At 40.6% G+C, this 276,931-nt stretch overlaps 1 protein-coding gene, 1 non-coding gene and 1 pseudogene across 6 annotated transcripts; 1 reads left to right on the forward strand and 2 right to left on the reverse strand.

Annotated features, from left to right (window-relative positions):
- On the reverse strand, positions 25,162 to 241,818 carry HIVEP2 (human immunodeficiency virus type I enhancer binding protein 2). Of its 4 annotated transcripts, none has more exons than XM_018053281.1 (11): positions 241,554 to 241,818; positions 193,218 to 193,292; positions 120,445 to 120,557; positions 66,379 to 66,473; positions 57,027 to 57,071; positions 50,801 to 56,358; positions 48,495 to 48,649; positions 40,836 to 41,011; positions 36,274 to 36,375; positions 34,608 to 35,503; positions 25,162 to 27,645 (listed from the first exon to the last, which is right to left on the reverse strand). In XM_018053281.1, the coding sequence occupies exons 6-11, from the start codon at positions 55,970 to 55,972 to the stop codon at positions 26,818 to 26,820; spliced, it is 7,329 nt and encodes a 2,442-aa protein (XP_017908770.1). In that variant the 5' UTR covers positions 55,973 to 56,358; positions 57,027 to 57,071; positions 66,379 to 66,473; positions 120,445 to 120,557; positions 193,218 to 193,292; positions 241,554 to 241,818; the 3' UTR covers positions 25,162 to 26,817. The 4 variants fall into 4 exon arrangements, with proteins under 4 accessions (XP_017908770.1, XP_017908771.1, XP_005684916.2 ...); XM_018053282.1 differs by lacking the exon at positions 241,554 to 241,818 and adding an exon at positions 241,161 to 241,243; XM_018053283.1 differs by having other exon boundaries at positions 25,164 to 27,642.
- TRNAC-GCA lies at positions 122,627 to 122,699 on the reverse strand. The gene has a single exon. It is a non-coding gene; the product is annotated as a tRNA-Cys (tRNA).
- LOC102178543 lies at positions 156,416 to 157,300 on the forward strand (annotated as a pseudogene). The gene has a single exon (XR_001918552.1). The product of XR_001918552.1 is annotated as a ubiquitin-conjugating enzyme E2 L3 pseudogene (transcript).

Here is a 276,931-nt window from a genome sequence, read left to right on the forward strand (position 1 = left end):
AGGATGAACAGAAGGACGGGTCTGTGCATGTTCACACATCTCATTTCATTCATTCACACTTCAAAAGGCTCCAGATTCTGTTAAAATTTTAGCTCTCTCTTATTCTCAAATCCATTTTTGAAGCTGGCACCCGTATGCCTGAGTTCCAGGTATAATATATAGCTTCTCACTGCCTCCCACTTCCAAGCCTTGCTACCAAGTATGCCACTCACATTTTCCTCCTTTCAACACAAACATGATGCTTTTCATGCTTTCCTTGGCAAATGATGGTTGGTAGCTGAGCTAAATGTGGAGACAGGGGTTACAGACACATTTTGTTCCTGTTAAATGTTCTACTTTTTGTGCTATTATCTTCTCCGCTTCCTTTAACTCACTTCCTTCCCATCCTCTAAAAGGTAGGAACCTATGATTGGAGCCCTGGAGGTCAAGAGCAAGACTCTATCTTGCAGATCTATCTTTAGGTAGAAAGAATGCCTCTATTGATCTGTAATTTCCCATTAGGATGAGGAAATCACTTTTGTGGTCTAAGACAAACATGCTTTTTGAAATTTGAGACACCTGTTGTTTTGTGACCAGTTGATAAGATGGAAGGATGAATTGTGAAAATAGAGCTTCTGAAAAAGTGATGTTTATTTCTTCTCCAGCTTTGAACAAGCTAAATGTCGGGGTCTTGTGAAAACCCATAAATATTGACAGAAAGTTGAGTGTCCAGGCTTTGGAGGTGAACACGATCAGCTTGGTCTACTCTTTCTGTCTCTTACTACATTGTGACTTTGACCGAGTTTTTTACATTTGTGTAGCCTCAGTTTCCCAATCAAAGTTCCCACATTGCCTTTGACTGTCATATTTCTTTGGTCTCTTAATATAGAACAATTCCCCTGTATTTTTTATAATGTTATTTATTCTTGTCTTTCTTTGTTTTTTTTTTTTTTTTTAAAAAACTTTACAGTTCCTTTTGGGGTATAACCAATTAACAACGTCATGATAGTTTCAAGTGGACAGCAAAGGGACTCAGCCACACATACACATGTATCCACTATCCCCCAAATTCCCCTCCCATCCAGGCTACCACATAACACTGAGCAAAGTTCCCTGTGCTATACAGTAGGACCTTATTCGTTATCCATTTTAAATATAACAGTGTGTACATGTCCATCCCAAACTCCTTAGCTATCCCTTCCCCCATTCTCCCCTGATATGGACATTTTTTAAATCAAGACAATTATTTTGGAGAATGCCCCTCATTCTGCATTTGCCCCATGATTTCCTCATGATTAGGTTCACCTTAAAATTTTTTGGCAAGAATACTACAAAGTTGGTGCATACTTCTCATTGCAAAGCATCAAGTGGATTCAATACTAAATTTGATTACTTGTTTAAGGTAGTTTCTGCCAGAATCCTCTGTTAAAAGGAACTTCTTTTCTTTGTAATTAATGAATAATAATATTTGGATCTGTATAACTTTAAAAATTATTACTTCATACTGATACCATGAATTCAAATCCAACAGCATTCTCTGTACATATCATTCTCATGTATATATCTGTCTTTTGCCACAGTGAGAACCCCAGTTCATAAAACATTAATATACTTACTCAATAGCTCAGCATACACAAAGAAAACTTTATAATTATTCCACCAAAATCACTGCCACAACAAAATTAATTAATAAAATCAGATTCTTTTACAATTATTTTTTTCTTTAAACCATTACCAGTAAGATGTACAGCTAGAGCATTGTGTTCAAACTTATTTGGGTTAATTTTTTCTATGTGACTTCATTACAAATTTGATATATAGGTAAGTTTTTAAAATGTAATATTAAATGTTTACTCTTATTTCACCATGCTTAATTCAGTTTTATTTAGATAATATATAATATTTATATGGTGCAAAAATCAAAATCATCAGAGAAATTTCACTCCTATCCCAGTCCCTTCTACTTCATTCTCATGAACTTCTAGATTAACCATTTAAATCATTGATTTATTTTTTCCTTTGTTTCTTTTTGAAAAAATGAGCAAGTATGCATATATAAAAGAACATATATATTCTTATTTCGTTTACTCTTTCCTCTTATTTCATATACAAAAGGAAAAACACTGTGTATGCTCCTTTTTGGGGTGTTTTTTCTTTCTGTATTTAGCAATGTGAGCTTGCTACATATAGGGCTTCCCTGTGGCTCAGCTGGTAAAGAATCAGCCTGCAATGAGGGAGACCTGGGTTCGATCCCTGGGTTGGGAAGATCCCCTGGAGAAGGGAAAGGCTACCCACTCCAGTATCCTGGCCTAGAGAATTCCATGGATTGTATAGTCCATGGGGTCACAAAGAGTCAGGCACGACTGAGTGACTTTCACTTTCACACGCTACATATAGGATGTCTCCCAAGCATTCACTTGTAGGTATCAAGTAGGTAAATCGGACATGTAATCGTAAGATTCAGAGGAGAGATTAGAGCCTAAAGATGTCTTCCTGATGAGTTTCTCTACCAAAGTATAAAGTAATATCTTGCCAATTATCAAGTAATACTTCATTTGACTTTGTTAAAGTCAACACCTCTTAAAATTTCATCTACACAACTTTAAAACAATAACCTATGCTCTCTAATGCGCAGTTTTAAAGACAGATTTCTCTTTATCCTGACTGATTGGAGTTACATTATCCTCTTATCATTGACCTCAGTTTCCAAATCTTGATTCTTAAGTATGACCTTTGAGAACTTTCCAAGTTAACCATAGCTTGCTTAATTTGAGGACGTTCATGAATGAAATTGTCCACAATTCAGATTCAACTTCCTTGTTTCTTTCTAAACATCTCTTTCAAGTTCAGGGACCTTTTGAATTCTCTATTTACTTTACAAGCAGATTTCCATAGGAGCCAATGTGAAATTACAGGCAAGAAAGAGTTTTTGTCACTTGATCTGTTAAAGTTATCTTACTGCAAAACAAACAAAAAACTGCTGAAGAACCAGCATTGAAAAAAATGTTCCAGGCATTATACAATTAGAGTAACTGATGTTAATAAATTTCATAGACTGTCTTAAAGCACTTGAGTGCCAACATATTTTCATTCTTTCAACAGTGTGGTACTACCAAATGGAAGGTCTAGGCCAGAGGGTGAGCACTGCACACCTGAATAAATCAGAGCTTTGCCCCGAATGAGCTTGCCAACAGTTAAGTAGACAACTAAGTTGTGCTTTAAATTATTACGAGAAGAGCCTTAACTAAAGGACAATGAGAGTTAGTAACAGAGACATTGATTCTGATGGTGGAATTTGATAGACCTCTAAGAGGGAATAAGATTGAAGGCTGAGCAGGATTTTGAGAGCCATGAGTGACAATTGGTTTTGATTTGAGCTAAAAGACCTATTGGAGACTCTCGGAAGACACGACAGCTTTAATTAAGGCAATTTCAGTGGGAATGGGGAAGACAAAAAGATTCAAAGGTCAAATGTCCTAAAGCAGAAAGATTTAGCAAAATGTCATTGATGGTCCCACATGGCACATTATTGAAAAGAACCTGAAATGAAGATTTAATACTTGAAGATGCTGAGAAAACAAAGTGAGTTTTCTGATGGATTTGTTTTACTTTCTTCACAGGGTTGTCATGAATACCAATGAAGGTGAATGTGAAAAATATTTTTCTTGTTGCATGATGTTCTTGTTATTTCTATTAGCAAAAAGAGCAACAATAATATGGCTATTTAAAGGTAGGTAGTTTTCTCTCTCTCTCTCCTCTCTCTCTCTCTCTCTCTCTCTTTGTGAAAGCCTGGAAGTGAAGAGAAACCAAAGGCTGGAGTGAGTTTTGCTGCAGAGAATAATCTTACAACAGATTTCGGAATAAACTGTTTGTAGCTGCAGGGACTGAACATATTGAGTTCTATAATGGTAGAAAAAGGACCTCCAAACTCATTTTTAGCAGGAAAACTAGTTGGTGGGGTTGTTTTTTTTTTTTTTTCCCCAGAGGAGAAGGAATCTGTTGGAAATATGAACAATTCAGCTTCCCAGGAGTGCCAGATGAGTTGGGGTAATTCAAGGCTCTCAGAAATCTTTATCTGGCTCTTCCATAAGGAGAACAGATGATGACTTTGCCACTGCAGGAATAAACTTATTCTATGACCACCTCTGACCTTTTCTGCACTGCACAGGGGCCATGGCCTCAGAAGGACAAATTCAGGTCATAAATTCCCCAAATAAGTACATTCATCACCATCATCATCGCTATAGACTGAATGTTTGTGTCCCCGACCCCCTCCCAAGTTCATATACTGAAACTGAAACCATTTACCTCAGGCTGGGACTTGGACTCAGACAAAACCCACCGTACCTGGTTTTAGGACCTAATGGAGCTCAGGTTCTTGATATCTCATCACAGAAACAATTCAGAGACAAAGTGATAAGTAAGAGGTGGATTTATTCAGATTCTGAGAGAAGCACACTCCACAGACAGTGTGGTCCATTGCAGAGGGCAAGTCTGGTGACCTCGAAAATGTGCTGCGGTTAGCTTTTATGGGTTCTGTGATTGGTGATGGACAGAGAAGCTACAGTCCATGGGGTCACAAAGAGTCAGACATGACTGAGCAACTGAACTGAACCGAAATTTCATAGGCTAATGAGTAGAAAGATTATTCCAATTATTTGGGAGAAGGGGTGGAGATTTCTAGGAGTTGGGCCACTGCTCACTTTTTGGTCTTTTGATGGTGCCTTGGAATTGTCATGGTGCCTCTGTGTCATTTAGTTTGCTGATTGAGGACCAGGGTCTAGCCGAAGTCAACTTGTCTGCCATCTTGGACCCATCTGATCCTAATCAGTTTATGTTGTGTCCTTGGGCTACGTCTTTCTCTCAAAACTTGTGCCCTGCCCCTTTCCCTCCTGTTTCAAAACCAGCACTAACGTGTTGGAATTTGGAGGAGAGGCCTTTGGGAGATGATTAGGTCAGGAATCTCTCCCTGGTGGTCTACTGGTTTGAATTCAGTGCTCTCACTGCTATGGCCCAGGTTTGATTCCCAGTCAGGAAAGCCTTTCTTCTTTCTTTGCCCCTGCCACCTACTGATCTTCCTAGCATGACCATACCACCCTTTAGCTTCCCTGGAGTGCAACCATACCATCCTCTAACTGCCCTGGCGACTCAGACAGTAAAGAATCTGCATGCAACTCTGGAGACTAGAGTTCAATCCCTGGGTTGGGAAGATCCCCTGAAGGAGATGGCAACCCACTCTAGTATGAATTCCATGGACAGAGGAGCCTGGAGGGCTATAGTCTATGGGGTCACAAAGAGTTGGACATGACTGAGTGACTAACACTTTCACTTTCACTTAAATCAGAAAGGCAGAACCTTCATGAATGGATTTTTTTTTTCCTGCTGTTCTTAATCTCAACTTATAGTCTGAGTAATGACCATAAAACTGGTTGGAGCTCGAAGGGGCATCCTCTCAGGAGGCAGGAAGAAAAGGCACCATTACAGCCAGAAGACTGAGCTCATCCCCAAAGTGTGAGGCAAATGGAGACTACAGCAATCCTGATGAGATGGTTGGATGGTAGCACTGGACATGAGTCTGACCAAACTCTAGGAGATGGTGAAGGACAGGGAAGCCTGACCTGCTGCAGTCCATGGGGTTCCAAAGAGTCAGACACAACTGAGCAACTGAACAACTCATGTCAGTGGACTGGTCCATTGAACAGAAGAGAGAGACAGAAGCCCCAGATGACTAGGACAAGGATCCTGTTCTCCTGGCCCTCCACTCCTGAAACATGGGCAGACACAACTCTAAAAGGTGCCTCATGGGCCGAGCTTCCCCAGGGCATTGAGTCACAAGCACAGCTTCTGTAGTTGAAGCTATATTTTGTCACTGGGTCTTGGAATATGCTGGATGTCAGGGAAACTCCTAACACCTTTTCAGCCCAGAGCAACAAAATGTTCCACTGCTCTTGAACTTCTTGAAACCCTAAGAGCATAGGGTGGTTACCTTCCCAGATGACAGGTCCTCTTTTGTCAAGTTATTTTATCCAGCTTTCAACCAGGCTCCTTCCAGGATTTATTTTCTCTACTCATACAGTGTTATGGACTGAATGTTTGTGTTTTCCTCAAAGTTCATGTGACAAAACACTAGCTCCAATGTGATGGTATGTGCAGATTGATCCTTTAGGAGATAATTAGGTTTAGATGAAGTCATGAGGGTAGGGCTCTCATGATGGGATTAGTGACTTCTGTAGAAGAGGAGGAGACAGCAGAGCTCTTTGTCTACTCCTCTGCAAGCCAGGAAGAGGGTTCTCACCAGGAACAGAATCAGTTGGAACCTTGATCTTGGACTTCCTAGCCTCCAGAAGTATAAGAAATGAGGATCTTTGGTTTGAGCCACTCAGTCTATGATATTCAAGTACAGCACCCCAAGCAGACTAATGGCTTCCCCGGCGGCTTCCACCTGCAATGCAGGAGCAGCAGGACAGTTAGATTCGATCCCTGGGTCGGAAAGATCGCCTGGAGCAGGAAATGGCAACCCGCTCCAGTATTCTTGCCTGGAGAATCCCAGGGACAGAGAAGCCTGGCAGGCTACAGTCCATGGGGTTGCAAAGAGTCAGACACAACTGAAGCGACTAAGCACATAAGCACAAATGGACTAATATGTACAGTTACAGAAGTAGGTCAGGTAACTCTTGACAATATGTTGGTATCTGTTACATTCCTTTTATTTTCACAGATCCATTGAAAATTTTTTTGAGACTAGAAAGAGATATGTGAAGAGCTCTCGAAAGATTCCATCAGCTCTTGGAAATCAACGCTGTAAGCACTGTGAAGACTGGTTTGGGTAAGCTCATGCTCACTAATTTTTCTGGTTCAGAGAGTATATAAGAGGATCTTAGAGAACTAAGCAGAAAAGAATTGTACCAAACTGGATTAACTGGGGCTCCTCAAGTGAGGGCAAGCCCAGAACACCTGCCAACAGTTAAAGATTGTGACCTACAGTCATTGTAACAAATTGCGTAAGACTGATTTGGCAGAATTCCAGGTAACACCTCACTGAGAACTGCTACCAGGAAATTGCTAACAAAATGCCAAGAAAAAGTGGCTGTGAGTTGCAAGTTGCAATCTCTTTCCTCCAGTGTAAGAAATTTATCTTTTATTCCCATACATGTGTGATATCTTGGATTTAGAGGTTCAATTTTTGATCTGTTTGGTAGAATTCTCTCAGAATAAATGTTAAAACCCTTTACCTCATAAAGTATATATAAACATATCACCTCCCAAGGAAGGGCATTGAGGGGAGCATGCAAGGAACAGGCTATAATGGGAAAACAAGTATGAACTCACATTCCCACAGACTTTGCAGTTTTAAAACAATTGGCTTTAAGTTTTGTGTTGTTTCCTTTGCCTCAACTTCCTCCTCATATCAGAAAACCCCAAGCAGGGTTCTCAAGTGATGGAAGGTCAACATGTCAACATCTATTTTACACCCAAAGAATCTCTCTTGATGTTTTCGTGGTGAGTCCATCCTGGACCTTAATGTTTCCGGAAGCAGAGGAGATCAACAGTCACATAGAACATCAGGGGGCGAAGTGATGCACAAGCTGTGCATGAAACATCTTTAATAAATCATCTGCACTGAGTTTCCTATTCCTGTAGTGCAGGAAGTACTGGTTCCACAGGCCCCTGTGCACTCAGAGATAAGGAAGGTTCCGCACTGTTCAGGATTTTAGAAAGACCATTGGAATTTTGCACGAGAAGAGGAGTAGGCGGTCCTAAACCTACCAGACAAGAAGCCGTTCTTCAGATGTCATCACCCGCTGGAACTCCCTATCAGGACCTGGGAAACATGGATAGCTGGGATTCCTCCCTGGGCTTGTGGTGTGTTTGTATAGATAACTGACATCGATGTGTCTATCTGGCCATTGCTGTGGAATTTCATTCATGGGAGCAGTGCCCACACTAAATGAAGCAGATCAAACTCTGTTTGGTTTCTTCTGCAGATAAGAAAGCAGGCTTAGATTTGACAGCTCAGCGTCTAGTTAGAGGATCAAATGAATCAGTAGATAAATTATTAATCATTTTTCTTTCTGTGACTTGAAACACATTCCCACCCTGAAGCGAGGAAGGATATAAGCAATAAGGTAAAGCAAGATGATAAGAGTTGGAATGACTGCATTCTGGGAACCATTTTTTTTTTTTTTTGGAGAGTTATTGTGGGGGCAGGGCTGGGTGGGGACAGGAGTGAATATCTACATTATGAAAAGATGGCATGAAACGTCTCAAATGGGATATTCAGAAAATTAAAGTGCTTCTATAACAATGTTCAATAAATATAAAAGCAGAAAATGAGGGTTAAACATATCATAAAGCATGCAATGATGACTTCACTGTAGAAACTGTGTGTTTGTCAACATGGCTTGAAGGGGAACACAAGAAATGAAAGTAGCTATATTCTTGGAGGATAGTGGGTCCCACAGGACTGTCATACTCAGGAGATACAACTGTTGAAACAGTGGACAATGCAACTTCTGCTTTCTTTGCAATCTCTTTCTTTGGATTGTACACTGAGTGTGTTCTGATGTTATGGAATTATTTAGCAATCTGCTGTACAACATTATACCAAGACACAACAATACTGTGTCGTTGTTCACTTAAATTTCTGAAGATGGTAAATCTCATGTTAAGTGCTCTTGTGTGTATGTGTGTGCTATGGTGCTTTAGTCATGTGCGATTCTTTGCAACGCTATGGACTATAGCCTGCCAGGCTCCTCTGTCCATGGGGTTCTCCAAGCAAAAATACTAGAGTGGGTTGCCATGCCTCCTTCAGGGGATCTTCCCAATCCAGGGATCAAACCCCCGCCTCTTACATCTCCTGCATTGGCAGATGGGTTCTTTACCACTACCACAACAAAATTAATTTTAAAAAATTAAATAAATTGAAGGAATACTTGGGAAGCAGGCTGGTTTTCTTGCTTTGCTTCTGGAACTTTTTCATATTGGGGATATCAGCATATTTCCCTCAGCCACACAGCGCCCCCCTCCAGGATTCCTGTATCCCAAACACTTCCTTGTATTCTTTTTTTTTTTTTTTTTAATATAAGTCTGACTATTCCTCCCTAAACCTAGTCCAAGTCACCATCATTTGTCCCCTGAACTGCTACAATGGCTCCTAATTGGTCTCCCTGCTTCCCCACTTGCCCTGGAGGACAGTCTATGGAGTTGTCTGCAGAAACATAGAAAGATATTTTGACCTCTTTTTATTACCTTGATAAAGCCAGGAGAGATCTTGAGAAAATGGATATCTGGAGATTTTGATGCAGACTTGTGATTTCTAAAATGTGTTTGTGTTTGAATATATGTATGTATTGTATGCATGCATGGATTTGGACAAATACATTTCCTGGTTCTATATACTGAAAGAACCTGGGGAGCAATGACACTCCCAGTAGCAAAATGATCACATTTCCCAACTAGAACTGGACTTCTGACACCACCTCCACGCAAAGGAATCAAGGATCTCAGAGAAATGATTGTTCACTGGGCTGGATAAGGGAAATATGAGATACAAGTTTTCTCTTTACATGAAAGATTAAGGAAATGTTGCCTCGAAAACGACAAAGACTTGTCAAAAGAACAATGTGAAAAATTTGAAGGAACTTCCCCCGGGACAATTTGAGAAATAATAAAATAATTCAGAGCAGTAATTAACCATAAACCATTAAACAATAGGAATCCACAAGTCCATACTGATGATAAATCATGAATCAAGGAATAAAGGAGAAGGGGAGTTTTACTAACAGTAGAATGCTGTAAATGTAAGATGCGTTCTGGATATGGAAAACCGTCATTTTGAAAACATTGCAGTAAAAAGAAATTCAGGCAAGGATCATCAAGAAAGGATAAATCTAGGGAATAAATTTTGATAAGGATACACCCATGGCTGATTCATGTCAATGTATGGCAAAACCCACTAAATATTGTAAAGTGATTAGCCTGCAGTTAAAATAAATTAATTTTTAAAAAAGGATCAGTATATCTGCATGATTGCTTGTTAATAGCAAGGAGAAAATGTAACTATACAATGGAAAACTGGATAACACCTTGACTGAGTGATTAAAATTAATATCATGAACAAGGCAGATGGACACTGAGTGTCTTTAGATAGGATATTCTGAGAAGAGCCAGCATCAGTTCTGTGACATTCCTGCCAAGAACGCTTAACCTGAATCTAATAATGAGGAAATGTTAGACAAACCTCAAAATGGGAATTGATCTATTAAAAAGGGGTGGTTGGGGTAGAGATGAGGACAGAGGTTGGGAGAATGCCTGCTTCAAACCTGTCAGTAGTCATAAAAGCAGAACAAAGCCTGAAGAAGTGTTACAAATCAAAGGAATTAAGATGCAAAAACTGAGTACATATGTGATCCTAGACTGGATCCTGTATTGGAAGAGAAAATATGCAATAAGATGTTATCACTGACTTTATTAATGCAGTTGGAATACAGATGGTAGTTAGGATAAATGTACCATATCAACGCTAAACTTACTTAAGTTGATAACTATTTTGTTGTTCAGTCGCTCAGTCATGTCCGATTCTTTGCAACCCCATGGACTGCAGCACGCCAGGCCTCCCTGGCCATCACCAACTCCCGGAGTTTACTCAAACTCATGTCTATTGAGTCAGTGATGCCATTCAACCATCTCATTCTCTGTCATCCCCTTCTCCTCCCACCTTTAATCTTTCCCAGCATCAGGGTCTTTTCTGTATGGAGAATTAGTCAAGATTCTTCAGAGAAAAAAACTAATAGGAGATACATAGCTGATAGATTGATAGATAGATAAGGAATTTATTCACACAATTATGAAAGCTGGCAATTCCCAAGATCTGTAGAGCAAGTCAGCAAGCTGAAAACCTTGAAGACCTGATGGGGTAGTTCCAAGCCAAAGGTTTGGAACCAACGGTTCAGTTTGAGTCTGAAAGCAGGAAAATGTTCCAGTTTAAAGTCCATCAGGCAGGAAAAATCTCTCTTACTCTGGGGAGAGTCGGCCATTTTCTTTTCTATAGAGGCCTTAACTGATTGGATGAGGCCCACCAACACTAGAGAGGGCCATTTGCTTTATGCCATCTATTGACTTAAATACTAATCTCATGCAAAACACTCTCACAGAAACATCCAGAATCATGTTTGATCAAATATCTGAGCACCCCATGACTGAGTCAAGTTGACCCCTAAAATTAGTCCTCACAATAGGGAATAGCCGTTTTGTTGGAAAACACACATTGCAGCATTTTAGAGCCATGATGTATGAAATTTTCTCTCAAATACTTCAAATAAAAAGTGTTTTTGAGAAGGAGAGAGATAATCAATAATAAAGGAAGGAAATTGAGCAAAATGTCAATAATAAATGAGTGAAATGCATATTCCTTGAACTTCTTTACCTAAATTTCCTGTAAATTTGAAATTGTGTCCAAAATAGTTTCCCCTGCACTCAGGATGAATCTTACTTTCCTCACTTGGCCTGCTGGGCAGGAAGCAGCTCCTAGAAGCTCCTAGAGGAGTCCAAGTCAGAAAGAGAAAAATATTGTCTATTAACTCATATATATGGAATCTAGAAAATGGCACAGAGGAACCTCTTTGCAGGGCAGGAATAGAGATGAAGTCACAGAGAACTGACTTGTGGACACAGCAGGGGAGAGAGAAGGTGGGGCGAATTGAGAGAGAAGCACTGAAACATATGTACATGACCATGTGTAAAATCAATAGCTAGTAGGAAGCTGCTGTAGGGAGCTCAGCTCGGTACTGTGATGAATGAGACGGGTGGGGTGGGGTGGGGCTGGAAGGAGGTTCAAGAGGGAGGGGATATATGTAGACATATAGCTGATTCACATTGTTGTACAGCAGAAGCTATTGTAAACACATTGTAAAGCAATCATCCTCCAATTAAAAACAATTTTTAATTAAAAAAAAAAGTTCAAGTGCATTCTCTCCAAAGAACTTCACACTTGCACACTCTTCACCTGAAAGCTCCTCCCCGCTCTTCACATGGCCACGCCCAAGATGGCTCAGGTGTTTTGATCAGATGTCACTTCCTCAGTGTACCTCTTCCTGAAGGAGCCTGTCTTCAGTCATGTTGCTCTATTTCACTTTTCTCTCTGAACCGAACCATGCTTACTCACTCCTTTACTTGTTTATTACACCTCACTGGGACATACATTTGAGAAGGGCAGTCACCTCGTCCATCCGTTTACTCCTCTAACTCTGATATCTAAAACACTGCCTAGCATATGGTAAATTATATCTAAGTTATATGCCTAGCATATGGTAACTATTCCTAAAAATATAGTTTTGAGGAAATGGATAAATGTTTAAGTCCCTATAGCACCCAAAGCTTTAAAAGTAAAATTCTTAACTTATTACTGATTTGTTTTTCATTCATATTACATAGACTTTTCTAGTTTGTGACAAGAATTTCAATGGTAAATATTATGTTACAGATGAGTATCAAATATAAATTGTTATAACAGAGAAGTTAAGAGAAATTCTAGTGGATAAAGAGAAAGATTTTTAAAGTTATTCTTTGCATCCAAAAATTAAATTAGGCTGACCTAGTTAATGTAAAAAATCCAATAGGCGTAGCAGTAGTAAGAAAATCTCTTGGTAACAGGTCCTTTAATTTCAAACATCTAGTATAATACCTGGAAACTAGTAAAGTACCCATAAATTTTTAACAATGCAAGAAATAACCTGTCAATAGTTCATAAACAGATAGCTCCAGGGAAACTGGAGAGAGGGGGCTGATGTCGCACCTTCGAACATTAAAACAGGTCCTTTATTTTAAACCAGAAAAAAAGCTCATGATTGTCAGAGGTAAGGTCTCCTCAAAGGAGTAGAAACATCATTAGAAATAACAATGACACAGCATTTGCCTCAGGATAGGTACCAGCTGTTAACATTTTGATTTAGTTTGGGAGGGGTTTGGGTTTTTTTCCCATACCTATCGTTCGATTGATGACTTATACTTCTCAAAAAGCCGTGTGTTTCTGTAGAAGGCATTCACTCCGTACATTCCCTAGGGTTAAGGGCCAAGCTATTATAACAAAACCCTCTTCTATCCATCAAAAATAAAAGCAAAATTCCAATTTCAGCATGCTTTAATTAGCAGGCTGTAAATCATTTCAGTATTGAAAGCACGCACTCTGTTGTGTAGTGATTACCTAGTGATGAGTCAATCTGCACCTTCTTACGAGTCTTCACATTGCAGTAGTTGTACCAATATAAAGAGGTTCTCACCATTTTTACAAAAAAGTCTAGACTCTTCCAAGTTCCATGCATTTAGGTAAAAGTGTAGCCTCTGGGAGGTCTTCTTTAGTTGCTAGGTCCTGCGTATTTCACTCCCCTGCCACTTACTTCGCAGCATCACATACTGTCTCTATGGCAAGGACAACATTTGCTTACCTATAACTAAGCTATTCCATAGTTAGTTTTAAAACTTGAAATTATCATTGGATCACGATTTTGTGAGAAAACAAATATACTACTCTTGGTCTCTTCAAAATGGGATGTCTAACATTTCTTAAGCTTAAGAAAACACTGAATTGTCAAACCAATCTTTCTTTTTTAAAAAAAATTATGATATAATTTGTATGGAGTAAAATTTGCCTTTTTAATGTATAAAGCCATGAATTTTAACAAATGTATGTATTAATAGTTGTATAACTATTACCATAAACAACAGGCTTCCCAGTGGCACAGTGGTAAAGAATCCACCTGCCAATGCAGGAGATTCAAAAGACAAAGTTTCGATCCCTGGGTCCAGAAGATTCCCTGCAATCGGAAATGGCAACCGTTTCCAGTATTCTTGCTGGGAAAATTCCACGGTCAGAGGAGCCTGGCATGCTACAGTCCATAGGGTCACAAAAGGGTCGGACTCAACTGAGAAAGTTAGCACCAGCAGCACCACAATAAAGGTATGCTGCTGCTGCTGCTGCTGCTACTGCTAAGTCGCTTCACTCATGTCCGACTCTGTGCGACCCCAAAGATGGCAGCCCACCAGGCTTCCCCATCCCTGGGATTCTCCAGGCAAGAACACTCGAGGGGGTTGCCACTGCCTTCTCCACAGTAAAGGTATAGAACCATTCAATCACCTCCAAACACTCCTTCGTGACCCTTTGAAGTCAGGCCTTCCCTTCACTCCCAGCTCTGGGCAACCATTGATCAAATCTAGTCTTTGTACTGATATATGAATACATTCAGGCTTCTCAGGTGTCTGTGAAGAATCTGCCTGCAATGCAGTAGCTGCATGAGACATGGGTTTGATCCCTGGGTCAGAAAGATTCCCTGGAGGAGGGCATGGCAACCCACTCCAGTATTCTTGCCTGGAGAATCCCCATGGACAGAAGAGTCTGGCGGGCTCCAATCCATGGGGTCGCCAAGAGATGGACACAACTGAAGTACTTAGCACACACTCAAGTATGAACACATACATCATACCTCACTCTTTCACCCTAACAGAAGTAAGACTTTATTAGAAGGAATTCAAGGGTCAAAATGAAATTTCATCTGCAGAAAGTGAGAAAAGGCAACTTTATAATGATGCCCTTATATTTGTTCTCATCATATATTATGTTTATTTTCTCTGTATTCTTCATATGCAGAACTCAGTTAATGAAAAAAAGGATAATTTATATGTTATGATAGATAAGCAAAAAACAAAAAACCATTTTGGTGCCAGTGGTGAGCAAATGTCATTTCCATAACAGTATCTAAATTATTAATTAGCTTTTATTAACCTTCTGAAGTGATTGATACTAATTAACAAACCATTCTCTTAATCAGGGATATGAAAATGGTCTCAATTTGAGTCCTGACTAATTGCTAGTAGCTGCCAAGAATTGTAGGTTACAAAGAATTCTGAGGCTTAATAGGAAATTTTAATATGAAACATCTAAGTCTTAGAGATTATTAAACATTATAGATGTATTATCTTAATCCTACCAAGAAGCCCAGGAGAATGTTCCTATTGTTATCCCTATGCCACGAGTGGGGAAACTGAGTTTAGAGTGATTAAATAACTTATTTAAGGTCTAACAGGGGAGAAGTGATGAAGGTGGGATTTGAATTCATTTAGTCAAATTCCAAAGGTTAATATTTATCAATTTTGCTACTTTGCACCCAAGAAATTAATCACAGAATGCATGTGCATATCTGGAAGATCATACATTTTTCTAAGGAAGTGAATCTGGAATGAAATTTGAAGTATGTATTGAATAGAGATAGAGGGGAAGCCACAGAACAAGGAATAGCTTTAAGGGCAGAAAGTAGAGCAGGTGCAAAGGCCCAGTAGGTGGAGGAACAAGGGGGAAACTGATGTGCCAGTCTGCGTGAGCAAAGCCCAGGGGAAGAGACCAGAAGAGAGATCTGCACACTAGGGCACTTCAGCAGTGAGGATGACCTTGACCTTCCTTCCAAGGGCATTGGGAAACTCCTGCATCATTTTAAGCTGTCTGGTAGTACAATGTAGGCTTTCAGAAAGTCACTCTGCCTGCGGGAGAAAGGCTCATTCACATGGGTAAGAGAGATGGAAGAGCATTGCAAGCCATCCAGTTCAAGACAGAGGCTGTGTTAACCAGGTCTTTTCACTTTCTATATTCTGATACTTGGGCATCTGGTGCTGGTTGACCCTGGGGGACTGCCCTTCCCAGGACTAGCTAATCCCTGGAGATTGTCAACAAGTGGCCTTCAAGCATAGCTTTTATGGAAACCAAACTGTTCAGAGCTAATGACCCCAATTGCCTTTTTTTAAAAATCAAGCTCTTACAGTCTGGGCCAGTATCCACCTACCCTAGTCACCCCAAGGCCAGGTACCATACAACCAGACAACTCTGGGACCCACTGAGATTCTGCAACTAGCTAATCCTAAACTTGCTTACCTTGCTTTGCCCATTCCTTCCAGTGGAAATCACAATAAAGGCTTCCACCATGTTCTATCCTCTCTCCTCTGCCTCCTGACAAACCCTGGTGCTTGCCGGTATGGCCTCCCCATGCAGTGGTATGCCCCTCTTCCGTGAGTACAGCAAGCTAATCTTTTCAATGGCAATTGTCTCCTGATCCTTTGGCCTTGCTGAACCTTAATAACAGTAAAACTACATTTTAAAACAGTGGTATATTAGAGAAGAGGACACATCTGAGAGTATTACAGATCAATTGGACATTGATGTGATTGATTGTATATTCCAGACAGTAGATGTCAAGAAGGAATTCAAGATTTCTCACCTGCAGGCAGAGAGAAATAATAGTAAATGCTTACACAGCATTCATGTTATTCCAGGCCCTGTTCATTCAATTCTCTTTAAAATTTTATTATTCCCATTTCACACAAGCTGAATCAGAGACATAGAGAAGTTATGTAATCTGCGGTGGCAGAGACTAGCCAACTAATATCCATCTCCTCTCTTTTGCTTCCTGGTTAGGCAGCTGGGCTACATTTTTCAGCCTCTTTTGAGGCTAGGTGTGGCCAAGTATCTGAGTTCTGGCTGTGAGAGCATAGCTGGGGAATGGTGCACGGCACTTCTGGGCCTGGCTCATTAAATTCTCCCAGGTACCATCCATTCTTCTTGTGTAATGAAAGGGCTCTGGAAGCTTCCTGTTGAAGATGGTGAAGCCATAAGTTAGATGGAGCTTTGGGCCCTAAATCAAGGAACAACAGACTTTTTCTGTAAAATACCAAAAAGTGAATACCTTTGAGGACCAAGAAGCACAGAACTGCAGATATTATGTAGCTATTTACATCTACAAACACTTAAAATGTGGTAATTTTAAAACATGATTTACTCATGCTGATGTATGGCAGAGGCCAACACAAAATATTGTGAAGCAATTTTCCTTCAGTCTAAAATAAATAAGATTGGAAAAAAATAAAGGAAAATGTAAGAACTATTTTTAGCTAATCAGTTGTACAAAACATGTGCAGCAGGCCAAATTCAGTCACAGACCTTAGTTTACCAAGCTTATCCTAAATGGTTGCTTAAAGGAAAGCCACTTGCTAATCTGGAAAACTTTCTATGACTTTAAATAGACTACTTGTGCATGCAGCCCCTGAAACTTGGGGGCTGTTTGTTCCAGCAGTTAGCCTCTCATAACTTATCCAAGGCCACAGAACTAGGAAGTAGCAAAGCACAGATTTGAACTTGCTGACATTGCTGCCTCTTGAGAAAAAAGACAAGCCTGACTACTGACATCCATCAAGAATTGGAAAGGAGCTGAGGAGACTCACATGCTTCATACTGTCAACCCTGTTCTAAATCTTGAGTCAGACAGAAATGCACAAAGACAAGCAGTAAGAGTTCTATGTTACACAACTGTGCCTTGAAAACCCACCACAGGCTTGCCTGGTGGCTTAGATGGTAAAGGATCTGCTTGCAATGCAAGAGATCTGAGTTGGACCCCTTGGGCCGGAGGATCCCATGGAGAAGGGAATGGCAACCCACTCCAATATTCTTACCTAGAGAATTCCATGGACAGAGGAGCCTGGTCGGCTATAGTTCATCACAAAGAGTCAGATACAATTGAGTAATTAACACTTTCATTTTTCACCCAATTTAACAGAGATCTTGCTTGATGGTGGCAAGGATGATGGCTTGTTTCTGTTCCTTCTAAGAGTAGGACTAATATTTTGAATCTTACAAATACCCCGCAAGTGCCGTTTCTTCAAACTCTGATTCTCTCCCTGCCACCTTCTCAGGAGGGTTCCCCAGTGCAGAGTCCACCAAATCTGGAAGCAATGCTATACTTTTCTTGGGAGGAGGTGAGATGGCAAGAAGTATAAGAGTTGGCTCTGGGGCCTTCTATACTTTCCAAGGTTTACATTCCTTAGAGATTTTTGACACCTTATTTAATATGACTAAAAAAAAATAAAGAAACTTTTTTTCCTGGAACTTCACAGAAAATAAAAATGAAAGGGGAACATTCTGGTATAACTTATCCTAAACATGTCCATGTCCAAAATGTTGAATGGTGCATAGTGTACCTAAACAATTGGCAAGTCTTCCTGGTATAAGTTTGGAAAGAAAGAAACAGGCATTCCAAAATACCACTCCTGCTCATTCTTGCCATCTTTCCCCACCAAGCAGGATTTGTTTACACCGGAGTTTATAGTTACCGGTTGGCCTCAAAATAGGTATTTTAATTCTGAGATCTTGCTCATGGATAAAGAATGCAAAAAGGAGGTTTCTGTGGTGATGTTTGCATTTTAAAATTAAGGGTGCAGTTAATTAATCTCTCCTGTCCATCTCAGGAAAAAGAGAATGAGTAATATGAAAAAAGAGGTTGTTAGAAAACAGTTAACAAGTACTTATTTTGGAATCTTCCTTAGACTCTGCTTTTTCCTTAACACTGCTTTTTTTTCCTTAGACTTTTACTTTCAAAGATGCAAGATGTTATTTTTTTTATCCTGGATCCCCAATGTTATAGAGAGAAACAAATGATGATCTATATCTATATAATTTTCTCTATTTGTGAATACTCCATTATTGGTTCTGTGGTTTGGTTCTCTTATACCAAACTCTAGAAATGCAATACACAGTAAGTTGTCTTATATAATGCAACCAGAACTAGTAGTTGGTTGATTAATTTTTAAAAGTCAAAGGATTATAAAAGTTAATAATTATACCTCTAAATATTTCCTTTTAACTTGGTTAAAAATGCTTATACATTTATCTTCTTTTGAGTGAAGCTGCTCAGTCGTGTCTGACTCTTTGCAACCCCATGGACTGTAGCCCACCAGGCTCCTCTGTACATGGGATTCTCCAGGCAAGAATACTGGAGTGGGTTGCCATTTCCTTCTCCAGGGGATCTTCCTGACCCAGGGATCAAACCCAGGTCTCCTGCATCACAGGCAGATGCTTTAACCTCTGAGCCACCAGGGAAGCCCATCTTCTTTTACCATATGGAAATGTACCATCTTTCTTTTGAGTATGAGTCTGTTGTTGGAAATCTAATCAGGTAGCTTAAGTAAAACCCAACCATAATAAACTAAAATTCCAACTTTATTTAAAGAGGAGTGAGAATTCAAAGACATTCAAGAATCAGTTGGAGGGCAGAATCATTTTAAGTTTTTATTTTCTTTTTCGACTCTTTTATAGTTGTATCAACCACACATAATTCAATGACAAATTTTAGTGACTCATCTTTATTAAGTCTTTCTAAAGCATTTAACTTTGTCGTCATAAGTACTCTCCCTTTTTGTACTCATACTTCATAGTTTTATGGGACATTTAAATTATGCAACTTCAGTAATCCACAAAACTTGCATAAACTGGTTTGGGATTAAATTCAACAGCATGTAATTCAACTGGTAACAGCAAAAATGCTCTGATATATTGGAAACAGCTTTGAGCATTCAGCTTGGTTTGTGAAGAGAGTAAAGAAATGTTGTTACTTTTATAGGTAGAGGTCAATTTGAAGACCTTTGAATATGTATGTAAAGTAATGTTTACATGTTTGTAAACTTTACAAGTCTATGTTATCACACTGAGTAAACATAGTAATAGGGAGACTGCATGGATGACAATAATGTGATAGAGTAGTGATCTTGGTGTCTAACTTGGATTTGAACATCATCATTTTAGTAACAGCAGATGTAAAGTAGTAAAAAAGTAGTTATTGGCATTTTTTTTTCAGGACTATAATTTTTTTTTTTTTTGTCTTCACCATGCAGCTTGTGGAATCTTAGTTTCCTGACTAGGGATCTAACCCGGGCCCTTGGCAGTGAAACCGCAGAGTCCAGTCCACTGGATCACCAGGGAATTTCCTGGCATCAAACTTAAGTAGTAGTACTCTTCTTAACACACTATGGGTGAATTTATGTGTCAGCAACTATAATCAGAATAGGCTTCTAGAAACTGTCAAATGCATTTCAGATATAAAACTCAAAATGTTTGATTCTGTGATACTGAGGATGAGAATTTTAGAATAAGTACATTTCTGTCGGGTGAATTTCTATTTATTTCCCCCAGCTTCAAACGGACCAGTGGTTCTTAACTGGGGCAGTATCACGCACATAAACACCCAGCACCTTTCAGAAATATAAGAAGACTTGTCCATTACTGCTATAATTGCAGGATATCATGACGGCAGTGTAACAGTGACATTTAGTAGACCAGTTTCTGGGATGCTGGGGTCCCAGCAGTGTGTAGAACAGTTCTGGACAACTTGCTAATGTTCCTCCAGAGGAGATACTCATTTTTTTTTTTCTTTTTCCAGAGGAGACATTCATGAAAGTGAAAGATCTATTTAGATTTATGATTTATATGAATCTAGAATCTGTTTTATTTTAAAGACAAATTGGGGATGGAATAGATCTTTAATAAGTCGTTTCTGCTATAAGACGTGTTTCTAAAAATCATCATGCTATGCAAAATCATGCTAAAAAACACAGGGCTTGTGAGAAAAATGCAGTTAGGGACACTATACTCAACATACAAATAAAAAGATGGAATCCCAGTAAAAATAGTAGCATAGTTTTATACATGATAAATGGTTAAGAAATATATAAGAACTACAATAAGTACTGGGGGAAAAAAACCCTAAAGTTCACTAGTGGAAGTGGGCAACAGAGGAGTTGACATTTGTGAGTAATTGTGAAGTGGTGGAGGGTTATCTGAAACTGGATGGAAAGCTGTAGCCCCATTCACTACGTGTCCAGGTGTGATGAAATGAAGTAGCTGGTCTGTGTCTGGTGTGTTAATTTGTATGTGTGTGTACTCCTGAACATGGACCATTCAGAAGAAGTGCACTTCTCTGCGTCTGCCAAGTGTTTCTTGCTGAAAATGTCCTGTATAATCAGCAAATGTATTATGTTCAGATTGTTCCTTAATATATCAATTGCTTTGGAACAAATTTTAAAGCAAATGTTAGGGAACTATGACTTGTTCTAGGAAGGCAGCTACCATCAAGAAAAATGTTGGTTTTGTCTGTTTGGAATTTTCCAAGATTTGTTCACCATTTCAGAACATCATATCCTTTGGGCAATAAGACTTGTGGTCCGTGGACTGCCAACATGACGCACTGGTATGAGCCTGCATTGGCAGCTATCATATTCCAGGTGATCTGTGTAGAGGTGCAGGTACCAAACAATGCCGTTAGATCTTCTACTGTAACCTTTAACTGGAAAAGTTAAAGAGCATTTATCTAATGAATAAGGAAAGAAAATTGCCTTAGAGATTATGGTCCTGTCATTTCTCCCTTTACATACAGCTAGAATATTTTATTGAAAAATTTGAAATGTTATGTAAAGGCCAATTATGTTATATAAAAGGGGCACAATAAAACATGTATCAGGAAAGGAGAGTGGCACTGGGTTTAACAGGACTGTGAACCCCTGATATAAAGAAACTTAAAAAAAAAAAGGAAATGGAAGGTGGCATGTTTGGCGCATCCATGAATAGATGTGAGGATTAAATGGGATATTCTTGAACATAAGATAGGTTTAAATAAATGATTGGTGGTATTATTACTATTTTTGATACTATATTAGAAGACCCATATATCCAGTCTACTCCTTGAATCTTTCCTTATAGATGCCCCACAGGGACCCCAAACTCAGGAGACCAGGGTCACCAAACTCAGTAACTGCCCATTACTCCCCCAAACCTGCTCCCATCTGGATTTAACCTTGCAGTGAAAAGGCTTCATGCTTAACCCAGTAGTAGCCAGCTAGCCATGGAGCATTATATGTGACTCTTCTCTTTTCCGAGAGACCTATATCCAATAAACCCCTCTTCCTGTAAATTCTAGTCCCTCTGCATATTTCAAATCTAACTGCTTTTCTCTATCCTGACTACTACCGCAGGATTTCAAGCTACCATCATCTCCTATGGAAATAGCCTCTGAGCTAAGCTCAGTCTCCTCTCTTATCTCCTCAGATCTCTCCTCTCTTCACCATCATTTTATAGAAACACAGGACATAAATGCAATTTTTAATTTTCTGGACCAACATTTAGAAAAGGAAATGTGAGCCATCAATTTTAATAACAATTTATTGAACTTACAATATCCAAATGCTAATCACATCAACATGCTACTTATATGAAAAACTGTAAAAGACATGTAGCCTCCTCCTTTTGCCATGTCTTCAAAGTCTGGCATGCACTTTATATTTATAGCACTTATCACTTTGGACCAGCCACATCTCAAGTACAATTTGAGACGTTATGCTGTGCGATGGCACCCTACTCCAGTACTCTTGCCTGGAAAATCCCATGGATGGAGGAGCCTGGTTGGCTGCAGTCCATGGGGTCGCAAAGAGTCAGACACGACTAAGAGATTTCACTTTCACTTTTCACTTTCATGCACTGAAGAAGGAAATGGCAACCCACTCCAGTGTTCTTGCCTGGAGAATCCCAGGGACGGGGAAGCCTGGTGGGCTGCCATCTATGGGGTTGCACAGAGTTGGACACGACTGAAGTGACTTAGCAGCAGCAGCTGTGCTATGAGACTCAGTATATACTCTCTGGTAACCAGGTCTGACAATGTGACTGGGCTTGAGTTGAATTGGGAGATACACTACAGTCCATCCCTTTACACCTTGGAGAAGGACATGGGAACACACTCGTCTTCTTGCCTGAAAAATCCCATGGACAAAGGACACTGGTGGGGTACAGTTCATGGGGTCGCAAAGGGTTGGACATGACTGAGCAACTGAGCACATCCCTTTACAAATAGGGTTCCATAAGAAGAGTAAGCCCTGATGCCCTAAGACATCCCATGTCATGAATTAACGTCTCTCCTATGAGAGTCTTCAAACTTCCTCTTTCTAGCTCTCCGAACACATACACCTTGAGGGATTTCATCCAGTTCAGGGCTCAGCTACCGCTGAGAGACAAGAAGGGACAAATCAGCCTCCAGTTTGGGCCTTTCTTGCGATCACATTCCTTATGAACTGAAGTGGGAAGCTCATTTCCTTACCTGCGGCTACAAATATAGTGTAAATCCAGGCTTTTTCTTGGTTAACAAGACTACCTCTTTCCACTGCCCTGGTTAAAACTCTGGTTAGGTCCTCCATCTCTCTCTCCCCCTGACACCAAATCAGTCACTAGTTATGATCAATTCCTTTTCATTAAGCAAAACTGTCCCTTCTACCTCCATGATCCCATTGTCTGGATTGTTGCTGCCCTATTTCCATGGAAACAACATGACTTCATAATTCTCCCAATTGGTCTCCCTGCCTCCACTCCCTCTCAACTAGATTATTTTCCTTGCTGCCACATTGATATATTTCTAAATAATAACAATGACACTAACAATGGCAATGCCACTTTCTTGCTTCAATCTTCCCTTGGCTCCACCCCTCATTGCTTTCAGGGCCAGATCTGAGCTCTTTGGGCTGGATTAGGATCTTGGGTTTTGACCTGCTTTTCCAGCTTAACTACATCCACCCTGTCATAGACCCAGGCAGCCAGCTACATCTGGCTTTTCCTCCATTCAGTCTTACACAACATGATCATGATTATCTAACATGCTGCTTTCCACTTTATTTTTATGCCCCACCTCTATGGGAATGTAAACTCCACAAAGGCAAGGACCTGCTGTGTTTTGTGCAGTACCGTGCACCTAGCACACAGAACAGTGTCCCAGTGTCCATGACGAAGTTTACCTATTGAATAAGTCAATAAATTGTTAGGATGAGACCTGGGACCTGGGACTGTTTGCTCCAGTGCTAGCACCTAAACAAATGTCTCCTTGAGCAGCGAAATACAATGAAGTTATAAAGGACCAAAAATAACTGTGCAGACAGTTGGGACAAATTATGGAGAACAAGGTGCAAAAAGACCAAGAAGCCCAACGGCCACTTCTGAAGAGCTGGGACAAAAGCAGGGAGTTGGGAGCCAAAGCAGAATACTGGGCATACCCTCTGCACATGACCACAGAAGGGGTGGGCAAACCAACTAAGCCACCACTCCAGCCTGACCCCTGGACCCATACCCACCCTCACCTCGTACAAGGTACCAGCTTGCTCCCCTCAGCAAGTGGACAAGCAAAGGCACCTGTTGGTTCTTTTCACTCCTCTGTGCTGCAGCAGGCGTCCCCAATGAAACCTGGCCAGGATTTCTTGTCTGAACTCAGAAATTTCTATTGATTAAGAAGGCCAAGAACCCTGGTTGGTAATGCTCCAGGACCACCTCTGCAAAGAAGCCTGCTCCATCCCTCCTTCCATTCTCAGCAGGGTGGTTGCTCCTTTGCGATTGCAAAATACATCACATGTACCATTATTTTAGCACTAATAGCATACTGCACACATTTACTCACATATCATCTCTTTTCTTTATTTGGTCTCCTTGATGGCAGGAATACTCTTATCCACCCTAAATGGGCATTATAGCACCCAGTTCATAGTAGGCATTCAAAAACTGTTTTATGAACAAGTGAATACATGCAATGAATCAGAGGAAGAAGCAGAGCATTTGATTTGACCTGGGATCACACACACACACACACACACACCAGTGAGGAGTAAAACACACAAATCACCCTATGCAATTACATGTTTCAAGGATTCTTCTCTGCGAGAGATGGATATTAGGCTGGTCGTGGTGGCCTTTAAATCATCTTTGTAAAACATAGTTTTAAAGAGACAGCCTGGCTCATAAAACATCATAGGTAAGTTTTAAATCCACCAATTTGAGATTTCTGGAATGAAATACCCATAGATTTTGACCTTTAATAACCTACTTCCATTATTTAAAAGATTCCACTGTTTTGTAATAAAGGAACTGCAACTTGTGGATATTTTATAGTGTATTGGTTTCAGTTAGTTTTTACCTTCAGTCATTTCAGCAAAAATCAGGAGGTTTTCCGGGTAGTAGAATTTCAGACATGCATGCATGCTGAGAGGGAAGCAGAGGGGAAATGATGATTTGATTCCTTCATGGCTCTTTTCAGACACCCATTCCCATGTCCAGGTTCTAAGGACTCCATTTCTAGAATTCACACTGTGCTGACCACTCTCTGTTCTAATCAGGTGACATGCTGAAGCCAACGACTGCCTTCTCACTTGTTCAAGGCATTCGTACTCTGCGCAGCCTGGGATGGGCAGAACCTAGGAGTGAAAAGCACAGATGGCATGTTGGTAGCATCAACATTTCTCCAGCAACAAAATTGGGAAATCAAAATGTCAAACAACACATAAAAACTAGACACCTCAAGCATGTAATCATATATTTATTTCTCTTTTTAAAGAACACTCCTTAATGTAATTCAATATACAAACTTGGTTTCACAGAATTATAATCCACTATATAGCACAAAGATAACCCAGATTGTGTGTGTGTGTGTGTGCACACACGTGTTTGTGTGTGCCCATGTGTTGTACCCCTTCCCTTCCTTCCACTCTTGGGAACCTACAAACAAAGGCTCTGCCCATCGTCAACGCTAACCAAAGCCCATTCTGAATGTTATATACAAAAGACAGCATCCTCCCACAAGTTCTTTTCCCTGGTAAGCTTCTTCTCCATTCCCCCTGAGATAGCCAGGGGTCTGACACTCTTCCCTTCTGCTGTAGGGTTAAGTGTCTTCCCCCAGAGCTGATGTCAACCCTGTTACCATGCAGACTGGCTGACAGGAAAGGCTAAGGAGCAGGTCTCCATGCCCTTCCCCGCTTCCACACCCACCTCTCAGTCCAAGCGCGACCCCTCTGTAGTAGCCTTAGTTCCAGTCACCATCTCGTGCAGCAAGAACCAAGGAGATTGCTAAGCCCAGGTCTTCTCCACGGGCAGCGCACAGCACTGCCTGCCAAGCCACCGGGCCGGCCGATAACCAAGCTCAACACAGTCCCATGTGCTTTGTCACTTTAATTTTTAAAGACACCCTAGCATAGGTCTGTGGCAACCTAGTGTCCAACTGAGTTACATAAAATTGTACCAGTGATGCACTTGTACATATTTACATGGGGCGGAATGTTTTCCCATATTTTTAGTTGAGTATATAGATCAACATGTTCACATAAGACCAAATACTTTTAATATTATTTATAACTGATTTATAAAGCTTTGAAAAAACTCACAATAGCACGTTGTTTACTTTAATGCTTTACGGTACTATCAGTTTAAAATCACAATCAGCACTTAAGTTATAGTCAATCCAGCAAACAAGAGACAAAAAAATTTACAAGAGTTAAGAACTGACTGATACATCCTTTATCTTTTTTTTTTTAACTAATGCATAAGTGCAGAATAAGATACTCTAGTTTAAATATCTTGTTTACAATATACATTTTTTGCTCTAGTTACGCAACAGTAAACCCCATGCTTCACATAGAAAAGCAATCCACAACATTAAGAAAAAATGTACAATTTATGAAACAAAGTAAATAAATATTAGTATTACAGAATCAGAGCTGTACATAAAAGCTGTTCAGTTTTAATCATATAAAAATATGTTTTAGTGCAACCTCACATATATATTGATGCTGTTTTGCTTTACATCATTTAGATCCAAGTGTCCAAAAAAGGAAAGAAATTACATTTATTACAAAGCAGATACACAAATTCTAAAATATGTACAAATTACTGCTAAAAAATGCTTATAAGAATATAAGCAAAGTAAAGAAAAGGCACAAACATCTGTACAATTTTAAAAGTACCAGACCCAATAGGTTAATTTCAAATTTTGTTTTGGTCAGGCTCATGATGACTTGTTAATTTACCTAATTCTTCTGATATAACAAAAGTATATATAATAGCAAACTACCAGTAACTTAGGACAGGCATGCTATAAACTTGATTACCTCTATTTCTAGAAAAACAAAAACAAAAACAAATGGGAAAATGTGGAAATGAAAGTCTCCATGCATCTTAGATCAATGTAGTTGACTCTTTTCTGAAGCCGGTTCCTTGCCTGCCTCTGTGCTTGAAGGTAATTCCTTGCTGTCTTGAAAGCCTGACTGTTGGTCATCCAGACAACTCTTGCTGTAAAATGTGGAGTGGGCGAACGCAGTCCGGGATGTACCAAAATTGTCCTTTTCGCCATCATGCAAGTCAGGGTGGGTAGCTGAGGTACAGGGCTGACCTGGCTCAGGTCCACTAAAGTGTCTAATGCTAGCCTGTGCACTTTCCAAGGGTTTCTGATGAGGCGCCTGCCCCCGAGCTGACTGATCTGCCCCAAGCAAAGCGGCCTCTTCTGTGGCAATCCGGAGGGAGGCGATGGCTTTTGTGCAAGTCTGTATGTTTTCCTCCTGTTCCCGCTCTGTGGCATTCAGGCTGTCTTCTGAAGTGCTCTGTTTCATCAGGAGCCGCGGAGACGAGGGCGTGCTAGGTGGACCAGATGACTGGGGAGCGTAAGGCGACCGCTTCCCGGGCTGCTTCGAAACTGCGTAGGGATCCTTGGCGAAGGAGTCCCCTGAGGCTCCCCTCTTCTCCTCGGAGCCCTCCATTGGCAGAGGCAATGTGGGTGGAGGGTGTAAACCGGAGAGGGCCGGCGGTATGGAGTGAACCATTTGGATCCCACCAACTGGCACCATAGGGATAGGAGCTCGCACTTGTTGCTGAGAGTGGAGTGGAAGATGACTGAAGACATAGTCATTAGGACCCTCAGGGAAAAGGCTGGAGCCGGGATGTTCATAAGCACCTTCTTGGTCTCCATAGAGACTGAAGTAAGGAACCTGAGGTAATCCTCTTCTTAAATTCTGCTTTGGGAAAACAGAGACAACACTTAGGACCCAGCGTGCTTCACGTTTAGGTCAAACTGTTTCATTCATTCATTCACTCACTCACTCATTCCTTCAAAACACGTGAAGACTCCCTAATCTTTCTATCACTCTGATTTCTCAAGACAAAAGAGGTTTGCTCCGCAGTCTTTTAGGATTCTTGACTGTAGCAGGTAGGTCTATGAAAGTTGCTTTTGTTGTTAAACAGGAATGTGATAAAACCTGCAGTGTGTTTTCCACTAGGTACAGAGACACGGTCCAGCTCTGGTTTTTTTTGTAAGACGAAATGAAAAGAAAATAACGGATAATTACCAGAAAAACTTTACTGAGCCAAAAAACACTAATAACAAATTTTTAAATCCAAAAGAAAGTTAAAACGATTACCATCTGTTTATATACTGGGCAGATTTTTAATATTTTTCTTAAGTGTTGATGAATATAAATGGAGTGACAAGCTTGAAAATTAGCTCTCTTTTTTTTTGTTAGTCTTCTACAGAGCAGATGACAAAACGGTGGTGATACAGAAACTGGTCCCTCCAGTGTGCAAGACACTGATCTAAAGAAATAGATTTCTGCTCAGGAGGCATCAAGGCAGAAGATCAGCACCAGCATCTCCATCAAACCGTAATTCAAGGCCAGATTTTGTATGGAAACTATGCATCAAAGTAGTTAATGTTAAGTATTTCAAATAGTTATAATTCGTATTCGACTGTGCAGCTGGGAACCAGAAATGACTGTATTTTAATCTTCTATGCTATTATTCCCACTTAAAAATCTTCTTGGCAATTAATAAATTTGGACATTTAAAGTTTGGGGCCAGAAATACAGATTTCATGGTCCCAGTCCTGAAAACAGAGAACCCATTTTGTATAATTGTTTCTATAGCAAAACCTACCGTAACTGTGAGATTATTGGGTTTAAATGAGATGCTGCTGCTAAGCTGCAAAGTCGCTTCAGTCGTGTCCGACTCTGTGCGACCCCAGAGATGGCAGCCTACCAGGCTCTTCTGTCCCTGGGATTCTCCAGGCAAGAACACTAGAGTGGGTTGCTGTTTCCTTCTCCAATGCATGAGAGTGAAAAGTGAAAGTGAAGTCGCTCAGTCGTGTCCGACTCTTTGTGATCCCATGGACTATAGCCCACCGGGCTCCTCTGTCCATGGGATTTTCCAGGCAAGAGTACTGGAGTGGGGTGCCATTGCCTTCTCCATTAAATGAGATGACGAAACTTCAATTAACTGAGATTCATCCTTTAAAGGCGTGCATGGTCAGTCACTCAGTCATGTCTGACTCTTTGTGACCCCATGGACTTTAGCCCGCTAGGCTCCTCTGTCCATGGAATTTTTTAGGCAAGAATACTAGAGTGGGTTGCCATTTCCTTCTCCAGAGGATCTTCCCAACCCAGGGATTGAACCTCTGTCTCCTGCATTACAGGCAGATTCTTTACCACTGTGCCATCATTCCAAGAATATTTCAGGTCAAAAATGCAAGGTGTGCTCTATACCATTAATGATTCATCCAGTGCTAATTAGATTGTGAGACCAGGTTAGGAAGGATAAATTATCCACTGTTTCTGCTACTCAGTACCATTCTTGGCCCTTACCCTGTTCTAGGCTTCACCTTATTCAAGCCAGAAACAAATGACTTCTGCTGAAAGTGCAGGAGAAATCATGCAGACATCAATCCTCATAAGCTAAGGACCTCATAAGCTAGGTAAGGGGAGAATTCTATGGTAGGAGAAAGAAATCAGTAAATACGACTAAAAAATCCCTCTTGTATTTATTTGCTCTGGTTTTAAAAAGGCATGTTTACTTCATCCAACACTAGGTAAGGTGGAGATCATAATGCCTACAATAACCACCTGTGAATGTAACCAAATGAATCTTCTTTGGATCACAATGATCACAGATGTAAAGTCTGAAATAAAACATAGCTTTGCTCTTTTTCCATCTTGCCTTTGGTTGCTATTCTGTGATGTCCACAGTATATACCTAATCAGAATGGGGGTTTGTGAGGCAGCCAAAGACAGAGCTGCCCTATTTCATAAGATCTCTGACTCAAGTCCAACAAAGCGAGTGATGAAGTGTCCTCTAAAAATAGGATGTATTCAATCTGTTCAAAAGCCAATAGAATTTTGTGTTAAGAATACAAGTGTTATATTCAGACTTTTACTGACCAGACATCAAATGATCACAACCACAGAAGCAACTGTACAATTCCTATCACGTAACCACTTCCATGGCTCCAGATACTGCCAAGCCTTTCACATATTCTTTGTCCTCAGACTCACCCCTTCTTCACCCTCCAAATAACTCTCCAGAAGATTTTTCTACTCTAATTTTTACTCCATTTGCAACCTTATCTTGTTTTACAATTTGAGCCTTACCATTTTAATATGAATAAACTCCCATCTTACTTAAAAATCTTGACAAAGAAATATGAATAATGAATGCCTATGTGGGTTGTGTATGCATATGTGTGTGTATATCTATCTGTATCCTATGTACCAGATATTTCTCCCAACTCATCTTTTCAGCAGTGTCAGTAGGTCCTCTGGAAGCAAAGGATAAGACGGAGGTAGAGGTACAGGAGTTCTGGCTGGGGTTGGTGACAGGGGAGCGGGGATATAAAGTACATGACAGTAACGGGGAGAGGAAGCAGGGGGTCACCTGGAACTGATCCAGGCTCAGCCACCGATAGAGGCTGCAGGGGAGAATGTGGCCTTGGCTTGAAAATGGAGGTCTATCCTGAAGGTTCGAACATCAGGAGGCTGTCAGCTCACTGCATTCCTTACAGCTGAATGGTAAGTTCTTTCAAGGACAGAAGTCTACTTGGCCCACCTCCCTGGCTGCCACAAACAGATGAAAAAACTGACCAAGAGGTTAAGTGACTTGCCCAAGACCACACAGAGAGCAAGGGATGGAACCAAATCATAGCACTTGTACTAGACAGGGTTCACGGACGCTCTGCACTGAGGACCAGGACATATACTCTTTGTCTCCTTGCTATTTATCTACCAAAACTTTAAAAATGGAAAAGGAACAATTCTTGTTTTAAAAGGATGAGGCCAGAAACCATACAATTTTTCTGTCATCAACGTTGAGCCACATATGATTAAACCCTCAAAAAATATTTACTGAATGAATGAATAAAAGACTTTTCTCTCTTCTTCTTCCTTCCTTTCTTCCTTCTGTCCTTCTTCCCTCCCTCCTTTCTCCCCTCTTTATTTCTTCTTTCCTTTTCTCTTTATCTATCCATCCATCTACCTACCTACCTACCTATCTATCATCTATTTTAAAATTAAAACTAACCAGAGGACAATAGAGCAGAAATAGCAGGGTTCTAGAATCTCAGTGACTGCATATCATCTCCTCCAAACTTGCTCCCTGGAACCTACCACTACAGGCTGAACCAGATAATGAGTGTGCCATGCTTGGCTACGAGGTCCTTTCAATGCCAGAGTCACTGCCCTGTGAGTGCTTGGTAAATGTTAAACCACAGGTATTGCTAACAGAATTTCCATCAAAGATAATGATCTTTAGGGTTATTCCAATTTAATATGTTCATACATAAGATGGCTGGATAACATCATCTGCTCAATGAACGTGAGCGTTTGAGCAACCTCTGGGAGATAGTGAAGGACAGGGAAACCTGGCATGCCGCAATCCATGGGGTCACAGAGAGCTGGATGTGACTTAGCGATTGAAGAAAACAACACACATTCTTCAGAGAGAGGGAAGCACTCATCTACTACAGCAATCAGGAGAAGTACTCCTTAAAGGATCACTGATTCTTTTTCACAATGAGAATCTTGTCCATACATCATAGAAAGACAAAAATTCTCTGCTGCCCCTCAAAAACAGAGTGCTAAAGCATCAAATGGGAAGCGTCTGAGACCAAGCGTCCCTGCTTTAGGATGGATTCCAAGGGCTATTCTTTCCTATCACATGAGCAAAGTAGGATGTTAAGAACTGTCTACAGAGAATTAAACTGGGTAATAGAGCAAAAGCTCAACACTTGGGCTTCATAAATGGTAAAGTTCAACAATTTTATTAAATATCCAGGTGAACTGGTATAAAAAAAATACAAATTCAATCACTAATAAAAGCAATCTCTTTTCAACAACAACTTTCCGGGCAGAGATCCAAAAATTAGATGAAGTCTTTAAGTCCACTTCTTTGCTTACTTTGCCCAAAGTGACTGTGAGTTGCTATTATTTTTTAATAACAGTACTATGTTGGCACCAAAGCATTATTTTTTATGCCTACAGATGACTGGATATACTCCAATATCTCCCAAATATCACAGTCTTGACCCACTAGGCCAGTTAGAATGGGGGAGCCTCAGCTCACACACTCCACAGCACCACTGGGTCTAACCAGAGATCAAACTGCCAACATTTGTTTGATCACAGAAAAAACAAGGGAATTCCAGAAAAACATCTACTTCTGCTTCATTGACTATGCTAAAGCCTTGACTGTGTGGATGACAACAAACTGTGGACAATTCTTCAAGAGATGGGAGTACCAGGCCACCTTACCTACCTCCTGAGAAATCTGTATGCAGATTAAGAAGCAACAGTTAGAACTGGACATGAACAATGGACTTGTTTAAATTGGGAAAGGAGTACGTCAAGGCTGTAATTATCATTCTGCTTATTTAACTTATATGCAGAGTACATCTTGTGAAATGCCAAGCTGGATGAATCACAGGCTGGAACCAAGATTGCCAGGAGAAATACCACCAGCCTCAAATATGCACATGATACCACCTTAATGACAGAAAGCAAAGAGGAACTAAAGAGCCTCTTGATGAAGGTGAAAGATGAGAGTGAAAAAGCTGGCTTAATACTCAACATTCAGAAAAGTAAGGTCATGGCATCCAGTCCCATCACTTCATGGCAAATAGATGGGGAAAAAATGGCAACAGTGACAGACTATTTTCGTGGGCTCCAAAATCACCGTGGATGGTGACTGTAGTCATGAAATTAAAAGCTTCTTGCTCCTTGGAAGAAAAGCTATGACAAACCTAGACAGATTATTAAAAAGCAGAGACATTACCTTGCCAACAAAGGCTCATCTAGTCAAATCTATGGTTTCTCAAGTAGTCATGTACAGATGTGAGAAGTGAACCATAAAGAAGGCCAAGTGCCAAAGAACTGATGCTTTTGAACTGTGGTGACTGAGAAGACTCTTGAGAGTCCCTTGGACAGCAAGGAGATGAAACCAACCAATGAAATCAACCCTGAATATTCACTGGAAGGACTGATGCTGAAGCCGAAGCTCCAATCCTTAGGCCACCTGTTGCAAAGGGCTGACTCACTGGAAAAGACCCTGATGCTGGGAACAGCTAAGGGCAGGAGGAGAAGGGGATGACAGAGGATGAGATGGCATCATCGACCCAATGGACATGAATCTGAGCAAACTTTGGAGATAGTGAAGGTCAGGGAAGCCTGGTGTGCTGCAATCCATGGGGTCACAAAGAGTCAGACACCACTTAGTGACTGAACAACAAATACCAGAAAAAGCATTTTCTACCCCAGACGTGGTATTCTGGTATGAAAGGGATTTCTCTATTTATCCTGCAATAGCATGAACTTCAGAAGAGCCCTCCTTTCTACTTGGTACCACTAAGACACAAAAACCTGTGGAAATGCCCCTCTTTTTCTTAGTTGGCTAATTTATTAGCAGCTAAGTTATGTCTTGATTGCTATGAATGTTTCTACAGTCTTTGCACCCTGAAGACTATGCTGGTAGCAGGCTTGTAAACAGAGGGTCTTGGGGGCTGGGGAGTAGAAGGCAGCAGGGTTTTTCTAAAGCTCAAAAATGGGAATCTAAGCATCTAATTCAGAATGGTGAAAAGATGATGAGAGAGGGGAAGCTGACCACTAGGGCCATGATAAGACAGCAGAGCTGAGAGCTGGTAGTGCTTCCTTTGGCTGTGAAGGGCAGTGACGACCCATATGATGGAAATCCAGAGCAAAGAGAGAATGGCCACGAATGGAGCCCAGGAAACAAAAAGCACATTTAAAGCAGCCAAACTCCAAAGGTATCCTTCCTCTGCTTACGCTAGGTATGCTAGGTGCCTGCTTCTTTCGTTGTTTTTTTTTTTTTTTTTTTTTAAATTTTACACAAGTTGAAAAAGACATCAAGATCTATCATGTTGGTGAAGTGAGGCAGGGCTGATCCTCTTCTATGGATGTGCATTAAGCCCTACTGCCCACATATCATTCATGATTGCTACTGTTGTTATCTTAATCTATAATGAGGGCATCCACAGAAATCTCCTCTGATGCTTTCTCCCTTACCTCTCCCAACTGCCTACTCTGTGAGCTCACAGTACCACTGAACAAGGGCTCTCGGTAACAGGAGGTGGTGGGACCAGCAAGAAAGCATGCATGTTCATGCCTTTCATTTATACCAGGGGTTCATTCTCCCCTCTCCTGGTCCCTTACTGGTTTCACATATCCACTCACTACCAGCAAAGTAATTAGTTTATTAAAATTTTTTTTTTGATTGAAAGTCAATGCTAATGCCCGAATCAGAATTTTTACCTGGTAGAGTTTGATAAATAATACCTAAATATCCTTCAGAGTGTCTGTCTAGGCAGTCATGTCATTCCAAAGACTTTTTACCTTTTCCACTCATGCCAAGGTTTCAACTCCTGCCTATAATGAGTTAAGCTTAGAAAGCATTCAGAAAGGTCTCACCTGTCATTACCAGATTGAAATGCTCTTCTCTGATGCAATGCTACACTTGGGGTAATGCCATAGCCACGTGATTGACAATAGCATGTGATAAAAATGCCTTTCTGCTATTTTCAGTAACCAAGTTCACTCCTCCCCACGAGAGATACCCGCGTCATAATAAATTTCACACCAGTGTGTCATCAAGAGGCTCCAATGAGTTTGGGCTTATATATTAGAAAGAGAAAACTAAGGATACTTACAGGAGGCCCCAATACAATTGGCTCTGCTTGCAAATACTGCCCCATGGACAATGGTGGGTTGTGGTATAAAGCCCTTCTGGGAGATGGTGCTCTTATGGTGGTCATGTATCTTCTCTCTCTTCTGGGAGAGAGGTCCCTCCTGGCCATGATTTCTTTCCCAGGTGACACTGGCCTCCTTGGGGACAGATGCCTTCTTGGTGAAACATCTCTCTGTGACATCTCTCTTCTCAAGGCGGCTTCCTTTCTTGGTGAAAGGTGTCGCATGGGTGACAGATCTCTCCTAGGTGACAAATGTCTTCTGGGTGACAAATCCCCTTTGGGTATCAGACACCTCTTTGGTGAATTATCTCGACAGGGTGAAGAATCATATCCTGGTGAGGAATGGCGGCTGGAGGGTGAGAAGTCCCGTGGGGAGGAGCCCGGCTCTGAAGACAGCATGCAGTCTTCATCCATACAACTGGGGATGTCTAACCTGTCTTTGTCTGGTTCTGAGTCTGTACTTTTGCTCTGGAATAACCTCTGGTATTCTGTCATCTGAGTATCTTCACATGAGTCACTTGGTGTCATCAGCTGAGTGACCTGAATACTTGGCAAGGTAACCAAATAGCTGATCAATGAAGAATGCCCCAGGGAGCTATCGGAAGGAACCCCATGGGGCACAGCGCCAACATTCACAGGCAAGGAGGAGAATCTAGGAGGCTGGGGACTGGTGCTTCTTGATCTTGTTTTTGGTGTCAAATCTCCTTGGTCATCAAAGTCATCATCGTCTTCGTCGTCATCGTCATTATCATCTCCATCTTCACCATCCGATTCTTCAGCATCTGAGAACTGATGATCAGTCGAAATGCTGGACATGCTGTGCTTCTCACTTGCCTTGTGCAAATCTTCCATCGTTTCTGAAGCAATTGAACAAACAGAGTGAACATCAAGATTCAAACAAGGTTAGAAGCTCATTCAGATGCCATCTCTTTGCAAAAGCTTTCCTCAATCCTCCAGCCCCTAGAGACGGTCATCTCTGAACTCCTATAACATGAACACTTACCTCTGTGACACTGATTGGTTCTTATCTTTCTATGTAGCTATCTGGTTTCATTCCCGCCTACAATATGGCCTCCAGAGTAGGAACTTTTAGCTCAGGCATCACACCACTCATAGAAAACCCTCAATAAGTGGTACATAATGTTGTTAATGATGATATTAGAGGAAAAAGAAAAGCAAGAACCTGTCCCTACAAGTCAGGAGGTCCAGCTGATCCCCAGATTTTCTACTGAGGTTATTGATGGACATTTTTTTTCTACTGGATTACCTCTTGATCAAAAAAATAAGACATTAAAATGCTTTTCAAATTTCCCAAAAAGTATCATCATAAGATTTAAATCACCATTACAAATTAAGTGCAATTAGATTTCTTTTATGGTTCTATTCTAATAATGATAAAATTATTTTCACAGTAAGGCATTTCTACTTCTTCAGCCAAAACTGAAATGCATTTCTTTTCACTAGGTCTCAAGCAATTCAATGTGTCAGATTTCTCTTCTATGTTTAGTATTTAGTAAAATGAAACGTGATCAGTTTTTTTTTTTTTAATACCTATATATGTTTTACCCCTTGGCCACAAAGCTCCAGCATGCCCAGTAAAGAGGTCAGTCAACTTAAGTGTGAATACCTGCTTCCTCAGTTTCGGTATCATCGACTGATGTCATTGAGACCCCCAACTCCAGGCATTTCTTCATGTGTGCTTTAGATTTCATATGCTTTGTTAGGTTTCCTAGAAAATACAGCCAAAAAAAAAAAAAGAAGAGCAATTAACTGGTTACCAAAATGTGATGACTGCTCCAAAATTCAGCGTGAAATGAACTAACTTGAGATAACACAAATTTGTTTCTACCCCCTGCTCCTTGCCTCAAACTTCAGAGGAACAATTCGGCTTCTGAAGATATGAACCACCGACAGCTTCAGCCCAGTCTCAGGTTGTCTTTGTTCTAGAGCTGTGGAAGTCTAGGCTCATATTATTTCAAGTGGAGACTCAAGTCTGACGGAGAATCCCAGACTTTTCTGGCTGAGAGAGATCGAATACCTTTGGCCCAGTTGGGTCTGCCTTCTTGGGCTCCACATAAACAGGGTGACACAAGCTGGGTCACACATCTCTGAGCAATTTTAGAATAAACTATTGTAATCAACATAGTCCCTGGACCCCAGACCTTCTGTCATCAATCAGATATAGATTCAACTGGCAGGATGCTCACTTGTCAGAAGAAAAAATAAACGCAAACTGATGTTGGGGCCAATCCTGTAAATGAATTCAAAGATCCAGATAAATACTTAGCTAACTACTTATTGGGAACATTAATCTTAGTATTTAGCTTCTATCCATCTGACATATATCAGCAGAGTTTATGACAGCAACTTCTAAAGTTCCAGAGCAGCAAAATTCCTTTCTTATTTACCTTGAAACTCCCACTGTTCTAAGAACAAAGGATGTATTATGATGGTGATATAGACTTCCCAGGTTGCTAGTGATAAAGAACATGCCTGCCAATACAGGAGCCATAACAGACTGGGGTTTGATCCCTGAGTGGTGAAGATCCCCTGGAGTAGAAAATGGCAACCCACACCAATATTTTTGCCTGGAAGATCCCATGAACAGAGGAGCCTGGTGGGCTACAGTCCATTGGATCGCAAAGAGTCAAACACGACTGAAGCGACATAGCATAAGCACAAACTCTTGCATCTTCCATACACAGATAGTTATATAACTGTCCCCATGTATAGTATGAATGGTATATAATGATGCCCACTGTATCTGTAGGTTCAGAGTTCATAGATAAGGAGGGCTGATACATGTACCTAATTATGTAGGTTAGTGTGTTTCTATGTGTGCATGCTCAGTCGCCAAGTTGTGTTTGACTCTTTGTGACCCCATGGATTGCAGCCCTCCAAGCTCCTCTGTCCATGGGATTTCCCAGGCAAAAATACTGGAGTGGGGTGCCATGTTCTCCTCCAGGGGATCTTCCCAAACCAGGGATTGAACCCAGGTCTTCCACATTGCAGGCGAATTCTTTACAATCTGAGCCACCAGGGAAGCCCCCAAATACTGGAGTGTGTAGCCTATCCCCTCTCCAGGGGAACTTCCTGACCCAGGAATCAAACTGGGGTCTCCTGCATTACAGGCAGAGTCTTTACCAGCTGAGCTACCCGGAAAGCCCATTCCACATCATATATATAACTAATCAAAAGAAATGTAGGAACTAATTCAGCTATAAGGGCCATATTATCTTTGTTCTTTGACACTGCTTTAGTCACATAGCAGCAAATGCTTTAAGAGTAGGCTCACTGAATCCAGGCGGAAACTCTGGCCTGCTAAAATAGTTTGTTCCTCTTGCGGGAGTTTTTGGCTTACTATTAATGTAATATATGAGCTACAACTCTAAACTGGGGCACTGTTATTATTTTATTTATATTACTTTATTTTTTAATTAGGGAAAGTGAAGTCACTTAGTTGTGTCCGACTCTTTGCAACCCTATGGCTCCTCTGTCCACGGGATTTTCCAGGCAAGAATACTGGAGTGGGTTGCCATTTCCTTCTGCGGGAATTTTCCTGACCCCAGGGATTGAACTCGGGTCTCCCACATTTCAGGCAAACTCTTTACCATCTGAGCCACCAGGGAATCCTTAACATGTGGCTTATTGCTTATATACCTACAAATTTAATGTGCTATTTTTGTAACTCCAAACATGGAAATATTTCCTGGCCCATATTGCTCTTACATAACAAAAAATTATACCTTTAATTTTTCTAAAGATCTCAAAAATTCTTATAGACAAATTATCATGAGCTTCCCTGGTAGTTCAGCTGGTTAAGAATCCACTTGCAATGGAGGAGAACCTGGTTCGATTCTTGGGTAGGGAGGTTCTCCTGGAGAAGGGATAGGTTACCCACTCCAGTATTCTTGGGCTTCCCTGGTGGCTCAGATGGTAAAGAATCCACCTGTATGGGGAAGACCTGGGTTGGGAATATCCCTTGGAGGAGGGCATGGCACCCCACTCCAATATTCTTGCCTGGAGAATCCCCATGGACAAAGGAGTCTGGCGGGCTGCATACAGTCCATGGGGTCACAAAGAATTGGACACAACTAAGCACAGCACATGATTATCAAGAATTTAAAAATTTGTAAATTAATGGAAATCATCTGCTTCTGTAAGGGTGCACATAATCTCTGTATGTGGATAGATGTGGAAGTTAGTGAAGTCAAGATAGTTTATTTAGATCTTTTTATGTGTTTCTTCTATTTTTCTTTCTTTCTGTTTCAAGTAAGCACTCAGGCTTTGGGCTCTCATCCTCAGGGTAGGTTTATAGTTAGAAATCTGGCTCAGAAATGACCCTGCCCTGACTTTGGCTTATTGAAGTCTTGAATGTCTGAAGAATTACAGCAAAGAGAAAGCAGCAAGATGGCAGGAAAAGGTGTCTGGAGAAGTGACACAGGCAAAGAGGAGATACCAGTCCTGCAAGAGCACTCTGATTCTGTACTCAGATGATATGACAAGAGGCAGCTGGCTGGAAGTGAACACTGGTGAGGGGTTTCCCAGGATGATTTACTCTTTTTAAGATCCTAAGACATTTATACTTTTCCAAAGGGTGACAAGGAAACTCCAATAATGATCAAGAATAAATTATTTTCTGCTAAAACTCCAAGACAATGGCTCAGAGCCAAATTTAACATGATAGAAATATCTATGCGACATTTCTTCAGGTACAGTTTCAGGAGGCTATACCCAGTCAACTCACACGCCCAGGAAATATCAGTTCTAATGACCGGTGGATCAGCTTTATTTCTTAAAACCAAAGTTTACATATTTTTATGTCCTAGGGAGTCTCTTACTGAAGTTCCACATAAAAGGCTTGATTGTGCAAAAGTGGATGGTATTTAAAGGACCTCATATTTATCTCCTTTGAAATGCAAATGAACATTCCCTCCCCCTTTTTGTGGCTTCAAAGAGGCATAATTGTAATATAAATATCTTTTTATTAAAGAAAAAACAGATATGCTCAGAGGCAACACATTTACATTTCTGACAAACCAATAAAGACAATTTTGGATTTGGGGTATAAAAGAAAGTAGGTATACATTTCCCTGCCAAAGATAGTTTTATTTGATATTTATTTTTCTTGATGGGTAGTGGAGCAGATTAATTAGTATGCAAATTAAAGTAAAAACATCAGAAAATGTTTGTGTAAGGTTAGTGGTGGGGTGTCTATAGGGTTCCATTAGTACTTCCACGTGTGTGTATGCTCAGTCATGTCTGGCTCTGCGACCCCATGGACTGTAGCCCACTAGGCTTCTCTGTCCATGGGATTTTCCTGGCAGGAATACTGAAGTAGGATACCATTTCCTCTCCAGGGGATCTTCCCGATCTGGGGATTGAACCCACACCTCCTGCATACTTTGACAGTAAGTAGTAAAATATACTTCTATAGAAGTCAAATCACCTCTATTCCACAACTATTTGTATTCTGAAAACACTAGGTTTATGAACATTTTCATAATTTTACAAAATGATAGAAATATGACTGAAGCAACTTTTTTATAAAATATTTTCAGGTCTATTTGTTAAAAACAGACTTATTTTTTAAAGACAGAATATCATTTCAAGGCAAGTCTTAGTTTTATGAGATTAATAGCTGTGGCCTGAGAGTAAGAAATTGTCTCTGAGCTCATAAATACACAGAACACAAGCGATCAAATTTCTATACATAATTAATGCAAGTGTGGATGGAGGGGCCCACCCGGGACTCTGTGGGTTTCTACATTATTAATAATCTTGAAACTGACCATGGGCACATGTTTTCTTCCCAGCTGCTTCCTTGCTTTTCTAATGCCCCGGAATGGGTTGTCTCCCTGCAGAATTTCAATACTGGTGCAAAGATTCTCTAGACCACATAACATTTCCAACAAGAAGTAATAGCTATGCAGGCAATTCTTAGCCAGTTCCTTCGAGACTACTAGCCTGGACCTAAGTCTATAGCTTTTACTTCAGTCATAAAAGGAGTCTCACTGTCTCATACATCTTCAGACCACTTACAGAAAGAAAACACATTTCATGAGTGTCACATTTTCACAAAGAAAAGCATCTGATTGTCGATGACAGTTACAAAACGGTATTCAGAATCTGGAACAACCATTAAAAAAGAGTTTTCCCTCTTAAAAAAAAAAAAAATCAGACCGGTACCTTTTGTTTTGAAGGCGAAGTTACATAACTTGCATACATAAGGCCGGACATCAGTATGCGTGCGGATATGCTTTTTGAGCATGCTCGGTTTCTTACAGCGAATCCCACATTCTTCACAAATGTACTTTCCACGTCCACGTCCTCTGACATATACATAGTCTTCATTCGATTTATATCTGTTAAAAAAGGGAAAATTCAGTGTGTTTCCAAATACTTTGCTGCTGCTGCTGCTGCTGCTAAGTTGCTTCAGTCGTGCCCGACTCTGTGACCCCACAGATGGCAGCCCACCAGGCTTCCCCATCCCTGGGATTCTCCAGGCAAGAACACTGGAGTGGGTTGCCATTTCTTTCTCCAATGCATGAAAGTGAAAAGCGAAAGTGAAGTTGCTCAGTCGTATCCAACTCTTAGCGACCCCATGGGCTGCAGCCTACTAGGCTCCTCCATCCATGGGATTTTCCAGGCAAGAGTACTGGAGTGGGGTGCCATTGCCTTCTCCCTCCAAATAGTTTACATGATTCCAAATACTAACACGTTTCCAAATAAATGTTATATATATAAAATCAAAAGCTAATCACTCGCAAGACAAAATTTTAGGTGGGTCTTTTACAGTTATTCAACTTTATTTCTACAGATCCAGTGAAATCTATGCAGTACCTGAAAGAACTTGGTAACAGATTTGGCATTGTAAATAAAAGGGAATTTTTTTTTTCTATGTGGAATTCAAAATGGAGTTGGCTCTTCCATGAAATGTGACTATATGGACTCTGTATAGATGTTCAAATGGGCTTATATAAGCCGCAAAGAGTTGCAGCACTGTGCACCTTACTGCTTCCAGATTTGGATACCAAGAAACATCCAAAAAGTTATACTAGCATACTTAAATCATCACATATCACTTGTTAACATTACATCATCTAAGATGTGCATTCACAACACATATACCCCTCTAAATTGCTAGAATAAATATAACTGATTATAGAATTCTTCACTGCAAGTTTCTACTCTATTTTTACAATCCTGGCACGAGAGTCAGAAATTTCTAGCTTACACAGGCTGAGCTGAGCTCACCAACTGTTGCCTACAGATTTGATCTGTTCTTCCCAAGGACCGTAATTCTGTACTGAAGTGAAGTCTAAATTTCAAGTGGCTTCTGGAAGGTACTGTTATATAATAAAAACTAGAGATTCTATTTTTCAATCAAATTTGTCTTTGTTTCTGGAAGGGTTTATAGAGAGGTTTGAAAGAATGTCTGAGGTCATCCAATTTAATTAAATCAGTAAGATGAACAAAGTCTTAGGTATTCACTGTAATAATCCATGGAAGAAAGCTACCCAGTGATCACCATCGGTCACATTTTGTTCAGCATTTAAGGAAACATGATCCATCATAGCGTATAGCAGCATTCTACTGAATAACTCAGTAAATATCATTATCTCTTAAATCTCAGGCTAGAATTATGGGTCTACTGCCAAAGATATTTCTTTTGAGGATTCTTTTTATAACTTCCAAAGGTAAAGTGACCTACAAACGCCCTAACTCAGTGTGTGCTGACTTAAAGGTCTTAGATTTAGTCTTTTTTTTTTTTCTTTTGTTTGTTTTTAAATATTCTAAGAGCATTGCAAACTTCTCTATTTTGTTCCAGCTAATCCATCATCAGGAATAAAAGCAAATTCACTTTCATTCGTCCAAACCACTGAAGGATTTTTAAGATAGAAAATCCATCCTATCAACTCTGCTATGGATACTATTTGATCTTAACATTATCTGTTTTTCAGTCAGTACCAATCCAGGTGAGAATTAAGTAGTATCAAAAATATGAATAGTCAATTTTATGTACTTTTTAGTCCTTTAAATCTTTCCCCTTTTACAAAGAATTTCCAAAGTCAACTTTTTCTTCAAAACTATTTTGAACTTTATCTTTTATCTCATTGTCTTTGTAATAAAGCAGAAAGGAACCTAAAGTTGCACAATATGTCACCTTTTAATACCAATATTCTCTGCCCCAAACTGGATGAAACTACCTAAGGACTACAGAATAAAACAAATAATTTCATAGACAGCAATTCTTCTCCAGGGAAGGGTACTTCAAGCTTCCTGTGGTACATCACTGTAATTTATGGAAAACACATTTTATTTTCAAATAATACTATTTTAAATTCCTTAGCTGATTAACTTGCTTCCAGAATGAAAATTAAGTTCTGTATAAAATATAAATGTATTAGAAAAATCTGTACAAATAAAATATTTACCCTTCAAAAGTTTTACAGACCCATAAATCTACTTGATACAAGAATTAATGGATTTTTGAAAAAATATGGCAACCTACTCTAGTATCCTTGTGTAAGAAATTCCATGGAAAGAGGAGCCTGGTGGGCTACAGTCCATGGGGTCACAAAGAGCTGGACATGACTTAGCAACTAAACAACAACAGCAATGAAATTACTAGGTCTATGAATTAGACAATATAGGAAACATATATACTTAAAAATTTGGTCAGTAATTTTTTTCTTTTTTTTTTTGGAAGTCATCACTTTGCAATGGCAAACTAAGAGGTTTTAACACATTTCTTGGAATAAACAACTGTTCACCACCAGGCAGAAGTTGGATCACAGGTTAAGGAATGAATGGGATATAGCCCATAAAGGGACAATGAATGGAAGAGGCAATGAAATATCAGCACAATCCTTTTGGATCATCAAAACACAGTAATAAAATGTTCACATATGCTTTTCATTTGCATCTTTTGTTAGTGGCGATGAGCTTCCCAAAGCATGCAGACCTGTGAAAGTCTCACTTATCTAGCACAAGTGCACTGCTCTGAAGAAGACTGCTGGACACAAGGGTTGACTCAGTCACAGGAACTTCTTGGGCTCTGAAGTAAGATATTATCTCTGTTTCTCTTGTTTGTGTTAAAAGATGAGGAATGTCAAAAAATACTGAGACAAGCTTCATGACGACAAACAACTGTGGTTTCAGCGGTGACAATACTCAGGCATCCACCCAAAGGGGGCCAACCCTATGAGGGAACCAGCTTCCATAACCTATTTCCAAATGGTAAACCTATGTGAGAAACTGATATCTTGTATTACCAACGCCAGCTGTGACGGACCATGCAGAAGCGTGGCCGAGCGGAGCTACCCCCACGCCCAAGGTCAGGGGCAGCAGCCAGGAGGAGCTACCACACGCCGGAGGTCAGGGGCAGCGGCCGGGAGGAGCTACCACACGCCCGAGATCAGGGGTGGCGGCCAGGAGCGCTGGGCTGCGACGGCGCAGGAGTGGCTGAGAGGAGCTACCCCACTTCCGAGGTCAGGGGCGGTGACCGAGAGCGCCAGGCTGCGACAAGCGCAGGAGCGACAGAGAGGGGCTACCCCGTGGCAGAGAGGGGCTACCCCACGCCCGAGGTCAGGGGCAGTGGCCACGAGGAGCAACCCCGTCCAAGGAGCTGCGCTGTGTGGGCAGAGGAGGGCTGAGAGGAGCTACTCCACGTTCAAGGTCAGGAGGGGCAGCCTGAGGAGATGCCCCTTGGCCAAGGTAAAAGAAACCCAAGTAAGGTGGTAGGTGTTAGGAGAGGGCATCAGAGGGCAGACACACTGAAACCATAATCACAGAAAACTAGTCAATCTGATCACACAGACCACAGCCTTGTCTAACTCAATGAAACTAAGCTATGCCATGTGGGGCCACCCAAGATGGCTGGGTCATGGTGGAGAGGTCTGACAGGATGTGGTCCACTGAAGAAGGGAATAGCAAACCACTTCAGTATTCTTGCCTTGAGAACCCCATGAACAGTATGAAAAGGCAAAATGATAGGATACTGAAAGAGGAACTCCCCAGGTCAGTAGGTGCCCAATATGCTACTGAAGATCAATGGAGAAATAACTCCAGAAAGAATGAAGGGATGGAGCCAAAGCAAAAACAACACCCAGTTGTGGATGTGACTGGTGATAGAAGCAAGGTCCAATGCTGTAAAGAGCAATATTGCATAGGAACCTGGAATGTCAGGTCCATGAATCAAGGCAAATTGGAAGTGGTCAAACAGGAGATGGCAAGGGTGAACGTTGACATTCTAGGAATCAGCGAAGTAAAATGGACTGGAATGGGTGAATTTAACTCAGATGACCATTATATCTACTACTGCAGGCAGGAGTCCCTTAGAAGAAATGGAGTAGACATCATGGTCAACAAGAGTCCAAAATACTTGGATGCAATCTAAAAACAACAGAATGATCTCTGTTTGTTTCCAAGGCAAACCATTCAATATCACAGTAATCCAAGTCTATGCCCCAACCAGTAATGCTGAAGAAGCTGAAGTTGAACGGTTCTATGAAGACCTTTTAGAACTAACACCCAAAAAAGATGTCCTTTTCATTATAGGGGACTGGAATGCAAAAGTAAGAAGTCAAGAAACACCTGGGGTAACAGGCAAATTTGGCCTTGGAATACGGAATGAAGCAGGGCAGAGACTAATAGAGTTTTGCCAAGAGAACACACTGGTCATGGAAAACATGCTGTTCCAAAAACAAAAGAGAAGACTCTACACATGGACATCACCAGATGGTCAACACCGAAATCAGACTGATTATATTCTTTGCAGCCAAAGATGGAGCAGCTCTATACAGTCAACAAAAACAAGACCGGGAGCTGACTGTGGCTCAGATCATGAACTCCTTATTGCCAAATTCAGACTTAAACTGAAGAAAGTAGGGAAAACCACTAGACCATTCAGGTATGACCTAAATCAAATTCCTTATGATTACACAGTGGAAGTGAGAAATACATTTAAGGGACTAGATCTGATAGATAGAGTGCCTGATGAACTATGGACAGAGGTTCGTGACACTGTATAGGAGACGTGGATCAAGACCATCCCCATGGAAAAGAAATGCAAAAAAGCAAAATGGATGTCTGGGGAGCCTTACAAATAGCTGTGGAAAGAAAAGAAGCGAAAAGCAAAGGAGAAAAGGAAAGATATAAGCATCTGAATGCAGAGTTCCAAAGAATAGCAGGGAGAGATAAGAAAGCCTTCCTCAGCGATCAATGCAAAGAAATAGAGGAAAACAACAGAATGGGAAAGACTAGAGATCTCTTCATGCAAATTAGAGATACCAAGGGAACATTTCATGCAAAATGGGCTCGATAAAGGACAGAAATGGTATGGACCTAACAGAAGCAGAAGATATTAAGAAGAGGTGGCAAGAATTCACAGAACTGTACAAAAAAGATCTTCATGACCCAGATAATCACGATGGTGTGATCACTCACCTAGAGCCAGACATCCTGGAATATGAAGTCAAGTGGGCCTTAGAAAGCATCACTACCAACAAAGCTAGTGGAGGTGATGGAATTCCAGATGAGCTCTTTCAAATCCTGAAAGATGATGTTGTGAAAGCGCTGCACTCAATATGCCAGCAAATTTGGAAAACTCAGCAGTGGCCACAGGACTGGAAAAGGTCAGTTTTCATTCCAATCCCAAAGAAAGGCAATGCCAAAGAATGCTCAAACTACCACACAATTGCACTCATCTCACATGCTAGTAAAGTAATGCTCAAAATTCTCCAAGCCAGGCTTCAGTAATACGTGAACCATGAACTTCCAGATGTTCAAGCTGGATTTAGAAAAGGCAGAGGAACCAGAGATCAAATTGCCAACATCCGTTGGATCATGGAAAAAGCAAGAGAGTTCCAGAAAAACATCTATTTCTGCTTTATTGACTATGCCAAAGCCTTTGACTATGTGGATCACAATAAACTGTGGAAAATTCTGAAAAAAATGGGAATACCAGACCACCTGACCTGCCTCTTGAGAAACCTACATCCAGGTCAGGAAGCAACAGTTAGAACTGGACATGGAACAACAGACTGGTTCCAAATAGGAAAAGGAGTACGTCAAGGCTGTATATTGTCACCCTGCTTATTTAACTTATATGCAGAGTACATCATGAGAAATGCTGGGCTGGAAGAAGCACAAGCTGGAATCAAGATTGCCGGGAGAAATAATAACCTCAGATATGCAGCTGACACCACCCTTATGGCAGAAAGTGAAGAGGAACTAAAAAGCCTCTTGATGAAAGTGAAAGAGGAGTGTGAAAAAGATGGCTTAAAGCTCAACATTCAGAAAACAAAGATCATGGCATCTGGTCCCATCACTTCATGGGAAATAGATGGGGAAACAGTGGAAACAGTGTCAGACTTTATTTTTGGGGGCTCCAAAATCACTGCAGATGGTGACTGCAGCCATGAAATTAAAAGACACTTACTCCTTGGAAGGAAAGTTATGACCAACCTAGATAGCATATTCAAAAGCAGAGACATTACTTTGCCAACAAAGGTCTGTCTAGTCAAGGCTATGGTTTTTCCAGTAGTCATGTATGGATGTAAGACTTGGACTGTGAATAAAGCTGACCGCCGAAGAATTGATGCGTTTGATCTGTGATGTTGGGAGAAGACTCTTGAGAGTCCCTTGGACTGCGAGGAGATCCAAACAGTCCATTGTAAAGGAGATCAGTCCTGGGTGTTCATTGGAAGGACTGATGCTAAAGCTGAAACTTCAATACTTTGGCCACCTCATGTGAAGAGTTGACTCATTGGAAAAGACTCTGATGCTGGGAGGAGGGGACGACAGAGGATGAGATGGCTGGATGGCATCACCAACTCGATGGACATGAGTCTGAGTGAACTCTGAGAGTTGGTGATGGCCAGGGAGGCCTGGCGTGCTGAGATTCATGGGATTGCAAAGAGTTGGACACGACTGAGTGACTGAACTGAACTGAACTGAACTAACAATTTAGGGTTAAACAGATAACATTATTTTGTCCTTTAAATATAATTAGAATAAATTCATGGTCATGGAAAGTTGTAAATTATAGATCTGTTGTAGAGATAAGGTAATTACATCACAATCCCCAAATGTGGTTAATGTCCTTTAAATTGAAAAAAATTTAAGCCAAATATCTGGGCTTTTTCTTCAATGTGACTGGACTGAAGAAATCTATCAAAATCTAAAACTTGACATTACACACACATGTAATTTTTCTTAACTAGATAGATAACAAAGTCATTGAACCTTATCATTTGAGTTTCTGCAACTCAGAATTCTTAAAAAGAAATTCCTAAAGACAGAGAAACTATCACAGATCAGAGGAGGCTGGGGAAACATGCAAGATGGTGCTCTGGCTTGGTTCCTGGAAGAGAAAGAGGGTAGTGCAGGAACTGGTAAAATCCCATATATCTGGAGTTCAGGTAATAATAAAAACAATAAAACCAGCTGGCTTCCAGGTACATACATGAGTGTGCAAGACTGCATTTTTGTAATGCAAAATAAAAATATGTCCATTAATAACACAAGTGGTTGTAAAAATAATATTAAAGAATGAACAAACTTATATGACATCAGAAGTCCAGCAGTTTAAATTAGAGGTATGAAAATTTAAGGCAGAGGTTCAAACCATATACAATAAGATATTTTTATTAAAAGCAAGTCATGAAAGTATGGGCATAAACTCATTATTTGTTACCAAACAGACTTCAGAAATGTGTATACAAAAAGAATTTGCTTTATGCTTCGGACCAGAGGAGGTATGATATTTTCCACACAGACACTCAGGACCATTAACTCTGATGTCTAATAGCATAGTTGACATTTGCACTTATGTTTCCTTACCCTCCTTCAAAGATTTTAATTCGAATAGGCTCAGTTTGCTTGGATCCAATATCCTTATCTCCATGAATATCTCCTTTCCCTCTTTCCTTTAAGATACTTCCCACTAGTTTCCTTTCTAGTTTGCTGCCAAATAAAAAGGACGCATCTGGTTTCATCTGCAGGAAAAAAGAGAGAATCATTTTGTATGCATTCCCTAAAACACATAGGAAGTCCACGTATTCCACTCTTTCATGGTCTCTGAAAATTAGCCTAAATTCCATACTAAAAGGCCATGGGGTGGCTACATAAAAGGGACAATGGGGATAAAATCAGCAAAGAATGACAGTTTCTACAGAATAAATTCAACATTCTTTTAAAAACAAGACCCCATTAGCACAAATACCGTGCAACACTAATAAAAATGTTAAAAACAAGTGCTGTATTTTGGAAGTAGCAATTCAAGCAATCTCTATGCATTTCAAAAACAATCTCAAAAGTTATTAAAGAGAAATGGTAACTGAAATATACTGTACATTTTATATATTTTATATTTATAAATCCTCCATTTACTTTTTTATTAGCATAAATTCCAAAATGGCCCTTATTAATATTTTTATAATTTTACACGTAAGGCAATAACTGTTCATGCAGAAGCAAACCCACTAATCCTTGGGAAAATGAGTTGAGAGAAATACATATGTATTATAAATATAAAATAAATTTTAGTAAAAAGTATAGTCAATGGGACCAACTCTTCCCCAGAAGTTGGCAGAGCTCAGTTCTGACATCCTGCAGTTTCCTTTGTCGACTGAAAAAAGATGCATAACATGAGAGTTGTGAGTTGAGTTTTATTTGAGGCAAAATGAGGAAGAGTTGACTCATTGGAAAAGACTCTAATGCTGGGAGGGATTGGGGGCAGGAGGAGAAGGGGACGACAGAGGATGAGATGGCTGGATGGCATCACTGACTTGATGGACATGAGTTTGAGTGAACTCCGGGGGTTGGTGATGGCCAGGGAGGCCTGGCGTGCTGCAATACATGGGGTCGCAAAGAGTCGGACACGACTGAGACTGAGCGACTGAACTGACTGACTGAGGACTGCAACCCGGGAGACAGCACTTTAGATAGCCCCGAGAAACTGCTCCAAAGAGTTAGTGTATGTGTGTGTTAGTTGCTCAGTTGTGTCTGACTCTTTGTGAACCCATGGACTGTAGCCCGCCAGGCTTCTTTGTCCACGGAATTCTCCAGGCAAGAATATAGGAGTGGGTTGCCATTCCCTTCTCCAGGGGATCTTCGGCCCAGGGATCAAACCCGGGTCTCCTGCAATGCAGGTGATTCTTTACCGTCTGAGACACCAGGGAAGCCCCAGTGGTAGTGGGGGAAGTTCAACATACGAGATTTTGGTGAAGGGGGAGTTCAATGCCATAAAGCACTCTTCTTACAAAAGGTTTTCTGCCAGTCACAGGGAGCTGATGTCACCATGAAGGGATTTAGTACTTTTCTAGAAATGAGGAGATGCAAGGACTGGAAACTACTCATTGGCAAAGACCCTGATACCAGGAAAGATTGAGGGCTGGAGAAGGGGGTGATAGAGGATGAGATGGTTGGATAGCATCATTGACTCAATGGACAAGTTTGAGCAAACTCCAGGAGATAGTGAAGGTCAGGGAAGCCTGGTGTGCTGCAGTCCATGGGGTTGCAGAGAGGCGGACACAACTGAGTGAGTGAACAACAAGAAAGACTGGAATCGTGGAATCAGTTCCTGAAAAATATCTATCTAAAGACCTGTTCCACCAGATTCCCTGGAGTACAGAGTGTCTCACTCTCTACGCTGAATACCCTTCAGGGCATGTCGAAGAGCAACAGCTACAGAAGCACAGGCTCAGATGCAATCTCCGCAGAGGCAGATGGTAAATGCCCTTGGCAAGCACCAATTTGTAACTGACACCTTCCCGACCTTTCCTCTCTAGTGCTCACTCCATGTTCTATGTCCTCATTTCACAATTTCCTGAATTCCTCACATCAACAAAAAGTCGATTTCCTAGGTCACTAACCCAGGTCGTTCGGAAGGGGGAGGAACTCTAAGGAATTAGCCCCTGAGGTAGGATTTCACAGCACCTGGCCGGAGAGATACCTTGTGCTTGGGACAGTCCTAAGACCCTCATAACTAAGTTTACATCAATGATTAAGGCCTGTCTACGGAGGATTCTGGCCACCTTGGCCTTCACTTTACTTGTTATCTTTTTGGTCGTACATTCTTTACTACATTATTCTGCTCAGCAATCAAATCTACAACACAGAACACTTTCAGAAACAAAGTTTGTTACCTGAGCAAACTGCTTCCAAGCACTTGACGATGTCAGTTTGCCAGTTCCAGGCCGGTGCATAGCAGCCAGAGTATAAATTTCTGCAGTGATTTTTTGTTTGGACCTCAGAAGAGCCAGTGTGGTCTTGGTGTTCAATCCGGATGGGTTTGGGTTACAGGAACTAATGCACCATGAAGCATAAACCGAGGATTTGAAGGTGGCCTGCTGCACATAATTGGGTTTTGTATAATTCAAGAAGCACCAACTCACAGTTGTCGTTGTCCGCAGACTGGGGAACTGAAGAATCTGCTGGAAATCTACCATGTCCGTGAAAAGAAGAGTTGAATTTGCCATTTTCCCACTTGGGCCTGAGGCCCTGTGGACCAGCACACCAGCAGGCAGTTTCTGGCCCTTTCCTTGCTCTTCGAGCTGACTGTCCCCAGGTGGTAAGGAGGAGGTCTGAGGGCTCATGCTCATATCAGAGGCAGTCTCGTCAATGTCCAACTCATCTGAGGACTCTTTGCTTTCCGAGGGCCCACTGGATGACTTCTGCCCCAGGGGGGATGCTCGGGAGCCTGGCATGCCAGGCTCCCTTGAGGGCACGCTGGAAGAGGGATGGTCTTGAGATGAGGAGGGGGACAGCGAGGAGAAGGAAGATGACCCTGACGCCAAGCCATCCTTTGGCTCGGAAGCACAGCCCTGTCGAACCAGCTGGGGTTTCTGGGGGCGGGAGAGATCCTTCTTGATGTCTGAGTTGGTCAGCTCCACGGCGCTGAGCTCCTCCACAATCTGTCCATACATCTTTTCTTCCTTGACTCTTTTCTGCTGCTTCGTTTCCATGAAGAGTTCTAAGCTGCTGGCTGGGGAAAGCATACGTTTGCTGCCTCCCAGGGTGGCCACGCTGTCAGAGGTGGAAGGTAAACATAAGGGGATTGAGGATTCCAAGCCAAGGGGTAAAGTCTGAGGTACTTTCCAGATGGGGTATTTTTCCAAGCCTGCATGCTGCCCCAACACCTGGGCAATGTTAAATCCTATCCCTTGCATGGCCGCGTTGGTTACCAGGGTTCTTTGTGTCACGTTCTCGTCAACTTTGCATATGACAATGGCAGGGCTGTTCTGCCCAAGCATCTGAGAAATGCTTGTGTACATGACACTCCCATAGGATGGGACGTGCGTCTGGATCCTAACAGGAACCACCGTTCCCGGCAAGGACTGCAAGGGCCCAGCGCTCGCTGAGGTGAAATCTTCCTGAACAACCTGCTCAGAGGGAGTATCTGTTGACTTGGTGCTCTCCCCAGAGGGAAACTTTGGAAGGAGGTTCTTTGAGGGTAGCCCTGATGTTCCTGAATAACCTGGGTAGGTTTGATCTTTCGTGTGCATGTAATCAGCGGATTTCTTTCCAGTGTGTTCGGCCAAGGGCTCCAAGGGGTAGCTGGGGTGAACTTCTGCCTGGAAAGAAGGCTTGCCATAGCTCTTCGGAGTGTGCTGAGCAAGAGGATGGGGGAAGTGTGCCTGCCACCAAGGGGGCTGCTGGGCTGGTAAGTGAACCATACAGACGGTAGGATACTGGAACTGAAACAAGGCGCTCTGGATTGGAGAAAATGGGAGAGCCTCCTGATGGGGAAACAAATGTGGCTGTTCAGACAAGTGCTTGCTTGCAATATAGGATGTCGGTTGTATCAAGGGATTTCTCAGAGATTCCTGACTATCCAGGTGCAGGATCTGCTGCTGGGCCAGGTGGAGGGGGCCTGAGCTCAGCTGGGGGCAGGGACCCACGACTTGCTTCCCTGGGTCCTCGGCCTGGAGGGGAGGGAGCACGGAGCATGGAGCGTGGGGCCATGTGGACCTGAGGCTGGCATGCAGATGCTCCAGCTGCTCCTGCTTGACACCCAGATCCGCGCCGGCCTCCCCCTGGGAGATCTCGGGAGAGCCACTGAAGGACGCCTGGCGCACCAGAAAGCACTTCTTCCTCTCCCGGGATGGGGACAGCGCAGAGGCGGCCGACGTTCCAGCTGTGGGTGCGTGGGACAGGTTCCCATAATCAAATGACTTGCTCCGAATTTCTGGGACCTCCGTGGGGTGAGGACAAGGCATCTGCTCAGATGAACAGCGTCGCATCTCCTTCTGGTGATGGTGGTGGCCAGGGACTGACAGTGAGTAGGAACCGGCGGGGACGGTCAAGAACTCCGAATGCTTCCCGAACTCATCTGGCTTGGAAGCCGCAAGCTTCATGGTCTCCTCTCGATCGAAAGACATGGAGAAGCTGGAGCTGTGGGACAGGTTACTCTCTTGACTGGGGCTGCGGGAGAGGCCGGTGCCTGTGGACTCGAAGCTGGATTCCCCAGAGGAGTGCTCCATGTCCGCGAGTCGCAGACGTTTCTTTTTGGGCGGCAGCTTCTCGGCCGGGAGCTGGGAGAGGGTCTCGCTTCTCTGGGGCCACTGGAACTCCTCCACTGGCTTTTCCGGCTCTTTGCTCTGCGTTTCCTTCTCTTTCTCCGGCTTGTCCGGCTCCTCGGTCACACGGATCTCCGGGACTTGGATGTTGTGCTGGCGCACCAGCCGGGGCGGTGCGTGGTAGGGTGGCGGCGGCGGCGGGACCTGGGGCGCGGGGGACGGTTTCCCCGCGCTCTCCGCACCCTCCCCGGGCGGGGCCCACTCCGGGCTCACCGGGGCTTCGGAGATCTCGCTGTCACACGTCTCGGAGGGTGATGAGACTTTCTCCTGGGCGCTGGCCACGAGTTCAGCGGACTCGGACCGCTCGAAGGAATTGGGGCGGCTCAGCGAGTTGGTGTGCTGAATCACAGAGATCACATTTCCAGGAGGCTTTCTGCCCGCTCCATCCGATTGCTTGTCCGGATCAGCCGCCAAGGGTGACTCCTCTGACCCGAGAGAGGGGCTCCCAGATTGCAGCGGGGGTCGACACAGGTCAAAGCGCTCAGAGTGCCCGTGAGAAAGGTTTTCCTGTCCAGCCAGGCCGAACCCACTCCTCGTGCCTTCCTGCATCTGCAGCTTGGACTCGTAATCTGCAGTCGCGATGCCCAAAGGCGTGCTGCTGCAGATCATGGGGGTGTCCTCCTCGTCCCCGACGCTCTTTTCTTTCCGGCGTTTTCGAGTTTCGCAGGTGGTTCCAAACATGGTTGGCATGCCCTGGGATGGCGCCGAGGGATCCATGAAGTACTCTCCGCCATGTTTCAATGGGCTGATGCAGGAAACATCCCTGTAGTTTTGCTTTGTTGTCTCAGAGTCCTCCCACTTCTTATAGGGTTTGCGGCAGACATCATAGTCATAGCCGACCCTGTCCCCAGGAATCAATTTCTTTTCCTTCAAGGATGGACCTGTGATGCTTTTGGACACCCTGCCATGGTGGTCTCCCTCCAGATGCCCCTCCTGGACTGAAGGCAGCTCAAAAGCTGCTTGTCTCCTTAACATGCGCTGAGGTGGTATGCCTACCGTTCCTGGGTAGAACACATCATCAGAGCCAGTCATCCGCTCATCAAATGAGTGACTTCCTCTCAAAGAAGGAGGAAGACTTAAGTTAGTTGCTGAAGAAGTTGGCATTGAGTTGCTTCGAATAAGGGGTGAAGAGTCAACTGGAGCTTCGAGGAGAACTGGGCTGCCACCTTGGAAATTGGCTGGATAAAGTTTTCCTTCATTCCTGATAGATGATGGAATCGTCTGGGATTGTCTTGACTCACTGTTGAATTTGGTGGATTTTAGCATGCCTGTCTGACTGGGGTCAATTTCTGCCTTGCTTGGGATCAGCTGTGAAACAGGATCTTCAAACATCTTGACATCTAACCTGGTGTTGACGTGAGGTAATGAGTCCATGGTGCCCTTCCTACCCATCGTGGCGCGTTCCTGACTTGTGGTAGTAACACTGAGTGTATTTCTCGGACTAAGCCGACAGTATTTTCCAAAGATGATTTCTTCATAAGACTTCGCGTTTGTGTTTGGAGGGCTGATCTGCTGCTCTGCACTTTCTGAGCGGGAAAAGTAACCAGAGTCAGTGCTTCCTTTACTGTGCGGGCTCAGAAGGTTCAGAGATGGCTCAGAATCTTGTCCTTTTTTCTCTGACAGTCTTAGTGCAAGTTTCTGTTTAACTGTGTGAGAGTCATCAGCCTTAGTACTTAAAGACGGATTTGGTAACATATCAGAGCCAATATACTGAGAGCTTTCATTAGGTAAAGGAATTCCACTTTTGGGGATAATCAAAATCGGCACCTTCATTGGACCTCCCAGCGATTCTTCCAATGACCCGTGATAGCCACCTCTGCTGGCCATTTCCAGTGGAATGGGTGGGCCAGGACTCATTTTGTCAGAAGCCTCAACAAACAAAGAACTCTCCTCATCTGTGTCTGTACTCTGTTCACCATCTGAATGTATTTCTGCTTCTACATCAATGAAACCGGCCTCTAGATCCAGTTTTGACACCGCTGACTCTGTGAAAGGGACTAATCCTGCCTTAATTGCATGGGCATGTGACTTCCTGTGCTTGTACAAATTGCTCTTCGTCTTGAAAGAGAAACCACACGGTATACATGGGTATGGCCGCTCACCGGTGTGGGACCTGATGTGCTTTTTCAGTACGCTGGGCTTGGCACATGCCCTGCTGCAGTAAGGGCAAATGTACTTGCCGGGCTTTTTGGGTTTGTGCTCTTTTTTGTGAGCATCTTCAGACTGTTCTAGACTTTTCTGGGAGTATTGGCTATAAGCAGGGTTCAGACTTGAAATCTTTTTTCTAGGATAACCACCACTGTGGCCGTGTATAGGAAAGGAAAATAGGTCCTCAGAGGCAACAGATGGCAAAGGGCCAGGGAAAAGCCACGGAGGGCCTTCGAGGCTCTGGTGTGGCTTGTTGCTGTGCATGACCCCCTGTGGCAATGAGTGCTGAGGGAAAGAGAGTGAATGTTGGCATGAATAAGGACTTGGACGGTGTGGTGGGTATTGCTTCTCTGCCACTTGCTGGACCACTTCGCTAGGTGAGGCCAGTTTCCCAGAACCAAAGAGTTGTGCTGATGCTGTGTTTCCAATATGCTCAGGATCAATTTGTGGTTGCCGCTGTCCTTCTTGACTGCCAAAAGTGCTCATCTTAATAACAGCTGATTGTTCCTGTCTCCATCTACCTGATGCTTTATCAGTTTCTCCAGACCTTGAGGTAGCTTTTTGTCCTAGAGCTGTGTCCCCAGTGTCCATTTTGTCACACAAGGTCTCAAGTGCTAGTTTGCTTGAAAGCCGTGCAGACTCATGGAGTGTCTTCAAAGCTGTCCCTTTCAAAGCTTGCTTGCTTCCATGTTCCAGGGTGTCTGCAGACTTGCTGAGTTTTCCTTCTCTTTGGAACCTTCCACACCCACCCCGTAGTCTGTGGGCATTTGATGGTATGTCCTTGGACCGGGGCTATAACACAGTTCTCTCCATTGTAGAAATGTCCATCCAAAAGCTAAGTGCAAATCTATAAAGATTTCTTATGGCATTTGAATATTTTCAACTAGGATGAAATTGGGATGATGAATAGTCTAGGAGAAATTTTGCCCATCAACTAGAGCAAAGTTCAACTGTCAGTTTCACTAAGACAAAATGGTCTGAAAGAAAACAGAACAAAACACAAAGAGACTGTCAATAACAGTTATCAAGTAAGAAACTAAAACCAACCCTAAATATACAGCCTGAAATTGGATACAGTAAAAATATGTTTATTCCAAGAAATCCTTTTTATATCTGTTACATTAATTCCACAATTAAAGGTTATTAATTGCAAATTTAATACTGTCATAAGCTTAAATCTCTTAACTTTTGGTCACCCTTTTAAACCCTCCTTAATCTTGATACAATAACAGCATTTGAGGGAAAACTTTTGATATGTATTATTTATAAAATCATAAAAATTTTCAAAGTCTTCATTAACATAAGTTTAGAGCTATTGCTAACCAAGTTTTATGACTTACATGCTAAGTGTACTACATATTTCTCTATTTAGATATGTTAAATGTATAATATGATATAATTTACAAGTATATAATACAATGCTAACATAAAATGTTATATGTATTATATATAATGTTAACATAAAATATAAGTATATTTTATAACTTAAAAACATTGATTAGACTAAGGCTGGCTGCAAGAATTAAAGACTGTCATGGAGCTTTGGAAAAGGCAGAAAAGTGCATCTAAATAAAATAGTTATAAAATCTTCGTAATATGGATGAAAAAACAGATTTTGGGGAAAGTTAAAAAATATAATGTTTACCTGAATGGTTTAGAGTTCTCATGGGCATGATTGTCTTGTCGCTTCCTGGGTAGAAAATAAATACAGTTAGGAAATATTGTTCCATTAAACTATAACGTTGCCAATTACAAATGTCAATTTAAAACTCATTATATGTAGATCTCACAATGTTATGAGATGTAATGTAAGGAGATGGCAAGAGTGAACACTGACATTTTAGGAATCAGTGAACTAAAATGGATGGGAATGGCAAATTTAATTCAGATCACCATGATATCTACTACTGTGGGCAAGAATTCCATGGAAGAAATGGAGTAGCCCTCATAGTCAACAAGAGTCCAAAATGCAGTTCAGTTCAGTTGCTCAGTCATTTTCGACCCTCCATGACTCTATGTACTGCAGCATGCCAGGCCTCCCTGTTCATCGCCAACTCCCAGAGTTTACTCAAACTCATGTCCATCAAGTCGGTGATGCCATCCAGCCATCTTTCCCAGCATCAGGGTCTTTTCAAATGAGTCAATTCTTCGCATCAGGTGGCCAAAGCATTGGAGTTTCAGCTTCAGCATCAGTCTTTCCAGTGAATATTCAGGACTGATTTCCTTTAGGATGGACTGGTTGGATCTCCTTGCAGTCCAAGGGACTCTCAAGAGTCTTCTCCAACACCACAGTTCAAAACCATCAATTCTTCAGCACTCAGCTTTCTTTAGAGTCCAATTCTCATATCCATACTACTACTGGAAAAACCATAGCTTTGACTAGACGGACCTTTCTTGGCAAAGTAATGTCTCTGCAGTCTTAAAATGAAAGAATGATCTTGGTTCATTTCCAAGGTAAACCATTTGATATCATAGTAATCGAAGTCTATGCCCAACCACTAATGCCAAAGAAGCTGAAGTTGAATGGTTCTATGGAGACCATTCAACCTTCTTGAAGGTTCTATAAGACCTTCTACAATTAACACCAAAAAAAAAAAAAAAAATGTCTTTTTCATCATAGTGGACTGGAATGCAAAAGTAGGAAATCAAGAGATGCCTGGAGTAAGGCAAGTTTGGCCTTGGAGTACAAAATGAAGCAGGGCAAAGGCTAACAGAGTTTTGCCAAAAGAACACATTGGTCATAGCAAACATCCTCTTGCAACAACACAAGAGACAACTTTACACACTAACATCATCAGATGGTCAATACCGATATCAGACTGATTATATTCTTTACAGTTGAAGATGAAGAAGCTCTATACAGTTAGCAAAAACAAGACTGGGAGCTTACTGTGGCTCAGATCATGAACTCCTTATTGCAAAATGCAGACTTAATTGAAGAAAGTAGAGAAAACCACTAAGTCATTCAAGTGTGACCTAAAGCAAATCCCTTACAATTATACAGTGAAAGTGCCAAACAGATTCAAGGGATTAGATCTGATCAACAGAGTGCCTGAAGAACTATGGATGGAGGTTCAAAACACTGTACAGGAGATGATAATCAAAACCATCCCCAGGAAAAAGAAATGCTAAAAAGGCAAAATGGTTGTCTGAGGAGACCTTACAAATAGCTGAGAAAGGAAGAGAAGTGAAAGGCAAAGGAGAAAAGGAAAGATATAACCATCTAAATGCAGAGTTCCAAATAGTAAGGAGAGATAAGAAAGCCTTCCTAAGTGATCAATGCAAAGAAATAGAAGAAAACAATAAAATGGGAAAGACTAGAGATCTCTTCAAGAAAATCAGAGATACCAAGGGAATATTTCATGCAAAGATGGACATAATAGCAGACAGAAATGGTACAGATCTAACAGAAGCAGAAGATATTAAGAATAAGTGGTAAGAATACACAGAAGAACTATATAAAAAATATCTTAATGACCCAGATAACCATAATGGTGTGATTACTCACCTAGGGCCAGACATTTTGGAGTGCAAAGTCAAGTGGGCCTTAGGAAGCATCACTATGAACAAAGCTAGTGATGGAATTCCAGCTGAGCTATTTCAAGTCCTAAATGATGATGCTATGAAAATGCTGCACTCGATATGCCAGCAAATTTGGAAAACTCAGCAGTGGTCACAGGACTGGAAAAGCTGTTTTCATTCCAATCCCAAAGAAATGCAATGCCAAAAAATGTTCAAACTACCACACAACTGCACTCATTTCACATGCTAGCAAGGTCATGCTCAAAATCCTCCAAGCTAGGCCTCAACAGTACGTGAACTGAGAATTTCCAGATGTACAAGCTGGATTTAAAAAAGGCAGAGGAAGCAGAGATCAAATTGCCGACATCTGTTGGGTCATAAAAAAAAAAGCAAGAGAGTTCCAGAAAAACATCTACTTCTGCTTCATTTACTACACTTATTCCTTTGACTGTGTGGATCACAACAAACTGTGGAAATTTTTTTTTTTTTAATATTCATTCATTTATTTGGCTGCACCAGGTCTTAGTTGCAGCATGTGGGATCTAGTTCCCTGACCAAGGATCGAACCTGGGCCCCCTGCATTGGGAGCTGAGAGTCTTAACCACAGGACCAGCAGGGAAGTCCCCAAACTGTGGAAAATTTTTTAAGAGATGGGAATACCAGACCACCTTACCTGCCTCCTGAGAAACCTGTATGCAGCTCAAGAAGCAACAGTAGGAACCTGACATGGAACAACAGACTGGTTCCAAATTGGGAACAGAGTATATCAAGACTGTATATTATCAACCTGTTTATTTAACTTATATGCAGAGTACATCATATGAAATGCCAGGCTGTCTGAAGCACAAGCTTGAATCAAGATTGCCAGGAGAAATATCAATAACCTCAGATATGCAGATGACACCACCCTTACGGCAGAAAGTGAAGAGAAACTAAAGAGCTTCCTGACGAAAGTGAAAGAGGAGAGTAAAAAAGTTGGCTTAAAACTCAACATTCAAAAAACTAAGATCATGGCATCTGGTCTTATCACTTCGTGGCAGACAGATGGGGAAACAGTGGAAATACTGACAAACTTTATTTTCTTGGACTCCAAAATCAATGCATGACTGCAGCCATGAAATTAAAAGATGCTTGCTCCTTGGAAGAAAGGCTATGACAAACCTAGTCAGCATATTAAAAAGCAGAGACATTACTTTGCTGACAAAAGTCTGTATAGTCAAAGCTATGGTTTCCCCCGAAGTCATGTACTGATTGTGAGAGTTGGACCATAAAGAAGGCTGAGCACGGAAGAATTGATGCCTTTGAACTGTGGTGTTGGAGAAGACTCTTGAGAGTACCTTGGAAAGGAAGGAAATCAAACCAGTCAATCCTAAAGGAAATCAACCCTGAATGAAAAATCACTGGAAGGACTGATGCTGAAGCTGAAGCTCCAATACTCTTGCCATCTGATGGGAAGGGCCGACTCATTGGAAAAGACTCTGATGCTGGGAAAGACTGAAGGCAGGAGGAAAAGGGAATGACGGGATGAGATGGTTGAATAGCATCACCACCTCAATGGACACGAGTTTGAGCAAACTCTGGGTGATGCTGAAGGACACGGAAACCTGGTGTGGTGCAGTCCATGGGGTCACAAAGAGTTGGACATGACTGAGCGACTGAACAGTAACCACCACCATATTATGTGCTCTAAAAAATACAGCAAGTAACTGCTTTAGAAAACACTAAAGTAGTAAACATAATATTGATTGCCACTATGCCTAAGAATAACTCAAGGAGAAAAACATTTTTTAAACTTCAGTCATACTTTCTAAAACATAAGTAAAACATCTTAGACTTTTGACAGAAAGGCTTGGCTTTAATTCCTTAGATATTAAAAAGTTGAGAAGAGTGGGTTTTTTAAATTTAACCTGTAGATTTAAAATTTTTTTAAATAAATATCTTTTTTAGGAAATTTGCATGACAGCAAGGTGAAAAAGTCTTCCGGATGACTATGAATGGCTCCAGAAAACTTGATAACTTAGAAACTATTAGATATTAAGTGAATACTCAGTTTCCATAAGGGAATGGCCAATGTAGTACACATAGAATTCTGAGAACTTCAATTGTATCAATTACAATGATATCTGATGTGTTTCCTTAATAGGCAATACAGCAGTGTTTATCATAGTAAGAAAGCTCATATTCTTTGGTCCAGGAATTCCATGTCTTGAAATGTATCCGTACAGATGTACACAAGAGCACAAAGATGTGTGTACAAGGATTACTTAGGTCAATTAAGGCTCAGTTGTAAGACTCAGCCACTTGAAGAAAATTAAGTGTATCTATAAGTACTAATATAGAAGCTCATCCAGAAGGTAGTAACATTGGATGTAAAATAGTTTATCATGCCCTAGAATATATTTTATAATCCCATTTGTATAAAAGAGAAACAGGCAATAAACAGAAAATTTCTGTAAGGATGCCAAACAGCTTTTACATTAGTTAAATCACAGAAATGGAGCCAGGGAGTCAAAAGAAGGGACAAAGGAAGGGATTTCTACCTTTAACCTTATGACTTCTGGTAATCTTTATTTTTCTTTGTTTCTTTTCTTTTCTTTTTAGAGACTCGGGTTCAATTCCTGATTTGGGAAGATCCCCTGGAGGAGGGCTTAGCAATCCACTCCGGTGTTGTTGCCCAGAGAATGTCCATGGACAGAGAGGCCTGGCGGCTACAGTCCATGGGGGTCACAGAGTCAGACACTACTGAAGTGATTTGGCATGTACTCATGGATATTCACATTTTAAATAAAATATTTGTTAAAAAAGGTGCCACTGTGCAAATGTACTGTAATTTCCCAAACTAAAACTCAAATACTGATTTTATTTCCATGACCAATTTGCTCCCTAATATAGAATGCTACTGTGATGATAATAGGTACACTTGGAAAAGGGGGAAAAACATGGAATAAATAAATCTTTTGGGTGAGAAATCAGAAGCCCCCAGGTATCTGAAGCAAGATATCCGTAATCAAGAAGTCCTTGTGGGGACTCCACCAGTGGCCCAGTGGTTAAGACTGTCTTCCATACTTAGGATCAGAACCAAAATCAAATCCACGTTTGGCTGACTGCCAAGCATAAGGGGTCTCACCTTCCCAACCAGCATCCCCTACTCCCAGCTCAACTGTTAAGTTTTATTACAACGTAAAATAAAACATGGGCTTCCCTGGTGGCTCAGTGGTAAAGAATCTGTCTGCCAATACAGGAGATGCGGGTTTGACCCCTGGGAGAGGAAGATCTTCTTGAGAAGGAAATGGTAACCTACTCCTGTATTCTTGCCTGGGAAATCCCATGTACAGAGGAGCCACCAGACTCAGTCCATGGGATCGAAAAAAGAGTCAGACACAACTTAGCAACTGAATATAACAGAAAAAATACATCTGCAATAATGCTTTCTTATTTTCACTTGACTCTGATACTTCCAATGCTTGAATTTTTCATAGTCCTGAGAGAATATATGAGTTCTGTATGGATCTCAAACAAATCCACAATTTAAACAACGTTAAAATCTGTATATTGAAGTATTAATGAAGACAGCCCCTTGTGAGACCATGATTAAGTCTCATGACATACAACTGGTTTACTTTGTTCCTTGAAAAGCATTACTTTTAAGAAAGTATTAATAAGAACCTCACAAGTGAGAATTAGGCATATGGTCACTTGCCATTTCTCAGTTTTCACAGAATATATAATTTTGCTTAAAACATGGACTGCAAGTTAAACACATACATAAAATTTTATGAAAAACAGGACTGGGATACTATATTTAATAATTAAATACAATATAGTGTTTTCATGTACCAATGAGGCAATAACTTTTAAAATCAGATTCAATTTTTGTGGTTTACAGTAAAGAATTACATTTATTAAACCCTAAACCAGACATATACAATTCTTATCCACTAAGGACATATAAAAATAAAAGCACCAAATAAAATTCAAGGAAAGGTAATAATATTTTGCTATTAAAGAACAGACCAGAAGATGAAGAAAAGTGATTTACACAAAATTCAAAAGTAGATCAGAAATAATACATTAATGGTCAGAAAAAAATTATCTGGAATAGTTATTTGTCAATGGGTTTAAATTTTAAAGGGCAAATCAGAAAAAGTCACACCTACTTTTTATTTTTAAAAAACAATCTTGCTGATACTAATAGAAGAACATCCTATATTCCAATAGCATTTATTATCCAGAAAATGTTTTAAAAATCACAACTTTGATCCCAGTAAGAAACACATTAACTCAATTATGTAAATAGCTCAGTCAGGAAAGTGTTGTTAGTTGCTCAGTCATGTCTGACTCTTTGTGACCCATGGGCTATAGCCCACAAGGCTCCTCTGTCCACAGAATTCTCCAGGCACAAATACTGGAGTGGGTTGCCATGTCCTACTCCAGGGGATCTTCCCCCAGGAATCGAACCTGGGTCTGTGGCACCGCAGGCAGATTCTTTACCACGAGCCACCAGACTTCCCTGAATCAGTCAGGAAAACCTCCTCCTTTTAAATTTCTAAGGTAAACCCACCTACGATGTCTTACCATTTTATCATAAATTAGATAAACCTAGTATCATCCTCCCTACTTCGGTCCAAGAAGAGGTTCTGTCCTTCCGCCTGAACTGAAGATCCCAGTAGGACTTGGGACCTCTTCTGGTCTACATTCCTTTGAACTATAATGTCTAACTTTTCACTTCAGTGACAGGCTTATTAGGGACTATTACACAATTTTGTGTAATTAGACTATTATTAGGGAACTGGAAATCACTCCTATTTCACATGAACTGTTTACATGAGATTCTAAACATATCTGAGGATATAACTCTCTTACCCATCCTTAGACAGCCTTCAACTAACTGCTATCCATAAGACCACTTTCCTTCTTGGAGTTTCTGAGGCACATAGAAAGGTAGATGGGAGGAAACAGGAGTAACAGATCCTTTGGGAATTTACTGATCCTATTCATAAACCATTTGTACTCTTTTTGTTAATCTCTTGTCTTTCGTTGCTTTATCTTGGAGACTGAAAAAATTCTGCAATGCAAATGGTTTGCACCACAGATCTATTCCTGGGCATGTATGGCATGTCTTTCTGGAGTTCAAAGTCTCTTTGCTGCTCTCCTGAACTTGCACTTAGGAAAATAAATTCACTTGAACATCCATAAGGCTTTCGAAGTTTAATAATGACATTTGTCTTTTTTTGGTGATACTTTTAAAGGATACTTTTACTTAGCCATCTAACTACCAACAATGGTAGAAATTCTTGAGCTTGTGTTGTATTAATTAAATGTATGAAAATTCTTATAAGATAGAGAAATACCTTCTTTGTATCTCAGAATATTATTATAAACCATCAAATGTGTCTGTATCTTGTATACATCTGTAATTTCAGTATAATTTTCTCAACAGAGATCTACTTGGAGCTATGAAGATCAGTAGTAATATAGTTATTATAGCTACATTACTTCTCAATGATGTATAGATTGATTTCATTTTTCAAATTCTCTAATTATGTGTTAAAAGTATATCTCCAATTTTCCCAATCAATTGATGTGTTAAAAATGCAATATTAGAGCAATCCTCACATGGAAAGAAAATAGCTGGTTATCATTTCATTCTCTGAGGTTTCTTTTTATGGTAACCAAACCCACGCAAATTCACTTTTGGCACCCACTGCCAACAAAGGAACAGTATTCCAAGCACAGCTTCACATTCACATTGAAATTTTTCCCTCCTGCCTTTGAGTGCTCTGAAAGGAGTAGGATAATTTGCAGGATGATATGACTTTGGGGTTTCCTGTGGATGGTGCCCTAGCCCACAGGAGTCCTTCGGTTGGTAAAGAAAGACAGGCATTGTCTTGCAGGCTCCGTGCATTTTTCTGAGTGGAGTAATATTGAAAAAGACACTACCTTCTGCATGCTGTTTCAGTGGCAACAGAACTTAAGTAATTGAGCAAAAGAAAAGAAAATGATATTACTTGGAAGAGTTGCCATTTTTCTAAAAGTGTGCCCACTCCTTTGACCATGCTTCAGTCCCACTCAAATAAATCTGGCACCCAGTTAAACAATTTCCTCAGACAGGCCCTGAGAGGAAAGGCACAGAAACAGCCTCCCGTGTAGACCTCCACAGAGGTCTCTTCAGGATAACAGCTGGGTGGGATTGGCAGCCGGGCAGCCCAGCTCTGTAGATGAATAAAGGCCTACAGTACCCCGGGCTGTCAATCTGGGATCTTTTGCTTAGAAAAACACTATCTTAGAAAAAAACTTTACCTCAGGAAATTAATCATTACTTGAGTGGTAGCAAAAGTCAAGTGAGCATTAAATAATAACATCCTATATAATAATGGTATAAAATGACAGGTAATAAACACTACTTCTCTACTTCCAATGTCTTAATAATAGAACATTTTTTTAAAACTAAAATGGTGACTTGGTCTTTTTTGAGACATTGGTGGAATTACACTTGTAAATAAAACATGTCTTCTGATAATAATTACTGGACAAAAATTTAGAGGCCATTTCCATGTATTTGCTTTCAAAATGTCATAGATCGACTGCAAAATATTTTAAGAAATACATGAGCATCTCAGAGCACTGCTGCTTTAACACGGACGGACCCACAAGTCACTACCACCTATGAGCACCGGATGAAGGAAAAAAGGATCTCCCGAAAAACCATGAGCAGTGCCAGAGTCCAGCTGAATACAGACTTATTTCCACAGGATGATTAAAAAAAGGCACCTTTCTGAGAGCCAAATTCATTATAAATGCTTCTTTTATTAGTCAAAATTCCCATCACAACCTTAGTTCTCCCTAAAAGGAGCAAGTAGCCAATATGAGGAAGGTACTCATATACTATATAAAATCTTGCCAAGCAATTAAGAGAACTTCTGGAGAAAAAGTAAAGAGATTGTGATGATCACCGTCTAGTTTGACATACATTAAAATTTAACTTGGCATTTCAAACCTAATGGAAAACTAAACTATATTTTTTGCATGTTGGTTACAATGACTGCAGATAGTTGTACAGTTTGCATATCTGTCCAAAGTTTTTATGACTTATGACTACAGCTTACTCATTTTAATATTTTGTCATAAGCTTTTTTGCAAATTTTTTACAATTGTGATTTTGCTCTCCTGGTGGAATGTTTTAACATTCTGTAACAAAAGTTATTAGGTTTTACTATACAGCATTTTGTATGAAAATAAACTGCCAGAAAGAAATTCTCTTAAATGAAGCTGCTTCACTTGAGCAAATTATAATTAAAACTGGGCTACTATGAAAAACAAAACAAAACCTTCACTCACTAAATAGCATATACATTGTTTCTTCCCAAACTAGATGACAGTCAATTCACATACGGGTGGGTGCACAGTAAGTTAAAAGTTCTCTTCAAGTTAAATGTAAAAATCATAGAATAAAATAATAAATGTCAGCTATTAACCTGTTATCCTCATATCAAAAAAGTGCATCACAGCCGTCTTTGCTTTCGACGATGCCAACTCCCTCCACAGGAACACATGCACAACTTCTGGGAATCTAAAAAATAAACAATAAGATTTTTTTTAAATGATGAACCTTGTAGTGAATTTAACCGACACACTACTCACAGAAATGCTCTCCTTGAGAAAAGAAAATTTGGAACTGGATCCTTCAAGACTTTTTTTCTTTCAAGAAAAAATTTCCAGTCTTTTCACATACTTTACATCTTTTGAATAAGTTCTTGCATTAAAAGAGAATTATCTGTTACAGTAAAGTGGAAGCAACGTGGAAAATAATGCTAGTGTTAAATCAATGTATTGGAACTAGAAATTATGCCACTGCAATCCATGATACAAATCTAACTTAAAGCTGATTCCCACTAAACTTCTTTTGGTGCATCAGCAACTAAACTCCCCAGGATGAAGACTCAGATAACCTCCTTGAAAATTCTTTTCTATAGTTTATTTCAGCAATGTTATGTTCCATGCTAAAATTAATTTCTGAAATAGGAAGCCAAAACCAACCTAAGTTAAATCCTGAGACATAACAAACTCTGGAAAGTAATGAAGAAAGGAACTTTCTCATACTTAGGATTAATTTATTCAAGCCTGATCCAAAAAAAATGCATAGAAGATCAGTCAAAGTACACAATCCAAATAGATTAATCAGTCACCATCTTTAGATGGTTTATCTCCCACTATAAAAGGCCCATATAAATAGGTACTACATATCTATAGATATCCATTGTTTATTTGTTCATTTTTAAAAACATTGCTCTTTCTTCTAGACAAGTTATCTCATAGAAAGGACTAAAGCATCAAGACATGAGAGTTAAAATGTGCCTTAATCCAGTACCATTTCATGTGACTGTTCAAAATGCTTAAAGGAAGCAGTTAGCTTTAATTTTCTCTCCTCCTCTTTGCATATCACTTCAGGACACCCTGTGCACTTTGCAACATGAATCATTATAAGCACGTAGGCCCACTTGGTTCCTCAAAAGACACAAAAGGTGCAAAAATAGCTTCTGCAATTGAAGCAAGAACCACGTCAGCAGCCAGATGAATGTGGGTGGTCAGATAAGATTCTGTTGCTGCAAAGGGCAAATTATTAAGCGAATGCTAGATTTATTTTCTTTCTAAACTTTGTGCTTGCCTCAAATCAACCATTTTCTGGCACTTAAATGACTCTTGACAAGCTCCACCATTCTCAAAATTGAAAGCTTCATCAAAGCCAAAGAGCATGACTGATTAAACACTGAGGGAAGAGCGATGGGGTCCTTAAAGATACGTATGTATGTATATGTATATATACATATAAAATAAGGCTTCCCTACTGGCTTAGAAGGTAAACAATCTGCTTGCAATATGGGAGATCTGGTTAATCCCTGGGTTGGGAGAGCCCTTGAAGAAGGGGATGGCTACCCACTCCAGTATTCTTGCTTGGAGAATTCCATGGACAGAGGAGCCTGGTGGGCTACAGTCCATGGGATCACAAGGAGTCAGACACTGCTGAAGAACTAACACTTTCACTTTCTTCATATTAAATTATAGTATATTTATTATGTATAGTATATATATAAGGTATAATCTTATATGTGTATAACTGTGGTGTTGAAGAAGGCTCTTGCGAGTCCCTTGGACAGCAAGGAGATCAAACCAGTCAATCCTAAAGGAAATCAACCCTGAATATTCATTGGAAGGACAGATGCTGAAGCTGAAGCTCCAGTACTTTGACTGCCTGATGCGAAGAGCCGACTCATTGGAAAAGACCCTGAAGCTGGAAAAGATTGAAGACAGGAGGAGAAGGGGACAACAGAGAATGAGATGGTTGGCTGGCATCATCGACTCAATGGACAAGAGTTTGAGCAAACTCCGGGAGATAGTAAAGGACAGGGTAGCCTGGCGTGCTGCAGTTCAAGTCACAAAAATTTGGACACGACTTAGCAACTGAACAACAACAACAATATTATAGCTTCTATAATTATACATATATATTTATATATTTAAACCATATCCATATTAACAAACCAAAGAGCACCTCTTTTGAAAAGAAAATCAAGTTCAAGTGCTAAAAAAAAACAAAACTGTACACTGGCAATATGACCTGAGCTAAAGCATGGCATCTCAGATAAAAAATAATAAATCACTGAGCTATGCACATTCTGAGATGAACTCACCCAAGATAGAAATAGGCCAAGATTCTACAGATACAGCTATTTACAGGAAACAACAACTTGTGGTATCCAGGGACTACCTGAGATTGGCGACCCCATGGCCACTGAACTAAAAGTTAAAAGACAAAAGGAGAACTTCAGCCTCAGAACGCTGGCACTGACACCCACTCCTTCCAGCTATCTGGCAGCTGCATACAAGCACCCAACCATCCCCTAACCCAGAAAGCGTCATTCCCACCAATAGCTTCCACAGGCAAAAGGGAGCATGTGAGTCCTCCAGACAAGATGTGTCAGGGGCAGTGTTCCCAGTTCTGACCCTGCTTTTCCAGTCTGACTCGCCAGGACTATGACCACGGGAAACAGGAAACAGTCGTCTCATGATATGCACATATAACTGGAATGTTAGATGATAGAAGATTGCTTTTTTCACTCATTAAGAGGGTTTGAAAATTGTTTCTATCGTATGAAACTGCTACGCATGACCTCTTCAATGATTGGTTTGCCCTTGAAGAACAAACAGCAGTGGTCATAAATTGTACTGCTATTTTACCTCACAGAAACTTCCAAGTAATTAGTGTGATTTTAAAGCAAAGATCTAAATGATAATAACATGAAAGATAGGACACCAAGTTTGGAGATTTTGCGCAAATCGTTTTGTTGCAACTGGAATCTGTAATGGCCTCTACAAGGGAGGCAATTGTTACTATTAAAATAGAGACATAGAGATAACCATCTCAGAAATTTGTTTTTGCCTTAATTTTAATTGAGTTTTTGTGCCTCAGTATCTTCTTTGAAATAAAAGAAAAATATTTCCTCAAACAGCTCCTGAGAATGTAGTATTACAACTTATGCTTATATTTCCTAGAAATCAGCAGTTCACACAGTATAGTTTTTAAACAATGGAATAAAGTAAAGAGAGACTTTCCATTTTTTAAGCTTTACTTCTAGGTTATTGGACTCATAAGAAACCACTATGCAATGAAACATTAATATCCAATAAAACTAACAACTTTTCAGAAAGTTGTGTTCACAGATCTTGTTAAATATCCCCAAGTTATTTAAAATTCCTTCCTAAATATGAGGCAAAATTATCTTTCACTTTACTAACAAAGTAAAGACTGATTTTTCATCGTTTATAGGCTTACAGAAGAGTTCCTTAAAAGTATTTTCCAAACCTCCGTCGCCTACTTGTAACAAACACTTGGAAAATTTGAACATTATTGTTTCTAATCCAGTGGTTTCTAAAAAAATCATCCTTGACATTAGATCTCTATTCTTGGAAGCTTACAGGTTATTATTACTAAGCTAAGTGAGGGTCATGTTGAGCTATGATTAGATAGGTAGGCAGGTATTAATAGATAGATAGACAGACATGGAGATGTATCTAAAATGTCCGTTGCTGGTAAGATTCTTTAGTATTTCATTTTTCTATTCTTCCAAATTATTTTAAGACAAGTTATGGATTAATAGTTTACTATGGTTAGCATTTCATTGGGAAGCTTCTCATGCAAATCAACCTTTTTTCTGAGGTTAAACACATACAGACTAGATCATAATTTTAGTAGAAGAGCCAATAAAATATACCAGTTACACTTTAGATGAGAGCTGCCACAATTAAAAACAATTATTATGTGCTTCAACTCTATGGAAGAAGTGGCAAATAGGACCTGGAAACAAGATATGATCTTATATTGCTTGGTTAAAAGAAATGTTTAAAAGAAGGACTATCACTCTTCATATATTCAGTAGTAGAAAAGAGATACATACCTCTTTTATTTTATAGAAGGGAGTAGAAGAGATTCAAAAATAGTAGGTAAAGATGGGAGGAGAGTACTGAAAGATAAATGTATGCTTAAATACTTTATTGGAGTGTACCAAAAGTGTACCAGAAGAAGCAGCTTCTCCTTGCTACATAAAAGAACTTTGAATGGGGCCACTGTTCCATTTGGAATGTCTCGAGGGGCAAAATAAGAGGCACCTGGGAGGTGGTAGAGAAGATAGTTAAAGGCTGGGAAGATACACACACACAGACACACACACAGATAAGTCTGATTATAAGCTCATATTTTTAGAAACAGTTATGGTACGAAGCTAAAGGTTGGAACTGGGTTCAGAATGTAAAGACGAAAAAGGGATAAAGAGTAGGAACAGGAAAGAATGCTAATTTGGGAGCAGGGGACAATTCACTGCTGGGCCAACTACATAGAAGACTTTGAAAAGTTAAAAGTGTCTGGAAAAGGGGAGTTTTCACAAAAGGAGGAAGGGACAAACAGTAAAAATTCGATTACTCTGCCACTGTGTTTAGGGGGCTGGTTATGGAAACTGCTGGCGAAAATGATCAGAGTACCACTTCTCGGCAGGTTGTCAGTGCTGGAGCACAGGAAAGATACAAAACAGAAGCATTATGTGACTTAGAACTACTAAAAACACAGAAGAATAAGTACCTGTGAATTAATGATTATAACTTAAGCCTCCTTAATTAGGGTTTCTGGACTATTTTTGTGACACTTTTAGACATTTGGTTTTTCCTGTGGTCATGTATGGATGTGAGAGTTGGACTGTGAAGAAGGCTGAGCACCGAAGAATTGATGTTTTTGAACTGTGGTGTTGGAGAAGACTCTTGAGAGTCCCTTGGACTGCAAGGAGATCTAACCAGTCCCTTCTGAAGGAGATCAGCCCTGGGATTTCTTTGGAAGGACTGATGCTAAAGCTGAAACTCCAGTACTTTGGCCACCTCATGCGAAGAGTTGACTCATTGGAAGACTCTGATGCTGGGAGGGATTGGGGGCAGGTGGAGAAGGGGATGACCCAGGATGAGATGGCTGGATGGCATCACGGACTCGACGAACGTGAGTCTGAGTGAACTCCGGGAGATGGTGATGGACAGGGAGGCCTGGCGTGCTGTAATTCATGGGGTCGCTAAGAGTCGGACACGACTGAGCGACTGAACTGAACTGAGAACATCTATACTCATCAGAAAATGAGCTAAGTTTACAAAATACATAAATGAAAAAGCAAATTCTACAGAGCCTAGGAGGGAAACATTTGTGAACAAGTAAGTGCTGCAAAGTGTTTTAGGTGCTTTGACAAAAATATAAGCACAGTACTGGGCACAGCACAAACAAGGAAATGGCCAGTCCTATCAAGACAAGCACAAAAGGCTTGAGAGACACAACGATACTAAGTCTTTAAAGAAAACTATATGTGCTAATGGGCTTCACTGGTGGCTCAGTCAGTAAAGAATCTGCCTGCAATGCAGGAGACCCAGGTTCAATCCCTGGGCCAGAAAGATCCCCCAGAGAATAGAATGGCAACCCACTCCAGCATTCTTGCCTGGGAAATCCCATGGACAGAGAAGCCTGGCGGGCCACAGTTCATGGGGTGGAAAAGAGTCCGACATGACCGAGCAACTAAACACACATACACACAGACACACACACAGAGACACACACACACAGTAATATGGGACTTCCCAGAGGTCTCAGGGGAAGAATCTGCCTGTCAATGCAGGAGACTCAACAGATGTGGATTCAGTCCCTCGGTCGGGAAGATCCCTTGGAGAAGGAAATGACAACCCAGACCAGTATTTCTGCCTGGAGAATCCCATTAACAGAGATGCGTGGTAGGCTACAGTCCCTGGGGTCACAAAGAGTTGGACACAACTGAGCATGCATGTAGGCTAGCATACAAAAACTTGCAGTTTCCAGTGTTAGATTTAGAGATAAATAATCAAATTAAATAAAAACATAAGGCTCTATCATTCCTGTTTCTCTCTAGTTTCATCTATTTTATTTTACTGTGATGAAAGTCTGGTTCATGGGGAAGCTTAGGGAATAAGGTAAATGTTCTAGTTAATACAATCTTATGGTTAGGTAAAGACCACAGAGAAATAATTTTTGTTTTAACATCTGCTAATGGTTATTTTCCAAAGTACATTAGCCTTCTCCCTGAGTTAATTACAGTCTCCTGAACATAATTTAATCTTTCTTTGATGATTCAGGATAGTATACTGTTCTCTGGTCCTGACTCTGCATCTGGGCTATGACTGTCTGGTGTTGGCAAGGCAAACTTCTCCCCCACATGTATTCTTAAACACATGTCAAGTTTTCCAAGATCAGGGTTGTAATTGAGATTTTTCTTTTTTCTTGACCACATATTTGACATCAGACTAACTTATTTTAGGAGCAAATACATAACCATTCACTTCTATCACCATTATTTGTTGAGCTTATTCTAACTCATATAGGGAGTATTTAGTAATATGAAAGATTTTAGAAATCATCGAGTCTCTCAGCTAAATAACAGGGAAAAAAAAGCTGAGAACCAGAGAAGTTAAGATACTTGCTTAAGGACTCATAGGTCATTATGATGACCTGGACTATATATAGCTTAGGTCTTCAACCATTCAAGTCAACTATTTTCCACTATCCATATTACTATCTTATTACAAGTTTATTAACCTGACCCCACTGCAGAAACTGATTAAATGAAAAAAAGGAATAAAAATGAGGAATAAATAATATTGAACTTAGAATGAGCAATGACATTTACTACCCATACCTTAAAGTTAATAAGTCAAATGAACAGAAAATTACAGTAGCTAAAAACCAATGCTTCATTAAACTGTTTATCAATTTTTATCCCAAAGCAAGACCAGCTCATTAATTGACAGTTAAAGGAGGTAAGCCCTTTGGTTCATAAAACTGAAATTTCACTAACAGAGCCTATGGAAATACAGGACCCCACCTTCACAGGTACTACTTCGCTTGCAGAATGTTCTTTGCTGCTTTGTTTTTGCAAAAGGGCATGGCCAATTAGATGTTCTGTATTAATTGAATTTTTTTTTTGTTTTCTCATATGTGATACATTTTTATATTTACATTCTCACTTTAAGTTTTCTTTCTGTTCTTTTCAATTCCCTCTATTATATCCCTTAATAATATTATGGCAGGTAAATGACTACTGCTTAACAAGTTATTGTAAACATTTATTCTTTAACTAAATACCTGAAGGATAAAGCCAAAGGAGGACTATTTGACTAGTGTACTCTAATGAGAAGTATGACATAACAAAGTCATACCTCCAAGGTATTGTTTTCTCCAGTCTCATCTTTTATAGAACTTATGTTTACTATTTGGTTACAATTTTGGTATAACTAAATAAAATCATAACTCTTTCTCTAAATCTCCTTTACTCCTGGATGTGCCAAGATTAGCATAAAGAAAAGCCAACGTTAATTTTGGATTTTGTAAACAAAGAGAACAGAGAAATAGAGTGGTAAAATATGCATTATATTCATAAGTATGCATAAACAAGCTGACCTTGCCTGAAGGAAAATCTCTCTTAGGGAAAAGCCTCCCACATCAATGGAAATAATACCCAAAGTAATGAAAGCACAGCTGACAACTTGAATTGCATTCCAAAATTTCATGCTACAACCGATTCTCAGATGTAATGAATAAAACTGTTTTCAGTCTCCATATCCTAGGTCGGCACACAATAAAGATCCTTCAAGAAGAAATCAAGGCAAAGCTTATGGCATATCTTACAATCTAATCAGATGAGCCCTATTCAGTCAGTAACTGAGCTGCTGAAATAATTCTGTCTCTCTTGAAAATTTTTACAGTCAATGGGGAAATGGGGACTCACATGCCAGTGTGAAGGTACACAACCTCAAATCTTGATTCCACACTGTCCACGGATTGACGAGGCAAACAGAAAAAAAAATAAACAACAGGGTACAACTCTCAAGAGTTTGGAATTAGACATAAAGTTAGGAAGTGACAAATAATCTGAATACCAGCTATTATCAGAGCTTAACAAAGTATATGATCAAGAAGGGTTTGCATAACCAGGTAGGACAACAGTGGTAAGTGGTTCAAACGGAAGTCACGCTTTATCCAAGTGAAGCGTGCATAGTTGCTCAGTCGTGTCTGACTCTTTGCAATCCTATGGACTGTAGCCTGCCAGGCTCCTCTGTCCATGGAATTTTCCAGGCAAGAATACTGGAGTGGGGGTGCCATTTCTTTCTCCAGGCGATTTTCTGGACCCAAGGATCGAACTCAGGCCTCCAGCATTGCGGGCAGACTCTTTAGCGTCTGAGCCACCAGGGAATCCCTTATCCAAGTGAGGTAACCAGAAAAGCTTTACAATCACCTCTGCTATGTAGTTATTCAGGTACTACCCTGGCACTTTGATAATCTCTCGGTGGCATTCATATTTTTAGCCTCATCCTGGAATATGTCATCACCTGCAAAGTTTAAGGCTAGAAAAATGTTCAAGTTTCAAGCAGGTGCCTATAATATCCTAACAGACAAACTCTGTCAGATAATTCCAGACTTTCATCTATTGGCTCATTCACTCAATCATATGATACATTTTCCAAAGCATATATATCCTCAATGTGATGACATAAAATATTATTGGAAATCAAATTTCATATGAAGTTTGAATCTAGATATTATTGCCTCATTTATCTATTAACTGATATCAATTTCAATGACACTGAGTATGAATTCAAAATAATGTACACATGTGGAATTCAAAAATAAACAAGACAAGAATCCTTTCAAAGAGCTTGCTGTCTAGTGTATGAGAAAACCATATAAACAAGTTGTAAAAGCTACAGAGGCATAAAATGGCCTTATGGGAGTACAGAAACAAGACATTGATTGGGCATGCAGCAATTAGGAAACACTCTCTTAGGTCTTAAAAGAATGCTAGGATTTGGCAAGTACAGATGCAAAGAAAAGGCATTTAATATGTATACATCATTATGCACTAGAGAAGACCAGGGTATGTTGAAGAAATAGCTGGTCTGACTAGAACACTTGGCACATCGAGCTAATGGAAGTGAGGGCTGAGAAGGAAAGGTCTTGAGGGATGGTAAGGGAACTCTGGTAGACAGTGACTAACATCATAAGTTCCAAGCAGACTACCCCAATCATAGAGACACTGTAGAAAGTTCACACATATTTCATCTCTTTCCATCTCTTCCTGGACAAACTACAAATGTGTAACCTGAAAAAGAATCAATTTTGATAAGTTTGTAAGATAAAGAAGACTTGAAGCTAAAGGGAAAAAGAAAAGTGATAAGAGAATTAGGGAATAAACTCTTGGAAAAGTGGGAAAGAAAAGGGAACTCAAAGGCATCAATTAAAAGATCAGTTTTAGAAGAAAGAATGAAAACTTTTGTTTTATTTATTTATTCTATTTTTATTTGATTGCACCAAGCAGCATGCAGGATCTTCCCCAATCAGAGATGCAACCCATGTCCCCTGCACTGGGAACACAGAGCCTTAACCACCTCCAGGGAAGTCCAACTTTTCTGAATTAGACTGGAGGAAAAGCAGAAATAATGAAGCAAATTAACATGTTAGATAGAAAAGAAACTGATAATTTTCCTTAAGATGTTCTTAACTCGCTCAGAAAAGTAGAATGCTGGTCATCTGACGGGCATGAAGGAGCTAGAAACTGTTGAGGGGCTTAATGAGTTTAAACAGCTATTTTCCCTGAGTAATTAATCACTAGACAATCTTAAGAACACTATTTCTTATTAGGCTATTTAAAAAGAGTACTTTGCACCAAAATATACACAAAACTTATCTAAGTAGATCAGTTCAGTTTAGTCACTCAGTCGTGTCCAGCTCTTTACAGCCCTATGGACTGCAGCACGCCAGGCCTCCCCGTCATCACCAACTTCCGGAGCTTGCTCAAATTCAGGTCCGTCGAGTTGGTGATGCCATCCAACCATCTCATCCTCTGTCGTCCCCTTCTCCTCCCACCTTCAATCTTTCCCAGCATCAGGGTCTTTTCCAATGAGTCAGTTCTTTGCATCAGGTGGCCAAAGTATTGGATAAATATATCTAAATACTATATCAAATAGAATATTAAAATTTCTTTTATTTTTCAGTAAAACTCTAAAGATGATGAACTATTTAAGACATTATCTGTGAATAGTAGATATAAAACAATCTTTAAAATTTTATATATGTCTAATCTTTTCTTTAAAAGAATAGCTGTGGAGATCTTTTACTAATCATAATCTCTTACTAAACATGAGATCTTTTCATAAACATGAAAACTTATCTATTTTGATTTTAGAAATGTTGAGTTTAAAAGACTGAACTATTAGTTAATATCTAGGATATAGATTCCTTGCCTTATTGAATTAACTATATATATTCAACCACAATGAAATATATTGAAAGTTAAAAAGTCATTTGAATGTCCCACAGGACATGGGACAGTAGCTGGCAGAGTAGGGAGTCAATAGATACTTGTCAGTTGAGTGAATGGAGGAATAAATAAATGTGAATAAGCGAATGAAATAAAGAATGACTGTGAATATACCACATGTGTGTGCCCAGCACCTGAGAAAACACTCTTCTTGCTTACTGAATAAAAAAGGGCTTCATAAACTCTCAAGACATAGAGCACAGAATGGATCTTGGTTAGTCTACCACCATATTCAACAACTGAGGACACAGAAACCCCTCAGGACTAAGTGACAGACCTAAGTGGACTTCGAGAAAGTTGAGCATTCCAAAACCTCAAAAAGGGTTAGTTTTTGAATTTCTGACACTTTTTCATCTACTAACCACAAAGAGAAATTTTTTGCAAATGTTGCAAGATGCAGAGAAGTTAGATGTTATTTAAAAGTTTAGGTAGAAAAAAAGTTAACAGAAATGCGTATTTTTTTTAACCAAATAATAATTTTAAACATCCAATCACCTTATCTTTTGTTAAGAAGTTCATCTCAATACAGTAACTAAAGTAAGTAAGAGTTAGGCTTAAATCTCTTTAACTGAAATGTAAACAATAAAATATTAATTTAACATGGTCTTTCCAATTTCTCACTCTTTCTCTCCTGCCTCCGTACTGATTGGAGTGGTCATTTTAATTGCTAAAGATTTGTGAAGTCTGATGCTGATTCTATCATGCATGCATGTTCAGTCCCGTCAGACTCTTTGCGAGTCAAAGGACTGTAGCCCGCTAGGCTCCTCAGTCCATGTAATTTTTTAGGCAAGAATACTGGGTTGCCATTTCCTTCTCCAGGGGATCTTCCTGACCCCGGGGGATTCTTTACCACTGTGACACCTGGCAAGCTCTAACTCTATGTATACGTATGCCAAACCTGTAGATTGAAAAGCACTGAAAACCAGGGGAAAAGAAAGATCAGGCCTGGATTAGAACCTGAAGCATGTTAAGACGAGAGAGAAAATGTGCAAATGAAAAGAATACTGCATTTTAATTCAGGAAATTCACACCCCTGTGTTAGTTTTAGGGCTTCTCGGGGGTGCAGTGGTAAAGAATCTGTCTGCCAAGCTGGAGAGGCAAGAGATGGAGGTCAGGAATCTAAATCTTTTAACTGCATAATATTGGACAATTTATTTAACCTTTTTGATACTTCTTTCTTCTGTGAGAAAATGAAAACAATAATTCCTCCCAATCAAGGTTGTTGTATCCAGGTGTCTGTCACAGTAGGTACTCAATAAATTGATTTTTGAAAGATAATAAGATTAAGGGGGAATCCTGTGAGGAAGAGAATATAATAGCTAATGATATAAAATCTCATAATTCTATATATAAGTACCTAAAGCAGAATATTGCAATAGTCATATTGTGCTTCAGCCCATTAACATTAAGGATATATTTATTGATGGCCTGAATATTTATTTCTTATGGTATTGTTAGGGATTGAGATGATTTTTGTCAGTATTTTAATCAATTTATCAAAGAAAAGTGATGATGATTCTATGCCAAGTTTTGGTTTAGGTAACAAATTTAGGTACAATTCAATGGTAAGAAAAATATGTATTGCATGCTACTATGGATAAAGCAAGGTGTCTATTTCAGTTTATTTAGCAATTAAAAGGGAGCTGTGCAGTTCACAATATTTAATTGTCTTTTTGAAGTGAGGACATATCAGAGATATGTATGTGGTATCAATATCAAGGAGAATTTTATTTTTCCTAAAAACCATCTTTATAGATTACATTGTAAGCTATTTAGTATCCCTTTTTAGGTTGACTGCTAGGAAGCTAACATCTAAATTTGGGGCCTTTCTCTAGGAAGTATCTAGGCTTTGTTCACATGTATTTTGATCATTACCATCATTTCTAGCTTCAAGTACTAGTGCTACCTTTGTTTCCTATTGGCTCATGCTCACACTCACTAATTTATACACATACACACCTCAATAATGAGGACTATTACAGAAGACACAATAAATGTAGCTGGGAACTGTTTCCAAAATTGAATCTATTTGTATATTTCAATAGTGTTTGGGCAGCACAACTCTGAAAGCTAACTGGTTCCAGGAACATAAAAAGTAATGTGGAAACTCCCCAAATATTTTTCTTTCCTCTAGTCTCCAACTGTATTGATTCCAAGAAAAGAAAGGATTTCATAAATACAACTGAAAAGGTACATATAACACAACTCAAGAAAAACATTAATTGTTTTTCCTTCTCTAAGAAATTGCATATGAATAATATGGAAATAATATGGTCAAATTATATTATCTTTGAGACATGGTCAAATTTCCAGCTACTGTCAAGGCTCAGCAGCAGACGTGGTAAATGCATCTGACATATTCTTGGACACAGATAACTTACACTGGCAGATTCTACACGCAGATCCTGTGCAGAGTATTCAAAGGGTTGGATGAATGTTTTTTATTTGCCGAACATGCATAGGGTATAAAATCAGATTTGAACACATGTACTTTAATAAGTTTAGAATCCATTTGATCAGAAAGCATTTCAAGTTTCAAATCAACTTCTACTTTAAAGGTAAAAGCATCATCTATCATAAATGTTACTAAAATTCTAAACAATGAGTTAGAATCCCAAAGCCATTTTCAGTGAGGATTTGATTAGCCCAGCATATGTGATTTAATTTTCTCTTTGTTTTCAAATAAATCCAAATGCTGGAGAATGTGTATTTGTATCCATAATTTTGGGTTTCAGTCAGCATTGACTAGTATCCAATATGGGCATATTAGCTTGATTTCTATGTTGTTCACACCTATATAAATGATTTGAGGAACACAATTTAAACAATGCAGCCAGAAATAAGTCACCCTGAAAAAAATTAGAATAAGTTTTTAAAATATGCTTTGGTTTCAGCTTTAAAGCAGTTTGCCAAAATCTGCAGACCCACGAATGGTCTTCATCACACACTGTTCACTGACTTCACATATACTAAAGTTATTTGGAATCTCACTTTCATTCTCTCTGATACTTCACTGAAGGGAAAATAATTTGTTTAGAAATCTTATTAAGGATTCTTCCTTAGCACAGATTCTCACTAAAACAAACAAAAGTAGAGAAAAATAAGCAAAAAACAATTAAGTAAATAGATATACAAAGATTATAAAATTAAATATTTTATCATATTGTCTCATTTATCAAGCTTTCTCTGATTTCATTAAGGGCCTTTAGACTAGGTGCCAGAACTAATTTTATTGCAGCATCTGTTCTTTGGTTTTAACATGGGTATACAAGTAGATTATAATATTTCTTTTAATTGATAACTAGCAATATAGAGAAGAAAATGTTTTAATAATGCCTTGAGTATGTGTATTATTTTCTTTTTCACAGCTTATCATTTCATCTTCATAATATCCTTATAATGTGAGAAAAGCATGTGGAAATAGAGGCTCAGAAAGGTTAAGTAGTTGTTAAAGCAATCTCTCCAAGACTACACAATCAAATCAGTGAGGAGTGACCTGGCTTCCTCTCTCCTAGAATAAGGCTATTTCCATGGACCACAGAGGATGCTATAAGCCAGCTTTAAGAAAGGTTTTTAGAAAGCATGTATGAAAAAAAAAAAAAAAGAAAGCATGTATGAGATTCATGGGCAGGAGACACAGGTTGAAGATCCCCTCTGCCATGGACTGACATTGGGTGTGGTTCCCTTACCTTCTCTGAGCTTGAATTTCCTCATATATAAAATGGGAATATAAGTCAATTTGTACTGCAAAAAAATAATAAAATAAGATAAAACAGGAATCATAAAGGTGCTGGCCCTATTTATATACCACTCAGTTGGTGAGCCAAAAATTGAGATGACGTGACATGTCAATCGACATGTCAGTTCTAAGTCACCAAATTGTGTGCGTGTGTGTGTGTGTGCGTGTGTGTGTGTATGTGTGTGTGTGTGTTAGTCGCTCAGTCGTGTCCGACTCTCTACGACTCCATGGGAAATACCTGCCATGGGATTTCCCAGACAAGAACACTGGAGCGGGTAGCCATTCCCTCCTCCAGGGGATCTTCCCAACCCAGGGATTGATCCCAGGTTTTCCACATTGGGGGCAGATTCCTTACCGTTTGAGCCACCAGATACTCACAGACCAAACCAAATTTGTTGGTAAAGAAACAAAAAGAGAAGGAATTAAAAGGCTTGAGCCTTAACTTAATACTTAATAGCCTTAATACTTCCTATTTCCCCGAGGGCCCTGAGCAAGTTCTGTCAGCCCACAGTAACGCATCAGAAAGCTTTCTATACAATAATGCGGTTAAGAAAGACAAGCCAAAGCCTTCTCTACACATCCACCGGCAACGAATTTACACTCATTGTATGCCTTGATGAGAAATCACTTTAGCATCCACCCAATGTGAGATTCCATGACAAGGACCTGCAAAGGCCAGGAAGGCTTCAGACATGTGAGTCCTGCTGGGCTGCAGTAGGAAGATGTGTCCATGGAGGGAGGGTTACTGTTTGTCTAGTGCAGGCCCTGCAACATCTTCACCCCAGAAGCTAAAAATGGCATAATTTCATCTGTGCCTGGCACAGTCTACAGTAAGCATCAAACTTTAGTTTAGTAAATGGGAAGGGACACATGAAAAAAGAAAATATCAGCATCGCTAGCGTTCTTATCCCATGGACGGAGGAGCCTGGTAGGCTGCAGTCCACGGGGTCACTAAGAGTCGGACATGACTGAGCAACTTCCCTTTCACTTTTCACTTTCATGCATTGGAGAAGGAAATGGCAACCCACTCCAGTGTTCTTGCCTGGAGGATCCCAGGGACGGGGAGCCTGGTGGGCTGCCATCTATGGGGTCGCACAGAGTTGAACACAACTGAAGTGACTTAGCAGCAGCAGCAGCAGTGTTCTTAATTGTAGGGACCACTGATACCCTTAAAAGCCCTTCAGTGGGTACATCTGCTCAGTGATGCCTCGTCTATAAGAATGACAGGGCTCTGCACTTGAAGACACATGGCCTACTCACCCTTGATGCTTTTCTATATTCGGACCATGACCCTTTTGACTATTATGGTCCTTTCTCTTCAAATTTGTTACAACAAAATCCATTTTTCAGAACCTAGAAATGAGTGAACAGGAGGGCAGAAACAGTGTAATAAATAAGCCTGTGCAAAACCTTATTTTATTACCTGCTCCCACGACCTGTTTCATAAAACAGATCTTCCTTTCTTTTCTCCTCATGGAGAAAGGGGCACAGAGAATGGAACTCTTTACTCATAAGAAAAAAAGTAAGAGAAAAGAAACAATATAGGCATAGTACTCAGAACCAAAAAATACAAGTACATCATATGGAAAATATTTATAAATAGTGCCTCCTCACCAAGGGTTTGCTATAAATGGAGGGTTTCCATATTCTTGTCAGCTTATTTTCTCTGACAAAAACATCTCAAAGAAAAGTTCAAATGACTGTATTGCGATGTGGTCTAATTTCCATGAGATATAAGGTTAGGATGTAAAATAGCTATACTTAATAATTTTGGATGAAAATATGTATTTTTATTTTTATTGGGCATTAGTTAAATGACCTACACAAGTGAACCCAAATGAAAATGAAATATTTCGTTCTAAATTGTTTCACAGCCCTTTCCTTCATGGGACAAAGAAAATAGTTGTAACTCATCAAAAGCGATAAATTTGAAATACTTTCTTCAAGGAGAGAGCAATTAGGAAATTTAAGCGAAAACTGGCATACATCATTTAGACAGGGAAGGGAGGCAATGTCATCCAAAATTGCAAACAAAGAGCTATTCTTCTGGAATAACAGTTTTCCTGCTGTGTACGTATGTGGTTGGTATGCAAATGTCATGTACACACATCTCTAAAATCCTTCCCTTTGTTTCTAATGTGGTGATATTATGTCAAGAAAAGTATTATAAGTAATTATGAATTGAGCTTCTAGGTAATAGCAGGTAGTGCCTGTCAAACGTAAAAGAAGATTTTCATCCTGAAAAGCCATAAGAAATTATCTCCTCCTTTGATTTGTGTGGTGAGGAGAGGAAGTCAGGAATCTCTTCTGTCATTGACACTACCATGAAGGGAGTGAGCCCAGTGACAAATCTGATACACACAGGAGGTGCATTCAAAAAATCCCAACAGAAGAAACCATATCCTGGAGGCTTTGCAAGCCTCTGGATCAAGCCTAGCCTGAAAGCACACGATCCCTGAATGACTGGGGATTGTGAATCAATAATGTTTCCATCTTTGCTATAAAGAATTTGAGTCAGGTTTTCTGTCCCTCGCTCTCAAAGGAACCACCCACAAATAGTATGATTAAAACACATGGGCTCCTGTTTCTTACTTCCTAGATCTACCTGCCTGCCCGTGAAGAAGGCATGATGCCAAGGAAGACTGTAGTCTTTCACCTGGGTTGCAATTTTCTGCCCAACTCATTCTCTCAAAATAAGAAGTACTGAGCTGACTGAGCTGCTTGTATGTTTTGGAAATTAATACTTTGTCAGTTGTTTTGCTATTATTTTCTCTCATTCTAAGGGCTGTCTTTTCACCTTGTTTATAGTTTCGTTTGCTGTGTAAAAGCTTTTAAGTTTAATTAGGTCTCACTTGTTTATTTCTGTTTTTATTTCCATTACTCTTGGAGGTGGGTCATAGAGGATTGTGCTGTGATTTGTATCATAGAATGTTCTGCCTATGTTTTCCTCTAAGAATTTTACAGTTTCTGGTCTTACATTTGGGTCTTTAATCCATTTTGAGTTTATCAAAATGGGTCAGAATGGATGGACATCATCAAAAAAAATCTACAAACAATAAATGCTGGAGAGGATGTGGAGAAAAGGGAACCATCTTGCATTGTTAGTGGGAATGTAAATTGATACAGCCACTATGGAAGACGGTATGGAGATTCCTTAAAAAACTAGGACTAAAACTACCATATGACCCAACAATCCCAATACTGGGCATACAACCTGAGAAAACCATAACTGAAAAAGATACATGTACCCCAATGTACCCTGCACAACTATTTAGAATAACTAGGACATGGAAACAACCTAGATATCCATCAGGAAACGAACAGATAAAGAAGTTGTGGTGTATATATATACACACAATGCAATATTACTCAGCCATAAAAAGGAATGCATCTGAGTCAGTGCTAATGAAGTGGATGAACTTAGAGCCTATTATGCACAGTGAAGTTAAGTCAGAAAGAGAAAAACCAATACCGTATATTAACACACACATATGGAATCTAGAAAGATGGAGCTGATGAAGCTAAGTGCAGGGCAGCAATGAAGATGCAGACAGAGAGAACAGACTTAAGGACACGGGGAGGGAAGGAGAGGGTGGGACGAATGGAGAGAGGAGTGTGGAAACATAGATACTGCCATATGTAAAATAGAGAGCCAGTGGGAATCTGCTGTCTGACTCAGGGAATTCAAACCAGGCCTCTGTGACAATCCAGAGGGGTAAGATGAAGTGGGAGGTGGGAGGGAGGTTCACGACAAAATAAAGAAGTAATTCTGCTCCTGAGGCTCAGTGTCACAGGTGACTCCATGAAGACAGCACTGGAGGATTCTGGAGAACTGGGTCACAATTGTAACACACCCATCAGCTACAAGACCTTGATTCAATTACTAATGATCCTAACATCTGTTTCTTCGTGTAAAATGGGGTTAACAGTAGTCCTTACATGAAAGATTGTTGTATTAAATGAGATACCATATATAAAACTCCCAGACAATATCTGAAATTTTGAACATGCATAAAGTACTGGCATTCTTATTGATATACTAGCAGAGTTAAATTTCATGCAGCTGTAAATATAGGCTAACATTCTATTTATAAAAGTAGATACTTGATTTTTATTATTTGAGCTATATGAATATCAAGTGTATCAAATTGGTTGAAAATGGTTATTTAATTTTGCCTGTACCCAGCCTCTTGAGAATATATTGTCTCACTGCAAGTAAATATTCAAAAGGCCAACTTTAAAAAATTGTATTTCATAAAGTAAAGCTCATTAAGTAGAAAACCAATGCTGTAATAATTTCTCTCTCTCTCTCTCTCACACACACATATGGAAGAAGGGCTAGCCATCAAATGTAGTTCATTTCTTGGCTTGTCACAGGAAAGCCATTCAGGCCCTCGATGCTGCCCATGAGGGACATCTAAGTATTCCTGAAAAACAAATGTGGATATGCATCTTGTCAGTTTCAAAGAGAGTCATTCCTTCACAAGAAGCTAAAACACTAAGGAAAAGGGGACAGAGAGAATCATCTTTTCATAGAAAAACTGGATGTTCATATTGCTATTCATTGTTTCCTCTAGTCCTGTAGAATTGATAGGATATGCAGCTAGCTTCTATGCATGCAACCTGAAACTGTAATGAAAGTTCAATCCAGGTGGTGGAGGAACAAACTAGTTATGTCAGAAAGCAGGGAGGGGCTTTCCGGGTGGCACAGTGGTAAAGAATCCGCCTGCCAATGTAGTGGACATGGATTAGATCCCTGATCCGAGAAGATCCCACATGCCACGGAGCAACTAAGCCTGTGCACACAACTACTGAGCCCCCCGTCGCAACTACTGCAGCCCGCACACGCTAGGGCCCGTGCTCTGGAACAAGAGCAACCATGGCAATGAGAAGCCCAAGCACCACAACTTGAGAGTGGACCCCGCTTGCTGCAACCAGAGAAAAGCCCACATAGCAACAAAGACCCAGCACAGCCAAAAATAAAGGAAATAAATAAAATTAGTTTGAAAGAAAAAAGCAGGGAGACCTTTGTGAACTGAGATCCAGTTAGGGGGAGCAAATAGTCCCTGTGCAGGCCAGCCTCTGATGGTGACCCAGCACCACTGAGTAGTTTGGAATCCACCCAATTCAGCTTGTACCTCAAAATCCACATATCACTGAACACCAGTGAATAATGAATTCTCTTCAAATGCAGGTCAAATGGCTAAAGTCTCTTCCACCCACCCTACCCCCACCCCTGTATGTTTCAAACCATATCATTGCCCAAGAACCTCCATCAGAAATTAGCTTCAGCAGCACATATTTCCCCTTAACTTCAGACTCAGTGCTTGGGTTGCAGCACAGCTGGGTGGCAGCAAAAACCCCTGAAAACGTCTGCATTTGACTGGTGAGAAAAAACCCTGTTAAAGCTCACAAACAGCTGAGGCATGAAGCCGAGGAGCGAGAGCATCACTGCGCTCAGCTGCTGAAGTGTGGCTCTATTACTGCAATTTTGAGACACTTATCAACATTCAATTAACATCCATGATATGATATTAGTCACTGTTAACACTTATTAAGCATCTCTGTGCAAAGTGCAGAATTCAAGTTTAATAAGGTAGGACTCCGACTGCCAGATGGCATCTTCATTTGATTTATGCTTCTCAGTGAGAATCTGCTTCCATTCCAAGTGAATCACCTCAAGTTTCAAAGTATTTGCCCTTCACTTTTATATATGATCAATATGCTGAGGGACACGAAATGCATGAATGATCAGCATGAGTAAATGTATATATGAAAATTTACAAAAGAACACATTTTCCACTTAGGATATCTAGTTGAGAAAGATTTCAATTTGTTGAAGGAGATTAACATTTGAAACCAGAAGATAAAACTCTTAGTAATGTCTTCCTTTTAATATCTTGAGGGATGATAAGCAGAAGAAAAGCGGGGGGAGGGGGGGGATTGGAAAGATCTAGGAGGAAGAATCCCTGAAAATGTATGGAAAGTATTAACGTCTATGAAATTAAAGAACTGGTTCTCTTTGCTGAAACTGGAAATACCCCTGTTTAGAATGGAGTGTTTCTCCCTGCGAACGACAGGTGATGTAAATGGTACCAGACAGCAGCGCTGAAAGCATCTTCACTCTATTCTTTGCTGCTTCTTGGTGTTAAGGGGTGAATGCTGGCTTTGCTTGACAAAGACTGGTTAGATGACAATCGTGTAGCAACTCTTACGTTTTGAACAGATCAAGGAAAGCAGGAGCCTCCTCCATGCACTTAAGAGTCTGCATGGGGAAGGGGGGCCAGGATGGCGCGTCCAGCTGCTCAGCCTGTCCCACCACACCTTTTCCATGCTTCGCAGATCACAGATCTGAATGGAGAGCATCTTCCCTGAGGCCTCCCAGCTTATGGATGAGGTCAAGCTGTGGCCAGTATCAAAAACAACAGGAACAAGGGGTACAGAGAGGCACAGGTGTAGGTTAGAGGTCTCATGATAACATGAAAAGAATGCTGGATTAAAGCAAGCACCTGTACACTTTATAATATCCAAATTCATTGGATTTTCCTGATAACACTGAAACGCAACATTTTTACAGTTGAGAATGTTAGATAAGGCCAAAGATCACCCAGATGGTAAAGACCAGGCACAGGATTTTAAGCTAATTCTCTTTTTCTCTAGAACCCCAAACATTTCCACTCATTCATGGCACCTCTCAGCCCATGAATTCAGCTCTCCTGTTTATGCGTCCTTAGATAAATCACTTAAAATCAGTGGGCCTTGGTTTTCCCACTGATAAAATGGACACCATAATTTCCACCCTGCTGCCTTCCTTAGCTATTTTAAAAACTATATGAATCTGTACATTTGAAAGTAATAGTAAAAATCGTCGGAAGACGTGAGAGTTAAACTCATGGTGCTTCTCAGTCATAGTTTAATAGATGACCCCATCACAAGCCTTCTGTGTCATGACTCAAGTTCGAACGGGATTTTGATATTTCATGGATCTAGGGACACATCTGGTTTATTCCTATTCATCTTTAAATCTAAGGATGTCCTGTGTTTCTGAAAGTATCCCAAACCCTCCTTTGTGATTCCCACAGGACAGACATCTACTAATGGACCATCACACCGTGCCATAGTTTTGACATGTGTATCTCTCAGACTACAGGAGGAGGCCCTTGGAGGCAGGAATTCTATCTGTATTTGTTAATGTACTAAAGGATGCTGTAACAAACAAAATCCAAAACACATCGTGGCCCATTCACGGCAGCCATCCAAAATGAGTATCCTAACAGATGGGGTGTGTGTGTCAGTCGCTCAGTCGTGTCCGACCCTTTGCGACCTCATGGACTGTAGCCCGCCAGGCTCTTCTGTCCGTGGAATTCTCCAGGAAAGAATATTGATGTGGGTTGCCATTCCCTTCTCCAGGGGATCTTCCCAACCTAGGGACTGAACCCACATGTCCTACATTGCAGGCAGATTCTTTACCGTCTGGGCCACTAGGGAAGCCCCTCACAGATGCTCCCTCCCTTCAACTCAAGAACCTAAGCTCCTTCAACCTTACAATTCACCATCTGAAGCAAAGACTCTAGGGTCACCATGATTATCTGCCTCAAGCTGGTAAAGGAAGGAAAACAGAGGGTTAACCTATGGGAGGGTTTATGAGTCAGGCATGGATGTAGCACCCAGCGCTTCCTCCCACATTCCATTCACCAGAACTCAGGCACGTGGCTCCTCTAACTACATGAGAGGCTGGGAAATCAAGCCTAACTGTGAGCCCTGGAAGAACAGGACCTAGGTTTGGAGAAGGGCCAGTCACTCTCTGCTACACTTATACTAGAAACATCAGAGATGCTTCCTCATGTATGAATGACACACTCAAGCAAAGCCCAAAGTTCCCCAAATCAGAATCACCTCATGAGAAGGAGATATGACAAAGAGGAGAGAATCATAAACAGAGACAAAATTTACTAGCGATGCATTAAGAAAAGATAGAACGTGACAGAGTCTACTTACTGCAGAATTTTACATTTTTATAATACTTTGAGGTAAGGTCCTGTCATGTTTCCGTAACTAAGCTAGACTTTACATCATCAAACTCTGACGTTACTGCTTTTAACTGGTCTTAAAATCAACTGAGTTTAGAAGTTGACCAAAAGCCCAGATGAAAAAGACACTTAACATTTTTTTGTTTTCATTTAAGTAAAGTTACTAAGAACAGCAAGAATGACTGCGTGGTCTTTTAAAGGCATCATAGAAAACTCTGTAGTACGTAAAGTACTTTTTAAAAGTCTATTTGACCAGGTCAAAATCGCTAGTGCATTTAACTTTCGCTAAAAGAAATCTATCAAGTATAAGTTTAAGCTCCAATAGGAAACTAGGTGTATAGTCCAGCACTGCATCACCCCTGGGAACCTTCAGGTGATGAAAGGCTATGGGCGATGCCAATCCAGAGCATCCCTTTACTTTAGTGGAATTTGCCTCACCACACAAGCTCTCAAATTAGGTTTATTTCTGCTCTTTTTCTAACTGTATTTTAACAGAAAAATGACATAGGTTTTGTAGATGCTGGAGAAATAATTACAATGGCATAGGCAAGGCATATAATTAGTTGAAGAAGAGGGTAAGAAAAGACTTCACCTACACTACATGGACACAAAGAGTGAGGGTTAGCTGGAGAACAACTGCTGTTTGTGTCTTGCACAGCTGTAACCGATCCTGAGGCAAAAACAACAACAACCACACACACACACACACACACACACACACACGATAACAACTAACTCAGAGCACGAAGAGAAGATAGCCTTCTGCACTGAAAGTAAACTCAGTAGTCACCTTTAACCCATGGGTAAATATCAGAACACGGAGCAAAAGGAGGAGGGAAAACTATGAAGTAATTCTTCCTCTTGTATAATCAAGGCCAAGTACACTTGCCTAATTCACAGAGTAGAAACCTCTCTTCTGGGTGCCCTGGGTGTGGGAATGTTGCCTCTTCATGCACCCACAGTCCTCAGGGAAGAGAGGCTAGAAGAACTGGGAAAGAAGCCAAATTCTCTCATTTCCATATAAACCTTTGTTGAACTCCAAAGCGTTTCAACTTCTAAGCTGAAGGAGCTCTTAAGCATGAACATCAAAAGCTATTTTTACCTGTTTTCACAATCTCCTTTAATTATTTTCTGAAGCTTGCAAGCAAGTACAAAGATACAATACAGCAAATTCCAGTTCAAACATTACAGAAGCATGATACCAGTTTACTTTTACCCAAATGTATAAATTCTAATGGGAAGAATTTGCTCACAGCTTCAATAACCACATCTTATTGGGAAAGAGCTCAAATAAATTGGGAATAATTACAAATGAATACTACACATGGCTAGCCTCATTCACTATTAGAAAAAACTGCATCAGTATTGAACCAGCTCTACTGTCCCACAAAGATTGGGGTTTGGGGGCACTTCTCTGAAGGTCTAGTGGTTAACACTCCACACTTCTACTTCAGGGGGTTTGATCCCTGATCTGGTTGTGGAACTAAGATCCCACATGCTAAATGTGTCTTGACCAAAAGAGTAAAAAAGAAAAAAAAAAAAAAAAAGAAGAAAGAAAGAAAGAAAAGAAAAAGACCGGGGGTTTGGAGGGTATGTACAACAATATGTTCACACTCTCCTGTTCTAGCCTGACATCCCAGGATACATTTTAGAATATCAGGGTTCACAATTCTAGTCCCCTTGGGGCCAAGCAGATAGTGAAAATGAGCAGGTGTCCTGGTGAAGACAAGAGGAAGTGTAGTGTTCAATAATCAGCTGAAGAATGAAGGTGAATTTCAGGTGAATTTCACTTGAGTGGACTGAGCATGTGTTTCCCCCACATCCCTAGAAATGTTATGTTGAAATCCTAACCCCCAGTGGGATAGCATTAGGAGGCGGAGGCTTTAAAAGGTACTAGGTCACGAGGATGTAGTTCTCCTGCTGGGATTAATGCCCTTAGAAGATGAGACACAAGGATGCTTGCATCCCCTCTCTCCCCATCATGTGAGGATACTGAGAAGATAGCCATCTGTAAGCCAGGAAGATGGTCTTCACTGAGAACTTGACAATGCTGGTACCCTAATCCTGAACTTTCCATCACCTCCATAACTATGAGAAATAAACATCTGGTGTGTATACCAGCCTATAGTATTTCTGTTACAGCAGCCCAAGATGATTAAGACAGATGGCCAATGGAAGAAGAGCAAAGCTGACGTTCTTTTAAGAAAAAAGGGCAATCTTAATAAGGACATATGTTTGTGTATAAGGCCATTTCACCTCAGCTTGGAGAAAGGTTGAAAGAATCAGTACAGGAAAAGTGTTAGATTAATATTTTAAACAGATTTTTAAGAAGATGAATGAGAGGATGTTAGTCCTTTATATTTGACTCCATAGGGTACGACCACTAAAATTTCAGCCCGTGTCCAAAAAGCAAAAACACATACGCAACAAACCGCTTAACACTGCATTAACAGTATGTTGTTTCGTGTAATACTAAGTTGTGAAGTAAGTTACCCTTTGAAAACGTGGACCAGGTAACTCTAAGAGGAAGGGTAATTACATGAATTCCCATGGGATAGCAGGCATCTCTAAAGAAACAAAGAACCAGAAGAGTAAGACGAACATAGCCCATGACCCTGGGCCACTTCTCCCGGCTGCCCCAGCATACAGGGCACAAGCCTGTGCTCCCCACGAGGGAAAGAGAAGCAACTACTGCCAACATTCCTTTGAAAGGAGCCCTCCAACTCCTCCATGTTCTCTGAGATTCCAACAAGCCTCAGAGAAATAATGGGAAAAAGTCAGATCTCTCTCCACCAAATACAAGAACCTTGTGTACCACGGAACTCACTCTTCTGCATGTTGGGAGAGAGGAGTAGAAAGGCATAGGGACCTTGCCTTCATCTGATTTTCATCTGCTCTCTTATCAAGTAGGCAGACTCTTACAAAAATAAACCTTCCACTTTTCTTCTAGAAAAGGAGCTTATTCAGAAAACAAACAAACTCTACATGGAAACAGTTTCCAGAGAAGGTCTGAGAAGGCGAGCTGTCTCCTGACCTAAGTTTACCCTCTCATAAACTTCCTGAGCTCATATGTAGGCATACCAGAGCACTTCAGCCTCTATATATACTGTATTCTGCCATCTGCAAAGGATCCGGGAGGAATCTGGTAGAGACTCATGAAACTCTTAACATGTGGGGTGCCAAGATCCTCGCCATTCATTCATTTATTCAACAAACATTTATTGAGAATATAACCATGTTTTGGGTGCTGTGCCTGGTGCTAGGTCTATAGTGGGGAAACAAGTAGACATGATCTCAGCCCTGGAGAAATTCTGTCTAGTGAACAGCCCTCCCACCATGGATTAGAATGACTATTCTCCACTTATATACAGCCTAATGCATCTACGCGTTAGCTTACATCTTCATTTAAAAAGCAGCATTTAGATCACAGTCAATACCTATATGACCATAGCATGAACTGGATCACAGTAGATTCGCTCTGGTTCCGCTGCACTGTCAGAACTCCCAAAGCGCTAGTCTATTTGGAGAAATAAGATATGAAATGGTGTGCATCTTCAAGTAGCTTACAATCTCCTTTAAGAGACATAATTATCTATGTGAAAAATAACACAGTTGGAAAAGTGCCATGCATGGACAATTAAAAACTGCAAATATTCCATATATACGGTGTCCATAAAATTTATAATCCAAACCATCACCACAAAAGGGGGGTACTTTTAATACTTGAGACCAGGTTTTCTTTGGCAAACCAGAACCTAAGGTCACTTTTTCATAAGTCCCTTCTTGGCCAGTGAATTCTGCAATTTAAAAATCACATTTATTTCCTTCTCAAAGAAATATTTATGGAATATTTGCTGTATTCGAAGCACTATGACATTCTCTTGTAAAGGCAGGCTTTGGAGAGGAATTCACAAAGATAAGTAAGACACAACATGACCTCAGAACTTACTCTGAGAGGAGAGATGCAAAAACTGCTAACGCTTTCTGAAAGACATACCACATGACAGAAAGCCCGATGCTGAGCTTTGTACATATATTATCACATTTAATCATCAAAACAATTCTCAGAGGTAGGTGGTGTTAATCCCATTTTATAGATGATGTTTATACTGGTTAAGTAACTTGTCCAGGGTCACACAGGTTATAAATAAGGAGCTGGCACTGGAAATAGGTATATCCCAATGCAATGTCCCAGCTCCTAGCCTATGACAAGTGCACGCTAAGTCACTTCAGTTGTGTCTCTGTGTGACCCCATGGACTGTAGCCCGCCAGGCTCCTCTGTCCCAGGGATTCTCCAGTCAAGAATACTGGAGTGGGTCCTCCAGGGGATCTTACCGACCCAGGTATCAAAGCTGCCTCTCTTATGCCTCCCACATTGGCAGGTGGGGTCTTCACTACCAGTGCCACCTGGGAAGCCCTATGAACAAGCAGTACACGAAAAATCCATGGGAAGTAAAATAATTACGGAATAATTATGAATAGCTAAATGAAGGAGAGTGATATTAGACACGGACCTTGAAGAGTTAGAAGGATTTTAAAGGCAGAGATTACGGGGGAGGGCAGCCCAGGGACGTGAGACAATGAACTAACAGCCTAGAGGTGGGCAAAGTACTTGGCTAGTACTTCGTAGTTTTGTATAGAGGAATTGAGAGTGGGAAAGCTAGAAAGGTCAACTGAGGCTGATATCGCCTTCATGCTTAATTTAAGCAAATATGAAACTCAGTTTGCATGCCCTGAGCAAACTCCATATTTAATTTGCATTGAGGGCAACCTGTGTATCCAGATATAGATATCTTGTAGGCAGAGTGCCTCATGAGGCTGAACTGAGGGGACAGCTAAAAGGAAAACAAGCAGACACACATTTCATCCAAAGACAAGTAGGGGGCTAACTCTGGGCTGAATGCAGTCCTGGGAAGTCCTTGTAAGTTGAAATGATATAAATCAAATCTCATTTTTTCCATAAAAACCATGTTATAACAAGAGTGACATTTCCCCTTGATGTTAAAGTTAAAAGCATCCCAATTCTAATATATTCTCCCCTCACAAATTAAACTGTTTCCGCAGCAACAATTTGAAGTTTCAAAAATTATTAATTTAAAATCAACATTAATATGGTTCTACTTATTACATTATTTTTTTTTATTTCTGGACAGCTATCATTATCTTAAATTTAAGGTTTGATAAAAACTTAAGAATTCTTAAAACATATTATGCCTAGTAAATAAAACTTCCTGATTCCAAAAAAGAAAAAGAAATCAGAAAAAGCATCCTAAATACTATTAGTAATACTACAGAAGACAGAGGTTAGGTCTATAGCTGGAAATTAATTTCCATTAGAGGTAATAAAGGTCATGGCCTTCTACTTCTCCTTCAGGACACCACTCTGGCACCATGTCTTCCTTGAAGCCTTTCTGAGAACACTCTCTCCACCACACTCCCCACCGGATTCTAGGTCCGCCTCTCCGTGCTCCCTAGGCACATGCGCACACACCATCAGAAGCAAGGCTGCACAGCACTGTGTAACTGCTGCTCCCTGCGTCTCTCCACTGGGCAGAGGCAGAGTCTTTGCTCATCTCTAGAACCCACTGTCCCCAGAGCAGGATCTGACACACACAGGGCACTCGATGAAAGTTTCTTAATAATATTCTATTTTAGAAATATTTAGTTAACGTTCTGATTTTTTATCTATCAAGTATACTCACTACTGTGAACAAGCCTGGGATATGTTGCTTAATCTCTTAGAGTAGTAAAACTTAGCCCAATATCAGCTCTGCTTCTTACTAGGCATGTGGTCTTGCACAAATCATTTTTACTTCTGAGTTGATGCCTGCATGTCTCCCAAGGGGATAATAGTACCCACCTGGCAGGCTATAGTGAGGACCAGAGTTTATGTACATAAGTCACCTAATAGAGTTTCCAGCAATTGGACAGTATTCAAGAATGACAGCAACTGTAAGTACTACATCAAAAGGACAGGTGAAAATAAATGTTGATATAAACTTTTTCAATGAATATACAAAAATTGCTTTCTATAAATCCCATGCAGACACAGTCCATATCTTTGGGGCTACGAATTATTTGCCATGTTTCTAATAAGAATCTTGATTCAACTGACAAAGAAAATATAATAGAATCTATAGAGGCCACATTGAGTTGACAGAAAACCATGACAGGCACGGCACGGAAGTGAGGCTATAAGGCCTGTCTTTAATCTGATTTCTATGTCACAGTTTACCAAGGAGAATTTAAAAAAAAAAATCAGTGGGGAGGAAAGAGGATGTTTTCTCAACATTAAATATTTAAAGTAGATCGATAAGGGCACTTCATATCAGGAATTCTTCATCAGTCTTCCAAACATTAAATATGTAAGTGGTTCACATGTAGGCCGTATCGAGAAAAAACAATGTGGAAATGTGTTTCTGAAACAGTCTCCAAAGAAAAGAACCCAGTGTCTAGCTTCCTGTGTAAACAAATGTCATCACATTCAAAGAACAGTACATCAGGAAGTTCTCTGGAAGATGTCTCTATTTTCGTGTGTGTGAGTGTGTGTGTGTACGAGAGAGAGAGAGAGAGAGAGAGAGAGATCTGAGAGTCTGGCAGCATTCCACCGCAAATTGACCTCAGAAGCTCTATAAGACGAATCATGAAAAATGCAACACATCTAACTCTCTTCCACTGTAGATGCAGAGAGGTTACTGAAAGCAAAACGATCACTTAAGATCCATTTAAGAAACCTGGCTTCTTACAAATAGGAGTAAGTAGGTGAATTGGTCCAAACCACGCTATTTACATCTTCTAAACCCTATCATTTTGTGCAATGGCTAAAATTTCATTCCTGTCACAAGTCTTTCTCCTCCTCCCCTGCCACACAATGTGGCTACTTTTAAGGACGTCAGGTTGGGAATAAGGAGAAGAAAGAGACATTATTTTGAAATCTCACAAATTCACAACTGGATTTAAATCACACAACTTTTAGTTTATTTTAAAATGGATCAAAGGTTTCAAAAGGAATAGCCAACAGGACTTTTGCATCATGCTATGAAAACACCTCCTAACACATTCTCCAGCCAAGATTTCACAGTCTTAACTCCCTATGTTCGGTGTGTACATTGGGTTAAAGACTTTTATTCAGCAATTATCTAATAGCACCCTGAATTCTTCAGACTGATGAATAGTATATAAATGAGTAAACAATAACTAAAATAGGCCTTGACCTAACGTCAAATCAACATGGTGTAGTAGGAACTGGATTTACTCTCCTGCTTGTGAAGCACTATAAAGATAAATAAATATATGATGATAGGGTTTTCCAGGTGGTGGTAAGGTAAAGAACCCGCCTGCCAATGCAGGTAAATGTAAGAGACCTGGGTTTGACCCCTGGGTTGGGAAGAACCCCTAGAGGAGGGCATGACAACCCACTCCAGTGTTCTTGCCTGGAGAATCCCATGGAGAGAGGCGCCTGGTGGGCTACAGTCCATAAGGCTGAAAAGAGTCAGACACGACTGAGCAACTTACCATGCTCGAACATATGAAGATAGCTTCTAAGACACTGAACAACTGGCTACAAAGGACAGTGATCCTTGAGAGAAAGTGGACAAGTGAGATGAGCCCTAAAATCGCCCCAGATGACACCTTGGAGAACATTTTCACCATGTCAGGAAGGGAAACTCAGAGACCAGTGGTCTCCCTGAAGTGCAAGGAACCTAAGTGTTCAGGGATCACAGGGCATGATAAGGACAGCACTGGACAGACAGAACTTGGAAGGTCTGTAGATAAAGTGCTCAGGTGAATACTGACTAGCATAGGCATGTGGGGAAACCACCACAGTTAGGAGAAAAACCACTGAAACTGCTAGAGACAGCAGTGCCCAGTACTCACACAGGGCCAAGAAGAGTGCTCGTTTCCAACAGCCTGAGTGGGCAGCCTCATAATTTACAAGGCATCAGTTAGAGTATTAAGAAGTGTCTTGCTTTAGTAGGAGGAAAAAAATTAAACCTAAGCTACACACTGCCCTGGTTACCTAACAAAGCTTAAAAGCAAGATCTGAAAAAATAAAACTTTTGTCAAGTATCTTAACTACATCTAATAATAATAATAAAAACCTCAAGGATATTTTTAGGAATACAAAAGTCTTTGGTACCCACAAGGTAAAATTTTAGCACCCAATCAAAAATTACCAAGTCTGCAAAGAAACAGAAAAATCTGACCCATAAAAAGCCAAAAAATTAATGAATCAAAACTGACCCAGAAATGACACAGATGGCAGAATTAGTAGAAAGGCCATTAGAAGTTATTTTAACTATATTCCCTATGTTCAAGAAACTGGAGTAAAGAATGAATACGTGAAGCGGAAGCAATATGGAAGATATATTTTAAAAGGCCCAATGTGAACCTCTAGAGAGGACCATCTCAAAACCTGAGAGGGAAAATACACTGGGTGGCAGATTAGACATTCCAGAAGAAAGGGATAGTGAACCTGAAGACATGGTAAGAGAAACTATCCAAAATGAAACAGAGAGACAAAATACTCAGCCCTACTCAAAGTCCACAATTGCAAAAGTGTGTCTGAAAGTTAAATGAGGACAGTTGTCTTGAGGCTGAGACAAAATTCACTATATAGCTGAAGATCTATTTAACACTGTGAAAAGAAAGGTATTTTGCCTATTGATAAAACTATTTGACATTATGACTTGTCACTTTATAACCTTTCTGTTGATGGTTATATCCACTTTTAATAAGACCTGCCACTGTTACCAAACCTTAAATGAGGACTATCAAAACTTATAAATAACTTTACAGTTTTAAATAACTAGTTTGACTTTACCAGCTACATATATATTAGCATATGTGGTGATAATAAAAACTCATGGGCAGGCCACTATTTTTTCATAATTGTAGACAATTATATTAATCCAATCAAAATTGTTGGGAGAGTTTATTTCACTTGAAAGATTCATGTTGTTTTTCTGGTCTAGTTTCTAACTGACCATCTTTTGGTTCACCTACCACTCCTAGTTTTTGTTGTTGAATCTTCTGGATTCTGAAAATACTCACATTCATGGTTTCATTATGCTCTACACATGGGTAATATACATATTTAATTAATTTTTCTTAAATTTGTCCCTCTAGTGTAATAATAAATATTATATTGTTAAACCATTTAAATGCAATAAAATTTATAAACTACAAGACATTTAAATCTGGATGCCTCATCATCAGTTCAGATATTTTTTCAGCTTCTCTTCACAACCTTTCCTTTATTACTTTACAGACTGCCTAGCAGGCCACGGTGGTTACTAGAAATACAATGATAAATAAGATGCAACCTTTGGAGAGTTTATGGTCTAGGGTCAGACAGGCGAAAAATAATCTTATAGCATATGTGTCAAGGATGGAGAGAGCACAATGGGAGCAGAAGTGAGAAGGTGACTAACTGTGCTGGGGGTGACAAAAGAGGGAAAGGGAAAGGGGGAACCCAGGCAACCTTTATATCTTGAAGTATCTATGGGCCTGGAGAGAAAATAGCAACTGTAAATGCATTAGAAGCAAGAAGAAACAAGGTATATTCTGGGAATGAATAAATTTGGGTATTACTGAAATATTATCAATTTCATGAGGTTTTATAGTGAGATGAGAGAAATGATATAGGAATTACAGAGTTGGTCGAGATAATCAAGCACCTTTATGATATGTTAAGATTTTGAACTTTATCTTAAAGCAGAAGGAAGATTTCTCTTTTACAAGCATAGCATTGGAAGCAGCGTAGAGGGTGTAAGGGAGGTGGGTGGGGCTTAAGGCCAGGACCCTAGTCAGGAGGCTCCTGTAAGAGCTCAAGGACATACCATGTGGAATTGAATGGGGGCAGAGGTAGGAGGCATTAATCAAAGAGATATTTAGGAAGAAGAATCAGCAGAATTTGTGCATTGGTTATGTGTACAAAAGCTCAGTATCTTTTAAAATTCTTAAAAGTATATTGAATTCTTGCTATAGGCATGACTTCATATTAGACCACAGAAGAGATGTTTTTTTTTTACACTGTCAAATTTTATACAAGTTTAGAAGCTCACTCAAGAGACAAGACATACAGGTGAAAAGCTAACTTCAAGCTTTAATTGTCAATTAACTGCCACTGCATTTACAATGGGCTTCCCAGGTGGCTCCAGTGGTAAAGAATCCGACTGCCAATGCAGGAAACCAGGAGATGTGGGTTCAGTCCCTGGGTTGGGAAGATCCCCTGGAGGAGAAAATGGCAACCTACTCCAGTATTCTTGCCTGAAAAATTCCATGGACAGAGGAGCCTGGCAGGCTACAGCCCATGGGATTTATAATAGTTCTATACAAGCTTAGCAGAAGAGCGACTGCTATGAGCTAGTGCTGTGAAAGAAATATTTATGCAGCTGGTAGAAGTTAAGTAAGGGCTTGAAAATTCTGACAGGCAGAGACAAGGCTTTCCAGGAGGTGAAAATGCTTCAGTAAAGGAATGGTGTGCATCTCACAAGTGCCAAGAATTCATGGCCAATGATTTATTAGCAAAATCTTCAACTGTATTTGCTCCCAATTCAGTCCATGTCCAACAAACATTTTGTCCTTCCCTATAGTCTAAAGTCAACTCTTTATCTACAGTATCTCATGGGCTTCCCTGGTGGCTCAGATGGTTAAGAATCTGCCTGCAATGTGGGGGACCTGGGTTTGATCCCTGGATTGGGAAGATCCCCTGGAGGAGGGTAGAGCAACCCACTCCAGTATTCTTGCCTGGAGAATCCCCATGAACAGAGGAGCCTGGTGGGCTACAGTCCACAGGTTGCAAAGAGTCGGACATGACTGAGCAAATTAGCATAGCATATCTATATCTCACAGGCACAAGCATCTGCTCATATTCTGTGTCAACTACAACAACCTTTTCATTCCTCAACTCGCCACCACTAGCAGGCACCTCTATGGATCCTCAGATCCATTTCTGAAGCTCCTTCCATTGGGCCTGATTCATCTATTACCCCAGCCACTGTTCTACCCAGTTTTCTAGTACTCTAAAGGTTAGGACTAAGGGGTCTTTCTCTGCATCAAAACCCTTCCCCAGGCCACAAGACATCACCCCCTACTTCTAGCATCTTTCCTTCTCCCCTCTCTACTCTCTTCTCCTTCTCCATCCTAAGTCATTGCTGTCTTTCCACACTGGTTTGCTCCAAGACTTCCAGCAGCCAACTAGGCATTGCTCTCTTCCAAGCCTCCCAGGGCTCATGAAGTCATTCTTTATGCCTAAGGCTCTAAATCATAGTTTACTGCTTGGAAACCATTCATCACATATAGAAAGTACGAAGCTGACTACTACTGAGTTATTCAAGTATTAAGACAATGTGGTTTGATATAAATTTTTAAAAGTTGTCTTTATTTAATATATTTGTAACAGTTGCAGGATATGTGTGTGTGTGTGTGTGTGTGTGTATACAGAGAGAGAGAAATGGGACCGACGGGAGTTGCCAAATGATCAGCTCCTCAAAGAGCAGGACATTTTTGTTCAATTTGAATTGAAAAGCATTACCAAGGACATGTGAGGACTTAATCCAAAGAAAGTCAGATCGGGATGTTCTTCAAGCTATTGTTCAACCCCAAATCCTAAATAATAAAGTTTGAATAAACAAATAAAATTCTAAAACTAAGGCTTTGGGAGCCCACACTTTCCTCTGAGAGGCAGATAATGTGTAAGAAATACATTTGAGTAATGTCATAACATCTCTTTTTTCCCAATCACCTGGTGATTGACTTGATTGAACACTCTGGCTCTGGTTTAGAATACACTCTGGAGGTAGCCAAAACTGGAAAAGACATACTTTCCACTCAAGGTTCTGTTCTCTCACTAAATTTCACTTCAGCTGTACATGGATCACTTAACCTCTCTTCTGTGATGACTAGCAGTCACATAAGCATGATATAATTATAAGCCCAAGTCCAAGTTATTTTATTTCTAATAAGCATTATACTATTACTACTAATGTAATAAACAGGGAATGCTTTTACGTCTTAAGCACTATGCTGGACACAGCATGCACAGACATAAAATAACGCTAATAAGACAGAAGAGTCTCAAAACACACATCTTTAGCTGTAACCAGTGAATGATGACACAATTTTAAGAGTAATGAGATTTACAAAGCCCTAGAGAAATACAGAGGGGTAAAGGGGAAAAAAAATCTGCCTTCAGAAATTGCAAAGAGATGCGTAACAAAGTGGCGTTTAAGCTACCTCTCAAAGGACGAAGGAAAGAAGAGAAGGGGAGGGATACATATTGAAAATGGACTATTGTCATCCCTGTTGCCATCATTTTAGATGATGACGAAACTGAGGCAGGATACCTCAGGTCACTTGCTAATAGGTCACCCATGTATGCTAAGTCACTTCAGTCACGTCTGACTCTTTGCAACCCTATGGGCCACCAGGCTCCTCTGTCCATGGGATTCTTCAGGCAAGAATAGTGGAGTGGGTTGCCCTGCCCTCCTCCAGGGCATCTTCCCAACCCAGGGATTGAACCGGCATCTGTCTCCCGCATTGGCAGGCAGGCTCTTTACCACTAGCGCCACCTGGGAATATGTCACCCCGCAGGCTTCAAAGCCAGCTTTGTATGTTCTGTCCAATGTACGTGCTCCTTTCCAAAGACAAGGAAACACTTTCCAGGTGGAAACAGAAAAGAATTATTACTGCTACAGTTAAAATTTCTTAAAAAGTGCCTCTTATAAAATCTTTACTTGAAATGAATAAACATTTTCACTATATTTTTCTATCTGCCCATAAAAAGCTTTATAAAACTAGAACTAAAAAAAAAAAAAAAAAAAAAAAAAAAAAACCCTGGCATCCAAGCTCACTTAAGATAGCTGTGAAACTTTAAAAATTGTATTTAAAATGTTGTGAATATATGCATTTTTCTGGGAGAAAGTGTCAGAAGGTTTTTTCAGAGTCCTAAAGAGATCTGTGAACCTCTCCCCGCAAAAGGTTAAGAACCTCAGATTCATAGAGCATTTTGCAAGGCTTTTTAATGTTTTCCAAAGAGGAAAATATATAGGTTAAAATCTAGTTTCATATATTAAGAAATACATTTCACGTGTAGTAGAATATTAATATTGTTTATTAATAATGTAACAACTTGATAATGAGACATGAAGCCACCCTTGCCCATGTTTCTAATAGCTACTCAGGATGTTAACAGTGAAAGGATCATTTAGAAAGCTAATTTCCTTTTCATCATGTTTGTTAAGTGTTTACTCTAATTCACATCCTGTGTGACCCTATGGGAAAATTTTTAACTAATACTGGGGAAAATCCCATAGGGTTACACAGGATGTGAACTGGGCTTGTACTGAAGTACCTTTGGCTTGAAAAATAAAATTAGATAGGTGAGTTTCACTTTCTGTTTGTCATCAGTTCCACTTTCTGGTTCCCAAAGTTTAGACGCAGAGCCTTTCTGGGTTTTTGAAATGGCAGCTCAAGAAAATCCTCTAATCCCGACTCTCTGTTTTCAGGAATGGCAGAACTAAAGCGTTTCTGCAGAAAATGCAAATGGGTCGGTCATGCCCACCAAGGAGTGCCTGGTGGAGGAGCCGTGGAGAGCTCCTCCATACCTGTGCTCACAGAGTTCAGCTGCCGTTTTCCATTTCCTGTGGAGAACACACATCATACCACTTCCCCTATAGAAAAAAGAAAGCAGCCCAGCTTAATTGCTGATGGAAACACTGTCATACTTTCCACTGGCCAAGCTTGAAACCATTACTGATCTAACCTTCATTAATTTTTCCACAACAATTTGCAGAAATGTCAGGAAGCAGCTGCATGAAAACTGATTAATTGTCCTTATCACCGCTATTTCACCAGGCTATATATACCTTTTTTTTCCAGTTTAAAAATAAGATTTGGGATTTTTCTGTTTGGATTGGTACTGATGGTGGTATATCTTAGTCTGAAGAACCCAGATCTATTTTTGACACTTCCAATGGCCCAACATTTTCAAATCTGGAGGAGACCCCATAAAATCTGACAGCATCCAAGAAGGAAAACATTGCTTCCTGCCGATTACTCAGTTATATCTGTTTAAACAGAAGTTAATGAATTCGAATCTTAGAGCAACACTGCATTTATTAGTCAATCACAGAAACTAAAATTCACTTCCGAATGTGAGTTAGAAAATCAAGTGCCCTTTTTCTGTTTTTTTTCATTTTCTCCCCTCCCTCATCATTTTAGCTTAAGCTATACCATCTGTCTCAACCTACCAAATAATGTGCTGTGCATGGCTGGCAAAAACAAGTGGAACAGTACACCTCATAACCTCAAGCATGAACCAGTGAGCATCTATAAAAGTGGTACACAGCGGAATCTGGCCATCTGGGGATAACTGGTTACAGCAAGCTCAGTTTCTCGGCCAGCACTCAGATTTGCAGACGTTTAACTAGCTGGCAAAACATCAACTAGTCTTCAAGAAGAGAAACACTAACAAACATTTTTTTTTTTTTTCAAAATACAAGAATTCAGATACAAATTTTCAAAGGTGTATTTGCCAATGTTGCTGACGAAAGGGCTACAAATGCAAAGATCAAAGCACTGACAACATCCTTGAAAAGGAGATGAAGTCAATCCAAATTGAGCGTTTTGTAGCACTCCTAAACCTTGTGAGTACGAATGTGTTTTTCCTTCTTCATATTGCCGGAATACATACAAGCAAGGGATTAAAGCCGAATGGACTTGGAACCAAATGACCCAGTACCTTTCAGAGACAGCTCCGAGAATCTGGAAAAAGTCCCTCCTAGAACTGCATCAAAATAACCCCAAACCAAAGGAAACACAGATTGGACAATGGTGGTGTGAGGCACTGGTAAAGCAACCAGACACGTGGCACAGCGGCCCAGATCAGGGGCTCTGGACCCAGAAAGCCTCTTCCGAATTCCATCTCAAACACTTAGTAGACAGATAAATAACTCCAGGCAAGTCACCTAACCTTCCCATGCCTTCGTTTTCCCACTTGTCAAACAGGGATAATGATAATAAAATTATAATAGGTAAGAGAATAATACAGTGCTAAGAAATGGCACTAGGAAGTGAAACGTAAATATTAGTAGTTAAATCTCTATTTCTCTGTTGATACTTCAGCCTTATGCTAGTCTAAAAGAGGAAGGAACTATGTGACAAGAGTTCCTTAATTAATTTAACAAAGCTCACTGGGTTGGATGAAAGATTTCCCTTGCTGAGGGGGTGCAGATATCAACATTGCCTGAAATACCACCACTAAACTGGGGTCAAGTAATCAGGATTAAATTTTCTACTCTTTCTGTTGACTTGCTCAGGTGTCTCAGGACAACATGCTTTGTGATGATGTGGGCCGCAGGGCCAAGCAGGGCCAAGCTCAGCTGGAGATGACCAAACCCACCACCACCTGCCGGCCTGGAAGTCAGAGGTGAGGGGAAGGCCACCACAGAACAGGGAAGTGCAGAGAAAGAAGGAAGCCGACTTGGCCTCCATCATATTAAAAGGGCTTGCTGAATAAGACTAAGGCATTCATTCCCCTGGCACCAAGATGGGGATGGAGCTGCCAGGGGCCCACGCACAACAGGAAGGACATTACTTTTAATTCCTGTTCCGGGTAACCTTAAGTAACTCACTACCCTCTCCAAGGCAATAAAACAGGAGATTTTATCTAGATCAGAACTTCTCAACCTTCTCCTCACCATGAACCCCTTGGACAACCTGATGAAGCCTGGGGATCCCTCCTTAACATGGTGTTTCCAACTACATCAAATAAAATACATAGAGCTATAAAGGAAACCAACTGAAATGAAATTCAACTACCTCAAAAAATTTGGAACACATCTGTTGACAGTAATATATGTGACTATTAAAATTCAGAAACAGGATACAGTGCAGGATAATATTCACCATCATTTTGAGTAGTCACAATTATAAAGATACTGTGAGATATTATCTAGAAAGTAAGGTGACATGAAAATATCTGTGACTTCTACTGGTGACAAAGTCACAGAAACTGCTAAAATTACTGTCTGTTGCCTATATTAATAATGAAGGGAGTGCCAACATTCTATCAGATGTTTGTGAAAATAAAGTTTTAATTCTTTTCTCAACCAAATTTCTCAGATCCTCTGAATTCTATCCATTTGTGGTTAAGGTTCCCAATCTAGGTAAATAATAAATCCCTTCATCATTCCAAGTACCTAGGATCAGTGATTTAATTGTTTCCCTAGCTCCCTTCGGCAGCTTGAGGGTCACAAAAAGTCCGACACAACTGAGCATGCACAATAAGAGCTAGCTCCCTCCACAGTGCATATTCACAAAATGAAAATGGAACTATCCTATCCAAATGTGTGGAGAAAACGGATTTATGGGATGGAAGTGTCTCTCCCCATCCCTATGGAAGTGAAGGGAGCACTTACTGACTTGGAAATGAGCTGCCCAAACGCTTCCAGACCCTCGCAGCCTACAGGCATATAAAGATGAAGTGGCATCAACACCAATTAACCACAGCTCCTTTCCCAGCCCCACCTGCTCATAGAGGACCTCCAGTCCCCTCGAAAAGTCCCAACCAAGTATTTCTAGGATGCCAGCAAGGAGGACTTACAAAAACCCACGGGGAGCCTGACAGCAAATCGCAACACCATCTGCTACACCTTCCTGCGCCAGCTCCCCCTAGTGTCCTCAGGAAGGAGGCGCTCTGCTGTCTCTGCAGATGGCCCCTCAAGAGGATGCTAATGCCCAGATACAATAGCAGAGTCCACACCTTAAGGCAGGAGGCGTTCCTACCTTGGGTCCCACGCCTCAGAAAGCCCCCATACCACAAATTCACAAAAGAAATGTGCCAACAACTGTATGGGCGCCTCTGTCACTGGCATCCAGTTGTCTTACAGCCTTAAACGTCCCAGCTCCTGACTACAGCTGTTTTAGGCCCAGGAAATGCTTTTTCCTTATCTCGTGCCCAATCTGTGCTCCAATCTACACTCAAAGGAGTTCAAATGCCCTGAAGGTTTGTGGGCTGGGACACTGCAAAGTGTGGGGTTAGACAAAGTCAATCTGCTTAACTTTATAAAGCCTGAAACAATGAAAGTAAGTAACCTTTTATTAAGCATGACCCATATGAAATTCACTAACAGGACATTACAAATTCATTCTTTGATGAGGATTTAATTACTATTCAAAATAGCAAGAAGGAGCCAGAAAATTATTCTCACCAAATCCACAACTTAAACTGGTCAGACAAAATCCCTGCAAATTCACATTCTTTACAAATAAAGAATCACTGACTCAGTTAAGAAGAAAGCGTGTGGGCCTCCATTTGAACTCCTGCCCTGGAGGCCTCACAAGTATTGGTGGCAAGAGCCGAATCCCAGGTTGTGTGTACTTATGTCCAAATCAAGCTTGGCTTCTAATCAACTCTCCCTCAAGATTGTCATGAAAGCAAGCCACCAGGTTTTCGCCTTCCAACTCTTCTTTAGAATCTCACAGATTATTATTTTAAACAGAGGAAGACTTTTAGAGGTTTTGCAGATGTATATGAATATGCAATTATATTATATATATATAAATTAAGAGGGTGGGTAGTGGAATAAGGGAAGGTTGAATTACTTGCACAAGATCCATAGTCTATGAGACCCAGGGCAAGAACCTCGACAGCTTCCTGACATTTCAACCAATGAATTTTCCAACCAATCACTGTTCCCTACCTACCACAGTTCTGTGCATGTGTGTGCTCAGGCACTCAGGCATGTCTGACTAGATGCGACCCCATGGACCATAGCTTGCCAAGTTCCTCTGTCCGCGGGACTTTCCTGGCAAGAGTACTGGAATGGATTGCCATGTGCTCCTCCAAGGGATCTTACCAACCCAGGGACTGAACCTGCATCTCTAGGGTCTCTTGCACTGGCAGGTGGACTCTTTACCACTCGTGCCACCTGGGAAGCCCCTACTACAGTTAACTATCCACATATTGTTTATGTGTTGCCATGTTACGTTAGTATTATTAAATTCAGAAATCACTCATTAAGGTTTTGACAATGTTACAAAATAAGACTTAGCTATCACAGAGTTACCAAGAGTCATCCTTCTCATAAGTTATGTATATTATTACTAAATGTACAAACTCAAAGATATCTATTTATAATAGACATTACAGAACTTACACAGAACATTTCCAAACATAATTCTCTAAGATTTCTAAATGAGGGTTTGAGTGATAATGATATTATGAGTAAAAAGATTTTAAAATGTGTGCTTCAGAAAAATGTTAACTAATTACATCTGTTCTGAAGAATAATTCACAGTGCCAATCTTAAAATGGAATTAATTTATTTCAATTTAAATTTTTATCAGATTTCCAAACTGCATCAAACATATGTATGTAAAATGGGGCACATTAAAAATATGATTTAATCCTAGCAATGTTTAAAATAAAATAATATGTATATCTTCAATTAAAGATTAAGTTTTCTTTGTCCACTGGCTCACCGCTAAATTCTAAGTAAAATCACAAGTGAACAAATATTATTTCTCACATACTGTATAAGACAATCTTATTTGTATCAAAAAATACAAATATAAAATATCTGATATAGAAAAATTTTAATATCTATAGCTAACTGTAAAATAAAATGTCTTATCGTAAAATGCTTAAGGATAAATTTCCATTAGGTATATGTTTAAACAGCTTAAGAATAAAAGCTTTGACGAGGGCTCTGAAGAACTCTTCTATTGTAGCTAGCATAAAATTTCTTTTTTTTCCATATAACAGATATTTATTAGAATCAACTCTGCACCAGGTACATATTTATCTTTCTAATTCTTTTAATGTTCTTTTTTTTTTTAACATAGCAGAACATTTCTTGATAACTAAGTATTTCAAGTCTTGTTCCTGCCACTGGCAAAAGTTCACAGCACACAAATTTAAAAGCACGCATACAGTTCTAGATATTTTGAAAAGAATACATCCCTTTTACCTGTAGATGATCAAAGAGAATTTTATAATTAATCAATAATTTATTAAAATGATGGTATTATGTATTTCCTGACCAGATGGCAGTGTTCCATCCACTTACAACAACCTTGGAGAAGGAAATGGCAATCCACTCCAGTACTATTGCCTGGAAAATCCCATGGACAGAGGAGCCTGGTAGGCTGCAGTCCATGGGGTCACAAAGAGTCGGACACGACTGAGCGACTTCACTTCACTACAACAACCTAGAGTGTGACATGTAATTCCCCACGTTCCATTAATACTATATTTTCCAGTTAAAAACATTTACTTTACTTGCATTTATTGAAATGGAAAATATTAGTCATTGATCAACATCCTTCCATCCCTATCCTGGATGAATGAATAAATGAGTGAATGAATGAATGATACAGGTATACACATCAGACCAGTTCCTGTCCTCTCCATGGCCACAGATTTAGAAAACAGTACAGGCAGGCATAAATGTATACTATTTAGAAAATAATATCAAAGTGAAATTGCTTTCTCTCTGTCTAGAATTTTAAAAATCCACATAAACATTTTCTTTTTGTCAATAAATACTTCCAAATTTGGGTTAGTGCATTCTTTATATATAATAAAACTTTCAAGTTAACATAGTTTAATTAAAATATTTTAGTATCTCTGCAAAAACCTATGTTAATATGTTCATCAAAACTCAAAATTTTGTTTTGACATAATAAAAAATTGCTGCCGCTTATAATGAAAATTATTTCCATTTATGGAAATATGACACACATATATTTTTTATTTTACTTGAAAAGAAAAGAACTCAAGATTAAGAGTTCTGGAACAAAAGTGCCATAGATTTCTTAGTTCACTTTGAATTTCTGACCATTTAAAATAGAGTTAAAACATGGCACCATGCTATATCTGACCTCAAAACATGAATATATGCTGAAAATGAAGGTCTTGTTTTCTTGTGCATCACCAAGCTGATAATAAAACAAGTCCTGCCAGACACAAACCTATTCACTACAGTTGCCAGTTGGAAAAAGAGCAGAAAATTACTAAAATGAGGCAAGGAGGGGTAATAAAACAAAAGTAAAAAGAGAAAGAATTAGCTGGCAAGGAACATATCACTAGCATTCTCAGGTTTACTGTGCCCTAGGAGACCAGACTAAGTCAGACTCAATGACTGCTGTAAAGATCTTGTCCTATTTCGGAAAGTAGATAGTTACCCTACGTTTGGAGGAATTCCCTGAGGACATTTCTATGGCGACACAAAAAAGCTTATTGACCCTATCTAGCCCAAGGCTTTTGATAAGACAGAGGAAATGCAGCCTGATTAATCATCCTGCTGATTGAATTCTTAAGGAAAAGAAATTTCCAATGATGAGAACACATGACAGTTTTTCTAGAAGTTCTGACAAGTCCCATAATCATTAATTTAATAAAGCTGGATTACTGTATTGTAGCAAGTTGAACCCATTTTAGGATTTACAATGGCAGAAAGTCAGCTTTGAGTGGTAAAATCAGGAGTATATAATACTCACCTCATAAATGTACTTCTATCAAGCTGTGGGATTCCCTAGTAGCTCAGATGGTAAAGCATCCGCCTGCAATGCAGGAGACCCAGGTTTGATCCCTGGGTTAGGAAGATCCCCTGAAGAAGGAAATGGCAACCTGCTCCAGTATTCTTGCCTGGAGAATGCCATAGACAGAGGTGACTGGCGGGCTACAGTCCACGGGGTCGGTCACAAAGAGTCGGACACCACTGAGTGACTAACACACACAAATATTAATAAAACAGGGAAACCTACTTCTATTGGCTAGTTTCCCATAAGAAGGATGTACTGTATTTAAAATGATACATTTTTTCTCCCCTCTACTCAGTTATATTTCCCAGCACTCAGCTCAAGACATGATAGGAAGTTGGTAAACATTTATTGATTGAGTGATCAAGTGGGTGAATGGATAAATGAATGAATGAATGATAATTAACACACACCATTTGAGGGGTAGAGAAGCAATTGCTTCTTGCTCCACTCTACTACTCCTTTTAAATTTTCTTTCCTTCCTTTCAAATTACAGGATGGCCTGATACAATTTAAAACTCCCCTCTGTAGTAATGAGTGCCTCTGCAAAAATTCTTTTATTGTGTTCAATTTACTGTACTAATTGATTTTTTAAAACTCCACTAAACATAACCTTCACACGATGTCATCCCTTCACATTCTACAGTAATGTGTTGCTCCTTTAATTTTTTTCTCTAAGTTCCATCACTGTTCCTAAATGCTGTCCCCATTACCTCCTACTAGATGACTACGTCCCTGCCCTGTTTTCTCAGGGTGAATGTTACACAACATGCCTGTAAGTGATGGTATGTTTTGTCTGTTTATTGGCACATGAATATCTTGAAGGACAGGAAAAGAACTGGTGTGTGTGCCTATGTGTCTCTGTGTGCGTGCACTTCCCTGGATTGTTCTCTGTCGAAATCTCCTTCCACTTGGGAAAAGCGCCAAGGAGAGCCCGAGGACTTCCCTGACCTTGAGCCAAGGGTGTGGCAAATGTGCGCACCCTAACCAGCTGGGTGCTTAAAGGGAAGGGGTGGGAAGAAGGAAGTGAGAAAGAGGGAGGCTGGAAGTCAGTGTTGAAATCTCTGACCTGTGAGAAAATCATCTAGGAATCCAAGACGCTTGCAATGTACAATTAGCAAAGATTTCTCAGGAGTAAGTGGCTCAGATGGTAAATAATCTGCCTGCAGTGTGGGAGACCCGGGTTCCATCCCGGGGTCGGGAAGATCCCCTGGAGAAGGGGATGGCAACCCACTCCAGTATTCTTGCCTGGAGAATCCCATGGACAGAGGAGCCTGGCCGGCTGTAGCCCGTGGGGTCGCAAAGGGTCGAAACGACTGAGCAACTAAACCGCTCAGGACTAACACATTCTCAAGGGGGTACCTCGAAGACCACCTGGCACAATCAGATCTACTGTTTCTGTAAACTTGACCCATCAAGGATAATCACTGAGGAGAGCTCAGTCTAGAGTTCACTTCTATCTTCAAGATTGCTGTTGATGTTCAGTTGCTCAGTCATGTCCAACTCTTTGAGACCCTATGGACAGCAGCACTCCAGGCTTCTCTGTCCTTTGCTTTCTCCTGGAATTTGCTCAAACTCATGTCCATTGAGTCAGTGATACTATCTAACCATCTCTTCCTCTGCTGTTCCCTTCTCCTCTTGCCCTCAATCTTTCCCAGCTTCAGTGTCTTTTCCAGAGTCAGCTCCTCCCATCAGGTGGACAAAGTACTGGGGCTACAAGACTAGGAATAACCTTTAGAATATTTCCTTCCCCACTCAACTGAGTTAGTCGCTCAGTCATGTCCGACTCTTTGACAGACCATGGACTATATGTAGCACATCAGACTCCTCTGTCCATGGAATTCTCCAGGCAAGAATACTGGAGTGGGTAGCCATTTCCTTCTCCAGGGGATCTTCCCAACCCACAGACTGAACCCAGGTCTCCTGCATTGCAAGCGGATTCTGTACCATCTGAGTCACTAGGCTAATCTCTATCCAACTGAAACCTCTTCAAAAAACCACTCCTAATCCTTAAATTGCTGAATGCAGGGGCCCTTCCTTAGATAACATTGTTACCGCTCTGCAGCACTGAGCACTGTGGGACACTCCTTCCTTAAACACAGAGCTCCCAGCTCAGAATCTGGCATACCAGGGGCAATAAGTAAGAGCTCCTCTATCTGTAAGATTCTTCCCCCTCAGCTTCTTTGATACTTGTCTCACTTAGTTTCTCCCACTATGTTTCTGAGACCTAAAGTATTTTGGATTCCTCTATCTGATCTTCCAGGCCCAGGTGTCTTCTCCCCTAGATGTTTCTCCACTTTTCCAGCATCAAAATTCACACAAGCACCACTGTCTCATATTTCCTGTGATCACATTAATCATGATCTGCTTTGGATTTTAGTTGAGTATATACATTTATATCCCCAACCAAATTTTCAGCCATTCAGAGACGGCAGCTTTCTCATTTTCCTTAGTACACAACTCTAGCAGAGTACAACGTCTTGCATATGACTTTGGTTTTCCACAAATGTTGACTGGATTCAAAAACTGCCTAAAGTTGTTGAATGCAATTTTTAACGCCTTCCTCTTCTCTACCCGTCATGTAGGCAATCATGTGCCAAACCTATAGACAAATAATTGTACCATCTCTCCCATCTGGGCCCTCCTTTGTATTCTTATTACCACCAACTTAGTTCAGAAATTTATTACCTCTCATGGAGACAATTCCAATGGCTCTTTAACTTGTTGACCTCCAAGTTTTCTACCTCTTACCTAGGAGGTGAGGTATATTTCAAAAATATAATCCAATCACATCATTCCTTAGCTCAAAAGTGGTTCCTTAATGTCTACCAAACTGATGTGCTAATTACTCATTGAAAGCCTTCTATACTCTCTAAATCTCTAGGTATCTCTCTTTCCTTTTCTTTATGTCTCCCCTTCACTTACCAATGTTGCGTTCCAAACACACCAAGTTACTTTTCGTTCCAATGACATCCACATTATACATCCCAACTCTTTGCCTATGTGGTTATAATTCTCTCCATCTGTCAAAACCTTGCCCATCTTAAAAGCCTTCCTCAGGGAACACTTCCTGATCTCCAAACTCTTCCCTCCCCATTCCCTTGAGAAAATGCATGTGATTTCTTTCTCCCCTGAATTTGCAACAAATTTTATTCATACACTTCTGAGGTTGCTACTTAAGCCTTCTTATATGCAAGTCATGTATGTACTAATCTTGAACCTCTTCTAGGTGTATAAGCAACTTAAAGACTAAAATGCAGACTTACTCATCATTGTAGTCCTCCAACCACCAGAACACTAAATTGCATATGGCAGAAATACCATAAATATTCATTGAATTTATCCGAATTAAAGCTCTTATAAATAGCCAAAAAGGTTTAGGTTCCATGTAAGAAGGATGGAGGCTCAAGCCAACTTAGTGTTGGCATCTGTGATGATTGGTGTTCTCAAAATTTCCACTTAAGGCTGATGACAGGCTCAAGCTCTGCTACAGTCAATGAATAATTTATTTGTGCAAAAAACATTCTGTTAATGGAAATCTTTTTATGGCTCAAGATCTAAAATATATTTACTGCCCTTTGGTTATTAAATGTTTGCTTTAATCATTAGTACACAAGGTAATGGCAAATTATAATTACAGGATCATTATATGCTTTTAAACTGATTGAATCAAGAATATCTCTGCTGAAATTCAGAAACTCCTCAGTGGATGGGGATGGGAGTGGATTACACTGGGACCAGCTGGCTCTCTACTACCGCCAAATTTAAGAGCCTTAGGATGTTATTGTTAGAAATACCACCAATTGAGAGAACAACTTTTGATTCGAATGGCTAATACACACTGATTTGAATGGTTAATACACTTCTTTGAGTTTAGTGCTCAAGTAAAAATGCCCCTGCTTCCCTGAACTAGACTGTCTCAGTCGAATGCCTCAAGCAAAGGAAAGAGGAAGTGCCTGTGTTTTCGCATTCCCTTGATTTTCCAGCCTGCATGAAAGTGTTCCTTTGCTGTGCTATTTCAGCAAGTCGTAAGGTGACAATGTTCATGCTTGTCAAAAGGAGAGGACAGTTATATTTTTCCCAAATGTTTTTATTTTAGGAGGCTGAAAGGTACACTTCTGGCTGCTGTGAGTACTCGGACAAGTACACATGTTCCTGGAGAGGTGAATTTGTGGGGGATTTTGGCAGGGGTAAGTTTGAGAAAACCTAAAACCATCCTCAGCTCTAGGGAAATATTTAAGGAGCTGGAAGAACAGCAAAAAGAGGAAGAAAACTCAAGTCTTCCAATGATTTCCTGTTTCCAGCTATAAATCCTCGTGGGGAAAAAAAAAAAGTCGAATAGTAGAAAAGTACATGCTTTTTATCTACTTTTATCTCAAACTCAACTGGTACACAAATTCATCATCCTACAGCCCAAGCCAGCTTCTGGATTCACTTCCCTTTTTCTATTAAAAATCCTATTCAAACTCTCAAAGCCTGGTGTCATCACTGACAGCTTCTTCCTGCTCCCCGCCCCCGGAAGCACATGTGCGCACACACACACACACACACACACACACACACACACACACACACACACCTCCTACATCCAATCAGGCAGCCCTATATGGGCCTCCTGCACATTCTCTCTCATCTTGTCTGTGTCCTGGCCACCCGTATTGCTGTCACTGCAATTCAGGCCCTCAACACCTATCTGACCCTCCACTGCACAAAGTCAGATAGAAGGTGCTTTGAGTACAACTGTCAAATTTTCATAGGACAGGTCTAGGCTCTGTGCCCTTGGACATTGGGTGTATGAAATCCAGGGACAGTTCTCAGAAGTAGTCACTTGTGGAGGCATCAGCAGAGTCTTAAGGGAAATACTTTGAGCTGAAAGTAGCCACAAAGGCATGAGGATGCAGAACCAAGAAGTGAGAAGCTAAGGAAGAGACTGGAGGAAGTTAAGTCAGAATTCCAGCACAGGGTAGTATAGCCATGATAGATGGAGTGTAATCTATAAAAATAAAAACACTGAATCACTATGCTGTACACCCAAAATGAAGGCAGTATTATAAATCAACTATACTTTGATACAATAAAAAAGAAAGAATTCCTTGAACTTGGGATTTAAGTGTTCACTAAGGTTTTCTTAACAGTGCTTTCATCTGTGATGTACGTGTGGGAGGCGAGGGAAAGGGCATAACAGGAGGTGACAGCTTCTTGTGTGAATTAATGTTAAGTGCCTCCTAAGAGGCTTTCAGGGACTCTTGCACCCACTCACCCCACCCTCACCTCTACCCCCACGCCATCCAACACAACACAGCCTGATTGAGTTTCCTAAAGTGCAGCTCTGATGACATCACTTTTTGGCTCAAAAATTTTCAGGGGCTTCCCAGCAACACAGACAAAGTTAAATGTACATCCTCAGTGCTAAGCCTGTGACAGCTATGCTCCACATTCACAGCACAGCTGCACCTGTACCTTCTAGGAAGCCTCCAAACAGCCCACTGTTATTCTACCTCATTAAGTCTTTGCAGAGATCAATTATTTTTGTTCTCATGGTCAAGACAGGGACAATAAAACACCTTTGTAGGAGAATGTATGGAGTTTTGTTTTGTTTGTGGCTGAGGGGGGTTGCTATTTTACTCCAAGACAATTTTTTTGCATTTGAAAAGATCACCTACAAAGCATATAAATCTGTTTATGACTCTCTGCTCAGGGGCTTTCCTGGTGGCTCATATGGTAAAGAATCTGCTTGAAATGAGGGAGACCCAGGTTCGATCCCTGGCTGGGGAAGATCCCCTGGAGAAGGGCATGGCAACTCACTCCAGTATTCTTGCCTGGATAATTCTATGACAGAGGAGTCTGGCAAGCTACAGTCCATGGTGTTGCAAAGAGTCAGACATGACTGAGCAACTCAACACACACAAAGACTTGCTAATTCATCTTCCTACTATGATTAAAATTAAATCTGTGCCCAGGTACCAATTTGAAGCTCCCGAAATGAATCTTAGATGAAAGCTCATAATCAAATGTTTTCAATAAATTCAACACTTATTTATGGAATACCTACTACTTTTTTTCAACCTCTATTTTCAAGGCTGAAGAGGAGACCAATAAAATAAAGATGCAGTCTTTGCCTTCAAGCAGCTTACAGAGTGGCAGGTGTGATAAAAGTCCTACAGGTATCACTTTACTAAAAAGCACAAACACAAAAATATGTACAAAAACATGACAGGAGAAAAATACCAAGTATTAATGGAACTCCAGGGTTTCTCAGCTGGCTCGGTGGCAAAGAATCTGCCTGAAATGCAGGAGAATTAGGAGATGCAGTTTCAGTCCCTGGGTTGGGAAGATCCCTTAGAGAAGGAAATGGCAAGCCACTCCAATATTCTTGCCTGGGAAACCCCATGAACAGAGGAGCCTGACTGGCTACAGTCCCTGGGGTAGCAAAAGAGTAGGACACCACTGAATGACTAATCAACAAGGGGTTTCAGAGAGAAGAGATAAAGCATGAAGACCTCCCTAGTGGGTGATGCTCTCAAAATTTCCAATCTAGTAATTCACAGTGAAAACTACAACTGCCAAGAGAACTAGAATTCCAAAAGCCATTCTTGATCTATAAGGATGTTGCCTGGAGTCTATGAGAGTCTCAGAGCAAGGGAGTGATTGGTGAATTTCACAGTACCATCAAGGAAGTAAAGGTGCATTGCCTTCAAGATTCCTTAAAATTGTGAGATCTTGTTCTTCCCCCCAACTCCAATATGGCATCTACTCACATGTTTCATGCTAAACAGAATATACAGATGATATCAACAAATCTCTAGTATTTGAACACTCTCAGCACACAGCACAGCACAGTCAACCAGACTGGTGACCTGGCATCGAATGACATGCTGTCTGAAGTTGGGAGAACCAGGGTTGAATCCTGCTTTTATGACTCACTAATGCTGTGACGTGGAGCAAATCATTCCACTGTAACCCCCAGAGCCTCCGTTTCCTCACACACAAAATTAAATGTAAGTAGTAGCCACACAATAGTTCTTGATTTAAGTGAGATCATCCAACGTGGAAGCCACTGGAAAACTGTAAAGCATTACACAAGTAATTATTCAGGTTATCCTAGAAACAAGGCATATGACTACTGAGTTCCATTGTGCAGGTTCTCCGTGGCCAATACAAGAGAAGGGGTCCTGCCACACACAGCCATCCTACACTGCAAGCTAAAGGAAGGGGCAGAAAGGAGAGGCAGGAGGGAGTACTGTGAAAGGATAGAATATCAACCCTCAGTCAGTTTTTCAAATGGCTACAGAATGTTCTAGGAACAAAATGTGCTCTGCTCAGACTACTGGTTTAATTAATCTTGCTGATGATGAATAAATGTAGGGTAAGGGACTGAATGTATGAATGAATCTAGGCATAGTCCAATGATGTGCTTGAAAAACAAAGCAGGAAGATTGAAATTTTATACAAGAGGTTAAAAAATAATTTTGAAAAAGTGAAATTCTGTAGCCCGAGAAGCTAACAGTAATGAGCTCCACTCACACAGACTGTAATGACCAAACAAACCACAGTCTGTGGAAGAGTTTATAGGTCCATAGGTTTCATATCGGTTTAGTAAAACTCTCTTCAGCTAACTTAAAACATAAAGGACCCAACAGAAGAACTGTAGGCATCTGAAAAATCTATAAAAATGGCTCCATTTAAAGTAAATATTTTGAAGGCCACAACACATTGAAGTTCATAAGGTTTGCTCCGAATTATATGTAACAGCAGGAAAAGCTGTATCAAACCATAGAGAACAGAGCACAAACCTTACTTGAAACCTCATCAAATCTTTATGCATATGCATGCATGCTCAGTCATGTACGACTCTCTGCGACCCCATCGACTGTAGCCAACCTGGCTCCTCTGTCCAGTGGAATTTTCCAGGCAAGAATACTGGCATGGGTTGCCATTTCCTACTCCAAAGGATCATTCCAATGCAGGGATCGAACCCATGTCTCCTGCATTGCAGGCAGATTCTTTACCATCTGAGCCACCAGGAAAAATGTGTCTAAATAAAATGGATTAAAAAATCTTCCATTTTATTTTCCATATTGGTATAAGTAATGACAAAAATAACTTAAAAACATATAAAGGAGCAGATGGATGGATGAAAACTGAATCTGGGGAAATCAGAAAATACAGCAATTTCTACAGGAAATAGAATTACATAGTTTGGATTTTCTAATTCAAAGTAAGATTTTGATAACTTTTGACTCTTAAAATTACTATTATAACTGTAGAATTCTCATCAAATTAATTACTTCTCTGAAATCCGATTTCCTCAAATGAATATAGAATCCTTTATTCTTACTTTTCAGGATGAAGCAGCTATAGCAAAAAACCTGACTCTGCAGAACATATTCAGTGAATGCTAATAATTTTCACCCTCCGTCTTATCTTTCCTCAGCTTAAAGAAGACATACTACTTACATAATTCTGAAATAATTGCATTCAATGCAATGAGAGCATATAACTCTGCGCACCTGATTTAAAGGTCTATATAGTCCAGCTACTAGTACCTGAAAATGAATAAGGTCAAGATCAGTCAAAAGCACTGGCTACCTGAAGGACAATGGCAGGACATAAAAAGTTACATTATTATAAAGTAATTTGTATTTATTATCTTTTTACAAAAAATACCATAAAAAGAAGACCATCCTAATGATGACAGTTTTCTTTTTTTATCATGTAAAATTTTATCATACAAACTCTCCCTTTTTATTTATCCTGTTTTCTATCACTAGCAGTTTTGAGTGGGGGGAAAATGGACACATTTAAAAAATTTTTTATTTGGAAAAAAAAAAAAAATCCTTGCTTGAGTCAATGGAGAAGACCAGGCTCACAGATAAAGTGATTGACAGCTTGCTGATAATGTCATATACAGCATGAAAAAAGCTGACTGGTTTCATATGATGTGTTTCTTATCAAAACAAGTATTTGTTTTTATGGAGTATTTCAACAAGTATTTGGTTTAACGGAGAAGAAGTACTCATCTCTATGAGCTATGTCCACAATGACATGCTAAAGAATCAGTCATGTGATTAATAAAGTACAATTACTGTTACGTTTAAACCATGATTGTGACTTAACCGTGAATCACCATTGTTATTATTACTACTAGTTACTGAGTCTCTACCACCTGCCAAGAGTTTAATCCTCATGTAACCTTACGAATTAAGTTGTGCCTTTGTGTAACTCAAAAGAAAAATTATTTTAAAACGCAGTGACTGACTTAACCAAAGATCTGACATAACCAAAGGTGCTCAGAATTCACAGTGAGATAAGCAGGAAGGCCAACATCCATTCTCACGAGGCACTTACAGAACAGTTTCCTAAACATAATTTAAATTAGGTCCCACCAACCAAATTTAACCGTTATACTCTGGGGTACTTTGGGAATAACTGTATAAATCAATCCTTGTGAGCAGATGGAAAATGAAATGTGGCAGACAAAGACATTTAAGTGAGTAGTTCAGAGTATCAATTTTCATCTTCCATTATGGCTACTGAAGAAATTAAGGTTTTGCTTTTGAAACTTCTTTACCATTTCTCTTCCTGATGGGTTTTTCATCTGCTCCGTTGTTGTTCAGTGACTAAATTGTGTCCGACTCTTTGTGACCCCATGAATGGCAGTACACTAGGCTACCCTGTCCTCCACAATCTCCCAGAGTTTGCTCAAATTCATGTCCACTGAGTTACACTAAAAAATTTCCCAAAAGTACCATGTGCCCATAACAGTAAAAATTTGGTCACAGATGAATCTTGGGTCCATGAACTTAACATCTCTGCACTCACTGGATGCTCAAAAGCTATACAAACAAATCAAGTTCCAGGGAAGTTGCCAAAGGAAGATTATTCTAGACAAAGCTAAAGCAACTGTTAGCAATGCATAAACCATATTCAACAGTATCCCTGAAAAACCACCTGACCCATCACGTCTGAAGATGCCCACAGGTAAAGCAGACACTGTTAGTTTGGTTTTGAAGTCTGTTCCCTGAATGGTTAGACACGTTCTTCTCATTTACCATCATTCATCAGATTTTTAAATACCTTCAGTTTATCCAGAGGAAAATTAAGTAACAAGCTGCACAATTTAGAATCATGAATAAAACATAGAGTTTCAGAAACTCAAATCTTGTGACCTGGACTAGGAATACAAAATTTTTTCCACCTTTTCTGTTACTGTATAAAGAGTAAGCATTTGCCTGGTTAAAACAAAAATTAGCAAACCCTAAAATCAGTATTGTTTAGATTTCTGACTTTAAAAATCTGTTTGACAGAGCAGGCTTTACTATACTGACATCTTAACAGTAACCAAAGTCCTGTTCCCACTAAATTTTGGCTTGGCAGCCCCCAAATTTGCTAAAAGCCTAAATTCTTCCTGGTTAAGAATTCTGTACCTTAAGAGCATTCTGAAGTAACACAGCGCAACAAGGAAGCTGGATTAAGCAAGTCCTTCAGATTGCTATTCTTATCACTGAAACCAAGCCTTCTGCAAAATGAGAATAAGGAGAGTTACTGATTTACTCAGGGTCTTCCCAGGTGGTGCAGTAGTAAAGAATCTGCCTACCAGTGCAGAGGACACAGGCTCAATCCCTGGGTCGGGAAAATGTTCCTTTTAGCAGGGGACCCCAACCACCCTCCCCTCACCCCCGGGGCCACACAGCAGGAGGAGTGTGGAGGGCAGGCAGGCGAGCGAAGCTTCACCTGTATTTACAGCTGCTCCCCATCACTCGCATCACTGCCTGAGCCCTGCACCCTGTCAGATCAGCAGCAGTACTGAATTCTCACAGGAGCTCAAACCCTCCTGCTCTTGAAGCATCCTGAAACCACCATCCCCTGCCCTCAGTCTGTGGAAACACTGTCTTCCACCAAATCAGTCCCTGGTGCCAAACGGGTTGGGGACTGCTGCCTGACACCTTAGATTTGAATCTGATACTATATAGTACATAATATCTCACTAAAAGTAAAATCTGATATTCGCACATTACCTTAGATTACAACAAGCAAATAATCATTAGAACAGAAAATAAAAGGATCTGGTTTCAAACTATAAATGACAACATGTTCTAATCTTCCCATCTTTCTCATCAGGTTGGTTCTGCTGACGTGGTGAAGTTCATTTAGATAGCATCCTAGACATCTTTCACAGGTTTTGAGGGCCTCAAATTATGAGTGTCAAAATTTCACATAAAGCTTAATATCTGGGTTGAGAGATCATTCCAATAATTTTGAAATCAAACCACATAGAAAGTACTTGACTCAACTTACCCAGTGGCTAAATGTTAAAGAATTGGTCAAAGAGTGTTCCAAACAAATCAATTCACTTAATTTTTCAAGTAGATCCGATTACTGTTGTCTTTTAAAAAATTCAAAGACTCCACCTATTGAGGAAAGAGAAAAAAACACAACAAAGGATAGCATTTAAACCAGAGGAGCATTATATGATCTATATATTAGTAACATGGAAATCAAAGCAAGATTATTATTATTATATATCTAAGTTACTGTGCTACTTAAAACTGTAAAACAACAAAAGCATCTGGCAACTAGATTAAAATTTCCAGTTTGAAAATAAAAAGAATGTTCAGGCACAGAAAAAGCAATAAAATAACAATGTGTGAGAGCAGAAGCGTTTATTTTCAGTACTGATTGGCACACGGAAGTGATGACTATATAATGTCAGTTAGGATATGTATGTAAAATTAGAGATGAGTAAAAGATGTAACTGACTACTCTGGAATTCTATTCATTGATTCTTATTAATTTACTGATGCAATGAAAATGTGGAGATTGCAGTTTTTATAGCAGGTAAGTCCTAGTTATAGGCAATCTGTCTTGAGGAATATAAATGAATACCCAGATAGATCATTTGGGAGAATTCACTAGCATAAATTTCCAAATCATTCTTAGACTGTTACACCCTGTCTCCCACAGAAAGTGTTTACTAAAGACCCATAAACAGCTTAATTATGGTTCATAAGTAATATCAGCTAATTCTATTCATCTTACCCATAGATGTGTATTTTCTGAAGCTCAAATATTAACTTGCTATCTTAGCTTCAAGAGAAAGTTTGACAGAAGGCAAAGCTATATCTCAACTGACGAGAACCTAAGATAAATGGGAATCTGGGAGGCTGAGCAGAAGAGTGAGAAAATTGGACAGCTTCTAGCTACTTCCAAATCAGGTCCTCCCAGGGTAGATTAAGTAACTTTAAAGTTCTAGGACATAAGACACAACTATATTCCAGTGCAAGTTAAAAACCTATTGCAAGGTCATAAATATATAATTTTTATAATGCAATTTGGAATTAACCACATACTGTCACTCCCCAAATCCCACTACACATATTGTTAACAGAAAAATTGAGCTACCTCAGTTATATATTTTAAAAAAAAAGGTTTAAATAGATTTGTTACCCACTATTTGAAGGTAGATGCTCCAACAAAACAAAACAAAATTGTTCCTACTAATGGAGAAGACAAATAGTAATAATAATACTAAGTAGAAATCCCCAGTAGCCATGGGAAATATGTTTTCACGTCCAAGACAACCAATGTCTAGATGCTAGTCTTGCTACTATTCAACAAATAGTTATCTAGGAAACTCATCTGGATATGGTCCTCATTAATGGTGATAAATAGTCTTAATTATTATTCTAGGGTTCTTGTCATAACTACGACAAGACAAATGTCAAATAGTTTGGTTATTTTAATTACACTAGACCATTACATTGTTTAGGTTTAAAGTACCTAAACAATGAAACGCAAAATGGTACAATGCACATAACTTTCACATTGAGTATCTAAGAGCTGTGACATATGTTTTTGGCACTTTTCCAGGCCCTTTATGAAAGAGTTAGTTATACAAAGGTGCTTTCAAACAATGTTCAGTCACTAGCTTCCTATCACCTCTGGGTGCTTACACGATGGTTTTGTGCTATCAAACTGTTTGGGTTAGCCACTTTCTAGGAAAAATCCAGGGTACTGCCCATCATGATGCAGAACGACTTGAAGATCCTAAGAATCCTTTCCTCATCGACGCTTCAATGTATAATGTGAAACTGACCTGTACAAGTGTCTAGATCTACCATCGCTCTGTTCATTATTTAGACGAAATATTGTTTTCTTAAATTATGTATTCATATTTCTTGCTTCACTTCTGGCATCATTTCATGGTTGGCCACCAAGCCAGAATCTTATTTAGGTTTTTCGTTCACAATATAGCAAGTATGCTCTAGTTTCAAAATAACTAGGACTACCTGAGTGGTCAGTGATTTCGAATTATTTAGGAATTTTTCAGCATGAGTGCTCCCTAAAGTGAAAGTGAAGTCGCTCGGTCGTGTCCGACTCTTTGCGACCCCATGAACTGTAGCCCACCAGGCTCCTCCATCCATGGAATTTTCTAGGCAAGAGTACTGGAGTGGGTTGCCATTTCCTTCTCCAAGGGACCTTCCCGACCCGGGGATCGAACCCGGGTCTCCTGCATTGCAGGCAGATGCTTTTACCATCTGAGCCACCAGGGAATCCCTACGAAGTGCTCCCTACCAAGCTTCAAAAGCAGTAAGTACAAAATATATTAATTTTATGTATGGATGATTTAGTTAAATGATTGCCGTAATTTACACAGAAGGTATAGATATGTTGCCTGTGTAACAAGTGAGCACCATGTTTGCAAACCACTATACAACATTCCCTAGAAATGTTCATTTCCTTAGAAATGACTAACAACTGAGAGATGATGGTTGATTCCCTATAATTCTTACACCATGCAGTAGTACCTGTCTACAATAATTTTGTAACCTGATGAAAGCAGTTGAATCCCCACCTCCTTACATTCATTTTGTTTTTATTGCCTGCCTTACCACACTAGGAAAAAAGGAAAACAAGACCAAAAATAAAAAACCACCCCACCTCAGTCAGTGGTATTTGGGCTCCATCAGAAAATCTAAATACATTTGAACTTTGTATTTCTGTCAAGTATGTGGTCTAAACAATAGAGTAATTTATCATTAGCTAATATTTGATTGTACTTGTCACCAATTGGCCTAGTGTTAGTCATTTTAACATAATAAATCCATATATCTACAATGCTGGATTAGAGTGACTTTCTCTGGCTGAATGGTTCCCCATGTAATACACAGGAACCATGCTCCCTGAATTGACAAGGCTACTCTAAGAACACTTCAGCTGTCCAAGCTGTTGCCACAGTGAACACAGTAAATTACTCTCTCGGGAGCATGGAAACTACCCTTGAAGAGAATGAAGGGTACCTTGGAGTAAGTTTGTGAACTGTAATGTCTTCATAGCTCTGTACTATGGATTAGTGGTCATGGAGATTCCTCCTTGCACTGAGGATGAGGCTGAGGCCCAGAAGGTTGCAGACACTTGTCCTGGGCCACAGCCGCTAGGGAGGTCTCCTGACTACTCTTCCACCATTTTCCCCTTTACATCACAGAGCTTCTTTGCTTTCCGTAAGCAAAAGTTCAATAATCTTGACCAGGAGCTTACTGAGGACCAACGACATTAAAGACACTTCTCAATTTAGGAAGAGAAGATAATGGGTGCAAAGTGAGTGAGAACAGGCCCACAAATACCACAGGTGTCACACTACCCTCTTGAGCATAGTTATAGTCAAACTACTTCTTTGAAAACTTAATAAAAAACAGGCCAAGAAGAATAAAGAGACTGAGAATACCTTGAGACTCTTACATACCCAAGATATTTGGGCATATTTTGGCAGAGCTCCAAAATAACATTTAGAAAGCAGTGTCCTAACAGCCAGCTATTAGCACAGCTGCCTTACTGGGTCATAAATATTATTTTTCCTTGTAAATAACATAACATTGAAGACGTTTTTAACCAGAGAAGCACCCTTAATCCTACCACGCAAACACAATCATATTCATTTAAAAAAATTTTATCTAGTATTTATTTGCCCCCATGCAACCCACTTCAGTATTCTTGTCTGGGAAATCCCATGGACAGAGGAGCCTGGCAGGCTTACCGTCCATCGGGTCCCAAAAGAATTGAACAGGACTTAGCAACTAAACATAACAACAAAGCATATTTTCACAAAGATGCTCTCATAACATCTCATGCATCCCATGCATAATTACGCATTCTATCTTTTCATTTAACATTTCATAAACACATTATATATTTCCACATAAGTCACAAAGTTCACATTTTCATCAGCCATATAATGTTCAGTCGCTCAGTCGTGACTCACTCTTTGTGACCCCACGGACTGCAGCACACGAGGCTTCCCTGTCCATCACTGGATCTTGCTCAAACTCATGTCTATCGAGTTGGACATGACATCATAGTCCATAGGGTTTACATACTTATTTAGCCATTTCCTTAATCGTTCCTATATGTGGGAGTATTTCAAATATTCTCATTTGCTTTTTTAAAATTTTATTAAATGTTAAAAAACATTTTTTATTGGGTTATAGTCCATTAATGATGCTGTGATAGTTTCAGGTGACAGTGAAGGGACTCAGCCATACATATATCTCATTTACTTTTAACACTAGAAACACAATGTTTTCCTTAAAACATTAACAAAAATACAATTGTTAAATCAAAGGGTATGAATATTTTATGGCCTTCATAAAAAAGCCTTATGGATGTGAAGAGATTGAAATGACCTATAAAGTCACCAGCAACATATGAGCATTCTACTTTCACCAAACTTCCTCACCATGGCATGTGATTAATTTTTTTGACTTATTTAATATAAAATGGCATTTCAGAGTTACTTTTCTATTTTAATGGAAATCATAATTAATCTCATATTTTAAGATAATTTATTTCAACTTTAATTTAAAATTTAATATAATTCTATTCATATAATTTTACTATTTTTAAGTTATATGTTTTTTATGAATTTAAATGGTCTTCAATATAATAAATACATTAATTGTCTACAAATTGTCCTATAATTTTATTGTTGGATATTCACCAGTTAATATGTCTGGCGTGTATTTGGATTCTCAGTGTGAGGTATATATTCAAAGATTTTTGACAAATCTCAGGCTCCCATAATCCTGCTTACTAAGCTTGGTGTGTTATATTTTATGTATAGATTGTATTATTATGGGTTCGTTTCTGGCTTCCTCAATCTGCTACCTTGACCTACATATTTAAAAGGGAATATTTGTTCAGACCTAGCAAGTGTTATGTGATTGGTACTGAGTAATATAGTTGTCATGTTCATTATTACATGAACTTGTGTGTGTGTGCATTAGGTAATTTTAATTATTGTTACTGTTTCATAGTATGTTTGAATATACAGTAGGCCTAGATTCTATTCCATAGTCTCTTTTTTCAAATATTACTTGATATTTCCTTGTGTGAACACGTATACTTGAGAAATCCTCACCTATTTTCCCAGATTATATTCTTTGATTAAGTGCATTTTCTACCCTCTATATTCAGCCATACCCAAACAATTCTCATTAACAGTCTGAAAAGAATTGTGTTGAATCACAAATATAAACATCTGTTCAATATTTTGTTTTCTCACGTGGAAAAAAACATAGTATATGATATGCACCTCTCTACTACCTTTCAACCTTTATATTGAGTAAGCATTTACATGTCTTTTCCTGCTGTGTCTTTCCTCATTTCCACTTCACTTGCTTGGAAATATTTCATTCTCAAGTGCAGCTACTAAGCTGCATTAATTTCTCACAAAGTGCCCTGAATAATACCCTGTACATGTAGGTGAATACTGATGAAATACAAGACAAGTATTTTAAGTCCTATCTTAAAACATCTTAATTGTCTCAACAAAAATGAAAATAACCTGTCTGTAAATGAGACAAGCACCACAAAATAACAGCTCCAGCAACCACTTTACTTTCTTAGTATATTTACAGGACAAAGCCCTGAGTTCATTTAAAATGAAGCTGAATGACTGAGGTTACCAAATACCCTCCTCTTCTCCCTCTATCTTGACCAATATCTCTGATTTCTGTTCTCTGTGAAATAGGTTTGGATTAAAAGAGAGAGAGAGAAAAAAACCAGGGAAATGTAAATGACTTAAATTAAATAAAATATTTTAAATGTAAACTTGACTGAGAATAATCCACACGTTGTTATATTAATACATCATAATTAAATCCGCACATTATCTTCCTTGATTTAACGAACCTAAATCTTCTTTAAAAGTCTTGTATTTTATGAAATCCAGAACTGTAGATACTATGGTGAAAAAGGAGAAGGACATACAGAAGGAATGGGAGGGGAGAAGGCAGAAACATTCATCTTGTGAAGGTAGGCAAATAAGGACAGAAGCTATTTTCCATCCACACTTAGAAAGTCACACTTTGTGTCAAATTGAGTGAAAGCATGAATGATGTTCTTCTCCACTTTCCTGAAGAAAAAACACGTAGAAAATGTGGCAAATATTTAATCTGAGCCTTGTTTCCTGAAAGACTGCAAGATGCCCACAAATTTTCTTTCCCAGAGTTCAAAATAGCAAGCTGAGTGGGTGTAAGCACTTCAAGTGCAAAGTAGGGAAAAAAAAAAAAAAAGGTAACTAAGGAAAAGGAAGTCATACTTCTTGCTCCTCAGTTTGAGAATTTTAAAAGAGGTCCTTTAAAGGAATTTTAAAGATTTGGATCTAGCATCTGCCTGGAATCAGAACACAAACACAGTCCTGAACACGTAAACGGAGCCCGTCAGCCACTTTTAAATGGTACAGTGTCCATGCAAAGACCATATTTACAACCTCGTTGTTACAGCAAGAGTGTGCAGTTTCTATTCAGTTACAACCAGATACCTAAATACAACAGTGACAGAAAGGGAAAGTTAGCTGAAGGACCATGGGGGTCGCTGCCACACCCAGGAAGAGGGACCTTCTTCAACAGGGCTATGAAAACTTTATGGTGCATATGAGCCACCAGGGGAGTTTGTTAAAATGCAGACCCTGATTCTACAGTTCTGTGTGGGGTCCAACTTTCTTAAAGTTCCCAGGAGATACTGATATACTTGCCTGAGGTCTATACTTTAAGAAGCAAGGTTCTAGTCAATCACAATGGCTTACTGACGGCCAGACAACAGAAATAATAATCAACAACTACAAATGTTTGCAAGGCACCTAACAATGGGTTACATGTTAGAGGTGATAACCAAGTGTATATGATTAGCCCTAAGCTAACCCATAAGAAAGAAAGTGAAGTTGCTCAGTCGTATCTGACTCTTTGCCACCCCATGGACTCCTCTGTCCATGGGATTTTCCAGGCAAGAGTACTGGAGTGGGTTGCCATTTCCTTCTCCAGGGGATCTTCCGGACCCAGGGATTGAACCCAGGTCTCCCACACTGTAGGCAGACGCTCTACCGTCTGAACCACCAGGGGAGTTCTATAAGAAACCATAAGAAACAATTTTTTTAAAAATTAAGTGATAAATGCTAAAGAGTGTGGTAATGATTCTAGAATAATAGGAACTGAAAACAGGAAGAGATCAGACAGGGCTGGAATAATGGCAAGGGGTTTCAAAGAGCCAGGTAGACTTGGTCGAGCCTGCAGTTGGGAGGATTTGGATAGAGAAAGAGCCGGGGATCAGAAAAGGACGTTCTAGAAGGGAGCTACGTGCCTGGAGGTACAATAAGAGAAAACTACATCCCTTGCTTTCCAGTTGTAAATATCATCATTAGAAATTTTAACCAGAATTCATTTTCAACCAAGTTTAGGGAACTTCTGACTTTTGTTTAAAATGTGAACACTTGGGACTTACAATGCTGTTTTGGGACAGTAAAGCAACAGGAAATCTTGCTTTAATCTTAAATTTTCTTCATTGACAATACCATGTGTCATTAATGACATTTGATAGGGGTAAGCCTGGTAGCACAAAGGTCCCATTTCTGTATATATATTTGGGCTTCCTTGGTAGCTCACATGGTAAAGAATCTGACTGAAAGGCAGGAGACCCGGGTTTGATCACTGGGTTGGAAGGATCCCCGGGAGAAGGGAATGGCAACCCACTCCAGTATTCTTGCCTGGAGAAGTCCATGGACAGAGGCGCCTGGTGGGCTATCGTCCATGGGGTCACAAAGAGTCGGACACGACTGAGTGGCTAAACACATATTTATGTAATGTATGCCTCTGATTAATCTATGTCTTTAATAATGAATGATTTTAACAGCATTAGGATAGAACTTTTCACTGTAATAGAATTAATAATTTTGTTATTCAGAGTGTTTCCTGTTATTCAGAGTCTACTTTTATTATAAAAATAAACACTTTTTTCTCCTAGAAGATACTTTTGGATGGCACATACCCACACAACACCCCCACTTCCAGCAATATTCTTCCTTTTTCTCCCACACTGGCTGACAATGGGAAGAAAACATATCCAGAAACAGAATGAAATTATTAATTAATTATATCTGAGGGCTTCGGGTTTTTTCAAAAAAATCTCACCAATCCCCCCAGTAGGTCAGATACATTGATCCAACAGGAAAGGAACAGAGGATTACAAAGGTCAATATAAACATGGAAATTCGAACTTTAAACTTTTTTTACTGAAGAAAATTATAGGGAGACGAGGGTACCTCTAAGCTGCAGGAGGGAAGAACGCATTTGAAAGATAAACAGTGTGTTTTAGTCTCAAGGCAGGCCAACACTCTCATCAAGTTCCAGCTCTGTCTTCAGCACTATCAACCTTATCGTGTGTGCACGCTAAGTCACTTCAGTTGAGTCCGACTCTCTGCAATGCTATGGACTGCAACCTGCCAGGCTCTTCTGTCCATGGGATTCTCTAGGCAAGAATACTGGCATGAGTTGCCAAGCCCTCCTCCAGGGGATATTCCCAACCTAGGGATCGAACCTGCATCTCTTACGTTTCCTGCATTGGCAAGCAGGTTCTTTACCACTAGCAGGATGGGAAGCCCTTCAGCCTTATCACCTTATCATAAAGAGTAAGAAAAGATATGTGGGCTACTTGCAAATACTACACTTCATGTGAACATTAAAAGCCATGACTGTGGTTTAATTACAACTACTGAAAGAGGAGAGTGCAAAAGTTGGCTTAAAGCTCAACATTCAGAAAACTAAGATCATGGCATCTGGTCCCATCAGTACAGTTCAGTTCAGTCACTCAGTTGTGTCCAACTCTTTGCGACCCCATGAATCGGAGCACACCAGGCCTCCCTGTCCATCACCAACTCCTGGAGTTCACTCAGACTCGCATCCATCGAGTAGGTGATGCCATCCAGCCATCTCATCCTCTGTCGTCCCCTTCTCCTCCTGCCCCCAATCCCTCCCAGCATCAGAGTCTTTTCCAATGAGTCAACTCTTCGCACGAGGTGGTCCCATCACTTCATGTCAAATAGATGGGGAAACAGTGGAAACAATGTCAGACTTTATTTTGGGGGGCTCCAAAATCACTGTAGATGGTGATTGTAGCCATGAAATTAAAAGATGGTTACACCTTGAAAGAAAGTTATGACCAACCTAGATAGCATATTAAAAAACAGAGACATTACTTTGCCAACAAAGATCCGTCTAGTCAAGGCGATGGTTTTTCCAGTGGTGATGTATGGATGTGAGAGTTGGACTGTGAAGAAGGCTGAGCGCCGAAGAATTGATGCTTTTGAGCTGTGGTGTTGGAGAAGACTCTTGACAGTCCCTTGGACTACAAGGAGATCCAACTAGTCCATCCTAAAGGAGATCAGTCCTGGGTGTTCATTAGAAGGACTGATGTTGAAGCTGAAACTCCAGTACTTTGGGCACTTGACATGAAGAGCTGACTCATTTGAAAAGACCCTGATGCTGGGAAAGATTGAAGGCAGGAGGAGAAGGGGATGACAGAGAATGAGATGGTTGGATTGCATCACTGACTCAATGGACATGGGTTTGGATGGACTCCAGGAGTTGGTGATGGACAGGGAGGTCTGGCTTGCTGCGGTTCATGGGGTCGCAAAGAGTCGGACATGACTGAGCAACTGAACTGAACTGACTGACTGTGCCTTCTGTTTCTGTCCTGTAAAACTTCCCTGTGCTTGCTCGAAGATGAAATTTAGGTAATGGATTATGGCAAAACTCTCCAAGTTCAAAGTCTGTAAACTCGAACATGATAAGATACATTCATCACTACTGGATTTGCTTCCTGGATCAGGAAGATGCCCTGGAGGAGGGCATGGCAACTCAATCCAGTATTCTTGCTGGAGAATCGCAAGGACCTGGTGGGCTACAGTCCACAGGGTCGCAAAGAGTCAGACAGGACTGAACAACTGAGCATGCGCGCGCGCACACACACGCACACACACATTCAGGATGCACCAGTGGTTACCTACTCCCCCAACCTAACCCACATAGGCATACACTCATAATGACAAAAAGTAGAGATTACTATGAGACTGTTCACTGTGAATGGCTGCAAAACAGTAAGTAGAAGGCAAACGGACATGCCCTAATAAGATCACGAGGTTTATCCTCTACAAATCTCTTCCTCTTTCTATTCTGAACCCTTTCAGGTGTCCTCCCCTAACTAGGTCAGGGATCGTGAAAGCAGCACTCCCCATCTATTGCAAAAAAAAAAAAAAAAAAAAAGGGCTAACAATCTTTTTCATACTTGGCTGCTGAAAATGTAATACATTCTCATTAGAAGAAGAATTTATGAAAACAAACAAAAGTACTTGGGACAGGACAAAACTTATTACAAACCAATAAATAATGGCTGGCGATGAGGTTTATTTGGGGAATGCATTTGACTAGAATAAAAGAAATCCCCCCCACACACACTTTGGGAGATGCGGTTATTAATACCATGAAGACCCTGTGCAAGGCACCATGTCCTCTAAACCACAAGACATGGTCTGCTTTCAGTTTTGTGAGACCATTTCTCTTTGAATCGAACTGGCCCTTCTGAAGACAGTTCCTCAGTGAGACATATCCTCTCCCTCTCCTTCTCTCTCTTCCCTATCCCCCGCCCTCTGGTTTGGATCTGGCCTTTTGCTTAGTCATAAGACATAGCCCCACGTTTTCTTCTCTCATATCTCTCTCTACAATGCTCTGTGTTTATGCATCCACCTACTTTTAGAAACACCCACCCATATTTATCAGCAGTTTTAAGAGTTAACTTTACAGCAGCACAGACTTTTAACTACAAGCCTGCAACCACTGTGGAAAAAGGTTTGGTGAAAGATTTCCCAAGCCAGAACTGATGTCCTCACTAACCAGGCTGCCAGGCCTAGATCAAATGAAGGTCGACGCACAGTCCCCAGAGGAGGCTGTTCAACTCGTCGGGTCGGTTCCCCTGAGCCCTGCCAAGGAGGCCCTGCAGACTGACAGCCGACCTGGCAGAGCTGGTGTCTTCCCCTGGGCGGGCAGAGAGGCCCTCCCCCAAGGACGGGTACCAAGAACCGGCAGAGGCAGAGCCCAGCTGAGCGGCTGGGGGCAGCCACTTGGGGCAACACAAAGGCAGTTCCCTCTGCCTCGGGAGACTTAGAGAGCCCTGATGATGACTTGGGCTGTCGAAATGTGTACTGTGAGACAGGTCGTCCCTCCTGGCACTGTGGGTGCATGAAGCCCAGGCCGGGGCAGCAACAACAGCCTGGCCTGAGGACAGCCTGCTCCTTACATCAAAGCTGGAGGCCCTGGGAGGCTGGCGAGCAGCCAAAGACGCAGAGAGCAGCAGGGGAGTGTGTTGCCTTAGGATAATAGCAAACTGGGACAGGATAGAGTCTGTGAATTCTAAGCACCGGGGAGGTCTGCTCAGAGATTTTACCCTCTCCTGTCAGGGATGTGATTTAATTTCCTTTGAAGAAAAAAACAAAAAAAAAGAAAGGGAGAAAAAGGAAAGAATATACATTCCCAAACCTTCTGTCTGCAAAAGCAGACACCACAATGCAAGTTAATGCACTCTGGTCCTTTTCAGCTTGCAGCCACTGTCTAAAACAATAGGGCTAAGTGAGATGTGACGTTCTCCCATCCATCGTAACAGGGCATTAAGTCTAAGGGGTAATTAAGATCATTGAAATGCAAACATCACTGTTCCATTGCTAATATCCTCCCAGATATTTCCCATCAATTCCGTTTAATTAGAGGAGCACCACATGTTAATTATAACCTGACAGTTTTATTTATTTGACAGGACACAGCATAGAGTCTCATTTTAAGTAACAAGAAGGAGAACTTACGTTGAGGCTTTGAACTCTGTCACAAAGATGACTCAGCTCTCGGTCCTAGAATGTTCTACCCAGAAAAGTTGACCCAACTTGCTCCCTGGTGGCTCAGTGGTAAAGAATCTGCCTGCTAATGCAGGAGACATCAGAGACTTGGGTTCAATCCCTGGGTCAGGAAGATTCCCCTGGTGGAGGGCCTGGCAACCCACTCCAGAATTATTGCCTGGAGAATCCCATGGACAGAGGAGCCTGGTGGGCTACAGTCCATGGGGTCACAAAGAGTCAGACATGACTGAAGTGACTTAGCATGCATGCACACACACTCAACAAAAATGGGAGTTCATTCAGGAATTATCTTCTCTCCTCCTCACTTTACTGCATAGATTTCTGCATAAAAACATACAGAAAATAAAGAAAGAAAGAAAACTCTAGAAGGGAGTAAAGAAAAATCAATCCATTACTCTCCCTTCTGTAATCTTAAAATGTGATTCCTCAGGACCAGGATAGATGCTGTGAACGAACCAAAGCCTTTTCAAGGAAGCAAGCATCACAAGGGAACATGGCACCTATGGGCCAACCAGTGACTGGGTGTCTCCGTGAGAACCTGCACTGAATAAATTCTCCTTAGAACAGAGAGGGCCTTGTGAGCGTTCCTCCAGAGGAAATGAATATGAGTTGAGGTCACTCAACCCTAATCCACCCTGTACATCAGGGTGATCCTTCCAGCCACACATGCTCCACTAAGGCGGTAGTTCGTCAGGGCCCAGCGAGTCACCCCTAGTGGCATGCTGGGGGTGGAATAACTTCCAACTCCTTGCTCATCCGGTGTGGGGAAGGCCAAGGTACAGAGTTTTACTTGATTGCATAAAATGTAGAGCTATTTTCAGCTTCTGAATCATCGCTCTGGCTCTTTTACCAGTCCTAAAGCCATAGTACAACCCTATTCAATTTTAACTTATTTGAACAGAAGCAAACCCTTCAACTTAATCCTGAGGCATTTCAAAAAAAGATGAAACTGTGAAATGGAAGGGGGAAAAAAAAACAACCAAGAGAGTTTTACAAATATTTGCAATTTAAAATGGTCACCATTGGGATGCAGTGGTTCCCTTCTATTATCTTGGAACTCAATATACAAACCCTGGACAATTAACACTTAGCAAGACTTGGGTGCCTGAGGACACAAAGCAATTTTGTTTTAGTTACACTTCTAAGACTTCGAAGAGAAACATTAAATAACGGAGATTTTTTAAAAACTGCTAACTGATATAGGAAGAACCTTAGCTATTTCTGTAATAATTCCACTGGGATTTGTGCTGGATATTATAAAAACAGGATGTTTTGTTTGTTGTTCCTCATAAAAGACTACCAAACCAGTTATAAAGCTACAAAAGACAACAAAAAGACAAATCTATGTGAAGTATTTATGAAGCCTGATGGAATTTTTATTCATGTATTTAAATTTTTTGCTGAATGTGGGATGACCCCTGGAGACATATTTCTTGTTTTTATGAATGCCAAAAGGGAAATAGTTACATAACATAATTCTGCAGTGGTCCAATATCAGAGTGCAGAGAACTTAATCTTAAATACAGGACAGTCAGAGATGAGTCTTCAATGCTAGGACCTCTTAGTTTTAAAATTAACATGGATTAACCCATGAATACCTGTCCCATTTAGAGAGAAGCTGATCCCAATAATATAAAGATTCCAATAGCAACTTTTTTTTTTTAAATACTCCTTCAAGGCAATGTGATAAAGCTACTGGTACCAAAGGATACTATTAGTGTATTTAGAGATGATTTTAAATGGGTATGACTAGCACACCCAGATACACAATCTTATCTGTGTGTATGAGGGGAAAGAAGGAGGACACAGCAGGGTCGCTGTTGTTGTTGTTTAGTTGCTAAGTCGTGTCAAACTCTTTTGCAACCACATGGATATAACCGCCAGGCTCCTCTGTCCATGGGATTCCCCAGGCAAGAATACTGGAGGGGGTTGCCATTTACTCCTCCAAGGGATCTTCCCGACCCAGGGATGGAACCGAGTTTCCTGCATTGTAGGCAGATTCTTCACCGTTGAGCCACCAGGGAAACCAGCAGGGGTCATCACTCTGTAAATTAAATCATGATTTTTCACTACTTCTGCCTAAGTAAACAGAAGCCTACATATCATCCCCATAGCCTGACCCACATAGCTCCAGTTAGGAGTGAAGAGTGAGTGGAGAGGAAGTGCATCTAGGAAACAATTACACCTAAATGTTCTCCAGGCAGACAGTTGAGTTCTGCACTGTTCATTCAGAAGCCTTTTGAAATAGCTGGAAAACCCACTCAAAAAACTATACCTGCTACCAGGACTCTATGAATGAGTCTCCATTCAAGCCAAGTCCAAATACCTGGTTGACCATGAGTCTAGGAAAGAAATAAAGGCTTCTCTTCTCTTCTTTTAGTTCTAGGAACCACAGCTAATCAACAAGGCTTCATTTTCTATAAAACTATAAGCAAATGTCTTTTTAATATCCAGCCACTTGCAAACTATTCTGCCTGGTGAAATTAAAACTGTTTCCTATTTCAGTATTTATAATTTGCAGTTTCTGTCACCTGGTAACATACTCAGCAACCATTTTCTCAGTAGCTGTCACATACCAGGCACTGTGCTACATCCAAAGGTCCAAACATGTGTTTTCTGACCTCAACAAATACCTGGTGTGCAGGTAGGAGGGAAAGTGCCATAGTCCAGGTTACAACAGCACCCACAGGAGAGTGAGGCACAGCAGTCAAAGAAGGGCTGAGAGTGAAGACACTTGAAATGGCCTGGCGTAATAGCAGAAGCTTGTCAGGCAGACAAACAGAAAACCAGGTTTGGGAGAAAACAGTATATTTGGTTTTAGAACAAACTAGGTTTGAGGTTTTGAGGTGCCTTAGGAATATTCAGATAGGGACTTTCTTGGTAGCCCAGTGGTTAAGATCCCACGCTTCCAATGCAAGGGGCGCAGGTGTGATCTCTGGTCAGGGAACTAAGATCCCACATGCCACACGGAGTGGCCAGAGAGAAGAAAAAAATTTTCAGACAAACATGTCCAAGCAGACAGCAGGACATATAGATATAAAACCCACAAGAATATGGGAGCTGAAACTCAGTTTGGAAGACCACTAGCATCATCGGTATCTAGGGTAATATGAAGCAATGGGCCTTGTCAATGATTTGGGAAGCTATAGACACAGGAGGCCTAGGGGCTGTACTCTGGGGAGAGCCACAGAGACTGGGGAGTAGGGAAGGGGCTGAGGACAGAGGTGGGCACCAGGTCACCAGCATCACAGAGCCAAGTGGAGAAACAATTAAATGACAAACAGTGCCAAATACAAATAAAATAATAGAACAAATAAGTCAAAGATTTCACTGAATTTCAAAATTAAGAGGTTACTGAGATTCCTTTCTAAAGTAGGTAGTCAAAACTGTGATGCAGTTGAGAGATAGGTAACTTGGGAGGTAGAAAATCCATTAGGATTATCGATTTCAGTTTGCTTGTTTGTTCACGTCCCAAATGTAAAATATTTGAACATGCTTAATCTCTCAAGTTGGGGGATCTATTTAAAAGCCATAGCCCTGAAAAGAAAAAAGTGTTCTAACAAGATTTTACTGAATTACACTTTAGCCATAGTGGAGTGACAGTTAAAACTTGACTGTGGGAAAGTAAAATTTCAAATTTTCAACAATTAATTAATGACTTACAATATTTTGGGGAACCAAAAGAAATCAGTAAGAAATTACACAAAACTGGGAATCCCAGACCACCTGACCTGCCTCTTGAGAAACCTGTTTGCAGGTCAGGAAGCAACAGTTAGAACTGGACATGGAACAACAGATGGGTTCCAAATAGGAAAAGGAGTACATCAAGGCTGTATATTGTCACCCTGCTTATTTAACTTATATGCAGAGTACATTATGAGAAACGCTCGGCTGGAAGAAGGACAAGCTGGAATCAAGATTGCCGGGAGAAATATCAATACCTCAGATATGCAGATGACACCACCCTTATGGCAGAAAGTGAAGAGGAACTAAAAAGCCTCTTGATGAAAGTGAAAGAGGAGAGTGAAAAAGTTGGCTTAAAACTCAACATTCAGAAAACGAAGATCATGGCATCTGGTCCCATCACTTCATGGCACATAGTTGGGGAAACAGTGGAAACAGTGTCAGACTTTATTTTGGGGGGCTCCAAGACCACTGCAGATGGTGACTGCAGCATAAAATTAAAAGACACTTACTCCTTGGAAGGAAAGTTATGACCAACCTAGATAGCATATTCAAAGGCAGAGACATTACTTTGCCAACAAAGGTCCATCTAGTCAAGGCTATGGTTTTTCCAGCGGTCATGTATGGATGTGAGAGTTGGACTGTGAAGAAAGCTGAGCACTGAAGAATTGATGTGTTTGAACTGTGGTGTTGGAGAAGACTCTTGAGAGTCCCTTGGACCGCAAGGAGATGTAACCAGTCCATTCTAAAGGAGATCAGTCCTGGGTGTTCATTGGAAGGAATGATGCTAAAGCTGAAACTCCCAATACTTTGACCATCTCATGTGAAGAGTTGACCCATTGGAAAAGACTCTGATGTTGGGAGGGATTGGGGGCAGGAGGAGAAGGGGATGACAGAGGATGAGACAGCTGGATGGCATCACCGACTCGATGGACATGAGTTTCAGTGAACTCTGGGAGTTGGTGATGGACAGGGAGGCCTGGTGCACTGCGATTCATGGGGCTGCAAAGAGACGGACACCACTGAGCAACTGAGCTGAACTGAACTGGAGATGTTTAAAAAGTAAAACCACTAAAAGGCAAGGGTAAACTTTGGTCATAGGATTTTTCAAGCTGAACAAAACTTTACAGATTGGATATCCACTTAAATCCCTTATTTTAAAACAGATTTTAACTCCATGCAATAATTCCAGCTTCCACTGGGAAATATCAAAACCATATTTAAAGAACGCAAGATGAAAGAAATTGGTCATGACAAAAAGGAGCTAATTCCTAAACCTGGCAGTTTTAGGATTCCAAATTCCCAGGAAAGGGTCCCCTCAAGGGTCCACTGACATCCCATACTCCTAGCATCTCATGACTAACTCATCCTGCTTAGGCTGATGTTATGTCCCTCAGGGGTCAGTCCTCACTCTGAAAGTTACTACATGACCAAGAAATCCTGAAGAGAGTAAATGAGAATTTATACCAAGGTAAAAAACAGTAGTGTCCATGTGATGACTTGTGTTGTGGCATGACTGTAATTGAACACCCAGTTTCATTCATGTGATAAAAAAGTCAGGGAAAAAAGTTTCTTTAGAACTTTGGAAATGACTTATAAGTCAGTTTCTGGGAAACATAAAAATAATAGAAGTGCTTTTGTACTTCTTTTATAAGTTTAATTTATAGCTTTCCAACTCCCCCAGTCTTTATGTTTTAAATAAGAGATGAGAAAAAAAAAAATCACCCAGAGGAAGCATCTTTATCAGGCCTGAAATAAATAAGGCCTGATAATAGGATTTAGCCTCCCAGCAAAGACTGGGATCCACCTGCCCTCAGTCTGGCAAGATTTAGGACTGTGGTTCTTTCACATGGAAGCACAGACATACACTGAGCGTTACTTTATTTCTTTACAAGAAGGAGCAGACAGTTTTGGCAGCTTAGACTCTGTTTAGAGTCAGACTTTCATAACAAAGAAACTTAAAAGTTTGGGCTCTAGATCTAGATTGGGATCTAGAAAGAGTAATGGAGTTTGAAACAATCATCACATAGAATGATATGAACATTTTATGTCAACATTTACTGAGTCCTTGCATCCCATCAGTGTACTAAGTGATTCATGTGTATTTCCTCATTAAATTTTTCATGAGGCAGGTACCATTATTGCCTCCCTCAAAGACGGCTTAAGGATCCAAAAGTTTAAGAAATTTGTCCGTGGCCTCATAGTAAATAATGAAAATGCCTTTTTAATCTAGGGAGTCTGACTCTAAACGTACGCTCTTGAAAAGATATATATAGTGGCAATATAAAAAGTTTCTCCAGTTGAAGAAATCCAAGTACCTTGTAATTGTGTGTGTGTGTGTGTGTGTGTGCGTGTGTGTGTGTGTGTGTGTGCACTCAGTTGCTCAGTTGCATCTGACTCTTTGCAATCCCATGGATTATATCCTATAAGGCTCCTCTGTCCCTGGAGATTCTCTAGGGAAAAATACTGGAGTGGGTTGCCATTCCCTTCTCCAGGGGATCTTCCCTATCCAGGGATCAAACCCAGGTCTCCTACATTGCAGGTGGATTCCTAACCGTCTGAGCTGCCAGGGAAGCCCACCGTGTAGTTACTTGCACTCAATTTTCAGTTCCACTTATGATTTTGATCTGGCAAATGGATCATAAGTGCCAAACCAAAAAAAGTTTAATATATTGAACCATTCCTAATTATTCACTATCTATGTTGGGACTACGGAATCACATGATCACCAGAGTTTCAGGTGGGTCAACCAGGTCTACATATGACAATGATGGAAATGCTTTCAGGTACAGAATGAAGGTCATTACTCTAAATTTGGCAACAAAATCCAAATCTTTCTTATACAGCTTAAGAGTATTCTTTTACCCAGATCATTGTCCTAATTTACTTTGGCACTAAAAAGTGTTTATTACTATAAAGTATGGCTAAAATTGATGGGTATAAAGGACTTTTTATGCCCATGTTCCACTAGATTAATTTTGGAGGGCCTGCCATGCTCTCCTTTTCTAGAAAATACAGTATTTCTTTGTTCTTAAAGAAAAGCCAAAATCTCTAAAAAGGAAACAAAATGTCACAGCATGACATTCTTTTCAATTTTGTTGTAACTTCATTATTGGAAAATGTCTATATTTTATTTTTCTATTAGGAAAAGCACTATGCTTTTCTTATAAAATGTTCATAATGAATTTTTCCCCCTCATTTATTCAATTTTTCATTCAACAAAAAACTGTGTCCTCCCAAAGCCATGATTCTTGTCCTCAAGGAACTCAGTGGCTAGTGATGGAAAGACACTGAAAACAGATTGTTGCCGGTAAATCCCTAACAAAAGGCATGCCATGCAATCAAGACACTATGTAATAGTATTGGAATAAGGCAGTGAGTGAGTGAGAGTTGCTCAGTCATGTCCAACTCTTTGCAACCCCATGGACTATACCCCGCCAGGCTCCTCTGTCCATGGAATTCTACAGACAAGAATACTGGAGTAGGTTGCCATTTCCTTCTCCAGGAGTAAGGCAACTCTTTCCTAAATGCACAGTATTTAAAATTTGGAATCTAAGCACCCCTCCTGTCATGATCTGAAGCCTCAAATTTAGGGGTGATTAAAACTGACACATGTCAAATCCACCACAACTATATATATATATTAAACTTCCATATGTTCCCAGTAACCCTGAATCCAATTTGAAAAGCACCAGTATAGATGTTTAGAAACTTTCCCAGAGATGTCATTGGCCACCATTCTTATACTCTAGTTGCATAGATTTACCACAGTATAACATATTAATATGTATGACAAATTTAGAGGGAAAGTGAAAAAAGCCTATATGATTATCAGAATTGGAAGACCCTTTCAAGTCTTGGAGTCACCATCTTTTCCACTGGATGTTTCTTGTCCAAAAGGAAAAGCATTCCTATCTTTAACAAATTTAGTGTAAACATTTATGATTTGATATAGATACAAAGATAAGGTCACTATTGTACTTATATTTTAATTATCCAAATTCTTCTTAGTGTAATTGCATTTCTGTACAACATATATCTTTTTTAAATTAAACTGTTTATTTTGTATTGAGGTACAGTAGATTACGACACCACCCTTATGGCAGAAAGCAAAGAGGAACTAAAAAGCCTCTTGATGAAAGTCAAAGAGGAGAGTGACAAAGTTGGCTTAAAGCTCAACATTCAGAAAACGAAGATCATGGCATCTGGTCCCATCACTTCATGGCAAGTAGATGGGGAAACAGTGGAAACAGTGGCAGACTTTATTTTGGGGGGCTCCAAAATCACTGTAGATGGTGATTGCAGCCATGAAATTAAAAGATGCTTACTCCTTGGAAGGAAAGTTATGACCAACCTAGACAGCATATTCAAAAGCAGAGACATTTCTTTGCCAACAAAGGTCTGTCCAGTCAAGGCTATGGTTTTTCCAGGGGTCATATATGGATGTGAGAGTTGGACAGTGAAGAAAGCTAAGCACGGAAGAATTGATGCTTTTGAACTATGCTATTGGAGAAGACTCTCGAGAGTCCCTTGGACTTCAAGAAGATCCAACCAATCCATCCTAAAGGAGATCAGTCCTGGGTGTTCGTTGGAAGGACTGATGTTGAAGCTGAAACTCCAGTACTTTGGCCATGTCATGCGAAGAGGTGACTCATTTGAAAAGACCCTAATGCTTGGAAGGATTGGTGGCAGGAGGAGAAAGGGACGACAGAGGATGAGATGACTGGATGGTATCACTGACTCGATGGACATGGGTTTGGGTAGACTCCGGGAGTTGGTGATGGACAGGGAGGCCTGGCACACTGCAATTCATGGGGTCACAAAGAGTCGGACACGACTGAGTGACTGAACTGAACTGACAATGGATTAACAATATCGTGATAGTTTCAGGTGAACAGTAAAGGGACTCAGCCGCACATATACATGTATCCATTCTCCCCCAAACTGCCCTCCCATCCAGGCGGCCACATAACACTGAACAAAATTCCATGTGCTATACAGTAGGTCCTTGTTGGTTACGCATTTCAAACACAGCACTGTGTACACGTCCATCCCAAACTCCCTAACTGTCCTTCTGTCCCATCCTCCTCGCCAGGAAGCATAAGTTCATTCTCTGAGTTTCTTTCTGTTTTGTAAGTAAGTTCATTTGTACCATTTTTCTTTAGATGCCACTCATAAGGGATGTTATCCGATATTTCTCCTTCTCTCTTTGACTTACATCACTTGGTACAACATATATCTTTCTTTTCCATTTCTAGGCTTGCTAAGATTCTAGCTGCTTTCTTATTGATTTCCTTCAGTTAGCATCTCAACCCATAGATGAAGGTGCTCTTCTTTTCCTCTTTTGGCAAACTTTGGCAGCCTAAGTACACTTGGCAGAAGTTAGACGCAAGAGCACGTCCAAATGGAATCCAAGGAGATTGCCAGATGCCTATTTTTTCCACATCAGAGAAGCAAACCCTAGCTGGTGCAGTTTGTCTGCCCGCCAAGTCTGGGACTTAGGGTGGGAAGGTTCCGTCCCGCTGGAAGGGAGAGTCTGAGCCACCTCCCCAAGGGTCTCTTTGTGGTTTAGGGGGAAGAACATATTCAAAACAGGTGCAAGTTGGATGACTGCATCTCATCTTCCGGCCTGTCAAAGCAGTTCCACTTAAAGTAAACTGTGTTTTGAACATTTGCTTTGAAACCTACTATTTGAAATTTGGAACGTGTCCCTTTGTAACCAGTGTCACAAACAGTGGTTGGCATTCCAGGCTAGCCTTCAAAAGTTTATATAACCTGATTGAGAAGTAGCCTAAGGCAATGTAATAAGTGGACTCTAGGGCCTGCTCACCATATATGGCATAGCTTCTATCAGAAAAAAATAGTCAAGTGGGGACTGGCGTCCTTGGATACAAAACTGCTCCTCACTGTTCCCTACACAGGCTGTGAAAATCTAAGTAGAATGCAAAGAGGTAAATAATGAAGACAGAATAGCCAGACGTGTTCCCCAGGATCAGAGGGATGGCTCAAGGTCATCGGAAGATCTCAGTGGCTCAAAGCTTTTACAGAGGCTCCAGGGGCAGACCAGTTGCTGATGGCAGCAGACGTGGCAGAAAAGTGGAAGAGAAAGGAGGACACAGAAAATAAGTGAATCGGAAGTAAGGGCATTCCTGCAAAGGGAGCTCCTCCCTACAATTGAGGGTGAGAGGAAGAGAAAGGGAATTCCTGCCACAGCCAGCAGGGGAAATCCCCAGTTTAGGTTGCTAGTCACTGTGTCACTGACAAGGAATGTTCATTATTTAGCAATTTAACCCTCCCAGCCCTTACTTTCTTACACTGTCTTCTTAGAGACAAGCTGTATGTTATTCATGACAAAGTGCTTCAGTCTGGTAGATTGACTGTTAGCCTACAGAGGTTCTCAACCCTTGAACACAGAGGGGCTATGTCTTGGGTTCTTTCTGGTTATCGTGACCAGGGAGGAGTTGCTATTGTCATCTAGCCGGTAGAAGCCAGGACGCTGGAAATAGCCTACAATGCACAGGAGAGTCCGCTCACAGCAAGTATTATCCACACTCTGATGTCAACAGCGCCAAAGTTGAAAAACCCTCTAAACTTTGTGCTGCAGTAACTTCTGTTACCTGTGAACCGCATCCCTGATGTGTTTAAGCAAGTGATGATAACACAAATCCTGCCGACTAGGCTATCACTCAGACTGCGGTGTGAAGACTAAGTTTCCACTAAGAGAAATTCTGCAAACACTCAACAGCGCTATTCAGCATTATGAAGCATGACATTTGTTTTTTCACTGAAGCAATTAGAGAGAAAAGAGTAAGAGAGCCAAACTTAGAGAGGATGGCAGAAAGAGTCTAGCACAAACTTGGGACAGATATCACCTGGATCACCCTGCAATTTTCTAGGGCAGTGTATGGTACGAGCTCCTATGTCAACGTAAACCCTGACACCAATGCCACATCTGGCTTCTTAGGCATTTCCAGGAATCACAGCCGTATTTCTCCCCATCATCCAATGACAACCCAGAAGCATCAGCTACTTCCTGAAACGCTCACAGCTCCTCAGTATTACAGTAATCATCTCCCCCAGGAAAAGCCTCACTGGGCTGTCTATGTGAAACATAATGAAGGCAGAGCCAATAATCAGGGCACAAAGAGTTCCATGACCCAGGCAAGCAACATAACCTCTTTCTGGCTCTCTCTTCAACTAAGTGAGTTTGACTTAGTCATCTCCAACCTCCCTTTTCATTCTCACCACCATGATTGTTTTCTCTCCAGATGGTAATGAGGAGAGGAGGCTGCTCCAAAGAAAGTAGGTAAAGCCACTTTGTGAAACCCTCCACTGTGAAGGCTCCAAAGGCGGGGTGCCTGTGAACAAGAAGTACACGAACTACCCAAACAGTCAGCAGTCCCCACAAGAGAAGTCTTTTGGCCCCAAGCTTGGCAGAGAGAGTCTCTGTTTATTTCAGAGCTATATTAGGAACAGGCCTTCCCAGCTAGTGCTGGTGGTAAAGAACCCACCTCCCAATGCAGGAGACCTAAGAGATGCAGGATCAATCCCTGGGTCGGGAAGATCCCCTGGGGGTGGGCATGGCAACACACTCCAGTACTCTTGCCTGAAGAATCCTATGGGCAGGGGAGCCTGGCAGGCTACAATCCACAGGGTGGTAAAGAGTTGGACACGACTGAAGCGACTTCGTGTGCACGCATGTTAGGGATGATGGTGGTAAGACATCAAGGGACAACCTCCACGTGTACACGGTGAAAAAGAACTAATTATTACACACTGACCTCATCAGCCTCTGCCTCCTGCACAGATAAGGGTCACCTCCGAGCACCACTTTCTCATTAGGAAGAAGAGCACAGTGCATTTTTAACCATGTCTTTGTCAGCACCATCGCCAATGAAAACAAAACGGGAGGGACACAGCAATAGGAATTTGAGGGCCCTTTAGTAGTTAGCAAACACATACTTTACTTCTTAATAACCTTTTGGTAGGCGCCCAAGTTAGTTCCAGGGAACCGCTCAGCATTGCTGCTTGATCTCCTGAGCTTGTTTTCATTCACTGCTCTACTGCAAGAATGAATATGGTTTCCCCTAGTCTCTCCCCTGAGATTTCTAGTCTGTGTTTTTTTCTGCTCATATGCTTAGTGAGGCTATTTAAAGTAATAACGTCAAGGAGAGATTGAGGCTCCACCAAGTATGAAAAGCAAAAGATTATATTTCTAGTTCTCAAAATTTTTTTAAAAATCTGAATATGAATACATAATGAAAAGTGCACCATGCTGGAGAGATAGATGAGAAGAAAGAAATAAAAAGCCATTTTTCTCCCATTTCAACATGATCACAACTTCCCAGGGCTATGTCTTCCCGACTTAAAATGAGTATTTTAATATATGTTTGAAATAGGAGGCTTTTCTGATAAAGCATGTTTGTTTGCTGGGCTCGTTTGTCATCTTGTTTTTCTCAGTAAGAGCTGGTACTTTACAGAAACATCTGTCGTGTGCATTTGAGAGTGCTTGACAATGGTTGTCTCATTACTTTTGGCCACATGCTGGCGAAGGGGGAGATGGCAGCTACTCCCGCCCCATTACACTAGGAAACAGCTAGCAAGGGGTTAAAAATAGGGTGACTTTCACACTCCTCCGTATTCTACCTACTGCTCCCAGGCACACACACCCACCCACAGCCCCACCCAGAGAAAGGAGTGACAAGAATCCCCCTGGAGTCCTGTTACTGCCACTGCCACTGCCACCAAGACTGAAGCCTCGGTAGACAGTACTTTTGTGGTGAAACAAAAAGGCAGAGGAAAGGAGCTGACTTCCCTTTTGCTGCAAATAACTCTGATAGGACCAGCATGCTACAAAAATCAATAGCAGTAACGATTGCCTTTTCCGGAGCAGCCTGGGCAGTCAGCTGGACAGGGGGCATTGCTAAGCCCAGGCACACCGCCTGGATCAAGCACTGCAAACAAGCTTCACTGGAGAGAAGCGTGAGTAATTTACGTATTAAAGAGATAACTGTAAAGTCTGATACAAACAGACAAGCGTAAATCCTTCAACACACAGACCAAATGCTTGACTTGGCGACCATAAAATGCAACGAGCAATCGAATCTAGGTTCCATTACTCCACTTCCAGAAGTTTAACGCCCTCCCTTTCTCCTTAAAAAGATGACATCTCCACGTGCACAAAGAAATGGCCTGCAAGGGAGTGCTCTGGTTTAGAGGGGCTCCCCGATTACACTGAACCCACACAGGAAGTGAAGGGAAACCTCAGTGACTAGTCTGTACTAACCTAGTCTTCCGTGTACAGTGCAGATAAAGGGAATTGCTCTCTTTCAATCTGGTTCTAAAATAATAAGTATTTTACCTTATTCCAAAGAACACAAATCTAATCAATAAGTGCTCAAACAATCCCTTCTGTAATCATTTTTCCTATTTTACAAATGCAACAGTAAGCATACATTTGTGACATTCTGAGAACGAGATATCTCTATGACCTCAATGATTTTACTTTTTAAATTATATCTAACTGCCACCAACCAGCAAATACAAGCAAAAAATAAAGAGGTCTAAAACACTGTTAGAAAATGGGAGCTTGAGTTAACGAGCAAATTAGAAAAAAATATGTCACTTGCCATCCAATGTCATCTGTCAAGTTTTTAAAAAAATCCAAGTATAGAGAGAATTCAAACAGTCCTTCTACAATAAGCTATTGTATGGTTCACAGGTCTGGGTCATTCACAGCTCCCGGAAATAACTGCACGGTGGCCAAATGCTCTTATTTTCTATGTTCTCACAGGCTTTCAGGACCTGTGCAAATTGTTTTCCAAGCACCATCCGGCCATAATGACCAGGTTACCTCTGATAATTATGCTTGCCTGTCTATAGGTTTGTCAGTTAAAGAAATCCACAGACGGCTGTCATAATGAGCAGAAATCAACTTCTGGCACAGCTGCGCTGACCACAATGCATTAGAAAAACAACCCTCTCTGCAATAACCAGTTCTGGGCATCACTGGTTAAAAAAGACTAGTTTCCTGTTTTTCTCAAAAACTTCAGAGTGTGGGTACTGCTATTTTTTAACCCCACCCACACCTTTTCTCTTTAATTGTTGAAGATTCCATGCTGTAAACACCTAATCATGGCATTATATATATATATAAATATATATTATAGTTCCAGGTTTAATTTTAGGTCACATTCATGGTTTCCAAGCCAGGGCCTCCCCTGTACTAAGGCCCACGGGTGGGAGGAGGAGCTGAGACAAAGGGTTAGGACCCAGGGAGGAAGGGAGGCACCCCTCTGGAAAGGGGATCACAGCCTAGGCTTGGGCAACATCTCAAGTTTACAGCCTTGCACAGCACCTGGCACTTCCAGGTCGGCTGAAGACTACAGATGGAACCTGGTGGCCTGCACATGGCATAAAGCATCCAGTGTCCTGCCTGCTACATTATCTCATTTATATTAAGCTGCCCTTCTTCCTCACTTTGAAATGTTCACTGCTCTCTTTCAAGGAGAGGTCTAAGTGTCTGGCTGCAGCCCACTCTATTACAAGAGCAGCTGTTCCTTCTGCCTGGTGTGTCGGGGTCCTGCTCAGCGTCACCTCCTCCTGTACCTTCTCATCTCCCTACCTGAGTCAATCACTCTCTCTCACACACACACACACACCATATATGCTAGGAAGGTTGGTATATTACTCTATCGGTCCCCACACTAGGACAGAAGCTTCTCAAGACAGGTTATATTGTTTTGTCTCCCTGTAGCCCGGACACCCTGAATAGTGCTTAGAAAACAGCAAGCGACTGATTACGATTGGCTCAGAATGAATGCCCCTTTCCCTATTCATGACCTCCCCCTTCTGTGCTGGCCTCTGTGGAAACCCTCATTTATTACACTGCAGTTCCTTTCCATCTGCCTTTCTTCTAAACGCAGAGCTTCTGGAGGTGGCAACTCTGCTGAACACTAAGCACGTAGCAGGTGCTCAGAAAAACATCGGCTGAGGGTTGTTAAATGAATCACTTGTGATTGCCTACTTTGGGAGCAGCGACCACGTAGACACTAGAGAAATATTAAAAGGAGTAAAAGATTTCTGTCTATAATTTTTTCTTTTACTGATTCTGTAATTCTGAGCCATGACCAGAAAAGTCTGCATCATCTTCACAGCCAACAACATCCTCTCAAAGGCAAGGCAGTAAGACTTAATCCACACAAATTTGTCAAAACAAAGAGCAGAGAAAGAATTTTTTTTTTAAGGAAGTTGAAAATAAAATGTTTATTGCTGTCCTGCTAGGCAAGAGGTTGAGGTAATATCCTTTGAAAGCCACTGAAAGGGAAGGATCCTAACCAAAATTAAAATCTTCATTTGGGTTAAACTTCACAATAGGGAAAGTGTAAACAGACCCCTACCCCCACCCACCCTGCTCCTCCAAACTCTCCTTTTAAAACTCTCCTTTTATTCAACAAAGAGAATAAAGATCCTCTCAGACCTTCTAATTGTTCTGAACTGTAAAAGGGATAACACAAATTCTGAGCCACAATTATGCTTAAATGTACCTATTTTACATTTGGGATTCATTCACATGAATCCCACTAAGAAGAACGAAGAGGATAAAAATTTAAATGAGTTCCTGATATGAGGGAAACAAACATACATCACTTATCTTTCGTTTCAAGATTTTAAAAAGTCACGTATATGTTCACTCCTATTATACAATGTTCCACAGGCTATCCGTTAGTGTCACTACTGGCCCTGGTAGAAGGCCTTATTCCTAACAAATTCTGCAACTTGTCTAAGTAATAAACAGACTTTTTAAAATGAAGTAAATCCTCTTTCATTCCTAGAAGCTTTGTTAAACTGTGGAAAAAATAAAAGAGAAATAGAAGTCAACTAACATTTCATAGAAAACTGGATTGATTTTCAAAGAAGTTAAAAATCTACTTAGAGGGTATCCACATCAGATAACTGGAAAACACCGCAAAAGAGTCAGTAACAGCAAGAGACAAATGAAGGCATCATACGCAGCATGTGCAAACGCCAAAGTGCATTCATTAAGGCAAATGTTGGCTAGAATAACAAAGCCTCTCTGCTTCTGTATGTTTGGAGATAAATACCATCACTGTTGTATTACATTATGAAGCAGCAAACTCCTTCCCTGCTCACTGACAGATCATGTATAATGGCCTTCCCCAGTGGTAACACTCACATGATTGGTCTATAAGAAGCTATTCGCTAATAACTGCGAGCTCTAACAAATGTACTTTAGGCTTGAGATGAGTAAACTGTAGTTTCTACATAGTAAAAAAAAAAAAAAAAAAAAGGAAAGCCATGTCCCATGTAAACCAAATATCTAATGCAGTAACACTGATGAATTGTGAGCAACACAGTCAGCCCAACAAAATGACTGTTTCTTGGAAAAAGTAGAATAGCACCACATAAATAACAGGAATTTATAAAAAAGATACAATGACACACAAAAGATACACATTTTGCAGTCAGGCTGATGTCAAAATTTTAATATTACAAAAAACATAAGATCTGTTTTGGCTTTCTTTCCAAGTTGTCCATAAATACCCTCAAAATTAGTCCTTTTCTTCTGAACAATTTCATGTCTTCTTAGGTTCTAAGTTGTCAGGCCCACCCTTTCAAAGTATAAATAGGTAAAATTCAGTGTATGGAGCTTCTAAGTAGAAAAGGATTCCATTGCAAAGTGGACTCCTAAGAAAGAAATGGTAAGTAAGCAGGACAGACAGTGTGACCAGCCTTACTGAAGACTAGAATTTAGCCACCTGCAAAAGCAGACGGTTATTACGGACAGCTGCAGGAAGACGGGGAGAATAGTTTGAGAGCTATTGATTTCTGTAATGATTAAAACCACCACCACCGACAATGAAACAGCATTTAGATTTTTATAGTGTTACTTAAAAATTTTTTCAGAAAATTTTAGGATTATAAAGTTAAGGAAGCACATCAGTCCAGCAATCACTCCAAGATTCTGTTATCAAGAGTTTATATCTGGACCTTTTTCTAGCCCTAGGTTCTTTTTTCCTACTATATAAATCTTCATAACAATGAAACACTAATAATTGAAATGTGTCTGTCTAACATAATTACAAGAAAAGCATGAAACAAATTCATGGTACTAGATTTCACATGTGAAGGACAAATGTCATTTCTTCCTCAAACAATTTCTAATCCTTTCAACAGTTAACTATATTGAACAAAGGATTTGCTACTGTAGTAAATGAAATACAGAAACATGACAAAAACAGATTTGGTTATATTTTCCTTATAAATGCTCTGTCCACAGCTCCATATATAAAATAGTTCCACAAAATTTAACATGAAACTTCAGAGAGCAGAATTATAAAAGGATAAATAAACTCTGAATTCTACTAGTTTTTCTTTAATATAAATTGTTTACAGGCAAATTTTTGTTTTCCTCAGCCTTGTCACTGTTCCTGATATTAACACAGACATTATTTTTATTTTAAAACCTAAGGTCTTTTTGGAAATTATGAATTAAATTCTTTAGACTATTAATGTCTATTAATGGTTATCATGTATAAAATTCTTTCTAAAATACAGCTTTCTGAAGAATCAAAAAGCATATAAGGGGCTTCCCCGGTGGCTCAGTGGTAAACAACTTGTTTGCCAGTGCAGGAGATACAGGTTTGATCCCTAGTCCAGGAAGATTCCACATGCTGCAGAGCAACTGGGCCTGGAAGTCACAACTATGAGTCTGTGCTCTGCTGCCGCTGCTGCTGCTAAGTCACTTCAGTTGTGTCCGACTCTGTGCGACCCCATAGACGGCAGCCCACCAGGCTCCCCCATCCCTGGGATTCTCCAGGCAAGAACACTGGAGTGGGTTGCCATTTCCTTCTCCAATGCATTAAAGTGAAAAGTGAAAGTGAAGTCTCTCAGTTGTGTCCGACTCTTTGCGACCCCATGGACTGCAGCCCACCAGGCTCCTCCATTGCCTTCTCCAGTCTGTGCTCTGGAGCCTGGAAACCACAGCAACTGAGCCCATGCACCCTAAAGCCCGTGCTTCACAAGAAGAGAAGCCATTACAACGAGAAGCCCGTGTAACACAACTTGAGAAAAGCCCACGTGGCAACGAAAGCCCAGCACAGCCAAAATAAATAAATTAATTAAAAGCATATAAGATATATTATAAAATACTTCTAAAGATAGTACATGGCAAATATCAAGTTATGAATCCTTCTGAAGATTTAATTGAGTTCTTAGAAAGAGGAAATAAGTTTAGAAAGTCTTTCCCCAAAGAGGTCAAGTTCAACAGTAAATGTCATGTTAGATTTAACGCAAATGAAAAATATCACATCAAAGTTTTCACAATAACTCACATTTACCTTCATCTAACCATGCTTTTACATGTCACACATTTTGAGGGCCTGCAATTTATCAAACTCTGGGACAAGAGCTAGGATCTTATCAGATGCCTATCTTTCTATGGAAAAGCTCACATTCCACTGAGCATTGGTTCAAGGAATATTTATAGTCCACAAGTCCCTAAAACACATGTTTACACAAAATCTTTATTTAAATCTCATTCTTATTATTTTATGCAGTTTTTGTTCCAGTATGGAGAGATGTTTATATTGCTATAAACAAAGACTGTTTTAAAAGGATATGTATGTGTTAGCAATTTTCAAATTTAAAGTACATGATTCACCTTTGGCTCTTGTCCTGGAAAGACCACCCAGTAAGCAGCCAAACCAGCAAAAGGACTGCAGGGGGGTTCCTTTCCCCTCCGCCATATACACTGGGGATATCACTCTTGCCTTCCTTTCCCCCTAGTTACCTGCAGCCTGAAACCAAAACTGAACTTTACTGGTTCTCTCCCCCATTTTCCAGCCTACGAGAGTGTCAGCAAAGGAGCCTCCTCAATCTCTTCAATCAAGAACTCTAGGAGAGACACTGTTCCCACAAGAGTAGATCCCCAATATGCAATCCCCAGTATCACTCAGAATGCATTTTTGCAGAGAAACTGATACCCAGTTTGTAACTTCTTGTTACTGCCAAGTATATTACAGGTCAACCCAGCTTTTGTGACTCAGCAAAGGAATATAAATGTTATCCAAGAAAACTGTTTAGAAGTTGAGGATCTCTTATATGCACATAGAGGGGCAAAGAAATTGGAATCTTTACAAGTAACTAATTTCTGTTTAGCCAAGAGCTGTTGGAAAACCTAGTAACTTCTAGACAGATACATTTGCTAACACATAGCTCAATTAAATGCCCTTATTGTGCTCTTGATTGCCTTTTCTAAGGATTGCCTCTTTTGGAATTTTAGCCTTCAATTCAATCTCAGCCCCCCCAAATTTAAAATGAGAAGGGCAAAATTCACCACATTTACAATCTGTCACTCACATGAATGACACCTGATCATGTTTTTCAGTATTCTCCTTTTCCTGAACACCCAAATCCCAAAAGAACAGATTCAGCCAATTCCATTACACACTGCAATTAACTTCCCAAGGGGCTAAGATACCTATCTGAGTTATCAATTCTCACCTCACAGAATAAATATATATATATATATATATATATATATATATATATATGTAAAAGCTAGAGCTTAGAGTTGAAAAATAGACTCTTCAAAAATAGTTTCCTCTAGCAAGAGTTTAATTATACCCTATTTGGTTTTGGTCTTTGTTGCTGTGGTTTTTTTTTTTTTTAATTCCTTAATAAGAAAATAAGCATTTTAATAGTCACTATTGCTCTGGTAAAACCAAATCTCCTCTAAATGATCCCAGGTATCTAAAATGCTACCATTTTTTATAATTCAAAACAGAACTTGGACCTTTTTGTTTTCTATTATATTTCTAATTGCTTCTTCAGTTAGGATGTGGGGTGGCATGTATGAATGCTGCCCGGAGAATTATAAGAGAAGGCTGAGGGAAAGACATAAAAATCCTAATTCATTAATAATTATCTCCCCAAAGGCATTAGGGTTATGCTACTAACTAGTGAGAATTTCAAATTATTGAACTGAGAAGAGCAGAAATAGGAAAACTTTTAAAGACTGGTATTATTGTTCGTTTTCTCTTTCACTTGGTTCTAAATCCTTAAATAATTAATACAGCAATACTTAATAAATGCATATGAGGCTACCACCTCTCTTCTCTTGCAGTTTAATTAGATGATTGACTTCAGGCATACTATAAATTATAATGACAATTTAATTACTTCTGTAATGTGCACACTTAAAAGATTTATAAACAGGAATAGAACAGCCCAGCACACTGAAAAGAGGCACACCAAAGAAAACGAAGCACAACCCAGGCAGATGACAAGGCAGTGCATTCTGGAAGAGGTGAGCCAGAGGGGCGTCTCTTGCTTCAGTGCACATCTACTCCACAGCCATACGACAAGCTATGAACAACCTACACAGGCTTCTTTATAACCTCAACTGTCTTTGCAGGGAAGGAGTAGGCCTCCCATATTTCTTTGTGTGTGTGTGTCAGTTAGGCCACTGAGCCTTCCCGAGAAGGCCTCCTCTTGCAGTGAAGAGGCACAGACCTTTGAGAGCGTCAGTTCTTGTTCTTGTTCAGTCGCTAAGTCGTGTCCGACTCTGCGACCCCATGCACTGCAGCACACCTTCACTGCCTGCTGGAGTTTGCCCAAAATCATGCCCACTGAGTCGGTGATGCCATCCAACCATCTCATCCTCTGTCGCCCTCTTCTCCTCCTGCCCTCAAAGTTTCCCAGCAATCCTTCTTTTGTCATTAGCCACCAGTGACTTTGACAAAGGTAACCTCTCTGGGCTTCAATTTCTTCAATGTAGAAAGTAAGGAAAAATCTCTTGTTTGCAGGGCTATGGTGCAAATTAAATTACATAGACAGTTGGGTGCATTGGTTAAGAGGCATGTTCTGCCTCTTATTACTGCTAGAACCTTAAGCACATTACCTAGTTTCCTTGTACCTCAGTTTCCTCATCTAGAAAGTGGAGATAAGATTAACTTTCAAAATCTTGTTGGAGAACTAAATAAGTTAGTACAGTTAGCCATCCATATCTGTAGGTTCTACACCCAGGCAGTCAACCAATGTAGGATTAATAATCAGGAAAAAAAAAAAAAAACCCTCCAGAAAGTTTCCAAAAGTAAAACATAAATTTGATGTGCAATGGCAACAAGGTACATGGCATTTACATTGTATTTACCATTTACCTAGCATTTACAATGTACTAGGTATTATAGGAGGAGAAGGAAATGGCACCCCACTCCAGTACTCTTGCCTGGAAAATCCCACGAACGGAGGAGGCTGCAGTCCATGGGGTTGCTAAAGAGTCGGACACGACTGAGCGACTTCACTTTCACTTTTCACTTTCATGCATTGGAGAAGGAAATGGCAACCCACTCCAGTGTTCTTGCCTGCAGAATCCCAGGGACGGGGAGCCTGGTGGGCTGCTGTCTACAGGGTCGCACAGAGTCAGACACAACTGAAGTGACTTAGCAGCAGCAGCAGCAGGTATTATACGTAATCTAGAGCTGATTGAAAGTAGAAGACTCTGTGTAGGTTACATGCAAATTCTACATCATTTTATATAAGTGATGTGAGCATCCACAAATGTTGGTATCTGCAGGGGTCCTGGAACCAAATCCCTAGGGATACCCAAAGGGTGAGTGAACGCATAAGGACACCCTCCTGGCACAGAGTAAGTACTCAGTAACTGTTAGCTATTAATCATTACCAAGCATAACCATCAGCACACACTTCCTTTTCCCCAATCCCCAGCTACACAGAGATTTCCAGCAATAAAGAGTTCCTAAAATTCCATCTCCACTGTGAAGCTTTCTTTCAGAATTAGGTAACAGCTAAGTCCTTTATTATCTTTGTCCGACGTACAAGTATCCATATCTTGAATATGAATTACATAAACATGTGTATTCAAATCTTTGATATGAAGTATTAATATTATATAATTTAAGCATTACTAATAAAGTATTATATAATTACATATTAAATATATTAGGTATTATATAATATCTAGGAGGCTGTCTTCATAAGGCACCCATAGCCTTAGGAATCTGTCTATGCTATCAAGTACTTAGAACACATTAGGACAATCTCAAAAGCAATGTGTGTTCTGATGTTAATGAGAAGGAGAACTATTGGGAGGTCTCACATGTTAAGCTGTACAAAAGGCTTTCTTTGCATCTTTAAGGTAAGTCTGTCCCTTAACTGATTTGACCATATAAGGATTTTATTTTAGCCCAACAGGGTTAAAGAACAAGGAGAGACAGCCTCATATGGCTAACTGTCCCTTCCTAATGGCTAAAACATTGTTTCTCTTTCCCTTGAACTGTCTTTATAAAAAAGTAGAAAAAAAGATAAAAATCTGACTACAGTGTTTTGATGAGGATTTTCAGTTTTCTTCTCTGAACTCATGCTAAACTAGAAAATGGGAATGATGGAAGATGGGGACAAATGAGATCCAGTGGGTTAAGAGAAATCTTGGACAGGGCTATACGAAGTCCAATATCCTAACCAGCTCTAGTAAAGTGTGGTATTAACATTCTTCTAAGTAGCAATTGGCGTAAATATTTACTTGAATCAAAATACATTTAATTAGAAAGCACACTGCCCACTTATAGCAAAAAACAAACATTTTACTTATTTGCTATTATAGATTTTCATTTGTCCTCTTTTTAAATTTTGCATGCTATTAAATATCAAGCTTTATGTTAATAACCTTACAGAAAGGCTGTAGCCAAAACTAATAAATACCTCACATTCATGAGTATTTCCTACTGTACAAGTGAGAAAATCGTATATACTCTTTTTTTTTTTCTTAAGCTATCACTGATATTTATCGCTACGGCATCCAAATTACTGTACATTTGGTCAAAGATAAAACAAATATCTGGCTTTATCTGCCTTCTACAAGCCAGCTGTTATCATCACAGATTGACTGCAACAGATATGCTTTTGAGACACAGAACCTGAACACCGCATCTCTGATTCTTCCTCCACCCACTTCTGTGACAGCTTTGGTCAGCAACAGCTGCAGCTGATATATTACTCGACTTGTTTGAGAATGTGGCATAAATATAGAGATGAGATGACATAAAGCTGTGAATACTAGATATAGCTCTTTAAAAGTTTTCCTGAGCTAGGAAGAAAAAAAAGGTATGCAACGAAAGGATTTGTATGTGCCATTAGTTACTTTATGCTTTCAGTAACTAACACATAAATAGTGGAGAAGCAGCATCCAAGAGCTGCAAGACACCCTAAGGGATTTAAGGATCCCATGTGAAAGTCTTAAAATGTTGTGCTAGGTCCTTTCTGGCTTTAGTTTTTTGGGTTTTGTTTTTTTTAAAGAAACTCAATAGTCTCAGGGTCATCCATGTGAATAACTCTACTTCAAGTCTCATATGTTATCATCTTATACCTCTAACTGGCACAATTAGCAAGAGAAAGGAAACATGTGTTGATAATCTTAAAACTAGAAAGACATCTCGTTGCAAGACTGCTGTGTCAGTAATTTCCATTTTCAAGAGTTACACAATGCTTAAACAATAATTATCCTCCTGAGCCACAGTTCACTAACCTCACAGTGCGGCTGATGACTGATGAAGGGTCAAGAGGGTAGCAGACTTTGGGTGCACAACACTTCAATCCTTTATCAAAGATGGCGAGAAGCCATGGAGTACAATAACGGAACAAATATTTCCTTTACCCTGTAGTCCATTCCTTCCTCTGACTGGCTAAAGCTTCAGTCCACAGTTCACAAGAACAAAACTATGCTCTATCTTTAACAAGACACACTTTAAAAAGCAGTCATGTAATTCATAGGCCAAGCAAAATGTCTGTATCCCTGAGTTAATACAGTAGTTACAGGTGTATCTGCCTCCTTATGCTAAAATAGCTACTAAAAAGTCCATAAAGGGATTCCTGAAACTTAACTTCAGCACCATTAGCACAACTGCTTCACTAAGACACGTGCCCATCTCTAAAGGCAATTAAGCCTTTCAGTATGTCCATGAGGAACATACTGAATGTTCTTATCAGAGGAAGCATTTAATATATAGCAAACTACAGTATTATTTCCAGTTATGTGAAGTTAAATCATCAAGTCACTGATATAAATTAATTCAGAATCAAAGAGATACATCTATTTTGAAAGAAAACAAAGAGCATATTAATCCAAACGTCTGAAATTCTGGTAAACTGGATGTGTCATCGTAACTGAGAGTTAATAAAAAACATTTCAATGCATATTGAAGAAAAATCTTATTATAGAAGTCTGTTGCTTCTATAAATATATTATTTTCTCCTTTTTTGGTGTGATTCTGAACATCTACTCAAAATGACAGAATAATGTAGATTTAGATAAGGTAAACCCCAGATCAATGATCCTCAACTGGGGTAAGGCTGCTCTCTTAGGAACCTTTGGCAATGTCTGGAGACATTTTTGATGGTCAAGACTGGGAACAGGGGACAGGATACAATCAGTGAGCGCTGGGGCTGCTGTTGCACCTCCTGCAACACGCAGAACAGCCTGCCCACAACAAAGCACACTCCAGGCATTCTGGGTCAGCAGCAGCACCAGAGCCAAGATGGCGGCCAGCAGGAGGCTGATGAAGGAGCTTGAAGAAATCCGCAAGTGTGGGATGAAAAACTTCCGCAACATCCAGGTCGATGAAGCTAATTTGCTGACTTGGCAAGGGCTCATTGTTCCCGAGCACCCTCCCTATGATAAGGGGGCCTTCAGGATCGAAATCAACTTTCCAGCAGAGTACCCCTTCAAACCACCGAAAATCACGTTCAAGACGATCTATCATCCGAACATCAAAGAGAAGGGGCAGGTGTGTCTGCCGGTAATTAGTGCTGAGAACTGGAAGCCAGCAACCAAGACCGACCAAGTCATCCAGTCCCTCATAGCACTGGTGAACGACCCCCAGCCGGAGCACCCGCTCCGGGCTGACCTAGCCGAAGAATACTCCAAGGACTGTAAAAAAATTCTGTAAGAATGCTGAAGAATTTACAAAGAAATATGGGGAAAAGCGACCTGTGGACTAAAATCTGCCGCGATGGATTCCAGCGACTGTGAACAGAGGCCCCGAGCAGTAGCATTGAGACACGCCGCAAAGCACGACTCTGTAGAAAATTGACACGTGCCTCCGCCTGGCGTCTGCTTGTGGCCGTTACTAACTTTCTACAGTTTTCTTAATCAGAAGTGGTCTAGGTAACTTGTAAAGAGAGGATTAAAAATTTAAGATGTTCTAAAAAAAAAAAAAAAAGCACAGTCCAGACTCAAGTGTCAACAGCACCAAGGTTGAGAAAACCTTAGTTTAGTTGTTTAGAAAAGCCAAGTTTAGTGGTTTTGAAAAGCCAAGGTCTAGTTGTTGGTTCAGGAAAAAAAAAAAATGCACTGTTACCAACTTCTCTAAAAAGTAAAGCGCATGTAGACAAATTGTATTATGGCTAATTAAAATTTTAGTGCATTAAAAAATTATTTCTTTGACAAACATATTGTATTAACTATATGAAAATTTCTTATTCAGAGTAGAAAATGAATTCATAGAAATAATGCATTCAAACATAATCCTAAAATCAATTCAATCTCTACCCATTCTATGCATAAAATAATTCTTCCAATTTTAATTTGTTCTCAATGTTTTTAAAATTTCAAAGCACTATACTGAATTTTCTCTGATCACTTGATTTTTAATATGACAAATAGGACAACCAGGATAAGGAGAAAATCAAACTTTTAAAGCTGTGTTTAATCTCAGAATATCCGACCCCCCAAAGTAAAATACATATTATGTAACAACCAACATTTTAAAATGTACAGTTGAATCAACTCACAATGGGAAGACTTACATAAATCAAGCTAAGGTTTAGATTATATATATTAGTCATTTTACTTACTAATTTCAAGTTTATCAACACAGTGATCCCAAAAAGGCCTGGCTTAAACGGTATTCACACTGCTAATCTCGCATCGCATGTGTCTGACCACTGAGCAGGTGTACTGTAGGTGTACTTCCTTTCCAACAAAAAAGACAGACTGACAAATTCTCCCACAGAACACTGATCCAAAATGGCCCTTCAGAGAAATGACACAGTCTTCACTCAAGGCCAGGAAGAGCCTGGGGTCACTTACCACCTGCAGCAGCAGCAGCCAGGCCAGTCCTGAACAGCAGCAGGTTAGTGCTCTGAGAGTCATGGGAAGAGCAACCCCACTGGGTCTCCACCAACACCCTTCCCTTCCAATCAGCATGTGACCCACAGCTCCTCTGGGATTCAGCACCAAGGTTATCATAAACATAAACCCTTGTATACAGCACAGAAGGACCATGTCCTGGAAGGAAGGACGTCACCACCCAAGTCCAGGAGTTCTGCTGTGCCCCTGTCTGGCTTCTTGTCTGGGAGCCAGTCAAGGAGTATCTCTGAGGCACGGTTCACATTTCTGTAAAACAAGGGTTGTCGTGAGGATGGAAAAAAAGAAAGGTGTATAAGAGAACTCTGCAAGGTGCCAAGCACCAGGAAGCACGTGGGCTTGTGTCCAGGAAGAGCTACCTCAGCCCCACACCTTCCTTCCTGTCCCTCCACATGCATACTCTGTTCTAACCACCCTTCCCTGGCCCTTTCTCTTCCTCTCAAGAGACAGAGCATCAGACTCAACCCCAAATTCCATCAAATAGAGCCTGAAAGAGTATAAGAGACAGTACATGTCATCACTTCAACACAGAATGTTTATTTCTTTAATCTGTGATTCAGTGCAAACTTTAACCCAGGCCTTTTTGGGGTCACTGTGTTGATAAACTAGCAGTTAGTAAGTAAAATTACTAACATATATAATCTAACCCAGTTGTATTATTCCAGTTAAGCTTCCCAACAGCCCTACCACGTAATGAAATTAGCCCTATTTTACAGTTTAGAAAACTCAGGCACAGAGATTTAAAAGCTTTCCCAGTTTTTACCCAGCTGGAAATGAAAGAACCAGGACAAGAAGCATGACAATTTAACTCCAGAGTCCGCACTCTTGACCACTACCAAGAACAGTCTCTCATTTTAAGAATAAAGTGATTTATAAAATCAAGGAGAGTTTTTGTAAAGTAAACCTCACAGGGTGCAGATAGCCAAATAATGCACAATCGACATAAATAGACTGAATCTTTTCTCTTCATCAACCTCCCCATCACCTGTTTCCCTGACAATCTCACACTCAGTCAGGACACCAAGAGAACAAAGCTCCCACCGGTGAACCAAAGGTCCCAGCACACCAAATTTTCTTAACTTCAAACAGAAAGTAGCTTCTCCATTGAGATAGACACAATCATCTCTGACACAGCAGAAGTAAATTGCTGGTGTGTTTGGGGGACAATGCAAAGCAGTGAATACAAGAAAACAATAACAACAACAATAATAATACAGGCTTATTCACAATACCTCCCAGCTTACAGAATGCTTCCATATATATTATCTCAACAGATCTAGCTCATCCAGACATGAGGGGAGAAGATTTGCAAGAATAGGAAAGAAAAAGGCAATTCAAAGGTCAACATAACTAACAAGAGAGAACTACTATCTTATTTTTCCAGGGCCCCTGGTTATTCCAAGGTCAAAAGTGCAATTCTGGAGCTTCTGAAAGGCTGGAAAAGAATACATATCTTTTGATTTGAAGATAATTTTGAAAATTCTTATTTTTCATTTAAGGAAGACAAAACAAGGGTTTTATAAAAGTAATTTCTATGCAACTTTATATTGCAAAATTAAATTCTAAAAATACAAAATTTACCTTATGGAACACAATATGTGATAGATTCACAAACTAAAATCACAGAAACATCTATTTATAAAAGTAAAACTGAATATGCTTACATTCACACAAAGGGTGTGGCCCCTCCATTTTGATCTATCTCCCCAATTACTGTGAGGGCTTCCCAGGTGGCACAGTGGTTAACAAATCCACCTGCCAATGCAGGAGATGCAAGAAGTGTGGGTTTGATCCCTGGGATGGAGAAAGAAATGGCAACCCACTCCAGTATTCTTGCCTAGAGAATCCCAGGGACAGGGGAGCCTGGTGGGCTGCTGTCTATGGTGTCGCACAGAGTCGGACACGACTGAAGCAACTTAGCAGCAGCAGCAGCAGCAAAGGAAGATACCCTGAAGAAGGAAATGGCAACCCGCTCCCATATTCTTGCCTGAGAAGTCCCATGGACAGAGGAGCCTGGCAGGCTATAGTCCATGGGGTTGCAAAGAGTTGGACACAACTCAGCTCATACACACAGCCCCCTCCCCACTGCCAATTATCACATCCTCTTGAATGCGTACAAATGACTACCTTGCCAGACATGACACATTTGCCTGTCTCCCCCAAGCCTCCAATAGGACTTGGTACATAGTGGAAACTCAACCAAGGCACAAACTGGTTAACTGATAGAAATTAGGCATTAACTCAGTACTATAAAATAAATAGTCTTTAAAAATATATGTATGGAGACAGTAACATGGAAACTTACATTGCCATATGTAAAAAAGATAGCCAATGAGAATTTGCTGTGTGACTCAGGGAACTCAAACAGAGGCTCTATAACAACCAAGAGAGGTGGGATGGGGAGGGAGACAGGATGGAGGTTCATGAGGGAGAGGACATCGGTATATCTATGGCTGATTCATGTTGTTGTTTGGCAGAAACCAACAAAATTCTGAAAAGCAATAATCCTTCAATTAAAAAAAATAAATAAATTTTTTAAAAAGAAAAATATCTTGTTGAAAGCACACAGAGAAGTAACCCTAAACTCAGCTGAAATGCAACTCTGAGCAAAAGCAAGAAAGTGCTAGTCATTTAGTCATGTCCAACTCTTTGCAACCCCATGGACTGTACCCCCTGCTCCAGGTTCCTTCGTCCATAGAACTCTCCAGGCAAAGGGTAGATTAAATGCAGGCGCAACAAAAATGCTCTTTTTGGATTTGACAGCTCCTAGTCATTCAGCCCAGTGTTACACACAGGGAGCAGTCCTCTAAAACTACTGTGGTATCTTCTGAATCACTGCCATCACCCGAGAAAACCCCAGGAAGTGGTTTGATTGAGTAGCTGGACCAGTGTGAGGGATCAGCTGATGGGTCTCACACATACACACAAGCCAGTAACAATGGGGACATTGTGAAACCAGGAATAGCCTTCTCTTATCTTTAGTAGTTTGAGAAATAATTTCTAACCCAGTGAGTATATAACCTGGGAACAAGTCAGATGGTTAATTATTCACTGATAGTTTAGTAATTAATCTGCTTTAGACCAAGCATGGTGGAACCTGAAAATCATAAAGATGTCCGAGATCTGGAACCACGAGTCTCTGAAATCATGTCCAAAAAGCAGCAAACTTCCCTCAACAGTTATGACCCAATCAAGAACAAAGCCCCAGTTACAGGCAGCTGCTGGTAAAAATTAATCAAAATGGACGATGATTTTATAAAGTCTTTCAAACTGTATTTTACGAAACAAAACGATGCCTTCTTATTTTGTGCAAGCAAACGGGTAGTGAAAAATCACACTACTACTTGGTGAAATAACAGCTGCTGACGAATCAGGATGACAAGCCAGTGACCTCACCAGGGTCACCAAAGGACATCACAGGATATTAATTAAAGAGAATTTACATCTTTACCTGAAAACACAAGGGAAAAGTCCAAGTCATCCTACCAAAACATAACTAAAGAGATGTTAACGAATAAAGTGAAAGTTGCTCAGTTGTGTCCAACTTTTTGCGACCCAGAATACTGTTCTCCAGTATTCTCCTGGAGAACAACATTCTCCAGGCCAGAATACTGGAGTGGGTAGCCTTTCCCTTCTCCAGGGGATCTTCCCAACTCAGGGAACAACCCCAGGGAACAAACTCCTGCATCGCGGGCGGATTCTTTACCAGCTGAGCCACCAGGGAAGCCCAAGAATACTGGAGTGGGTAGCCTATCCATCCTCCAGCGGATCTTCCTGACCCAGGAACTGAACCGAGGTCACCTGCATTGCAAGCAGATTGTTTACCAACTGAGCTATCAGGGAAACCCTACCTAAACACACAGGTCTGAATTGAATATTTCCTCTTTTCCTGAAATTGAAGTCAGCCCCTTTATGGTCAATTTTGAAGAGGTGCAGTAATATTTCATACAGTATTGTGTTTCTTTGTGCATGCTCAGTCGCTTAGTCGTGTCTGACTCTTTGTGACCTCATGGACTGTGGCCCATTAGGCTCCTCTGTCCATGTGATTTTCATACTGATGCATAAATTTCCCATGCTACATTTTCAGTGTACCATCATTACCCTGATGGTTCCTACCCTGTTTGATTGAGGTACCCTGAATCTACTGTTTCTCTTTATTCTCAGTCTCCCCAGTCCCAGCTTCTGTAGGTATTAATTCCTGAGGGATCTAACTAGGTCACACCAGCAGCCACAGGACATAACATTGCCAACATTCACATCAGCAATGCTCCCCTAAAAGGAAGAATTTGCAATGCCAATCCTAAAGCATTACATAGCAAACCTTTTTCCAGACACCACACAGCTTGGACCCAGCATGAGGCTGCTGTGTAAGAACAACAGAATAAGATTCACCTGCCTTCAACACTCAGCAGTACATCCAACAAGTGTTCTCTCAGTTCTCCCATGCAAAGCTACAGCAACCTTTTGGAAAATCCTTTGCATTATTCACTAGGAAAAAAAAAACTAGCTATTTACCCCAAACAAGATATTTATAGAAGCAGACTTTTTTTCTCATCTCTACTTTTCCAAAAGAAATGGATGCCTTGAAAACAAGCCGTTTATGCAAAGCAGTAAATTCTGAGATAGACTGAGAATTAATCCAATCACAGGCATTATCTAGAATAATGCTCTTCACCAATAGTTGATGTACACACTGATTACCACAGGCTACTAAGTGCTATTTATGTCATTAAAAATAAATTTAAAATACTGTCGGTGTTTTTGAGTGAATTGTTTGAAAACAGTTAATCCCTGAATGGAATAGATGATTACTCTTAAATTTGAGCACACATTTTCCAGCCACTCTGGATTAAGAGGAATTTACCATTTTTGTATACACACCAATGTATAGCATTAGGTTCACATGTGAAATGAAGAAACACGCCTGTGATTCTCCCCAGCACTAGCTCTTCCTGTCCAAGCCTATGGAAATTTGAAGAACAGCCTCTAAGAAAAACATAATAAATCAACAGGTTTATAAAATATAGATGAGGTGTTTCCTAGCTTCAGAATTAAAAAAAAAAAATTTGACCAGTAATTCTTCTTCTTGCATAACAATGGATAATATCCTTCTAAAATACTGCGTTTTCAAGGATCTGGACAACAGCAAAAAGCAAACACATTTGCACCAAATCCCTGAGCAGTTAGCATGACTTCTGCTTGGGATGGGAGGACACAATGTACTTAAATTTACTCACTACAAATGGTTCCCCTCCACTCAGCCATTTGCTATTAAAAGAACCAAGCTGTTCTGAAGATAAGCAGGAAGTGGATATTCAAAATGTGTAGGCGGGATATTTTCATAGAGCTCCTCTAAATTCCTAATACCTGAACAAACCAAACCAAATTAAAAACCTGGCTCAAGCTTTAACCTCAGTTAATAATTAAAATATATATATCCATTTATTTCTCTTTTCAAATATATATGATTATACATTTTTTCAAAACTTTTTTAGTAAGATTGCTTACAAATGTTTGCAAAATTCCACCTCATCATAAGCCTAAATTTCCATTTTCAGATTTTTTTCTCCAGTTCAGACTTAAGAAAGATACACCTATTTGGTTGCTTTTTTAAAATCTCTTTTGTTTCAGGTAAATCAGTAAAAAAGTTCAAACATTCTTATTGTTATGAAATCAACGTTTTGGGACATCATGTCCTCATTACTGAGTTATAAGGCTATCTGAGTATAGGCTAGCACTGTAATGACTGCCATGGGATCCAAAAGTTAAAGTTATAATCCCATGCTTAACAGCTAACCACGTAGTAGCAAAAGGCAAGATATGCAGACACAAAACAATTACATTCCTTTCTGAAGGGTACAGACCAAAGTAGAAGGGAAATCCTTAAGGAATTTGGCAGGCACAGAAGGGGCAAGGACACTGAGGAGAGAAGAGAGGGAGCAATGGCCTGAAGACCTGAATAAACACAGCCCGTTCACAGAATGTTAAGGAGGTAAGCGGACTCCATCAGAGAACTAGAGACATGATGAGAATTAAAACTGTCTGGTAGGACAGGTTTGGCGGTCACCTGTCCTGACACCTTCATTTAATAAATAAGAAACCGGACTTAAGGTGGTGAATGAGCCCACAAAAACTTTGAAGCAGCCACTAGGAGCTATTGACTGGGCTCTGAGATGCAGAGGGGCTTTGGTGAAATGTCCCTGACCTCATGGAGTCCAGAGTGGGGAGAGTTAGACAAAAAAACAAACACAAAAACAATTAAATTGATCATTTCAGATTCTGATAAGTTTTATCACAATGGTGTGCTTTAAGATGCATTAGGGATGAAGAGAAAAAACTGCTCAAACTTGGGTCACAGATGGCCTGTCTGAAGAAGGAACGCTGGAATTGAGATTTGAACAAGAAAAGGAGCCATAATTCAGAGGATGTGGGTTAACAGCATTCCAAGCAGGAAAAAAAACAGCTAAGTGCAAGAGGAGAACAGCTTAGCAAGTTCAAGGGACAGAATGAAGGCTGAAAGGTTGAGCCTGATAGGGAATGGGCAGTGTAGAGAGAGATGTGGTCAGGACAGCAGTCTTGCAGAACACAATGAGAAGCTTACATTTTAGTCTAAGGGTAATGAAAATATACTGGAGAATCCGTGACAAGGGAATGTGTTATATGATTTATACATAAGAGGCTACTCTAGGGAGTGCGGGGTCAGGGAAGTGAGCTAAGAGCTTTTGCAGTAGACTAGGCCAGATGCTGGGGTCTTGAACTGAAACTATGGCAGAGGAAACAGCAAGAAGACTTCTGCTTCAGCTTTTATTTTGGAGAGAGAGAACCAAGGGACTTGCTGCACTGAATGGGAGGCCAGAAGGAAGGAGATGAATTCTGGAATTTGGGCCTAAGCAATGGTGGGCACGGCAGTTCTACTTAATGAAATTGCCCGAGTACGGTGGGGGAGCAGAGCTTTGCAGGCGGATATCAACAACTCCTTTTTGACTTTCCTAACTTGGATGTGTCCATCAGACAGTCTAGGGCACATACTAAGGAAATATTTAAGTTGGGAACTTAGGAAAAGACCCATTCACAGATATAAAACTTTGAAAATTATCAACATACAAATGATATCTGAAACCATGCAACTATTGAAATCTGCTAGAGACCTTGGATAAAGAAGATAAATGGATTTAAGGTAGAGCTACAGGGAACTACAACACATAGGCGAGGGCTAGCAAAGTTAACCAGATCATGTACAAGATCAGTGTGAGGCAGAAGATGCCCTGGTCTCCAGCTGCTGTGTGATGAAAGCCTGCACTGTGGGGCAAGAACAGGGGTGAATGGACCACAGCTCTCAAGAACGAACAGCACCAGGGCAAGTGAGAATGACTTTCAACTGAGTACCACTAATCAAAGTCATTTAACTAGGGAGGAGAAAAATACTGTGTGAAATACAGAAAGGCTAAGTAGGCACTTTTGAAAAGTCCTACTATCGGATATGTCACATGACATCTCTACTTGAAAAGACGGGCATAAAGATATCCTAGCGACCCCACTGACGGCAGCCTACCAGGCTCCTCCATCCATGGGATTTGCCAGGCAAGAGTACTGGAGGGGGTTGCCATTGCCTTCTCTGTAAAGATATCTACAAAATATCAATTTTCCATATTGTGTTCTTCTTATTAAATATTATCATCAGCCTTCTTTCAGTTTTGTGAATACTTAGAAGTCTTCCTAATCATCTTTTACCTTATTGTATATTCCAATAGGCATACTAACAATCTCTAACAGTACATACATGTCTAATTATTTTTAACCAAGAATGTCCTCTTTAATTATTCAATTTTTATTACCTGGCCAGTTAACTATAGTAAAGAACCAATGAAGATTATAAGGTCACAATGTAAATCAATATTTCCAATGAGTACCTTAATAAATAAAACTTTAAAAAATTACCCAGATGGTAATAACACAACATTGAGTTCAGAATTCAAATTCCATTTCAGAAATATTTCCATTCAACACCACTTAGAATTTACTTATCTTGTTCGTCTCCCTAAAACGTTTTACTACCCAAGTCTAAATTGTACTACAGTCCAATATTTGCATATCATAATACCTGTGGTAAAATTAAAGAAAGTAAAGGAAAAAAATAGAGTTTGGCAGTTGAATCCTTCATATTCCTACCCTGTACCTTTGAAAAGCGTTAGTCACTCAGTTGTGTCTGACTCTTAGCGACCTCATGGACTGTATCCCACCAGGCTCCTCTGTCCATGGAATTCTCCAGGCAAGAATACTGGGGTGGGTAGCCATTCTCTTCTCCAGGGGGATCTCCTTGACCCAAGGATTGAAACCGGGTCTCCTGCACGGCAGGCAGATTCTTTACCATCTGAGTCACTAGGGAAACCACCCCATACATTTACTGGCCCCTTAACACCAACATATGGAAAGCACTAGAAAAAGTTAAATACATATCTGCCTCCTGAGAAGTATACTGTCATCTCAGGGGGCATGTACTATTATAAGGGGGTCAAAAACAATGATTATAAAAATACTTTATTTTACAAAAGAGTATTGCAACTATTCTTCCAAAGCTTTTGTCATTGGAAAGAGGCACCCTTCATCATGGAAACCCAAGTTAAAGGATTCAGGGTCACAATTTTCAAACAGATGCCAGATGAGTGTGTGTGTGTGTGTGTGTGTGTGTGTGTGTGTGTGTGTGTGTGTGTGTGTGTGGCTTAAAGTGAAGCCCCAAGGCAATGCAACACTCTTGTAATACATTATTTAACTAATCCTTGTGCATGTATTTCCTACATCATTTTTTATAGGAGTGGAGGCAATTCTTGATATCCTAGACAATTGTCAGGCATATTTTTTACGTCATTCAAACTTCTGCTACAGTAAACTCCCTCCCCAAACTGTTAAAAACCAAATCACACTGGCTTCAGTACAATGAGAAAACGATGGAAACAGAGTGTACTCTAAAATCAGAGTAACAGACTCATTAATCATCGCATTGCTCACAAACAGTCTTGATTTTAACAAATAGTTCAAAGCACAGCTTTATCTCCTTCTGTATACAGCATTTCCCGGGAACTATTTATGTCTAAATGGTAACAAATCTATACATATTCATTAATATAACAAATAAGGAGACATTTTTAAACAAGTTTTTAGACCATTAGTTCCTCTGGGTGAAAAAGGAAAGTGTGTTTCAGCCACACCTTCTTGGAGAGAGTGTTGGTCCTGCCAGTGGTCAAAAGCCCTCCAGAAACTATTGCAAAACAAGCTTCTCCAAGTCCCAAGAGACGAGCAGGCATTGAGGGTGACATCAGGGGAGTACAGAGTGTTTTCTGTGCCTCCTCAGATGTCCTGGCAGGAGACAGACTTGTCCCAATCTAGGGGAAAATCAGCCAGGAAATGTGTCTCCGTCGACAGCTCTAGATCACAACTTCTCAGCAGTTCTCAGCAGACGGAAGAGTGACTGCAAGGAGGCCGAGAGGCCTTGGTAAAGGCACACCAACCACATCACCACCCTAAGTACAGAAATCACGGGGTTCGGAGGGGCATGGGGCTCCACGGCCAGGTGAGGCCATGGTACACTACAGAACACCTTGCACTTGAACTCAGAAGCCCCTGGTTTCTCTTCCTGGCTCGGCCATTCACGAACTGTGTGACTCTGGCCATGCCTTTAACCTGTCTGATCCTCCGTTATGTCATTTATAAATTTAGAAAGAGAGCAATATCTGTCTTGTCCACCACATGGGTTTTATAAAAACTCAGTAAGGCTATGCATATGAAGCCCTTGGTCAATTATGAAGTCTTGTGAAAATGGACATTTCTCATTTTATGGAGGGGTGCATCCTTTAAACTGCAGGCAATGGGTAGCCAGTGAAGGTTCTAGATCTTCACAGTAACCTATTAAAAATGGTATTTTAAGAAGATGAGCCTTGCAGTGGGCCATGGAATGAATCACAGATAGAATCATTTGAGTTGGAGTTCCACCTAAAACTGGAGAAGGAAATGGCAACCCACCCCAGTATTTTTGCCTGGAAAATCCCATGGACAGAGGAGTCTGGAAGACTCCATGGGGTCACAAAGAGTTGGACACAACTGAGCACACACACATGTACCATCTAAAAGGCTACATAGTAGACTAGGTGTGGTGTGGCAAAGCCATGTTAGAGTAGTGGTAGCTGAAATATACAGTAGGAGATTTTTTTTTGTTTTGGAAGAACATGAAGGTTGAGGATCAGGAATAATAATATAGATGGGTAGTCCGTGAGTTACCATTAAAATCAACTCAGTCACTCAACCTTTTCAGCCCTCCACTAACATCTCAGATTTAACACTTTCAAACCTTCTTCTTTCTCCTCTATCTCACACTCAGATCTCCACTTGCTCATGCACTTGCTCATGCCAGACTTGTTTCTCTAAATGTCTTTCACTTCCTTCCAAATGCTGAGGAGCCTCTTTGCCCTCATGTTGACTTCTGGCCTCTTAATCTCACTGTTGCCAGGCCATTGGACTTCAGCTATTTGGCAATCATGGACCACAGAGTCAGACATTTCAGTAACACTCTCTTCTCCTCACATCCCTCCATCTCCCCTCTCTTTTCATACCCCTCTCCCGATCTGACTCACCCCAGAGGCTGCTTTCTCTGTCTCCCCCTGGGTTATACTGAAACATCAGCAAAAATCATTCAACAGTGCCACTCAGGTAGAGGTCTCTGGCTTCTGATGACTTCTTTGAGGACAAGGACGATGTCTGGTTCATTTCTATATCCACGGGGCCGGGCACATAGAACACCCTCCAGTATTCTTGCCTGAAGAATCCCATGGACAGAGGAGTCCATGGGTTGCAAAGAGTAAAACACAACTGTAGCAACTTAGCCCACAGCTCAGCCACAATATACAGCGAACAAGTTTTGATAGCATTTAGAAACACTATAATCCATCTCTCCTATCACTTTTTGTCTTGGCTTCCCCTACCCCCTTCACTGCTCCTCTTTACTAGAGTCTGTTTTTCTTGCTGTCCTCCATTTAAAGCTATTTCCCTGGGAACTAAAGTCAGATCTCTTATAGTCCCGTTTTGTTCTCTATCCAACGGAGATCCATTTCCACCAACATAGGAGAACATCAAGATATTTCAGACAATTATCCTCATTAGAACCCAAATTCAACACTCTTGCCAAGATTCCCATAACTTCAACACTGCTCCAGGAGGTAAAGACTTACCAAAAAAAAAAAAAAATGACCAGTGAGAAGGAACAAAGGTCAGAGAGGAATTGAACCCTCCCAGTGGGGACAGCTGAGCCTCAAGCGGGACTGACAGGCAAGCCTCTGCCACCAGACAGTCACCAATGTGTCCTACATTAATGACAAAGAAGCCTCTCTTCTCAGAGATCATTATTGCCTTTCAAAGTCCAGGCTCTCTGAGGCCTGAGGATTCTACACCTTCAGAGGCACTTGCCGCCCTTCCTTGAAGACAGTCTTCCACATAAAAGAGAAAGGTTTGCTTCAGTACTTCATTACAAATGGGGAACATGGACCCACTCCACTTCCCCATTTGGCCAAACCTATAAGGACAACATAGCTTTGACTCTGACTACATCTCCAGGCAAAGTTCAGCCTGCAACTGGGTTCCATCTTGATATCTCTTGCCCATCAGTGCCAGGGCACAACTCAAAGTCACAGTCAAAATGGCAGGTTCCTCACCCATTTATTGGACAGAGCAGTTCTATAAAGTCAAATATGTCTTCACCCCAATGTGTCTGCCTTCTGTTGTGAAGACCCCTCCTCTTCCTCCACCCAACTCAAACCTCAGTCACCTTTGATGAGTCCAGCACACTTTGGATCAAGCATGGGACATATCCCACTTTCTTCCCATATTAGACTCAAGTTCCTGAAGACAGAGGTTTTTATCTTATAAGTTACGGTTAAAAAGCCTTTCTCATGGTTCGTACCATATACTCCTGGTCTTTCTTAAACTTATTCCCTCAGGAGGAAAATAAGTTATTTATTGGATTATGCTATGTGACCTTACGAATACCTCTCTACTCACATAAAACTAACTTAAATAACAAAAAGGAACTATTTTCAATATGACCTTGCCTAGTTCACACAGGAGTTAGGCTGCAATTTTATAGAAAATGAGGCACTTGTGGGCAACGAGTTATTTAAATACCTGTAAGTCTCCATGTGAAGAATTTTTAAACCTCCAATAAAAAGTCTAAATATCTGGAAAGGGAGATATTTTTAGACAAAATTCTGCAGCAAGTGAATGCTGAGAAGGTGAATGTAGATAATGATAGCAACCTGTTTAATAGGCAGTAAGAATTCCCCTACATGGGCTCTTAGAAGACATTCCTAGCCATCCCTTAGTTTGGAGGCAATCAGACAGTGTTACCTAACTTTAGTGAGTTAGAAGAATGCCTTTGATGAAAATCCTTAGACCTGAGTTCCATCATTTGTATCTAAAAATATAGCATCTGGGTTCTTCCTTTTATAGCAAACAGATCTTCTTCCACACCAATTGAAAAGAGTAGAATAAAATATTTCCACAAGAAGATACATTTATTTCCATCCACCATTGTCCACAGTGATCTGCATCTACCACTGAGCTCCTTGTTCCTGCTCTACGAGCTGCCATTCAACAGGAACCTCCACCCTGCTGCCTTGGCTGATGGTGCCTTGCTGTAGGCACCTGAGGACCTCAGACAGGATCCACTCAGCCGTCACTGACGTTCACTGGCAACTTCTGTTCCAGGGAAATCAAGACAAGACATTCAAAGCTGCAAACATTGCCCTACCTAATTAACACAGTTCTGTTACCCTTGTCAGGGCTGCAGGACTGGTTACCTCTCTCCTGACACCACACCTAGGAGATCTGAGCCTTCCAGTTCCTAAGCCCCAGAAGGAAAGCTTCCAATGAGGAGAGCCTGTCGCTTAGCTGCTGTCAATACAATGTATAACTTGGGGTATGAAGCTCATCAGTTTACTAGACCTCAGCGTCCTCATCTGTAAAAATGATGACAGTAAAATACAAAGCCTTTTAAAACTGGGTAAATCATTAAGAAGAATTAATAAAACTAAGGAGTTCCTTCAATGTGATTAACATACTAAATTACATAGGTAAGAAGTCGAAGAATCATTTACCGAATGAAATCTTTCTACATCCTCCCAGAATGAGCTATGTATGTAGGTCATTCAATTGTTCTCACACTTCCATTTAGGTATTATCCTAATTTTACACACTTTTGAGAGTTTCATAACGTCTCTTCCTTGTGTAATACTGGAGTAACACACCTATAAGAAGGTAAAATTAAGTATCATATCACCTCAGTGTTTTAGGTGGGGTTTTCGTTATTTGCATCATCCCCTTGCAACATAACAGGAAACTTAGTGAAAGGATCACATATTAACCAGAAAACCCCATCAACCGCATGGACCCAAGCCAACACACCAATCACTCCTACTGTATTCAAGTTGTTCTGATCATCCATAAGTAATAAAAGTGTTTCCATAGAAACCAAGTATACAGCAGAATCTGCTCACAGTGAAGGATCTGCTTATCAAAAAGACTTCAAGGCAAGATATTGCTCTAACTTAGGTTTACACACCATCCTACACTGGCATAATTAGACAGTACCCCTTTGGAATTTCACAGTCTTGTACAAAAAGCTCTACACATGGAGAGGAGAGGAAAAAATCTGAAGAAAAGATGTACATACATAGTTATAAAAATACCAAAGTAGATTCCATGCTAAGCTCTGCCAAAAAGAGAATAATTACTGTGGACCATTAGCATGCAGCCTTGGAACTATATTCTCGTCTTCAAGCAGAAGCCATCATCAGATTATCAAAATGAGGTTATCCTTTCTAAACTCAAACAGTTCTCACACGGAATAAGCACAATGCAATCAACAGACAAGCCGCTATTTCCCTCCCACACAAACTATAATCTTTTGTGAAATATATTTTTAATGAAGAATGCATAACCCTCCTACATGTTGGTTCTTCTCTTACACTCCTCCACATAAAAGCATACATGCATTTTAAAGAGATGGAGAAGAATTTTACAGCTTCTAATAACATCCCCTGCACTGTAGGGGGGGGGGGGAAATCTCAGCATCTGAACAAACAACTATCTTTTTCATATAATGCTACTTTTATAAAAGTAAAGCTAGTCACCAACAGCTCCTGGGGACAGTACAATGATATAAACAATGAATCTCATTAATATTTTAATGCTTTCTTTCTAATGAGCTACATTATGAAGCCTTAACTCATTCAACTACTAATGACTCAAAATTCCTAGAGTTCTGAATTTTAATCTTTCACAAATTTCAAATTATAAATTGCTTGTCATGAGTCACACTGCTTATCCAAGAAGCAGTTTTTTGAAAGAAAAGTGAGTTGTTGTGTTTTTTTGTAGATGAGGTTTACAGTGGTTTTCTTTTGTCTTTCTCCTTCAGTCATCTGAATTTTCAGTGTTTAAAACTGAAACAATATAACCTGACAGTTGAATAATTTTTTACCAGTAGGACAGCTATTTGGAAATGAAACTATCAAAGCAGTTATGCATGTCCATACTCACTCAGTAGCATTGGATAAGATATGAAAGACAGGAATAAACATCTCTTTTTTTCCATTAGGATTTTTTTTTTTACCCCACACAGCACCTGTTTCAGGCTACTAGTGTCTAGGATCTAGCTCAGAATGTGATTCCTAGGAGGCCAGCTGTCAAGAAATTAGTGACATGAATGGTCACCTTGGTAATCTGTTACATTAAGAAGATGTGGCTTCAGTTTTGGGGAAGAAAGGGGGAATAAAACTGGGACAGTCAAATCAATAAATGTTATATTTCCACAATGAATATAGTCTTAAAAGATTAGAAGACCAATTTTGCATAAATGCTTAAATGATGTAATTGCATTACACTAAAAAAGTGTAATTTTGTTTAAGTGTCACTAAAAAAAAAAAAAGCACTGAAAGGACAGCCTGCAAACACAGGCAGACCAGCATGGGCTTGAATCCACATGTGCACCTCACTCATCTGCGCAGAACCTGGTTTTCTTTAACTCAGCAAAAAGTCCGGAACTGCTTTTACAAACAAAATAACATCATGGAGAGAAAGAGAGGGAGAGAAAAAAACAGGATGAGGAAGAGGAGGAGATGGGAAGGCAGAGAGGAAGAAAAAAGTTTAGGAGATGGACACGGTTATCTGGAAGCAAATGGAGCTGCAAAAATTCTGGTAACTCTCATTCTAGGTTCAGAAACCTTATTTACCATGTGTAAAAGAGGTGGGGAAAAGGAACGAAATGAGAAAACATTTTTGTGAATTCAGTTGTAATTCATTTCCACACACATACACCAATGCACGGCTCTATTCCCCCAAAACTTGTCGATGCGAGGTACAGGTTAACTTTTCCAAATCACCTCCAAACATTACTAGATGAAAGACAGCACTGGATTCCTCTGCATCACCACAAACACTGGCACACCTTTGATTCAAAGCCCCTACTTCTATCCAGGACCAGAGCAGTCCAGTGACTCATGAATCAATCAATCCAACCAATTGGAAAAACAAAATCTTAACTCATGAAAGAGGACTCAATGCCTTCCCCAGCCAACCCCAAGGAGTCACTGGGTGCCTCCATCAAGGGTCTGACTGTCCGCTTCCTCCAGTTCAGGAAATGCACCTTTCCCCACAGGGCACAGCCTCTGAAGGCGAGGATGAAGCAGCCGGCTGAGCCAGAATTGCCTCCGTTCACAAAAGGAATTCCCCCTCCCTTCCCCTCCTTCTCCCTCCCCTTGTTTCTCCTGTCCCTCCTCCCATCCTCCGCTGGTGAATAATATCACTGCTACCTGCCTGGATCAACACCGTGAGCCCCTGTCTTCAAGCATTCAGAGAATGTAACAGCCTGGAAATTCCTGTTGTCCGTTCGCTGAGGTCACAGATAAGCTGAACAACAGCGTGGTTCCCATCAATCATAAGCCACTCACTGATAGAATGTATGGTAGGAGACCTGATGTAAGCAAGTCACCAGAGAAAATACCCACTGATGACGCATATCCAGGCATAAAAATAGTTACAGGGCCCTCAAAGGGATTATTCAACAGCCTACATTTAGACTTTCTTACAAGAGACCTGAAGTCACTGTGCTGCAGTTAAATGGCTGGAGAGAGTTTAAGTTTAAGCTTCCTCACCAGACATAACCACAAAGAGCTGGTTTAAATAAGCTCCTGCAATAACAGGCTGTTTAGTCCATTTTAACACAACTTTATAAGCATTAAACAGCACCACCAACTATCTTATAAAATGCCACATAACCTCTCCTCTTAGTCATGTTCTCCTTCCTATAACCATTCTTCTTTTTTCAAAGCGTGCTCCCCAAACATTAACACTTAATCGATCCAGAGAAAAAGAACATTAGCTGCTTTCCAAATAAATGTTAGGAAAATGACACAGACTGCACTTCTGAAGTTATCTTCTTTTAAAACGTGCTTTTAAGTAGAATTAAGCTTAACTATCAGTTTCACCCAAGAAATGGACATTCTGCATACCATACTTGCAATTATATCTCTCCTGAATTGTTTGATCATTTACAGAAGTAAATCTCCCATGTATGAGATACGCCTACTGCAGTATCTTACACATAGTAGACATATTACTGTTTGCCAAAAAAGTGAATGAATCAATCGATCGATCGATGAAACGCAATATGCAAATACTTTTATTAAGTGACAAGTAAGATGTTAATGCAGACTGAAATCCTGGTTTTTTTATGAGGAGGAAAATAACTTTCTACATGTGTAACAATTTTAATAGTTTTCAAATCATCTGTTCTTTTTCCGCCCACTCAAACATATGCACAGTTACCCTGCAAAGGAAGGTCTTTTCACATAGCTTTCCTATCAGAAAATGCTGAATTTTTGCACATTTTAATATCTGGATATCTAAAAATGTTCCCTCTCCAGTTTCATTTAAGCAACTGTGCTGACACAAGGAACCATAATGGCAACTGGATTTAACAGAACCCAAATTCTGCCTCAGAACCGGAACGCTTCCTACCTGCAAGCCCTATTTGGAAGTCTTAATTACCAGTCTTTCCTAATAGTGGACAGGTTTTTATTGTTACCCAGTCGATTATTAGCCACAGAACACTTCTCTGTGATAGACGGTATCTCAATACTTACTGGCATTAACTACGCAGCCCATGCAATTGGCAAAGACCTGTGAGCAGCATTGCTGTAACTCTGGACAAACTTAAGGGCTTAATTCTAGAGGGCAGCTCTCCAGGAATGGTAACAAGATGACATTTTTCTTCCTATACTGGTAGGTTCCACATCACTTTCGTCAAGTATGATAATACTGCTATAAATACAGGTGGAAATTATTTTTAGTACTGAGATTTCGCAAAGCGTTCACGTTTCTCTCCTGTGCATATGTGTCAACAGTATGTGGCCTAGTTTACAGAACTCAGATGGAAATGTTCGCTGGTGCCCTCTAGTTGATCACCGTTAAGCAGCTATGAAGAAACGCACACATCACTCTCTTCGTAGAACGATGGCAAACTTCCTAATTCACAACAGTTGAGCAGTTAACTCCTAACATAAGATGTGGGATAATGAAACATTAAATCTAGAGTCTGTTTTATTTCACAAGGTTTTATTATTCATTTTGAAAATGAATAGAGGAAAAAAACATTAAGAAAATGGGGGGAAAAGTCTAAAACACAAGATAATGAGATACGTCTGCATTTGTCCAAGAAAAAAGAAATACTTAAAGTTAACTGACTGGAAACCAAAGATGTTTCACGAATTTTACAGAAGCTCCTGCTTTTAAGCAGCTCAAAACAAAACCAGGCACCCAGAAGTCATCAGGTTTCAGCCAGCATCGTACATTTGACAGCCTTCTGTCATGGTGGTCTATGCTAGTCAGGTCTGAATCAAGGATCCTCAGATAATTATAAAACAACGCTAATCTCCAAAGCAGACACTGTTTCAAATTGCACAGACATGGCTATCAATCCAGAGACTACAGGTTGAGTTTCAGATGAAATTATTTCCATCAGCACTCCTGGTTTTGGTAATTCCACACCTGTTAAATGTACTATCAGCAAAACAACTGATTTTTTTTTTTTTTTAAGAAAATGGAACTTCCTTACTCTAGATTATGCTTACTCTAGATTGGAACCTATGCTATCATTATAATTATTTAAACCTATGAGGTTATTTTCTGCTACAACACAATTAAACACACTACTGCTCAAAATTAAGGACTGCTAAAAACCATGTTAGAGAACACTTGCTAATCTTTATCTTTTAGAAACGTCAAATAACATAATTACCTGGTCACTAAATTAAAAACAGATTATTTAATTATATAAAAGAAGGGGGGCATACACCAAAGAAAATGTGGCAAAAACCTGCCTTTTCAACAGGAGGCTCCCTAGAAGCCATACTTAAATCCACTGTCTATGTTACTATTGGAATCTCATGATAAGTACTTTTACATGTTGTGACTATTCAGAAAAATGGGAAAATACATCCCTAGTTCACTATTCTGTGCCCAGCCTAGGACAAATGTATCATATTTAGACTATAAGGTTAAGTTTTCCCTTTTCAGTTCAGTTCAGTTCAGTTCAGTTCAGTTCAGTCACTCAGTCGTGTCTGACTCTTTGTGACCCCATGAGTCGCAGCATGCCAGGCCTCCGTGTCCATCACCAACTCCTGGAGTTTACCCAGACTCATGTCCATCGAGTCGGTGATGCCATCCAGCCATCTCATCCTCTGTAGTCCCCTTCTCCTCCTGCCCCCAGTACCTCCCAGCATCAGGGTCTTAGTCTTAGTATTATGGCAGGATTCTGTTTGATTTTTCATTTTTTAAATTACATTCCTAAAAGATGTCATTGTTTTACAGCAGCCTGGAGAAGGGAATGGCAACCCATTCCAGTATTCCATTCCAGTATTCTTGTCTAGAGAATTCCATGCACAGAGGAGCCTGGTGAGCTATAGTCCATGGGGTCACAAAGAGTAGGACACAACTGAGTGACTAACACTTTTCCACTTGCCAAATAAACTGCTTTCTGGATATTTTATGGGCTTGTGGTCTATTAAGTCATTATCTTCACCCCTTCCCATCCTACAGTTCATCTACTTAAGGATGAATACTCACACACACAAACACACAAAACACACACCACATACACAATAAACACAACACACAACACACACTCACGCACAACTTTTTCCACATAGCAAATCTCCTTTACTTTAAAGAGGCCATTCACCAAGCACCCAAATACGAGAATCATCTTTAATTGCTCCTTACCCTCAGCTTTAATCACTGAAACCTGACAATTTTACCAAGTTGCTTCTCTCTCATCAATCTTCTAACGCCACCGCTATGATCTTAGTTCTAGCCATCAACATTCCTTCACTTAGGTAAATCTTACAAGATTACAAATAAATAATACAAGAACTAGCATAGGTTCTCCCTTTCCTCTCAAAACAAGGCTCTAAATGATTACAGTGGAGTTTACAAAATATAAATCTGACTATGGCACCCTCTGGAGAAGGAAACGGCAACCCACTCCAGTACCTTTGCCTGGAAAATCCCATGGATGGAGGAGCCGGTAGGCTACAGTCCATGGGGTCGCAAAGGGTCGGACGCAATTGAGCGACTTCACTTTCACTTTCACGGCACTCATTGGATAGAACCCTTCAATGGCTTCTGGGTGCATCACGTGGTCTTGGGCCACACATCATCCTTCACTGTCATAATTATTCTTTATGACCTGAACTCTCTGTTTGACTTGAACTCCCTACGATCAGAGACAGGGCTGCACTAATTGCTGTACCTCCTGCTCCCAACAGAGTGACTGCCTGGCACGCTTGCTGAACTGAAGTGGACTGAATGATAAGACAGTGCATTGAGAATGTTAACTCCTGATGTAATCCAACTAGGCTACGTAGAAAGATAGCATACTAGAGCAAAAGAGTGTTCTCTTTGAAATCAAAGAAAACTGGTGTCAATCCATAGCCCTATCACATCTTAGGCAATTACATAACCTCTTGAACCTTCGACTTCCAGTATAAAACATGGTGTGGGGATAAAATAAAGTAACACAGATTATGTGCCTACTGCTTATTGAGAAGGTGTTCAGTACATGGTAGCTATTATTATGTCTCAGGTAGAAATGTACACCAGAACAATTTCATTTCCAGTGTGAAATTATACACACACATATCAGACACCAAAATTATCTCTATCAGTGACAAATACATATCTATATATCTATACTGTCCAATATAGTGGCCACCACTCTTAGGTGGCTATTGGTACTTGGAATTTGGTTAGTGTGACTGAAGAACTGATTTTTAAATTTTAATTAATTTTAATTGAAAGTAAATAGCCCTGTGAGATTAGTGGTCATGTCCGACATTTGCAACCCCATGGACTGTAGCTCACCAGGCTCCTCTGTCCATGGAATTCTCCAGGCAAGAATACTAGAATGGGTTGCCATTTCCTTCTCCAGGGGATCTTACCATCTCAGAGATCGAACCAGGGTCTCCTACATTGCAGAAGGACGCTTTACCAACTGAGCCACCAGGGAAGCCCCTATGATACTACAGGACTACTTTCAGTTCAGTTCAGTTCAGTAGCTCAGTCGTGTCCGACTCTTTGCGACCCCATGAATCGCACCACGCCAGGCCTCCCTGTCCATCACCATCTCCTGGAGTTCACTCAGACTCACGTCCATCGAGTCCGTGATGCCATCCAGCCATCTCATCCTGTCGTCCCCTTCTCCTCATGCCCCCAATCCCTCCCAGCATCAGAGTCTTTTCCAATGAGTCAACTCTTCGCATCAGGTGGCCAAAGTACTGGAGTTTCAGCTTTAGCATCATTCCTTCCAAAGAAATCCCAGGGCTGATCTCCTTCAGAATGGATTAGTTGGATCTCCTTGCAGTACAAGGGACTCTCAAGAGTCTTCTCCAACACCACAGTTCAAAAGCATCAATTCTTCGGCGCTCAGCCTTCTTCACAGTCCAACTCTCATATCCATACATGACCACTGGAAAAACCATAGCCTTGACTACATGGACCTTAGTTGGCAAAGTAATGTCTCTGCTTTTGAATATACTATCTAGGTTGGTCATAACTTTTCTTCCAAGGGGTAAGCGTCTTTTAATTTCATGGCTTCAATCACCATCTGCAGGGATTTTGGAGCCCCCAAAAATAAAGTCTGACACTGTTTCCACTGTTTCCCCATCTATTTCTCATGAAGTGATGGGACCAGATGCCATGATCTTCGTTTTCTGAATGTTGAGCTTTAAACCAACTTTGTCACTCTCCTCTTTCACTTTCATCAAGAGGCTTTTTAGTCTCTTCACTTTCTGCCATAAGGGTGGTGTCGTCTGCATATCTGAGGTGATTGATATTTCTCCCAGCAATCTTGATTCCAGCTTGTGTTTCTTCCAGTCCAGCGTTTCTCATGATGTACTCTGCATGTAAGTTAAAGAAGCAGGGTGACAATATACAGCTTTGACGTACTCCTTTTCCTATTTGGAACCAGTCTGTTGTTCCATGTCCAGTTCTAACTGTTGCTTCCTGACCTGCATACAGATTTCTCAAGAGGCAGGTCAGGTGGTCTGATATTCCCATCTCTTTCAGAATTTTCCACAGTTTATTGGGATCCACATAGTCAAAGGCTTTGGCATAGTCAATAAAGCAGAAATAGATGTTTTTCTGGAACTCTCTTGCCTTTTCCATGAATCAGCGGATGTTGGCAATTTGATCTCTGGTTCCTCTGCCTTTTCTAAAACCAGCTTGAACATCAGGAAGTTCACGGTTCATGTATTGCTGAAGCCTGGCTTGGAGAATTTTGAGCTTTACTTTACTAGTGTGTGAGATGAGTGCAATTGTGCAGTAGTTTGAGCATTCTTTGGCATTGCCTTTCTTTGGGATTGGAATGAAAACTGACTTTTTCCAGTCCTGTGGCCACTGCTGAGTTTTCCAAATGTGCTGGCATATTGAGTGCAGCACTTTCACAGCATCATCTGTCAGGATTTGAAATAGCTCAACTGGAATTCCATCACCTCCACTAGCTTTGTTGGTAGTGATGCTTTCTAAGGCCCACTTGACTTCACATTCCAGGATGTCTGGCTCTAGATGAGTGATCACACCATCGTGATTATCTGGGTCGTGAAGATCTTTTTTGTACAGTTCTTCTGTGTATTCTTGCCACCTCTTCTTAATATCTTCTGCTTCTGTTAGGTCCATACCATTTCTGTCCTTTATCGAGCCCATCTTTGCATGAAATGTTCCCTCACTGGACAGCAAAGATTTATTTTGACTTTGACATCAGGGTTTTCCCATTTAAGGACCTGTATCCTCCCTTCCCTATTCAAATCAGTATTTATGCAAGGTTCAAGCATCTATGTCACTACTTCTCCTTCAGTTAAAGGAATCAGATATATAACAAACTGTTTCCCCAAAGAAATTTAGTCCTGGAGTAGGAGATAATATGACAAGAGTTCCACATAGAATATTCATGCTGAATGAATGACTGTATCAATGAAAGAAACCAATGGAGAATACAGTCTACAAAATAGAACCCCCAACACAACACAAGGAGACAAGTTATGAGTACATAGGATTTGGGACCAGAAGACATTGCTTCAAATCCCAGATCTTCCATTCACATTCCATGAGGTCTTGGGAAAATCTTTTGGCCTCTCATTCATCAGATAATGATAATATTAATTACAACCCACAAATATTCTTTAATAATCAAATGAGATAAATCAGACATAAATATTAGAGCAAACAGTGTAACTGAGAAAGTTGTATAAATAACATTTAAATCTGTACCTTCTATATTATTACAGTAGCTAATATCCTATAAATATGAAACACTATGGATGTCTTGACAAACTGGGCAAATATCTATGGGAAAAGAGTAATGATTAATGGATGACTATGCTTCCATTTGGAAGGTACAATAATACTTATTAATTCATTGCAATCATTATCTATAAAGTTTTTATCTGACACCAAGGTCAGATAATGTTGAAATCTGCTTTTGAATATATGACTTATCTCCTTGATCATACCTCATGTGCTCTCTGGACAGGCTTTGTGGGCCTCAGCAATATTTGGCAATAATCATTCGTTTCTGTGCTTTATAGTTCAACAAGTACTTTCACATATATTCATAAAGTTATCTTTAAGACAACTTAAGATAGTCAGAAAGCAAAGAAGAACTAAAGAGCCTCTTGAAGAAAGTGAAAGAGGAGAGTGAAAAAGTTGACTTAAAACTCAACATTCAGAAAACTAAGATCATGGCATCTCATCCCATCACTTCATGAGAAATAGATGGGGAAACAGTGGAAACAGTGTCAGGCTTTATTTTGGGGGGCTCCAAAATCACTGCAGATGGTGACTGCAGCCATGAAATTAAAAGATGCTTGCTCCTTCGAAGAAAAGTTATGACCAACCTAGATAGCATATTCAAAAGCAGAGACATTACTTTACCAACAAAGGTCCGTCTAGTCAAAGCTATGGTTTTTCCAGTGGTCATGTCTGGATGTGAGAGTTGGACTATAAGGAAAGCTGAGTGCCAAAGAATTGATGCTTTTGAACTGTAGTGGTGGAGAAGACTCTTGAGAGTCCCTTGGACTGCAAGGAGATCCAACCAGTCCATCCTAAAGGAAATCAGTCCTGAATATTCATTGGAAGGACTGATGCAGAAGCTGAATCTCCAATCCTTCGTCCACCTCATGTGAAGAGTTGACTCATCTGAAAAGACCCTGATGCTGGGAAAGATTGAAGGCAGGAGGAGAAGGGGACGACAGAGGAAGCGATGGTTAGATGGCATCGCCAACTCAATGAACATGAGTCTAAGTAAACTCCAGCAGTTGGTGATGGACAGGGAGGCCTGGCGCACTGCAGTCCATGGGGTTACAAATAGTCGGACAAGATTGAGCCACTGAACTGAACTGAAGATAGCCAGAGAATTTTATTATTCCCATTTCTCAGAAAGGTAAAGTAATGGTAATGCTAGTAGGTAAAACTGTCAGATTAATAACTCGAAGTATAGAACTTTCACCATATGTCTGGAAATTCATGGTGCTTCAAATTTCCAAAGAAGAATCCAGATTTTTGTTAATATCTCCCACATGACGAATTTTAACAAAATATGAGGTATCACATCATACATACATCTCATCATCATATATGTGTGTGCATATAAATATATAATTTACTATTTTTAAAGTATTTTTTTATGTGGACCATTATTAAAGTCTTTATCAAATTTGTTAACAATATTGCTTCTGTTATTTTTTCACGTTCTGGCTTTTTGACCACGAGTCATGTGGGATCTTAGCTCCTAACCAGAAAGAGAATCTGTGCCCCCTGCATTGGAAGGTGAAGTTTTAACCACTGGACCTCCAGAAAGTCCCTATAATTTACTTTTAATTGATATCAATATAAACATATCACTGAATAGTCTTTAACCATGTTTCTATCCACAATCATTTAGCAGAGCCTTACAATACCCTACAAAGAAGGCATGCCAGGTAGGAGAATTCCCATTTCCAGATAAGGAAATGGGGGTGTGGAGAGAACTTGACTCTTTACAACGTCTGTGTAGCACGATGAAGAGCAATGATATATGTACTTGGGCTGCGGGTTGAGATCTACTACCAAGCAGCTGAGTAACTTTAGGTAAATCACCCAAATGCTCTGAGACGCACTTTCCTTCTAGGAAAAGTAAAGACTGTGAGTCACTCACAGATACCACTTAACTGACAAAATTTTATTATTCTGCAACTCAGCGAATTCAGCGGCGTGGCTGAGACAAGGCCCCAGATGGTCTAAGTCCTGGCTGGTTCTTTGCCTCATCCCATACTGTACCACCTCTAAGGAGCTCCCCCTGCTTTTCACAATTGAGGAGTTCATTCCATTTGTTTGTACATTTATCTTTACAGAGCCTTAGGCCTTGTACAGTCTTCGTTCCTGAGCTTATGGACAGCCACTAAAAACATTCCTTTCAAGAAAGGCTGGTGAGACAGACAGGGCTTCTGGAGAAAAGGGTGTGTCCTCCCCGACCTCCCTTCAGTGCATGGCCACGCTTTGGATTTGCGGACAGGAGATGCATTCCCATCTGATGGCTTTTGATGTCATTTTCATTTTTCAAAGAAACAATATAAAATCCACAGTTGATAGGAAAGACAGGCTCTTACGTCCAGGTCCAGGGACAGGGTCACTTAATTGAATGCCATTTAAATGGCCCAATCAAAACCTTGCTACCATGAAGACAGGGTCACATCCAGAAGCTGGAGGTAAGGACTCCAGTGCCCAGATCCACCCAGAACTTCTCTGCTGGAATAAATCAACTTCTTCCTACATCCCTGCTGAGGCAGGTGCCAGAGAAAAAAGCAACCTGACCCCCTGAAGAGTCTCTGGAGCCCAGCAGTAACCTGAGCTGCTTAGGTTATTTTTTTGCTGAGGGCTAGTGGTTCTTAAAGGGACTGCGCTCTGCATGCACATATCCAGACACAGGACGCAAATCAATGAAAAGACCAATGAGATGTGCCTGTCTTCAGCTAAGGTAGTTGATCAGAAGTATGTTCAACGAGAAGGTATGTGAGCAAATATTTTATTGCCCTTTCAAGGGGATCAGTAGTAATGTCCTGTGACATAACATCATGGGAGTGCTAAATAACAGAGAACTCCACTGGTTTAATGTAGAAAAAGAAAGCAGGCATTCCCCAAGGATCTGTCCTCAGTGCCAGACTGCTACTTAAGAAGGGAGGGGGGCCCAGAGATTAGAGCTGGAGATGTCTGCCAGGACTGGGCTCTCCAGTTATCATCCCCCTAAATGCTCACGACAATCCTGACAAGTATAAAAAAGTACAAAGAAGGAAAGTGGTGCTGTACGAGACTTTGGAACACTCTCACAAGTTACGTGATTTACATGTTAGGTGAGTGCTGGTCTCTTCCAATAGTGTCTATTTGAATGAAGACTGCGAAAGCAAACACTCACCCAACTCATAAAACAATTCTCGTGAAACAACTAGTCCCTTCATTCTCTATCCTACATCCCTAAACTGGCCAGGGAGGAACAGGAATAATCCAGTAACGAGGAAAGTGGGATCCAGAGTCACAAGTGCACAGATTTGGAAACCTGCTCCCCCACCAACTCACTGGGTGACCTTGGGCATGTTAGCTACATGTATGGAGCTTCAGTGGCAATAACAGTAATACTCACATCATCAGGCTGGTTTGGAGATTAAATAAGATACTCATAGGCGTAGTGTACTTGGACTTGTGCCTGGCACATGGAACCCTTCAGTTAAACAGTTGCTATTATTAGTTGCATTAGTATTCCTATTCAGCAAGGGTGTAATTCAAGTTGCCTTGAAAACTGGCCATGTATAATCATGAGAAAAATAACGTATCAGCTAGCTGTCGGGCAGGTAGCTTACAGATGTAATCTCTGTTGCCCACAACTCTGCCAGGCAAGTGATGCTAACCCCTGTGCCGATGACGGACGTGAGGCTCAGAGGTTTCGTAACCAGCCTGAGTCATAACTAGTAAGTGACACAGCAGGGATTTTAACTCAGGTCTGACTTCAAAGCCTGTACTCCTTCCATCCAACTGAGAAATAGTTGGGGAGCAGTGTGGAAAGAGGAGGGGAGGATCCTCTCAGTCAGTTTTTATTCCACAGCTTGTGAACTATTCCCTTAGGTCAGCCACATAACCCTCTCTGTCCCATTTCATCTTCCAGCTGTGATTATTTTTTGGGGGGGAGCAGGATCTGACTTCTGCAGCAAGTCACCCACCTATTATTGATCTACAGGTAATTGTACAGAGAATAATAAAGTTCTCTGTAATCCTATTAAAACTACATTATTCTAAGTGGTCATTTCTGAGCCATTGATCTTTAGAAATCCACAAGCTCTATATAATATAAATCATGCAAAAATACAAATGCCCAACATCTCATAGTTCACAAGCATTGGCTCAATTAATCAAGATACTCAGCAAGGTGGCTACGTGCCGGTTTCTTAGGTGAAAAAAGAGAGACACAGGTTAAGTCAACTGCTCACAGTCACATAGTCAGGAAAAAGCCTACTTAGCACTTGAATATCCAGTTTTTCTGATGACCTATCTCTGTTCTGTCCATTTTACTCTATCTTTCTCTGGAAGAATACCAGGATGATCTGCTATGCTGAGAAATACACTAAGGTATGATCTATTATTAGTATTCCCTTCTGTCCTTCATGCACTGCCTTTTACTTATGCTATAAAACATAGTTTCAGTTAACATCTATGCTGCTCTCCAACATAGCGTAGAGAAAACCAGTCGACAGGATAACTTCCCAAGGCCGGAGTAACTGGGGTATAGGGTCATGTTTTACCTGTCGCAATAGAACTTGAAGTGTCTTAGGGATAGGTGTTCAATAATTTCATTGACTAAAGCTCAAGATAAATATTACTTTATAAAATCATATGTATATCCCTATTTTGAATAATGATTTTAAAAAATATAGATGCTCTGAACAAGAGAATGATAACAGATGTTATGTTTCAGAATAACATTTGTTTAATGTCTACCACGTGGCTTGCACTGTCCTAAATGCTTTACATTTACTAACTTATGTATTCCTGGCAACATTTCTAGAGGTACGTACTATCATTATCCTATGTTACAGTCAAAGAAACTAAGCCACATTAACTTGCCCAAAGGCATAAAGCTAGGTAGTTGCAGAGCAATAACTTGAACCCAGAAATTCTGGCAACCAGAGTTCAGATCTCATGTAATCTTCACAACAACCCCAGGCAACAGTGCTCATCATCTTGGAGACTGAAGGTTGTCCTTGATGATTCACTGATAATCAGGAGAAAAATGGGCTTCCCTTGTGGCCCAGCTGGTAAAGAATCCACCTGCAATGTGGGAGACCTGGGTTTGATCCCTGGATTGGGAGGGCCACCTGGTGAAGGGAAAGGCTACCCACTTCAGTATTCTTCCCTGGAGAATTCCATGAACTGTATAGTCTATGGGGTTGCAAAGAGCAACACGACTGAGCGACTTTCACTTCACAGGAGAAAAACAAAAGAATCCAATTTAATTGTTTATAACAGCAATCCTGTTCTATGATCAACATTTACCCCAAGTAATACACCCACCATATTACAATTTAAAAAGTTGTTGGAAAACTAAAATTTATTGCTACATTTTCATTTTAATACTTGAAGTTTGAATTTGTAACTAGTTTGGCTCTCCATGAACAATATCTTTTGACATTTTTTTTCCCCCACATAATCTTGCATTCTTCACATTGCTTTCCACTTATAATCTTAAAATCATTGTGATTCTATCACCCTTTGAAACCTATCTTTTGAAACATAGAAATTTGTAGAGGGATTTCTTCAGGACTTAAATTCTTATCTCTCTTCTTGCCCTCAAGCTTATCATCTCCTTATCTTTTTCTGTTCTACTTTCCCTTTCTTGTTGTTTATTTTCCTTGTCACATGACTTAGGGTGCTGCCCAGTACTGTAGCCATCTTCCAAAACTAGAAACTCTTCCATAGGATTCTCAAAGTTGAGTGTGCAGGCAACCGGCATCATTATCTTCTTAGGTGGGTCCCCAAGTCTACATTTTCAGCAAGCTGCCCTGGTAAGTCATACACATACTGGAATACATTATAGGATTTGCACTCTGCCAATTCCTAGATATAGTCCTCCTATTGAAGCCTTTTTCATTTAGCAAAATCTCTTTGCTAGTTTTAGGAAAATGTAAACATCACTGAAACTTCAGCTAAGAGCATCATACAACATGCAGGTCAAGAAACAACAGTTAAAACTGGACATGGAACAACAAACTGGTTCTAAATTGGGAAAGGTGTATGTCAAGGTTGTATATTGTCACCCTGCTTATTTAATTTATATGCAGAGTACATTATGAGAAATGCTGGGCTGGATGAAGCACAAGCTGGAATCAACATTGCCGGGAGAAATATCAATAACCTGATATGCAGATGACACCACACTTATGGCAGAAAGTGAAGAAGAACTAAAGAGCCTCTTGATGAAAGTGAAAGAGGAGAGTGAAAAAGTTGGCTTAAAACTCAACATTCAGAAAACGAAGATCATGGCATTGAGTCCCATCACTTCCTGGCAGATAGATGGGGAAACAATGGAAACAGTGACAGACACTATTTTGGGGGGGGCTCCAAAATCACTGCAGATGGTGACTGCAGCCATGAAATTAAAAGATGCTTGCTCCTTGGAAGAAAAGCTATGACCAACCTAGACAGCATATTAAAAAGCAGAGACATTACTTTGCCAACAAAGGTTCATCTAGTCAAAGCTATGGTTTTTCCAGTAGTCATGTATGGATGAGAGAGTTGGACTATAAAGAAAGCGGAACACTAAAGAACTGATGCTTTTGAACTGTGGTGTTGGAGAAGACTCTTAAGAGTCCCTTGGACTACAAGGAGATCGAAACCAGTCCATCCTAAAGGAAATCGGTCCTGAATATTCATTGGAAGGACTGATGCTGAAGCTGAAGCTCCAATCCTTCGGCCACCTGATGCAAAGAGCTGACTCACTTGAAAAGACCCTGATGCTGGGAAAGACTGAAGGTGGGAGGAGAAGGGGACGACAGAAGATGTGATGGTTGGATAGCATCACTGACTCAATGAACATGAGCTTGAGTAAACTCCAGGAGTTGATGATGGACAGGGAAGCCTGGCGTGCTGCAGCCCATAGCGTTGCAAAGAGTCAGACACGACTGAGCGACTGAAGTGAACTAAACGTAAATCAAAGACTTTAGCACACTCTATTATTTACTTCAATGTGTAGCTATAAGGCAACAATACAAATGAGTGCTGAATCAAATGAGGACTCCAAATGAATCAACTGAAGACTCCCAATGTAAGTGCTTAAGATGACATGCCCACCCTCTATTGATGGAGATTGCTGATGCAATAAGTCTTTATTTTCAGCATTTTACTTAAGTGTAAAACCTGACACTTGAGTCCCTATATTTACCCTCACTATCTAAAATCATTTTTATTGAACCAATTAAGAACCAATGACTGATATGGGGGGAAAACACTCAAACGAAACTTAATGAAGTTACTTAATGAAAAATATAAAATATTTATTGACTAATGGTGCCAGTGGTAAAGAATCTGCCTGCCAATAATGCAGGAGATGCAAGAGGGCTCAATCCCTGGGCTGGGAAGTTCCCTTGAAGAAGGAAATGGCAACCCACTCCAGTATTCTTGCCTGAGAAATCCCACAGACTAAGGAGCCTGGTGGGCTATATAGGGAATGGAGTTCACCTAACCTGTCACATTCCCACACTATTGTTTTCCAGCCTCACAGAGACCCTCAGTTCCTCAGCCCCTCCCTTCCAGGAGTTCAGAACCTCTTCTTCTCCATCCTCTCTCCTCCCAGCTCCTTCCTCTCCTCCTCCAGGCTCCTTTCACTATCCTGGCTGGATCCCACTGGGAACCACTTTGCCCTTGCCCTTGCCAGCATCCTCTGTCACCTCGCCCTTCGGCGTGCTCAACCCCAAACCCTCCTTTGGATCATGGTCCCTTTGGGTCCTGTAGCCCCTCCTTGGAGTGGCTGAGAAACATCAATTGCTGAGACAAAGCTACTTCTGCTGAGCTTTCCACAGGTCAGGTGAACATAATCACCTCTGAACACGCAGGTCAGCTCATGCTTCCTCTAGAGGCAGCTCTAAATGTTTCCAGTTTTTTTCACTATCATCCAGTTTTTACGGACAAATGACTTTGCCTTCTCCTTCATAAAAACCTCAAAGAAAATGAAAAGTACGAACTATTCAGTATAAGTTAGGCTACAAGGGTGGACTGTATAACATGGGGAATATAGCAAATATTTGGTAATAACTGTAAGTGGAGTACAACCTTTAAAATTGTATAGAAATAAAAATAAATAATACATTTTAAGTAAAATGATGAGTTTTTCAAGGAGAAATTTCATCCATGTATAGTTTTTCCCATAAACTTAGTAGCAGACCTTCCTATCCCCACTCCTTCTGCCCCACTCAATCCTTTCTAGAGCTGGGAGCACTCTGGCCACTCGGGATTCTACTCAATCATTGGTCATCTTTCCTTTACATCACCCACCTTTCTCTCTCCCATGGCTCTTTCTTGACAGCACACACAAGTAAGTTCACATCTATATAAAAATGCTCTCTGGGTCTCCACCTCTATCTATCATCTCACTTCTCCTGTGTACAGCCTACAGAACAAAGTAGAGATAATAATTTGCCCTTTTTTTAAGAATGGGCTTGAGTCAGGAGCTCTACATAGATTCTCTCTTTTGTCCCTCACCGAAGTGTTTCAAGTCAATAACTACTGTCTCCATTTAAGAGACCAGGAAACTAAGTATCCCAGAGACGGCAGCCCACCAGGCTCTGCCGTCCCTGGGATTCTCCAGGCAAGAACACTGGAGTGGGTTGCCATTTCCTTCTCCAATGCATGAAAGTGAAAAGTGTAAGTGAAGTCACTCAGTCATGTCCGACTCTTAGCGACCCCATGGACTGCAGCCCACCAGGCTCCCCCGTCCATAGGATTCTCCAGGCAAGAGTACTGGAGTGGGGTGCCACTGCCTTCTCCACCTAAAACTACACAGGTGATAAATCAGAGAAGTACAATTGAAATTCAGGTTCTTTCTAATCCCCAAACCATTTATCCTTCCACAGACCACACATGACCATAGTCACTGCTTTTCTCAAAGGCCTGTTCATCTTCCTGTCCTTCTCTTCCTGGGCAATGCCATCACTATGTACCTTGCAGTCCAGCTAGAGTCCTGAAAACTGCCTTCCCTTCCCCTCATCCTTCACGCTGGCTCAGTGACTAGCACTGTTTTCCAAGCTTGAGGGTCCACCATGTGCTCACTGTTCTGAACATCCCAGCATGAGTTCAAGCCTTCAGTTTCTTTTGAAGATTACTGTGCATGCATGCGTGCTCAATCGCTTTAGTTGTGTCCGGCTCTTTGCGACCCTATGGACTATAGCCCGCCAGTCTCCTCTATCCATAGGATTCTCCAGGCAAGAATACTGGAGTGGGTAGCCTCCACGGAGTCTTCCCGACCCAGGGATCAATCAAACCGGGGTCTCCTGCATTGCAAGTGGATTCTTTACCACCTGAGCTACCGGGGAAGCCTGAAGATTATTGTAACTGTCTGCAAACTATGTCTTCCAACCCAAGCTTGGGTCCTTCTAATTCATTCTCGTGATTCATTCTCATTCTCTGATGGTTCCTGGTAAAAATGCAAATCTGAATGTGTCTCTCCTCCTTGCCTACGGGATAAAGCTCCAACATGGCAACATGGCATACCATCCTTGACTTGGTCCCTGCCAAAATTTCCAGCTCTTTCCCTCGTGACTCGTCCTCTTCCTAACCCTGTAGTCCAGCCATACGAAGATTTACTTGTTGGTTTTATGTCTTTGGGTCTCCACATGCCAGGGCTGTCTTCCTGGAATGCCTTTCCTTGTGCTGTCTTCCAGGCAAACTGCCATTCAGCTTACAAGATGCAGCCCTGGCATTTACTCCCCTGTCAAGCCCCCTGCAGAGCTGACTGATTCCTTTTTATGTCACAGCTAGGTTTTGTGCATTTTCTCTTATAGCCCATTTCACCACCTATTGGAATATTTTACAGTCTGCACTTTCCTTCTAGAACATTAGCTCCTCAGGGGCAGATACATGCCTGTTCTGTTTTGCATGCTTAAGCCAGCACATAAAAGTAAGTCAAAAGCAGTTGCATATGTTAATTAATAAACTGAACGGATGTTATGTGGGTATATGTCTTTGGAGCTGCAGATCATTTATTTTTAAGAGTAAAGCCAAAAAGAATGTTCTAGGCAGAAACAATGGGGGAGATAGATCGTTTCTTTGTATGAAGAAGTGATAAGTGTGGCCCCAAGTCTAAGCTGAAAACATTTTGCTGCCAAGTCTTCAGGCACATAAAATCCTCAGGCCTCATTCCTCCACCACAGGAGAAGGTGATGACAGAGGATGAGATGGTTGGATGGCATCACCGACTCAATGGACATGAGTTTGAGCAAACTCCAGGAGTCAGTGAAGCACAGGGAAGCCTGGCGTGCTGAAGTCCGTGGGATCGCAAAGAGTCGCACATGAGTGACTGAAAAACAATAACCAACCCCACGGAGCTATCCATGATGCTGGGCTCATGATGATGTTCAGGAATGAAAGGAAAAGAGTAAAGATCTGTATTGAAGAGGATGTTAGCTGGATTCCCTAATCTCTGAACCTAGTGCGGATAACCATCCAAATTCGACCTCAAATTTCAAGTGGCACAAAAATGGTCTAAGGCTTATTAGAGAATATTCTCACAGCTATACAGAGCATTTGACTTATCCCACAGATTGGCTAAATTGAATCAAAGCAAAAATAAACATTTTCCAGGCTGTTCTATCATTTCCAAAACACAGGGCAGGGACATGGACATACGATAGATAAATAGTTCAGTTGTGAAGTTACCTCTTCAAGTGACGAAACTAACCAAGAGACTGGGGCGGTTGCGGGGGGGGGGGGGGGGTTGTGGGGTGGAGGGTAGGGAACTGATGCAGATGAGTGTGTCCGTGAGGCATGAGTGAGAAAAGGGACTTGAAGTTTCAGAATTGAGACAGATGCCAGTAACTGTGGGCAGGGAGACTTCATTCACCAATCACTCCATGCTGCCCCTGGGTCCTTATGCAGAAGACAGGACACCAGCTGCACCAGAAAGCACCCCTCCCCACAAAGGGGGAAGCTGATCACAGCTTTCACGAGCCCCCATGTGAAGACTGCGATTCAAAAGCTTTCCCTAGAAAAGGACGGTGGACAGAAGCAGCCAAGGATCCCTAGAGACACACAGAAAAGCAATAACTCTGTCGACATTCCAAAAAGAGAAAGGGAGAGGGGCATTTTCCTTCCAGCAGCATTCTTTCATTGCCTTTTCTTGCTTCTTTTCTGAGGAGAGAAGGGAGGTGGGTGATGGCAGTGAGACCATGTAAAAGACCAGAGGGCAGCGGACATGAACTTCTATCTGGCTTCCCTGCACAAAGGCCTTATTATAAAACACACATAAAAATGTGTGGGCAAGACTTGGAGGGTTGGGCCCCGCACCCCTCCTCCCCCAAACTCACTCCCAAGCCCATGCTTTGAATGCATTTGTGTACACACACCCTCCGACAGAACAGGTTCTTCATGTTGCCATGGAGCTGAGAAATCACACTGCTTTTACACTTCCAGCAGCAGAGGTAAGAATCACTACATGATGTTAACTCTGGTTGTAATCCCGATTTTCAGTTGCTTCTCCTCCTGTTCTCATGAACTTGATTTTTTTTTTTTTTTTAGCTTATTCTTTGTAAGATTGCTGCAAACTGGAAGCTGCTGGCAAACTGATGCTTGCTTTTATCAGCTCAGCATGCAGAAAGTAGAGCACATTTGTGACTGGGAGCTTCCTCCTCCCTTCCAGCAGAGTTTATGACCTTATTGTATCTTAGGGGAGTTGATCAGAAATGCAAACTAGAAATCAACACTTATTTAGTAAATATTCTGTGAAACACATAAAACCTCCTGTAACCAGTAGCTGTTTTTTTCTGACAAGATAAATCTGATTATTTCTACTCCAATGGGTACTTCTCAATAGGCCTCAACAATCAAAATCATATGAATAAAAATTTGGTAAATACAGATAGCCTTCTGCAAGGTCCCCTTGGGTTTCATTTCAAAGCTCAGCTATTACCTTACTGCGTAAAAATCAAATAAAAGAATCTAAAAGAGGAACACAACATGATTTGCTAATGCAACCTCAATATTCATGCCACCCCTCCTTTTGGAGTTTTGCATCTCACAAGAAATGGTGATTCGACTTTTACAAAATCAAGTGCCACGGAGTTCAAGAAAATCATTTTGATTTCCTACCTGGAAATCTGCTTTCGGTCCTAGTCACACATCCGCACGATCTTGAGTCTCAGTGTCTCAGGTAAGTTCGCCAATCTGCTGACAAGAAGTTTCGTGTTATGACTTCTCCTTCCACAGTGTACACATTAAGACTTAACTATGAAAATGACCGTAAGTACTAACCAGAGCAGCAAAACTAAATCTATTGGTTTGAAGAAAGAATGTAAATACGTGGAGGTGGGAGAGGCCAAAATGTCAGGTGATGAATGTGGCACCAAGCTACGTATGCAGGATATCAGATGGCTAAGCAAAATTCAGTTTTAAAAGTTTATCTTTTTTTCTTTATTTTTTTATTGAAGGATAATTGCTTTACACAATTTTGTTGTTTTCTGTTAAACCTCAACATGACAGTTTTAAAAGTTTAAAATCAGCTTGCCAGCAACAAAATAAAGAGTGATTGGCATTGGATGATAACCCAAAAAATAAATACCCATGCCTCCATACCAAAAATAAATAAATCATGTAGGTACTCTCTCCCTCCAAGCTTAATTATTCTCCCTTTAATGTGGGCTGACTTCCAATAAACAGAATATGGAAAAAGAAAAGTTGTAACTTTACAGTGGAAACCCTAGCAGACTATCCCTTAACTAAGTGATCAAGGTTAGCACCACTGGTGACCAGTTGACAGGACACACCTGATAATACAATGCAATGAGGAGGGCACCTCCTGCAGTTTTCCTCTCCAAACCCATCATTCCAGCCTACAAAATTTCTGGCCCAATACTGTTCGAAAATATCCATCCCTTCACACACAAGCGGAGTATGCCATGGTATGCTACACTGTTATTATATATCATACTGCGTTTGTATTCTGTAGATTATATTCAATCTTTTAAAAGTGAGCACCCAATTAATACCAAATGAAGTTTTCAGGAAACCCAGACAAGTCTTTAAAACCATTAACCAAGCACTCAAACGGACTAGCCTTTTTTAGGGAAGCATTTTGTTTAAATAGTCATTTTCCCTTTTCTTTAATTCTACTGTTTCCACAGCACGTCAGAATGACATCTCCAAAGGCTGGAGACCTCAGGTTTTTCCTCGCCACAAATAGTATGTAAATTTTCACTATGACTAGCAACAACGTGCCTGTTATTGGTGATCCTGGTAATTATTTAAATAGGCTGACTCTGCATTGATCTTAATGGCACAATACTGTTGACAGTTCAATGTTAGCCAGTCACAGGGCCTAGTAAGCACCCTAGCCAGACGCCCCAGGCTGCTTGTGGATAGGCATTCCCCAGCCTCTTGGCTGGGTGACAGCAACCACAACAGCCCACAAGGCGGGTGGAGAACCGATGAATAAAATGATAAATATTTGTGATGAAACAGGATGTTGGGGAGGGGGAGAGGGGATGGAATATCTCAACAACTGAACTACTGAAGCTACTTTAGAAATTTAACAGTATTCCCTTTTTGTACAACTGGGAGCAGCACACAGATAGATCTTTTCTCTTGTGTTTTCCTCTTTATTGTAAATAATTTACAGAATTACTACTGTACAATACAACATCCACCCAGGCACAGGATTTAAGACTTTGAGCCACTGAACTATAAGTGCTGTACACTGAATGAATGCTTCAAATTGTCCTTTGAAAATGATTCAAACAATGATGTGAAAATATAATTTTTTTCAGGCCAGAAAACACTTTTAATAGATTGTTCCTTACTATTGATTGAATATATAATTTAAACGATATTATTTAATAAGTTCAATCTCTCATTTATGACACTTAGTACCAACAACAGTAATAATTTACAGGCTCAGGGGCATTCTTGTCAAGAGTAAATACAAGAAATTCTGAAATAAAATAGTGCTTCATTTATAGAGTGCTAAGACTGAGATACTTCACTCATATGGAGTGTCCATACTCAAGCAGATGACTCAAGTGACTCCCATTTACTCACATACTGATTCCGATATCCAACACCAATTAAAAGAATAAAACAAGAGAGCTCAACTATGGGGGGCACACTTGGGGCTTGCTTTTTCAAGATAGTGTTATCAACGAACAATACCTTCTTAGAGTTCACAGTATTCTCTCTTTCATCTATTCTGAGAGGAGTGAAAACTCTCTTGCTTTCTTGCTGATTATTCCACCAAAAAAGTTTAAAAATTGCCAAAACTAAAGCATATCTCTGTGACAATTTGCTACTTCAAATGAGTCTCTGAGCATCTCGTTCACTGATTGGTCATTTTGTTATACAATAAGGAAACAGGATGATGGCTGGCTGCTGGGGAATGAGGAGAGAAGCAAGAATGGAGCAAGACATACAAGCTCTGAAGACTAGATATAAATATAAGCACTTATATCAGTACAAAATGTGAGCTTCTCGCAGTTTTTAGACTTACAATATCAATTCGTCCTGCTAGGATTTCAACTGATGTATTCGACAAGTACCTCAAAATGCTGAATTAGGAAATTCGAGAGATGAGTTCGAAGACACATGTTCTACTATTGTTTTCCATCTGTTATACTAGTCATTCCCAAATATGATTTATCAATCCTTTTTATGCCAGAATATCCCTTTGATTCTGCTTAAAAATAATGCCATGGAAAACTTAGTAATTAACATTTGAAAATAACACTGGAGTCGAAGGTCACAGGGTCACATATACTTTCCCTCAATAATAGGTATATTTCTGGAAATCTATTGTTCAGCATAGGCAATGGGACAGCAAACTTAAAATGAAAAAATAAAACCTATGAGAAAATACAGTAGGTGCAGGATCAGAGATACATGTCATATTTCATTCCAAACACTATCAGAACTGACAAAGTTCCCTTTAGTGTACTTAGATCCAAATAGTAACTCACTATTGATATTAGTTCCTATCCTCTTTGTGAATGAAAATAAGACAACCCAAAGAAACTGATCATGTGATTAGAGAGGATAAACTGCCCTTTCTTACCCCACAAAAGAAAAAGAAAGTTCCACAGTAAGAACATCTTTACCAATACTGAAGATACTAAAAATGTAAAACCAAACCTACAATATTCTATAAGCATAATTTATTATTCATTTGTTCTCATCTGTCAATCCTAACTTGCCTCAAACTTCATTCTTAGTCTTTCTAATTGAATTGGTTCAATTTCACATCCCGCCCCATTATTTATCAGTTAAGTAACCATGGGCAAACTGTGGTTTTCATATCTACTGACCCAGGATAAGAGTAGGCTGATATGTCATAAACACAGAACTGGCATGACTCCTTCTCCTCCATGACACATTAAAACTGACTTAATTACTGTTTTGATGATTTTGTTTGCCCATTATTATAAAATATTTTGTTGTTGTTGTTCCTATTGCCATTTTCTTCATTGTTTGGGGTTTGATTTTGTAGATCTTTTTCTTCTCTTGTATTTCTTGACTGTATAAGTCCCTTTAACATGTGTGTAAAGCTGGTTTGGTGGTACTGAATTTCTTAACTTTTGCTTGTCTGAAAAGCTGTTGATTTCTCCATCAATTTTGAATGAGATCCTTGCTGGGTAGAGTAATCTTGGCTGTAGATTTTTCCCCTTCAGTGTATATATCCTGCCATTCCCTTCTGGCCTGCAGAGTTTCTGCAGAAAGATCAGCTGTTAAACATATGGGGTTTCCCTTGCATGTTACTTGTTGCTTCTCCCTTGCTGCTGTTAATATTCTCTCTTTGTGTTTAATCTTTGTTAGTTTGATTAGTATGTGTCTTGGCATGTTTCTCCTTGGGTTTATCCTGTGTGGGACTCTTTGTGCCTCCTGGACTTGATTGACTATTTCCTTTTCCGTGTTGGGGAAATTTTCAACTATAATCTCTTCAAAAATTTTCTCATACTCTTTCTTTTTCTCTTCTTCTTCTGGGACCCCTATAATTTGAATGTTGGTGTTGTTGTTTGATATTGTCCCAGAGGTCTCTGAGACTATCCTCAGTTCTTTTCATTCTTTTTACTTTATTCTGCTCTTCAGAAGTTATTTCCAGCATTTTATCTTCCAGTTCACTGATTCGTTTTTCTGCTTCAGATATTATGTTATCGATTCCTTTTAGAGATTTTTAATTTCAGTAATTGTGTTGTTCATCTCTGTATGTTTATTATTTAATTCTTCTAGGTCTTTGTTAATTGATTCCTGCATTTTCTCCATTCTGTTTTCAAGGTTTTTTATCATCTTTACTGTCATTATTCTGAATTCTTTTTCAAGTAGTTTGCCTATTTCCTCTTCATTTATTTGAACTTCTGTGTTTTTAGTTTGTTTCTTCATTTGTGCAGTATTTCTCTGCTTTTTCATTATTATCTTTTTTAATTTATTGTATTTGAGGTATCCTTTTCCCAGGCTTCAAGGCTGAATTCTTTCTTCCTTTTGGTTTCTGCCCCCCTAAGGTTGGTGCAGTGGTTTGGGTAAGCGTCGTATAGGGTGAGATTTCTGCTAAGTTTTTTTTTTTATTATATAATACTTTTGATATAAACATTTATCTTCTAAAGTTAATTAAAGGAAACAACCTTTCATTAGCTTTTTAAAATCTTCCTCCTTGTATGAAATAATGGGAGATATATTGAACTTCTATTTCTAAATCAATTGAGAAACGTACTGCTCAACTACTATCCATAATCTAAATATTTACCAGATTACTGAGATTATTTTTAAATGAATACAAGATCAATTAAACCAATGAAAAGAAAATGATGAAATGCTTTATAAATCCTAAAGTATACCCCCGTTACACAATAGGATCTGAGCCTCAAAAGAAGAATACTAACAACAAGGCACAATTTAGATAATTAATAAGAGGCCACTAGAGGATTCCCTGGTGGTCCAGTAGTTAGCTTTCACTGCTGAGGGTCCAGGTTCAATCACTGATTGGGGAAACTATTATCCTGCAAGTAGAGCAGTGCAGCCAAAAATTAATTAATTAATTAAAAAATAAAAATGGAGAAAAAGTTTTTAGAAACTGATAAAGTGATTCTCACAAAGGACCAATGATCTGAAGAAACATTTCTGAATTATATTTAAATTTTAGTATTAAGACATTGGAAGAATGTGTCATAAATGCTCAAAAACATATGGAAAAACTGATTTCTAAACAGAGTATTTTTAAAGTGTTTTATAAATATGATACAATTTTTTGCTATTAAAATCTGAAGTTAAATATATTTCTTTATTTAGCAGTCCTTCACTATATTCAGGCCTTAAATGTAATTTTCATCTACCTTCTAAATGCTCATCTGTAAATCTACATTTATCTATGGATATAAGAAATATGATTTGTTAGATACTCTAAGTATTAAAAATAAAAACTGATAAATGCCCTCTTGCTGATCATTGTATGATTCTAAAATATACATGTCTATAAGAATCCAGTTGGCTTGACAGTGGACCAAGAAGCAAGATGAATAAGCAGAGAACTGCACTATTTAAAAATTATACTTTTACACTTATACTTTATAATTATACTTATGAGTATAATTTTTAAATAATTTTTGAAACATTCATCAAATATTAATCAGAAGTAGACAAACCAGATAAAACTAAACTAAAATTGTTAAACTTACAAAATAACAAAACAAAAATTAAATTTCAAAAATATTAGAACCAAGTATAAAATGACAAGTATTAGTATTTGTAATGTATAAAGAGTTCATAGAAATTTATTTTTAAAAAAACTAGGAAATAAATTAGAAAATAGGACAAACCAATTCAGAAAAAGAAATATAACTAATAAAGAAGCTTCAATAATTATTAAAGAAATACAAACCAAAACAACAATGCAGGCAAGACTTTCACTTTTGCACAGCTATGATGAAAATGGGAAGTGACCTGAAAAGTACTTCAGCAAAAAAAATTGTGGATATTCAGAAACAGGAGAATTTTAAGAAAACAGTGACCATTTAAATAAATCAAAATTATATGGCCATTAAAAGAGTACAGAAATTAGCAAAATGGAAAGTTTATATTTTGAAAATAAGGGCTACATCAATATCATGATTATAACCATTTCAAACGTGTGAATTTGAGCAAAGATCAGGAACATACAAGGAAAAATTAAAAATCAGATCAACAGATTGTAAAAGGTGATCAGATAGTTATGTCTTTTATTTAATTTATTGTGTCATAATAGTGCATGTGGGATAAAATTTAAAGCTTGACAAGAACAAATGAACACATTAATCTAATGAGTCCCTAAATAAAATCTCCCAAATGCATCAGTCAGTACCTACCACGAGACAACAACTATTCCCCCAGACAAGTTCATCAACGGCTAGATCTCTGTACCCAAAGCAAGACTGAAAATTTTACACAAAATAAGACCGTGAAGGATCCACAGCATATGCCCTCTGAGCCATTAATCCACACCCAGACCTTTAAATATTTACTATATAGCTTGTGATGTTAGGAATGGTTCACTGTTATCCTTTTAACTGTACCACATTCATTATTTCTACAGGAGTTCATGACATGCTACCAAATCGCGTTGTTTGAATACAGGCAGTTCTCAACTTACAAACACCTGACTGAGGAAAACCAAAAATAAAACCAGCTGCTGCTGTCCCCGGGCTGTCGCCTTCTAACACTACCAGAGGTCTTGCTGATACTCCCAGAGAGACTCAGCTGTTGTGAAAAAAAATCTTAAACTTCTTAGAGCACTGGAAGGGAGGAAGGGTCGGAGGAATGAAAGCAGGACTAACCAGGGAAGCCACACAAAGCTGGTGCTTACCCTCCACATGACTCGATAAACATCTGATGAATGAATGAATGAATTTCCACACCCTGCAGTTTGAGCCTGATGACTCGGCCCCTATCCTATTCCAATAACCTGATGATAAAAGCCCTCTTTCCTGGGCTCCTGATTCACGGAGCTGGAGCTAAAGAAGGGAATTGAAACCCAGTAACAAACAGCTGTGATCAACAGGTTGCCCACTAAGGCAGTTCATGGACAGAGTCCAAGCCCAGGATCAACCCAGAAAAGTCGGCATCCAAAAGCACAGGCAGAGGACGTGATTCGCAGAGAGACAAGACGAGACATAAATGGTGAGAGGAAAACAGAAGTTGAAAGTCCAGCAAAGGTTATTAATAATGATGCCACATGAACTCAAAGAAACGAAGTCTAGATGCAATAGGGAAGAAATAAAGATGGTGTCAAAGCGAGGGCGGGCTGGTTTGGGAATAATGTTGTGGCTCCAAAGAGCCCCAGTTTAATGTATGATTCGCTTCACTCAGATGACCTTTCAGAAGTAGGACTACTTTATACACATCTCAAGTCTAGTAACTTATCAGTTCATTTCATTTGCATATAGTCATCTTTTGAAATTTTAAGCCACTCCATTGCTCAAAAATCTTCCTCAGCTCCTCTTACCAACTGAATTAGAGAAATCACAATATCTTAGAGGTTGAGATACTATGAGTTATAAGGCCTAAGATACTGTGAGTTTTAAGGCCTTTAAACTCACAGTGAAAGAGGCAAAACAACTTCACTCTTTAATGCAAGATCTACCACAAGATAGCCCATAAGGAATCATATTCCTTATGATTCTCTGATCTTATCCTCGCACATTTCTTGACTCCTGGCTTTCACTCCCAGGCATCATACTGAACGTATCCAACTCTTTGTGATCCCATAGACTGTAGCTTGCCAGGCTCCTCTGTCCATGGAATTCACCAGGCAAGAATACTGGAGTGGATTGTCATTCCCTTCTCCAGGGGATCTTCCCAACCCAGGGATTGAACCCATGTCTCCCACACGGCAGGCATATCCTTTACCATCTGAGCCACCAGGGAGGCCTGAACACCTATGGAAGGCACCATTTATACCACAGTCTATGTGAACAGTGCCCTCAAAAGTTTAAAAATATTCAACACGTAGACAGCCATTTCGGGTGCTCCTCCTTTCATCTGCAACACTCTCTCTGCATGGAATGCCGTCTCCCAGTCTCAACTTTGCTTCTAAAGCTGCTAGTAGTTTTTCAAAGTCCACATCTTACATGAAACCTTTCCTGGTTCCCACAATTGGTTGTAATCTTTTTCTTTGCACTTTCACTTGGTTTATGTCACTTATTTATGTATATCCTGTCTTCTAGTATAATGAGTTAATTATGTATGTCTTATAACCAGTCCTAGATTGTATGTATAATGTCCGAAAATGTAAATAGCACAGAATTCCCCTTTCTTTCTATACAGTCACAACCCTATTGCCCAAATCAGGACAGGTACTTAACTACTGGCTGGGACATTTGTATGGGGTGGAGACAGATGATTCAGGAACCAGAAATGTTAGAGGGCGTAGTTTAGACTGGAAAGGAACATAGCCACAGAAAATGTGGGACTAAATTCTGATAACCTGATGCCTTCAGGCTCACTGGTCTGGAGAGGGTGCTAAGTGGCAGGATGTCACACTTCTCCTTATTTCAAAATTTTGCCTAAGACCAAACATGTATTACACTTACAGAAAAAGATAACCTCCTCCTCACCTCTTTCTCCCACCAATAAGACAAAACCTTCCAAGAAAATGAATTCCCAATTATACACAACCAATCAAAGACACAGTTTTGAAACAAAATACAAAGTAACCCAGCACAATTTAAGCACAATTTAACCTATTTCACATAGTATCAAAAAATAATTTTCCTTCTTCAGTTAACAAAAATCTACTAAAGAGCAAGTTTAAAGGCAAATTTGAAACACCTGGAGAGCAGGTGTATCATTTCAGAGGGATCTAAATATGATTTTCTCTACTACATGGAGCCCACATTTCTGCCTAGCACATAATATGCATTTTCTTAATTAGTATGCATGCTACCATATCTATTTTAATAGATGTGTCATGCTCCAAGGAAACCATTATGATATATCAAAGGATGATTAGCCATATAAAATATGATGTGGCATTAACTATATAAAGAGACATCTTCAAAATGGTATATACAGATTTCTATCTATATACAGAAATCTATCTGAATATTTCTGAAGACTTTAAAATATGCTGTGCTCATGTGGCACTGGTATAATGTGCACTGGTTGATTATTCAAAATAGTTTAGTATATATCTACATACATGAACAGTTATAATCTGAGAAATAAACCCTATGCATTTCAAGACAATTTAAATATGAACAGGGCAGAGGAAAGAGCAACAATATGAAGACTGAGCTAGGGAACAAATTACATCCCAAGCATGTAGAATAAGACTTCACATACCAAACGTTTTTGAGTTTGGGGTTTTTTTTTAGTATATATCTAAAAGGTTAAAAGTACTTTCAGCCAAAAAACTTTCAGAATCATTGTCACGAACACAGATCACCCAGAAAAACTATGCATTTATTTATATAGATTTACTAGAGTTATTATCATAAGTACAGATTACTATAGCAAATGTATCTTTATACTTATAGCTACACACACACACACACACACACACACACACACACACACACACACACACACACACACACACACACACACACACACACACAGCATCTCCTGTAAGACCAGGAATACATTATCTGGAAATGCTGTACCAGACGGAATGAGCATGGTCTCAACCCTGGTAGAACTCAGAGTCTAAGAAGAAAGATCAACAAATAGTTACTATAAACTGGGGTAACTCAGTAACGCCTTCTGAAGCTACCGAGATGCATGCATTTGCTCACTCCTTCACTCTTTGGCTTCCCCACTGGCCTACATTCTGTTTGCCTTTTTAGATCTTCTGTCTGATTTCTATAGCTTGTCTATCTCCTTCTTCACTTTCAAGCTGTCAGCTGTCACTTCTGCAATCAACGTGCCATCCTCTACCAGTGACACTCTTCTCCTTCCATCTAATGTACAGCTCCTAATCGTTTCTAGAAGACTGGATAGTCGAGCCGGTGAAAACTGAGACTAAAATAAGGACAAACAAGCTCCAAGTGATGGCTTAATAAGTGTTTCATATCATTGTGGCTTGATGAAATTACAGTGTTCTTTCAGATGTGATATTTCTATTATCTCACTGACCCAGGCAGACATTTGAGAAGACAGTTAAAACAAATGTTCTACCCACAAAATTTCCCACCTTTTCTCCCATGCCCTTCTAAAAAACTACAAAAACATTAAAAGCCCTCAAGAGAGAGGGGACATATGTATACCTATGGTTGATTCATGTTGATGTATGACAGAAACCAATATAATATTGGAAAGCAATTATCCTCCAATTAAAAATAAAATTTTTAAAAACATTAAAAACCCCACATTTTTGCTTAAAAGAAGTACACCTGCTGTCAGAAAAAGGTTTCTTTAAGCAGAGTACTTGTTAACGGTATTATAACACACACACTATGTTTCCCAAAGAGTGGTCCTCAGATCACCTGCATCAAAGTTACCTGATTTGCTTCTTAAAATGCAGGTTTCCTATACTCCTCTTCAGATGTACTAAATCATATTTTTAGAGCCCAAGACCTTGAACTTTTTAAAAGCACCTTAGGAGCCTGTTGAGCATGATAAAGCTTGAAAGCACCAATCTAAATAATCAAAGAGTGTTTATTGAAGATGTCAGGCTGAGCCCTAAAGACTCAAGTCTTATTTCACTATCAGCTTATAGCATTTACTGAGTGCCACCCTCTGCCAAGCACTGGATAAAATTAAGTTCAAAAAGTTTGAAAAATAAAGTCTAAAGGCTGTCGCTGCCCCGGAAGCTTCCATTCTAACCAGGAAGACAAAACAGACAAATGAAAAAGCTTTAGGCACATGAAGCGTTCAGAGGGGGAGGATGGGGGCCATGCTGCAGTCCCCCGTACGGTGGGCAAAAAGACACTGAAAGGAGCCGAGTCCAGGACCTAGCAAAGGATCACTGAACTCACAAAGGAAGACTCCCAAGACAAGCGAGCGGCAGGATCGAAAAGGAGAGCTTTTGAAATGCGAGTCTCTGAAGAGGTGTGCGGGTTGCCAGAGGGCATTTAAGATCAAGAAGAAAATACCTACTATCATATCTCCTGCTGCCATAGACAGAAAGAGAAATGCCTGTATGCAGGATTATTAAAAACCTCAGACATTGTTTGGTGAAACCTTAAAGAGGCAGACAGAAGAGGCACTGTTATGCCCAGTTTACAGATGAGGAAACTAAGAATCAGCTTTCCAGAGCTGGTCCTTTCCTTCCATCAGCAATTCTCTGCCCGACCTGACACTGCCCCAAGTAGAAGAGTCATTAATTCATCATGTCCTTCAAAACAGCAAGCCAGTCAACATATTATACCTCTCCCTCCCTCCATTTCAAAAAGCCAGCCAAAAAAATGTGTGTGCCTGTGTGCGTATGGCCATATATGAGCATACACGTATGCACAAGTGTATGTGTGTGTGACTAATTTAACTAACCACTCATTTTTCTTAATAGTCACTACATTTTGGCACCCTCAAAGATACTCCAGCACCACTAGCATTTATGACAAATTATACTGAAAATACCTGGCTCCCTGGTGGCTTAGATGGTAAAGCATCTGCCTGCAGTGCAGGAGACCCAGGTTCGATCCCTGGATCTGAAAGATCCCGTGGAGAAGGAAATGGCAACCCACTCCAGTACTCTTGCCTGGAAAATTCCATGGACAGAGGAACCTAGTCGGCCACAGTCCATGGGGTCACAAAGAGTCGGACACGACTGAGCAACTTCACATACTGAAAATAAAGTCTCTTTGATTTGTGACCAAAATAACCACCCCAAATCACCATACTGGGTGAGTAATACACATCTTTCCACTGGCTATACTCTCCAATATGACAACCACAGGTGACTGTTTAACATTAATTAACATTGAATAAAAATAAACACTCAGTCCCTCGGGTACTCCAAAGCCACATAGAGTTAGTAGCTACCCTATGGTCAGTAAGCATACAGGGCTTTTCCATCACTGCAGAGTTCAATTGGATACAACTGTCCTAGGGAACTAAGCCTCCCAAAAATACAACTACAGATCTCAATATAAACAACAATTGTCATTTACCTCTATTTCTAAACATATGCTGACACCAGTGATCAAATGTGTTCCCTTCCACTAAGTCTGTCCCAATCCCTTGAGTAGAAACACACGGCTTCCTTCTGAGACATCTCAACTCACTTCTCTTTGCATGGCTGTATTCATCACAGCCTGATATTATAAGCACACCATCCTCCCTACAGCAAGCTCCTTCGGACCAATGGTTGTCATGTAAGCACTCTCTCTACCTAATTCAGTAAGAGTTCCATAAATACAAGGTATATTCTTAATTAAAGATTACTAGGTAGAATATCAGCTCCCCAGGTAGTTCAGTGGTAAATAACCCACCTGCCAATGCAGGAGCCCTGAGTTCCATCCCTGGGTCAAGAAGACTCCCCTGGAGAAGGAAATGGCAATCCACTCCAGTATTTCTGCCTGGGAAATCCTGTGAACAGAGGAACCTGGCAGGCTATAGTCTACAGAGTCACAACTCAGCAAATAAACAACAAGGTAGAACATGATACTAATGGAAACATCCAAAGAATAATATAGATAGGAAAGGAAGAAAGAAAGAAGTCCAAAGCACAGTAAGGTTTTGTAATCATTACCAAGAGGTAACTGCTTAGATGGAAACGCTGCTTGTGCCACCTATTTAGAAGGAGAAGAATGAGATTCTTTTAGGAGTAGGTCCAAAAATGTCCTTAGCTGACATACATCAGAGGAGGACTGGGCTATCTGACACCTACCCTATGACAGTGTCATCAGTCAGCATACAGAGACTGGCCCCAACCCCTGTGCTGGGGCACAAAGCCAGTGCTCCTGGTGATCAATGAGAATCAGAGGGTTCGCTCAGGAGAAGCTTCTTCAGGAAAGTTTGTATCAATCTGATTCTCATTCATGCAATTACAATGTCCTCAAACACTCAAGCCTTGGGATCCACATGAGGACCCCTTCTTTCACTCTGAGAACTTTTTCTGGACCACTGAAATAAAAAAGGCAAATTTCCTTCATGGTATCATTTGGATAGTTTCAAAGTATACAACATATGAACAATATTAGAGGATGAGACGGTTGGATGGCATCACATTAGACATGAGTTTGAGTAAGCTCCAGGAGGTGGTGAAGGACAGGGAAGAATGGCGTGCTGCAGTCCAGGGGTTGCAAAGAGTCGGACACGACCAAGCAACTGAAAACAACAACAAATGAAAAGCAGTATCTGATATTTTTGAAAACTCTGTTGGCAAAGGGGAAACCCATGTTTCAGGGTACACTGGATATGTCTACGAAGACAGAAAAATTACAAAGGAAGAGAAAAGTCACCCCATTTGTACTTCGCCACTCAGGGCTTTATTTGGCCAACTGTAACGCAGCTTCGCTTTCCTCAGTAAGCTCAGGGACACTTTCCCACAAGCCACGGAAGCTAGAGGTACCCTCGAGGCCACCGTAAGCCCGGGGAAAGGTAACTTCACAGGAAATGAAAGTAGGCAGAAGGGCGAGAGCAAGAGTGATGACAGTCGAAGAGATTCGAGATAAGCGCTGGAAGGGGGCGCTGAGGTGGCCTGTAGAGGAAACGAAACTTCAAACCCACGGAGACGCATCGTTTTCCACAAGAAAGTCACCCACTCTTGCCCCAACCTCACCTTCAACCCTGGCCCCACTGCTCACCATGATGGCCTTTCTTCATTGTTCACGTTTTAGGTGGATGAACAGGGCCAACCAAAAAAAAAAAAAAAAACTGCGTGTCTAATGCTTGACTAATCAAATCACCAGCGGCAAGTTGCTCCTCTGCAAACACCTTTCCTGTCACAGCATCCCGCAAACTTGGTCAGACTGGGGCCCCAAAACACAACCAGGCTCTCGGCTTAGAAACTAAGATACTGGGGAGGTGCTTGGACTCTGTGATCACAGCACAGGCAACGGAGCAAGATGGTGAAGCCCCCTGCATCAGAATCTGGGGTCACTGTGCATCCGTGTGTAACCCTGGGCAAGCTGTTTACCTTCTCAGCGCCTCCACTTCCTCAGCTGTCAACTAACGATGATCACCACATGCCAACCAATTTGATATCCACCAAATTCTCGGTCATTTCAACATATTTGAAACATTTCATGATTTCAACACTTCTGAAACCTGACTGTAGTCTTACTTATCATTAAGAGCATCTTTCAATTAATTGGAGGCTCTATTGTTCTTTCTTAGAGGTACATTAAATGCCATCTTACAAGTAATGGCACCTTAATGTCTATGAAGTACTGTAGAACCTACTTCATAGGGTTTTGGCAACGTTTCAATTTTTAAATGCAGTTCAAGTATTGAGAATAGCGCTTGGTCTTAAGTAAGGTGTGCAATTATTATTAGTTATGATTATTAAATTCGTGACTCTAGAAATGGATGCAGTCGTAAGATCAAATCCTATTATTACCCAAACTGTGTGTTAGAATGATGGTTAATGCAGAGGTGTTGGAAGGGATGGTGAAATACCTCATTAAAATCTGATTTATCCCCAAGCCCTTGGCTTCCCAGGTGGCTCAGTGGTAAAGAATTCGCCTGCCAGTGCAGGAGATGCAGGAGGTGCAAGTTCAATGCCTGAGTCAAGCAGACCCCCTGGAGGAAGGAATGGCAGCTCACTCTAGTATTCTTGCCAGGAAAATCCCGTGGACAGAGGAACCTGGTGGGCTACAGTCCACAGGGCTGCAAAGACTCGGACACAACTGAGCGACTGAACACACAGGCGCCTGGCACATAGTAAGTTCTCTCAGTATTAATAACTGTTGACTAAAGCAATTGAAAGTACAACCCAGCCTTACTCATGCCACAAGACTCCCTGCAACACAAAAAACATCCAATACCCTTTATAGAAAGGGAAACAGCTAGGTGCATGGCTCTTCAATGCTATGTTAATATAACAGATCCCTGCTTTTTAAAGGCTGGGGACATTTTTCCAAATCAAGGTTTTGTGCAGATTTTGTCCCCAAAAATTCTCCCCCAGATTTTCTCAATTGTCCACAAATATAAATCCTAAACCCCATCTGTCAAGGTGCATCTTAAATTTCATTTTTCTAATACGCTCTCCCCATCTTATCCCCCATTCTTTCTATTCCTACCCTCACATCCATCTCAGGTACCATATTCACTTTTCTTGGACCTCACTGGACAGAATAATATGACCTGCACCAAAATATTATGTAAGAAAGAGAACCCGGTCTTGGCGGTCACTGGCTTCCCTGTAAGGTCTTACATGGGGTCTCTATGTTCGTATTTGAATTGCTACCCCTCCCCCCAAAAAAAGATGTTGAAGCTCAAACCCCAGGATCTCAGAATGCAACCATATTTGGAAATAGAGTTGTTACAGATACAATTAGTTAAGATGAGTTGATAATGGAGTAGAGTGGGACCCTAATCCAGTATGACTACTGGTCTTATGAGAAGATGCAATTTGAAGATACAGAGGCACTGAGAGAACATCATGTGAAGATGGAGACCGATACCGCAGCGATGCATCCATCTACCAGCCCAGAAGCCAGGAGGGAGGCATGGACCAGATTCCCCCTCTTGGCCCTCAGAAGAACAAATCCTGTTCACACTTTGACTTCAGACTTCCAACATGCAGAGCTGTGAGAAAACAAATCCCTGCTATTTTCAGGCACCTAGTTTGTGCCACTTCACTAACATTCAGGAAACTAACATTTCTCCTCATTTAAGAGGCTGTGACACTGGGGTCTCTTCACTGCCGTCCTTCTACTTTGACCAGCCCTTTCTAGTCTTCTCTGTGGGTTTGCCCTTTGGTTTCAGGTCTTTAAAAGGTGGCATTTCTCAGGGGGTGCCCCTGGACTTGTTTTCTTACTAAACGTCCTCCTTTGCATCCTCTCATCTGCCCCAATTCAATTACAGTTTACCTGCTGATGGCTCCCAGATTTCTGTCTCCTATCCTCTCCTTTATATCTAGATATTCAACTGCCTGCTTACAACTCTCCTTAGATAACTCAAAGCCATTTTAAACTCAACAAACCCCAAAACTAAAGTCATGGCTCCCTCAAACCAGGCTCTTCTCATGCCAATGGATGGCAACTCTGCTCCTGCAGGTGCACAGGCCTCACACAGGATTCATTCTTCTCTATTTCCCCTCCTTCTTTCTCCATATCCAAACTACTATCAGATCTATTTCTCCCCAGGGAAATTTCTCAAATCTCCCCACTTGTCCCCATTCTCCATCCCTCCACTGTAGTACATTAGTCCAGTGTAACAATACACTCCCTAGATTACTGCAATAGCCTGTTGACTAGTTCCAGGTCCATTCGAGGTGTCCTCCAATTTGTTCTGCAGCACACTGAGTAATATGCATAAAGCAAATCTGACCCTTTCATCTTCGTGCTCAAACACCCTCTAAGGCTTTCCATTCCATTCATCTTAGGATAAAGACCAATATCTTAAACTAAGGCTCTGCATACAACAGCCCCACCAACTCTCCCAGCTTCACCTGCCCTGCTCTTGAAGGTGCTCCAGCCACGGCAATGCTCCATTGATTCTGAGGGGACTCTTGGTCCCACCCATCATGGGGCCAGTGTGCAAGCTGCTCCCTCTACCTGCTGGTGACCAGGTCCTCTCTCCATAGGATTTTCCAGGCAAGAATACTGGAGACGGTTGCCATTTCCTTCTCCAGGGTCTTCCAGACCCAGGAATCGAACCTGAGTCTCTTGCATTGCAGGCGGGTGGATTCTTCACAGAATGAGCTATAACCTGTGAATTTCCTTCACTTAGTTAATGTCTCCTCATCAGTCACTCTCGGAGAAGGCAATGGCACCCACTCCAGTACTCTTGCCTGGAAAATCTCATGGATGGAGGAGCCTGGAAGGCTGCAGTCCATGGGGTCACTGAGGGTCGGACACGACTGAGCAACTTCACTTCCACTTTTCACTTTCATGCATTGGAGAAGGAAATGGCAACCCACTCCAGTGTTCTTGCCTGGAGAATCTCAGGGACAGGGGAGCCTGGAGGGCTGCCGTCTATGGGGTCACACAGAGTCAGACACGACTGAAGTGACTTAGCAGCAGCAGCAGCAGCATCAGTCACTCTAGGCTCAACACACCCTACCTTCAGAAGATCTTTCCTTGACTTTGACCAAAAGACAAAGCTGCCCCATTCTCCTCTCTCCTCATACCTTACTCATCTACAGCACAGCAGTTAAGCATAGTATATAATTATAGATCCATATGAATACTGAATTAATATGGATGGGTGTCCCCCACAAGGGCTGAAACCATGCCTTTCTTATTCCTGCTGTACTTCCAGCTCTTAGAACAGTGTCTGGCATATAATAGACACTTAATAAATATTGGCTAAATAATTTAAACAGTAAACAAACATGATATATGTGTTGAAAGAAGCTACTGTATTTTAATTGTCTATCATATATTAATGCAAATTCTTTCTTCATATACAGTATTTTTTACTTTTCTAAAAGTTTCTATTCTAACATAGAGGACATACAAAAATATGGGCAATAGTTTAGGTAAACTAGATTTCAAACATATTTCTTCTAATATGCTATTGTTAACACTTAGGCTGCCATAAACAAAAATTAATATATGCCACTAAAAATTTCACATCTAATTAGCTGATAACTTCTTTCATATGCTATTCTAATTGTCCACATATGAGTAAGTGAAAGTAACGGTTTTGTCTGTGAAGTACTCTGTTTTGCCACCAATTTCTTCCTTCTCCAGGATTATTGATCTATTTTATATGAAAAATAAAATATGCTTAATAATAGAAAAATAAAGTACTGATGTTACATTACCAAAATGAGTGACTTATCACCCCAGCCCTATTAAAACATTTTCCTCAAAATTTCCTGAGTGCACGTCTTGATGTGGTGCTGAGAAGGGACAGCAAATGCCAGCTGAAATGGCTTCCATGTAACAGTCACCCACAGCAGATGGCAACAAGTATGAACGCATGTGAACTCCAAACTGACAAATTTCTTTTTTCTTAACAGTGATGATAAAAGAGAATATAACATATCTTTTCTAAATGATGGGGAAATGTTAGTAATTCAGATTTTACTTCATTTAGTGGGAGTCTTATATACAATTTCTAGTGATATTTCTATCACTAGATAGAATATATATAATTTCTAGTGTACCCAATAGCAGCCTCAAACCTTGCCTATGACTGTACAAAGAACAACGCTAAGCAATATCCCCCAAATAATCATATCTGCACATCAAATAAATTCTGTTTCTCAAACAGCTTCATGCACATTCTGAAAACCATACTATTCTTCTATAATTTTAGCAAGAACACTGTTAGTACTGAAATGAAACTATCACAATAGTCTCTCTCCTCCCCTTTTCAATACCTTCTTCTTTCAACCCCCTCTGCCCTCCTCTTCACCTTCCTACTTATTTCTTCTCTTAAGCAAACTCAGAATTAAAACTGCAACAGTACTGAGAGTTTTCACGGATGCAAATCCTGCTTGCTACTAGCTACATCCCCCTACCTATCCTCTTATCTTTGGATTCAGTTTTGAACTTAGATGCTACTTAAAAAACAAACTACTAAAGCATTAACAGACTCGATGCCTTCTGACTATAGGGTTTGGGCATTCTGTATTGCCTTTCAACTCTGCAGGCCTGTGGCTGTTTCAGAATTGTCTCCTCAAGATTCATGCCCATGAGGTCATGCCCAGCTGACCTCTTTGGAACATGATACCATGAAGCACAGCTGTAAAAATAGAGCACTCTATAAGAAGTCCTTATTCACCAATAAACACAATGTTCTTTCAATTTTAGAGAACTAACACCTTCTTATATTGTAAGTATGGGGGAAATAAATGAATGAAAGAGCCTTAACTTACAAAAATGTTTTTTCCCATGACCAAGTGATGTGAAAACAAACTGACACACACAGGTTGCAGTAATTTCGAAAACGATGATGGCATAAAAGCAGTTTAACTGAGACAGCCCGAAGTCTCAGATTAAATCACTCCTACCATGACTTAAAAAAATATATATAAATATCTGTAGTTAACACATTCATGTGTGTCTTCAGGGTTTATAATTCCTTACATATTATTTTACTTTTAAGTCATACAATTTAGATTGCTTTATTTTAAAAACATGTTCTTCTGCTTTGATTGAAATGTCTTTGTTAACTCCAAGTCACTGATCTATCCCAAATTCTATCTAGTTTAATGAAATTTTCATTCACTCACATTGGATTTCTTAATTCTAGTGTATTTGCCATATTTTTTAAAAAAATAAGTCTATAAAGACACAAGCAAAAAGAACTCTCAAAAATTATAAAGTAAGTCAGCTCAACTCTTTTTTTTAATGAGGAAAGATCTAAATAAAGTAAATAAAAGGAAAACTAGAAAAATAATAGTATTAAATGCACTTTGTGTGAAATATGCAAACATCCTCTATGCTCTTCCTGATGACAATGCTTTGATTCACCCATTTCACAGCTTTATGTTTTAAGAGTTGATTCAAAATTGTGCTTTAAAAAAATCAAAAAGTGAATCTTTCTAGAGTCTCATTGGTGAGGTCAGGGATGCACTTTATTAGTGGCAGCTCAAATCAGGAACTGTCTACAAATATCTCCTAAGTAAATCTAGGTCCACAGTAATCTCAATCTCACATACAGGTCTTTTTTTCAAGTCACACTGCTCTTAATAAAACACATGTCATAATGCAGTTTATAGGAAGGATAAGTTCATTACTGTTCTATTCAAAGACCCAAATTTATAAATTTCTCTTATTTGCCTTCTATGAATAAACTCCATGTTCAAACCTATTAAGTTTTAGAAAATAAAACACAATATCCTTCATCTATGCGAGGACAGTAAAGGTACATTTTTAAATATTGATAATCATATTTTATTTAGTGCAAAAAACAATGCCTTGCCATGGTCCTCACTCTGTTCCTTTCATATTTTAGAGTGACTATTCTTAAGATTAATAACTTATCAATAAATGTATGCCAGCTCCACACTGGTCAGTAATGTTAAAGAGCAAAGAATCTTGGTCCTCTGTGGAGGCAGAAATGTCTGAAGGAATTATCTATTCACAGATGAAATCATAGGAGTTAAAAAACCGTGCATACTAAGTCGCTTCAGCTGTGTCCACCTCTTTGCGACCCCATGGACTCTAGCCCGCCAAGGCGCCTCTGTCTGTGGGATTCACCAAGCAAGAATACTGGAGTGGGCTGCCATGCCCTCCTGCAGAAAAAAAACCCTCTACGTGTTCCTTATTCTGGATAAAAATCAGAGACCTTTCAAACACATTTTTATATCTTTAAACATAAACTTTTAAAAAGTATTCCTATCATAGGAAATTAAGTTTCATCCTATAAAACTATCTGTTCACTGTAAGGACACAGTAGTCAAATTTACTGTTGGGTCCTGCAAATGTTTTCCTTTCACACTCATTTCATCTCCAAAATTAAGAATGATAGACCATTTTGCACAACTGCTACATAAGGTCAGAGAGCTACAGCTAAAAAGAAAGTCACAAACATAAGAATAATGTCCCTTCTGTCACATTCTGCTACTTGTCACATCGTTATCTTGGTATCTCCAGAGTCCTGACTTCCAAAGCTCAGGGCACTGCGAGCTGGCCTGGGGCCAGCGGCTCACAGCACCACCACTTCCCGGGGAGTTCCAGTCTTGCACGACCCAGATAGCACGATCACGTTTTGGATTACCATCACTAACAAACTGAGACACCCCCACCCCCACTTCAAGACCCAATACCAGAAGGAGAACTCATTTGGCTATTCCCCAACTACCAAGAAACAAATTCCCAAGTACATCTTCAACTTCCAAGACTTTACCAGACAGATTATTGTTTGAAATAATGAAAGAATCAACTTCCCTTAGAAAAAGAAAAGAACCTTACCACTAACAGGAAGAAAGACTTTTTAGTCAGATTGACTAACCTGAATAAAAGTAATTATCAATCTATCCTTTCCAGTAATTCATTCATTGATTCACCCATGTATCCGGCAAACTGTGCAACGAGCTACAGTAAGGAAGTAGGAGGGGTAGTTAGGACAGACGGGTGTCTGAGGTTTGAATTCAGACTGTCTGCTAAACAGAAGCTCCAAAGCACACCAGCTCTGTGACCTTGGACAAGATACTTAATTTCTCTGTCCTTCAGTTTTATCACCTATAAAATGATGAGACTAAAAGCCCTGCCTAACTAAAAGAGATAATGATATACAGAAATAGATTAAATTAATTAATGCATATAAAGTGCCTAGAAAAGTGCCTGGCACTCAATATTTTTATTTTTTAGTTACCAATATGAACTAAAAACATGATCAGATTCTAAAGTTAGAATGATAAACAGGCTCTGTTGCCCTCTCCCAGCCGAAGATGACAGTGGAGTGGGGCCATGAACTAACTATGAGCTTGGGGTTTATCCTAATTTGAAAACATTAGAGAAAAAAAGATTGTAAAACTTCTTTTGGTAATTCAAGGATTTAATCCTCTTTCAGTCAGAAACTTCTGTGTCTAATTTAAATGTCTCCCCTACACTCACCAATAGTAGGGGCTTAAATAGTCATTCACGCTAAAGAGCAAATGATACACAAAGATAAACACCAGCCATCTCCTAGTTATTAAATCACTTTTGAGGTTTTATCTTCCTTTGACTGTCCCAGCCTTTGGTACTGATACTCCCTCTCTCTTTGGGAAAGCCTGGCTCCTACAATGAGATTTTTCTGGTTGCCCTCCTGTGTCTCTGGTCCACATTTTCATGGCCTGGCTCAGCTTACCATGATTTACATGGTCTCCCAATTGTCCTTTAAACTCCAGCCACACTAAACTATTTGGGACTCCCCACACTCCCTCATGCATTCTCAAACCCTCCCCATACTGTTCTAGTGACCTACTGACCCCCAGAAGAGCAGCTGAGAGAACAGTCCCTGCACCCCTGCCCCAAGGATGGCTTAGGGCTCCTTCTAGACTTTATCAGCCTCTACTTCCTTCTATTTTTACATTCATTCCACAATATCCTCATCTTTAGATTATAAGTCAGTTCCCTTAGAGGTCAGGATGTCTTTGAGGGTATCAATGTAAGCTTTCGGTTATTATTTGATAATATTGTAAATAACATTAAATAAACAAGGAAATAAGTAAGACTTTTTAAAATTTCCTCCTGTAGACCAAGTACTTTACATATATTAATTCACTTAATCTTAGAACAACATTTGAGATCCATTTTAGGAATTATCCTTGTTGTACTGGTGAGGAAAATTGAGGCTAAGAAACATGAGGCAACTTGCCCAAAGTCATACAAATAGAAAGTCACTGAGGCAACATTCAAACCCAGGCAGCCCAGCTCTGAAACCCCGACTCCTGGTCATGCTCTATACTGCCTCTTTTCCAGCCATAAATCTGATTAAGCAACAAAACCGGCTCTCGACAAAAATGATGCAATTTACATCCCTGGAGAGCTTTAAATATAGATCGTTTTTTTTTTTTTTTAAGATCAACTTGCTTCTGGAGGCAAAGGAAGGACCAGAGGACCACAGCATGCTCCTCTCACTATGATGTACCTTCTTCCATTATTTTATATACTCATTCATATTCTCCAGAGAACAAAGAAACATGTTTTAATATAAATTCTGCCCAATATCTAACATACTGAGTATTATCAATAAATCAACACTCATGAATAATCACATCATTGACAATAGGGACAAATAATTAAAAGTTAATAGTTGGGACATCCCTGGCAGTACAGTGATAGAGACTCTGCACTTCCAACGTAGCAGGCACTGGTTCGATGCCTGGTCAGGGAACTAAAATCCCGCATGTCATGTGGTACGGCCAAAAAATAATAATAACAACAATAAAAAATAAAACTACACAAAAAGCTACTTTCAAAACAATAAAAAAAAAAAACAACAGAAAGCTGAGTTAAAAAAACACGAATCAAAATATAGCTGAGACTATAAAGAGAAGGATAAAATACAGAGATGACACTATCTATTATATTTCCCATTATGTGAGCTTCAATCTTCCACATTCTATCAGAACTTTTGCTTAGCTCAACCCCACCAGGAGGTTATACTGAACACCTTGGAGAAGACATTTTTTTTTAATATTCTAGTTGAGATACTTTATTGGATGGAATCCAGTCTGTTTTTCATTCTCTGCACCCTCAGACAGACAAGGAAACTAAAATTCACCATCAAGCCAATGCTTTCGGGATTAAAATATCTAAGTTTCCAAATCTTGTAGTCAAGTCATTCATTTTGTCATAAATATTTATTGAGCACCAAGATCAGCTACATAATTTGCAAAGCCCAATGCAAAACAAAAATACAAGGTTCCTTGTTCAAAAAGTAAGAATTTTAAGACAACAGAGCATTAAACCAAGCTGGGGGCCTGGGGACTACACAGATCACATGCCTGCCTACAAAGTTAGTCCTCTGGAGCCCACAGATTCTGTGCTGGGCACCATCCTAGGCACTGAAAGTAAAGCAATGGGCTTCTAATCCGCAATTCCCATTTCCAGAAGGATTCAAACCCAACATCAAAGATCCTATTATGCAATGAATGGTCTACGAGAAATTATGTTTAAGAGCTCAGAGAATCTTTGGATCTCAAACTGGTATGTAGCACCTTAGCGTTAAGTGCTAATAGTGAGTGATAGTCAATCAGTTGTGTCCGACTCTTTGCAGGCCCCCATGGACTGTAGCCAGGCTCCTCTGTCCATGGAATTCTCCAGCCAAGAATACTGGAGTGGGTTGCCATTTCCTTTTCCATAAGTGCTAATAAAAATGGTTCAAATTCAAGTGGACTGATCTTTTGCTTCACTAAATGTCTTCTTTTGTAAATCAATAGGTCAATAAGCATTGTTAAAAAAGCGATTCTCCTTAGATGAAAAAGGAGAGCTGCAAACGATTAGAACAGTAAACGAAGCACACAGGAAGACAATATTGCTTAAACACCACGCTTCTTTCAACATTTTTCAACTTCCTAAATGCCTACGACTCTGTGCATCTACTCTGTGTTTCTACTTCATTGAAAGAAAATCAAATACTGTCTCATATTCGCCAAATTCAAACCACTGAACAAAAAGAGGACTCTGAAATTATGACCCAGGGACAGGAGACAGTGTCTAAAACATAAGAGGTAGCGATAGCATCTTAGTATCTTCACTGGGCACCTGTGCCCTGGCTGGGGCACTGCTCTAGGCCTTGAGGGAATCAGCGGGGACAAGACAAACTCTGCCCTGGCTGGCGAAACTCACTGGGAAAGGCATACAGTAGAAAACCAATTATTTTAAAAATACTTTTCAAGCTATTTCAAATCATGATTCCGAGATATAATAGATCACATTTAGTCTAGGATATTCTTCCAAGAAGCACAACCTTCTCAGCTGAGAAACAATTTATTCTTCTACCCACCCTACTCAGAATTATAGTTTTCATTACTATACAGACACAAAATTCTTCTGCCACAAAAAAAGTAGAATGTATCCCCCAAAGTAGATCTATTTATAACTCCTTTATGAATCAAGTTGTATGTTTGTATCAGAATCACAGATGACGTGTTGATTTGATGTGTTGATATAAAAATTCAGATTCTATGTACAGTCTATATGAGTTTTTCACACAGTGGTTTTTAGAAAACAGCAGGCTAACCTCTTTGTGTGTTGTTACGGGATTTAATTAATGTGTCTAAGTTTCCAACTTAGCACCTCCAATGAGATGCTGCATAAAAACTGAGGATTACTTTTAATACAGATCTGGAGTAATTGATCCTTATATTAATAGTGCTAAATAAATATTCATAATACCAGTGCTGTAAATGGCCAAGCTGGGTTTTAAAGCTGTTAAATCTTATTATAAAGTAAATAAGCATGGTGAAGGGGACCCAACTATATTGTGGCCACAAAAGTTTGAGACTAATTTCCAGTTTAACAGTTGTCCTTGTTATATCAAAATTTTCTTCTGTACAATTTTATTATTGGGGAGAGAAGGGAAAAAGAATCATATAAAAAACCCAACCTTGCATTAATGTATTGCTTTTCAGTTTTATAAGACACTTTCTCTCACACCATCTCGTTTGCCCCTTGAATCCATTTAGTTATTGATAGTAAATTTTAATGGAGTCCACTCTCTTTGGCATAATACTGAACAGTCACAACTTCTCCTCTGTTCTTAACTTCTAACTTTATTTCCTTTAGAGAGCCATTGAGAATATCTGTACAAATATTTTTGCACATCTCACCACCAAATAAGAGTGCTATGAAAACAACTTGAATGAGGTTCACATGGTAAAAAAAAAAAAAAAAGAGGATATTTATGTTATATTCTGTCAAAGCAACAAGCTATCTAAAAAAGATACAATGTTGAAATCTACCCCTCTTCTTCCAAGGGTACTCAAATACTCTGCAGTTTCCTTATTGCATAAATCAGCTGAAAGCATCTCGAGGGAAGTGACATTGTACTATATACACATCTAATGACCCCGTGGGGACTTCTTTTACAGGAAAATATTCAGGCAACAATTATAAAAGCATAGGTCAGTCATTAGCCTTGTGAGTCAGTTTAACTTAAACGTGTTAACAGTGTATGTCCCAATTTAGAGTGATTTTCTACATTTACTATGAACTATTAAATCATATTTTCATCTGTTAAATCCTTTCTCTGTCAAGTCTTTGATATAAGAAACCTAAGCAGACCTCCCAGTGAACTCTGGCATTTTGGCTGTGGAGCCAAAAGAACAATCTTCCATTACAAAGCCTATTCATGAGTCAAGCAGAGAAGTAATCACAATGATGACTGCCCGGCTGATATTACCCTTCTTTATCATGCTCATTAGTATATAAAACACATTAAGATTCATGTTACTAAATAACAGATTATTAATACTAAACATAGATTCTAAAATGTAACTTGAAAGACCATTAATGCAAAGTAAAACACCGGCTATTTAAAAAGTCGGATTTGCTTGGATTCAACTTTTTAAACTGAAGAAAAACAGCTGGGGGCGGGGGAGGGGTGGCGGGCGGGGGGAAACAAGCAAACCCAGGGACACAGTACTGTTTCCAAATTCACAAGACCATAAGCATTTCTTCAAACAAGATTTCACTACCTACAAAACAACGATTAAAATCTTGAATACTGAGTTGTCTTGTAAGCACAGGATGCTCGTGCTTTGCACTAAACAGTCACATCTTTGCTTCCACAACAAAGCGAACAGGTGACAGTTAGAAGGAGGGTGAAAGGAGAGGTTTCCTGTAGGGCTTTGTGACAAGCGAGATGGTACAGTCTGTCAAGGCGATGAGCAAGTCGGCTCAGGCCCTCTGCAGCCAGCATTATTCAGCACTCTCCGCCGCAAGGCTTCGGGTCCGTGGGTCCACAGGGCTTCCGTGATGCGAGCGCCGTGATCTCCCCGAGGCCAGTGATGCCGGACCTCGCCGCCCTTCCAGCACAACGGAGTCCCCCGGCAGGCTCCTCAGAGGGAGCCTTGGCAAAAGTCAGTGTCTTCTCAGGGCGCCCCAGAAACTAGGTCTGGGCCGGCGCGGCGGGAGCACGAGCCCCACTTTCTCTGGGCAGGAAGAGGGGAGGCTGAGAGCATTTCCTGTTGTGCAGCTTAAGCCGGCGGAGACGTCACAGCATTCACCCTCCCTCGGCTGTCAGCGACCCGGGGCCCAGAGTTCAGCCCCTTCCCGGGCGAGTGGCCCGGGTCTCCCCGGCGCTGGAAGGACCCCCGACGGCGGGGGTCGCCGCGAGGATCTGCTCTTCCGCTTGCCCGGATCCGCCTGGCCCGCCGGGCCGCTCCTACTCCGGCTTCTTCCCCGGGGTGAGGGGAAAGGCGTGGATTTCCAGGTGTCAGAGGAAGCACTTTCCTAGGGCAAGTTTCTTTGCTTAATTTTTAGCGTAATTTCCCCCAAGATGACTCTTTTTCTCCCCTAGGATCATTTTTAAACAATCAAAAGTGAAAAGCACTTCAGTCTTGTTGAGATTATGCTTTCTTCTCCTTTGCCATCTCCTGTCAGTGGGCTCCTTAGCTGTCAGATATAAGAGGAAAAAGGACATTTCTCTCCAGCATAGCTCCAGTGAGGACAAAGGGGGCAAGAAGGCACTCCTTAGACATTTCTAAAAGCCTATTCTATACATTTTCGTTATTTAAAACACCCACTACACAACATAAAAGTCATTTTACTTATTTGGTCCTAATTTAACATATCTCAAATGTCTAATATTTTAAAAACTCAGAGTCTCTTAAGAATCAGTCTTGTACATATCCAGTTTAATGGTACTGGATTTTGGCCAGAATGTTTTAAAATTGAAATTACCCATTCATATAAAAATAACGGTGACTTTTTAAAAGTTTCCTTTATTTTAAATTTCCAGCCTTCCATTTAGTTAAGAAACCATAAACCAGACTATAACCATGTGTAATTCTAGAGAAGCAGTGGCTTAAGGTTAATAAGGGTTAAAAATGAGACCATAACATACTGTATAATCATTTTTTTTTCATAAAAACTAAATGAGCTTAAGAAATTATAGATTCTATTCTTCTCCTGGTGAATCAAAGTTCCAGATGTCACAGTGTGTCACTGTTTCTAACATTTGAACTAAGCAGTGGCTCACAAAAAGACATGAAATTTACATATTTAGGGCTTTACATGGACTTTGGGTGACAGTGACATGTCAACGTAGGTTCGTTGATTGTAACAAACGTACCACTCTATGCAAGATTTTACCAGTGGAGGAGGCTTACTAGGGGGTGGGTGGAAGGTGGGGAGGAGGAAGAGGTAGATGGAAGCCAAGGGGATATGTAGACATCTCTCTTCCAGTCAATTTTGATGTGAACATAAAAGTGCTCTTAAAAAATAAAGTCTGCTTTTAACTCTAGATTGCTAAAAGAATCATGATATTTAAAACGTGCAGTGCATTGTAACCTATGGAGTCACAAGTAAATGCACCTGAAGAATTATAAAGAAATCATCATCTTCAAGCTTTGAAGAAGTTCATCATTCAGGTCTACCTCTCCTTGATAAAGAAGTCATTTTGGGGTGTCGTGGGGGTAGCACTGTGTAGCTTGCTCCAGGATCTTAGTTCTCAGATCACAAGCTGAACCTGAGCCCAAGGCACCGAGAGCCCGGAGTCTAACCACTGCCTGCCAGGGGAACTCCCAGAAGTTACATTTTTTAAAATTTACTAATTTTTAAATTTTTTTCTTTCTTTTACATTTTAAACATATATAAAAGACTTCACGATCGGGTAAATATTGCTTGTCCTCTCCCCAGCATTTACTACCTAAGGGCAGTATTTCAGGTAACCCTGGCTTCCACTCCAAGTGATCCAAAGCCCCTGAGAACCTCTGTTGTTTTATTTTCTAAACTTCTGAATAACACAATGGGATATTTTATCATGTAATAACATGAAGCTAGCATAGTTTGTTAAGGTTAACATTTGTGCTCAGTCCTATCTGACTCTTTGTGACCCCAAGGACCATAGCCCGACAGGCTCCTCTGTCTATGGGATTTTCCAGGCAAGAATACCGGAGTGGCTACTACTTCCTCCTCCAGGAGAAATTCCTGACCCAGGCATCAAACCCACATCTCTCAAGTCTCCTGAGTTGACAGGTGGATTCTTTTATCACTGAACCACCTGGGAAGTCAGGTGTTATTAACATTTACTTCACATATATCCCTGTCCCTATCTTATCAAGAAATCAGCTCAGAAAACACAGGACTAGCATACATGTGTGAACCTCAAATGGACTCCTTCCAATCTGTTTGAAAAGAAATAGCACCCTTCCCATCCCATACTGCTAATTCCAGACTAAAACAACCCCTTCTGTACTACATAGGATGCTCTGGGCTAGCTTAGTAGCCACACCTCTGCAGTACAAGTGCCAGGAAGGGCCTGGGAAATAATCCCATCCTACCGCTTTATTCACTTAGTCTGAACACAGCAACTTTTAAACAACTTCCCTGGGCTTCCCAAGTTCTGTCAAAGGATTCTTGATCATAAAAGTGATTCCAAATGTGTTCAATTCTAGGAAATGCTGCTGTGATTGTCTGTCTCCTGGGTGATTCTTGTGTTTTTGATTAGAACATACTTTTACTTAGTCCTTCAAATCATCTGTCAGTGGTATATAATTAACACTCCACAAGCTGCAAATGACTGCCCAAATACTGTCTAAGCTTACTGAAGATTTTATTCAAAGTTCATGCTCTCTGGTTTATATTTAATTGCTGATGATGGCACTTGGAGAGAACAAAGAAGGACGACTAAAAATTATTCTGTTTTATAATCCTAATTACAGAATAGAGGAAATCAGTACTACTGTAAATTTAGTATATATGCAGAGTACATCATGAGAAACGCTGGGCTGGAAGAAGCACAAGCTGGAATCAAGTTGCCGGAAGAAATATCAATAACTTCAGATATGCAGATGACACCACCCTTATGGCAAAAAGTGAAGAGGAACTAAAAAGCCTCTTGATGAAAGTGAAAGAGGAGAGCGAAAAAGTTGGCTTAAAGCTCAACATTCAGAAAACGAAGATCATGGCATCTGGTCCCATCACTTCATGGGAAATAGACAGGGAAACAGTGGAAACAGTGTCAGATTTTATTTTGGGGGACTCCAAAATCACTGCAGATGGTGACTGCAGCCATGAAATTAAAAGACGCTTACTCCTTGGAAGGAAAGTTATGACCAACTTGGATAACATATTGAAAAGCAGAGACATTACTTTGGCGACTAAGGTCTGTCTAGTCAAGGCTATGGTTTTTCCAGTGGTCATGTATGGATGTGAGAGTTGGACTGTGAAGAAAGCTGAGCACTGAAGAATTGATGCTTTTGAACTGTGGTGTTGGAGAAGACTCTTGAGAGCCCCTTGGACTGCAAGGAGGTCCAACCAGCCCATCCTAAAGGAGATCAGTTCTGGATGGTCATTGGAGGGACTGATGCTGAAGCTGAAACTCCAAAACTTTGGCCACCTCATGCGAAGCGTTGACTCATTGGAAAAGACTCTGATGCTGGGAGGGATTGGGGGCAGGAGGAGAAGGGGACGACAGAGGATGAGATGGCTGGATGGCATCACCGATTCGATGGACGTGAGTCTGAGTGAACTCCGGGAGTTGGTGATGGACAGGGAGGCCTGGCATGCTGTGATTCATGGGGTTGCAAAGAGTTGGACACTACTGAGTGACTGAACTGAACTGAACTGATAATATGAAGACCAGTATGAGAGCAGAAACATAAATCAACTTGTGAATAAGCATAATTGAATATATAAGCCATCATAATAAACTATGAATTCTTCAGGTTCCTGGTGCTATATTCAAATGCATCTCTTTTATATTATGAAAGAGAACAAGTAAACTGTGAGGATGAAAGGATGTTTTGCAGGAGAGCCTATTTTAGACTTTCTCTTTAACAAGCGCTGGAAAAAAATTTAAATGCTCCAATTTTGTGCTTTGAAGTATGTTATGAGAGTGCATGATTCCAACTTAATAAAACGTATTATCACTTCATTCAACAGAAAGAATCAAGACTTGAATTTCCCCAAGTTATTCTTTTAAAGACTCATTATTTCATTCAGGATTGGTCTCCCTTAGACACTCAGTGACAATATGAGAGTCGTAGTGAGTTACAGCAGTAATTATCTGGGTCTCCATGTTTCTGAGATCCCAATTCACTACCACAAGAGGCTCCGCATTCTCTTACACTCTGACTAGTCTTTGATGAAACTTGACTGTGAGAGACTGATATGCCTCACAAGCTGGCATCTCTAAAAATACTCAAGCCTCCTAAGTTTGTATTCTTATCTCATAATATCCAATATTGAGTCTTTCTTCTCAAATGAGCATCTGCCAATCATTTGCTGTGTTTCCAGAAAACCGGCTCCTAAGAAATGCCATGACCAAATCATCAGGACACTCTTCCTTTTCTGGTCCCGTCCTATTTCATGACACACTGTTGGGCTGCATGGTTCCTCCAAAGCCAGAACTTCCCCGGGTCACAGTGCAGCTCAGAATGAAGTATCTAAAGTATAGTCCAATAGGGATTACAGACAGCTCACCAAGTGAACAGGAAACTACAGGAATAAATGGAGAACTGCATTTTACACACACACGTGCAAATATGAATAAACTTTTCATGAAAAATCCTACCGACTTCCATGCTTCACAATCTGGTTCCAGTCAAACCGTTTTTCTATTTCCACTTTTCCAAGTCCCATGCTTTATTTTTCTTACAAACCACCTCCCAAATTATAACCTTCTTTTTATCAAACGGTCCTCAGCACAAATGATGAGTACCTTGATCTCTTGGAGGCTGGATCACCATACAAAGTGCAACTGCACCTGTCACTGAGGCAGGCCCTGACCTCCAGGTGTTTCATTCTCTCTAGACCAGCGGTCCCTAAAACTCTGGCCCCAGGGGTGGGTGGTTTTAGGATGACTCAAGTGCATTACATTCATTATGCACTTTATTTCTATTATTATTCCCTGGGGCCTCCTTGGTGACTCAGACAGTAAAACACCTGCCTGCAATGCAGGAGACAGGGGTTTGATCCCTGGGTCAGGAATATCCCTCGGAGAAGGAAATGGCAACCTACTCCAGTATTCTTGCTTAGAGAAGTCCATGGACAGAGGAGCCTTGCAGGCTACAGTCCATGGGGTCGATAAGAGTCGGACACTACTTAGCAACTAACACACACATTTCTATTATTATTACATCAGCTCCACCTCAGATCACCAGGCGTTAGATCCCAGACCTTAGAGCTGTAGGGACCCCTGCTCTAGACGACCGCAAGAGGAAGCACTGTCACCTCATACCCTTCAGGCTCTGGGTAAAAGCCAGTGTCTTCTTCCAATGGAAACGTATTTATGTATAGCACTCAAGTGCTTAAGAACACCCCCTCCTTTTCCACCCTCTGTCTATATTTAATATTTCAGAATTGGCCCTCAATAAAGTCTAAATAATAGCAAGTGCCCCCATGGCCTACCATCAAGCGTGTTATTGAGACATCAGCGTTCCCACATGCACTAAAGTGAGATTAAAAATTAATGAACTGCACAAATTATTTTATTACGATACCGTATTTTTTATTCTCTCCTAGTTCCTCACAAAGCCCTGTGTACTTCTCTAGAGACTAAAAGTGCAACTAGAGTTAAATCTAAAATAGGCTACTTTCTACAGTGGTTATAACCAGGGTTGCTAGGTCAAAGTGCCCACTGAGGAAATGATAGCCTTTGTTTTGGTAACTTATTAACTTTCAGTTATTGTCTCATACATCGCTTCTGCATAAAGGGCCTCTTGTGCTATGAAATATGCCCACGATCTAGGTACCTATCTTCTCTCCTATTTATTAGGTGGATTAATAAGCAATCATGCAGGCAAATTAAAAGAAGAGAGTTTTCTCACAGACACTAAAGACCATCCAGACCTAAAGAATATTTTTCAAAATTGTGATTAAGATGCCACAGAACTCACTCAGTCGCTATCTAAGTAACATTCTTACAAGTAAGACACCTGCATGGAAGTACCTCCCAACATTTTATATCCCTGCTTTTAACCAACAATACATAAATTGAAGAAAATGGTTTTTTTATGTTAAAGTGGCCTCCATTTGCGCTAAACTTAGTGTATGGTATGTCATTTCTATAGCCAAAAAGTGGGAAGTAGGAAAATTTTGAATAACTGGCACAGGTGTGAATAACAGTGCGTCCATTAGCAATATATTTGCTTTACTTTTATGATTAAAGTCATTATCCTCGAGATTTCTGGGTTTCTGGGACAAAGATAGCAATAATAATACGTTAATTCAAAGTCAATATATCTCCTATGCAAAATACATATACTTCACACTAATGACAAATGCAACAGGATTTTCTGCATAGGAGTTTTCACAAGATATGCCTTTCAACTGTTTCATTTCATCTAACTGTGTCTGCATGGAAATGCCCAGACCAGGGACCAAACTCTCCACATGTTACAGACGTGTGCCTTCTGCTCTCTACTGTTTTAGGTCCAAAATCTTTACGCTGAAATACAAATCCTTACAAGATGTATCCCAACCTTTCTAACTTTTTCACTAACATTCAATTCATATGCATTTTGTGCTCTCCTCAAATCAGATGCTTCTCTGAAAGCACCCTTGACACTTTTCAGGCTGCGTGCTAAGTCCCTTCAGTCATGTCCGACTCTTTGCTAATCTATGGACTGTAGCCTGCCACTCTCCTCTGTCCACGGGATTCTCCAGGCAAGAATACTGGAGTGGGTTGCCATGCCCTCCTTCAGGGTATCTTCCTGACCCAGGGATCGAATCCCTGTCTCTTATGTCTTCTACACTGGCAGGTGGGTTCTTTACCACTAGTGCCACCTAGGAAGCCCCCTTTTCAGGTTGGCACCTATCAAAATCAAGGCCCACCTAAAGCACCTCATTCTCATAGGAAACTCTCTCAATATCCCCACCCAAGGGTGATGTTGCACCTTAATATTTCATATATTCCTGACTTGTGATACTTAACCTGCTTTTTAAATTTTTTGTGATATTTTATTTTTTAACATTATTTTATTTTTTATTGGACTATAGTTACTCCACAATGTTGTGTTAGCTTCTGCTATACCGAAAAGTGAATCAGCTATACATAAACACCCTCTTTTTTTTATTTTCTTCCCACTTAGGTCACCAGAGAGCACTGAGTCGAGTTCCCTGTGCTTACAGCACGTTCTTATTAGTTATCTCTTTTATACATAGTAGTGTATATATGTCAATCCCAATCTTCCAATCCATTCTACCTCCCCTTCCCCCCTTGGTATCCATATGTTTGTCCTCTTGTCTGTGTCTCTATTTCTGCTTTGCAAATAAGTTCATCTATACCATTTTTCTCGGAGAAGGCAATGGCACCCCACTCCAGTACTCTTGCCTGGAAAATCCCACGGGCAGAGGAGCCTGGTGGGCTGCAGTCCATGGGGTCGCTAAAGGTCGTTCACGACTGAGTGACTTCACTTTGACTTTTCACTTTCATGCATTGGAGAAGGAAACGGCAACCCACTCCAATGTTCTTGCCTGGAGAATGCCAGGGACGGGAGAGCCTGGTGGGCTGCCGTCTATGGGGTCACACAGAGTCGGAGACGACTGAAGCGACTTAGCAGCAGCAGCAGCAGCAGCATATCGTTTTTCTAAATTCCATATACATGCACAACCTGTTTCTTTTAATTATAGCTTCCTTTGCATAGTTCTTTTCCTCAATATAATAAATTATAAACGTTTTCATGATGCCTCACAAGGGCAGGAGAAAACTTTGGGCAGTAAGGACTATGTTCACTATCTTGATTGTCGTGACAGTCCCACAGGGGTAAACAGTTTGAAATCATGCCCCACAGGGTTAACAGAACTGGTGACTAACAGAAGAAATTCTTGAGCTCGTCTCAAAGAACAGCAGGTAAGGGATCTGCTTGTTAAAAACTCCTCTACTTCTAACCTGCCTTCACTGACCAAGCTCACCTTAATTATTATTTTTTAATTTATTTCACAAAAGTTTTGATGATGAGAACAGTCCATCTTCTTTATATTTTATATACTATTTATACTTTATTTCATATTCCCATATATCTTACACATATGAGGATCTCCATAATCATCTATGTTAAAACAGATTTGTATTATATTATTGGACATTCCAGCTCTCTTCCAGTTGTAAGCCTCAAAAATCATGTCTAGACCTTTTCTGTACGATGTTTCTAAACCAGCTGGCAAGAGGATATATTCTGAAGAGTAACTGGAGGTAAGCAATTTTTTTGAGGATTCAAAAAAAAATAATAGCCTGAAGTAGATTTCAGACACGAACAGCCTGATCTCTAAAGAAGTTAATAAAATAAAAATGAAAACTACATAAGAAGAGGTCTGATTGAAGGAACCAGGGATATTTAGCCTGGAGAAAAGAATACTTAGGGTGAACATGATCGCTATCTTTAAATAATGATATGATTGTCATGCAAGTCGATGAGCAAACTTGCTCTGGACAGCGGCAGAAGGCTCAATTGATGAACGGAAGTGTACAAGAGTGGACAGGCCTCCCTGAGAAAGGAAGAGCTGTGTGTGCAGAGTGAATGCAGGCAGTCCTTGGTGACTTGTCCTGAGTGATCGCTCCTCACTCAGTTGGGGATTAAATGATGCCTCTAGTGGTTTTCTCTAAGCCTAAAATTCATGAAAAACTTCACACTGCAAAGTGTTCTGTCATCCCTGGACAAATCAATACATCAGACCCTACCCTTAAGGATAATCAGCATAATTCAAATTACGACACTTTAAAGGATGCCCTAAAAAAGTCATCACTGCAGTATTACACGTTGTATCAGAGTGACAGGAAGACGCAAAATTACCCACAAAATGCTAAACTAGCACTGAAGATGCAGCTTGTTCACACCCAAGATCTGACCTGTCTGGAAACCAGCACTAGGACAGGTTCCTCTGAATAAGGAAGCAGGCCATCTGCATATTTCCAAAAGAGCCTCAGAAATTCATTTCCCCACCCCTAACCCTCTCACTGCCTCACTTTTCAGAAACACTTACATGCCAGACATAGGAACAGTAGTTTGATTTACACAACAGTGTGGCATATTGTAAAAATCTTTTATGAAACATAAACCAAAACCAGTTGGCTTAAAGGAGATGTCAACCATTAAATATATGTTAGACACTGCTTGCTTTTATAAGAAGGGTTAAAGTAATCAAAGCCAGGAAAATGTTATTAATTTCAAAATTTCTTCTCTTTGCTTCTCATTGCTCCCATTCTACATAAAGAAAAGGAAGAATATAGGAAAAGAAAGACAAATTATCAGGATAATGTCCTCACAATCTAAGCTCCTGGGATTACTAGCTAGAATGTACAATTCTTCCATACCAGTTACTAATATTTAGCATAAGTATTTTCAACGACATTAGGTTTGACATTAGTAAATTCTCACCAAACATGGACAAAAATCAACTGATGACAGAACAAATTTGAGTTTATCCATTAAAGATCTAATCTCCACATAGCATCCAGTTTTTTGCTATATTCTATACTGCCGGGTGATTTATTTTTAAAGGTCATTTTGAGTACTCTCAGCCACTTGGCCCATTTTAAAAGCTACACTTGATTAAATTTGGGCAACAAGTTCATTGCAATATCACTGAGGTCATCTGAACAAGTAAACAGACTATAATTTCAAAAACAAATGAATTTGGATTCCTTTTCTTTTGCTTGACATGGGTATAACTATCTCAAAATTTTGGTACACATGTTCATCTGTGACCCATCCAAAATTTAGATGCATTAGGGATATTACACTAAGCTGTGGAGCTGCTGACCATTATCTTTCTGAAAACAATTACATATGCCTGTAATAAATTGCATCAATAGCAGTCAATTATCTCAAGAACACTCTACTAACCCTTGTCACAAATGTATTGCTGTGCATCAGATTTTTTTCCCCAACAACTGAATTATTCTCGAAACTTAGTATTGCTTCACATCCTAAAAATAGCCACTCCAGTTCTCTTGTGTTACCCTGCTCTGTTCCCAGGAGGTAGGGCAGTGCTATAAACAAAGCTTTATTTTTTACAGATGAAGAAACAATGAAATGTAACGGAGGTACAGCCACTTGGCCTGAATCATTTTGAAAATCAATAATGAGGCAAGCAATGAACTAGTGGGGTCAAGGTTTACTGTCAGCCCTCCTGGGGTCCTCTGCAACCCTGGTGTGAGCTCTAATGAGCACATCCTCACAACATGGGCACAAAAGAAATCTGAAATCCTCATTTTTACCCCCCAGATCTCTATCTCTCCCAACACAACCTTGACACATCGCAAATACATTGAATGACAAGAGAATTAATTGAATGTTTCCAACCCTGGATTCTTTTTTCCCTCGCTTAGAGAAATGGGGATTGTTCAAAATGGAAGCATCAGGAGAAAAAAATAATAATAATACAGTCTGATAACTGTTCCATGGATAAAAGAGAAGCTGAACTTCCCATGACCTGTCCATCAAGTGCCGGGGCCAGCCATTAGGACTGTCCCATGGGGCACCGCTGAGTTGCAAAGACATATTTCCTCACTCGATTCAAGTGGAAAGAAAAGACTCACCCCCAGCTTCTTCATTTTTCTCTGCCTCCATAGGGCAAGGTCTTCAGTGGAGAAAAGGCACATCCTCCCTCTTTTCTGCCTAATTCAATCCAAGCAGCCCCACCAAGAAACAAGTCTTTCTCAAACCCTACCACCCTAAGCCATGACCACCTCCATACAACTCTCCTCAGAGCACCCTAACAAAATATGGTCAAAGAAAACTGTTCTGCAGAGAGGAATCCCGGTTCAACACTAAACTTCTCTATCCAACCGCAGGAAAAAAACTCCCTCAAGATGACTCCATCTGTGCAGAACACAAGGAGAGGCTGACTACGGCTGCAAGAAGTATCTGGGACTGCTGCACAGAGAGGTGAGGGAGCTGTTTCCTGGAGGACTTCTTTAGAAAAAAACTGAAGAAACAGTTAAGGGTGAGCAGATTGATGTGCCTGTGGGAGCAAGATTTCATCCCTCATGTGGTTCTGATGACCCCTTTGCTTAGTGGGTCAAAGGTCTGTTCTCACCATGCAGACAGCAAGCGTCGTGAGAATTTAGGCATTAGGCATTTATGACTTTAGGACTTTAGGCATTCACCAGATATCTACTGTGCACCTACTGTGCACCACGCCTTGTGTCTACCACACTTTTGTGAAAGCGGAAACCATCCTCACCCGTTAGAAATTTTATAAGAAAAATCACGTTAAAAATGAAAAATTCATTTAAACAAGATTTAAAATACATTTTAAAAATTCATTTAAACAAAATAAAAACAAAATTAAAAATCCAAATATTATTTGCGGTAATCACTTTAACAAACTGATCAATGCGTTTTACAATAGTTACGTGTCATTTGTAAACCATTTTTTTTCCTCCTTCCCATTAAAAAAAAAAAAAAAAGCCAGGAAGTGATTCTATAAGTATGAAGGGTTGTAATGCTAAAGAGGAATTTTTTAAAAAGCTAGTGTTATAATATTTAGTTATATACAAACAGTACTTCCTCAAAAATTACCTTACTGCAAAAAAATATTTCTAGCAGCTACCTTACTAGAAATACAAATCTATGTGTGTGTGTGTGTGTGTGTGTGTGTGAAAAGTGAAAGTGAAAGTCCCTCAGTCATGTCCGAATCTTTGTGACCACCTTGGAATTCTCCAGGCCAGAATACTGGACTGGGTAGCCTTTCCCTTCTCTGGGGGATAGTCCCAACCCAGGGATTGAACCCAGGTCTCCCACATTGCAGGTGGATTCTTTACCAACTGAGCTATCAGGGAAGCCCTATATATATATAATGGGATGTTTTCATTACTGATTTAGTAAGATTTTACAATGCTTCTTTAACTGTTATTTGGGTGGAGTGACTCAATATAAAAGCAGAGATTCCTAAAAACACTAGAAAGGAGTATAATGGCTGAATACACCATAAAAAGTTTCTAAATTAGTCCACTAGAATATAAACAGCATGAGGACAGGATTTTTTTTTTTTTTTACTGTTTGGTTCACTGATGAATCCCCAGTGTATAGTACAGCACTTTTTCCAGAGTAGGTGCCTAATAAATTTTTGTTGCATTAATAAATGTTTGTTTAAAAGTCAACAGTCTCATAAACACTTTAGCTGGTCTCCTAAGAAAGCCCAAGGCCCCAGGAGTAAACACTGGTTCTCTGGCTCTTGCAATTCACGTAGAAGTTCAAGTTGGGTAATTCTGGCCCCAAAGGCTATTTTTAGATCAAAAACTCAAGAAGGATGATACACAGAGAACCACATAATTTAGTCCACTTCACTAGTGTAGCACTGGCTGAGTTAAAGGAGAAATATCCCAAATTTTAATTGCTATTTCCATTTGTTAATTATGAAGAAACAAGTGTCTTCTGACATCACTTCTTAAACCATTTCAATCAAAAGTCTAAGTATTTTATTGTCTTTTCTTTTGATCTAACCCCTTCTTTGGAGAAGGAAATGGCAATCCACTCCAGTATTCTTGCCTGCAAAATCCCATGGATGGAGGAGTCTGGGAGGCTACAGTTCATGGAGTCGCGAAGAGTCAGATGAGTAACTAACATATAACCCCTTCTTAACAATAATCTTGCCTGCGCCTGTGCATGCTCAGTCACTAATTTGTGTCTGACTCTTTGCGACCCCATGGACTGTAGCCCCCCTAGGTTCCTCTGTTCATAGGATTATTCAGGTAAGAATACTGGAATGGGTTGCCATTTCCTCCTCTAGGGGATCTTCCCAAATCAGGGATCAAACCTCTGTCTCTCTGTGTCTCCTGTATTAGCAGGATGATTCTTTACCACTGAGCCACCTGGGAAGCCCCAATCATAGCTACGAGGTATCAAGTGTTTACTGTGTATTGTGGAGAAGGGAATGGCAATCAGTGCCAATATTCTTGTCTGGAGAATTCCACAGACAGAGGAGCCTGGTGGGCTATAGTCCATGGGGTCGCAAAGAGTTGGACACAACTGAGTGACTAATACTTTCACTTTCATTGATACCAATGTCCACATTCTCATAAAAATTTCACAATGACCCTTAAACAGAGATTACCATTCTCATGTTGTAATTGCAAAGAGATTAGCTGGCCTTCCTAAATTCCCCGAGCTGGTCGTGAAACTGGAATTCACCCAGGTCTGAAATGAAGTGAAAGTCGCTAGATCGCATCTGTCCGACTTTTTGAGACCCCATGGACTACAAAGTCCATGGAATTCTCCAGAATACTGCACAGCAGAGCTTTTCCCTTCTCCAGGGAATGGTCCCAGCCCAGGAATTGAACCCAGGTCTCCCACATTGCAAGTGGATTCTTAACCAGCTGAGCCACAAGGATAGCTGCCCTCAAACCAGGTTCTTAACCCCTAGGCTACCTGGGTATCCCACTGGCAGATGTGTATAAACTACTGGGGAGAACAATGTGATGAGAGACAAAATGGCTGATGATTTCTTTAAATCTGTGAAATAATTTTGATGTGCAAACACTAGCTTACGTGGTGTGGAATGGTGAAAAGACCAAAGGTTGTTGGAGCCAAACGGCCCTGAGTTCAGATCCAGCTTCACCACCAACTATCAGTGCATCCTTGCAAAACCACTTACCCTTTCTGAGTCTCGGTTTCGTTAAGTGTAACCATGAGGAGCATGCCTGCACTGAAGCCTGCACAGAGTAAGTGTTCTTAAAACCTAAATTCCCTTCCTTCTAACGGATTTGCTAAATTGGCACCGGGCTGATTTTTTTAAGTGTTTGGTTCATCCTTGTAATACCATAATTACAGAATATAATGACACTGCATTCTCTATAACTACAAAGTAGAATTTATAAACTGATAAAATTATGAGTTGGAAGAGCCTTTAGAAGCCATCTGTTCCCATCTTTTCCATTTCCAAATCAAGTCCAGAGTTTAAAATGACCCATTTCCAAGTTTTTACAGAAAGTTAATTGCAAAGACACAACTAGACTTTAAGTCCTCTGCCCCGGCTCCCACTAACCCCCTGGTTTTTGCCTCACATTACACAGGCATGGCAATGCATGTAATTTTCAGACAATTAAGCAGTATAAAATAACCTCAGTTTAATTGCATCCAATTAACAAACCAAATTAGTGTTTCATATGTACACTATTAAACTAGTTGTCTGGCTTCCAAAAGAAATAAAACACTGTTTCAAATGAATCTAGCATTTTAGTGAACAAAGCTACTTACAATTTAAATTACCTTTCCTATAATCTTCTTTATATGGAATTAGACCTAATCTCCATTTTAAAAGAAATACTCTCTGCAACTATCAGGATGAGAATTACTACACTGCATTCTAAGTATCAAATTTTCCTTCTCACTGTACACACATGATTTTCTGAGATTAGCGTGTTTGTGCACTTGCATGTCCATACACATATGCATGCCTACAGATCCCCAAGCGAATACAAATGAGGGTGTGTCTACATTTACTTATTGCCTAGTTTCAAAAGTCCCATCTTTCTGGTGAGCTTCTGAAATGTAGTGAATCTGCCATAGTGCAAATAATGAGTTTCAGAGAGCTCCTGCTTTCTTTTTCAAAGAAAATAAAACCACCAAATAAATCTGTCAAAAAAAAACTGCTTTTCAAGAGCACTGCACTAGGCTATCTGTCCAGTATTGCTGTGAATTAGGTATAAAAGTTATCAATGAAAAAGCAGTATTGTAGGGTTTCCCTGGTGGCTCAGTGGCAAGGAGTCCTCCTGCCAATGCAGGAAACACGGGTTTGATCCCTGGTCCAGGAAGATCCCACATGCTGCAGAGCACCTAAGCCCATGCGCCATGTGCTACAATTACTGAGCTTGTGTTCTAGAGCCCAGGAACCACAACTACTGAGCCCCATGTGCCGCAATCATCGAGCCCTCGCACCCAAGAGCAACAAGAGAAGCCATCTCAATGAGAAGCCCACACGCCGTAACTAGAACTACTCACCACAACTAGTGAAAAATCTGTGCGGCAAAGAAGACCCAGTACAGCCAAAAAATAAATAAATAAAATTTAAAAACAGTATTCTAATGAACCATGAAATGAATCATCTATTCATTTCTTAAATACTTACATCTAAAAACATAAATACCTTGTAATTCTGAGTATAACCATTTTCATAAGTTGGCCAACTTTAACTATTAGTATTTATGAGTATTTTCTGGAGCAAAAAGTTCTACAGTAGGTTAAAATAATAATGCAGTACTGTATTTAAAATGTAGTTCGAACTGACAATCTGTCATACCTATTAGGCCATTTTTATCAAAATATTTTAATCACTCTTATTACTATTTTACAAGGTGCTTTTAAGATGTCCATTAACAGGATAAAAGAATCATACACGCAGTAGTGTCAATCTTTGTTACTTCTCTTTGGAGCATTACAACAATTTTACTGCCTCCAGCTACCAAGATATCCATCCCATATACCCTTATCATCTTTCTAAAACATATACATCATAGCATCACTTCTCTGCTTAAAAACCTAAGTGAAATCCAGCTCAGGAGGGCTGTAGAGCCCCACATATCTGGAATCAATGTATCTTTCCAGGCTCACCTTACTCTTTCTCTCCCATTACTTTAACTCTGCCCCAGGACTCCAGGTCAAATTGTGCTGGGCCTTTCCCTTCCCCTTTTGTTTACTGAAATCCTACCCAGTTTTCCAAGGCCTCAGTTAAAAATCACATCCTCCCAAAAATATTTTCTGATCTTTCCTGCTGGGGGAAAATAAAAAAAGTGCCTCCATTCATACACTGCTTTCACTAGTAAGCTTAATAAAGTTTACTTAGAAACCATCTGTCTTCTCTAGACTGTAAAATTCTTACACTCTTTGTCTTTCTATTTCTCAGTTATTCATTCTGATCTCCAGTATGACTCCATTGCTTGGAATAACTACAAATACTGGTTCTTTCTACCACCTAAATAAAATGTTTTACATTATATAAATTTTAGAACAGGAAGCAAATAATTAAATGATACAGCTGACAAAATGGAACATGAGTCCAAGAGTCCATACATAAAAGAATGTTGTATTTCAGGAACCTCTTTGCCTTCACATTCTCTTGTAAGTATTACACTGACCACTCATCACACATATAGCAAAAAAAAAAAAAAAAATCAGATCCAAATTTCTCCAAAATTTCTGAAGTTTGCAAACATGTAGACTAATTATCTGGGAAAATGAATGTTTTAGTAGCTATTTAGAATCATATAGATCCAGCTCATGCAGAGCTCTAAAGATTAATCGGTTACTTCACACAGTGACCTTGTAAAGACTTTTGAATTTGCAGTTATTTATTAACTGAATCAATGAAGCCAGCCAATTTAGTTAACTGGAGCCCCAAATAAGTATGTTATAAAACAAACTGTTTATTCCTAAAAAAAAGAAAAATGTTAGTTTGCATACAACTAACCCCCTCAAACTGAAGTCAGCATATAAAATCATAAATTTCCAGGAGAGTCATTTATATGGAGGTACTATGAAAAGACACAGGTTATACACAAGCCTGCTCCAGGTTCTAGGCCCTGCCTCCCAAATTCCCTCTCCAGTGAAAGTCTCTAACATGGCCAATGGCAGGGTCATCATATGCCTGGATTTGCCAAGGACAGTCTCCATTTATGCCAAGAAAGACAATCACTCATGTAGTCAACCTGCCCACATATTCTGAACTCATCTTGCATTACCTCTCCTGTTACCTGCCCTCCAGCCCCACTGGCCTGCTTCTAGCTCTTCAAAACAACTGTATATCCCCCAACCTCAGCTCATTTGCATTGTTCCTTCACTGAAGGATATTCCCCTCTCCCTATCTATCTTTTTCTCCTCTTATTTGTTCTGCAGTCTCAGCTCAAATATCACCTCCTCAGAGAGATCGCCTCCTCACTCCCAGACAGGGATGACAGACCTCTTGTTACACATGCCTTTATGTTTCTTCCATAGCATTTATAACAGACCTAATGATTAGGACCTGTCAGCCCCAACAGATTACAAGTTCCTTTTGTGATCTGGTTCATCATTATACCTTTGGTATCTAGCACAAGGTCTGACTCCTAGTAAATACTTGTTGAATGAATGGATGAATAAGCTGCAACTGATCAAGACAACCAGGGCACCTGTCATGATACTCTAAAGAAAGGGCTAAGATTTTAAGTGAGTGACAACGCAGAACACCGGAGGGCCCTGAATACTTCCTGACTTTACATCCAACCATCCTGTGACCAAAAGAGCAGGTCAAACCCCACCTGCTTTCTGCACAGAACTATCTTCAGGCACACAAACATCACTTTCATTGCTTCTTTCCAAAGCTATAAATTTGGAGCCTAACCCTTCATTCATTGCTTCTCTCCAAAGCAAGCACTTTCCTCAAATACATCAAATGGTTAGATTCCAAATTTGTAGCGGTTAGGAAATCTAAAGTTATGGACACTTGTAAGATCACATGTCACAGTTAATACGTGTCACATGTCAAGTGATGGGCAATGAAAGTATATGTTAAGATTAGTGGCTCATTATTTGACCCAGAACAATAATGACACAAATTATCAAGCAGTTCTGATTCTATTCTAAATGCAGCGGTTAAAACAGTATGCAGTCCTAGGTTTATATTAATGCTAGTAGCCATGATACACCTCAGAAACCAAAGATTTCGCAGATCAAGTAAGCTGTGTCCTCCCTTTGTACATAAAGACTTGGTGTTGCTTCACAGCAATAGATGAAATGCTGAAATATTTTTCCAAATTACTTACAGCCATCTCATAGCAACAAATACTGATCTATAACCTCCCTTTTTATTAACTTTATCATAAACAGCATATAGAAAGCAATGCTTTTGATTGTGATCAAATACCAGGAACGGGTAGAAAATTACATGACTTGCACAATTTCCTTCAAATAAGCACAATATTATTTTCATAAAGTTTTCCCATTTTCCCTCCATCCTCTGTGTTCATCCACAGCTTCAAACATTGAGAAGACTGACTCATTGACTTAAGATTCACTGAAGTTTTACTCAAGATTAATGAAGACTCTGCCTCTGTGATTACAGCAAAGCCATACACATGGTCTGTTCCTTATAAATCTGAAGTCCACTGAGTTGACTTAGCAAACTACCTCTGCTCCTTTTTCTAATATCAGTTTAAAAGGCACAATACTTACATACCAAGTTTTAGCCAAAATATGCATTCACAATGAATTAATATATAAATACATTAACCAGAAGCATATCACTGGAAGCTTCAGGTGGAAATTTAAATTGTGAACCATTTCTGCACCTACAGGACCAGTGCATAGACCTACAGAGAGTACTGCTGAGGCTGGCTATGAACCAAAATGTGATAATCATGTTTAACAGACATAGGTGATAAGTTTGATGCACAACCATCCATCCAGTTGATCTTAGCCACTTTCCCCTTATTATAATATTTACCACATCAGGTATCAATATTCCTCATCTTAATGGATTACACTTTCCTCACCAAATAACATTTTCTATAGGTCTTTAAAACTACTTTTCCTATGTTGAAGCTTTCTGATTAATTTCAGCTAAGTACTAATAACTCAAAATCTAAAACCAACACAGAAAGAGAACATGTTATTTGTAACTGCTACTACTGAAATAAACCCTGCTTAAAAAAAAATTGACAAATTCTTAAAGATTCTTTATTTTGATTGAATCAGCATAAAAGATTCAGCCTGATTTTCTGAATAGTGACAAAGCGCCAAAACCTCAAGCAGACACATGTACCATTATTCCACAAGGAACACCTGCAAACATGTTGCTTGTTTTGTTTTCATAGTAACAAGAACGTTTATCAACACATCTTATGTAAAAGGAGCCTGATCAATCAAAAGATTTTGCTGGCTAATCTTTCAATGTAGTCAAATAACATGATCTCATTACGTGATAATATACACAGTAAATTCACTTTTACATTCCATGTTTAAGAGACATATAAACATGTTTTATCTACTCTAATGGTATCTTTCCAAAGACTACTACAAGGATCTAACGAGTTGAAAATCAGTTACATCTTAATTTGTAGCATCATTAATATATTATCATGCCCCAAATAGCACCCAAATTAATTTCACATCGGTTTAATCATAAATGCCCTTATATAAATAAAAGCAGTCTCTAATAAAGGCAACCACATAAAATACAATCATCATCACAGAAATATAGATGCCAACAAGCAGATTTTGTTTTATACCTGACCGATGTTCAAAGCAAGAAACTCAGACAATTTTCTAACAGCTTCACCACTTAATACAACATTTTCCTATATATAAGAAATATACTGCATTTCAAACCTAGTGGTCAAAAGGGATTATGACACTTGAAGCACACTGTCATTAAGGAGATACAGGTAAATCCCTTTCACCTCAAAATTAAAATACACAGTTTTCATCTGGTACCATGACTTCTTAGTGTTCCACAGGAATTTTGTCTGAATAATGAAAATGATATCCTTTCTACTAAAGTGGAGGGCATTTCTGTCTTGATAAATTATTTGGCCTATATCCTAAAAATCAAAACCAGTCTATTTATTATACAATCTTCTTGGGTAAATTTTTGCTTTGGCACTGTTATACAGAGAAAAAGCACAAGACATTCACAATTCTAATATATATGATATATATAATATATATGTAAGTACATATAACACATATGTGCAAATATTTTAAATAACTTGATTTCCTCAAAGACAAACAGCACCAAACATTACTATATCACTAGAGAAAACGTTTCTAATAAAGTTAAACTGTTTTTTTCTAGGAGGACAGATCATAGCAAACTTAATTAAAATGGATCTTATTACTATTTCAAGTAATTTCTGGGCTTGATTATGCACTACAGAAGAAACAACTGTACTGAAGAGAAAAATCAATAGCCCTTGACCAGGGCTGTGGGTATGCTAGAAAAAACACAGTTCTCTCCTGCCTTACCCAGGTCGAGCCTTTGGGGGTAGGGGAGAGTACCAATAACAATTTGGAAGTCAACTGAATTATTTTTAACACGGCAAAAAAAGGAAGGAGGAAAATCAGTTCAAATTTTCCATTATAATGAAAGTACCGGAAACAAGCCTTTTTATGTTCATTTTAGGCCCAAGTAACTGTGCAGAGAATAGGGCTTTTGCAATGTCAGTTGCACACTCTGCTTCCTGTGCGAATTCTCAACCATTACAGGTGTCCTAAACCCTCCAGTGAAACCGATCTACTATCAAGGGATTCCTGCGGTCCCCTCGAAGCCACCCCTACTGCCCCCTACCCCGCACGTATGACTGCCCATTTCCTGCGAGTGTCTCTATTAAGGACCCTCTCTCTTCTGCACTCCTGCGGTTAAAATACCCACTTCTCCTTGGCGTGGCACGTAAAAGCTTTCCCATTAGAGAGGACTAGTTCCTGCAGTCCTTTCTACTTAGATGCTTTCAAGTCAGAGAGGAGTCACTTGAAGAAAACCCTCCTCCCCCGCTCCTTTCCCCCCACCGGAGCAACGTCCCTGAAGGACAACACCAAGGGACACTTCCTGACCTTCTACCCTTTCGCCCGATTTGGGCTGGGAGGGCTGGGGTCGCATTTTCTCGTGTCCTCTGCTGCACTGGATGTGTTATGTAAGACGGACAGGACGCGGGAGGCACATGCGTATAAAGCGCACGGATCTGTGATAACAGCTGGGGTGGCAGGGCAGATCTGGAGTCTCCCCCACCAAATACGACAGACACCACACACACACACACATACACACACACATTACCCCCCCACACACACACACGCCGCCGCCCCCCCACCCCCAGCAGTGTTTTCCTGTCTCGCCCCTACCAGAACCAGACGCACAGAAAGGAAAGGCGGGGGGGGAGGGGTGAAGGGAGGTGAGAGAGGAGGAGGAGCGGCCGCACGTCTGCTTTGATAGCAGCCGGCAGAGCCGCCGCGGCAGAGAGCCCCTCGTTAACCCCCTTCCTGTGGCTGCACCACGTCATGGAACATTCCCGGAACGGGCCAACGTTCCACCCACTTCAGGGAACAGACATAAAGGCGCAGACCCAGCTCCCCACAGTGCACAGCCCAAACACACATGTCCCTTTCCCGGTCCCCCGGCAGACGCACAGGCGAACACGCATGCAAGACGCCCCCACCGGTCTCCGCGCGCCCCCGGCCAGCCCGCCGCGCCGGGAGCCACTCTGCGGCCGGTGCACCCGCAAGGCGAGGGCGCCTCCGCCTGAACCTTCCATCGAGACAGTCCCCTCCTTCCTCGCTTCCTTCCTTCTCTCCTTCCTTCCTTCCTTCCCCGCTGGGGAGGAGAAAGGAGTCGCCGAAATGCCAACAGCCGGCTCCTCCGCTGCGCTCGCTCGGCCGCAGGCCGGCGGCCCGGCCCTCGCGCCGCCCGCCCCCGGCCCCGGCCCGCGCCGCGCGGCCCCCTCCCCCGTTACCTGACGACGGGCGGCCGGCGGCCGCGGCAGCCGCAGCGGTGGCCCGGCGGTGCGCGCCGGTGCACGTCCCTCATTAGTAACCAGGCACATTCCTGCCTCCAGCGCTCCCGCGCCGCCCCCTCCCCCCAGGACATTACGCAAAGCAGCCTCCCCTCATCTGCATAGATCCTCGGCCAGGGTATTCCCCGCATTTCCCAACGCGCCCGACCCCCCCTCCCGAGGTCTCCCCCATCCCCGCCCCCTCCGACCCTCACCCTCCGGACGCCGGTCCCGAGCCGGGGGCGCGCGCCGGGAGGGGCCAGAGGGGTCCGGCGGAGGCGATTACGGTGTAAAGTGAAACGAGCTCCCAATGCTAAAGGAGGCAGGAAAAAACACCGCGCCGAGGCCACTTACCGAGCCGAGGGACCTAGATTCCCGCCGCTCTGCTCGCCCGAACGGTCGGTCCGCCCTCCACGCACCCCGAGGCTGCACCCAGCACCCCCAAAAGTCGAGACGTGTAGGAATATGGTTAAGGAGCCAGGAGACCCTCCAAGTTGCTCCGGGCTCCCGGGAGCCTCAACGTCCAAGACACAACTTGGCCAAGACTTGTGCCACAGTCACCGGAGATGTTCCTGCGGAGACCCTCCTCCGGCGGGCAGAGACAGCGCTCGGCGGCGCCCCGCTCGCCTCCTCTCCACCCCCTCACCTCCAGCCCGCCTCCGGCCGGCCGCCCGCCCCCGGGCCGCTAGCCCCTCGGGCGGCTGTCAGCTCCCGGCAGCCGCCGGGTGACAGGGGCGGGAGGAGGGCGCGACGCGGCGGCCCGAGCCCGAGCGGGCGAGGGGGATCCTCGCAGCAGCAGCAGCGACAGCCGCTCACCTGGAAAGTCACCGCTGAGAAGAAGGAGGAGGAGGAGGACGGAGAGGAGGAGGAAGAGGAGGGAGAGGAGGAGGGGGAGGAAACCCCCCTGGTGCCCTTGTTCTCGCTGCCGCGGCGGCCGCTCCTCGCCAAGGCTGAGCGTGTCTGGTGGGGGGTGTCTGGTAGCATTTCCTTAAGGACAGAGGGAGGGCGGGTGCGGAGGGAGGGAAGCGATCCCGACCGCCGGCCCAGGCTCCTCTTTCCTTTTATTTATTTTTCTGACACTGTACGGAGATGGGCCCGGGGCAGGGGCCACGAGGCTCGGGAGGGAGCCGCGAGGCCCGGGCAGCAGCCGTCTGCGTGCGGGAGCCGCAGCGGCCGCCTCCCCTCCCGGTCTGTGGACGCACCGGGTTATTCCTGGCAGCGCCTCCCCGAACAGAAGTTACTAGGAGGAGTGCGCGGCGAGGGCGGGCGGGGGGGAGAGGCGGAGAGGGGGAGGGAGGAAGAGGGAGAGACTCAGCCAGCGACGTCATCGGATCCCCCAGCGCGTCCCAGGGAGGGAGGCTGAACCAGAAAAACCAGTCTGGAGCCGGCGAGCGGAGTGGGTTGAGCGGCTCGCGGGGCGACGGGGCAAGGAGGCGACCGCTAGGGCAGGGCCGGGCCCCCGCGCGGCCGCTCCGGGCGGGAAGACCGCGGCCGCGCTGTCGCTCGCTCGGATCGGGGATCTCCCCCGGAGGGCTGGTCTCTACTTGTCTTGCAGAAAAAAAACTTGGGCGTCTCTCGGAGCCTGAGAATTTCCTATAGGGATATGGAAACCTCCTCTCCCCACCCCCATCTTCCCCATTTCCCAGATGCTGGTTCCCGGTCTTGAACACGCACGGCATTACAGAATAATGAGTATTGTCTTGGACGATTCTGGCCAGTTCCATCCTCTGATCCCTTTCCCTCACCCCGCCTCTGCTACTCACATTTGTTATCGGTCAAGAAAAACAAAATCAGACTGTAGCTGCTGGCTGCGTTTCTGGAGCTTTGCAAAGTGTTTTAGTAGCACTTTTCTTGCCCCCCCCACCCCCACCCCCGCGGAAGCACGAACTTTTCTGGCGCCCGAAATGCCCCAACTGCCTTCCCTGAGGTCACTCACCAGGGCGCCCTGGGCGCACCCAGTTCGGGGAACGCGGCCCGCCCCGCCGGGGTATTCAAATCGGCTGGGGCAGCGGCGCAGGGAGCAGCTGCCGGCTTCCTGGTGGGCCGAGCTGGGACCTGGGGCGAGCGGCCGCCCCCAGCCTGCGCGAGTCCCTTCCTCCGAAGGGACGCGAGTGAAATCACACGCAGCTCGGGGAGAGCGGGGCCATGGGGCGGGGGAATCCCAGGCGAGTAGGCGCCGGGACGCTGGGCTTCCTCCCCGGCCCGGCGACACCCCGGGGGACGCCGGGGCTCCCTCGAGCCGCTAGCCTGCCCGTGTGGACTCATGTACACACTAGAGGGGGAGGTTCCCGGGAGGCCGCGGCGGCCGGAGAGCCGCAAGAGGCCGTCGGGCCGAGCGGATGCCCCGAGTGCCTCCTCCGGGTGGTCTCCGTACCGGGCGGGGACCGCGCGCCGCCCCTCCCGGGCGGCCGAGCGGAGCCGAGTGCCCGGGCGCCGCGGGCCCCAGCCGCCCTCCCCACCCCGCGGCCGCGCCGCCGCCCTGCCCCGGGCAGAGTAAACAAGAGACGCGCAAGATTTGACCTGGCGCGACCCGGATTTCTGGCCGGGGTTCCCCCTGAGCAGGTGACTCCGTGGGAGGGGTGGAAATTAGTCTCTGGAATTCCGAGCCAAATACATTCACTGTGGTTCTGCTTTTAAGGCAGGTATTTCACCGACAACTGCGAACTGTTTTGCGTCTCAAGTTTCAGATTTCGCGGAAAGGGACCAAATGTCAAGGCATATCAAATATTCCCTTCCCTTTTCATTAAAAGAGAGTGCATTAATAGGACAGCCCCTTTAATGACTGCAAGAATAGCACTGCCGGTTTCGTTTCTGTTTTGTTTTGTTTTTCATTTCGACGTATAATCAGTGCATTTCTGAGGTTCCGGTGCAAGGGCGACATAGCCCTGAAGGCCGCTTCTGCACCGTCAAGAGGTGATACATTTTTTATCGATATTTTTTTAAAGGAGAAAAATCTGAATGATTTTAAAAAGTTTCACTCTGTCCTTTGAGAGTGAGCTCATTTAAATTCAGGGCCTACTTCCACTGAAGCGGCTTCTCCTTTCATTGTATAAGTTTTTTTTTATCGTTCTGCCTCTCTTGACTTAACTTGAAGCACTTAATAAAAACTCCCGATCATCATTTTCTCTTAAATGTATGCTATTGCATTTTTAGACATCCGTTTATTAAGCAAAACGTGATTTTTGAAAATAGTTTTCACTGTCAAACCCACCTGCTATATACTCCCAGAACCCATTTTATTTAATTGCTTAATAGAGAAGATTAAGCAGTTTCTTTAAGAATCCAAACTTCTTTCACACACAATAACAGCTGCCCAAGCTCCCAGAAGCTAAGCAAGGAAAGTAGCAAGCAGTGTTTTGCTTCACAAGAATAAATGTTAGTTGAAATCTTAAAAGTCTGTTTTAAAGGACTAGATTAAGTGGTATAATGTGAATATTAGGATACTTAGGTAATTAGTTTACTTTTTTTAAAGCAAATAGACATGAGTTTTGATGACCTAAGTGGACCCCTAAAGATAGTCTTTAGTCCAGCTTTTGTCCCAAGATCATCAGATACTAAAGATGATAGCCTGAATTGAGTTAAAGCACAAGTAAAAATACTTATGAATATGTGTACACTAGGTGACATCCCCTCTGGTAGGAAGAATCACTGTCTTTAAGTAAAAGCATCCCTGTCTCCAGCTGCTAATGCTAAGACATGTCTGTCTAGTTGCTTCTATTTAAGGGCGATATGGTAACACAAAAATTCCTCTCCCCAGAGAACTTCAAAGTCAAAACCAAAACTGGCCTTGGTAAACTGTGCACTCAGCCCTGAGAAGTGCTATAGTTAAGTGAGGTTGGCTAGGGCAGAGCTTGACCCTGCCTGGAAAACCACATGGAGCATTACAACAAGGTAGGAACTTTCTTTTCATTCCTTGTCTTTCTTCTTACTTCTCAGGTTCAAAGGAAAGGAAAATCTGGTAATCTGGATTATAAGATATTAAGAAAGTAAAATAATGCCGCATGGCAGTAGGGTATTTTTTTTTCAGAGTCAGAAATCACTTCAAACTGAAAGCGCGCTTTTTTTTTTTTTTAGCTTTCACTGCACTGGTTCTTAGTTGCAGCACGTGGGATCTAGTTCCCCAACCAGGGATCAAACCTGGACCCCCTGCATTAGGAGCGAAGGGTCTTAACCACTGGACCACCAGGGAAGTCCCTGACAGCACTTCATTCAAAAAATATTTATTGAGTGCCTACTACATGCTGAAGACACTTAGGATCAGTGAACTCACAAAAAAAATCTCTGCTCTCTTGGAACTTGTATTCTAGTAAGGGGGAAAGGAGATGGAAGAGGAACAGGATATAAAACAGCCCTAACATATAAATGGTAGAGAACTTTGGACGATTACAAGCAAAAACAAAAATAGGGTAAAGGGTGGGGTGGGAGGTGTCATGTTTCAGTATTAAATAGGAAGATCAGAATGGGACTCACTGAGAAGTGACATTTCTGCTGAGGCTTGAAAAGGAAATGATTTAGCAGTGGATATATCTGGAGTAAAGAACGTTGCAGGTAGAGGGACCAGCTAAGATTAAGTTCTAAGACTGGAGCAGGCCTGGCGTGTTTGTGGACTTAAGGGAAACGTGACAGGAAAAGAATGCAACTGCCTGTGAATGAAACAGCCTCCCAGGCCACTGTCAGGACTTTTCTCATTCAGAAAAAAAAAAAAGCTTGACAAAGGGCCGATTTATTGTGTTACCACCCAATCCCACTTAATCTGAAATTTTGTGGGCCAGGAATCTGCATTTCAATAAGTTTTTGATCCTTATCCATTCTAAATCTCAAGATGTACTGCCACAAAGCACAGTGACTGATACACCCAGTCAGGTAGGAACTGGGTACCAGGAGCCATTGTACAGAAAGCTTCCAGAATCAGGCAAGGCTGTGTTGTTAATCAGGACTCTTGCAGTTGGCAAGTTGCAATCCTCAACTCAAACTAGCTTAATTAAAGGGACTTTATTGATTCACACAACCAGAATATCAAGGACTAAATTCCAATTCAGTGGGACCCTGAGGCTCAGATGATGTTACCCTGGTTCAGTCATTTCCCCTCTCTCCGCTCTTTGTGTCTCTCTGTTTCATTTCCTTCTTCAGATCAGCACTGTGTGGTGTGCTGGCTGTAGTCCCAAGTGACTGTTTTCCTGGGTTAGCAACCTCAGTAGGAAAAGACCTTCCCAGATAGCTCAGGCAGGCTTACTAGTCAAGTCCTTGCACCAGAACCAATCATTGATCACAGTTTCTGGAAGAGTACTGTGCATTTCAGCAGTCCATGCTGCTAGGAAGACTAACTTCTTCATTCTTGAGAGCACTCAGGGAATATGAACATCTGGTCTTTTTCCTAAGGAAGATGGGTTCAGAGGCTTCTCATGGAAAACCTTCTTAATAAAGTACAAAAACTCAGATTAGGAAACAGTCAGTACCAGGATTACTGAAATCCAAATGCACCTTAGATACAGGGGAAACAGAGGCTTAACAATACCTCACTAATAATTTACCTACATCACATTGGTACTCTGACGCTCAGTCGTGTCCAGCTCTTTGCAACCCCATGGGCTGTAACCTGCCAGGCTCCTCTCTCCATGGAACTCTCCAGGCAAGAATACTGGAGTGGGTTGCCATTCTCTTCTCCAGGGGATCTTCCTGACCCAGGGATCAAACCACATCTCTTGTGTCTCCTATGCTGGCAGGAGGGTTCTTTCCCACTAGCGCCACCTGGGAAACGCACATTAGCCCTTTCCCACTCTACTCTTTTCCATCAGCTCCTGCCACTCCAAAATAAATTTTAACTGAAATTCCTTCACTCAACAGTCATTGCTGCTGCTGCTGCTGCTGCTGCTGCTGCTGCTAAGTCGCTTCAGTCGTGCCTGACTGTGCGACCTCATAGACGGCAGCCCACCAGGCTCCCCCGTCCCTGGGATTCTCCAGGCAAGAACACTGGAGTGGGTTGCCATTTCCTTCTCCAATGCATGAAAGTGAAAAGTCAAAGTGAAGTCACTCAGTCGTGTCCGACTCCTAGCGACCCCATGGACTGCAGCCTACCAGGCTCCACCATCCATGGGATTTTCCAGGCAAGAGTGCTGGAGTGGGGTGCCATTGCCAACAGTCATTACTTGGGGTTAAGTCTTTGCATCTATTGAAATCTTCCATTACAAGCCAGATACAAGCAGTGAGCTCTTACTATCCTAAGCTCTTAATAGGTCATTAACTTCTTATGAGAGATTTATTTTTTAAATTGCCTTTCCAAAGCGACAGCTACCTCAGGACTCAGACTGATTTATCTTGATAAAACATAAGATGGGGATGATATGAGGAGGGGGATAAGACAAAGAGGTCAAACTTGGGCAGGACTGCTATGGGGGAAAGGGTGGAGAAATATGAAATGACAGGCAAAACAAAAGGAGGTCTTCGGTACCCACCGAGGATGCCTCTGCTCAGGGTCTGTGAAGGGGGCACCATGATGATCTGGGCTTCTCAGGCAGGAGGGAAGTGGGTGGCTCCAGCAGTCTAGAGTGTAGGTCCCCCTCTGACCTTGAGCTCAAGGGAGACTTGCCTTCCCTCTCCAGGCCTCTACTTCCTCATCCGAACAACAAGGAGATCCCCTTCTAACCACAGATTCTGACAATTCTGAACTCCCTACAGTTCAGTAGAGCCTGAAGGGAGGGAACAAGAGGGGAGGGTAGCAGAAAGGAGAAAAATAAGGGAGAGAGCCTATCAAGGACCATTGCATTCTTCAAAAGCTCGTGAGTAGTTTCTTAGGGGAAAACCTCAATTTCCAATTCTAAGGAAATGGACATATTTGGGAGGATAGATAAATAATGGGTAAGGATGAGGGGACAGAGATTTGGGGTTAAACCTATGCTATATAAATTCATTGGGCTGTATGCCCAGATATGAAAAGAACTGTTTCCCATTATCAGCCTTAAGACGTGTTAGGGGAAAAAAGTATTCTTATTGAGTTTATCCAGTGAAGTCTTTTGTTGTTTGTTGTTGTTCAGTCACTCAGTTGTGTCCAACTCTTTGGGACCCCGAAGACTGTAGCCCGTCAGGCTCCTCTGTCCATGGGGTTTTCCAGGCAAGAACACTGAAGTGAGTCACCATTTCCTCCTCCAGGGGATCTGTCCCGCAAGGGACTGAACCAACATCTCCTGCATTGGCAGGCAGATTCTTTACCACTGAGCCACCAGGGAAGTGCAAGCAAGGAAGTCTTTTATTGATACCTAAATCCTTATACTTTGGCAATTTCTGAAAATAACAACTTGACCCACTCCCAGTCTATCTGCTGATCAGCTCTAATTCTCTTTTTTATAGCTTGGACTCTTGAGTTAAGAGGAGAAATAGAAGTCAAATAGCTGTTACAAACCTTGTGTAGTAACTCAGGCCCTTATCTAGAAATTTTATGTAAAACAAAGTTAAAAAGCATTATGTCAAAGAGAATATGTGCTAGTAGAGGATATTATCTGAGACCCAAAGGAGAATACTCTCAAATTACATAGATGTGCAGCAAAGGGATTCACCAAGCTGTTGCTTTGATCACAATACAGTGTAGGGGGTGCCCACTGAGATGGTCTCACACAACCATCAATATGCTTGATGAACTCAAACCACGGAGAGAAGTGTGTCATAGCAATACATTTTGTGTAAGGGAAAGAAGAAATTCAGGATTGTTTAGAAAGATTTCCACAAGAGAAAATTACAATCATTTTTTAAATATTTTGTATCTAAGAGGATTGATTCAATTATTTGAAAATTCCATGTATATAGGTAAGACCATTCTCATTGATTTTTCATATGGTATAGCAGTATTACAAAGCTAATTATTTGGTTTCTATCTTTTAAAAATTTTTTATGGAGGAGTATTTCTTTAGTATGTCATTTTCCATTGACATTCTTACCTATGTACATGAATATGTCAGAAGGCTCTGTCCCAGCAAACTGACATACTCCATGTCCCCATAGTGCCCTCTCATTTTTATCTGTCATTGTGTTCTAATCATTTCTCCTAATCTAGACTGTGGAATCCTCAATTAGCTGAGACTGTGTCATCTGTGCATTGGGGTGAATAAATACAATGAATTTTAAAGTTAGTGTTTTATCCTTGCCTTCTTACTTTTCCTGGCCGCTGCGTACAAGCCACGGCACAGCCTTAGCTAAGTAAAATCTCATATAATGACACAGACAGGGTCAGATTTAAAACAGATCTACATTAAAAAGAACTGTATGTGCTTTGGGGAAGCAGCCTGTTCTGATGTTGATCTTAGATCTGTTCTTTAAGGCAATTATTACTTTCCAGCAATTAAATATTTTGTGCCGGATATTAGGGATGCCTGACAAAGCACCAGGGTTACTGAATGCCATGCATATAGACCAGACCTTGAAGGACTGATACAACAGCCAGCATTATTTTTAAATTTAGGTACACAAAATGAACAAGTTGTGTGATTGCTTTTTGGATATATATATACTGTGCTTAGTCACTCAGTCATGTCCAACTCTTTGCAACCCCATGGACATTAGCCTGCCAGGCTCCTCTGTCCACTGAACTCTCCAGGTCAGAATACTGGAATGGGTAGCTGTTCCCTTCTCCAGAGGATCTTCCCACCCCATGTCTCCTGCATTATAGATAGATTCTTTACTGTCTTGAGTCACCAGGGAAGCCCAGTATATGTGTATATGTGGGTCTAGATAGATAGATGGATATGTGTGCCCAGTTGCTTAAGTCATGTTTGACTCTTTGTGACCCTCTGGACTGGTAGCTCACCAGGTTCCTCTGTCCATGGAATTTCTAAGGCAAAAATATTGGAGTGGGTTGCCATTCCCTTCTCCAGAAGATCTTCCCGACCCAGGGAGGGAATCCATGTCTCCTGTGTCTCAGGCTGCTTCTATACCACTAAGCCACGTGGGAAGCCCATATATATAGGTGTGTATGTATGTGTAACCATTACCCTGACCAAAATGGAAAATATTTTTAACACTCCAAGATGCTCTGTTATGACTCTTCCCAGTAAATGTACCCCTGAAGTAATCAGCATTCTAACTTCCATCTCCATAGATTAGATTTTGAGCAAAGACATCTATCATCTATCCATCTATCTATTTTTTTTGTTCCATAAATTAATCATGTGGTGCACACTGTTTGGTAGCTGGAGACACAGGAATAAACAAAGCAGGTGAGGCCTCTAGGTTCTGTGGGGCTCACATTCTGGTTGGGGAGCTGATCATAGACAAATTAACAAGATAGTCCAAATTATGAAAAAAACCCATGAAAAATGGATCAAGGTAATTGATAGACAGTAGATAGGTAAGGTTGAGAAGTGTTGGATGGGGGTGGGGAGTATCTGCCCAGGTAACATTTGGGCTGAGAACTGACGGAAGAGCAGGGAAAGAGAGCCCCAGGAAGAGGGAACTGAAACTGTAAAATCCCTAAGACAAGAAGCAGCTCAGTACCAAGAGGAACTGAAAGGCCAAGTGTGGCTGGACTTGAGAGGTGGGGAGTCGGGGAGAAAGTCCTGAGAAATAATGTAAGAGAAGCAGCAAGGAGCCAGAGTAACATGCCTTTATGGGGACAAGGGGAGTGCCGGGAACAAGGGGAGAGACCTTGGAGTTAAAAAATATGTATCTGATATACTCTATTAATTAACTGTAAAAACTTTTCCCATAAAGAGCCTTCAGTAAATAAGTAGTGGCTGCTAGAGATGACTTGCAACTGGATGGCAGGTCAGTGAGGAAATAATTCCAAAGCAGAGGACTGTGTGAAAGCGTAATTATACATGTTGAATGTAACAAAGGAAAATAGTTTTTAAGGTAGCAAATCCTAAAGAGAATTTGGATAATGTGGGTGCTGTTCTTCACATTTTTCTATGGCTAATTAGAGAGAACTGGGAAACACAATGCTGCCCACCGCCCTGCCAACTCATTATGGGCGCTTCCAATTTCAGGTAAATGAAGCCCTTGGTTACCACCCCCAGCTTGTCTCAGAACATGCATTGTGTTATCAGAGCAGATGAGTAAAAATAATAGCTTTCTGAATATCTATTAAGGGTAGCTTTCTCTTATTCAATCAGTTCAGTTCAGTTGCTCAGTCATGTCCAACTGTTTGCAACCCCATGAATCGCAGCACGCCAGGTCTCCCTGTCAATTACCAACTCTCAGAGTTTACTCAAACTCATGTCCATCGAGTCGGTGATGCCATCCAGCCATCTCATCCTCTGTCGTCCCCTTCTCCTCCTGCCCCAATCCCTCCCAGCAACAGAGTCTTTTCCAGTGAGTTAACTCTTTGCATGAGGTGGCCAAAGTATCGGAGTTTCAGCTGTAGCATCAGTCCTTCCAGTGAACACCCAGGACTGATCTTCTTTAGAATGGACTGGTTGGATCTCCTTGCAATCCAAGGGACTCTCAAGAGTCTTCTCCAACACCACAGTTCAAAGCATCAATTCTTCAGTGCTCAGCTTTCTTCACAGTCCAACTCTCACATCTATACATGACCATTGGAAAAACCATAGCCTTGACTAGATGGACCTTTGTTGGCAAAATGTCTTTGCTTTTTAATATGCTATCTAGATTTATCTTATTAAAGCATACTTAAGTTCAAATCTGTCTCCATGTTAATGAAGCAACTCCCAAATTCACTTTGCTCTTAAAAATCTAAGTTTTCCATTTTTCCCCTTTACACAGAAAAATGTGATATTTGGCTAGGTAGCTTAGAAAACCAACATTTTCATATGCATGTAATTAGAAAAAGTAAGTGATTATGTAAAATCTCAGGTATATATATATATATATATATGCATATACACACACATGTGTATATCTTCTCTTTAGCAAACAATATATATATTTCTCATTTTAAAAAGCATTTCTAATATTTACTTATCCAACTATGTAGAAACAGATAGATACTAAAAGCAAATAGCCAGTTATCACCTTTAAAACATCCCTTTTTAACCATGAGGTTACTAAAAAGCAAAAACTGTGAAGTATACATGATGGGAAACATTAAATTTCATGGTCAGGGTGAAATTTGAGGATGGAAAAAAATCAAGATAACTTACATTTGAGTTGAAGTTCTCCGTAAGACATTTCATCACTGGGTTCATTTATGTGAGTATTAATAACAGTATTTGGAAAATGTACTCCCAAAAAAGCCTAAATTGAAAGCAGAAATGAAGAAAATTTGCATGATTTTAAATATCAAAATATCTGAAAGCATGAAGCTATATGATTGAATTTTCCATGATTATGGAGATTTTGTTTTATGTGGAACAAACTGAAAGGGGCTTCCTGATTCTGGTGCTTCAGAACTTAGAAGAGAGGCTGGCACTCATTTTTGTTAGGCTGGCACCTAACATCTCTAAGAGCAAATTCTCCTGCATAATTGGGACAATAGTATTTATTTCAGTGTTACTGCAACAGGTAAGTGGCATGCAACAAGCACTTACTATGTGCTGGTTATTTGTATAAATATCTGCGGCTTGGACACTATATTTTTTTATGACTCTGAGCAAGACACTAGTCTCTGGGTCTAAGTATTTTTGTTTATAAAGAGTTGAACAATGTGAGCCCTAAGTTTCCTTTTAACTCTGATATTTGATAATTCTTATTATCTAGATGGTATCAGTTTCCTCATCTTTGTAATGGGCATACTAAGAGCACCTTCCTCACAGAATTTTTGAGAGGATAAAATAAATTGACAGGCAGAAATTCTTAGAACATTGCCTGGCACATACATATTAGCCATGATGGTGATAATGATGATGATAACTCCACTGGTAAATAGTGTGGTAGTTCTAAAACATTTAGTGTCTGGTTGATTATATGATCTCTTCTTTCTAGAGTAAATGCCAGAGTTACTAAGATTTTACCCTCTAAAGGCTCTTCAAAACTAAACTTATTTGCTTCTCAGTAAAAAATTGGTAGAGATTTCCCAGGACAGATACTCTGACCTGCTAACATCTTCATTTTTTTTCATCTAGTAAAAATGTTTTAAAAAATTAATTGACTCACTTATCACCACCCTCTCTTTTTGTGAGTCCGAAAATGGGTACTTTTGTGTACTTTTGTTGTAAAAAAACCTCTAGCACCAAAATTCTACACTTATTGTCAGAGCTCAGTAAATTTACTTGGAGAGTTTCCTCTTCAAATTATTTTAAATAAAACATAATTTCATCAAATAACTCAAGCATGCTAACATTTCATTGGCACTTGAAGAAAAGTTTGGATTTATCCCGAACTGTGATTTGCATAGGTCATTTCCTCAGTTGCCCTAACCTTTTTGTGAAAAGCTACACACAATTAAATAAGCCGGTTCAGGCAAATGAACCGGTGAGTGCATTATAAATAGCAACCAAAATTATACTTCAGATGTTAACTGGTTTGTCCTGATTTAATAATGAATTGCATCATTTGACAAATGAGATAAGGCCTTCACCTTTAGCTTTCTGATCCAAACTTCTAATAGTTGAAATTTATTATTACCATCTGGTGTCTGGCCTTTGAGATGCCCCAGTGATGTCTGCCTCATTGCAAGCAGTCAGGGCTTGTCTGCCAAAAAAGCTCTCTGCTAAGAGTCTTGATTGGCAGGCCCAGTGAGGAGGCAAAGAACCCACTGAACCATGTAGACACAGTTCAAACTCTGTAGAAGTTTCCTCTAGTTCCAGGCAGACTCATTTTCTTAGCTTGTGTTGCAAAGAAACTATCACTATCAAAGCTGTTTTTATTTTTAATCTCAATCTTGAAGGATGTAGTTCCTATACTTGTTAATATTTTGGGCCTCTTTTAAGCTATTAGGCACCATTTACAAGATGGGCATCATTTTAATGCTTTTCATCCTCAGCTAAAATTGAGGCTGAATCTAAGAGTGCTGTATAGCCTAGGGTTTTAACTCAATGAAGCCCACGAATCTGGCTGTTCTTTATTGTTCTTCATATTGTCCTAGGTTCTGGGAAAAGGCTAGATGAATCTTACTGCTTCCAAGAAACTTAAAATAAGGGAGGAAGGACAGAGTAAACACACATAGTGCTTGCGTACATGCTCAGTTACTTTAGTCGTGTCTCTTTGTGACGCTATGGACTGTAGCTTGCCAGGCTCCTCGGTCCATGGGATTCTCCAGGCAAGAATGCTGTAGTTGGTTGTCATTTCCCACTCCAAAGGATCTTGCTGACCCAGAGATCAAATCGTGTCTCCTGTGTTTCCTGCAATGCAGGCAGATTCTTTACCAACTGAGCCATCTGGGAAGCCATACAGAGAGCCATAGCCCGTTACATAAATGAACGTGAAAGTGCTAAGCACGATGGTACATATTATCAGTGCAATCAGTTATTTGGTACGTATACAAGAACATTTAAGAACGTAAACTTTAGGAAAACAATTAGAAATGAAATGCAAATAGCAAGATAGCTAGTGTCTCTAGAGTTGAAAATTTGGTTTGAGTAAAAGCATCTGCCCGCAATGCAGGAGACCTGGGTTCGATCCCTGGGTTGGGGAGATTCCCCTGGAGAAGGAAATGGCAACCCACTCCAGTATTCTTGCCTGGAGAATCCCATGGACGGAGGAACCTGATGGGCTACAGTCTATGGGGTCGCAAAGAGCCGGGCACGACTGAGCGACTTCACTTTCACTTTCACTATCTATCTTAGTAGGTTTGACTAGTGTGGAAATGCCAAGCCTGGGAAAAACAGGAGTTTGCAATACTGGTGTCTGCAGCATTCATTACTAGATGTATCCAAAAGATAATCGATATTAAGTCTTAGTTGGTCTGTGTGGAGGCTGAGATGGAGGGAAGTTAAGTAGTCTTCCCATGATCACCCAGTCATCAGGTAAGAGCAGAGATTCAAGTCCAGGGCTAAGGGCTCTAAAGTTATGCCCCAGACTCCTCACACATGCATTTAGTAACCACACCCCACCTTTGGTTGGGTGTACAGAGATGTACAGAGATGACTGTACATTTGAGAGTGAAAGAAGCTATGAATAAATAAGTCTTGGTGAGTGGCATGAACCAAGACAGTCCAGGGTCAACTGGGAGGTTTGGTCACCTTCTCTCTTCTCCCCATTCCAGTCATCTACCAGACACCCAGTGTTTCTGGCCAGGTGCTGAGTTCTCGGTCTAAATTGATTGAAGTCTTACAATTCTAGGAAGTCTTCCATTTTCAGTGAGCCCTCAGAGAAACAGTTTCAATCGAATAAACCACTGACAGTGGAATTTCAAGTTGTCAGGTACCAGATAATGCAAACTATTTCAAAACAACAGTATTTTCCTGACATCTGTCAGCTCACATCTTTCCTACGATACTCAGCCAGCTCAATGTTTAAGCACTATTGATCAGCTGAATACTACATGTACTGATGGAATCCACAGGTAAAAACTGTAAATTAACAAGGTAGAAATGAAAGGTGTTCTGCCCAAGATCCTTAGATAGATAGTAGATAGTGAAGTTGCTCAGTCGTGTCCGACTCTTTGCGACCCCGCGGACAGTAGCCAACCAGGTTCCTCCATCCATGGGATTTTCCAGGCAAGAATACTGGAGTTGGTTGCCATTTCCTTCTCCAGGGGATCTTCCCGACCCAGGGATTGAACCCGGGTCTTCCGCATTGTAGGCAGACGCTTTACCATCTGAGCCACCAGGAAAGTCACCCAAGATCCTTAGCACTATCCAAAGCTTAGATTTTCATATCTAGTTCAGAGCTCATCAACAAAAGGAAAAATCTGGAAATTTGGAGAGCATTCAAAAGAGACTGAAGACTAAAACAAAATTATACATACGTTTAAATGTTTGTGTTGTGTGTGTTTAGTTGCTCAGTTGTGTCTGACTCTTTGCAACCCCATGGGCTGTAGCCCACAAGACTCCTTCTGTACCTGGAATTTTCCAGGGAAAAAAAACTGCAGCAGGTTGCCATATCCTATTCCATGGGATCAAAGCTACTAAAATGTAATGTATTTCAATAAAATGGTATATGTCCCCAACTCAGCCAAGTTCACAGGTGTCCGATAGCAGAGAGGCACAGACTATCAAACGCCTGGGTACTACTTGTATAAAATTTAAGTTAAAACTCATTTTCATCCCAAGAATGTATGACATCTAAATTAATATTTTACCTGTTTTGCTTTTATTTTAGGTTTTCGGCAATTTTCAATTTCACTTTTATTTGCAAAAAAAAAAAGAAAAGTCTACAAGGGAAATTAGTGGAAAAAAGGCAAAGAAGGGAGGGGATAAAATAAATACTGAAGGAGGAAATGGGAATAGGGAAAAACACCAACACATAGAAACTTAAAAATACTCCAGTTAGGCTCAGGGAACCAGCACCCCTGGTAGCAAGTGTTATTAAACATCGGAACGGGTTGCTAAGGGAGGTGAGGGAATCTCCCTTTCCCAGAAGTCTTTAAAAATAGGGTCACATCTGGTGGGAATGGAATAATGGTGGTACTGCCTGACTGCACAGCTTCTCAGGCAAACCCAGAGGCTGGTAATTCTACCATTTCTATTTCTGATTGTTGAGAAGTAACAAATAACTTCAGTCCACCTATCATACTGGGACTTACAATGTCTATCATTTTAATTGTGTTACAAAATTGTTTTCACTGGGTTTTGCCATGCAAAACTAGATAAGTAAATTATTCAGTGTATAGTTGAATTTGGGCTTCCCTGAGAGCTCAGCAGGTAAAGAATCTGCTCACAATGCAGGAGACACAGGAGATTCAGGTTTGATCTCTGGATAAGGAAGATCCACTGGAGAAGGAAATGGAAACCTACTCCAGTATCCTTGCCTGAAAAATCCCATGTACAGAGGAGCCTGGCAGGCTGCAGTCCAAAGGGTTGCCAAGAGTCGGACACAACAGAACACACAAACACGCACATAACATGTAGTTGAATCTATAGCAAAGGCTCAAACCTTACTTACTTATTTGTAATATTTTCCCAAAAAACTACGAAACCAGAAAGGTACTGAGTTTATGTCCTCACAAAGAAGCTAGGGATAAGACAATGTACAGAATCCTGTATTCAATTTTTAATTTTAACTGAGTAGTACTGGGGGGTGGGTGAAGTTGTAGGAGGGCTGGATTGAATAAACCTAATTAGAATTTCAGTCTTTCAGGCCAGTGTTTCAAGAAGTGAAAGGATATTTGTTCCTTGGAGAGAGTGTGGGTTGGGATCTGATATATCTGCAGTGCCCCTTTCATCTCTGATATTTTGCTTTACACAGAGCTACCAGATTATGTGCCCTGTTGCATTTAGTTGCACATATATTTGTTATGCTCCTACTTTTTATCAGGCACTGTGCCAGGAATACAAGGAGAAACAGATCACAGCCCATGACCTTGAATAACACAGTCTAAAAACAGCAGTTGAGCCCAGGTGTGGTGGGGAGTTCTGCTAGTGTAAGTTTGGATCTGCATTTTAAGACAAAGAATCCATAATTACAAATACAAAATTAAGAATGAAAGTGAACATTAATTTCATCGAGAAAAGAAGCCACAACAAATTACAAGTCTTAAAATTCCAAAAAATTCCAGAACCATCACAAAATCTAGGGGAAAAAACTGTTTTTAATTAACTGTGCGATTCATATCTGTAATTCTATTTGTCCTTCATCTTGGTTGCATATTGTTGACCACGACGAGAATTTTGTTATATCATTTCCCATCAAAAGAATAGAATGATAGTTCTTCTGGTATGCATTCCTCTAATAATCTTGATCAAAACTTGTTTTCTTTCTGGTTCACAACTTAGTCATAATTAAAAGTAAATTTTCAGAATTGTTGTCAAGTAGAGAAAAATCTCAATCAAGTTTCCTTCTTACATAAACTGTAAGAGCTGTAAGATTTCAAGGCACTGCAAGTTTTCCTATAAATGAATAATTTTAAATACTCTTTCAGTTGATGATACTTGTGAATCAGCTAGTCATTCGTGTCCTTTTTATAATGGTATATTGTAAATTTGATTTTGACTCCATCAATGCCAGTATTATGTGTTTAATTTGAAAGACATTTAAATATTTTTCCAATGAGTTTGAGTGATTCACTCCTCTTCAGTCATTAGATTTTCAAAGAATAAAGAGCTTGTTTAAAACCTGTCTCTTCTTAAAGAATTATTACTCTTTTTATTATCTGAAACTGTTTTTGTTATAATTTACTTCTTGATGACAAAAGAATTTGTATTGATTTTATTACTCAGTTTTATTTTATAGTTCATTAATTTTCATCTGGATTTTTTTCTCAGAGCTTTCATAAATTAATTCATAGGTGACAAAAGAAGTACTCTTCCGGGATGTCCGTATCAAAAGTCATTGATTTCTCAGATTTTTTTAGTTGAAAATTTCCAAAATGTCTATCAAATTTCAGGTAGAATGAAGTATTTATGCTTTTTCATCTGTTTGAATAAACTTTTTGCACCTTGTTTGTATTTATATTTCTCTTCAAGACTTTTGAAATTTTATTTTGGTGTTGTTATATTGTAATGAGCCACACGGCAAGACTTGAGCAGCTTTTCTATGAGCAAACAGTCTTGTTACTCTTAGACTTTTGAAATAAGTATTCTTTTGCATTTTTAAAAAAATAGAAGTATAATTACCATTCAGTAGACTGCACAGATCATAGTGTATAACTCGGTGAGTTTTTCCATTCAGAAAACTAAGATCATGGCATCTGGTCCCATCACTCCATGGGAAATAGATGGGGAAACAGTGGAAACAGTGTCAGACTTTATTTTTGGGGCTCCAAAATCACTGCAGATGGTGACTGCAGCCATGAAATTAAAAGATGCTTACTTCTTGGAAGGAAAGTTATGACCAACCTAGATAGCATATTCAAAAGCAGAGACATTACTTTGCCAACAAAAGTTCATAGTCAAGGCTATGGTTTTTCCAATGGTCATGTATGGATGTGAGAGTTGGACTGTGAAGAAAGCTAAGCGCCAAAGAATTGATGCTTTTGAACTGTGGTGTTGGGGAAGACTCTTGAGAGTCCCTTGGACTGCAAGGAGGTCCAACCAGTCCATTCAGAAGAGATCAGTCCTGGGTGTTCTTTGGAAGGAATGATGCTATAGCTGAAACTCCAGTACTTTGACCACCTCATGGTAAGAGTTGACTCACTGGAAAAGACTCTGATGCTGGGAGGGATTGGAGGCAGGAGAAGAAGGGGACAACAGAGGATGAGATGGCTGAATGGCATCATGGACTCGATGACCGTGAGTCTGAGTGAACTCTGGGAGTGGTGATGGACAGGAAGGCCTGGCGTGCTGCGATTCATGGGGTCGCAAAGAGTTAGACACGACTGATGCAACTGAACTGAACTGAACTAAACCACCACCTAAAATGGGAGGAAGGATATATCCGCCACCCCAGGAAATTCCCTTTGTCTCTTTCCCATCAATTTTCCCTTCTCTATTCACCCTAACACCCAGAGAAATCATTTTTTGATTTCTGTCACCATAATATATGTTACCTCTTCTTGGAATTTATACGAATGGGGTCTGTGTCTGTCTGTCTTTGCTCAGCATAGTGATTCTGAGAATCAACCATGTTGTATGTCTTGGTAATTTGCTCTGTTTTATGACTGACTATGATTCCATTACATAAACATACCACAATTTGTTTATTCATTCTCCCATCGACAGACATTTGAGTTCTTTCCAGTTTAGGGCCATTATGAATAAGGTGGTCTTGAACAGCCTCGTACAAGTGTTTGTGTGGACATGATATGTCGTTTTTCTTTCTCTTAAGTAAATACCTGAGAGTAGAATTGCTAGGTCACAGGATAGAAGCCTATTTAACTTTATTAGAAACATGCATATGTGTTTAAAATGTTTCATCTGGAAGGAAAACACAAAAACAAAACATGTAGTTGCTGCACAGTACCAAGGCAGTCAGTGATTTGGGGTTCTGTAAAGGCAGTTAATCCTGCACCTGAACGTCCTCTCTGGCTTCTCACCACCATCATTCACTGGTCCAGCCATGCAGAACGACTTGCTGGTCCATGAGTATGTGACTTAGTCTCTTCCCTATAATTCTGCCTATAAGACACTTCCTCTGGATGGCTGCTCTTCTCTTCTTTATCTGCCCTATCTATCCTCAAAGATGAGAATTCTTTTCATCCCTGGAAGGCCTTTATATCACCCTTCTCTAGTCCCCCTACAATCTCTCCAAGCTGAATGAAGGGTCCCTCCCTGGTGCTCATATAGAAACCCGTGTTTCCCCCATAAGTGGAAAACTTGGTTATTTATCAATGACAAACCTGGACAGCATATTAAAAAGCAAAGACATCACTCTGCCAACAAAAGCCTGTCTAGTCAAAGCTATGGTTTTTCCAGTGGTGAGATATGAATGTGAGAATTGGACCATAAAGAAGGCTGAGAGTCAGAGAATTGATGCTTTTGTATTATGTGCTGGAGAAGACCCTTGAGAGTCCCTTGAACTTCTAGAAGATCAAACCAGTCAATTCTAAAGGAAATCAACCCTAACTATTCATTGGAAGGAGTGATACTGAACCTCCAATACTTTGGCCACCTAATGTGAAGAGCAGACTCATTGGAAAAGACCCTGATGCTAAGAAAGACTGAAAGCGAGAAGAGGGTGGCAGAGGGTGAGATGGTTAGACAGTATCACCAACTCAATGAATATGAACTTGAGCAAACTCCAGAAAATAGTAGAGGACAGGGAAGGCTGGTGTGCTGCAGTCCACGGGGTTGTGAAGAGTGGAACACGACTTAGTGACTGAACAACAGCAACAATTTATCTGTCTCCACCACTGGACTATAAGCTCCCCAAGGATACAGTCCTGATCACAGTCAGAATCTAACATCCAGCAAAGGTTTTCACTCAGAGTATGTGTGGTTGTCGCTCAGTCATCTCCAACTCTGCTTCCGCATGGACTGTAGCCTGCCAGACTCCTCTGTCCATGGGATTCTCCAGGCATGAATACTGGAGTGGGTTGCCATTTCCTTTTCCAGGAGATCTTCCTGACCCAGGGATTGAACCCAGGTCTCCTGCACTGCAGGCAGATTCTTTACCATCTGAGTAATGCTCAGCAAATGTTAGTTGAATCAGTGAATAAGTACTTGAACAGGTTTGATATGGTTGTTGGGGATGGAGAAGTTTCTTTATACCTGCGTGATATTCAGGTAGAAATAGATAGCTGACAATATAGGTTTGGCTTGGAGGTGGGTAGAGTATAGATAATATGAACCCTCTTTGCTCTAGTAGGTAAGAGTTGGAAGCTTCAAACTGGATGAACTCACCTGAGAATAGGTGCCGTTTTTAAAAGGAGCTGAAAATGAGATGAGAGGGCCAAATTGTAGTAGGTGGTGGAATAAGTGGGAAGAGAGAAGACACACGCAAACTGTGTGGACAACTAACTCAAAAAATTTGGTGGTGAGATTTCTTTATATATATATTTTATTTATTTGGCTGCGTTGGGTCTTAGTTGCAGCATGCAGGATCTTTCCTTGTGGTGCACAGCCTTCTCTCTAGTTGTGGTGCACGGCCTTATGGCTTGTGGTGTTTATGATCTTAATTCCCCCACAAGGGGTCGAACTCACATCTGCTGCATTGCAAGGAGGATTCTTAACCACTGGACCACCAGGGAAGTCCCCGTGCTGAGATGTTGAGTAAAGCAGGTAAGAGAATATCCTAACAAGTAAATGAGATTGGATAGTATTATGCTGTTTTCATCTTTGTTTTATTTGTTCAAAAAAGAAAAGCTGATTGAGCCTATTTTCAAACTGAGGGACCAGAGTCATTGGAGAGATATTATTTTGAAAGTGTGAAAGTGTTAGTTCCTCAGTCATGTCTGACTCTTTGCAACCCCATGAACTGTAGCCTCTGTCCATGGAACTCTCCAGGCAAGAATACTGGAGTGGGTTGTCATTCCCTTCCCCAGGGGATCTTCCTCACCCTGGGATCGAACCCAGGTCTCTCGCATTACAGACAGATTCTTTGAGCCACTGAAATATGATAGCAAATGAGAAAAATTAATAAAGTTTTTACTGAGGTCTCACACCTTAGATCATGACTTGGGTTTTATCTTCTATCCTAGGTGACCATATTTTCATTCCAAGGCATTGATTAAGATTGGAGGTCAAAAGTATTAGGGTGGCTTCAAGCAGAAGCCTTTATCTATAATGAGTGGAACTCAGTGAAGACTGTGAGAGGCTATCCATCAGGAACTCCATGAGCTCACTCTCCTGCGAGCTTGTATTAGAGCCCTAATAATGCTAAGAGACCATTGCATAATGGAACCTAGATAATGACATTGTGGAGCTGGAAATAGGCTGAGACTATCTTGTCCAGCATGGTCCGGTCTTTATTTATTGGTCAGGACACAGCTTAGACGTCATATCTTCTGGGAATTCTTCCTCAGGATGTGAATAAAGTGAAAGTTGCTCAGTCATGTCCAACTCTTTGCGAAACCATGGTCTTTACGGTCCATGGAATTCTCCAGACCAGAATAGTAGAGTGGGTAGCCTTTCCCTTCTCCAGGGGATCTGCCCAACTCAGGGAACAAACCCAGGTCTTCTGCATTGCAGGCAGTTTCTTTACCAGCTGAGCCACAAGGGAAGCCCAAGAATACTGCAGTGGGTAACCTATCCTTTCTCCAGTGGATATTCCCAACCCAGGAATCAAACCAGGGTTTCCTCCTTTGCATGCAGATTCTTTACCAACTAAGCTATCAGGGAAGCCCTTGGGATGTGAATAAATACGCCTTTAAAAAGTCACAAGGAGATTTTACATCCTCCTCTTGGAGTTTCATGATGTTTGTTATTAAATGTGCACTTTAAAAACCTCTGAGAAGTTCTGCAGTAAAAAAAAAAAAACTGTTTAATTTTGATGCCCAAAGTGGTTTTCAATCTTATTTGAACATGAACTGCTTATGCTTTTATTTTGTGGACACCTGTAGGCATCCTACAGAATCTACTTCAAGAGTCACTAAACTACTCTAATCCTTTCATTCAATTGTGGAAGTCTCATTCAGTTTTTTTATCCCCTTGTTTCAGCTAATTAAACTTAGTAGTTTTTATTTTATTATTTTGATTGACTGGGATAATCTAGGCAGTTCCGTTCCACGTAACTTTAGCTGAGTCTGCAGTTATCTGTGGCTTGACTTGGCTAGAACACCCCAGATGCCCCACTCTGATGTCTCAGTTAGGATGGATGAAACCTGAACTTAACTTTGGATGCTAGAATGGTTCGATGTGTCTCTCTTTCCATCTAGTCTCAGGACCTCTAGCTCTTCACATGTGTTTACCATCTGATCTCCCCTTATGGTATCTTCATAGGATAAAAAGGTGACTTACATAGTGACTCAGGACTCCCAAATTACCAGATCAGAATATTCCTATGTCCTCTTATGGTTTAGGCACAGAACTGTACAGTTATCACTTTCATCACATTCTACTGGTTAAAGTTGTCACAGGGCCAGCTCAGATTCAAGAGGAATAGTCCATGGTAGTGACAAAGAAAATTGCAGTCACATTTAATCCACCATACTTCTCATGGACTTTTGGCATCTTGTGAAATAAAGAACCTGTTCACTGACCCTGGAAAAGTCCCTAGATAAGTCAGGCTTCTTGGCACCACAGAGATGGCTGAGATCCATTATGTCATTCTGGACACCCAGGATCAATGTCAGGCAAATGGCCAGTAGGATCCAGCTCATCAAGGAAGGGGAACTTTCAAAGACTCACATCAGTGCTAGTAATCTAAACCAGAGGGCCAAATTCACTCACTGTCTGTTATCGTACATAAAGATTTGTTGGGTCACCGCCACCCGCATTCATTTATGTATTGTCTGTGGCTGCCTTTGTGCTGTAAGGTCAGAGCTGAATAGTTGTGACAGCGACAATCTGGTCTTCTGAGCCTAAAACATTTTCTCTCTAGCCCTTCATCTAAAGAGATTGTCATCCCCTGGTCCAGGCTGCGTAAGCATTACAATATGACAGTGACATTATCATGAGATGAGTCTATCCATATATCTTAGTCAATTCCAGCTGCTGCAACAAAAATTCCATAGACTGGATGACTTAAAAAAGAAATTTATTTTCAGTTTTGGAAGCTGGGAAGTCCAAATTCAAGGTGCTGCCCAATTCAGTTCCTGGCTCCATCTTGTTCCTGCTTTGCAAAGGATGCCTTCTCACTTTAGCCGCACATGACGGAGAGAGAGGTCATCTCTTTTGTGTCTTTTCTTATAAAGGCACTAATACCAATCATAGGGGCTCTACCCTCTTGACCTGATTGCCTCCCAAAGACTCTTACCTCCAAATACCACCACATTCGTAATTAAGGCTTCAACGTGTCAATTTGGGGGAGGATATATTCAGTTCACAGCACCATATATTCAGGAAATTCACAATATTAGCAAACTGTAGAGCATTTTCCAAGGATATAAATATTGTTTTGTGTTGTCATATGCATCAGTTCAGTTCAGTTCATTGCTCAGTCGTGTCTGACTCTTTGAGACCCCATGAATCGCAGCACGCCAGGCCTCCCTGTCCATCACCACTCCCAGAGTTCACTCAGACTCACGTCCATCGAGTCAGTGATGCCATCCAGCCATCTCATCTTCGATCGTCCCCTTCTCCTCCTGCCCCCAATCCCTCCCAAATTCAGAGTCTTTTCCAATGAGTCAACTCTTTGCATGAGGTGGCCAAAGTACTGGAGCTTCAGCTTTAGCATCATTCCTTCCAAAGAAATACCAGGGCTGATCTCCTTCAGAATGGACTGGTTGGATCTCCTTGCAGTCCAAGGGACTCTCAAGAGTCTTCTCCAACACCACAGTTCTAAAGCATCAATTCTTTGGAGCTCAGCCTTCTTCACAGTCCAACTCTCACATTCATACATGACAACTGGAAAAACCATAGCCTTGACTAGCCAGACCTTAGCCGGCAAAGTAATGTCTCTGCTTTTGAACATACTATCTAGGTTGGTCATAACTTTTCTTCCAAGGAGTAAGCGTCTTTTAATTTCATGGCTGCAGTCACCATCTGCAGTGATTTTGGAGCCCCCCAAAATAAAGTCTGACTGTTTCCACTGTTTCCCCATCTATTTCCCATGAAGTGATGGGACCAGATGCCATGATCTATGTTTTCTGAATGTTGAGCTTTAAGCCAACTTTTTCACTCTCCTCTTTCACTTTCATCAAGAGGCTTTTTAGCTCCTCTTCACTTTCTGCCATAAGGGTGGTGTCATCTGCATATCTGAGGTTATTGATATTTCTCCCGGCAATTTTGATTCCAGCTTGTGTTTCTTCCAGTCCAACGTTTCTCATAATGTACTCTGCATAGAAGTTAAATAAGCAGGGTGACAATATACAGCCTTGACGTAATCCTTTTCCTATTTGGAACCAGTCTGTTGTTCCATGTCCAGTTCTAACTGTTGCTTCCTGACCTGCATACAGATTTCTCAAGAGGCAGGTCAGGTGGTCTGGTATGCCCATCTCTTTCAGAATTTTCCACAGTTTCTTGTGATCCACACAGTCAAAGGCTTTGGCATAGTCAATAAAGCAGAAATAGATGTTTTTCTGGAACTCTCTTGCTTTTTCCATGATCCAGGGGATGTTGGCAATTTGATCTCTGGTTCCTCTGCCTTTTCTAAAACCAGCTTGAATATCAGGGAGTTCAAGGTTCACGTATTGCTGAAGCCTGGCTTGGAGAATTTTGAGCATTACTTTACTAGCATGTGAGATGAGTGCAATTGTGTGGTAGTTTGAGCATTCTTTGGCATTGCCTTTCTTTGGGATTGGAATGAAAACTGACCTTTTCCAGTCCTGTGGCCACTGCTGAGTTTTCCAAATGTGCTGACTTACTGAGTGCAGCACTTTCACAGCATCATCTTTCAGGATTTGAAATAGCTCAACTGGAATTCCATCACCTCCACTAGCTTTGTTGGTAGTGATGCTTTCTAAGGCCCACTTGACTTCACATTCCAAGATGTCTGGCTCTAGATTAGTGATCACATCATCATGATAATCTGGGTCGTGAAGATCTTTTTTGTACAGTTCTTCCGTGTATTCTTGCCACCTCTTCTTAATGTCTTCTGCTTCTGTTAGGTCCATACCATTTCTGTCCTTTATCGAGCCCATCTTTGCATGAAATGTTCCCTTGGTATCTCTAATTTTCTTGAAGAGATCTCTAGTCTTTCCCATTCTGTTCTTTTCCTCCATTTCTTTGCACTGATCACTGAAGAAGGCTTTCTTATCTCTTCTTGCTATTCTTTGGAACTCTGCATTCAGATGCTTATATCTTTCCTTTTCTCCTTTGCTTTTCACCTCTCTTCTTTTCACAACTATTTGTAAGGCCTCCCCAGACAGCCATTTTGCTTTTTTGCATTTCTTTTCCATGGGGATGGTCTTGATCCCTGTCTCCTGTGCAATGTCATGAACCTCATTCCATAGTTGATCAGGCATTCTGTCTATCAGATCCAGGCCCTTAAATCTATTTCTCGCTTCCACTGTGTAATCATAAGGGATTTGATTTAGATCATACCTGAATGGTCTAGCAGTTTTCCCTACTTTCTTCAATTTAAGTCTGAATTTGGCAATAAGGAGTTCATGATCTGAGCTACAATCAGCTCCCAATCTTGTTTTTGTTGACTGTATAGAGCTTCTCCATCTTTGGCTGCAAAGAATATAATCAATCTGATTTCGGTGTTGACCATCTGGTGATGTCCATGTGTAGAATCTTCTCTTGTGTTGCTGAAAGAGGGTGTTTGCTATGACCAGTGCATTTTCTTGGCAAAACTCCATTAGTCTTTGCCCTGCTTCATTCCATACTCCAAGGCCAAATTTGCCTGTTACTCCAGGTGTTTCCTGACTTCCTACTTTTGCATTCCAGTCCCCTATAATGAAAAGGACATCTTTTTTGGGTGTTAGTTCTAAAAGGTCTTGTAGGTCTTCATAAAACCATTCAACTTTAGTTTCTTCAGCATTACTGGTTGGGGCATAGACTTGGATTACTGTGATATTGAATGGTTGCCTTGGAGATGAACAGAGATCATTCTGTCGTTTTTGAGAGTGCATCCAAGTACTGCATTTTGGACTCTTTTGTTGACCATGATGGCTACTCCATTTCTTCTGAGGGATTCCTGCCCGCAGTAGTAGATATAATGGTCATCTGAGTTAAATTCACCCATTCCAGTCCATTTTAGTTCGCTGATTCCTAGAATGTCAACGTTCACTCCTGCCATCTCTTGTTTGACCACTTTCAATTTGCCTTGATTCATAGACCTGACATTCCAGGTTCCTATGCAATATTGCTCTTTACAGCATGGATCTTACTCCTATCACCAGTCGCATCCAAAACTGGTTATTGTTTTTGCTTTGGCTCCATCCCTTCATTCTTTCTGGAGTTATTTCTCCACTCATCTCCAGTAGCATATTGGGCACCTAATGACCTGGGGAGTTCCTCTTTTGGTATCCTATCATTTTGCCTTTTCATACTGTTCTGGAGAAGGGAATGGCAAGCCACTTCAATATTCTTGCCTTGAGAACCCCATGAACAGTCATATACATCAGTAGTTCATTTTTTGTCAATGCTGATTGTATTTTCATTATTATCTATTCACCTGTTAATGGACATTTAAATGGTTTGTAGTTTTTTATTTATTACAAATAAAGCTTCTATGAACATTCATGTAGAGGTTTTGGAAGAAATACATGATATTATTTCTCTTGAGTAAATACCTAGGACTAAAATGTCTGGATCGTGTGGTTGGTATACATTTAACTTCTTAAGAAACTGTCAAAATATTTTCCAAATATTTTCCATTCCCATTATCATTTTATGAGAATTGTTATTCTGCCACATCCTTGCTAACATTGGGCATGGTCAGTCCTTTAATTTTAACCATTGTAATGGGTCTGTAGTGGCACGCTATTGTGGTTTTAACTTGCATTTCTCTAATGAATTATGTCTCTGAGCATCATTTCATATGCTGATTAGCTGTAAAGTGTCTGTTCAGAATTTTGACTCATTTATTTAAAAAATGAATTATTTCTTATTGTTGAGTTTTGAGAGTTCTTTAAGTATTCTGGATATAATTTTTATTAATTATCTGATTTACAAATATTTTCTATCTGTCTGTGGCTTGTTTTTCTTTCTCTTTTGATGAAGTTTCACTTTTCCATTTCTTCTTTTATGGACAATGCCTGTGTCATATCTAAGAAATCCTTGTCTAATCCAGAGTCACAAAGGTTTCCAAAGAGAGATGATGAGAAGGGAGAGAAATATACAGATTAAAGAATTATGGAGAGCTTCCCTGGTGACTCAGACAGTAAAGAATCTGCCTACAATGCAGGAGACTTGAAGACTTCCCCTGGGTGGGGGAAGATCTCCTGGAGAAGCGAATGGCTATGCATTCCGGAGGAGTCTGATGGGCTATAGCCCATGGGGTCGTAAATGAGTCAGGCGTGACTAAGCAGCTAAACAACAACAACAAGGTCTACAGGGCCCAGTTAAAGAGAAATAAGAATTAAGAATGATCCTGTATTTTTGGCCTGGCTGATTAGATAGATGATGATGTCCTTCAAAGGTATAGGGAAAGATGATGGATTCAATTTGTATATCTTGTTTTTGAGAGTTTGTAGGTACACTGTCAGTTTTTAGCAAAATCTTGGTGCATAGTATTTTTATGATTTAAAAAATGCATAAATAATGAAGTCAAATTTGGTAACGATTTCTGCAGCTGTTTTCATTCTGAAGATAGAAAAGACAAGGAACACTTCCTCTAAGGTCTAGAGAAGGCTGAATCAGTTGCTGCTATTGTAAATTCATGTTCTTCTACATAAATTTGCTGGATCTGAAGCAGTGTTATTATTAGTGACATTGACTTTTTTTTTTCCAGACTTGCTCATTCTGTTAAGCTAGTTGTTAAAAAAAAAAAAAAAACCCAAATCATAGACTTAATACAATAAAAATTCACTCTTTTGAAACATTTCAAAGTTGATCTAGTGGTTTCCCCTTGTCAGAGCTCCTGCTAGCTCAATGATTCAGGCTCCTACAGTCTTAAAAATCGGCTATCTTATAGATGACTTCTGAGGGTGTCACATTTGGTGATAGGGCTGAAGAGTTGCTCAAGATATTTTAAGGATTAGGCCTCAGTTAGTTCAGTTCAGTCACTTAGTTGTGTCCGACTCTTTGCAACCCCATGAATCGCAGCACGCCAGGCCTCCCTGTCCATCACCAACTCCCGGAGTTCACTCAGACTCATGTCCATTGAGTCGGTGATGCCATCCAGCCATCTCATCCTCTGCCGTCCCCTTCTCCTGCTGCCCCCAATCTCTCCCAGCATCAGAGTCTTTTCCAATGAGTCAGCTCTTCGCATGAGGTGGCCAAAGTACTGGAGTTTCAGCTTTAGCATCAGTCCTTCCGATGAACACCTAGGACTGATCTCCTTTAAGATGGACTGGTTGGACCTCCTTGTGGTCCAAGGGACTCTCAAGAGTCTTCTCCAACACCACAGTTCAAAAGCATCAATTCTTCAGTGCTCAGCTTTCTTCACAGTCCAACCCTCACATCCATACATGACCACTGGAAAAACCATAGCCTCGACTAGATGGACCTTTGTTGGCAAAGTAATATCTCTGCTTTTGAATATGCTATCTAGGTTGGTCATAACTTTCCTTCCAAGGAGTAAGCATCTTTTAATTTCATGGCTTCAATCACCATCTGCAGTGATTTTAGAACCCCCAAAATAAAGTCTGACACTTTCCACTGTTTCCCCAACTATGTGCCATGAAGTGATGGGACCAGATGCCATGATCTTCGTTTTCTGAATGTTGAGCTTTAAGCCAACTTTTTCACTCTCCTCTTTCACTTTCATCAAGAGGCTTTTTAGCTCCTCTTCGCTTTCTGCCATAAGGGTGATGTCATCTGCATATCTGAGGTTATTGATATTTCTCCCGGCAATCCTGATTCCAGCTTGGGCTTATTCTAGCCCAGCGTTTCTCATGATGTTCTCTGCATAGAAGTTAAATAAGCAAGGTGACAGTATACAGCCTTGATGTACTCCTTTTCCTATTTGGAACCAGTCTGGTTTTTCATGTCCAGTTCTAACTGTTGCTTCCTGACCTGCATACAGATTTCTCAAGAGGTAGGTCAGGTAGTCTGGTATTCCCTTCTTTGCAGCCAAAGATGGAGAAGCTCTATACAGTCAACAAAAACAAGATTGGGAGCTGATTGTGGCTCAGATCATGAACTCCTTATTGCCAAATTCAGACTTAAATTGAAGAAAGTAGGGAAAACCGCTAGACCATTCAGGTATGATCTAAATCAAATCCCTTATGATTATACAGTGGAAGTGAGAAATAGATTTAAGGGACTAGATCTGATAGACAGAATGCCTGATGAACTATGGAATGAGGTTCGTGACATTGCACAGGAGACGGGGATCAAGACCATCCCCATGGAAAAGAAATGCAAAAAAGCAAAATGGCTGTCTGAGGAGGCCTTACAAATAGCTGTGAAAAAAAGAGTAGCACAAAGCAAAGGAGAAAAGGAAAGATATAAGCATCTGAATGCAGAGTTCCAAAGAATAGCAAGGAGAGATAAGAAAGGATTAGGCTGAGAAGCAGATCACCTCTGCCCACATTCCATTGATAAACAGAGTCATGTGGTCTCAGCCCAATACAAAGAGGCTGTTAAATTTGATCCTATGACTGCCTACAAATGGGAAGGAGGATTGATGACCATCTGGCCAGTCTCTACAACAATTCACAGAGAGCTAGTTTTCAGGTAAGTGCATAAATAAATAGACAATACCAATCGTCAGCATTTGTGCTTCCACACAGATTTACTGTTCAAAGAATGAATCATTTACAGTATTTTGTAACTGCAAAATAAGATCATACTATTTTCTCCTACTCATTTAAGACACTCTGTTACATGGATGCCAAAGGCTTTCTAATTCTTCTGGAGAAATTCAGATCCTTATGCAAAAGGTAATAATACTTAGTGGTTCTCTTCTTCTTTCTCAGCTCTATGAGAATTTGCCACCATAACTACAGGGGAGAATTTGGCAAACTGAAACAGAGACCTTCAAAAGATGTAGAACTCAGATGTTTCAAGTTACAACATCTCAGATGTCATTACTGAACAATAAAGAGTCTGTTAGAGATATCAACATCTGGCATAATAAGGATCCTTATGTTTGCATAATATCTTATGTACATATATTAGGTTATCATCACAGTCACTCTCTATGTATCATCATACCATCCAGATTTTCTATGAGGAACTGCTGGTGGAGTTGGCTCTACCTCTAATTTATGGGAAGGGCATATGGCCTAGACCCGGCTAATAACACTTCAAAACTCCTTATTGCAAGGAGTGGTTCAGAAACAATCACAACATCCAAATCATACTAATCAGAGTCATTGGCAATTGATGATTTGACTACTGTTGCAACAATTGAGAAATAGACCTTCTGTTTCTGAAGTTCGCTGGATATAAGCTGGAGTTGTTGGAGGCCATCTCACCCCACGAGGAAAACCTGCCTGAGCGTTGGGTCTAACAGGAGAAAGCAGAGTCAGGGCATTAGTTTTGGCATAGTCCTTAGACTATTCGGGCTGCTATAGCAGAATACCATAAACTGGGTAGCTTATAAACAGCAGAAATTAATTTTCTCTTAGTTCTCGAGAATGGGAAGTCCAAGATCAAGTTGCTTGGCCTATTGCTGTCTAGTGAGAACCTGCTTCCTAGTTCATGGACGTCATTTCCTTGATGTGTCCTTACTTGGAAGGAAGGGCAGGGGTGCTCTCTGCAGTCTCTTTTATGAGGTCACCTCTTGACTTTCATGACCTAATCACCTCCCCCAAACCACACCTCAAAATACCATCACATTGAGAATTAAATTTCAGCATATGAGTTTTTGGTGGGGGACAGAAACTTTTAGTCTGTAGCAGTGACAACATATAAACCAGAATCCAGACACACCAATGCATGGCTAATCCTGGAGGGTCAATGCATTCTTTTTGTTCCCTTTTGCCATTTTGAGCCGAGTAGTTTTTCTTTGCAACTGAATATGCTTTGGTTGAGCTGTTACTAGTTTCCTTCCCAGATGGCTCAGTGTTAAAGAATCCGCCTGCCAAGCAGGAGACACAAGTTTGATCCCTAGGTCAGGAAGATCGCCTGGAGAAGGAAATGGCAACCCATTCCAGTATTCCTGCCTGGGAAATCCCATGGACAGAGGAGCCTGGCAAGCTCCCGTCCATGGGGTCGCCAAAGTGTTGGACACAGCTTAGCAACTAAAACAACAACAACAAACTGAGATTTAGAGATCTTAAGCAACTCATTTGGGTAGAGCAAAAGGAAAATTGATTTAAAGGGCAGTGCTCTAATTAATTTTTATTAATTAAGATTCTTTTAAGGTTTTAAAGCACTTTTCTCTTTGCTATCAAGACTTAAGAAAAGTTTCCTCAGGATAAAATAATTACTGAACTGTAACTAGAAAGTTCAGCCTTTCCAATATTTATTGGCAGTTCTTGAGCAGCATTTTTTATTATGGATATGAATGCTGAGTCATTGTCAAGAAGTAAATAGTAAATTTAAACACTTTATGAGCCATATGATGGATGCATCTGCTTCTGTTCTGTACTTGAAATTTTTTCTACAGTTGTCTCAGGTCTAATCTAAAGTCAACAGAGAAGGTTTGAAATACTCAAATGTGTGCTTCTTGTGAAATCTAGTGGTTTTAGGGGAAAAAAAAGCATGTATGTACTGTATACTTCAAAATAACTAAATAACAGTATTCTTAATGGGAAAAAAATCCCATTTTTTCCTGGAACTGTGAATGGAAAACTCAACTGCATACCATTCCAATTCAAGGATCTGTAATCTTAGACCATTGAAGAGTTCCTCTTTCCAAGGAATGTTTCTCTGTGTGGTTTCTAAACCTCCTGACTTTTTTTGCAAAAATTTAGCATGCCCTGAGAAGCTTAAGAGAAACAGCAATGTAAGAATATAATGGGCCTCCTTGAGTTTTCATATCTGACACAGAGTTCTTCCATTTTTTATCATATTTAGTCACACTCTTTACCTCTTTTGATTTTACTGAATCTTCAGAGCAAGACAATGAGCTGAATTTTCTCTTTGACAACAAATGTGAAGACAAGATTTGCCAGGCCTCAGTCATGGATACTACAGAAACACGTGGATAGCCAACTTGTCAGAAATCTAGGGTTCTCTTTTACTCTTTTACAAGTCAATAGTTATAATTTTATTCTTTTAGAAGATTTTTCTTGATGTGGACCATTTTTAAAGTCCTTGTTGAATGTGTTACAATATTGTTCTGTTTTTTGTTTTTTTTTTAAACATTTTGTTTTTTTGGCCACAAGGTGTGTGGGATTTTAGCTGCCTGCCCGGGACCAAAATCACATTCCTTATATTGGAAGCTGAAGTTTCAACCCACTGGACCACCAGGAAAGTCCCAGTAGTTTATAATTTTAATCAAACTCTGGGCCTTCTATATGGTATTTGTTTACCTTAATTAAGACTATTTACTAATTGCTTGCCTCCTTCAGGTGCCCTCTGAATATCTCATGGGAATAAATAGCTCAAACAGAGTCACAAAGAGAGGGGAGAGGGAAGTCGTTTTTCTCTTTCTACAGTGATGAGAATGATCCTGAAGCCCAACAAAAAGATATCCTGATACCGTGCCCAGATTTTTTGGCTCAGAGGCTAGTGCTGCACTTGGGGTTAGGCAACCTAATTATTCAACTTATCTGATCCTCCAGTTTCTTTTTCTTTTAGTAAAATAGAAATACTAATGTTTTCCTCAGGGAATTTGTAAAGATTGAAAGATTAAATGTCCTTTCACTGTTCAGTTTTTTAAAAAAGCACTGTAATCTGTATGTGAAAATAAGATATTAAAGATAATTAAGCACCAGTTTTCAACTCCTTCCCTGACATAAAAATTATAGTAAATAACGTTTAAAATCCCAAAACTAACACAAACTATCAGTTCAGTTCAGTCGCTCAGTCATGTCCGACTCTTTGCGACCCCATGAATTGCAGCACGCCCGGCCTCCCTGTCCATCCACCAACTCCTGGAGTTCACTCAGACTCACGTCCATCGAGTCAGTGATGCCATCCAGCCATCTCATCCTCGGTCATACCCCTTTTTCCTCCTGCCCCCCAATCCCTCCAGCATCAAAGTCTTTTCCAATGAGTCAACTCTTCACATGAGGTGGCCAAAGTACTGAAGTTTCAGCTTTAGCATCATTCCTTCCAAAGAAATCCCAGGGTTGATCTCCTTCAGAATGGACTGGTTGGATCTCCTTGCAGTCCAAGGGACTCTCAAGAGTCTTCTCCAACACCACAGTTCAAAAGCATCAATTCTTTGGAGCTCAGCCTCTTCACAGTCCAAATCTCACATCCATACGTGACTACTGGAAAAACCATAGCCTTGACTAGACGGACTTTAGTTGGCAAAGTAATGTCTCTGCTTTTGAATATACTGTCTAGGCTGGTCATAACTTTCCTTCCAAGGAGTAAGCGTCTTTTAATTTCATGGCTGCAGTCACCATCTGCAGTGATTTTTGAGCCCCCCAAAATAAAGTCTGACACTGTTTCCCCATCTATTTCCCATGAAATGATGGGACCAGATGCCATGATCTTCTTTTCTGAATGTTGAGCTTTAAGCCAACTTTTTCACTCTCCTCTTTCCCTTTCATCAAGAGGCTTTTTAGTTCCTCTTCACTTTCTGCCATAAGGGTGGTGTCATCTGCATATCTGAGGTTATTGATATTTCTCCCAGCAGTCTTGATTCCAGCTTGTGTTTCAGTCACCTATAAAAAACAACCTCTGATAAATTAAAGTCAGGTTACAAGTGAGAGTAATTGTACAATTACATTGTATTAGCTATCATATATATATATATATATATAATATATATATTTAGATCATCCCTGGTAGCTCAGACAGTAAAGCATCTGCCTACTATGCGCGGGAGACCAGGGTTTGATCCCTGGGTTGGGAAGATCCGCTTGAGAAGGAAATGGCAACCCATACATATATATTTATGGATGGATGTACATACACAGAGTCACATAGTCAAAGTTATGGTTTTTTAGTATAATATATGGATGTGAGAGTTGGACCATAAAGAATGCTGAGTGCCCAAGAATTGATGCTTTTGAACTGTGGTGTTGGAGAAGACTCTTGAGAGTCCCTTGGACTGCAAGGAGATCAAATCAGTCTTGAATATTCATTGGAAGGACTGATAATGAAGCTGAAGTTCCTATACTTTGGCCACCTGATGTGAAGAGCTGACTCCTTAGAAAACACCCTGATGCTGGGAAAGATTGAGGGCAGGAGGAGAGGGGGGCAACAGAGGATGATATAGTTGGATGGCATCATCGACTCAATGGACATGAGTTTGAGCAAACTCCAGAAGACAGTGAAGGACAGGGAAGGCTGGCTGTAGTCCATAGGTCATAAGAGTTAAACATGGCTGAACAATTGAATAGCAACAACATATACAGAGTTTCAGTTTAAGTTTAGTCAAATGGAACAATCAGGTCTGAGAAACATCCCTCTCCAATGAAGATGTTAGAAATGATACACCTATGGCTGATTCATATTGAAGTTTGGTAGAAACAAAAACAATACTGTAAAGCAATTACCCTTCAGTTAAAAATAAAATTTTAAAAATAAAATTAAGAAAAAGAAATGACTTCTGTGGAAGTACTCTGATAATTCATTCTTCAACTACCATGGTCTCTTCATTAATTTGAGATATTTTCATTGGTTTCTTCCTCACTTTCACTTTAGCCAGCACCTCTGGATGGGATCAATCACTCTCCTCTCCTATTCTCACTATCCCCCACCCCAACCCAGGCAGCTGCCAGTTAAATTGCCACCAGGAAAAGCACTTCATCACCTAATCACAAGGAGAGTCACGTGGCAATGGATCATAAATAAAATTCATCTTCGCTACTCAGCATTTCACTTCAGTTTCTTGGTTCTTATCCTCTGTCTCCTAACCCTCTTCTCATCCTTACCCAGATCTCCCCTTCCCTGCTCCCGAGGAGTCTGCTGTCTTCTCTGCTGAGTGACTTCTCCCTGCCTCCTCTGAAGTCTCTCCACTTCCAAGACAATCACTGTTTTCTCTCCAGTTTTCTTTTCCATGAAACTCACATTCTGTCATATCTGCTGATCTCAAAGAAGTGTAAACAGAAAAACCACCTAATCAAACTCGAAGTGTGAATCATTGCTTTTTCCTGACTGGGATTTTGCATTTTAAGCTTGTTAACCTATATTCATCCACAGTTAGTGAAATACCATGAGAAACACGCTGGCTGGAAAACACAAGCTGGAATCAAGATTGTCGGGAGAAAAATCAATAACCTCAGATATGCAGATGACACCACCCTTATGGCAGAAAGTGAAGAGGAACTAAAAAGCCTCTTGATGAAAGTGAAAGTGGAGAGAAAAAGTTGACTTAAAGCTCAACATTCAGAAACGAAGAATATGGCATCCGGTCCCATCACTTCATGGGAAATAGATGGGGAAACAGTGGAAACAGTGTCAGACTTTATTTTTTAGCTCCAAAATCACTGCAGATGGTGATTGAAGCCATGAAATTAAAGACACTTACTCCTTGGGAGGAAAGTTATGACCAACCTAGATAGCATATTCAAAAGCAGAGACATTACTTTGCCAACTAAGGTCTGTCTAGTCAAGGCTATGGTTTTTCCAGTGTCATGTATGGATGTGAAA

The sequence above is a fragment of the Capra hircus genome, chromosome 9, assembly GCF_001704415.2.
Source record: "Capra hircus breed San Clemente chromosome 9, ASM170441v1, whole genome shotgun sequence".
Classification (NCBI taxonomy): Eukaryota; Metazoa; Chordata; class Mammalia; order Artiodactyla; family Bovidae; genus Capra; species Capra hircus.

Coding starts and splice junctions, on each gene's coding strand:
- HIVEP2 (XM_018053281.1), bottom strand. CDS start 55,972: ATGGACACTGGGGACACAGCTCTAGGACAAAAAGCTACCTCAAGGTCT. Junction 36,376..40,835: donor CTTCGCCTTCAAAACAAAAG/GTACCGGTCTGA, acceptor TGTATTTTCTAG/GAAACCTAACAAAGCATATG. Junction 35,504..36,273: donor TACCGAAACTGAGGAAGCAG/GTATTCACACTT, acceptor CAATTGCTTCAG/AAACGATGGAAGATTTGCAC.